At 43.1% G+C, this 251,389-nt stretch overlaps 2 protein-coding genes across 8 annotated transcripts; both read right to left on the bottom strand.

Annotated features, from left to right (window-relative positions):
* Positions 1-97,328: 97,328 nt before the first annotated feature.
* On the bottom strand, positions 97,329-122,182 carry RAP2A (RAP2A, member of RAS oncogene family). 3 transcript variants are annotated; one of them, XM_084844766.1, is made up of 3 exons: positions 121,658-121,721; positions 120,812-121,263; positions 97,336-101,428 (listed from the first exon to the last, which is right to left on the bottom strand). In XM_084844766.1, the coding sequence occupies exons 2-3, from the start codon at positions 121,123-121,125 to the stop codon at positions 101,191-101,193; spliced, it is 552 nt and encodes a 183-aa protein (XP_084700892.1). In that variant the 5' UTR covers positions 121,126-121,263; positions 121,658-121,721; the 3' UTR covers positions 97,336-101,190. The 3 variants fall into 3 exon arrangements, with proteins under 3 accessions (XP_084700890.1, XP_084700892.1, XP_084700893.1); XM_084844767.1 differs by lacking the exon at positions 121,658-121,721 and adding an exon at positions 121,473-121,643; XM_084844764.1 differs by having other exon boundaries at positions 97,329-101,428; positions 120,812-122,182.
* Positions 122,183-140,135: 17,953 nt separating this feature from the next.
* MBNL2 (muscleblind like splicing regulator 2) lies at positions 140,136-251,071 on the bottom strand. 5 transcript variants are annotated; one of them, XM_084844763.1, is made up of 9 exons: positions 241,448-241,649; positions 206,385-207,141; positions 177,592-177,756; positions 175,804-176,004; positions 174,249-174,512; positions 163,816-163,869; positions 163,054-163,207; positions 157,683-157,718; positions 141,677-142,679 (listed from the first exon to the last, which is right to left on the bottom strand). In XM_084844763.1, the coding sequence occupies exons 2-9, from the start codon at positions 206,556-206,558 to the stop codon at positions 142,552-142,554; spliced, it is 1,176 nt and encodes a 391-aa protein (XP_084700889.1). In that variant the 5' UTR covers positions 206,559-207,141; positions 241,448-241,649; the 3' UTR covers positions 141,677-142,551. The 5 variants fall into 5 exon arrangements, with proteins under 5 accessions (XP_084700886.1, XP_084700885.1, XP_084700888.1 ...); XM_084844760.1 differs by lacking the exons at positions 157,683-157,718; positions 241,448-241,649 and adding an exon at positions 250,971-251,071 and having other exon boundaries at positions 140,136-142,679; XM_084844759.1 differs by lacking the exon at positions 157,683-157,718 and having other exon boundaries at positions 140,136-142,679.
* Between the last annotated feature and the right edge of the window lie 318 nt (positions 251,072-251,389).

Genomic DNA, 251,389 nt, shown 5'->3' with positions numbered 1-251,389 from the left:
AAGCCTCCAATTGCACTAATCAATGCTTTCTTACTATGGAATATGATTTTAATACTTGATCATAACTTGTATTCTGCTGATCTGGAAAGTTTCAAAAATAAAGAAATCTATTTCAGCAATATCATGCTCTTCTTGGATGTGCAATAGAAGTAGAGAGTCTATGTTCTTTCTTGTCTTCACACAACTTTTATTTCCTTAGTAGGATGTAGAATCCTGGTGATGGAGTAAACAAACTTGGAGCAGAATAATTTGACACTGTAAGTTAAAGGCAGCTGCCCCCCTTAAGTTCTTCATCTGACCTCCAGTATCATCTGTACCAGTAGAAAACTCATTCTTTGAATGTTGATCCTTATTTATTGAAAACAGCACCATCCACGCAAAAGAGGGAGGTATCAGGAGGCATGGGAGGAGGGCAGAGCACAAGGACTGCAGAAGTACAAAAACATTAAGAAACCTTTAAGAGGGTAAATCCAAAAATAGGCATGGCTGGCTGGCACGCTGAAAAGACGCACTTCACACTGCAACCTTTTGTTTCAGGCCCCACTTCTGTCCCTTCATCTCCAGAACTCCATTTTATTATGTACCTCTGATGCATTTTCCTCTCTTACAAGTTGCAGGCTCTTTACTTTCCCTCTCCTCACACCATTTTAAAAGCGGCTGAGAACTGGTTTAAACACAGACATATGGATATATGGGGGGAAATCATATCCATGGCTAGCATCTCATTTTAAACTGGGCACTGGTATCTGTATTACTAATTTAATTTAATTTATTTGATTTATACCCCGCCTTTTTCCCTCTTGCAAGGAACCCAAGGCGGCTTACATTATCCTCCTCCTCTCCATTTTATCCTCACAACAACAACTCTGTGAGGTGGGTTGGGCTGAGAGTGTGTGACTGGCCCAAAGTCACCCAGTGAGCTTCCATGGCCGAGTGGGGACTAGAACCCGGATCTCCCAGCTCCTAGTCCAACACTCTTGCCACTACACCACACTGGCTACAGCTACTACAGTAGCACTCTGTTCCCAGGTCACTGATTAGCCAGTGTTGTATATATGACACTCAACGTGTGGAACACCGTACACCTTTTATTTTACCAGCCCGGCCTCAGTTCTGCCCTTATCGGACTCAGCTGTTCAGGCGCATTTGCCTGCAGCTATGCATTTGCCTATGCTTGGGAGTCGGTAGCTGAGGTCCATTACAAAGGGGAGAGTGCTGCCAAAGCCTGTTTCTATTTGTACTGGGAGAGCTTTTCATCTGGCTCTGGGCTCACCTAGGAGGAGTACATCAGTGGATGGAGCCATTATTTTCATCCTTTGCTCAGTTCAAAGTATGGCCTTGTTAAAAATTGTTTGCTGACTAGGAATATAAACAGTAACTAATGTCATTGCAATTTTTGGGCCAGGAGGAACTCCTCTTTAGCATGAGGACATACTGCTTGGGTAGGGAAGCTCTGGCCCTCGAAATGTTGTTGAACTACCACTATTCCTGGCCATTTGTTATGCTTGCTGGGGCTAATGGGAATGGAAGTCTAATATAATCTGGAGGGCCACAGGTTCCCTGTCCCATACATAGCTTTTGCTTTTAGCCTGCACCTTTACTGAGGTTTCTGCTTCGGGATTCTTTGCAAGATTAAGATTGGCTCCTTGACATGTGTTTTTTTCTGGGGGGGGGGGTCCTTCGCTGCCTTCCGATATGTTCCATTACACAACCACTTGGTGCTGTGGCATAGCAGAATTGTGCAAATACATGAGAGTTCTATAATGCCATTCAGAAAAAATGCCACACTTTCCTCATTAGGAAAAAAACTGTGATAATAGTTGCAAAGCATGGGAGAGGCTTTGGAGGATGACAATGTCGTGCAAACTACCTTGAGTGAGGAATCATGAGCACACAATAAATGCCTTGTGTAGAAAGGCTCATATGAGCCACAAAAGGAACACATTTTTCCTGCTCCTAGGTACAATGTTCATGTGCCGCATCAGATACGAAAGCCTTCTAACTCACTGACAACCCCCTGCTCCCACATTATGAAACATCTACTGCAGATGTTCCATAGTCTCTAAGATGCACTCTTGGATTATGAATGCTCTGGTCAGAACTGTTGGACCAGTGGCCATGTGGTAACAGACCACATATCTGGAACATATCCAACACCCCTGCCCTCACAGCTACACTTTGAGGATATGGTCTGTAATGGAAGTCAACCTGTCTTTCTGGAAAGGTGTCCATTTACTACTAATCAAAGACTTAGTAAGCTGAGAACCTCTCAAAAACACTGAATGTCCTTTTTGTTTGGGTTGGTCTCTGGGCCCCAGTGTTAAATCAGGAAAAATGTGAAGAAATGTCTGTGAATCTGCATAAACTTTATTCTGTTCCGCTATGTCTTGCTTTGGCAACCTGCCCTGAGTCTTCAGAACAGGGTGGGCCATAAAACTAAATAAATGCAATTAATATAAAGAAATAGATCAGGAAAGCTAACAACCCTCAGCTGTATTCTCAAACTGATGAGTTCACAGGGCAGGTGGCAAATTAGACAGTGAATGTACGTCCTCTGGGACCAATTCTCTCCCCCCACCCTGCCCCCATACACAAATCCTTTAAGTGGTGATGTGTATTAAGTGGCTTTAGTGGCAGTGCCTGGAGCCGAAGTGGCTCCTGCATGAAAAACAGTGAAGATCACTGCCTTAATGCATTCTATTTCAAGAACAATGGGACACTAATGCTGAATATGAGATGAACACTCTCTGTCTTTCTGTATTGTCTACATCAACATATATGTTTATTGTATTTTAATGTCATTTATGGTTTTAATCTATTTTAAATTGCTTTTGTAAGCCACCTTGATTGCCATTTTTGATAGAAAGTTGGGGAATAAATCAAATAAATAAATCTCAGTCGAGCTTCTTCACTAGAATATCTGTACATTCTTGTGTACCTGTTCTAAAAGATTTGTTTTTGTTCATTAACATTTTCTTTTGGTACATAACTGACAACCAATTAGCAACAAGGATACATTTACTTGTAAACGGTATCAGTCAAAAACAAAAAGGGGGATCGAAGGCTGGAGGGACTTAGATTATGAAAAAACAAGGGAGACGGAGAGAAGAAAGACAAAAAGGGGAATGGCAAAGACACAGCAAAACATAACCTCTTTGATCTAGGCCCCATACATAACTAGTTGTGTCTGAATGAAAGTAGTGAGGTGCAGAGGACAGCATCTGCATTGGATGCACGCAGTTCTGAATCTAGTGAAAGAGATCCCTGTGGAAGATGCCCCTGCACACACACAGCTCCGTCTCTGGAATGAGCAAAGAGGTATATGGTTGTGTTATGCTCATTGTGATAAAGTGGAGTTCAGGAGATATCCATCCATCTCCTTCCTATTGCCCTTCCACCCTTCTTTTTTAGGGTGTGAGAGAGCAGGAATGTATCTATGCCTTGACAGGAGACATTACATTATGCACGGCCCCACTACCCTACTATGTGCAAAGGTTTCCCAACCAGCAAGTCTGTGAACCAGTAAAAACAATATAGCACATTCTTTTTATTGAGACATGGATTTCCCCATATATAAAATAAAATAACAGAAGCATTATTTGTTCATTTATGGATTGCTAAAATGCCTTAGGGCTTAAAGCCCTCGCAAGGTGGTATATAGACAAGAAAGGGACCAGGATTATATAATGCAAATCACTATTCTTAAAATATACCTACAAACACTTCTAAAACAAGCAAAACTAAGAATCCTCGGGGCAGCAATTAATAAAATACAGATTGAAATAAAGTCTTCAAGGTTTTTATTTTTATTATTTTATTACATTATTTAAATAATAATGATAATGGAGTGCATGAACTGGGGAAGGGGGAGTGAATTCCACAAATGAGGGGCCACTGCTGAGAATGCCCTCCTCCTGGGACAATGTTAAAGAAGCTTAAAACCAATAATGAAATTACAACAGCAAACTGCTAGTTTTGAGTGCCATTTTTTGGTAGAAAGGCAGGATACAAATTAAGGGCACAATCCTATCAAGATAGGCGGCCACCTCCGAACTCAGAGGCAACCGCCCATCCAATGCAGGGCAGGAGCAGTGCAGGGGGGATCGTCCCCTCCGTGCTTCAGCTGCCCTGCCTAGCTGTGGGAAGTTGGAGCAGGGAGGGCAGACGCTGGACGATGCATAGGAAGTGTCGGAATGGCACTTCCACCCACCCCAGCCTGCCCCCAGGAGTGCCCTGTTTTCTCTGCTCCACACTCCTCTTATGAGTATAGAGTGCGGGGCCGATCCACACTGCCTACAAGGGAGCGTGCGAGGGGGTGGAGGTCAGTTCTCAGGGAACTGATGTCAGAGCATGGGCTCCGAGGTCGGTTCCCGGGAACTGGCCTATCCTATGGCCAGAGGATTGCACCCTAAATGAATAAATAAGAGAGCAATCCTATGCCCCTAGACAGCATCTGGGAGATGTAGGATTCTTTGGTTTCCTGGGCCTGAGCTCAGAGACTGTGCTCCGAGCTTGAAGCCAGGAAATCGTGCTCCCCTCCCCACCAGTACAGGGCAGAACTGCACTGACTGCTGTTACAAGCTTGCGAACACGACTTCATAGGAGGAGAAAGGGGGCATTCCTGGGAGCAGGGAGGGGAGGAGACTGCAGACCCAAAGCCCCCGCTAGACAGGCAAGATCGCTCGTCTAGCTAAAATGCAGATGGGGAGGCACTAGGTGCGTCCCACTCTGCATTGGATACCTGTAAACATCTTGAGTTCGGAGGCTTACGAGTAGCCAGGGTACATCCCATAGGATTGTGCCCTAAATGACAAAAAGATATTAGGAGTGGGCTGAGACACAAAGCTGCAGAACAAAATTATCTGTGCATACATGAGAGAGAGCATGCTCAAAATCAAATAAAAGAACCATGAAAATGTAAGAAGCCAATGCAAAAGACCATAAAGGAAATACCACCCATTGTTCTCATCTATTTGTTTGCTGCTTTTCCACAAAATTGTGCCCAAAGTAGCTCAGAAAATAACAAATGAGCAGTAAATATTATCCACAACATGACAGCAGTAAATATAACACTATTAAAATACAATAGAAACCATTACAAATATCCATCATGTTGGCAGATAAATACATAATAGAACTATCAATACATACAATATCCAAAAAAACCAGTACAAATAAAGTAACCTCATCCAACAACTGAGCACTAAACAGGAGAGAGAATAAAGTGTAATACAGAAATATAAGGAACACTCTCTACAAGGATAAATAAAGCTCCATTCTGCATGAGGGATATCCACAGTTAACCTATGAACACTGGTTGGCAGCCGTACCTCTCACTTGTGACAGCTTTTTCCTCCCAGATCTCACCTGGCTCTCCTTTCATAGTCCCTTCCCCATCTCTCACCTGGAGAGGTAAAGACTGCCTCCTTCAAGCCCCACATACCTTCAAAATGCTGGCATTCCACAGTCTCGCTCCATCAAGGACCCCTTCCAGCACTTCCCTTCAGGCAGCAAGCTTGATCAGGCTCCAAGGTGGTGGGTGGGTAGGGATGTCAGAGAATTCCGCCATGGATCTCAGTGAGGCCAAATGCCAGTGCATTCAGCCCCCCGAAATCCGTGGCGGAACGAAACCCCCCCACCCCGCGAAAGGCGTGCGAAACGGGACACCTACCTGCTGCCGTTCGCGCTGCTTTGCGAATGGTGGCCGCATCCGCGGCCGCCATTCACTTCTTCACTATAGCTGTGATAGGCTACATAAATACTTACATAGCTTATCACGGCAAAAAAAAGGGAACGAAAATAGCGGCGGCTACGGTGGCCGCCATTTGCGTTCCCTTTTTTTTTTGGCCGTGATAGCCTACGTAAATATTTACGTAGGTTATTACGGCAAAAGAGAGGGGCGCAAATGGCATAGTGGCCTCCATTTGCACCCATCTCTTTTGCAGTAATAGGCTATGTAAATATTTACGTAGGCTATCACAGCCAAAAAAAGGGGAACGCAAATGGCGGCCGCCGTAGCCGCTGCCATTTGCGTTCGCTGTTTGGGTTTTTTGCCGTGATAGGCTACGTAAATATTTATGTAGCCTATCATGGCAAAATACAGGGACGCAAATGGCAGCGGCTATGGCAGCCGCCATTTGCATCCCTGCAGGTTGCCCAGCGGCCGGATGTCTGGCTGCTGGCGGCGGCTCCGCAGAATCGCCGCAGAGTGGAGCTGGCCGGAGAGAATTTCGGGGGGAGGGACGGAGCGCCTCCCCCACACCGCAAATGTCACCCTTTGAAAAGGTAAGTGACTTTCGTACATCCCTATGGGTGGGCTGAGGCAGATGAAAATGCTCAACCCCAATCAAGTCCCTCTCCACCAATCTTTGGCTGGATCTACACTTACCGCCTTTTTTCGCTTCCAATGAGGTTTCACCACCCGCCTTTCACACTATGCAGTACCTACCTCGAATTGGAACCGGAATTTCCCACTTCCGTGCTGCCGCTTTCAATACCCTAATATCCCGGTATTTCCCCTTAACATGCTCTGATTTTCCACCTTCGCTACCATATCCAGTTATAGTCCCCTCCCACACCTGTCCATATACAGTGGTGTTTGTATTTACCTCCTGTCCAATCACACCTCTCGATGGCCCCATGTCTTCTTCCAGCTACTGATCGCATAGCTTCCTCAGCAGCCCGCATTTCCTCAGCAACAAGCAAAGGGCTGGATGTGCACGTGCTTGTCTGATCTCGGAAGCGAAGCGGGGTCAGACCCAGTCAGTAGTTGGACGGGTGACCGCCTGGGAATCAGGCTTCCTGCACTCTGCTCCGGAAGCTTCACAACTTCAAATCTTTGAAGATCATGCCTGAATTAGAAAAAAAAACATTGCAGAAAAGTCCTGATTCTGTGAGGATAATGGCTTAATTTTTAAAAAAAAAACATCCAGAGTGGGGGATAGGAGGGGGTAAAACTTAGTCTCATTTGAAGGGATAGAATAACCCCCTGCTGAATGCAGAAAGCCTGATTCCCAGGCAGTCGCCCACCTAACTACTGACTGGGGTCGACCCTGCTTAGCATCCGCAATCAGACAAGCGTGCGCAGGAAAACAGCACAAAAACATCACAGCGCTTGAGTGTGAACTGAGCTCGCGCATTCGATGAAGCACTGCAACAGGGAAAATGGGTGAGTGTGAATAATCACGTTTTAACGCAAGAGCGTTTAACCCGACGGGACACCGAATTCATTGCAATGGCAGGCGCAATGTAGATCAGCCCTTTTGTTAATAAAAAGCAATGCACTTGTACTATTTGGGAGTCTTTTTCTTTGTTTGTGGGGAGGGGCTCAGCGTAACCCAGGAATGAAAACCAACTGGTAAGGAACATTTCTGGTCTAGGTCGATCTTTGACTTCTCTTATCTGACCTGTGAACTGATGCATGATCTTTGAAATTTAAAGCCAATAAGGGCGCAATCCTATGCATGTTTAGACAGAGAAAAGGCCTACAACTCCCAGCATTCCCCAGGCAACAAGGCTGGGGAATGCTGGGAGTTGTAGGCCTTTTCTCTGTCTCAACATGCATAGGATTGTGCCCTAATTTACATTTAAACTAGTAGCTTTGTTACAAAGTCAGTGCAAATGGTAACTCCTTTACTGTACACATGGGGGCACTATACAGTGAATTTTCAGGTATCATCCAGTCCTCATCAAGATCTCCTGCTCAGATAGCAGGCTGTTTCCTGCACTGTATTTTGATGCAGAGATCCAAGATTTTACATTGTGATGAGTGGTAGGAAGTGCTGCTCATAGAATCTATTAATTAACAAATATTATCACAAGGAAAAGTGGAGCTACCAGTAATGTCAAGTTCTGGGTGTTCAGAAGCAAAGAAATACCTGCTAATATTTTACTTTGAAGCAAAACAGGTTAGTTTTAGACTATTATTGCTTGACGCTGTTTAGCATGTTTAATTTATATCCACTACCTACCCTCGTACTTTGCCTTGTTGTCTAATATTGCCAACCTTCACAAGAAAATTAGGTTGTGTGAGGAGGTAGACAACCTGTTCTCCTTTCACATCCTTTCCAGACCATGGCAAAAATGATGCATGGCGTGTGTGTGTGTGTGTTTGTGTGCATGAGTGAAAGAGAGAGATTCCATATCCAGCTCTGCAGCCCATGTGCAGGCAGGTTCACGCATGCATCACTTACCAGTGTGGTTTGAATGCTGCCCTAGGCAGGGACAGCTACCATTAGGCAAAGTGAGGCAGGCAGCATATGCAGGGACAGCAGCAGCATTCTCTCCACTATTCTTCCTCAGCAGCCCACCTCAGATGTTCCCCACTGCTGGAGGACAGAGCTGTGCATTCTCCATGGCCTGGCCTAAGCCAGCTTGTTGCCCTCAGGTGCAATGGAGGAGGCTGTCCTGTCTCCAGTGTTGAAGTAATTCAACTGCCATCCAGTCAGCTTCCGTATGTGGAACTGGGGAGAGGCACCATCTTGTCCTTCACCTCAGGCAGCAAAATGTCTTGGGCTGGCCCTGGTCCTAGGTCTGGGGACCAGCTCAAACTCACTGGGTAACCCTGGGCCAATCACCATCTCTCAGCCTAGCCTGCCTCCCAGGTTTGTTGTGAGGATTCCCTGGAGAGCGGGCAGGACATCACAGGTACCACACCACAGATGGAATTATATTACCTGAAACACAGTGCTAGCCAGGTTAGGAGAACACGGCCCTGTGCTGTGTTCCAGCAGTTATTAATCCAGCTGCAGCATTTGTGCAAACTGCAGCTTCTGAACAGTCTTCGAGGGCAGCCCCACACAGAGCGCATTGCAGCAAACTAACTTGGAGGTTACCAGAGCATAGATTAGTCTGGCTAAATTTCAAACCCTAGTTAATTGCATTTCAGTCCCAGCCACTCAAATCAGTGTAAAAAGCTACTCACAACTAATTTAACTCCCATTGATTTCAGCGGTATCCAAGTGTGACTAACTTGGACTGGGCCCTTTACGCCACTGCCCAGCAGGCTTACCAGGGGTGTATGGGTGGGTGGCAGAGCTACATCAGGTAGAAGCAGGGATGGGCAGTGTTGGGAACCAGAGGCATTCTGGAGAAATGAAGATGGCGGCTGCAGACCTGGTGCTCCCCTTATTGATTCATATTTATTTTTTACATTTATATCCCACCTTTCCTCCAAGGAGACCAAGGCAGCATACACAGCCCTCCTCCTCTCCATTTTATCCTCAAAACATATCAGTGACTGGCTCCAAGTCACCCAGGGAGCTTCACGGCTGAGCAGGCACTATAACCTGGGTCTCCACAGCCCTAGTCGAACACTCTAACCACCGGCACTGGCTCAACTTTCAGCGGGACTGGTCCAAAAATGTATACAAAACAATAACAAAGAGATGCTGGAATCAGCCCTGGTGGGGCCTCCAGGGCCTTTGAGAGCCTGCATTTGCCCCACCATATTGGGTGCGGATGTCAGGCCTGGCTCTGTGCATGCAATTTGCAAACAGGCAACAACATTATTAGTAGCTTATTTGTTCACACAGCATAGTGTGGTTTTGTAAAAAGTATGTACATTTTAAAACAAATTGTTTTAAATGTTGTATGTTAAAACAAAATGCTATGTTTTATTATCTTGTATTTGTGGTTTGTAATTTTTGTGAACTGCCCAGAGATTTGGCTATTGGGTGGTATAGAAATGAAATAAATAATTGCTTAGAGTAGACCCGTTGAAATAAATGGAATTTAAATTGATCATGACTGAGGTAGGTCCCATTGACTTAGTCTGTTCTAAGTATGGTTAAATCTAGATCCAACCCCATGAAAATAAACATTCAGGGGTATATCATCAGGTAGAGGCAATTGTTAGAAATCTGCCACCAATTAACTAACTATGTAATTCAAGCTACTTAATGATGCTTGATCCAAATAATCTCACTTGAGTGGATTCACATAACCATATTTTTTGCAAGATAAATTTTACTACCAAGGGTAGTTAACTGAAATGCCATCACTTCTCAGCTGCATCATTTTTAACACATACAGACCATTCTCTCTGATGAGGAAAGAAGAACACACACATTTTAAGGTGGAGATACACACAAACACTATCTGAGTGAATCCATACTGAAGATTCACACAGCCATTATTTTATTCTTTATTCAACGTAACTTCGCAGACACTTCAAACTAAAGATCCTGGTTCTGTAAATGGTTCACTGTAAATTCTGGTCACAAGCCCAATAGAAGAGGAGAGGATCTGATTTTGTAACACATACTGACCTGGCCAGTTCGCATGTAACAACTAACTATGACCTAAACAACCTATAGTTAGTCAGGGCTGCACAGGAGCGAGTGAGCAAGTGTGCATCTGTTTACCACTTCCGTTTTTAATCCACTTTTGTAAACAACCCGGGAATGCCTTGTTCCTGTGCTGTTCGTTGTGATGTGTGAACCCAGAACTCTGAGTTGTTGAAGGAGAAAGAACACAGAATTTTAACCCAACAACAAACTATGGGATAAAACTCTGGTTGTTTCCCCCTCAACAACCCAGCATTTTGGGTTTGCACGTCTTGATGAACAACCCAGGAGTGAGGCATCCCTGGGTTGTTTAGCAAAGCAGAAGCAGCGAGCAGGTCGTTGAGTCACTCACAACAGAGAGATTCATATGAGGAATCCACCAAATCCCTCCAGTCTTTTCCAGTTTCACGGTGGGAATTTTGTTTCAGTATGTTCCCTGTCACCCACCCCTCTGCTCCTAGAAGATAATTAGAAGCTTCAAAACACACTCACTGAGTTTTCCGATGCTGAGTATTATGCGGATGTAAAACACTAGATGGCTCCCTTTGTGTGTTTTCATATATGGCTTCCTCCGAATTCTAGTGGGAGAGGGCAATGATTTTGCAAGCAACCAATATACCCATCTGTACATGTGTTGATAAAGCAGACAAAAATATCACATCAGTACTGAGATCTAAAATATCCAGATCAAAGCTATTTCTTCTCATTCCTGTTTTTTTTTTGCTTAGATTAAATGCATCTCATGCTCCCAAGAAAATCTGATAGAAAACTAAGCAAATGGCTGAAATTAAAATAACATTTACAACGTCATTCTAGAGCAGGGTGGGCAACCTATGGCCCTTGGCCTAATTTCATGTGGGGTTCAGCTTAATTTCAAAGCCCCCTGCAAGCATGCAGTTTGGACCTCTGGCAAGAGTAATCTGTATCTCACCTGTCAGCCTAGTGTGCAAAGAGAAAGGGAGGAAAGGGGGTGGGAGAAAATGGGTTTGTGTGTGAGAGAGAAATGGTAGCAGAGAGAGCAAGAGAGAAGAGGGTGGCAGAGAGAGACAGACAGACACACAGAGAGAAGTGGGTGGCAGAGAGAGAGAGAAAGGGGAGGAGAGAGAAGGGGTGGCCCATGCCCACTTTTGGGCCCAACCTACATAGGTGATTTAGTGCAGAGCAAGAGCACATCAGGGTCGTTTATGACACATGACATTGTTGCCACTCTGCAGCAACCCCACAACTTTCCTTTGAAAACAGCAAATTTTTGGAAAGTCATTTTACTGTGGCTTTTTTCCTTACATGCAGCTCCTGCATGGTTCTGATGCAGTGTGCCCCATTCCCCTGAATTAAATCCTTCATGTTGGGCGTGCCTAGGAGTGTTTCTGTGACCTGGTTAGGGGATGGGGCCATCCCTTTTTTCCCCCTATTCCTTTTTCCTACCATAGGCAGTAGGGTGATTTTTGGACACAGTCGCCAGTTAGCACTAATTTACAGTAGCGCTATTTCGCAATAGTGCTGCTTCACTCTTTCACCACAGCTGCTCCCCTTTCCTTCTCCTCTGTTTATTTCTACTTTGCACTATACTGCAGTAGGACTATTTCACAATAGCACAGTTTCACAATAGTGCTATTTCACTCTGTCACTACTCTGCAGTGGTGTGCTTTGGATATAAGGCACTTCTCTGCTGTTTATTTTTACTCTGCACTATGCAGCACACAGCTTCCTATCAATGTAACCATTCTAGAAGTGGAGTGCACTTATGAAGACAAATGGTGGATGCAAGGGGAGAGGTATGGGGTAAACTACAGGGGCATAATTCATGTTTTCCATTAAACTTCCCTGAGCAAGGGAGCATGGACAGGGGCAGGGAACAAGCCTCTTCCATTCACTGAGCAGTATCTATCTGGTTGATGGTGTTCAGTTCTACTAGAGGGACTCTGCTCACCCAACCCCAATACAAATCTGTTTCAAGTGCAGTTTGACCTGTGAAAGTAGGTTTTTAGGTAGCATATACTCTGCTTTTCTTGCTTCGTGTGCTGCTGATGGACCAAAGCAATTTCATGAAAATCCAGATATAACCAGAAAGTGCTTCTCATATCGTTTCCATATAGATTGGGCTTTGGCTCTGTCCCTGCCCACCTTTAGAAAAAAGATTCCCCACTCCTGTTCTAGAAATAACGGATTAGTGAATAGGAACTAATAGGATGTATGCAGTTTTCCTGTGTAATTTTCAGTATAATCCTATGCATGTTTACTCAGAAGAAAGTCCCACTGAATTCAATGGATCTTACTTCCAGGTAAATGGGATGCAGCCTTAGGTGCTTTTTATTACCACACATATTGGTAAAAAAAGATTGGATCCAATCCAGCCAAGATTAAGCATTTTTAAGCCCTATTATTTCAATTGGAGAGTGAAACATACGCTTAGCTCTCCCACAGGAAGTTCAGTGTGGATTTAACAATGCTCAAGTCTGGCTTGATTGTGCCCATTGTTAGAAATACTATATATCTATATCTATATCTATATCTATATCTATCTATCTATCTATCTATCTATATAAAGACACATGATCTGTGATGAACAGGTATCAATCCCAAGAACAAACCAAATTAGAGCTTGTCAAAACAAATCAAGTTCAAAGACATAATAAGTTTGGAATATCTCATTTACATTCTCTAAAAAAACAATATTTTGGTCACAAAAACCATTAACCATCCTCCAAGTTAGCTATTTATGTTGTGGGTCCAATAGCTCTTCATAACTAATTCAGAAATATTCTTCCCTTAACACAGATTGTTTCTAAGAAAGAATAAGTGAGATTCTAGTTTTCCATGCATGAAGGAAAATAAATAGTATGTGTTAGACAAATGAACTTTTCTTTAGTTCACATATAACAGTTGATGACAACAGAGGGAACCACTGGTTTATAGCAGATCTTATACAACCATTTGATTTCACAAATAGCTAGCAAACACTATATAGGTCCTATGGGGAGATGGAAGCCAGCACTTCAAAAGGTAGATTCATTTATCTTGCTACCAAACCACAATGCAAAATATCCTACTGTTTTCTCCAAACACCTGCTTAACAGGAGAACATACGAAGCCCTAATTTGCAGTTAGGAATTGCTTAATTGATGCAAAGAGGCATTAGAGGATAGGTTTGAAAACTCAAAATGATCTTAATAAACTAAAAGGACGGATGGTAACAATATGAACTTTACTGAGGACATATGGGAATAATTGACTTGGCAGCAGAATTGGAAAAGGCTTAGGATAACAGGCTGATACAATCATGTGTGAACATGATCGGTGATGACATGGCACAATCTTCCCCAACCGGATGCCTTCTAGATGTTTTGGACTTCAACCCCCATCAGCCCCAGGTAGCACAGACAATGGTACAGAGTGCTGGGAATTGTAGTCCAAAACATCTGCAGGACATCAGTTTGGGCAAGGCTGACCTTGTGTATACAGAAGGCACTTTGATTCCTCTGCAAGGGGCGGAGGAGTCCCCAATTTCCAGCAATCCCCCCTCCCCAACTGCAGCTCCCCCCATAGGAGTCTGTGCCATTCCAGAGGTTCTCCAATTCTCAGAAGCAGTTTTTCAAGTGGTTCTAGGGTGTGCAAAGGGAAAGAGGAGGTAGAAAATCCCACTGCACAAACGTAACTCCAGTCACGGTGCTCTGGAGCCAAGCCATTTTCTCCTAAGATCTGGGAAGGAATAGCATCACAGTATACTAAATAGGTAAACTCTTGTTTGAAGTACGGTGGTCCATTCTGGACTCTTCTGGACACTAAGGAGGTGTTTAAGTTGGAGTGGAATTAGAGCTACAAGGATAAAAACAGTCTCCAAGAGAAATCATCAACGGGATGATAACAAGCACCTAGAAAAGTTGTGGGTTCTCTACCGTGAAGTTTTCAAGAAATTCATGACAGAAATCTACTGAGATTCCTTTAGATGTACCACATCTCATGTCGGGGCCAAGAACTGGAATACATGAGCTATTGGTATCGTTCTGGGTTATGACTGTGATGAAGACACTCGGTTAAATTGCCTGGTGTGTATAAGTATATCTAATTCATACAAAACAGGAGTATTCCGATTCTTATTAAGGTGGGTAAGGCTGGGTAACTGGCAGTGCATTTCTCTGCATGCTTACTTGGAAGTAAGTCCCGGTATGTCCAATGGGGCTTACTCCCAAGTAAGTGTATGCAGGATTGCGGCCTGATCTATTTCTTTCATGCAGTGATGCACTTCTCTATTTTAGCCAGCTTTTTATGTATCATTATCACTTCAACAAAAACAAAACAAAACTCAGGAATTATTTTAATAGTAGAGAAATATAGGGTATGATCCATCATCTCTTGCATCTGCTGCTCCAGGAGCTGTGCACCACGAGAACGAATCACACCCATCATTTTTCTATTCTTTCTCAACCCTTGTGATTTTAAAACATTCCTTTGCACCAACTTTCAATAATACAAACTGCTGTCTCTGCAGATGCAACCTGAACATTTACCTTATGTGGCAATTTCAATGGGAGTCATTCAGATCTACTTTGACGGGCAATCTCTCTCTTCATTAAATAAATGAGTCCGTGGACAGAGCCACCTGAATAAATGACTGAGCAAGTGTTTTTCTTTTCATAACCTCTCTAACTGGCCAGAACCTTGAACATATTGCAAAAATTATGCTACATCTTTTGAAGTTACAGGAAGTGGACAATGTATTAACTGCTGCGGTTAACCAGCTATCACAATCACTCCAACAAAGTACTGCCGAGGCACCTCAGAGCAGAAACTAAAAAAAAAAAAACACCCCACAAACAAACCTTATGCTCACTATTTTGGAGTAAGTCAATGGGTCTGACTTCTGAGTAGACATGTATAGCATTGCATTGTAAATGAATTGGCAGTATGGGTGTATAAGATTGTCTCAAGAACTCTGAGGAACAAATAATACATTAAATACGCAGCTGCCACCTTCTCCTCTGAAATATCTAGGACAGCCAGCCATGTCTTGGTGCTGTACTCCCCCCTACCCCAGCCAACTGCAGCCTTTCCCAACCTGGTGTCCTCCAGATGTGGGGCATGCTGGGAGGTGTAGTGCAATGCATCTGGAGGACACCAGGTTGGGAAGCTGCTTATTGTGACAAAACCTCTGGATTAGAACCTCTAGGTGTGATGGCTCTAGAAACAGGCAGAAAGGAGAGAGGAAGACCAGATGCCCAGATACAGCTGGCAGTGCCAGCTCCAGGTTTTTGAGGGCCCTTGGGCAACACATCCTCAATGGGGCCCCTCCCTCAGTGATTCTACCTTCTCGCCACCATTGTCACCAGCTGCTATTGCTTCTCATTGTCTTTTTCAATATTGCTACCATTTGCTTGCTTGACAGGCAGAGAGCTAGTGAGCAAGTAGCCAATGGCATCTCCTGCTCCTCCTTCTCACCACCACAGTCTGGGCCAAAGCAAGAGGCAGGTGAACAAGCAGGTTGCAATGGCAAAGAGGAGGAGCAAGTCCAGGGGGCTCTTGTCAGTGGGACCCTGCTGGGGTGTGGGCCCTCAGCAGGTGCCCTGTTTTTGCTACCCTTGACACCAACCCTGACGCAGCTTGTAAAGAGAGCAAGGACAAGCCAATTAAGGGCGCAATCCTATGGCTGCATTGGATAGACAGGCGTGTCTGAGTTTGGAGGCGGCTGCCTATCCAGACAGGATTGCACCCTAAGGCATTCAGAACCACATCATGAAGGAGGCCACTTAGTCTTAGCCCTTTTAAATTTCTCATTGTGTGTATTCACACATAATTGTCACCACTGTGGAGGAGTTCAGCTAGAATGGATCTCAAATCCTGACACAAGTAATCCCAAGTTATATCAGGGTTGCTAGATCCTGAGAGCACTCCTGTACCTTTAAGAGTTGCATATAATTACTTCTTCACAAAATACAGCTCTTTCTATCACCGTGCTCCAGTGTCCAAAGAAGCCACCCATACTTGGCATTTTCCTTTCTTTGCAACTCTGAAAAGGTGAGGAGCCCTTGTGAGGTTTGAACCTGGCAACTCTATGTGCTGAATGCTATATACTAAAATCAGTAGCTGGCTGGGACATGCTGGGAGTTGTAGCCCAACACATCTGGAGGGCAACAGGTTGGGAAAGGCTGCAATAAGGCAAAGGATGGAGAAGAATACTCTCAACTGTTTTCTTGGACTGGATAAAGTGTCCAGAATTTTAGGAAACTGTGGAGTGATCAGGCTGCATGGGAGGACTTCCAGGGGTTTATGTCTTACTCCAGAGTTCACAGTTTTTTTTTGAGAAGGTGTGGTTGCTCTGCCTTTCATGATTACTCAAAGATTCCTGCCACACTGGAGGATGTGATTCAGTGACTAAGTTGTTACAAGAGGACTGGATGACTGGTGAAGAGAAACTACTCACCAATTAGGGACTGGTGCCTGATTCTCCCATAAGACCCATGGCTCTCCCATGAGAGACCCATACAAATGTGGGCCTAGTGTATTCCTCGCCTGAGCTCTAAGCAACATATGATCACAGGAGGGAAAGTAGCAACAAGGCGATTAAAACAAAAGAAGGGGGTTGTGCATAGCTATGAATAAACAGCCCTGCTGGTAAATCTGTGTGGTGAAATCAGTATCCCTCATCTACACTGATTTAGGCACATGCCATTTATCCACCAGTGACGAGATCATCACTTTTAAGGAAGAGAAAACTAAATATATATATGGGCAAGTTGAGAAGGCTCCTGAGTGAGATCCTTTTTGTTAATGCATACTGTGAATTCAATTCACACCTACGTTTAGAATTAAAGCACTCAGAGCTATTTTTGAAACTGACATCTAAGGCAAAAAAAAAAATGTCTGCCACACAATTGTCCAGCACTTTGATCTGTTGCAAAGTTGATTGCTGTATGTACAAAGTTCACTACAAAGTAAACTCTGAACATCTAAAAAAAGGAGTCTTTACAGGCTAAGAATATGACTGTGCAAAAACCAGAAGCTGATTCTGAATTATCTAGTCATTCTTTTGGAGTGCTGGCTTTGAGTCTTGAATGAATATGTATGTCAACCACTTGAACTATTTGCTTGCCATTATCTCAGTGTTTATCTATTGTGTTTATATCCCATCTTTCTTCCATTGTGGAACTCAAAGTGGCTACATGCAGTTCCCAGGTGGTCTCTCCTCCAAACACTGACCAGTCCCAGACCTGCTTAGCTTCAGCAAGGTGGCTGCCTAATGTGCCTTCAGACCATGTCCTGGAACCTTCCCAAAGTTTCCCAGCCTTCTGACAATTGACACACATTCTTCAATCTTACAACTGAAAAGAGTTAGTGTAAGAATAAGAATTACTTGCTCTGACAGGAGCCCATCCAGTGCATTTTTGCATGAGCTGGTATTCTGTGTGCCTTTTGCTTGAAAACCTAGACCATTGACCCTTGCAGAGATGCCGTGTATTTCCTCCTGTTACAGTGCTAAATAATGTCTTTGGGCCAATCTACATTGTGCCTTTCATCACAATGTATTCGGTGTCCCGTCGGGTTAAACGCTCTCACGTTAAAACGTGATTATTCACACTCACCCATTTTCCTCATTGCAGTGCTTCATCGAATGCGTGAGCTCAGTTCACACTCGAGTGCTGTGCTGTTTTCCTGCTGTTTTCCTGCACGCGCTTGTCTGATCTCGGATGCTAAGCGGGGTCAGCCCCGGTCAGTGGTTGGATGGGCGCCCGCCTGGGAATCAGGCTTCCTGCATTGAGCAGGGGGTTATTCTATCCCTTCAAATGAGATTAAGTTTTACCCCCTCCCATCCCCTGCTCCGGAAGCTTCACAACTTCAAAGCTTCAAAGATCATGCCTCAATTAGAAAAAAAACATCACGGAGAAGCCCTGATTCTGCGAGGATAACGCCTTAATTTAAAAAAAAAAAAATCCGGAGCAGGGTATAGGAGGGGGTAAAACTTAATCTCATTTGAAGGGATAGAACAAGGAAGCCTGATTCCCAGGTGGTCGCCCATCCAACTACTGACCGGGGCCGACCCTGCTTAGCTTCTGAGATCAGAGAAGCGCGTGCGCATCCAGCCCTTTGCTTGTTGCTGAAGAAATGCAGGCTGCTGAGGAAGCTATGTGATCAGTAGCCGGAAGAAGACATGGGGCCGTCGAGAGCTGTTATTGGACAGGAGGGAAATACAAACACTGCTGTATATGGACAGGCGGGGGAGGGGACTACAACCGAATACGGTAGCGAAGGGGGAAAATCAGAGCACATTAAGGGGAAATACCGGGATATTAGGGTATTGAAAATGGGAGCACGGAAGTGGGAAATTCCGGTTCCAATTTGAGGCGGATACTGTGTAGTGTGAAAGGCGGGCAGTGAAACCTCATTGGAAGCAAAAAAAGGCGGTAAGTGTAGATCCAGCCTTTGTGTCAAGTCTGACTGAATAATAATATCAGATGCAGAAATCACAACAGTATTACCCTTTCCCAACAGCAATGGATGCTTTGGTATGGTTTAATTCATTTACTTCTCATGGCACCCAGCACATTAGTGTGCTCCTGCACACCTCTCGGAAATTGTTGTTGTATTCGATAGTCCTCTTTCAACCTTCTCCAATGCTATCATGTTAAGCAGGCTGTTTCTGACTTGGCCATTAGCAAACTCTGCAAGCAAAGAAGGTCCTTCTTTGATGGCGCAAGACAACACAAAACAAATTGCCCTAACCACATATCCTTAGACAATGAGCCCACATGTCACTAGAGCTTTTAGGTTGTGATTGATGGCTTTGTGGTTGCCTGAGGTCATAAGGCAAATGAACCCTGCAAGAGTTGCACTAAAGCTCTCCACCACTTAGGGTAAGGCAATCCCATCACACTCAGATCTTTAGCACTTAAGCTTAGAGAGGATAAAGAAGGAACCATTCCCTGAGCCAGTTTTGACCAAGTCCTTGTTGATACCTTCTGCAAAGTACAAGATGTCATTTCACTTTGCAAGTAAATTCTGGCAAGCTCATGATGTATGGAGATTCTATAAATTCTAAGGTAACAATTACTAAAATATTGTGCAAAAAGTATTAAAAAGTCTGTTATGCAATGTAGTCTTGTTATGATTAGAAAGGTTATGTGAGAAGTGAAAATATTATCTCTAACTGTGGCTTCATAGTTACTTTGTGGCCAAAGCCTATTGTTGGCAGCCTACCAACTGCCCATACATATACAGTTTCTGAAGTGCACAATTGTTTAGATGGGAAAAAAAGTCCTACAATTCCCAGCATGCCCCAGCCAGCCACTTTTTTCCTGTCGAAACATGCATAGGATTGTGCCCTTAAGGAAGTGACTATTTCCTTATTCTAGTTCACTTCCCTGTTCAAAACCCAGTTGCCAATTACCCTTTTCCTCCCTCTATCCCAGTTAGCTCACCCAGAACGATGTAGAGGAACTCACTGGAAGGATACAGGGTTGAACAAAATCTCTCAGCTGTTTCTTACAGTAGATTTCTAGCTTTCTGAGATATACTGTGTTTAACTGGCAGGCCTACTCCAGTTTTCCCTGAAGTCTTCCTTCTGGTCAAGGACTTGATGACCAGGACTCAGCAAAGAAGAAGTAATTCAGCTGCCTCTTCCAAAGTCTTTTTGCTTCCTGAGTTCAGTTGCCTTTTGCTGTCACTGTGGCCAGAAGCTTTCCTGGAGAACTGCCTCTGAAATCATAGAATCATAGAATAGTAGGGTTGGAAGGGGCCTATAAGACCATCAAGCCCAACCCCCTACTCAGTGCAGGAATCTAAGTCTTCCTCTTTTTGCTCCCTCTCACAGTTATCTACCTTTCGTGATTTCAGCCACGCTTATTCAGGCCTAGGCTTTTCTATGCCTGAACGGACTAACTTTCTCCAACTGACTCAAATGAGTCAGTAAATGATGCTAGATAGTAAAAGGACTGGCCTTTGGGCCTCAACCAAGGCCATTTCTCTCCCACAAGCCATTCCCCTATCCAAGCCCTGCCCATTTGGGGCTAGTAAATAGAATGTTTTTCTTTGGCCTATCACAAGCTGATCTTTTTGGTTCTCCTGTCTGGTATAAACTCACAGCATTAACTGTGAACCACGAAAGCCATAATTGCTTCCATGGTAACAGCAATAACAGCTTTAGGCAAAGTGCCAGCAGTATGCCTCAAATACAATGTAACTGTTTATGCCTTAGAGGTAAACTGCCAACCTTTCACCCACACTTAGTTAACTGGTCACCATTTCTTAAAAACATAGCACAATGTTCTTATTTATAAGTTATACTACATTTATCAATCTTTACCACAGAATACACTGTTTTTCCACAATGTGCCATATGGGTGTTCATGAATATTTATGCATGAGGATGATGCACATGCTCACTTTTGTGACTGCCTTATTAGAATTCTGTGATAATTTTCCATAAACATTTGTTGCATAACTGGCAACCAAGACATTAGTCAATCAATTATATTATTTTTAGTGTTTTTATTTAGTGTATGAGGCATATTTAGAAACCACATTGTCTCATCTCCCACACAAAATTCTACTAATTTGGTTTTATTAATGGGGAGATAAATTAACTTTAACTTTATTATCTCAACTGTTTGCTTCCTTAACTTTTAATTTTAGACACTCATCTCAAATATCTGCTTGATTATAATCACCATTTTCAGATTGTTTTGTTAAGGTCCCAAGTGAAATTAAGATTTGCGTTCCAATTTTCCCAGTGCAAAAGTAGATTGTTGTTCCCTACTTAAATTCATTAGGAGTTCAAGGCACATAATTCCTGGACAATAGAACTATCGGTACCTATTAACCAACATGCTGAGGTCTTTATCCACTGGACCATGAATGCAAGTAAACAGTATGCAGGAGGAACCTATTCTGTGCTGCTTCCCGCATGCACTTGAGCTGTGCCAACTGCAGGTTTTGGAGGACCCACGAACAAGGCACTTTCCGCGGGTCTCTCAGTGGGGGCCCCCTTCCCCTTGCTCCCATTGTTGTCAGCTTCTGTAGTTGCTTCTCCTCACCACCACTGCCTGTTTGCTTGCCAGGAAGAAAGCTGGAGGGCAGGTGAGTGAGCAAGTGGCAGCAGCTGCTCCTTCTTCTCACCATCATTGCTTACCCTCTCTGGACTAGAGGGAAGGGGCAGGTAAGAGAGCAGGTGGCAACAGTGAGAAGGAGCAGGAGCAGGAGCTTGGGTTAGGAGGCTCTTGATGGCGGACCTCCTGTAGAGGTGTGGGCCTTGGTAGGTGCCTGACCTCACCAACCCCAGCACTGGCCCTTCATTTGGCCCCCCAAAAGCAGCCCGGGGCACTGTGTGAGGTGTGAGAGAGATTCATTCCCATTCTAGTCTGTAATCATAGTTGGCGCTCCTTGTTTAATCCCTGCACTGTCCTATTTAAGGGCTGGACTCGATGGCTGGCCCCAAGACCTTATAAAGCATGAGTCTGGATTTTAGAGCAAAAGGGATATGGGGATAAGGGGAGCTGAACTCTGCCTGCCCTGCACCTGTCCTTTACCTTCCAAAGCCTCTCCAACAAGCCCTTTCCCCCTGGGGCAAAGGAGACAAGCATTTGGGGTTTGTGGCGAAATTAGGTGCAAGGAAGGGAGAGTTTAGCACCGTCTTGTGTGTTCTAACCTTCAGATTTCCCCTGATTACACCCCCCCCACACACACACACACACACACCTTATACTATTTTTTGTTCAAGCTCATTCTGACCTGTTTCCGCATGAGCTGGTGATTTTTAAAAAATCATCTGTATGTAAATGCATACTTTTGTGCATGCATTTTTCTTTATGTATGCATTTTTGTGTGCATTGAACAATTTTAATATATGCATTTTTCCATTTCCAGCCCCCCAAGTACTTTATGTTGCTGAAATGTCATTTTGTGCACACTTTTCTCAAATATATGCATTTTGCTTGCACTTTCCCCTAATATGCACATTTTTGCGCACATTGGAAAGCTCAGCAAAATGCCGATTTCGAACAAAACTCTGTCTTGGTCACTAAGAGGCTCAGGAATTGCATACTGAGTAAACGATAAATCCATAATAAAACCTTGACAGAGCGAATTTCTCATCCATTCCTAACTACAGTTAATATAAATAACTCAGTGAAGCTTAAAGGTGATTTAATCCTCTAGTGAAAATATCCTAAGTATATCTAAGTGCATTTTCTCACTTTCAGCCTTTGCTGCTCTCTTTCTTCTCTCCACTGTTGTAGATTGCAAGCTTCCTGAATCTTGCTGCAGAACTTTGGTAGAAAAGGATAGGCCTGACTACATCCACCACTTTCTGGGAGAAGAATTGCATTTTTACAGGTATAAAACATACCACACTGAGGCTAGGGATGGCGGAGAATTCCGCCATGGATCTCAGTGAGGCTGAATGCCAGTGCATTCGGCCCCCTGAAATCCGTGGCGGAACAAAGCCCCACCACCACCACCCAGCGAAAGGCACGCGAAACGGAGCACCTACCCGGTGCCGTTCACGCTGCTTTGCGAATGGCGGCCGCGTCTGCAGCTGCCATTTGCCTCATGATTTTTCGCTGTGATAGGCTACATAAATACTTACATAGCCTATCATGGCTAACGCAGGGATGCCATTTGCATCCCTGCAGAGGCCATGATAGGCCACGTAAATATTTACGTAGCCTATCACGGGGGAAAAAGGGGAATGCAAATGGCGGCCACCGTAGCTGCCACTATTTGCGTTCCTTTTTTTTCACCATGATAGGCCACATAAATATTTACGTGGCCTATCACGGCAAAAAAAGGGACGCAAATGGCAGTGGCTACGGCGGCCACCATTTGCATCTCTGTGGAGCCCAGCAGCGGCTGGATGTCGCTGCAGGTGGCCCAGGCCGGTGGCTCTGTGGAGCGGAGCCGGCCAGTAAGGATTTCTGGGGGAGGGACAGAGCGCCTCCCCCCCCCAAGGATGTCACAAAACGGAACAGGTAAGTCGTTTCGTACATCCCTAACTGAGGCCTGGAAACATGCAGTACCCTTTCAGCCAAAATGTTATACCAAGGGGAAACTGTCAAAGAAAGGTGAGTTTTAAAATAAGTTCATTTTCTTAGGCTGCAATCCTATACCCACTTGCCTGGGAGCAAGGCTCATTGAATTCAATGGGACTTACTTCTGAGAAGAGATCTATGTATGTTATTATATTATATAATAATAATAAATAAATCTCTGTATAGCAGCCTTCCTCGACCTGGTGCTCTCCAGATGTTTTGGACTTCAACTCCCCACAGCCCCAGCCAGCATGGTTAATTATCAGGAATTCTCGGAGTTGTAGTCCAAAACATCTGGAGGTCACCATGTTGGGGGAAGGCTTGATGCATAGGATTGTCTTGTTAACCACTATGCTATATTGTTGCTCTCTCCTAGGCCTTGAGCTTCCCTAGTTCATGCTTTGTGAGCTGTCACTCACAAAGTGACAAAGATCGGTGACAAATATCACTATCAAAGCTGTCCTGACAGAAGTGTCTTACTTATGCTAAATGGATCCTATTTCATCACTTGATGATACATATAAAATGACATTACTTGCTACCTTTTATCACCAGCTAAAAATATGTATGTTTTAATGGAGTCAGCATCCTTGGGGACAGATGCTTGAAAAAGAAAAACATTGTGTGATTAAAAATGGGAGAGAGAAAGAGAGAACACTGAAGGCAGCCTTAACGAAGGTAAACAGCTGCCCCAGTACAAGGTGTGGCTTGCAGTGCTGGAGTAAGGGCAGAGCTGGCCCTATCATTAAGCAGAATAAGTCAGGTCATGTCAGGCGGCAGGTGCTGGGGGGCAGTGCTAAGGTGTTAGAGAACAGAGCTGTGTGCACCACTTCTGTGCCTTCCAAAGTAGCTTGCAGCCCTCAGGTGCAGCAAAGAACCCTGTCCTGTTGTCAATGTTGAGATAAGATCCAATTGCCAGTCCAGTTGGCTTCAGTACATGGAAGGGAGGGGCCTGAGGCAGCAAAATGTCCTTTGCCTCAGGCAGCAAAATGTCTTGGGTTGGCCCCGAGTAAGAGAATGGGGATTCCCATTTTGTTTGAGCTAGGAGTGAGGGCCTAGCATGGAAAGATGGGACTGGTCTTTTGGTGAATGTGCTCATGGATCCTATGAATGGCCTCAGTTTGACATCCCGGCCAAATGGCTCTAATGATCAAAAACAGCACTTTGAATTGGGCCCAGAAATCACCCTGAAGCCAATGAAGATGTTGTAAATTCGGCATTATATGGCCCACCCATGACCCCTGGTTAACGCTCAACAGCCACGTTCTGAACCAGCGCCAGGGTCCGACCACTGCTCAGAGGCAGCCCCCGCTTGGCACAACTGAGGTGTCACTAGGGCCCGAGCAAGATGTGATGCCATGATTCATGCAGTTAACATGCAATTAACAGCTGCGTGAATGGCTTTTGGAAAGCAAATTGCTTTCCCCCAAGGTGTGGGACCCCTGACTGGGACAGGGACTCTGGCTGTGGTGGTGGGGAAGAGTTCAGCATTCGCCCCCTGCTGCAGGCACAGTCCAAACTGGGAACCCTGTGTTTGCCGTTTGCATTGCAGGGCAGAAATCTCCCACTGAAGCAAATGGGAGCTTTCCCCGCTGATGCGGATAGCAGGCACTAGGAGCCCAATCCGGATCATGAGCACAGCGGGGAATAAACACCTGAAGTCCCCTTACTTCCGTGGCGAGGTATTTCCTGCCCACACCTGCAATTTATTTTTACAAAAGCTATGTAAGCCATTGCATGGATAGTGTGTCATCTAGTTAGTCTCTGAGGCACGGCTTACTGGGCCGGGTCATTCCTGTTCAGAAAAGGTTGCTGCTGGAGGGCCGTGCTAAGCCGGTCAAAAGCACTCTTGGCCACCCCACCAACGAGGCATTCAGGAGCCCATACCAGATTCAACGGCACACCTAACCATGTGATCTTTGAAGAAAGCATGATGCAAACAAATGTCCCAGTCAGCAAAGGTTATGTGTTTGGCATTTCCTTTATAAGGCAACAAGCAGTTTTCTAAGTAGATGATCTTTTTATCTCACAGAAAAACTGCTTCCAGTCTGAAATGCACTTATCAAAAGAGAGAAGGATGGATTAGCTGTTCCTGCTGGAAAGCAGCAAAATAAATGACTGTTTCTCTTACATTTTCAATAACAACAGAAATGAACCTGCTGTATATTGGATTGTACATTTAATAATTCAAGGATTTAACACCCACACAATTCTCACATACACACAACTGTGTGCCTTTTAAAGAAATCACTGAAAGTTTGAAGTAATCAGCAAACTATTATATGCTGGGTTCCTATCCCTCTCAGAAGAAAATATGCCTTTGCCTAACTGCAACTTGCAATGCTGGGTTCACATACAGCAAGTGAACAAACTTCTGTGATTGCTCCAAAATTCATCTTAACACATCCTATTATATCTGGCAAGAACCCTCATCTAGGCACTGGCCCCAATCCGGGCTGTAGCCGCAGGCAAATAATTATGTGGAAGAACTAGAAGCCCTGGATGAAGATGTATCTCTTATGAATCAAGGTGCACATCTATTCAGTTCAAATTAGGGTTCAGATTAGGGAACTAGATTAGGGTTCTAGTCAGATTAGGGTTCTAGTCAGATTAGGGTTCTATTCATTTCAAATTAGGGTTCAGATTAGGGATGTTTGAGTCAAGCTTGATCTCGTTCAGGTTTTCATTTTTCTACAGCTAGTCTTATTCTGTCATTCCCCCCCAACGCCTTCGCCATCACTTTCATTTGCTCCCCCTCCCCAACACACACACATACAGAAATAAATACATATTTTTGTGCTTTTGACATGCATTGTTTTGTTTGCAACTCAGCCCTTAATTGGCTCCAATGGGAAAGACACCTGTTCTACTGTTGTTGTTGTTGTTGTTGTTGTTGTTGTTCAGTCGTTCAGTCGTGTCCGACTCTTCGTGACCCCATGGACCATAGCACGCCAGGCCTTCCTGTCCTGCGCTCTCTCCCGGAGCGTGCTCTTCAACCCCTCAACTCTTCTGTTAAAATCAATTGACCTTAAAATTAGGGTTCTCGTCAGATTAGGGTTCTATTTGGATGGACTATGGCCAATCTTTATGGTTTAAAATTTGTGGCTGGGAAATAATATACCAAGCCAGATCTCACAAATATGGAATGTGGAAGTACATTTAGCTATACAATTGAAAATAGATTGATTTGATTGTGTCCTTGTGAGATTAACTGAAACAGTCTTCCCACATTCTTGTAGTCTTTGACTACTTCTGGATGAGGTTTTTATTGTACAATTGCCCTGCCTCATTCATGGAATTTTATGTCTTCAATTTGTAACCATCCTATGTTTTCCCACCACTTCCTCCATCTTTTTCCTTACCATAAACAATTGGTTAAGGAGAGAAAGATGGAATAGCCCACAGTGCCTTCCAGTTTGTAGTGCTAGGTGCCCTCCATCTGGAAGCACTCTTGTACCCAGACAAAAACTGGTTGTTTTCCTGGATTTAGACATGGGGAAACCTATCAGTTATCTTTCGGCCTATTAAATGACAGATTACCTCCTGCTACTAGATTAGTAACTGGATTAGTGCAAAAACTTGCAGTGGCAGGTTCATAGCAAATTGATCTTAGCTGGCGCTATTGATTGTAAAAGTAACCATCCCATCTAGATGTAATCTTATATGGAAGGTTTTTTATAGATGTATGATTGCTGCTTTTATTTATGTCAGTGATTGCAGTGTGCTTTTAGATCTGATTTTAGTTGTACTTGGGAGTTACCAGACGGGCCGTGCCTAATTCTTCTGCAATACAATTATTGTGAATTGGCTGTATGAAAAAGGTATTTATTAAAATATCCCCTCTGGGGACATAAATGTACTCTGTTGAGAACACAATACAGAATTGCCAATATTTAGAAGTCTCAGATGCTTTTACAAATAGCTGAATTAGCTATATAATGTAGAGCTCACACATCGTGCAATCTGTCTTAAATTGTAGCAAAACAATACTTCCCTGCCTCAGAATCAACCTATGATGTGAAATATGTTGAACTCAAGAAGATGCTTTTTGATTGATTTAATTTTTCCTCTGATTACTTAATCCAAAGCAGACTGGAAACTAGCTAGAGATGTGTGCAACTAAAGCTCCCTGCTCCCCAATTAGGGTTGTAATATGTATTAAAGCTGTGCACAAATGGCCTCTTGAAATTCTCCACCCTATTTGTGATCAGGGAAATTTGGTGGTGGGGGGACAATTTCACTGAATTTCTCCTGGGGGAGGAGAAATTTTCAACAAATTCTCACAGGTTGGGTTCCCCATTGGCAGGGGTTGTAGCACAGCTTCTTTCTTTTTCATAAGGTGTGTGCGTGTGTGCTGCCACTGCAAGTGGCCACAGCATCAACTGTGCTGGCAGACTGGTCCCCATTTTGCATCCTTCACAATGCAGGTGTAATGGTGGCAGTGTTGTGTCCAGCTCCAGAGAAGAGGTAGAGCTAGTGCTGAGCCAAAATCTGTCCTCCAATTTCCTGAAACTTTTCTTCCCCCCATAAAAGAAGCTTCCATTATTCTGCCTCATTCTCAGGGTGTTTTTTAAATTTATTTTCGTGGTGTTTCTGAGCTTATTTAATCACTGGGAGGTGGCCGAGGGTGATGTGAGTGTGTTTTCTTTCCATCATGCAGCTCTCCGTTGCTCTGCAGCCTCCCAGGCTGCCTGTGCTTCCTGACCTGAAAAAGCCCTATGGGAGGAATTACCCCAGGATGTCTTCCCCCGGGCTGTAATTGAAGTGTGTGAAGCGGAGGAGCCTACAGGCTGCCAGAGAGATGATTGTACAATGAAAGACAGGACATTCATGCACATTCCTCAGCTACGTCCTAAGTAAGGTAAGCACAATAAACCCAAACCCAACCCCAAGCCATGAGAATTTCTCCAAAATTTTCTTCACCACTGAATTTCTTTTTGAAAGCAATTTCTTTTCTATCAAATTGAGTGAGAATGGTCAAAAATGTGAGAATTTTTTGGCACGGCACTGATATATATGCTAGCACAACATTGACGTTTATGACACAGTTTCAGATTTGCATTGGCAAAGATGTAGTAACCCCACAAAGAGCAGCTTCAAGCAAGAGAGACTGAAACCATGCTTCCAAGCCCTTATTTGACAAGTAACAGTACAGGTTAATGTGTTGCTCTGTTTCTGATTCTAATGCATTTTTTGCATTCAGATTTTGCTTTAAGAATTTCTTTAAGAATGCACAGTGTTGAGAAAGTAGATGAGGAGATGTTTTTCTCTCATACACATAATCCTAGAACTTGGGGGTCATCCAAGGATGGTAAATGGTGGGAGATCCAGGGCAGACAAAAAGAAGTATTTCTTCACACAGCACATAGTTAAAATGTGCTTAACTAAGATGTAGTGATGGCTGCCAAGATGGATGACTTTAAAAGGGGATTAGATAAATTCATGGAAGATAAGGCTATCAGTATCTACTAGTTATGTCCAGTATTGGAGGCAAGATGTTCATCAATATCAGTTGCTTGAGAACACAAGTGGGAGGATGCTATTGCATCATGTCCTGCTTGTGGGCTTCCCATGAGCATCTGGTTGGCAACTGTAGGAACAGAATGCTGGACTAGATAGTCCTTTGGTCTGATCCAGCAGGGGTCTTCTTATGTTCTTAATCATAACTTGGGAACATGAAAGCAGGAATTGGTGCCTGAATAGTACAGTTAAGCTTTATAACATGTTGGCCCTAGCAGGAAAAGGGGCCATTTCGGCTCCAATTCAGGCAGCAAAATATCTTGGGGTGGCTCTGCATATTGCCCTTTATATTTTAACATCTGTCCTAATTTTTGGAGTTTTTCTGTCTAATTTTTGGATTTTCCCTTTGTTTTTTGTACCACCTAGCCTGATGAAGAGTTGCGGGGCGGGGCGGGGGGGTTCTACATGGAAATTGGTTGAGAAGCACTTCTGGTTATTATCTGGGTTTTCATGAAATCGCTTTTGATCCATCCCAGGCAGACGAAGCAAAAATGTGGAGTAAACAATGCCTTAAAACTTGCTTTTCATGGGTCAAACTGCACTTTAATCCACCTTACTTTGCAGTTGGATGGGAAGAATCCCACTAGTAGAAGTGAACATCATCAACTCCATAAATGCTGCTCAGCCAGTGAGAGAGGCTTGCGTCTGCCCCTCTCCATGCTCGGCTGCTCAGGGACATGTAATGGAAGAGATTAGTAACGTCAGATAGTTTTCCCTACACTGCTCCCCCTCACATCCACTGACAGTGAACCAGCGATATTGAAACCCAGGGACAGACCAATGGGTGGGCAGACAGGAGGTGCCTAGCTCCTGTATGGAGGGAAAGGCCTGGAATTGCCTCCCTCTGCTAGCGCTCTGGAGTCAGCAGCAGCTGCTGTTTCTGCATCCGTTTCCCTGACCTGAACTAGGCCTCCTCCCTCCCCCCACAAACACACAGGAAAATCACACACACAGGGGACTGTTCTGGAGGGGAGGCATGAATGAATCAGCGGCTGAATATCTGTGAATGGAAAAAGCTGCGTTACTCTGAAGGGGTCAATCAGCACGATTCCGTGATTGGGGAGGTTTGTTCCCAGCCCTGTCCATGCTCCCTTGCTGTACTGGCTGCCCTTGTTCCTTCCCTTCTGGGTATTCCTTAATTGTAGGTGTATCGCGCGACTGCAAAGTTGTAGAAAATGTGTATTTTCAGGATGGATGCTATGGGATGGTGGTGGATTGGCGACAGCAGCATCTGTTGCAAATGATCCCAATGAGTTCTACCACTGCATTAAATTGGCCACGTAGATTGGCCCCTGAAGAACTCGAAAGTTTGCACAATTTTTTGTGGCATTTTGGTTGGTCCTAATAAAGATTAAGGGTGTATTAAATTCAACTTATCTGGCTCCGCTGGAGTCCACAGGTGGGGGGAGGTGATCCATTCCTCCCCCCCCCCCCAGAATCCTCAATGGAGGGGAGGCGAGATCCGTTCCTTCCTCCCGGAATTCTGCCTGGCCAGCTCCGCTCCGCGGCCAGTCCGTGGAGCCGCCAGCTGGGACAACCTGCAGTGGGGCCTCCAGCCACTGCTGGGCTGCTGTGGACGCAAATGGCGTCCTGCGTAGGGGACGCCATTTGCGTCCCTACATTAGCCCATGATAGGCTACTTAAATATTTACGCCATTTGCATCCCTGCTTTAGCCATGATATCACGGGCTAGTGTAGGGACGCAAATGGCGGCCACTACGACAGCCACCATTTGCAGCTGCAGTAGCCCAGCAGCGGCTGGAGCCGCCGCCGCCACCGCTTCATCTGCCGCCACCGCTGCCACATCCGCCACCAGGTAGATCCATCCTGGGGGGATTCCGCAGGGTGGCGGTGGGGGGCATTCTGCCACGGACTCCGGGGGGCCGGATTCTAAAGAATCTGGCCTCACTGGAGTCCGTGGCAGAATTCTCCAACATTCCTAATAAAGATATTGCCTGACTATGGGTTTTGGTTTAACAAAAATATCACTTCACTGCTTTGCAAAGATGGAAGCCCTACCATAGCGGAACTTGCTTAACTGCCAGACAGAAAAAGAAAGTGGATGTAGTATGATGTTCACTGCCTTGAATGGCTCTTCTAGATAGTACTTTATAAATACAATGACAAAATAGAAAACATATATTTTTACTACCCCAGTGAAAGCTTTAAAAAAAGAAAATCTATTCTTCATGTAATTAGACTCTCTGGGTGCTTCCAGACAAGGCACTTATTGCCCTGCCCTCATTCATGGAATTGTATAGTGGGGTACAGATGACATTTTCCTTCATTTGTAATCCTCCCTCCTGTGTATCCCCACCAGAAATTTACCAGAAAAAAATCCATTAACAAGAAAAAGATGGAATAGCTGCAAAATGCCTTTTGATTGTTTGCACTAGGAGCTCTCCATCCTTTGCCGTGTGAAGTTGTATAAATGCTTCGACCCAGAGTTCTATCAATATGTATTACATTAATATGATGATTCCTGCTTGTGTACGAGAGCCTTAATGGTAGATTTATTTTCATTGTTATCATGCATATTTAAATGTTTGCAGACTCCATTTAGATTAGAATGTACATGGCAATGGTCAAAGAGAAATACCATGACAGGAAATCAGTAGTTACCTGACCACTTTTCAAAAGTTTATGTTTCAAGCAGTTCTTTAGGGAATTGTTACAAACTGGAAGGACATTATCAGTGACTTCTCGCTTCAAGTAACATGTTACTTCTGCTCTTATGTTTGAAGGGAATCTATTTGTAACTATGCAATCTCATAATCATAGATTTAGGGTACAATCCTATGGACTTGTCCTCACTGCTCAGAAGCCCCCAAACTCAGAGGCTTCTGAGATTCCTATGTTTTGCTGGGCTGAAGCTGGCAGGGCAGGAAGAGTGGCAGAGGCAATCTTTGCCTCCCCATCTTCCTATCTCCTTTATTTTTGCTAGATGAGTTTTGGATGGGGAGGGAAGGAGGCTCAGGATAAATTGTATCCTGGCCTCTCCGGTCTCCTCCCCTCCCCACTCACCAGAACACCCACTTTTCCTCCTCTCCAAGGTAATTGTTCAGACCCTGGAGAGGCAGCTGGGATGGCTGCAAGGGGGTTGGGTTGGGTATCAGATGAACTCACCCGTCCGAGGCTGTAGCACTGTCTCCAACTTTGGATGGGGTTTTCTGAGCCACCCTATGGTCCCTGGGAAGCTCATCCAGGGACCATAGGATTGCTCGCTTACTTACTTACTTACTTACTTACTTACCTACTAACTACATTTGAATGCTGCCCTATAACAAAGTTCTCTGGGCAGCTTATAACAAACAAACATAAAAACAAATTAAATATAAAAGAGAACATAAATATAAAATAGAATAAAACCATATAATCAAAAACAAAATAAGAGAACAAAACCAAACCCATAGTACCCCCAAGTTAAACACACAGATTTTAAAACTGAGAGGCCAGGACTATACTAATTAATTATTGAAAAGGTCTGGGCGAAGAGATTTCTGAAATGGTTTGCCTAGTGTTGAGAAGACCACAGGGATGGTGCCAGGCCAACCTCTCTGGGAAGTCTATTCCATAACTGAGGTGCCACTACCAAAAAGTCCCTCTCCCTGCTTCACTTCATTTGGCAGAAGCTGTATTGGATTTGGTTTCAGGAGAATGGCGAGGAGTCAGGTGTGAACTTACACAGTATTCGATATGCTCTTTGTGGTATACAGAGACCTATATAGCCATGAATATTGGGTGGTTTACTGTGGCCATGCTAGAGGTAGATTTCTCCTTGTATACAGCTATGTGAAGGTCAGTGTTTCTTCTTGCATTAAGCAAGAACAGATAAGGCCATCCTGTAGGGTTCATACTTTCCCTGCTGATAAGAATATTCTTTCTCTGCTGTGAGAAACTCTCTTTCCTGCCAAAAAGCTAAGCCCCACCCCTTTTTTCTTCCTTGGTAAAGGGAGAAAAGTGTATGTGTGTGTCTTCTGACAGTCTTTCACTCAGTGAGAGAAGCCCTATAAAATCCTGGGCAGATTGGCATACTACCGGTGCTCACCTGGGAGGGGGAAGATGTGCCACCTGCTCAGGAAAACAGCCCCTGGGACAAAACCTGCTGCTTCAAGGGAACTGGGAAGTCGCAGCTTCGAGTTGAGGGGTGTGTGTAAGCTTTCCTTTGCTTTTATTATCTGCATCCATCTTCCATCAATACACTGTATCATTCTTTCACACAAGTGGACATGAGTCATATTGGTCCCTTTGAATCTGCTTAGTGTGGATCCTGGCTGGATCAGGCCCCAGGTTTAAGATAGGTGCCCTCAAAGTAGGACCACTGATGAAGATCTTACCTTTGGGTAGATGCATATGGTAGAAGGCAATCTTTCAAGTAACCTGGTCTCAAGCTGTTTAGGGCTTTAAATATTAAAACCAGTTAATTTGGGCCTGGAAACAGATTGGGAACCAGTGCAACTGACAAAGCACAGGTATTATACTGTCAGACCAGCTCCAAATAGTAATCTAGAGGCTCTATTTTGGTCCAACTGCAATTTTTTAAATTGTTTTTAAAGGCAGACCCATGTACAATGCATTGCAATAGTCCAAGTTACGCAGAACATGGGTAATTGTGGCCAAGTTGTCTCCATCCAGATAAGATCACTTCTGGCATAACAGCTGATATGCAGTATGCCAAGCAAATGATAACTTGGAGGCTATTTACATGTGCATGCCCATCACTCAACCTGGTGCCTTCCAGCTATTGTTGGATTCCAACTCCCATCAGCCCCAGCCAGCATGGCCAATATTCTGTTGGGAGCAGACAGTATGACCATCCCTCAGAAAGAGTTCCATAGCATTTCACAGTACTGTGATTGGTACTGTATTAATGTTTAAATTAGAATAATTATTTCTAAATGTGCATATATATGCAAATGTTATGCAAATCACTGTCCTATTTTGTCCTATTTTTTGGTGATGCATTTCCTCTTTTTTGACAATTCATAAATGGCCACCCTACTTACTCTTCCGGTCTTGCCTCAACATTTCAGTTTCTCCCTCCTTGTGGCACTGGCAAGGATACCTTCCTTCACTCCCCCTTGCTTAATAGCAGACAAGGCTGAATCTACACATAGCAGTTTTACCGTTATCATACTGCAGTGATAACTATTGGTGCCCATCGGTGTCATGTGCACCAATAGTTATCCCTGCAGTATGATAACGGTAAAACTGCTATGTGTAGATTCATCCCCAGAGTGCTTTTACCTTCAGCAGCAGCCAGCCCAAATGCACTGCATTTGGGCTGGGCGGTGCACATGGAAGACCAGCAACATGAAAGAGGATGGTAGTGTCGGAGATTATTCCTTCCCCCAATGGGGGAGGGCTCTATTGTGAGGCAGCCGCCTCAGGCAGCAGATGCCATGAGGTGGGCCCTGCCAGCGTGGTGCTGGGGGCAGAGCTCTGTGTGCTAAGCTAACCTGCTGCTCTCAGAGATGGTGGAGGATGGTAGTCTTGAAGTAAAATTCAACTGCCCATCCAGTCAGCTCTTGTACATGGAATGGGGCAGGGGGCACCACCTTGTCCTTCATTTCAGGCAGTCTAATGTCTTGTGGCAGCCCTGGGTGCTTTCCTCAATGAAATGTTTATGTTATCTTGAAATAAAGTAAAAAATAATAATAAAGACAACCACAAAGAAGAATAACATACATAATAAGGTCACTAAAGAAATGAAGAAACTCACTGAATGTAATTCTTAGTCTATTACCAATATGCTTGTGGAACAACCTAAGAAGCAGCTCACCATCTAGTGAAAGAATGAAAATACAAGTTATATAGCAAATATAAGGGTGCGTGTGCGTGCGTGTGTGTTATTTTGTGTGTGTATCAGTCAGAAAAAAAATAGGCAACTGTATTTGACTGCAATTTGATCAGAAGTTTGAAGTGCTTCCTGTGTTCCTAGTCCAGCGCTGTAGCATGCGGCTAGGAGTGGAGGAGGCATTTTCCTCTCAGGCTTCCCCTGAGTTTTTCCCCTCAGAAACCTTCACAGGAAAGCAGCTGTACAAGTTAGTCAGTCCACATTGCCCTTGCAGCTCTCCCTGGTGGACTAGCGCAGGTTGAAGCATTCTGCAGATCTGCACTAGGGTTGCCAACTGTCAACCATTAACAGTTTTGAAACGGCATATTGCTATCCACGCATTGGAACTCTGTCCTGGACGCCAAATGCCTGGAATTCTATATACTGATGAGATGGGATTTTCACCTTCAATATGGGAACAGATTATTTTGGGTGCAGGTAACCCACGTGTCAAAGAGGTGGATACTGGATAGAGCCTCTTGAAGTAAGAGGCAGTGAGCACGTTCATATGTGAAGGCCTAAATCACCTTTGAGCCTCTCCCACCATTTATGTGACTGCACCTGAGGCAAGTGGAGGAAGGGGAACCAGAGGCATTTGTAATGGGAATGAATATCCTGGTCAGTGTAGGTCTTACATCTGCACTACAAAGTGATTGCAGCGAGAGCCACTTTTAAGTCTCCTGGGGAACACCTTCAGAGCAGTAGCATAGGCCAGGCTTACATTGCCTTGGAGCCTCCTTTCCTCCATTTATGTTGATTATTAGCATGGGGGAGGCTGTTGAGGAGAGGTACTTTGTAATGCTAATGAGTCTTATGGTCATGGTCAGTCAGACTTCCCCAACCTGGTGCCTTCCAGATGGTTTGGACAACAACTTCCAGCATTCCTGCCCATTGACCATGCTGGTGGGGACTGATGGAACCTGGAGTCTAAAACATCTGGGGGGCACCTGGTTGGGGAAGGCTTCTCTACACCACACCACAAGGGTAATATGGGTGTAATTTAGAACAAATCTAGGAGGGATTAATTTTCTCCCCGCCTTTTAACATCAAAAAACAAAAGATTAGAAGAGAAAACGAACAGATACCGTCCAGTAAAATACAAAGGTTAGATCTGGTTACTGAATGAATGCTGTTACATTTTAAAAAAATACTACAAATGACAAATGATGAGTCAAAGGAGAACGGGGATAATGGTAGTTTGGATCATGATCACTCAGTGCAGGTCCCAGCAGGTGTCATAAAATATGAGGCAGAAAAGGAAGAAATAAAAAGCAGAGTTATTGGTCAAATCTGCAAGAGTGCTTAATGAGGAGAGGAAAGAGAAAAAGGCAAATCATAATGGCAGAGCCAATTATTTTACTGCATGTTACGTGCCGAGGATGTATTCCAAAAGAGAGAGAGAGTCAAACGAGCCGACTGGGCAAGCGCTCCAAACATATAGCAAGGGGCAAAGTAACTTGGACAGGGGGAGAAATGCACCAATTGTTTCCTTGAGACAAGAGTAAGGGAGAAAACTTGACAATGTGATGGTTTTGGGGTTCATTGGAATCATTTATCATGTGGAATGGTAGGAAGATCCCTTTCACCAAAATGAAAATGAAATCCACCATCCACCTCAAAGTAAACACTACTATAAAGCAGAGCTCATCCGGTTGCCATTAATGTGCTAATTCAGAATATCTACATCATTTATGATGACATTTTCTAAAAGACCCTTGCATTCTGCTTTTGGAGACTCCCAGACCTCACTGGTGTGTGTGTTTTATAGTCTCGCAGCCCAATTCCACGCATGTTTATTAGGGAATGAGTCTCGCTAAGATCAGCACGATTTATTCCCGAATAATGGGGAAAGGCCTGCTGTCTTAGGATGTCTCTCTTTCTCTTCTGATGCTGGTGTGCTAGCAAGCACATGGCATGGTTCACTAACCCAGGCTATTTCCTGAGTGGGAAGAGGAAGCCCCAGTCCCATGTGTTCAGGAAGCTCAGCCTTGGACATCTCTCTTTCCATCCATTAGGATCAGAGAAGCAGACCAATGCTATTCATTCATTTAACTGCCATGAGTGTGCACATGACACTTTACAGAGTATGAGCAAACAGGGTTCTGCCCAGAGGAGCTTGCAGTCTAAAACAAGCGAGGGAGGGGAAGGAAGTAGTGGCAGGGAAATAATATGTTATTATCGCAGTTAGATATACTTACGCCTGGTTACAAGCTAAGTAGCTATAGGGCAGGGGTGGAGAAACTCAGGCACCTGGGCTAAATCCGGCCTGCCTGCCTGGGGTCCCAATCTGGCCCTCCGCAGTTCCCCAAATGGCCACACCCCTCTCCTACAACTACCAATTGTTTGCTGGCTTCACGGCTTTTGTGCAGTTTTCCCCATTCTAAAACGGTGCAATGCCTCTCCTCATGCTCAGTTGCTAGCAGCAACAGCTGTAAGCTAAAAAATACAGGTATTTTGGGTATTTTATTGGCCCCGCCCACTACTGGATTGCGGCCCCTGAGAGCTTTTCCAAAATGGAATTTGGCCTGCGGGCTGAAAGAGGTTCGACACCCCTGCCATAGGGCATGGAAACTAGGGGGCTACGGTAAAGGCTTTGTGCTTTTGAAGGCAGAGACAGCAGTGGCAACAGAGCGCAGAAACATTCCAGGAGGCAGTTCCAAACATGTAGTGCAGCAAGAGAGAAGGGGCACGATCATTTCAAGGAGTTGGAGACCTTTGACTGGAGAAGGTGGTGGAGCAGGAAGGGCAAAGCTTCCATGGAGAGAGATATCAAGACATAAGAGTGTAGAAATAAGGGGGCTGGGAGGGCATGTAGGACTCTGAAGGTGAAGATAAAGAGCTTGTGCTCAACCTGGGAGCAGACTGGAACCCTGTGTAGCATTGATTGGCTGTGTGCAGCCAATATGCATCAATGCTCCTTAGGCGGGGATGCCCTAGCTGCTCTGGTAGCTAGAGAACTACTGCAGTAGGGGTGGAGAACCTGTGACTCTCCAGATGGTGTGGTACTCCAACTCCCATCAGCCCCAGCCAGCCAGTGTTCAGGGATAATGGGAGCTGTAAGCCAATAACATCTGGAAGGCTACATGTTCCCTACTCCAGTACTACACAAACATAAGGAACCACAGTGAGACTGAAACAGCACAGTGCCCAGTAGCAAAACAGAACTGCTGCATCGCTAGCAACAGCACGTACCTGGTGGCCTTCCAGTTTAGGAACAGCGACGTTTTCCAGCAAAACACATAGTAAGACTAGAGCTTGGCTCTCCAATGGAACCTTCCTGGGTTTTCTTCTTTGTGCATTCATTAGACTGAAGGGTTTAGAAGATCCTAAGATGAGTTAACATAAGGAAGTTCATGGAAGGAAAATGTCCCATCTTCTCCTCTTGCAGCACCTGTGCCCACTCTCCAAAACCTCTCTGGAGGATCAAGTGCCCTCCTGGAACTATGTGGGATAGAGTGGGAGGGGCTTCTGGGAGAGGGGAGAATTCCCCAAATCAGCTAGACCACTGCCCAATTTGGGGTGATCTTCCTCTTTCCCAGTAGCCCCCTGCGCACCATTTTCTCCCCCAATACTCTCCCCCCACCCGCTCCTCATCCTGTATTGTTCTGGAAGGTGCCCTTCATTCCATAAACTTCCTTAAATTAGCTTATTTTAGCCAATGTCTGTTAATTATTATCAGTGGCCTTTCCATGACTTTCATTATTTTTATGCTAAAAGTGGCTGATTTTGCTGAAACACTAGAATATATTAGGAACATTAACAAACACACACACACACATTTTATTTTCTTCAGAATTTTAATAAATTACTGTGATCTCATAACCAGGAGATTTTACTCACATAAATATGTCCCACAGAATAATTTAGGATTACTTCTCATTTCTTAATGCTTCCATGCTATATTTTCTGCTGTCACCCACCAAATCCTACCTCTGCCAACTGTTTGGAACGCTGTGGACCAAGATAGTTCTTTTGCTGCCTGATACATACAGATCTGTGAAAAAAATTAACCACAAAATCAAATGAGAAATAATTGCATCGCATCTTCATGACTATACCTTCTAGATCGATCTCTACATTAAAAAGGTCTCATGTGTTCTGTTCTCTAGTAGAACAGGTTAGAAAAACCTGATATCAAGCAAGATAGCTCTTTGAGACCGTTGTGTGTGTGTATGTGTGTATTTGTAGCTTCTCTTGGTTTATGAAAGTACCTTATCAAGCATTTATGTCTTTTTTTATTTAAAAAATAATATTGTCTACTTCTTAGACCCAGGGTGGGCAGCAAGCACTGCCCCCAGCCTTTTTTGCAGCCCCCACTTGCCTTGCCAAAATTTGAAATTGAGTGGGAAAAGCCCCCCTTTAAAGGAAAATTGGTGGTTTGCCACCAAATTTGGGTGGTGTGGCAGCAACAGCATCAAAAAGGCGCTATTTTAGAGCAAAACAGTCCCCTTTTCACTGCCTCCACCAAGCCGCCAAGATTTGCTGGCAAAATGCCAATTCTCCTTTAAAAGGGGCTTTTTCCTCTGTTGTTGTGCTGCAACAGAATACAAGGGGGCAGGGATGCAGCCCCCGCTGGGAAGCTGTCCACCCTGCTCTTAGACGATATTCCTTGATTTAAAAAAAACAAAACCGAGCACCGCCTGAGCGCTGCATGCAGCTCAGCATTTAAACCCATTCTGTGTGTTGGTGGCAGGAAATCCTCTGGGTTCTTAGAAGTGACATTTAAAATTAAAATTCTGCTCCTGTGTCAGATCACTAAAAGAATGCATCCTGCTTTTAGCCATATGGGCTGCTGCTCCCCACATTTTATACAGTGAGAATCTGCAGCCTCTGATTATGGCAGAATCTCCTTTATTTCCTTCTGCAGACAGGGTGGCCATGGGTCCTATTTACAGAGAACTGTCTTGTATTTGAAAGGCTGTCAGAGGACAATCCTCTCATTGAAGGTGTTCTCTGTTTGAAGGGCTGTCTGGCCCAAGTCCAGTTTAAAGGCCAAGGACCATAATAACGGAGGGCTTCATCACATGGAGCTTTTATCCTGCAATTGAGATTGCTCCTTCACGGACGTTTGTGGGCGCTTTACATGACCCCGTGACCCTGCCGTGACTCTCCTGCACTAAATGCCTCTTGTTCCATTTTTAAATAGGTCACAGATAATGAGCTATCAAATTACCCCCTTGTGTTCCTCCTCAGTTTCCTCCGTGAAAAGAGTTAAAGCGGCAAGAAGAGGAACGAGATCAATGAAAGATAATGGAAGACTCAGATACGGGGAGAAGGGCGGGGGGAAGAAGCACATGTCAAGGCTCAGTGGTGATCCTGCATTTAAAACGGAAGCAGAAAGCCCCGTTTTAAATGCAGGATTTTAGGCTAGTGTAGAAATGCCAGGAGAGCAGCATGGACCTTGGACTTGCCCATCAACACTTAGACCTGGGGGATGTTTCCACGGGTGATTTCCTGCAAGCTGGCTCTGGTTGGAGGTTGCTTGGGACACATGACGTTGTGGCCATCCCACAGAAAAACTTTTCGCAGAAAAAACAGATTTCCTGAGACTACTTTAAGTCTGATTCTTTCCCTTAAGTTGGGCTGTTTGCGCTATGGTTGTTGTGTGCCCCAGCCCCCATGTTTACAATGGGTATGCTAGTCCTGCCCAGGGGTGTGCCTTTCACCATGACTCTGGTCAAGGGATGTTTCCCGTCACTGTTTCTTTAATTATTGTTGCTGTAAGGAAGTAATTCATGCAGGGGGGGCAGAGAAAAAAACCTCCCAGGATTTTATTGAAGGGGAAAGGATCTGCAGCTGTAGTTCTTTGGTGCTGGAAGGAAGTTGTTAATGCGAGGCTGCAATCCTTTCCTTAAGTGGTACATCGACACTGTGTTCCTTCAATTGCTGCTGTAAGGAAGTAATTAATAGGGGGGAGAAGCAGAGTGACTTTTTGTGGAGAAACAGGAGGAAACCTCTCAGAATTTTATTGAAGAAAAGCGGGGGAGCCTGGATAGGGGTGGGGGAAGCCTCTGTTACTGGTTGAGCAACCCCTGCCAGTCAGATGACATTAACTCCAACACCCCCCCCAAAGTATGTTCTGTGAAGCAACTTATACTGGTATGCTGCACCTGTTCATGGAACCCTGCGCAGACCAAAGTCAATTCCTAGGAAAAACCATGTAAGCCACCATTCCTTCTCCTTCCGTGGTTGTGGAGACGTGGCCTCCTGGACAGGAGACTGAGCAAGGTACACAGGTCACCTGGTCACTGTCCTCCCCACTATGGTGAGATGTATTATATTTCTCTTAAAATTGTAATATTTTTTTCTAAATTTGCATCTGTTCATAGAAATTAGTATATGCAATATTTATGCAAATCTGTCTCCTCTTTTGTTCTTTCTTTCTTTCTTTCTTTCTTTCTTTCTTTCTTTCTTTCTTTCTTTCGGTGATGCATTTCCTGGCTGTGGACCTTCACCTGATCCCGTGTTTCATTTTACACTGCAGTGGTGAAAGAAGAGATTCATAAATTTACAAAGGAAAAAAATATGACGCTCATTCCACCTGCCATGTAATTATCTGTGTTTTGTTTCGATGGCTTTTACAAATTATAGCTTTAATGCTTTGTGAGATAATAAAAGAAATGTGCCTTGATAGAATGAGGGAGGCTGGAGAAGTTCCACAACCTAGATTTATTATTACATTAACATCCAGCCTTTTTTTCCTCTTGCAAGGTCCTCCTCCTCTCTCTTTTACCCTCACAACAACCCTATGAGGTAGATTAGGCTGAGAGTCAGCAACTGGCTGAAAGTCATCCAATGAGCTTCATGGTTGAGTGAGGACTAGAACCTGGATCTCCTGAGTCCCAGTCCAACACCGTAATTACTACACCACAGTGGTTCTTTTTGAAAGCCTTTTTAAAAAATAGATATGTTAACAATATGTATCAATGGGTGGAGTTGCCACCTCACAACATGGACATGGAGAGGGGGGGGTATATTTCAATCATCTGCCCCTCCTGGAAACAAGGCAGCCATTGGCCATGCTGCCCTATGTTCAGCAGATGTTTAAAGGTCTATGCCTTGTCTCCACCCTGCTCCCAGTGATCCTGATACAGATCACTCTTTCCTCACTTGTGGAGGGCTGCAGTTAAGGCCTTCTTGAGGGAGGGGGTGCATGCAGCCTGCGGACCAAGCACCCCCTGAGCAATGGATTACATCCAGGTTGAAAGTGGCAATGCTCTGTGGTAAGCATATAGAGGAATAACAGTGAAATAATACTGGGATAATAAGACAATTCCAGTATTCATATAACCAGGCAATAAATTATGTGTTGTCGGGGTGGGGGGTTGGTTTTCAAACAACAGCCCTCCATGCTGCATGGGAAACCTCTTCTGAAACTGAGGGCCTATAGCACGATATGATAGGGGATCTCCTGGGCAAAAAGAAAAGAAACTTCCTACTTTGGGGGCTCACCTCAGGCCCAGCCCAAGGTGTCTCACCAAGAACATGCGCCATTGCACCCCTTCCTTCCCCTGCCGCTGTGTGCCCCTTCCCCCACCTCCTCCTCGTGCCCCTTCCCTGGCTGCCTCTGCCTCATGCCACTTCCTGGATGTGGGACTCTTGCAGGAGCTTGACTGACTGGGTCTCACGAGACCTGGGCTAAATGGCCAGATCCCCACAGAAGCAAAGCTAAGTGGAGGGGGGGTGATGTGAGGGAAACAAGGGGGGTGGCTCTTGGGGTTCTCAAGAGCACCCACAGTAGGAGGCAGCAAGCCCTCCTGGTGCGGGCAGGGGGAATCACTGCAATTTGCCACTCCTCCTGCTCTGCTGCCTGAGACCAGTGCCTTGGTTTTCCTCATCATAAGGCCAGCCCTAGTGTTAGATAAAAAGTTCTTGCTTCTGGTTGAAAGAAAGGATGCCAGACAGGCAGCAGTGGATCCAACACTATTTTATTGAACATTTTGCAAAACGGGTGCAGAGCAGTCAGCAGTCTGGACCCCGAGCTAAGCAAGCATAAGTCTTTTTATACCCCCTCCCCTTTACAATTTTTTGTTAGCCACATGTCAACTGACTGAGCCGTTAGCTGACTCCTTAGAGCACGACTGTGTCAACATGTTTATTTCTGATTATGCTTATGTGACTGTCTCACCAGACTTCCCCTTTTTAACAGATGTACCCTGCCACTGGACATGTGTCCGGTGGGCTCAATAATTATGACTAATAGCTCAAAGGTCTAGCAAAGAGCTGACAGCCAAAGAATAAGAGGACAGTCTTTTTCTAACACTAACGCACCTTAATGTAGTTCCCCCCACCCCTGATCTCAGCCATACAAAAATTAATAGAAAAGTCTGAGTTAGAACTATGGTACTATGAGTTAGATTCAGAATTAGTCATATTTGGAATAGACCGATTGAAATCAATGGGACTTAGGTTAGTTATAAATCCCATTACAAAAGGTCTACTCTAAAAATGACTAAATCTGAACCCAATCCTATGTTTTGAATTTATTAAATCATTTTCATTTGATTCTAGTACTATCTGATTTATTCAATTGGCATGGAAGACAGTCAAAACAGCAATACAGGGCCGGGCCAAGACATTTTGATACCTTAGGTGGACAACAAGATGGTCCCCCTTGCCCTGTGTACAGAAGGTGAGTTGCCTGGAGTTGAATACTACTTCAACACCGGTGAAAGGTCAGCGTCCTCCACCAAACCTAACAGGATGTGGAAGGCAGGCTGGGTGGCACACATAGCTCTGTCCTCTACCACCTTATGGCTTCTACATGAACTTCAGTATCTGCCACCTGGGACAGCCACCTCACTTTGTCTGATAACCAGCCCTGTACCAGAATAAGTGGGGATTCAAATATATGGAAGTGCTGTTTACATAAGGTTACACTTTGGGCACAACCAATACATTTAGATAATTATTAATATTGGACGAGATTTTCACTGTGTCTCAGAGAAGCTTAATTAGTGTTGCTAAATTAATTAGCAAAGGAATAAAATTGCCTATGATTTTGTTAGACAGTATGTCAAAACGCTATAGCAAATAAAAATATTAGTTAGTCATTTTTACTTAATAGCTATTTTAATTTGTTATAGAGTTGCTATTTTTTGCAACAACTGGTACCTTGGATGTAACTGTTTTTGTAATTCAGATCTGCATAATTATCTATTCAAAATGTGACTTTTAATATGTACCATTTAACTGAGTAAATTCTCTGCCAAGACCCAGGAACAATTATGTGAATCAAAGGAAATGTTAAGCTGTGATCCTAAGCATGTCAAGTGGAATCAAATTACACCAAAATCTATAGAAATGTTTCTTAACACAACCTCCCAGACTCTCCTAACAATGGGACTGGATAAGGTGATGGTAACTACCAAACAGAGAGTGTTAGATATTGAATGGCACTGTGATATTAGCAGAGTACCAGACTTTCTGGCACTGGAGGACATGAGATACACTGTAAAACTGGCAGCCTATGTATTGTTTTTGGAGTCTCCTACTCTTCGCAGGGCTTTCTCTTTAGCCAGATGGCGAATACTCCCCTCAGCGGTGCTGGAGGGGAGATATAGTAGGACTCCAATGGCAGAGAGGATTAGCCCTTGCAGTGTTGGAGTGGTTGAAACAACCGAACATGTTATCTTTTATTGTTGGTTTTATCAAGAAATTCATGTAAAGTTTATTTCTCCTCTGCTTAGAAGGTTTCCGGGCAGATCTGATGTTGAGGTTGCCAGGCAGCTTCTTTTAGGTGCTAATGTGCAGTTAACAGATCCTTGTGCAAGGTTTTTTGCAGCCGCCTGTAAGATTCGTGGGGATATTGTATATAATGCTTTAAAATCCTAATAATATTAATTTTAATCTGTAATAGATAATTTTAAATAATGTTTTATTGTTCATTTATTGTTTATATTGTTCATTTATTGTTTGGGAATATTTTAGTTTATTGTGACTTTTTTATATTGTTTATACATATGAGCTGGTCGTAGACTGTACTAATAAATAAACAAACACAACCTCCCTAACAAATAGGTGCAATGATGAGAAAAAGGTTTATGAACACATACCTCCTATTGGTATTGGGGTGTGAACAAGTCTGTTCCAGTGGACAGCAATGGGATAATGGACAGCAGTGGAGAGCCAGGGCCTGCAGGAGAAGCTGCCACCACCAGGGAAGAGGTGTGCCTGCTGCTGCTGGGCCTACTGTAGCTGCTGTTGCTGCCGCCGCTGCTGCCACCAACACCAGACCTTCCTTGCGGACTTCTGCCTGCAGACCGCCAGTCCCTGCAGGACCAGGCCCCCAGGTGCCGAGCCAGCTGTGCTGCTTCCACCTGCCCCTTCCTGGAGGGGCTACATAAGCTGGCTGGCTGAGGTGGCCTGGGAGAGCCAGGGCCTGCAGGAGAAGCTGCCACCACCAGGGAGGAGGCGTGCCTGCTGCCGCCGCCGCCACCACCACCACCACCACCACCACCACTACTACTACTATCATCGCTACTGTGGGCTCCTGCCTGGTGGTATTTTAAAGGGGATTTTTTTAGTTGTTGTTTTTAATTTCTGGGGGATTCTGTTGTGTTTTTAGGGGTGGATAACCTGCCTGATAGGCGGGAGCGAGGGGGCATGTGTCCACCTGATGGAAGCAGTGGGGGGAGTGTTGGGGGCCAGAACATACTGAGGCTGGGGGTCAGGCGCTGGCGGAGCGCTCGGGCAGGCCATGCCAGGTAAAGGGAACAAGGGAGAGATGTGTAGTATCTGCCCCCTGCTCCAGGCCTGTCCAGAGCCAAAGGATGGCTGGGGGAGGTGTGACTCCATCTTCTGGCCTTTGTTTGCTGCTCTGCAATGCCAGGTCTGTTACCCAGAAAACCTCCTTCATCCATGACATGATCCTGGATGAGGGTGCAGACCTGGCATGTATTACGGAGACCTGGCTGGATTTTCATATGCACAGCAGCTGAGGGCTGGGGGTCGGGGAGGGGGAGTGGGAGTGGCTGTTATCTACCGAGAGTCCTTGGTCTTCACCAGACCCCTTCTCCGGGAGACCAAGGTTGCTGAGTGCATGTACTGGAGGTTAGGCACGAAGGGCAGTCTGGAGATTCTGCTCGTTTACTGTCCACCCTACTGCATGACTGACTCCCTGGCCAAGGTGCTTGAGGTGGTCTCTGATGTGCGTGTACAGTCCCCTAACTTATTGGTGTTGGGGGACTTCAACGTACATTCAGAGGCCATCCTCACAGGAGCACCTTGGGACTTCATGGAGACCATGGCCTCCTGGGAGCTGCACCCTATTCCAACTGGGCCCACCCATGTAGCCGGTCATGACTAGACCTTGTGTTTGTTTCTGGAGAAGCGGGGAGTGATCTGGAAGTCAGGGGTATACCACCACCCCCTTGTCATGGTCAGATCACTATCTGGTGACGTTAGACTTCTGGGTTCCACAACCCCTCTGCAGGGGTGGAGGACCCATTAAAATGGTCCGCCCCAGGCATCTTATGGATCCAAATGGATTCCTGAATGCACTTGGGGATTCTCTGGAGCACGCCAACGGCCACTCAATTGAGACCCTGTGGGTGGCTGGAATGCCGCAATCACTGGGGCATTAGATCGGGTGGCTCCGAAACGCCCTCTCCCCTGATCAGGGCTCGGACTGCACCATGGTTCAATCTGCAGTTACGAGCTCTGAAACAGGAGGTGAGGTGGTAAAAAAAAAGTAAAAAAAAAAATCTTTACGTAGACTCCGGCGAAAATAAGGGCAACGCAAATAGCGTTGCCCTTATTTTTGCCGTAGTCTATGTAATCTTTACGTAGACTACAGCGACCAAATAAGGAACGTGAATGGCAGCTCCCTATGGGGGCCGCCATTAGCCGTACGCGCTTTTTTTTTTTTTTTTTTTAAGTCATCCGTGATAGGCTACGTGACGATTTACGTAGCCTATCACGGCTGACTTTGCAAATCTAGCCGTGACAGGCTATGTTAATCGTCACGTAGCCTATCACGGGGGCGTTTGTTTATGGCGGCGGCAGCCGGTCAAAAGACCGGCTGCCGCCCCCGCCCCTGACGAAGACCTGACGAACCGCCGCCGGGACCCGCCGCCGGGAGGGACATTCGGGAAAGGTAAGGCCCGTCCCGGGGGCGGGGCGGGGAATTTCTCCCCGAAACTTCTTCGGGGGGCTGAACACGTTGGCGCTCGGCCCCCCAAAGTTTCGGGGAGAAATTCTCCGCCATCCCTAATGCCACTCCATATCTGTTGTTGGGGAACAACACCAGGAGGGGGCTCATGCCCTCATATTGCCCTTGAGGGCTTCCCAAAGGCATCTGGTTGGCCGCCAGGGGGATCTTCTTAACTGCACATGTAGACTTCTGCTGCTTTACTGTTTTGTGGATTGGAGCAAATAGGTTTAGAATCAAGGGACCGTATTGTACCAACTCAGATGCGTTGTTTGCTAGTATAAATCCCAGTAGATAGACACTGTCATATCTGGATCCTATTTAATATCAGCTTGCTGTGCTTTATTAATACAATGAAATCTAGCCTGTCTTGCTGACATGACTATAGTGTAGATTCACATCTGCTGCATCTGACCATGTCAGTAAAAACTAGCCTGATTGTGTTACGCTCAGCCTCCTTCTCGGATAGGTGAGAAGTTCCAAGGGTGCAGCACTTACCCACATTTAGTTTCCTTTGGAAGAAGGTCACTAGAGGCTTACTGATGTTTTGTAATATTTGCATTTCTTTACAAATATACAGGTTGAGAACAGATGGAAGCACGCAGCTTAAACATCCCAAGAAGCAGAAAATTCTGCTGCCCAGCCACCAACCCCAAACACTTCCTTACACAGCCTAAAACTTTAATTTCTCTCCATGTGCCTCTTTCAAATAGTTTAACCCCAGATTCTGTCTTCAGTTTCGATTGTTATTTTCATACACAGGCCTAGATTATATCATCCTTAGTTAGAATCATCCTTCCTACCCCATTAAGAAGGATTGAGGAAGATCCAGCTATTGAAAGCAACCAGCCAGCAATCTGCCTAACCAATGATGTGGAGAACACATGATCCCCTGCATATATTGACCTGGTTCACATGATCACAGCCCACCATGGCTTATTAGTCATGGTGGGTTGCAGTGCCCATGGGCACCAAGTTGGCAATCCAAGCCCCCACCACAGTGGCTTCTCGTTTCATGTGAACCTGGTGAGGGTGGATTGTTGACAAGCCGCCCAGAATTCATGGGCTGTTTTATGGTTGTGTGTGGCTTATCAACCACCCCATCAACCCACCCTCTCCAGGTTTGCATGTAATGAGAAGCTACAAAGTGCCCCTGAATATTCAAAATGGTGGCAGCTGCTGTGACAAGAAGCCTCATGGGGAAATTCACCTGTGGTGGCTTCTCTTTACGTGCAGACTCGTTCCCTGAATTAATGTGTGGAGGGGGGCTGTAAGGCTGTGTGGGCTTGCTGCACCCACCACTAACGCCGTGCACTGCTGTTACACTCCCCCGAATGTCTGTTTGAAATATATTGGAAAGAATTCTCCATACCTGTACATGCGGAGCGCTCTTGCACATGAGGAAGGAATCTGATTGGCATGCAGGCAGCTCCTTCCAATGAATGTCAAACGGACATTTGTTTGGGGGCCATAGCGGTGATGTATGGAAATGGTGGTAGGTGGGGCAATCGTGCAACCCCCTCTACACCTTCATTGAATGTGTGCAGGGGGCCACCTGAACCCCATTTTGCCACGAACTCTTAAGGGAATTTCAGTAGTCCTTCAGGCTCCATTAACCCTGTCCTGTCCAAATCCCCAAACTTACAGCAATATGAATCTAGGGTTCTAGTAATTTAGGAATCACTGGTTTTGCTACAACTGAACAGAGGGCTTTGTTTCTGTACCAAGAAGTAGTTTACATTGAAAAAGTTGACTGTTGTGATTTTAAGGACGTAGAAGATCTTTGTGAAATGCCTGTAATTAACTGTGTCCTCCTCTCCAGAGTTAGTCCTTCTGGAGTGCACAGAGAATTCAGGTGCTAAAAATAAAAACTTGGCTAGTTTTTATTCTTGTGACCTGAATTCTCTGCCTGTGTCCTTTTAGAAGGAGGAGACACTGAGAGGCTGTGTAATGATTCTGGGTCCATGAACACTGGCACAGAATATGACTTTAAACTGCAGGATGACTCACCAGTTTGTATAGCAGTCTCAGGACTTCCTCAGCTCCAACAGCTCCCATGTGACTTTAATATTTCAAAATTATGAACCAACATTACAGACTGGAAGTTAGCACTTTGGAAATCCTTGTCTGGGAGAACATGCCAGATCTCAACAGGACTACTTGGCATGGACCATCCTTTAAGGAGCTCTTGGGCAAGGAACTCTCAGAGCAACCCCTTAAACTGAAAAGGGTGGGATGCAACGCCCTTTCCAAACTAGAGCCTTTGGGCACTACTGAGGCCAGAGGCTGTGGGAGGGGGCACCACTATGGCCTAGGCCCCAGATATTTGCCTAGGCCCCATCCTATCTTGCCAGCCACCACCTTTCTTCCCAGCTGTGAGGAGCTTGCCCGATGTCTTGTGAGACTTCAGGCCTGTCTCTCGAGACTTCAGGTGAACGTAGATGTCACTGACAAAGTTGTACCATTTAATGGACTAATGATAAGGCAAATCAATTTCTTTTGTTATCATATCCCCCCCCCCTTGAAAAACTGATTGTTTCTATACGGGATAGCCTGTAAGGTCAACAATAAGCCTCCTCTGATCTGTCATGGGGTTCAGTAAATGTATGTCAGGAGGTACTGGAGCTAGAACTGGGAACACGTGCTATCTAGGAACTGCTGTCTCACATGATGAGTCATCAAGACTGCAGCCTGGGGCACAACTGTGAGTGAGGAATGGCAAGAGCGCAATAAAAGCCTCATCTAGAAAAGTTTCAGACTCACAGCAAATGCAAAAGTGAAAGAAAACAACAAATGCCAAAGCAACGGGGGAAGGGTCTGATGAGGCTTTACAAGTAGCTCACGAAAGAAGGGAAGCGAAAAGCAAGGGAGAAAGGGGAAGATATACCCAACTGAATGCAGAGTTCCAGAGAATAGCAAGGAGAGACAAGAAGGCGTTCTTAAATGAACAATGCAAAGAAATCGAGGAAAACAACAGAATGGGAAAGACCAGAGATCTCTTCAAGAAAATTGGAGATCTCAAGGGAACGTTTTGTGCAAAGACGGGCATGATAAAGGACAAAGAAGGCAGGGCCCTAACAGAAGCAGATGAGATTAAGAAGAGGTGGCAAGAATACACAGAAGAACTATACAGGAAAGATCTGAATGTCCCTGATAGCCATGATAGTGCGGTCACTGAACTTGAGCCGGACATCCTAGAGAGTGAAGTCAAGTGGGCCTTAGGAAGCATTAGTAACAACAAAGCTAGTGGAGATGACAGTATTCCAGCTGAGCTATTTAAAATCCTAAAAGATGATGCTGTTAAAGTGCTGCATTCAATATGCCAACAAATCTGGAACACTCAACAGTGGCCACAAGACTGGAAAAGGTCAGTTTACATTCCAATTCCAAAGAAGGGCAATGCCAAAGAGTGTTCAAACTACCGCACAATTGCGCTCATTTCACATGCCAGCAAGGTGATGCTCAAAATCCTACAAGCTAGGCTTCAGCAGTATGCGAACCGAGAACTACCGGAAGTACAAGCTGGGTTTAGAAGAGGCAGAGGAACTAGAGATCAAATCGCCAACATTCGCTGCATCATGGAGAAAGCAAGAGAATTCCAGAAAAACGTCTATTTCTGCTTCATTGACTACGCTAAAGCCTTTGATTGTGTGGATCACAACAAACTGTGGCAAATTCTTAAAGTGATGGGAGTACCAGACCACCTTACCTGTCTTCTGAGAAACCTGTACGAGGGTCAAGAAGCAACAGTAAGAACCAGACATGGAACAACCGATTGGTTCAAAATTGGGAAAGGAGTACGACAAGGCTGCATATTGTCACCCTGCTTATTTAACTTATATGCAGAGTACATCATGAGAAATGCCGGATTGGATGAATCAGAGGTCGGAATTAAGATTGCTGGGAGAATTATCAACAACCTCCGATATGCAGACGATACCACCCTAATGGCAGAAAGTGAAGAGGATCTCAAGAGCCTCTTGTTGAGGGTGAAAGAGGAGAGTGCAAAAGCTGGTTTGAAACTCAACATTAAAAAAACTAAGATCATGTCATCTGGCCCTATCACTTCCTGGCATATAGAAGGGGAAGAAATGGAAGCAGTGACAGATTTTACTTTCTTGGGCTCCAAGATCACCGCAGATGGTGACTGTAGCCATGAAATTAAAAGACGCTTGCTCCTTGGGAAGAAAGCTATGGCAAACCTAGACAGCATAGTAAGAAGCAGAGACATCACCTTGCCGACAAAGGTCCGTCTAATCAAAGCTATGGTTTTCCCAGTAGTAATGTATGGCTGTGAGAGCTGGACTATAAGGAAGGCTGAGCGCCGAAGAATTGATGCTTTCGAACTGTGGTGCTGGAGAAGACTCTTACGAGTCCCCTGGACTGCAAGGAGGTCAAATCAGTCAGTCCTAAAGGAAATCAACCCTGAGTGCTCATTGGAAGGACAGATCCTGAAGCTGAAGCTCAAATATTTTGGCCGCCTAATGTGAAGAGAAAACTCTCTGGAAAAGACCCTGATGCTGGGAAAGACTGAAGGCAAAAGGAGAAGGGGACGGCAGAGGATGAGATGGCTAGATAGCATCACGGATGCAATGAATATGAACTTGAGCACGCTCCGGGAGAGAGCGCAGGACAGGAAGGCCTGGCGTGCTATGGTCCATGGGGTCACGAAGAGTCGGACACGACTGAACGACTGAACAACAATGGCAGCAGTGCACACAGATGGTTATGTATTATTATTATTGTTGTTGTTATTATCAGCAGCAGCACCAACAGCAGCACATTTGTGTTTGAATGCAAAAACAAAATGAGTGTTAAAATACTAAGAACAAAGCAAATGATGATGATAAAATGTAATAGGGGGGAAAGGCCATGTTATGAGGCATGCAATGGCACCAGTGCAAGCAGGTGGTTGTTGTTGTTGTTAAATATTTTATTTTCCAGATACAAAGACAAACAAAAAAGAAGAGAAACATAACATCAAGTCTGGGCCTAGCTGTTGACAGAGAATAGTACGTTTAACACATTCCCACCCCCCCTTTCTTTATAGGCAAAAATATGGGTGGAATCCATTGGCTGCTTGGAGATTTTTTAAAATATTTCTTCATAATAGCAAATTATTTTTACAAACAACATGAGAGATTTAGAAAATTAAGAACTAAGCAAATACAGCATTAGGGAAAAGGACTGCATTGCAGGACATAGCAGAAATGCAAGTTGCTTGGCAGAGAGAGGGGGAAGAAAGTGGGGGAACTGAATCTAATCAAAACAGTTTCTCCTTCCTGTTCAAGCACAGGCTCTGTACACTGGCTGTTTTTATCTCGCTACATTCTGCTTATTACCTTTTCGTGGAGGGGCAGAGCGTCTCGTAACCACTGCTAATGCTGCGAGGCAAACCCTTACATGCAGCAGGTGACTCGCGCAGCTACCTCCATGGTGCCTGCCCCTTTCCCTCCCCTCGCAGATTACTGGTCGCTTCATTGTGATGGACACAGCTGTGCAGCACGGACCGACAGGAAACACACTCCCCAAAAAGCGTGCGGAGCAAAAGCCAGGTAACGTAACCCAAGCCATATCTCCACAGTTACAGCATCGCAGCATGCCGGTACATCAGTAGACAGGTATGGAGGTAAAAGAAGAAGAAATCCCACAGCCATGGGGGGAGGCAGAGCAGCAGCTGGCAGACAACCATCGATACCTGCGTTCTCAACCATGCTGTATGAGTGCAATGCCATTCTGCTGCGCTTACAGACTCCTGCGGCGTTGTGTTGTGCCAGCAAACAGTAGGGAATGACGAGGAGGCGGAAGGGCGCAGGGCATGTGTGGCAGGGTGACACTCCCACCCCATCGTTGTCACTGCCGTCGTCATAGCTGCATCCCCCGCAAACACCCACACACAGTGCCTCATTTCGACATGGTACAAGTACATGGGCTGGCACTTCTATGGCACAGCCAGAGAAAATGCTGCATTTTCCCCATACTGAAATAGCACAGGATAAGAAGGGGGAAAGTGCAGGAAAACTACTGGAGGACAACGCCATCATGTAAAGCACTTGGAAAATTCCATGCTTGAGGAATGACAATGCACAACAAAACGCCTGTGTAGAGAAGCCCTAAAGCAGGAGAACAATTCGGAAAAGAAGGGTGGGGGGAATTGGAATACAGTGTTTTGGCAACAAATTTATCTGGAGTCTCTGTAATGGGTGAGTGAGTGAGTGAGTGAATGAAAGCCAATAAATTCTAGAAAAAACAGCTAGTATGGAAGCAGTCTTCTCCTTCTGGGCTTTGTGCTATATGCAAAGTCAGAACGACAGTGTTCTTGGGGCTGCGGGCCCTTTCTTGGACTTGGGGCTCTGGCAAATGCCCACTTTCACAACCCATTGGACTGAGCCTTGCTATCTGATCATCAGTGGTTTGAAGAATGAAAACTGTTCAATTCCAGTGCTGTGATTACAGACAGATACTACCAAAGAGAAGGCATAAGTACATAAAGCTAACTGCTCACTCCTCCCTGACTGTTTGCGGTCACTGGAGATGGGGAATTCCAAATACTCATTGTCTCAAAAATGGGTGTGGGTGCATGCCCGTGTCACTATATTTGCATTGCTCTTCCCCTCCCTAGATTCAGAGATGTATGGCAGAGTTGGCACAAGTTTTTCCAGCCGGTTACAGCCAAAAGACTGTACCCTGTCTCATCTGAGATGCTTTCACTCCATAAACTTCATGAAGAAGAGGGAAAGTCTTGTGTATTGTTGCTACTAAACACAGCAAGGAAAAATTGAAATAAGGCCAAAGCAGAAAAAGAGAGACTGGGGAAAAAAAGAAATGGAGGAACAGAAATGGGGGTGTAGAGAGAGCTGTAGAGTGAAGAAAGGGGGGAAAGGGATAAAAGAAAGGAGGGTACAGGGAGATATGTAGTTCTGCAGAGAAAGAAGAGTATGGTATGGGGTACAGAGACAGAAAAGAAGTGGTAACAGAATAAGAATGCAGAGAAACCTGTGAGTAGAGGAAACAAAAAAAGGGGTGGAACTGAGAGATGGGGGTGCAGGTCTGAGGTGGTGCAGAGAGAAAGAGAGATGAGAAAATAAAGCTCAACTCTAACGAATGAAGGACAGCAGATTTTGCTTCACGTTAACAGATTTTAGGCACAGTTGATAGATCTGTGACATTAAGAGAATTACTTGGGCTGGTCCAATTCCATCATTACATTATTCACTGGATACTGCTAGTGCTCATCCACTCATTTACGTGATTGCTAGCAAGCATTTGGCTGGCTACAGAAAAGCTTGAGTACAGCAGAGTCTTTTATAATGTTATTCTATGAGTCAAAGCTAAATTAATCAAATAATGGTTTCTCATAAATAGAGTGTCAGGAACTAAAATTCTCTAGCGACTCAAACACTTTATCTTTCTGTGCCATGGAAAAACAATTAGAAAATATATATTTGGTGGAACAAAGTTTTCCGGTTTGGGGATGTGCTTTCTTAAGTGATTTCCAGCCAGGTCTAAGTACAACCAAACTTAGAACCAAACAGTTGGCATCCAAAGTCAGCTAGTGCAGATTCACTTTACATACATTTCATAAGATGAATGTCAGAGCCGCTTTGAGTTACCTGTTGGTATTGTCAAAATGACTGAAGGGTATTTACTTAAACATTTGGGGATATTTGGCAGCAGCAGACTCCTTGCTGCGAAGACTTTCCCCTTCCCTGTTGTCTCAAATTCATCCATGGTTCTTTCTTTCCCTATTTCCAAATAGTTTATGAGGAAGGATAACCTGGCCTTGGTAGTCTATGCTCTGGTAACCCCTAAATTAGGTTACTGCAATGTGCTCTAAATGGGGCTGCCCTTGAAGACAGTTCAGAAGCTGCAGCTTGTGCAAAATGTGGCAGACAGATTGATTGCGGGGACCAGAAAGTCTGAACATAAAACACCAATTCTGCCCCACTTGCACCACCTGCTTATACATTTCCGAGCCCTATTCAAGGTGCTTGTTTTGACCTATAACGTCTTATACGGCTCAGCAACAAATTGCCTGATGGAGCGCCTCTGCCGGTATGAACCCACCCTTTAAAGCCATCTGGAATGATGCTACATGATGATGCCTTGTTGCTGGGATGGACGGCATTGGGGTCTTCTGGCTTAGCACTACCACTGAAGACCAAGTTGTTAGGGTCTAACAATGAGACAAGGCCCTGCTGCTTATGGGCTCCCCAGAAGCATCTGGGAGTCTCTGCCAGAAACACGATGCTGGATTAAATGGAGCTTTGGTTTGATCCATCAGGGCTCTTCCCATGGTTAAGCAGATCATCAGCTGAGGCCCTCCTCCAAGTGTTTCCTCCAAGGGAGGTTCAGAGGATGGCAACAAGGAAGAGGTCCTTCTTGGTGGTGGCCCCCCTACTGTGGAACACTCTTCCATTGAGGTCCACCTGGCTCCAACATTGTCATCCTTTTGGCACCAAGTTAAGACTTTACTCCCAGGCATTTGACAGCATATGATAAGATTTTAACCAGTCCTGGGATTTTTGTTTTTGAGTTTTTAAAATTCTTTTGTATGTAAATGGTTTTAATATTATATTTTATATTATACTATTAAGGTTTTAATCTTTTGTAAACTGCCCAGAAAGCCTTGGCTATTGGGCAGCATTTATTTATTTGATTTGTACCACACCTTTCTACCAAGAAAAATGACACTCAAGGCGGTATAGAAATAATAAACACAATAATCATAAGAATCATAATAAGTAGCAGTAGTGGTCTGCTGATATCCAGTTGCTACCTTCTACCAAACAGTGTCTGGGGGAAGCCATCTTAATTGGATGGCAGCTGTGACAAATAGTTTATCAGCAATGGTGGTGAATTACTTGCTGGAAACCCATTCAGTCTGTTCTCTCAGTTTCAGCCAGTGCCAGCCAAGACAAGGCATATGGTTCATAACTGCACTCTGCTGTCAACCTCTGCCAGCTGAGGGTGGGCAAAAGGGGGGGGAGCAGTTTTCTGGGTGGGCATTTGCCTGCCCTGTTCCCCCTGTGTTATCAACTATGTCAGCAAATAGACCCATGTGCTGTCTTGTTTACAGACATTGGCTGTGTTTGCATATAACACTAAACCTTGGTTTTGTTTATTGTTATGAGGATGAGCCAAAGTGAGCCTTGGGCTTGCATGCTCCCTCTTCTCCTCTAGCATGGGTGTGAAAAGGAGTATGGAAGATTATGCTTCCATTTTAGATTAATGTGATGTTTGAACCTGGGCAAACTGGTTAATCTTAAGTATGGTCTGTTGAAACAAGCCAACTAACCACAGTTTAGAGTTTGGAAGCAACGCTAAATTTAGACTAACTAAATTTAGTTAGTCTAAAACCTATGCGGAAGCTTCTGAACTCCTCTTCAAGGCCACCCCCAAGGCTCGCTGTGACTAATCCTGATAAGGCTAAACCATGGTTTAGCATTATGTGCAAACACAACAAATATCAGGTTTGCATGGAATGGGATTTTATGCAAGCATCTGCCATGCAGCAAAAGCGATGTAAGAACTAGGCCTCAGCCATATTGTTTTGCTCATTTTCTCCATTTTTACTGTCCATTATTTTCCTTGATATTCTTCCTTCAGGTTCTGAATTTCTCGGAAATATTTGGGCAGGGTTGTCCAATGTTGTCAGAAACTTTATCTACACTGAAGATGTAATACCCCCCCCCCCCCGCGAGGAATAATTAATTAGAAAGTGAATACCAAGCCACCTGGCTTCATTTTTCAATAATACCTGCCACTAGAATTTAATTTAATTTTTAAAAGGCTGACATTATCCAAATCATAACAGGATCAAGTATGGCACTACCTTTTGTTCAAGGAAGTGGTTAGAGCAGCAATCCTATACAGAAGGCTAGGGAACTGTGGGCATCCAAATATTGTTGGGACTACAACTCCCATTACTCTGACCACTGTCCATGCTGGCCAGGGTGGATGGAAGTTGGAGTCCAACAATACCTGAGGGCCACTAGTTCCTCAGCCCTGCTATACACACTTTACTTGGTGTAAGGCCCATTGAACTCAGTAAGGCTTACTTTTCAGTAGACATACGCAGGTTTGCACTACATCTAGTGGCTCTGAAGAAATCTGGCGAGCCCTCCTCTCTTTGCACTGGAAAGCAGAGTTTGAAAATGTTTTTATTCAGGAAGGCTTTTTATGGTTCATTTTAAAATATGTGTGCGCTGTATAGCTTTTGTCAGTCCTTTTAGCTGTGTTGTTTTTATTGTATGAATTTTATCGTCATTTTAATGCTTATCAATATTATTACGTTTTTATTTTTATCCTTTTGGTAAGCCACCTTGTGTGAAGACTTTCAAAAAGGCAGGGTATAAATCCATAAAATACAATAAAATAAAAAATAAAGTGCCTTAGGGTAGCTATTTATACATCAGCTTAAAAGAGGAAACACATCACTAAAAAAAAAAAAGGACACAGGTTTACATGACATTTGCATATGCTAATTATTTTTATAGATGCAAATTTAAAAATGATTACAATAATTTAAATAGAAATACCACACATCTCACCATAGTGAGATTACCAGTGTGCCTGTTCAGGTTGCTGTCCAGGTGCTAACTTGATAGGCATCTTCAAGGTCTCTGCTCCCCTTTCTTATGGTTCTTTATGTTTATCTATAGAGGACACCTTCAAATAGAGGACTATCCTCTGACAATCCTTTAAACAGAGGACTGTTCTCTGTAAAATAAGACACATGGCCACTGTAATCAGACTGCAGAAGGGGTAGAGAGCCAGGGCCTGCAGGAGAGGCCACCACCACCACCGGGGAAGAGGCGGGCCTGCTGCTGCTGGGCCTGTGGCGGCGGCGGCGGCAGCAGCTGCCGCTGCCACCACCACCACCACCACCACCACCACAACCTGGCCTTCCCTGTGGACTCCGGTATGGCATTATTTTTAAGGGGATTTTTAATTGTTTTGTGTGTGTGTGTGTTTTCTTTTTCCTGGGGGATTTTGTTGTGGTTTTAGGGGTGGGTAGCCTGCCTGATAGGCGGGAGCGAGGGGGCATGTGTCCACCTGATGGAGGCAGTGGGGGGAGTGTTGGGAGCCAGAACATACCGAGGCTGGGCGGCAGGCGCTGGCGGAGCGCTAGGGGCAGGCCATGCCAGATAAGGGGAACAAGGGAGAGATGTGTAGTATCTGTCCCCTGCTCCGGGCCTGTCCAGAGCCAAAGGATGGCTGGGGGAGGCGTGACCCCATCTTCTGGCCTTCGTTTGCTGCACTGCAATGCCAGGTCTGTTACCCAGAAAACCTCCCTCATCCATGACATGATCCTGGATGAGGGTGCAGACCTGGCATGTATTACGGAGACCTGGCTGGCCGAGGCTGCTGCTCCAACCCTTGCAGCCATGTGTCCAGCTGGATTTTCGTATGCACAGCAGCCGAGGGCTGGGGATCGGGGAGGGGGAGTGGCTGTTATCTACCGAGAGTCCTTGGTCTTCACCAGACCCCCTCTCCAGGAGACCAAGGTTGCTGAGTGCATGTACTGGAGGTTGGGCCCGAAGGGCAGTCTGGGGATTCTGCTCATGTACCGTCCACCCCGCTGCACGACTGACTCCCTGGCCGAGGTGCTTGAGGTGGTCTCTGATGTGCGTGTACAGTCCCCTAACTTATTGGTGTTGGGGGACTTCAACGTACATTCGGAGGCCATCCTCACAGGAGCACCTCGGGACTTCATGGAGACCATGGCCTCCTGGGAGCTGCACCATATTCTAACTGGGCCCACCCATGTAGCCGGTCATGCACTAGACCTTGTGTTTGTTTCTGGAGAAGTGGGGAGTGATCTGGAAGTCGGGGGTATATCCACCACCCCCTTGTCATGGTCAGATCACTATCTGGTGACGTTGGACTTCTCGGTTCCACAACCCCTCCGCAGGGGTGGAGGACCCATTAAAATGGTCCGCCCCAGGCATCTTATGGATCCAAATGGATTCCTGAACGCGCTTGGGGATTCTCTGGGGCATGCCAACGGCCACTCGGTCGAGACCTTGGTGGGTGGCTGGAATGCCGCAATCACTGGGGCATTAGATCAGGTGGCTCCGAAACGCCCTCTCCCCCTGAACAGGGCTCGGGCTGCACCATGGTTCAATCCGCGGTTACGAGCTCTGAAACAGGAGGTGAGACGGCTAGAGCGCCGGTGGCGGAAGTCTCGCTCCAAAGACAATCAGACACGGGCTAGAGCTGTATCTTCAGCCTATCACGTGGTGGTGAAGGCAGCAAAAAAGGAATATTATGCTGCCTCCATCGCATCTGCAGAGTGCTGTCCCAGGAGGCTGTTCCAAGTGGTCCGGAGCCTGGTCGGTCCTGTGGCTCCGGAACCACTGGAGCATTCTAAGGCCTCCTGAGAGGCCTTGGCAAGGCACTTTGCAGATAAAATTGATCAGATTAGGTGTGTTACTCTGCACGCTGTGGATACAGTTAGTGAGCAAGAGGCGGCCTGTGGCAAACCGGTTTTGTGGGATCGGTTCCAGCTTCTTCCTCCTGATGAAGTGGACAAGGTGCTTTCATCTGTATGGCCGACCACCTGCTTACTTGATCCTTGCCCATCTTGGCTCATTATGAGCTGCAGAGAGAGACTGGGTGAGAGGATCAGGGCGGTGGTGAACGCCTCCCTTGAGGAGGGAGTGATGCCATCAGCCCTCAAGGAGGCAGTGATAAGACCGCTCTTAAAGAAGCCCTCCTTGGATCCCCAAGTTTTGAACAACTTTCGCCCAGTCTCAAATCTGCCATTTTTGGGCAAGGTGATTGAGCGGGTGGTGGCGGTGCAGTTGAAGGCACACTTGGAAGAAACTGATTATCTAGACCCATTTCAGTTGGGCTTCAGGCCTGGGCATGGGACAGAAACGGCCTTGGTCGCCTTGGTAGATGATATGAGGAGGGCTCTGGATAGGGGTGAATGCTCCTTCCTTGTTCTCCTCGACCTCTCAGCGGCTTTTGATACCGTTGACCACGGTATCCTCCTGGACCGCCTGGAGGGGTTGGGCATTGGGGACACCGTATTGCGGTGGTTCCGGTCCTTCCTCTCCAGCAGGTACCAGAGGGTAGCACTGGGAGAGGAGGTTTCGGACCCGTGGCCACTTACTTGTGGGGTGCCACAGGGTTCCATCCTCTCCCCGATGCTATTTAACATCTATGTGAAGCCGCTGGGGGCTATCATCAGGAGGTTTGGGGTGCAGTGTCATCAATATGCGGATGACACGCAGCTCTACCCTCGTTTAAATCTTCACCAAGGTTGGCCGTAGAATCCCTGTCCAAATGTCTGGAGACGGTGAGTGGCTGGATGGGGAGGAATAGGCTGTAATGCGCTCTACATGGGGTTACCCTTGAAGACGGTTCGGAAACTGCAGCTGGTACAGAACACGGCGGCTCGCCTGATTAAAGGCAGCCGCCGGCGAGACCACATCACTCCAGTGCTGAAGGAGTTGCACTGGTTACCAGTTGTTTTCCGGGCCAAATTCAAGGTGTTGGTTTTGACCTTTAAAACCCTATATGGTTCCGGCCCAGCCTATCTTAAGGAGCGCCTCCAGCAGCACCAGACAGGCCGCTTAACAAGATCAGCCTCAGATGGCCTTCTCTCTGTCCCATCAGCCAGGACAGCTAGACTGGTGGGGACGAGGGAGAGGGCCTTTTCTGTGGTGGCCCCCACTCTGTGGAACTCCCTCCCTAGGGAACTCCATCATGCCCCCTCTTTAATGAGCTTCCATCGTGCATTAAAAGCGTGGTTGTTCAGGCAGGCATTTGGGGTGGGTTAGGGTATTTTAGAAAATGTTTTTATTGTAGAATTTTATTGTTTTAAACTGTTTTTATTGTATGTTGTACATCGCCCAGAGTGGCTGGGTGACCAGCCAGATGGGTGATTAATAAATTTAATAATAATAAATAAATAGAGGCCTTCAGAAATATTTACCCATTTCGCACTATCACTGCAACTTAAACAAGCCATAGCGGCTTGTTTTAGCCACGTTACGTGATGGGTGCCATTTGCCTAATCACCTGCCTGGGCGCAGTTTGTCATGTCATCCAAACCTGGACAGCATGGCTTGTTTGAGAGGGAAACAACCCTTAAATAACTGTGGCTTGTTTAAGCTGTGGTGGTCGTGTGAAGTAGGCTATAGATACCTCTGTCATGAAGTGCCTTTCCTAGATAGGCTTGCCCTGTTTATACCCTCATTGTTAAAACAAACATAATCTCATGACAGCTCCTGGCATGTTAATAGTGGTATTCTGTTTTACTGATTTTGTGTTACATTTTTGTATACTTTAACCTTCATTTTCTGTGAGCCACCCTGAATGTCTTAGAAAAAAAAAAGGAGGTCGGGATGTAAGTTTTAAAACACGCACACCAATGAAAAAGCTTTCACTGAAGCATTTTTAAAAGCCATGCTAACAACACTTCCCTTCTTCTGAAGCTGCAGACAATATGGAGTCCACATTTAATGAACTGGGGTGTCAAGAAGAACTTTGCTAATACTGAACATGCACATGATGTGCTAGACTTAAGCAGATGGTCCTCATTCCTGACATTATCCAAAGAGCTTAATTTTGGCGATATCTTCCTTCAACAATTCTTTGAATGCAAATAGTTTTTAAGCTAGCACACTACAGCAAGATTCTCCTCACGTTCCTGCCTAAGTTGTCTCACTTCTTTTAACCATTTAGGGCACAACCCTATTAGATCCATCCCGGTACTTGTAAGCTTCTGAACTGGGAGGCTTACGAGTATCCAATGCAGAGCGGGAGGCGTGTTGTGGCTCCTGCTCTGCATTTTAGCTAGACAGATGTTTTCACCCGTCTAGTGGAGGCTTCGGGAGGGGGAGGGACAGAGGCTGGGGGGGCTTGGGATACTGTTTAAGCTGTCCCCTCCCCTTCCCGCCCACTGGCACTCCCCCTTTCCCTCCTTCCGAGCTCGCATTTGTGAGCTCAAAGAGGCACCCGATGAGGTTCTTTCTGTGCTGGCTGGCTGTGAGGGCAAGGGGGCAGGGAGCTCTGATTCCCAGCTCTGAGGTCATAGTGCTGTCTACGACCTCATGCTAGGAACCCAAAAAATCCTATCCTATCCCCGCTGATACTGTCTAGGGCCCATAAGATTGCTCCCTCCATCTCTTGACTAGCTTTCCTAGTAATCCTCTTTCTCCTTCTCCATCTCTGTACCCATAGCTCACAACTCCTCCTGAGTCCTGATCTTAGACAATGTGAAATTTCTTCAGAGCCACTTCTTTCATTAGCTCCCTCTTGCCTCAGTTCCTTGTCTCCTTTGCCCTTTCTCTCAAACTACATTTTCTTCAACTTGCCTTTGTTCAGGTACCTCTGTCTACCTAAGGCAGCCTTGCCCAACCTGGTGCCTTCCTGGTGCCCTCCAGTTTGGACTTCAACTCCCATCAGCCCCAGCCATCCTGGCTAATAGTCAGGAATTCTGGGAGTGGTGATTCAAAACATCTGGAGGACACCAGTTTGGGGAAGGCTGATCTAAGGCCTGTACTCTAAGCCTATTGCTCTTACCCTTCTTCCAGCAGCCTTGCCTTTGGACTCCTTTTTCTTTCCTTACTTTCCAGTTCTCCTTCAGACTCCTCAGCCAATCCCATTTGAGATTTTAATCCTTGCCAAACTGACAACTTCCTCTGCCCTCAAGGAAACAGATTATTATCTGCTTTGTTCCCTAAGTAAACTGAACATTCAGAGTCTCTGTACCAGCTCAGCCACTCAGGGTCAGAGGCTTCACTGCCACACGACACTTTACATGTTTATAGAGGCTAGTTAGTTACACCAGAGAAGAAACTGCTCTGCAATTACTTCAGATGGCATACATAATCCCATGCTCCAGTTTTAGAATATTTAGTTTCAGGTTTAAGAATTCTGATTTAATAATCCTGACCTGAACACACGAATTGGATTGGATCCAGATGTAGATGCATGGAAGTGGGCTGGTGGAAGTGTGCTTCCCTGTCCCCTCCTTCCCATGGCAGCCCCTCTGTCTCCCTCAAAATGCTACACAGAGGGTCTGGGGACCCTGCTGAATGGGGTGAGCTGTGAGGTGGGGTGGGGTGGGGTGGGGAGATGGGACTCCCAGAAATTGGGCAGAAACACCTTCTGGGAATGACTCTTGGATCCAACCCCCAGTGTTTTACACCAGAGCTGAGGTCTGTCCTCAGACGTGGGCGCTGATATAGCATCAGCCAAGGAAGCTTCTGCAGATATGCTGGGCTCACAGTCACCTGCAAGACAAAAGCACCACACAAAATAGTCAGGGAGCAGCAGGTATGTTAACAGCCCCAGTCAGAGGCATTTTAAATTGTTGTTTGAGTAGCCAAGTAAGAAAAATTGCTACACAGTTATGCACATTCTTCTTACTCCAGTAAGCAGTTTGTTGACAGTCATGTTGCTCTATGTGAGATGGCCATTCTTCAATGTAAAGCAGTGGACAGCAGGTGGCAGCCAACCTATAATCCAGGTAAATATTAACCAAGTGGATTAAATTCATGATCAGCAAAGGGAGATGCATGTTGGCTGATTTAAAAGAATAAAGAGAAGTGTGAAATTTGAACTTCTGATTTGGAGAATAACCAGCTCCATATAAGAAAAAGAGGCTGCAATTCTGTAAACACTTAACTGGGAGGAAGCCATATTGAACTCAGAGGGGCTTACTTCTGAGCAGACATGTACACGATTGTGTTGCTAGGCTATGAGAGGAATATGCCTATATGGCAAGGAGGATGGAGGAAAGACAGCATGTATACTTATGGTGGCCATCTTTTAATTCACCACATCACTAGGGTAAAATGAGTAGAGCCATAAGGAGTTTATTGCAACCACAGCTCTCTACTTATAGCTATCTACTCCCAATTGATTTATTATTAATAAATGGGGCCACAACAACATTGGAGTGCCCCCTGTTCAAGGTACTCCATTTCCTTCTCCCACTTTCCTGGTTTTCCTCCCCTCCTTGGCCCAGTCAGCATCCCTTGGTCACTCAGTGGGCTCTGTCAGTCCTCATCAGTCTGTTTTGAGGGTCTGTGAGTGGGTGTAATTTTAGCATCTAAAGGGCAACTTGTTGCTCACCAGATGTTTTGGCTTACAACTCCCATTAGCCTCAGTCTCAATTGTGAGGGATTCTGAGAACTGTAGGGCAAAACATCTGGTGAGCCACATGTTGTCCACCACTGATCCAGAGTGACTTAAAAGAGTGGCTCGCTAGGCAATGAACCATTTTAACTCTGGCCTCCACTTTGAAAAAAATATTAAGTGAAAGCAAGAGTTACAGCTGCAAGATAATGATGTTTTCATTCTATGCATATATGGCCCCTGCTGAATCAGGGCACCCGTGTGCAACAAACACATAATTCTGAGGCATATTCGAGAATGGACAGCAGTGCTATTGACATTGTAAAGTCTGATCTAGCTGCAGTGACAGAGAAAGGTACTTGCAGTTGTAAGAAATCATCCAGACAAGAACTAAAAGCATGGTGGTGTGGTTAAAGAGTCAGATTAAGACCAGCAGGAAGGGGGGGGAAAAGGAAAGGTTCCTCCTGTGCAAGCACCGAGTCACTGCTGACTCAGCATCAAATCCCCACTCAGCCATGACACTCACTGGGTGAGTCTGGGTCCGTCAATATCTCTTAGCCTAATCTACCTCACAGGGCTGTTGTGAGGATAAAAAGGGGTAAGGGAGAACTATGTATGCTGCCTTCAGCTCCTTGGAGGAAAGGGGGATATAATGATTAATTAATATGTTGTGCCTGAAGAACGTTAGCTGCTGCTGTATTCAAATTAATGTGAATTAATGGTCCCATTTAAATTGTTTTCATTTTAAAACTTTATGTAGACTGTCATGTGAGAGCAGTGTTCCCCAAAAGGCAGGTTATAAATCTTTGAATGAATAAATGAAAATGAAGGAAGGAAGGAAGGAAGGAAGGAAGGAAACTGTGCATGGGGGAAATACCACCTCTGAGGGTGGGCAAAGGAATTATACACTGTTATCTCTAGATGTAAACCCAACATTCTTTCATGCTTAAAATGTTCATTTTTTTAAGGAATCATGATCTTTTGCAAGGTTGCAATTGCTATAATAGTAATTCTTTTTTTACATTTGTGACAGTAAAAGGAATGACACCCGTATTAAAGGAATGACACCCATATTTTAAAATTATACTGAAATTACAGCATATTATGAACTTGAGCACACTCCAGGAGAGCGGAGGACAGGAAGTCCTGGCGTGCTATGGTCCATGGGGTCACGAACAGTCGGCCACGACTTAACGACTGAATAACAACAATGCTAATGTATTACATTTTAGGACATTTACAGTGCACTCTTGTACACGTCTACTCAGAATTAAGCCTCACTGAGTTCCACAGAATTAACTCTCAGGTAAGAACGTATAGGATTACAGCCTTAATTGACCTTTATGGTTCCAGAGATATTTTTATCAGACCAGCTTGTGTTATATGTTACTTGCCAATGCTGGTTGCCATGGAATAACAATGATTTCTCTTCACCAAAAATAAACCTACAGTAACAGTGTATTATTAAGGAGAAAAATTCAACCAAAGCAGCCTTTCTGTTATAGCCTGCTCTGCGGAACATCTTCAGCCTAATCTGTAGAACAAAGCTATCCCACTGCAGCATGATGAGCATGCTCACAAATTACAGGAGCCCTTTCATCTACCTATTTATTTCATACTCATACCCAGAGGAATCTCTCATCTGGTAGCAGTGGTGAACTCTGACCCAATTTGGAAGGGTTTCACAGGTTTGTATTAGAGAAGCTTGAGGGTGTGCGGTTTTCTCACAGTGAAGTAGCTGCGACTACTATTCATGGTATATTGTACAGATTTATGATAGGAAGGAGTTTGATAGCCTTTTCCACCCTGCTGCCGGCCAGATGCTTTGGACTTCAACTCCCATCAGCTCCAGAAGACATAGCTAATGGCTAAGAATTAGGCAGGGTGAGGCTGTTGCCTTAGGTGACAGATGCTGGGAGGAGGCTGCAAGGTGTGATATGGGAACTCTGAGGCCCATGGCTTGCTTTGCGTTGTCCAACATTTTATAGGTTGGATTCAGACCAGCACTACTAATTTCAAGCAGTGTGTTTGACTGCAGTTTTGTAGGTCTTGGACTCAGTTATACACATGTGACTTTTAGCCATCATCATCTCAGGGACACACAAGTTTGAGGCAGGCCCCAAAGACAAACTAAAATACCTTCTCCTCTCTCTCCACTGCTTTATTCCTCCCCCTGCCTCTCCCCCTGCCCATACACGTGCACGCGTGCACACACACACGTGCGCACGCATATATATATATGGCTATGGTATGTTTGCACAGAGGGGTTTTTTGTTCATTTCTCTGGAACTGTGCAACTCTGGAAGATCGAAGGTTCACTGCTGAGGCTTCCTTTACACTTCCTGTTTTAAAATTCATGTAGCTGAGGCTTGTCTTTTACTCCCACATTCACTGCATGCCTGTTCTTCACCTGCCTGCCACTCATCTGCCACCATTTTGCCCAGCTCACTGCTTTTGCTATAAGAATTAGCTGTGAAATAAGCCACAGCAACAAACCTTTGATTTTCCAGAAATGTGCAACTGTGCAGTTCTGGGGGAATGAACACCGCCTGCCCAGTACAAGCAATGTGGTGGGAGACAGCAGCAAAGGGAGGGGAGAGCTTTGGTCACCATTTTGCTCACCTCATTGCTTTCACTATGTGAATTTTAAACATTCAGGGTGACGGCCTGATCTCGTCTGATCTCGGAAGCTAAGCAGGGTCAGCCCTGGTTAGTACTTGGATGGGAGACTGCCTGGGAATCAGGCTTCCTGCATTGAGCAGGGGGTTGGACTCGATGGTCTGGTAGGCCCCTTCCACCCCTATGATTCTATGAAGCTGCAGCAATGAACCTTTGATCTTCCAGAATTGTGCAGTTTGGGGGGTGGGGGTGGGGGGATGAACAAAAAACGAAAACCTCAACACAAACAACATGGTGGGAGAGAACAGCGAAGCAAGGGAGATCTTTGGCTACATTCTCCGTGCACTGGTATGGACAAAAGGTAGCAGGATGTAGCAGCTATTTTCCCCAACGTGTATAAAGTTCCATGGCAATTCCACTTGTAGTTTACAGCAGAAATGCTTGATTGGTGGTGCTAGGAGCCATCTGTTTGGAAGAATTCCCAGTTAAGAACACTGCAGATATAATGAGCAGTGCTAGTGAATATTCAGATGTGTTCAGGTGTTCATATCTTTTTGGGTTTAAATCTGAGAGTTAACAGAAAACTCCTTCAACTTTCAGAATAACTGAATTATGGTTTCAAAACACATTTTGGTAATCAAATTCAGGCCATACCACTATAATTCAAATTTCATTTTTCAAATTTTAATGGGTAGACTATGTAGTCAAAAAAGTAAAGAGTTTTAACTCCCTGTGAAGCTTGTTTCTGAAATTCAAATTTTTGAATATCTTAGTCTAAGGCATGCAAATCTGGATTTAACATTTCAGTTTTCGTAACTGCAGCTATTAAAATTGTTCATCTAGATATTTAATCCTCGCCTGGCACATTTATCTTCACTGCTGAAGTGTGACTCCATAGAAATTTGATTACAAAGGCTACACAGTGTAAGGCAATGGACACATGTCATTCTTTTAGTATTGCTGGAACCAAAACACCAAAAGCCAACTGCATTTTATACGCATATTATGTAGAGTGCATAGATTTACATGCCATCCATGTAGCCTCCTCACTCAAAGTACTCCTCTGTCTCAATAGGGTTTTAATTTTTAATCACAGAATTGTAGTGTGTAAGAATATCTGTTCGGAGAAACAAGATATAGTGAAGTTCTCTGACATAACATACAATGTGTATGGTGCACAACACAATCTTTTATTTGCTTTTCTGGACAGAGTTAAAACATATAAATTAATCTCATCTTGACACTACCTGATCTAGTGACATACCAGTGAATTAATTTATTTGATATTGCAAAGTAAATATTGGGGGGACCCCAGATTTTGTTCTCTTCCAGAAGAACAGGGCATCAGAGAGGAGAATTGCCCAAAGACGTTTCTGACGTTGTTCAAAGTAAGCATGAGGGAGAGTAAAACAGAAAGAATGGAGATGAAATGGTTTGTGTATTTCAGCAAACACAGATTCACATTGGAACAGATGAGTAAAGTAGCTACTTATTTTTTAAGCCCTTCATGTAGGGTTATCAGGTACCCTCCAACATCATGCATTAGGCTTCAGGAGTGGGAAACTAAACCCATCCAGGAACTAATCAACCTGAATCATTTGTAGTTTGTACAAACGAGAGTGATGACCCATCAGGTTTCACATCAGCTGATACAAACCTATTCAGATGTTATTCTCCCACATGTTCAAAGAATGTGTGGAGGGGAAACAACAACCATGCATGCCATCACCAATGTCAGCTTCCTACTGGCACCACCCCTGACCTTCCCATATTGAGCAGGAGGACCTCAAGGGCATTTCTACTCAAGGCTTTTATTGTGCACTCATGACTGCTCAGTCATGGTAGTTTGTGGATTCTTTAAACAATGTCCTCCTCCTCCAGGGCATTTCCTGCTCTTTGCAACCATTATCATAGGTTTTTTTCATAATGAAGAAAGTCTGCTATTTTCCCTCATCCTGCCATAGAAGCCACATGTAAAAGCAGAATTCCACTATACCACAATGCCATCTAGTGGTTGTATAATGAAACATATAGAAGCACAGAGAGAGAGAGAAATCCCAGAAAAAGGAACATGTAAAGGAGCTGAGTTTAATCCCATAGAGAATCCGGAAGCAGAAGCCTTGGTAAGGGTGCGGGATAAAAGCCTCATGTACAAATGCTCCAAGTGCATCGCTGGTCACAGGAAGGATTCTAAGCATGTTCAACTGAAGGCATTTAGAACCTGCCTTCTGATCTTCCTGGTCAATATGGGGGTGGAGCTGCTGCGCATAGGAACATTGGAGGAGGGACAGATGGTGTGGCCTGCTCCCCCTCCATGGTTTAAAATTCGATGCCCAAATAGGGCCAGTATGTGAACCGGTTCTTTGTTAACTTACTTTAGATGAATTCCTAACACCTCTCAACATTAGAATATAATAGTGCAGGTGGGATACACATACCCCCTCAAGCAACCTCCCTAGGCTTTTCCTGTTGATGAAGATATTGGAGACTTTTCTTTTAACCCTCGTGTGTGGGAATTTGGGGGAGCCAGTAGCTTGCAGGGGACGTTTAATCCTCATCTCCCAGTGGCAGTGGTCTCGCTCTGAATCAGGGCCTCACACACTTACTGTAGAGTAAGATAAAGATCCAGCTCAGCTACACACGGCTTAATTAACGCAACATGTCGCTTGTCCTGTAGAAGTGACTTTCTGGCAGAAATGCTGCTCCCTTGACAAATTATGATGGTATTTGTTCAAAAGAGATTCATGAAGGTTAACTCCCCCCCTCCTCGAAATGCAAGTAATGCCTCCTGAAGCCAACACATACTTTCATTGCCTAACAATGCGCAGGCTGAGTGATAAAGTACACATTTTCCCTGAAGGGAAACTGGTGTTCCAAGAGCCATTCAAGCACCAAATAAAATGTCTTCAGTGGGGAACCCTCTTGCTCCCCTAAGAAAGGATTCCAAAGTTACTGTTCCTAGTTCTGAAGATACTGTCACAGTTTTTAGTTGCTGGTATGACATATGCAAAGCCTGGAAGCCCCAGTGACCAAAACCCTGCTGGGAAGCTAGAGCAATTTTTTAAAAATCAATACAAAAATAGCTACTGGCACGTCTTCAGATTTATGAAAGAAGAGATATGGGAATTAATTGGAAGAAACTATTATTTGCTTTTAATTAAACATGAATGAGATTAGCTGGCTCTGCAGGATCAATTTCTTATTCGCTGCAATTTCCTATTTTCATGAGCCCAGTTTATTTTGTAAACTGTGTTGCAGGCAGAAGAATGATTTAGTCACACACTCACACTTTAAAAAAAAATCAACACAGTAGTTGTGCATTCCAGCACTGGACACAGGGAATGCACAACTTAGAATCAAATATAAAATGGAGGAGAGGAATGGTTGTTGGAAGTGGGGGTAATTTGTGGGAAGGGGTTGGTTTGTTAGTGTTTGTTTGGCAGGGCTCACACACACACACACACACACACACACTTTAAAAGGCTACAGGAGCACTCCTGCTAGACTGGTATTGTGGGGTATACTCAGCCTCTAAAGCAATCTGAAAAATTAAAAAAGCTTTTACAACTTTCTCAAAATGATTTAAGTGGGCATGGGGGAGGGGAGTGCTTTGCTGATCACTGATGATGTCAAGGAACTAGTCACAGTACATACTGCACTCCATACTGCAATGGATATGCTTTGTTGTTGTTCAGTCGTTCAGTCGTGTCCGACTCTTCGTGACCCCATGGACCATAGCACACCAGGCCTTCCTGTCCTCCGCTCTCTCTCGGAGTGTGCTCAAGTCCTTATTCATTGCATCGGTGATGCTATCTAGCCATCTCTTCCTCTGCCATCCCCTTCTCCTTTTGCCTTCAATCTTTCCCAGCTTCAGGGTCTTTTCCAGGGAGTTTTCTCTTCACATTAGGCGGCCAAAATATTTGAGCTTCAGCTTCAGGATCTGCCCTTCCAGTGAGCACTCAGGGTTGATTTCCTTTAGGATTGACTGATTTGACCTCCTTGCAGTCCAGGGGACTTGTAAGAGTCTTCTCCAGCACCACAGTTTGAAAGCATCCATTCTTCGGCGCTCAGCCTTCCTTATAGTCCAGCTCTCACAGCAATACGTTGCTACTGGGAAAACCATAGCTTTGATTATATGAACCTTTGTTGGCAAGGTGATGTCTCTGCTTCTTACTATGCTGTCTAGGTGTGCCATAGCTTTCCGCCCAAGGAGCAAGCGTCTTTTAATTTCATGGCTACAGTCACCGTCTGTGGTGATCTTGGAGCCCAAGAAAATAAAATCTGTCACTGCTTCCATTTCTTCCCCTTCCATATGCCAGGAAGTGATGGGGCCAGATGCCATGATCTTAGTTTTTTTAATGTTGAGTTTCAAACCAGCTTTTGCACTCTCCACTTTCACCCTCAACAAGAGGCTCTTGAGATCCTCTTCGCTTTCTGCCATTAGGGTGGTATCGTCTGCATATCTGAAGTTGTTGATAATTCTCCCAGCAATTTTAATTCTGACCTGTGATTCATCCAACCCGGCGTTTCTCATTATGTACTCTGCATATAAATTAAATAAGCAGGGCGACAATATGCAGCCTTGTCGTACTGCTTTCCCAATTTTGAACCAATCGGTTGTTCCATTTCTGGTTCTTGCTGTTGCTTCTTGACCCTCGTACAGGTTTCTCAGGAGACAGGTAAGGTGGTCTGGTACTCCCATCTCTTTAAGAATTTGCCAGAGTCTGTTGTGATCCACACAATCAAAGGCTTTAGCGTAGTCAATGAAGCAGAAATAGACGTTTTTCTGGAATTCTCTTGCTTTCTCCATGATCCAGCGAATGTTGGCGACTTCCTACTTTAGCATTCCAATCCCCTATGATGAAAAGGACATCTTTTTTTGGTGTTAGTTCTAGAAGGTGTTGTAGGTCTTCATAGAACCGATCAACCTCAGCTTCTTCAGCATCAGTGGTTGGGGCATAGACTTGAATTACTGTGATGTTGAATGCTTTGCCTTGGATTCGTACTGAGGTCATTCTATCATTTTTGAGATTGTATCCCAGTACTGCTTTTCCCACCCTTTTGTTGACTGTGAGTGCTACTCCATTTCTTCTAAGGGATTCTTGCCCACAGTAGTAGATATAATGGTCACCTGAACTAAATTCGCCCATGCTTGTCCATTTTAGTTCGCTGATTCCCAAGATGTCGATGTTCAATCTTGCCATCTCATGTTTGACCACCTCCAGCTTACCTTGATTCATTGATCTTACATTCCAGGTTCCTAAACAATATTGTTCTTTACAGCATTGGACTTTCTTTTCACCACCAGACACATCCACAGCTGAATGTCCTTTCGGCTTTGGCCCAGCCACTTCACTCTTTCTGGCGCTACTTGGAAATTCCCTCCGCTCTTCCCCAGTAGTATATTGGACACCTTCCGACCTGAGGGGCTCATCTTCCGGCGTCATCTCTTTTAGCCTTGTGATACGTTCCATGGGGTTTTCTTGGCAAGAATACTGGAGTGGGTTGCCATTTCCTTCTCCAGTGGACCACATTTTGTCAGAACTCTCCACCATGACCTGTCCGTCTTGGGTGGCCCTGCACGGCATAGCTTATGGCTTCACTGAGTTACGCAAGCCCCTTCGCCACAACAAGGCAGTGATCCATGAAGGGGAATGGATATGCTAGTTGAGAAGAAAATGTCATTTTCTCCTCAAAGAAATGTTGCATTTATTAATGGGAAAATACATTATTTTTCTCAATTAAGCTAACATCTGAGCTGGTCCTAGGTACACAGGGACAGGCTGCATCTGCTTGTTGGCAAAGGAAAAGCACTCTGCACTTGCTCAGATATACTTTCCTTTATTATGCCACATATTTCAGGTCTTAGATCTAATGCTGAATCTTGGAACAAATTAAGTCCTGCTGTTAAACCTATTTAGATTTATAGTCTATATGAAATAAGAAAAAAATGTTGATTGATTTACCACTAGGTTGTCTTTAACTCAGGGCAATTTTGCACGAGGCAAAATTTCCTATACTGAAGCCATTTCTATGTAAGAAATTGCCTGAATCCAGTGTGTAGTTTGTCAGGTATATACAGGAGGCCTCCACTCAGGGTTTCACACCACATGCACATGTTGCAAAACAGACATGCAGAGTTCAGAGGATTTCCTACAAGGGAGCAAGTTCTGTGCAGGACATCTCTCTTGACTCATGGCAAATAAGATCCTCATTCACTGTTCTAAATTGTCCAGTGCAAATCTGAACTTCAGCAGTATGGGGCCATAATGGATAGTGAGACATTTTTCTCCCTCTCTCAAAATACTAGAACCCGGGGACATCCCATGAAGCTGATTGGTGGGAGATTCAAGACAGATGAAAGGAAGTACTTCTTCACACAGTGCGTAGTTAAACTATGGAATTTGCTACCTCAAGATGCAGTGATGGCCACCAATTTGGATGGTTTTAAAAATGGGTTAGATGAATTCCTGGAGGAGAAGGCTGTCAATGCCTACTAGTCCTGAAGGCCATGTGCTACCTCTGGTACCACAGGCAGTAAGCCTATGTGCACCAGTTGCGGGGGAACGTGGGCAGGAGGGTACTGTTGCACTCGTGTCCTGCTTGTGGGTTCCTGGTCGACAGCTGGTTGGCCATTGTGTGAACAGAATGCTGTACTAGATGGACCCTTGGTCTGATCCAGCACGGCTTTTCTTATGTTCTCCTTTCTGATTGGTTGTTTTCACATGGCCTGCCTGCGTGATGATGCCATGCAATGTTTACTCACCATCGCTGATCGCTGGTATGAAGATGGACCCTGCAGAGCTCTCCCTGGAGACAGAGCTATAGTGGCAGTGGCAGTGACGACAAGGGAAGTAGCGAAGGAGACTGCTTCAAATAGGTGTTGGGGGGGTCTAAGTGGTAGGACAACTGAAAATTTAGGGGGGATCTGTGTGCTACTTTACTGCATCTGTTCTGAATCTTGCAATCAATTTCAAACTTAATAGCAAGTTCGTAATGCATCAATCCAGGCTTGCTACAAAGGTGAGAATTATGAATGGTCAAATTTCAAACAAGACCAGTTATAAAATTCGGCAGCATCACTAGGCCTGCTCCTGAATTCAGTTCACCCGAAAAAGCAGGCAAAGCTGTTCATATGGGAAATAAACGTTATCTTCTAACTGCTGCAGATCAACAATGGTGCAGCTACGTAATTTTAGACCTTTAGATGGCCTTGTGTATTATTACTTCTTTTGTGAAGCACATAATGAACGTTTCTCCCCCCCCCACACACACACACACACAATCACCGTTCCATGCTTTTACAACTGCTTCTACATTCCTTAGAATGCTTTTAATCCTGCTTTTTAAAAAAAATTACTCTGATCGTGATAGCAGGAATAAAATGGAATTTGCTTCTGTTACCCTGATGTCCTCATCACCTGCTGCTTTCTGGATGGTTAATTGACCCCCACCCCACCCCAGGCTGCAGGGCTCTTGTCCTTGCCACCCCCCCACCCTCCGAGCCAGCCCAAGCTGCATCACTGCAGATCAAACTGTTAATAAATGCAAAGGAGCAGGGCCAGGTGAGAAAGCTGGTAAGCCTATCATGTTGTACAGACTAGTGGCACACACAGGAAGAACAGAAAAGTCCTCCCCTCAAAGCCATATTAAGAACATAAGAAGAGCCATGCTGGATAAAACTCAGGGCCCATCTAGTCCAGCACTCTGCTCCCCACAGTGGCCAACCAGAGGCCCCTGGGAAGGCCGCAAGCAGGACATCAGTGCAACAGCACCCTCCCACTCATGTTCCCCAGCAACTGGTACTGAGAGATATTGAGGTATTGAGACAGCTATCATGAGTAGTAGCTACTTGTTTATACATCATGGGTACCAGTGGAGCAGGATTTGATTGAGGCACATAATACATATAGGATATTGAAGTTGTCAGTTTCCAGTGCCCTTTTTAGAGCTGCAGTTTAATTTCTGGCCACTTTACAGCAAGTGCAGCCTCAGCCAATAACTAATGTAATTGCTGTGTATTTAAAGATGAAATTTAATTTGCTGTGTTCTCCAGTACAAACACACTTTGGCTAAGTTCTATCATCAGAACTGTCTGTGTATCACTCAAGCAAGGCAAATAAGAGAGAGAGAAAAAGAGCAGAGTAGAAACATCTGCCTTGGTTATGAAAAGATTTGCCAAGCCCTTGCATTCAGCATTAATAGCTGGGTGTTTCAGTCCCTTGAGAACAATATAATCTGTGTCATTAGAGCTACAAAGGCTGGCTCTGTTATGAGGCCTTCATCTGAGTTGCGTAAATTGTTAATGAAGGAAAGGGGGGGTGCAGCAGCAAACATTTTATGTTAAGAAAGCATGGCAGATTAGCAAACAAGGAAACTAGGTTAAAGGAGCTGGCTTGCAGTGGACAAGTGTGCTTAGAAAATTTGCAGAGGGTAAAAACAGAAAGGAACTGAAGAATATTTAAAGGACGGGCATCAAAATTATTTCAAACTGGAGAGCTAATGATACACTGAAATTCAGCAAAAGAGAGATGCCAAGTGGTGTAATTATGGACAAAGAATCGGATGTTTGTCACACAGAACGTAACTGGATAGGTGGTTATTTAGTATAATCCCTACATTGCTGGCACTTCTACAAACACAGCTATTAGTTAATTGTATATACAGCAAGTATGTGATAGCAGAGCACAAAAGGACTCATTTGAAGACTTGCTGGTTTTTGCTGGCCTTTTGTGAATTTTTGCTGGTTTTATTTATAAGTGCTGTTTTTATTGACTTTTATTGCCTTGCTTTTAAAAAATCTTCTATTGTTGTGTTTTTATCTTCTATGCTGCCTTGGGAGGGTTCCACCCTTAAAGGCAACCTAAGATACTTTTAAACATCCCCCCCCCCCGATCCAATAAAACAAAAAAGCCCAATGTGATTGACAGAAGCATCCTTTATTATTTATTATTTATTATTAAATTTATTAATCGCCCATCTGGCTGGTCACCCAGCCACTCTGGGCGATGTACAACATACAATAAAAACAGTTTAAAACAATAAAATTCTACAATAAAAACATTTTCTAAAATACCCTAACCCACCCCAAATGCCTGCCTGAACAACCACGCTTTTAATGCACGACGGAAGCTCATTAAAGAGGGGGCATGATGGAGTTCCCTAGGGAGGGAGTTCCACAGAGTGGGGGCCACCACAGAAAAGGCCCTCTCCCTCATCCCCACCAGTCTAGCTGTCCTGGCTGATGGGACAGAGAGAAGACAATCCGAGGCTGATCTTGTTAAGCGGCCTGTCTGGTGCTGCTGGAGGCGCTCCTTAAGATAGGCTGGGCCGCAACCATATAGGGTTTTGAAGGTCAAAACCAACACCTTGAATTTGGCCCAGAAATCAACTGGTAACCAGTGCAACTCCTTCAGCGCTGGAGTGATGTGATCTCGCCGGCGGCTGCCTTTAATCAGGCGAGCCGCCGCGTTCTGTACCAGCTGCAGCTTCCGAACCGTCTTCAAGGGTAACCCCATGTAGAGCGCATTACAGTAGTCTAAATGAGAGGAGACCAGGGCATGTACTACCGATGGGAGCAGATGGTCGGGAAGGAAGGGGCGCAGCCGCCGTATCAGATGGAGTTGATACAGCGCTGTCCGGCTCACAGCTGACACCTGAGCCTCCATGGACAGCTGGGAGTCCAAAATGACCCCAGGCTGCGGACCTGGTCTTTCAAGGGTAGCCATACCCCATTCAACACCAGGTCAACATCCCCTAGCCTCCTCTTGTCTCCCACCAAAAGTACCTCGGTCTTGCAGGGTTCAGCTTCAGCTTATTCCTCCCCATCCAGCCACTCACCATCTCCAGACATTTGGACAGGGATTCTATGGCCAACCTTGGTGAAGATTTGAATGAGAGGTAGAGCTGTGTGTCATCTGCATATTGATGACACTGCACCCCAAACCTCCTGATTATAGCCCCCAGCGGCTTCACATAGTTGTTAAATAGCATCGGGGAGAGGATGGAACCCTGTGGCACCCCACAAGTAAGTGGCCACGGGTCCAAAACCTCCTCTCCCAGTGCTACCCTCTGGTACCTGCTGGAGAGGAAGGACCGGAACCACCGCAATACGGTGTCTCCAATGCCCAACTCCTCCAGGCAGTCCAGGAGGATACCGTGGTCAACGGTATCAAAAGCCGCTGAGAGGTCGAGGAGAACAAGGAAGGAGCATTCACCCCTATCCAGAGCCCTCCTCATATCATCCACCAAGGCAACCAAGGCTGTTTCTGTCCCATGCCCAAGCCTGAAGCCCGACTGAAATGGGTCTAGATAATCAGTTTCTTCCAAGTGTGCCTTCAACTGCACCGCCACCATCCGCTCAATCACCTTGCCCCCAAATGGCAGATTTGAGACTGGGCGAAAGTTGTTCAGAACTTGAGGATCCAAGGAGGGCTTCTTTAAGAGTGGCCTTATCACTGCCTCCTTGAGGGCTGATGGCATCACTCCCTCCTCAAGGGAGGCGTTCACCACCGCCCTGATCCTCTCACCCAGTCTCTCTCTGCAGCCCATAATGAGCCAAGATGGGCAAGGATCAAGTAAGCAGGTAGTTGGCCGTACAGATGAAAGCACCTTGTCCACTTCATCAGGAGGAAGAAGCTGGAACCGATCCCACAAAACCGGTTTGCCACAGGCCGCCTCTTGCTCACTAACTGTATCCACAGCATGCAGAGTAACACACCTAATCTGATCAATTTTATCTGCAAAGTGCCTTGCCAAGGCCTCACAGGAGGCCTTAGAATGCTCCAGTGGTTCCGGAGCCACAGGACCGACCAGGCTCCGGACCACTTGGAACAGCCTCCTGGGACAGCACTCTGCAGATGCGATGGAGGCAGCATAATATTCCTTTTTTGCTGCCTTCACTGCCACGTGATAGGCTGAAGATACCTATCCAACATTCAGGAAGATACCTATCCTATCCAACATTCAGGAAGTGATAGCTTGCTTCCATTCCGCATTGGTTGCACCTCAGCTGGAGTACGATGTTCCATTTGGGATGCTGCATTTCAAAAAGGATGTTGATGAACTGAATGCAATTGAGATTAAATCTAGAAGAATAATGAACAGTGGCAAAGACAAGTCATATTAGGAAAAGCTAAAGGAACAGTACATGTTTTCCAGCAACAGATATTCCATTTCAGGGCAAGGAGTTTGAGTGTGTGGTAACAACTCAGCTCCATGAATTCCTCGATGAAATTGATTATCTTGGCCTATTTCAGTCTGGCCTTTGCCCTGGTTTTGGGACAGAAATGGCTTTGGTTGTTCTAGTTGATGACCTATGTCAGGAACTAGATGGGAGTGGGGCTTACATCTCTGTTGATTCTGCTAGACTTCTCAGTGGGTTTTGATACCATCAACCACAGTTTCCTTCTGGACTGTCTTCCCAGGATGGGGCCTGGGCGATTGTTTTGTGGTGGTTCCTGCCTTTCCTGGAAGCCAGCTTACGAAAGTTGGTGCTGGGAGACACTTCTCTGATAACTGAGTTTTGGTTTCTTGCAGGGCTCAGCCAGTTCTGTCACCTATGCTCTTTACTGTCTTTATCAGGGTTGTACAACCTATGGCCCGCAGGCCACATCTGGTCCTCCGCCACTCTCTGTGCAGCCCACTGAGTCTGGAGGTGCTTGTGGTGCCAATAAGCAAAGGATCTTTTTAGGATTCAGAATACAGTAAACACACTAAGGGATGAAGGCTAATGACTTACTGAGGAAAAAGTAACTTAATAAAGCAGAAGAAAGCAGAATATGGAAATAGCAGCAATCTACTACAAAGCAAGATCATAAAGCATACATCCCTTCAGTCACTGGGAACGCCTTTAATCAGTGATGAACACACTCCAGTGGCCTGGCTTATCAGCACTTTTCTGGATCAGCCTGTGTCGAGGTTGGGAACTGGGAGGGTCCCAGGCATATCTATACTATCCCATTGATCCCTCCTATTCTGGACATAGTCCAATGACTTGGAGAATGTTTGGCAGTAACCCAGCATAGATAACTCCCTTCCCAGCTACTCTGCTAATAGCAAGTGGCCTAACCTTGGGGGTTTCTCCACAACAGTGGAAGGAGATGGAAGGAGAAGCCCATTGTGGCTTACCCGCATTTTTCAAGGAGCCACTTTTGCTCTGCATATGGCTCCACGAGCAAGTGGAGCCATATGCACCAGAAAAAGTCGCTTCAGAGAAATACTTCTGGGTAGGGTGGGGATGGGGGTTGGAGTGAAGCAGGGGCGCTGCTAGGTTCTTACAAGATCTGGGGCACAGGCCCATAACACAGATTTGCATATATATATATACACACACACACACACACACACATATACATACACACACACATGAGTCTAAGCACACGTCTAATGTGTGTGTGTGTGGTGTGCATGCACTGTGCTTGTGTGTGTGCATAGATTACATACATACATAAGAAGTGCACACTGACCCCCCCCCTCCAAATTTCAACTCAGACCATGATTCAGCATTTTGGAAAACATCCCGCTTCTGCTCTGGCCAATTTGTAGTCGGACCACTTCAGCTCAGCACCAAACCGGAGTCAACGTTTGGAAAAAATGAGCCTTTATGCTTCCTGTTGACTACCATGAGAAATTAGGAAAAAAATAACTTTGTCTTGGTCAGAATTGATGATAATTTCAGGCATAGTAGCCCCCTAGAAGGGGATTACACCTGCCCAATGTCAGAAAAATAGATGCAGGTTTATATTTTGATTTTCTTTTAAAGGGATCTGCCAAAAACATTCTTATTACTTGGAAGAATTGGATAAAAATTTCAGGATTCATTGCCCCATCAGAGGAGATCATGTCTGCCAAATTTCAGAATGCTAGCCACAAGAGTTTTTGTGCAAGGGTGGCCTTGACATTTTGAGGTCTCCAAAAGAGGACATGCTTATCTCCCTATGTTCTTGTGGACCATCGTTCTGAAAATTACAGACAGCCCTACAGTTGTGCCTAAGTAAGAAACCAACAAAATTTCAGAGGAATAGGTGCAGCAGTTCATGTGGAAGGGGAGTTCCCCAATTTGGGGGAGGGAGTGATTTGCTTTCTCTTCCATTCACCCCTTCCCCAGTAGTTTTTGGATAAATCTGTATGAAAATGCACAGGTCAGTAGAGGTGTCCCTCAGGCAAGAAACCTGCAAAGTTTCTGAAGGATATACAAGGGATGGTGGAGAATTTGTCCATGAATCTCGGGGAGGCCGAATGCCAGTGCATTTGGCCCCCCGAAATTGCTGGTGAAATTCTCCGCCACCCCCCCGGGATGGGACTTACCTCCCTCGAATGTCCCTCTCGGCGGAGGGTCCCGGTGGGAGTTCGGCGGCGTTTCGTCGGGGGCGGGGGCGGCGGCCGGTCTTCCGACCGGCTGCCGCCACTGCCATTACAAAATAAAGTAAAAAAACAACAACACCCGTGATAGGCTACGTAACGATTTAACGATTTATAGCGTTGCCCTTATTTTCGCTGTAGTCTACGTAAATCTTTACGTAGACTACCGGGACCAAATAAGGAACGCAAATGGCGGCGCCCATGGGTGCCGCCATTTGCGTACACGCTTTTTTTTTCCCCCCCAAAGTCACCCGTGATAGGCTACGTAACGATTAACGTAGCCTATCACGGCTGACTTTGGAAATCTAGCCGTGATAGGCTACGTTAATCGTTACGTAGCCTATCACGGGTGTTTGTTTTTTTTTTAACTTTTTATTTCACGGCCGGGCGAGGCGGGGCGCCTCCCCCCCCCCAGCCTGAACTTCAGGGGGAGAACTGAAGCGCCTCCCCCGCACCGCAAAGCAAGCTGCGGGACAAGGTAAGTCCCTTTCGTACATCCCTAGGATATACATGCATGCACATTTAGAATTACTAGTATTTATTTACATTTCACCAGTGTTAGCAAGAGGTGGGAAGGTGCTATTGCACTCATGTCCCGCTTGTGGGTTTCCTATGGGCATCTGGTTGGCCACTGTGTGAACAGAATGCTGGACTGGATGGACCTTGGTCTGATGCAGCACAGCTGTTCCTATGTTCTTAAATATAGAGTGCCTCTGAGCATGTGCAGAATGTTTTTCTTTCACCACTGAGCACTTACATTCTCCCCCTACCAATTCTATTCCCCTCCATGCAACCACCCTGCCTCATCCTACCATCTTCCAGCAACTCTTCATAAAAACAGATGTCTTGTTTTGTGCAACTCTCCTCTACCTCCTCCTTGTTATGCCAAGCTCTCATTGTATCTTCCTCCTCATAACTTCATTCGTGCCAAGACTTCACCAGAATTCAGCCAATTAGTCTGTTTGCAAAACTAGGGCTCAATTATGGAGACACTCTGAGCATGTACTAAGTGCCTTTCCCTCACCACTGAAGCTAGAGTTCATTGTTGTTGTTTATTTGGTCAGTCGCTTCTCTTTGTGACTTCATGGACCAGCCCACACCAGAGCTTCCTGTCGGCTGTCGCCACCCCCAGCTCCCCCAAAGTCAAGTCCGTCACCTCCAGAATATCATCCATCCATCTTGCCCTTGGTCGGCCCCTCTTCCTTTTGCCTTCCACTTTCCCTAGCATCAGCATCTTCTCCAGGGTATCCTATCTTCTCATTATGTGGCCAAAGTACTTCAGTTTTGCCTTTAATATCATTCCCTCAAGTGAGCAGTCTGGCTTTATTTCCTGGAGTATGGACTGGTTTGATCTTCTTGCAGTCCAAGGCACTCTCAGAATTTTCCTCCAGCACCACAGTTCAAAAACCTCTATTTTCCTTCGCTCAGCTTTCCTTATGGTCCAGTTCTCGCAGCCATAGGTTACTACGGGGAATACCATTGCTTTCACTATGCGGACCTTTGTTGTCAGTGTGATGTCTCTGCTCTTCACTATTTTATCAAGATTTGTCATTGCTCTCCTCCCAAGAAGTAAACGTCTTCTGATTTCCTGGCTGCAGTCAGCATCTGCAGTAATCTTTGCGCCTAGAAAGACAAAGTCTGTCACTGCCTCCACGTTTTCTCCCTCTATTTGCCAGTTCTCAATCAAGCTGGTTGCCATAATCTTGGTTTTTTTGAGGTTTAACTGCAACCCAGCTTTTGCACTTTCTTCTTTCACCTTCATCATGAGGTTCCTCAGCTCCTCCTCACTTTCAGCCATCAAAGAGGTATCATCTGCATATCTGAGATTGTTAATGTTTCTTCCAGCAATTTTAACTCCAGCCTTGGCTCATCAAGCCCAGCACATCGCATGATGTGTTCTGCGTACAGGTTGAATAGGTAGGGTGAGAGTATACAGCCCTGCCATACTCCTTTCCCAATCTTAAACCACTCTGTTGTTCCGTGGTCTGTTCTTACTGTTGCTACTTGGTCGTTATACAGATTCCTCAGGAGGCAGACAAGATGACTTGGTATCCCCATACCACCAAGAACTTGCCACAATTTGCATGCAAAATGACAAAACATGCAGAGGACTGAGCTGAAAGGGTAGTCATTTCATTAGATGGAATTGGGTAGGCACTGTATTAAGCTTGTAGTACCATGCTCACAACTCAGGACTTATTTCTGAGTAAACATGCAGAACATCAAGGTGCAAACTGCCCTGCAAAAGTAATTTGTGCTGGAATCTTATGCACACTTTCCTGAGGGTAAGCCTCATTAAACATAATGGGGCTTCTCAGTAGACATACATAGGATTGCATCAATTAGCAATATTTATCTCCCCTCCACTTAAAAAAACAAACCCCAAACTCCTTTAAAAAAAAATTAAAGCTTTCTGTTCATAGGAACATAGGAAGCTGCCTTATACTGAGTCAGACCCTGGGTCCATCTAGCCCAGAACTGTCAATGCTAACTGGCAGCAGCGGCTCTCCAAAGTTTCAGGCAGGATTCTTTTGTAGCCCTACCTGGAGATGCTGGGGATTGAACCTGGGATATTCTGCATGCCAAGTATGTGCTCTACCACTGAGCTACAGCCCTTCCTCTTGCTGGATAATGGCAACTGACAGACAAAACAGCCCCAGATTTGTTTCTCTGCAACCATGTGAACCCACTCTTCTCAAAGGCTGGATCTACACGTACTGCCTTTTTTCACTTCCAATGAGGTTTCACCACCCGCCTTTCACACTATGCAGTAGCCGCCTCGAATTAGAACTGGAATTTCCCACTTCCGTGCTCCCACTTTCAATACCCTAATATCCCGGTATTTCCTCTTAATGTGCTCTGATTTTCCATTTTCGTTACCATATCCAGTTATAGTCCCCTCCTCCGCCTGTCCATATATGGCGGTGTGTGTTTTTCCCTCCTGTCCAATCACAGCTCTCGACGGCCCCATGTCTTCTTCCCGCTACTGATGGCATAGCTTCCTCAGCAGCCCCCGTTTCCTCAGCAACAAGCAAAGGGCTGGATGTGCGCACGCTTCTCTGATCTTGGAAGCTAAGCCAATGGACCTGTCTGAAATTTGGTAGGGTCAGTCAGCTCTATAGGGCCTGTTAGGTCCCCAAATTCCATGAATTTATGTGGAAGCACAAAAAAATTATAGCTCTTTACTTTGACAGATTTTCTTGGAAAAAGCAAAATTTACCTGTGGCTAGCACAAAAGCCGCTACACCTAACTGTCTGAACTTTGGCAGGCTCAGTCATTTCTGTAGGGTTTGCCAGGTCCCCAGATTCCATGCATGTATGTGGAAGCACCAAATATACCTATATCTATATCTATATCTATCATCTTTGCTTTGACACATTTTTTTGAAAAAAGCAAATTTTACCTGTGGCTAGCACAAAAGCCACTAGGCTTAACTGTCTGAAATTTGGCAGGCTCAGTCAGCTGTATGGGGGCTGCCAGGTGACCCAGGTCCCCAAATTCCATGCATGTATGTGGAAGCACAAATAATTATAGCTCTTTGCTTTGACAGATTTTCTTGAAAATAGCAAATTTTACCTGTGACTAGCACAAATGCCACTGGACCTAACTTTGGCATATTCAATCAGCTCCATGGGGACTACCAGGCCTCCAAATGTCATGTATTTATCATACAAACTGAAACAGTTATGCCCGTTTTTGTTTTCCAATGCAAGTCAATTGGAAAATGTTTTTTTAAAAAGGCAATTAGGACAGCTGAAAAGATCCAGGGCACAGCTCAAAAGATCCAGGGCCTGTTCCCAGGTGGGCTCCTTTCTAAACACACTCCTGGAGTGAACATCATCTGATGGGCAGGGGTTGCTCAACCAATAAGAGAGTCTCCACCCCCCCATCCAGGCTCTTCCCCCCTTTCTCCTTTGATAAAATCCTGGGAGGTTTCCTCCCCTGTATCCACAGAAATCACTCTTTTTCTCTCTCTTCCCTACTGTCTTACAGCGACAATCATTATAGGAACACAGTGTCTCGCTGCCGTGCTGCCATCAATCGAAGTTTCGAAGCTTTGACAGTAAGGCTTTCTTAGGGAGCAATCCTATGGCCGCTAGTCAGCAGCTAGACAGCCATAGGATATCTGGTTTTCTGGGAACCGACCTTTCCTCCCTTCCGTGCTGCCTCAAAGGCAGCATGGAACAGCCCTGTGCCCCTCACTTGGAAGAAGAGTGCGGAGCGGCCAAAATGAGGCTTTCCAGGGGGCTTCCGGGGCAGGGAAGGCGGAAATGCTGGTACGACACATCCTATGTGTCATCCAGCAGCCTCCTCCCCTGCTCTGCCTTCCCATGGCTCTAGCTCTGGACCAGAAATCAAACCTGCCCTAGAGAATCACAGCTGTGTTCTACCTTCAGCCATCACAAGGCTCTTTGGCCCTGATTAACAGATAAAGTTTGTATCTGAAATCACAGCTGCATTTGAAATCAGAGGCTCCTTATACCAAAAGAAAAGAAAAAGCCCCAACAACAACAACACTCTGCTGCATGCTGGGTTGGCTATTTAACCCTACTTACACTCCACATTCATTTCTCTTGGAGCTCAGCACCGGGAAATGCTGACCTTGAAAAGGGGTGATGCTGAGATGGCACTTGGTGCCTGCCAGATCCTGATGAGCTAGCATTTTTTAAATTGCACAGGCTAACCATTTAAACTGTCACCTCCAGTAGTAAAGAACCGCCGGATGAGCAGGCAGCAAAATTAAGGGTTCTCCCCACACACTTGGAAGTGGGAAAATATGGTGTTTAGGAACACAGGAAGCTGCTTTGCACTGCATCAGTCCCTTGGTCCATCTTGCCTAATGTTGTTGACACTGACGGGCATTGGGTCTCCAGTGTTTCAGGCAGGAGTTTTTCCTGCCCTACCTGGAGATGCCGGGAATCAAACCTGGGACCTTCTGCATGCAAATCATGAGCTCTACCACTGAGCTGCAGCCCTGTACCTTTCCTTGTTATCCTTTCTGGAACAACATTTGCCTTTGCATTCATTGTACTTTGGCAGTGCCACTTGGATCCTGGCTTTGTAGAAGTGAGTGGACCTTTTGGAAAACATGGATTTTGCTACCGCTTGCCCATTTGGTTTGATCTGTGGTATCTACACAAACAGCAATGTCCGTTTAAGGCATATTGTTGTCATTGTCATTTTCAAGGCAGATTCTATGTTGTCAGAAAAACTCAATTAGATCAAGCTGCTAGTGCCAGGCTCATTCATTTCCGTGGGGCCTGTGGCAGCAGAATGCCTTGTTGTAACTTTAATTTCATAATTGGGCTAATAAAGATTAGTTTGCCCCTGCATTATTGCAGCTAACCTAATAGTCAGCAGTGTGGTACATAGGCCTAACATTTGTTTTAAAGGTTGTTAGCTGCAACTCTAGTGAACTCATCTGGTATTACCCAATAAACTAATTTCACATTCTGAAGTCTTCCATTATCTTCTGCAATCCTCACACAAATACATTCAGTTGCCAGTAGGTTTTCCCTCCCCCTTTCTCCCCTTCTAGCTAAATATGAAAAATTGGCCCTAGCTGGGAGCTGCTACTTCCTATGACTGTATACCTTCTTGCGCTACACAAAATCTGTTCAACAATTCCCATTCCCTTCCTCCTCTTTTAATTTGACAATCACAAACATCCTTTGGCACCTGCGGAGTTCTTTTCCAGACAGCACGTGTGTCTTTACTCAGAGAAAATAGTGACACCATGTTGTGCTTGACAGCACTAAGTAGATCATCCATTCAGTAGTTTTTGCTGCCATCACAGAATCGGAAGAGAATACAAGACAAGTATCTAATCCAATTTATTGGCTTGTCAGGAAGTCCAGTGATCCCCCCTCCAAAACCTAAAGGGAGAAAAATGGACTTGCGTTACTTGAATTCTTGTCACAGTTTGAGCGTAACTACCTGTAATTATTGCTGGGCAAATTGAGCAGAAATAACCTGAAAAAATTGGCAATTGCTGTTTACAAATACAAAAATAAAAATAAAAATCAGAGCCCTGTTAGATCAGATCAAGGTCCATGCACCCCAGTATCCAGTTTCCAGCCATGGCCAGAAGGATGCCTTTGTAAAGCAAACAAGCAATGGCAGAAGGAGGGGCAGCACCAAAAAGGTAACAGACCTCACCCTTGTGTTGAGCCCCACCATCTGATATTCAAAGGTATACTGTCTTTGAACATGGAGGTTCCATTTAGCCACCATGGTTGATAGCGATGTGCATGCATCATGCTCATTACCTTTTTCATTCTTTCTGAAAAGTCTAGTGGAAAAACCAGTAAAGTTAAGTGAATGTTCGAAATATAAATATGAATATAGTGGCGTTTCTCCTCCATATTTAAAGCTGAGCATTATTTGGGGAGACTGGTGAGTAGATGGTCCTATCTTATGGCAAGGGGGTGGAAGAGATGGCTTTTGGGTCCTCTCTCAACTGTATGGGTTTGTTTGATATTTTTTAAACCATGGAATAGAAGAACTTGTTTTCAGGCATCTTAAAACTGACACATTATCCAAAGTGAGATATCAGCTTTTCTTTTCTTTTTTGCAGCCCCAAATACTTCAGCTCTTCAGGTTAGAGCAGGGTTGGGCAACCTGTTGCCTTCCAGAAGTTTTGGCCCACCACTCCCATAATCCCTCAGTATTGGCTACACAAGCTAGGGCTGATAAAAGTTGTAGGCCAAAACATCTGGAGGGCCAGTAGTTGCCCATCCCAGGTCTACCACCCCAAATCAACCCCAACCAACTTGCGGAGCCAAATCCAATGCACCTTTACTCGAACATAAGTCCTATTGTGCCTGAGGGCTTCCTCCTGAGTAAGTGTATTTAACATGGCAGTGTTAGTTGGAAAGCAAGTTCTACTGAAGTTTATTTTTAGGGGCTTTGCCTCTAATGATAACAGAGCTGAACAGAAAGTACCTTGAGCCCATGACCAGCTAGCTCATGAGTTAGATCTCATGAGCTGGGTGCATTTGCTGGGTGCATTTTATTCCACCACACCATCTGTGCTGCCCATGTTAATCATTCCGCTCTGTTTGCACAAACAACAAGCTAGCTCAGCCTTCCAGTGGCTCGCGAGTGTTCGATGGGCATCCTTTATGGAGCATCACAAGTAAAAGGAGTCAGGATGTTGCATCTTTTCATACTTAACTCAGAAAAGGGAGGAGACCACAACCTTGCTTTAAGGGTTCTGGGTTGCTGGACCCCTTCCACAAATCAAAGCAGCTTGCTCTTGTCATCACTGCTGAGAGTTTTTTAAAAAAAACAAACACAATCCTAAATTCAAGCAATTACAGGTGGAATATAGAAATATAGTACAGCAATGATAGAAGCATTTACTACTCTAGTTTCTTGATCTGTTCAGATACTCAGAAGATTATGGGGAAAGTTGATTGCTCATAAATATTATCAAGATGATTCTACTGGCCACAGATATATATTTTTTGTAATGCTAAATTTAACTTTTGGAACATTCTGTGATAGCCATCTCTGATGAGCTGCAATAAAAATAACATGAGCTTCCCTCCTCACTTATGGGATTTGTCACTGGCATTGTGCTTTTTTTAAAAAAAAGGAAAAGCTTTTCATACAATGCATTCTGCACCACAACAGTAGCTGCATTTTCTCTTCTGGCACAGGTGTGCAATTCTTTTGTAAGTGGCTTATTTGAGTTTTGAGTCCATCTCAGAAAAGGAAGCATTCCTGCAACTTGACTTTGACTAAATTCCCAGATTTTTCCCTAAAGGGAGAGGAGAGGAGAGGAGAGGAGAGGAGAGGAGAGGAGAGGGCAATATTTTCCCAATTTGAGAAAGATTCAGGCTGGCCTTCTGCATACAGTGTAGTGCAGGGCTGCAGAACACAGCCCTCAGGTGGCTGCACCCCATTCCCCGAGGCTCCACCCTTTCCCTTGACCACCAATGGTTTGGTGGTTTCCCAGCTTTCCTGAAGTTTTTCCCCCATTCTAAAAAGTTGAAATGCCTCTCCCAAGGCTTAGTTCCTGGCGGCAAGAGCTTTACGCTACAATAGGCTGGCGTTTTGGCCCTGTCCCCTTTTGGCTTTGGCCCTGCCCTCCTCTGGAATGTGGACCTTCTCTGAAATGGAATTCAGCTCTCAGGCTGAAAGAGGCTCAGCACCCTTCCTGTAGTGGCTAATAAGAGACCCAGGGAGTCTCCAGTTCAGATTTTACCTCTGCCACAAACTCAGTACGATAACCATTCTCTTTTATCCTCGGCTCCCCCCACCCGCCCCACCAAACACTATGTAAAATGTGGAGGTAATCACAGGCTTAGGAATAATGTGTGTGGAATGTTTCACTCTAAAGTGCTATATAAATTGGTCTATACCGCCCCCCCCAACCTGATGCCCTCCGGATTTTTGGAAGTTCAACTCCGTTCAACTGGGGCCGACCAGTAGTCAGGAATTGTTGGAGCTGGAATCCGAAACATCTGGGGGCCACAGGTTGGGGGAAGGCCTGTCTATACACTACAGCTTACAGTCATAGCTAACTGACATCCCATTGATTTCACCACGTCTACTCCAAGCATGATTAAATTTGGATCCAACCCATAGTCTGAAAAGATACCATTGCTGTTTCATCGTGATAGTAGGTTTGAGTGAATGAAATTATCATCACGGTGTGACTATCACAAACCGTTTCCTCACTCAGTTGTTATCTTTAGCTTGTTCCAAGTGACAAGCCATATAAAATGCACAGTGCAGAGATCCAATTATGATTATCCTCCAACATGATTGTTACAGATCACACCACAGGGCTCGGGATGGGTAGCGCTGATGAAAAACATCTAAGTACCTGAGGCTCTATCCAGACAAAGGTAAACTGTACAATCTTTAGTCAGAACCATTTACACATGCAGTGGCTTACCCACAACAAACAAAAGGTCAATGGAAGAGCTACGTACGTTGTTTTCCTTTATCGCCACTTTCCATGTGAACGGAGATCAAGATGTTGCATATGAAGCATTTCAATGCTTCTAAAATAATCTCTCATTTGACTTCCGTGATATAAAGAACTTGACTTGCAGGGTTTTCACTTCCCCCTCCATTTCTCCACAATGAGTCTCAAAGTGATTCTTACATCACCTGGATCAAATGAGGGCTTGTTCTTACATTACTGGAGCTTACATGATTGGTTGATACCTTCTCACACTGCTCTGGTAACGTCTGCATGCAAGGTATCAGTAGGGCAAACTGATGGCATGGTTACTCCCCATACTACTAGCCCATCCCACGTGCTACAGTATAAGCAGACATCACTGGAGTGGTGTTGGGTTGCTATAGCAAAGCAACAACCACCCTATCCCACAGGCCCTTAACTGAACTGGGAGACAAAATGCCCATTTTCTCCACCATCCTCCATTTCTTCAGAAGAGGAAGTTCTGTGCTATTTTAGTGATCCAATTAGTGTTTTGATTAGGAAATGGTACAGCCCCTTCTTGTCTGCCTTCTGCTTCCCTACAATCCAACCCCAAGAATGCTGGGTGAGGGTTGATGTGGTGCCTGTTCCATATGTATTTCCATTTTCCTTGCTTTGCCTTTTCAGTGGAGGGAAAGGAAGCACTGCTTGGAAAAACCTCCTCCTATCATGTCTCAGTCTCACTTGCAATGTCCCAATGAGATCCCAATGAGATCCCAATGAGTTGTTTTCTTAAACAATCTGTCTCGTAAAAATAAATAAATAAATCTATTGCTAGGCATTTGGCATTTTACACACACCTCCTTCTAGGGGGTGTTTCCACCAGCGATTCACTCCGAGCTGGCTGCATGTTGAGGTCGTTAGGGATACATGAAGTCGTGGCCATCCAGCAGCCACCCTGGAGCTAGGGGTGGACGAAAGTCACTTACCTGTCCTCGAAGATTTCCCGCGGTGGGGGGGAGGCGCTTCGTTGCTCCCCCCGCGAAGTTCAGGCCGGGGGGGGAGGCTTCCCGCCTCGCCCGGCCGAAATTCAGGCCGGGGAGGAGGCGCCTCACCTCGCCCGGCCGCAAACTAAACAGTTAAAAAAAAAAACAACGCCCCCGTGATAGGCTACGTGACGATTAACGTAGCCTATCACGGCTAGATCTGCAGAGTCAGCTGTGATAGGCTACGTAAATCGCCACGTAGCCTATGACGGGTGACTTAAAAAAAAAAAAAAAGCGCGTACGCAAATGGCGGCCCCCATAGGGAGCCGCCATTCGCGTTCCTTATTTGGTCGCTGTAGTCTACGTAAATGTTTACGTAGACTACGGCAAAAATAAGGGCAACGCAAATAGCGTTTTTTTTTTCTTTGATTGCAATGGCGGCGGCGGCAGCCGGTCAAAAGACCGGCTGCCGCTCCCGCCCCGCTCGAACACCCGCCGAACCGCCGGCCGGACCCGCCACCGGGAGGGACATTCGGTGAAGGTAAGTCCCATCCCGGGGGGGGGGTGCGGGGTGCGGGGGGGGTTCGGAGGATTTCTCCCCGAAACTTCTTCGGGGGGCCGAACACGTTGGCGCTCGGCCCCCCGAAGTTTCGGGGAGAAATTCTCCGCCATCCCTACCCAGGTTATAGTCTCATGTTTGGCTTGATTTATTTATTTCCCAAGGCGGCTTACTTGCTTCTCCTCCTCTCCGTTTTATCCTCACAACAACCCTGTGAGATACATGAGGTTGAGAGTCAGTGCCTGGCCGAAGTCACCCAGTAAGCTTCACTGCCAAGTGGGGATTAGAACCCAGATCTCCCAAATGCCATTCCAACACTCAACTATGCATAGGATCAGAGGAAACTGCCATTGATCTATCTATTCAGTACTGTCTACACTGACTTGGTAGCAGCTCTCCAGGGTTTCAGGCAGGGGTCTTTTGCAGGTCTACCTGGAGATGCTATAGATTCAACCTGAAACCTAGAGGGCTGGCTCCAATTTCGGGCAAGCAGAAGTCTGCTCGTGCAACAGGACTTCCCCATCCTCTCCTGCTGCCTAGAGCCTCCCACGCACCCCCCAAATCTGCTCCAGAGGGATGTGGGGGGGGGGAATCCATTCCACCAGCTGTTTCCCTTCTACTGGCAGAATGGCACCATTGGATCCAACCATCTGCATGCAGCCCAGGAGGACCATAGTGCAGCACAGAACTATGGCTCTTCCCGTAAATTCCGCCTGCCCTTATAGAACAGCCTTGGAGAAACTATTTCCAAATTCTGGGGAGAAATTATTTGCAATAAAACGAATTCATTTACATATTGAGCACATTCATGCTGATTAGCCTAAGTTATATCATTTGTTCTAATTACAGAATGTGTGGATTTCCTGGACATTTGGGAGGCGAGTGCTTATTTTTATTATTTATTAAAGAATAATGATAATTGATGCCAACTATTATTACATAATTAATGGTAATAATTAACCACTACTTAATTAATGGATAGCCAATATGTTCAGGCTGTCCAGGTTCCAAGCAGTTAACACATGGGACAGATTGCAAATGATTCTTAATTACTGGAACGTAGGCATGGCTGAAGAGACAGTGATGACAACCACTACCACCCGGAAGCCGTGGAGCATTTTCAGAGGAGGCCAGGGTCCTGGTTTCATGTAATTCCTTGATCCCAGCCCCCCGCCCCTGAAAAAAAACACCCACCCCCCGCACACATTGTTATAATGCTATAACTCACAAGAGAAAACAAGGTGAAATTCAGCAGGACACATCACACACTATACCTTCGGGGCGGGGACGGACCCTTTTAGTTACTTTAAAGGTGTTGGGTCTTAACAAATGTTCTCTCACTCAAAGGATTTTATCATATGAGTTCAGTACTTGCAAATCTCTAGTTTGGGCAGTAAACGTTTTCTGAAAAATGCTGACAGATATACTAATGGACTTCCACGTACAGGATTCCAACAGATTTTAAAGCAAATATTTTGAGTAATCCTGTCAGCACTGTATGTATTCTGTGCAGAATGTGTGCTGCAGTATTCCCAATGAAATATCAGATGCCATTTACAAGGGGCAAGGTTCTAGCTCTCATGTGAAATTTACAAGGGGCAAGGTTCTAGCTCTCATGTGAAACTGCAAAGAAAATCTTAAAACAATGCTGGAACCAAGAAGTTACTCTCTTTGCCTTAGACCCAAATCTAAAACACTTTTGTTTATCATGTGAAGTTGGTTAGATTATAAACTATTTATCAAGAGTATTTAGTATGTCAGCCTACAGCATACACATTTCACTGCAGGCACAATGGGGATAATTCAGTCACTTCGTCCGCCTTTGGTGCCTTTCAGTCAAAGATTGTTATTGCCACTCTGTTTTCCCTGGGCCTGTAATAGTCCTCTGTTTTGTGGCAGTAAAAGTGTGGGATGGGCCAGTCTCTTAAATGAGATCCTAAGGTTCCTTAATCAGCCCTATAACTGGGAACAGCTGATAAATGGACAGTAGGATTTCAGTTTAATCTGTGCTGTTCCCCAGTTGTCAGGAGATTTAAAAACAAGCTGGGTAGAAAGCAGTGTCTGCATGACTTGCCAGGGCTAAAATGCAGCTTTTGTTGTTGCAATACATCCTGTACAGGGTGCTGTAGCTCTTAAAGTCAATTTGTAGGACTGGGTGGTGGGACTGTTCTCTGTGCCTCTCCATGACTTGTGTATGATTTGTTATGCTCAATTGGAACAGAGAATAGGAGTTTCTGTGACTCAGATTAAATGTAGTCCAGGCATCAGATATTGTACAGGTACTGTTGTCACCCGATTAAAGAAATCTCAGTCATTGAATCTGAATTAAATCAATAAGTGTGGGATAAATGTGCATATGAATAAAACATTAAGTTCTTTTTGTTTTCTTTTTTAAAGGACACATACCTTTGTATGAAAATATGTGTCTTATATACCATTTTAGAAGAGTCATTCTAAATACAAGCTATATTTTGGCTTTGGGACAGAGGTTGCAAATTAACACTCTGATTTCCAGACTGATACCTCGGACCCCACCTTTACAAAACAGGTTTGAGGATCAAGGCCCAATATCACTGCTACACAATGTCTTCCTACTTGTTCAACTGGTTAAACAACACCAGTATAGGTTCGCGTGCAGGCAAAAGAACTCAATTTAAATATTACTTTGGAGGACCCATTGTTCCTGCAGAAACAAATGTAAACTTTCTGGCTGTGGTGGCTTATATGGTTGACCTCAGTAGTCAATGGTATGAAATTAAAAATTAAATGAAAATTAAAGCAGAGCCCTTTCCTACACACTTCAATTACATCCTCAAGACATGAGGTGCTTCAAGTTACCATTCTCCATGAAAACACAGCTTGTCAAACCATCTTGCTCAGCACCCTTGCATGGCAAATCCAAAATGACAAGGGGGTGTGGGCGAACAGGTGTGTAGACTCACCTCTACTGTTATTTGCAGATGTCTGAAACAGACCTAAACAGTCTTGCTTTCACTATGTGCTGCCTGTACGCTCATTGGCTCTCTGCCTGGCAAGCAAGCAGGTGGTAGCAATAATGATGAGGAAGATGTAGAGCAGCAGGAAACAATGCTGGCGAGAAGGGGCCCATTGAGGGTGGTCACTACAACCCAAACATGACGGTTCATATATCCCAGAAAATGCTTTGCATCCTCCTGGCAGCATGAGAACCTTGATCTAGTGAATGATTCCACAATGAACCCATGATTTATGATGGCAGACATTAATTTCCCCAACTGTATGTCATAGGCCAGAAGTACTGTTCACACGTAGATTTAGCTAATATGTCTTTACTTTGCCTTAATAAAAATAGCTAGAGGTAACCCTGCTGATATTATCTTGCTGATTTTCCAGGGTTCTAAAATGTGCAGGGAGCCTACACATTCACAAAAAGCTCCCCACTTCAAAGTTCACCCTCAACACACAGAGACTGATGAGGACAGCAAAGGAGGGGGCAGAGCTAACGTGCACATTCTTGTTCTCCCCCTCACATCTTCTTGAAATCCTAAAGCTGAATGCCCAAATTCAGCATCAGTGTCAGGGGAAAGGGTTCCAAATGAATCCGGTGTCCTACTTGAGAAGGTATAACTACAATTTTTGCAATATTTTAATCAATCACTGACTCTCAGCCTAACCTACCTCACAGAGTTGTTGTGAGGATAAAATGGGGAGGACCATGTAATCTGCCTTGTGTTCCTTGAAAAAGGGGGGAAAAGGTGGGATATAACTGTAATAATTCATTAATTCTTTCCCTTAATTTACCTGCTTCTCCCCACTTCCAGCCTATGCGGTCAACAGCAGTTTCTAGCAGCTTGAAAGAAATGCATCACTACTTAACTATGGTTTCCATGTATGATAGGCCTTTATGTACATCAATATGTGCAATGAGTATACATCTATTTGGCCACATGGGAACACTGCCAGAAGACGCATGCATATGTTAGAGGTGACCCATACATGTGCGGAACCTGCCATCTGCTACAGGGAAGGACTAGCAGCAGTCAGGCACCCCTGAGTGGGTGGTGGGGCCCCAGCACCCTGACAGGGACTACTGATGCCCACCCTGTCACCCCCACAATAGGTGGCTGGGTCTATCAGCCACCATTTTAACCCCAATGTATTGTCACTCTGGGGCCTTGTGGGAATTTTAAATGGCATCCCTTGGGCAGGGGGCAAGATTAAATTTCCCACAATTCCCAGAGCAATCTAAATCTGGGACACTGTAGGAAATTTTAAGTGGCAGATTGCAGCTATACACTGATTCGTGCCAAGGGGTGGGGGGCTCACTGATATAGGAGGGTGCCTGCCAGATGGCAGAGAACTCCCTCAAACCTGGAGAAGTGATATCTTGGTGGGAAAATCATGTGGAAAGAAGCCTTCATCGATCTGAGTTTGGCTTCAATTCAGTTAGCAATGCAGGATCATTCCATCCAAAGCAGATTATGCCATATTTGTATTACATTTGCCAATTAGTAGCAAGTATGGCTGTGTTGGGCTCCAGGTTCATCAGATCCTCTTAGAGACACTGAGATTTTTGCTCCTTACATTCCAAAGTTGTCTTTTTTCGACAGCTGTCCGCCACAGAGATCTATATACCACCTGGAAGCCGATCTTACTACATTAAAAGAAGCAGGATCCCCCAAAGATTACTTTCCATGCTCTAAGCAAGATGATATGAAATATTCTAGCTGACGTGCCTCCCATTGAACAGCTGGAAAAATGGAAATGTGTGTAACATCTCTGCAAGATGTTACAGCCTTTTAATTGTTACACTTTAATATAAATATATAATCTGCTAAAAATAAAAGTTGATATATGTTCTCTTCTGTTATTGTTTGAATCTTATAAAGTATTGACATTATATATATTTATCACATTTTGTTATTACCTGTGTATTAGATTTCCTTGGAATTCTTGGGGAGAATAAGGCCAAACAATAAACCACCATCCTCTTTAAGGAGTTTTAGATGGGCATATCATTATCTATTATATTGGTCTAGTATTGCTGAAAAGCTTGGGTAGGGATAACTGTCTAGTCCAGAATGTTCTTTTAAAATTACAATCCTATTATGTACTTTCATTTTAGGACTACTGAGTTACATGGGCTTAAAAGCATTGAAGATCCAGACTAACTACGATGGAAGCAGAATCCTGCAAATGCTTGATCCAGACCCACATAGCATTAAATGGTTATCTCCAGATAAACTTCTCTTAAGTGGTACATTTCTGTTTCTAGCACAACGTTATTCTGACACAATCTCACTGGCCATTAAGATTTCGAGTAAGACTATCACTCCATTAACAAAAACTTAGTTGATCATGGTTTTTAATCAATCCATTAAATGTGAATATATTCGCATAGGAATACACCAAGATCTTGAGGGGAAGAAAGCAGACTTTTGTGCTTAGATAATGTAGATTTGGCAGGAGGTGCCACCTCAGGAGAAGTATTCACCCATGTGCAAGAGGGCAGAATGGCTCTTTGTTGATGGTGCCTGCCACTTGCCATTTGTGTAAGTACCTTGGGACAACTTTTTAAGAAACACCACCTCCATGCAGTGAAAGCAGCAACCTATTGCAGTCAGGGATTCAAGATATAAAGGTCAACCCAATTATCCAAATGAACATATTCTACCTGCTGACACTGGATTGGATCTGGGCTTAAGTGGTAGAGTAGACTTACTTGTCCCATTGATTTCAAATGGGTCTACTCAAAAGATGACTAAATCTGGATCCAACCCACTATTTGGATCATCACCAGTAAAGGCCAAGGAAGCAATTGCTCTAGTTCCGTGTAGGGATGTGTGTGTATATTTTACATATCCACCATTGAGAAAGTAACAAGTGGCTCATTTGCTGGATTGTCTGATAAATTAGGGAGCTTGAAGGGTAGTCTTAAAGTATGTCAGTAATAACCAAGAGGTTATAAGACATCTTATTTTAACATCTTTCCTATACTTTCCAGCAGATAAAATTGCTGAACTTTACTGCAGTAAACAAACAAGTACCTTATTTTTTTCCCTTCAGTATCACAAGCTGAACAAGCAGTCTAAAAGGCCAGCATTGTGGGAAAGTTTATAGAAATGTAAATTGGGGTGGGGGTGGAAGAGAGGAGACAAGAGAACTCATAGTCCACATTACCCTATATAGTGACTCTCATTTGCAAAACACACACATGTATTGCTAAATGGGTGGAATGCTACCAGAGGCCTCCAGAAGGACTGGGGCCAAAACTGCAGTGGAAATTGGCCTATAGAATGAATGGGCCAGTTATCAGTAGCAAGACCAGCTGACGGCTGTGTACAATTAGCAGCATTTGTCAATCTTCATAGCACCAGCCATGGAATACATAGTTTTCACAGTGTGCCAGCCACTAGTGTTTGGCACCTGAGGACCCACATGGCTCAAAAACAAAAACCATCCAATACTCATTGCTATCACACACAATGCTGTATTTTATCCGTACTGGCATGACTACAATGCAACTGCTAATCAATGTCAGTAAGCTGGAACAACTGTGTTAACATTAGCACTACCACTGTTGAAATAGGACTATCAAGTCCAAACTAACTGTGTCATTTTGCAGGGCAATACAAGCTCCAAAATGTAATCATCTAGGAATAGCAGATTTGATGCACAGTCATCTAGTTTCAAATCAAGGTTGGATTGACATTAATAGTTGAAACTTAATTCCATTACATGTTGTGCTGTTACAAATATTTTAGTTCACCCTCTTGCATTTCTTGGAAATAGGGTACCTTACAAAAATATTACCTATTAAATGAACAGGCAAGAATGACTTTCTTTGAAATTTGCTTGCCAATACATATAGGATAACATGTGTTCCTTTCCAGAGAGGTAAGCTAGTAAGGGCTAACTGAATTCTGAACAAGCAAAATAGTAAACCATGTAGCTGATTTGGGAAGCGGGGGGGAGGAAGAAACAAAACAGGGAATCGTACAAGGAAACCCAACAGACGTTTCATTAAATAAATTTATTTGTTAAAATAATTTAACTCCAAATACAACTGCTGAGTTTGCATTGAGTTCTATGTACAATTTGATTTATTTTGAAACATTTTGATTTAAACAACTGACACCTTATAAAAACTTACTCCATTTTTCAGTTATCAGTTGTAACAGAGCTCAACAATCAACTGTTAAATATCTTTATTCAATTCTAGGAAATCCCAAATTGTCAATGGTTAAACCTAGTTTTCAAAAACACACTGCAATCCCTTCTTGAAACCCTGATCAAGAACTGACAGAGGAATAATGGACTTTAAATTCCTGCAGTTGTCAAATTTGCTTGTCATGAAGTTTTGCAATTACAGTCCAATTGGTGCTTCAGTTGCACACTGGTGAAAAACCATGCATCCCCTCACCCTAAATGAACAACATCTTTAGGCAGCATGTGTCATGTAGAAAAGTAAATACTGGTAAGTTTGCCCACAGAAACTAATGCCAAATTTAAACCTGGGAGTGTAGTTAAAGGTGCTAATCTACCACTGGCCCTACCTGAAAAGAAAGTCCTGAAAAGCTACTACCAATACATATATGTGCAGGGGGTGGGGTGGGGGATGGCTTATTTTAAACTTCCAGAACTGATGCTGGTTTGATTCACTTTTGTAAAAAGCAAAAAGGGGAATTAACATATTTTAGAAGAAGTTGCAACATTTTACAACAATAGAAACTTAAAAAAATGCCAGCTGCAGAAAAATACAAAGCTCTACAAGAATAGCTAAAGAACAGTGGGTCTTTGGATCAAATGATAATATTTTAAGGCATGTTATACCCAAACAAATTTACTATCACTGGAATCTGATCAGGATACAAAAATAAGCAGTCATCCTTGACAAGCAACTCCCAAAATGTATAATGGTGCCGACGCATGCCAGAATGCCACTCCTTCATCTTTATGAATGAAGGAGTGCCGCTGTGGCACATTTATGAAAATTACAGGGTTTATACCTGAAAAATGCCATATGCCCAGTGGAACATAGCCCAGGTTGCTAAGTGGCCTGGATTAGAGGGGGGTGACAGTCAGCTGGCCTAGTTTCTTTACGTCCATCTTCTGTGTCAGCCAATGGAAAAGAAATAAAATATTGATGCAAGAGAGGAATGGCCAGAAGAAGGAGAAGCCAATCAGCACCACAGACTAGGAAGAGGGGAGGGAGGAATCGATACAGGAGTACCGGCACCTCTTGAATTGGCACGAGACAACTGTTGACACTAGACACCCATTTTACCTGCGACTTACTCTGTTGGCCTAACACATAACATGGGGGGGGGGGGATCCCATGCTAATGTGACTAACTGTAGCCTTCAATATCCCTCTTGCTGATTTACAATATTTTAGTTAAATAAACCCTTCACTGTCCCACTTATAGCCATGTAGATTCCAAGCAGTACACAAACTGCCTCCTTAGAATTACACATCACATTAAATGATTATACTTTTGCAAGAACACACAATGCTTTGTCTCTAAAACAGCAAAAAGCATGATTGAGGAAGTATTTTGAATGGTTCTGTTAAGATCACCATATGATGCAAGGACTCCCACATCAAAATCATGCCCATTTTTTTTTTTTTACCAGAAATGCCATTTATGCCCAAGGACATCTTACTTGTGTCCCTGTTATGACTGCATAAACAATTTGACATGCAGGACGGGAAACGTTTTTGGAATAAACCTGATAATATGCGATCAAAATTAACGTTATATTAATTCATCTCATTTTTATCTGAATGGTGAAGCGGGTTATTTTCTTAAGAGACAAAGTTACGGCTGTGTAACACTCCTTCAAAAATTTTAGGGACTGTGAACTTATGGCAGTCTTCCTTCTTAACCCATGCAGGTTGTCAATAATGCACTAAGGTGCCATGACTTCCACAGCTGTGCAAGCTGCTTCGGAAGGAGCTACATTTCTAGAGTAGAACCTCAGGTTTAGCATTACACTTTTTCTTGATGTGGGGGCGGGGAGAATCATGTAAGGACTAAGGCAATAGTGGCCTATAATCATCCACCATTATTGTTAAGTCATTAGAAAGTGAACTAAATTAAAAGTGTTCCGCTGTGTAAGAAATAAAGTGGCCGAGTATTGTCAAAGTTTTTTTAAAAAAGCTTTTGAATTCAGTTTCTTTAGATACACGTTAGATTGCAGGTTGTTTTTCTGCTGATGGAGGCAAACATCTCAGAACTCAAGTTCATTACAGCATTTGTAAAAAGTTCCACACCCACCCACCAACACGCACACAAGACACATACACCCCTCTCCACTCATCTACACAAGAAACTACGGAGCTACTTCACAAGACTGAGAAACCAAACTGTGGGGTGGTATTTGGACCACAGGCTCAGTGATATTGCATTTTAAAGGCCAAATTTATCCATCAAGGTCCAGCTCAACATGATCACTCCAGCATTTCAACCTTACACATTCTGATTGGGAACTTCCTTGATTGTAAGACATCAGAATAGATATAACTGGTGCTGTTAAGTCATGCAAATTATAAGTATCTCACTGCTATGAAAATTAAGATCAGAGGATGAGCACCATTTCAAAACAACGTTTTTACTCACTATTTGTCACGGCAATAACCAGGGCAACAGGATCACTGTATGGCAGCACCTGACTAGCATGTTAGGCAATTGAAGACAAGAACCCTTTTCTCGCTCACATGCGGAATTACAATATTGTGTATTCAACTTCTGAGCCAAAGTAACTTCACACAGTTAATTCAATTAACCAAATTGCCAACATTAAAGCTATAAAATGGCAAATTTGAATTCCATAGGTTAGTCGGGGTATCACATCAAAGACATAGCCCTTAAAGGCAAGAAATAAACTGGTATCCTTAAACTTAAAAATACAGGATGCTCATACAGTCCCCAAAAGGTTTCTTTTGCCAAAAGGCAAAAAGGAACATCTGGATACAACATGGCTTCATTTTCCTTACAAGGTGGTACTTGTTAATGTGCTAAAAATTTTCCTCATTAGTAAGGCTAAGCAATTTTTTTTACCCCCATCACAGTTGCTTCTTCCTGGTTCAGTAAAGAGATGAACACATTTCCAGCTTTGTAAACAGAGGGTTTGTTTGGTTTCTTGACTGAACAGCATCTGAAGCAATCGATCATTTCTGAGCAGCAAAGCAGAATATTTAACACATCCCAATGTCCCACTTTTCTCTTCACAAGCCGTTGATTTTTTCAGAGCACCTCTCTTTACCGTCAAGTACTGATGGAATATTTTCCTTTTCGCATGATGGGATAATAGAAGATAATCAAATTTAAAGGAAAAAAAACAGAACTACATCAATTTGCCGATAATCCTACTAACACTTGCGTCAAAGATGAAATTAGCATATTTGACTGAGTAAACTTGGCCACGAGTGACAAGTCCTGAAATTCAATATGCAGACACACAAACTTTGTTAACAGTTACTTATCAGTAGAGAATATGCAGAGTGCAAAGGGTCTTTGCTGGTGCTCTCCTTTTCACCATCATCAACAACTCTTAACTTAAAGCCGTAGCTGTTGTCTGACAAAGCCAACATACATTGTTTGTGCTCACCCTGTAAATCTGTTGGCTATGCCACAGAGTTGAAAGCGTAGGAGAAGTGCTGCAGATAAGTGAACTGTAGAACCTTATCCCCAATTCTGCAGGTATGGGAACTGCAGAAGCTTATCCCACTTCTTTTCCACTTGGAGTTAATGGTGCTACTCCACTTTGGACTTATCTCAAGAGACCCAACTTTAAATCACAAAGTGAAACAGTCAGTTGTATTACCTTACCAAAAATACAGCAAATTAGGTCCAATTCCATCATTTTGAATGCTATTGTATATTACATGCAGAACAGCATGGATCATCTTTATCTGGCTGAGAGGCATAGTTCATCTGTCTGACAATCTCTGCAAAGAGTTCATCCACCATTGTTTTACTTTTAGCAGAAGTCTCCATAAAAGGACAACCCCATTCTTCAGCCAGGGCTCTGCCTTCACTCGACGAAACTTCCCTCTCACTCTCCAGATCCACTTTATTTCCAACCAAGATTACAGGCACCTTCTCATACCTGCAATTAAATGCAATAAATAAATAAATACATACATACATGTTGAAGTCCTTTGCAATCCTTGGAAAAACAAGAATCCCTATTATAGTAACACAAAGCCATAAATTTGAAAGCTGAAGACTTTAATGAAGACTTCAGCAATTTGTTCATTACTATTATACAACAACAACAATATCCTGTCTTTAAGGACCATAGAGTCATCTCACATTCAACCATATTGGGAATCTTAAGCAGAGTTATCTAGCAACTGCAACTTTACTTTGTCTAATAAGTTTAAAAAAGGAGGACATAAGATTATTCATGTTCAGTAAGAAGAACTCTAAAGACCTATTCCCACCTTCACAATGTGCACTGAACACATCAATGGCTCCATCCCTGATTGTCACACATTAAGTGGAAGGTGTGGATGGAGCTCTACATGTATGCAAAATATACGCACACAGGATCTGTAGTTATGACTGGGAATCATAATTACACTGCACGATCAGTCTCCCCAGTCATGTGTGTACAATTTCACATATAAGAGGTCCATTCATACCTTCTGTTGAATCCACAGAGGTTGGGGCTGGGGCCAGTGTATTCAACACTGCATGCTTCCATTCATTCTCTAAACATAGCTTGAATTTGGAGATAGGATAATTATCACCCTAGAACTAAAACAACACTCATTCACAAATTTCTATACCACTGCACCCAAGTTCACCCACCTGCAGACCTATGTTATATGTTTAAGAACACTGGTTAAATTGGCTAAATAGGCAAATAGGCAAATTAAATAGGCAAATTGGCTGCCTATTTGTTAATGAGCCCCATTCAATGTGCTGGTTTTGATGTGTAAAGCCCTAAAGAGCTTAAGACCTATCTACCTAAAGAAGCACCTCTCCTGTATCATCCTGTCCATCTGATATTTGTTGGGGAGACTCTTTTCGTTATACCACCACCAAACGAAGTCCAGTTGGAACTCATAATAGGGGCTTCTCAGTGGTGATGACCTGACTGTGGAATGCCAACCATTGGAGGTTAGACTGGTGCCAGCATTGGTTATTTTTTTCCTTTTTAGGTTACTTTTTATATATAATGGAAAACCAGGGTTTGACCATTCATGCCCACACAACCCTCTCTTCCTCCTCCCTGCACTCACTCTAGGACAGTTCAGATGAATCCACACACACATTCAAGGAATGTATGATGGGCATCATGGAGCCATGTGGGCTAGTCCTGTCACTGCCACAAACCCATGTTTAAGGTCACGAGAAGGAGCTGTATGCACACAGAGCTCTTCCATGCAAAGGCGGAACTTGATGTGGCAGCTGGGGGATGAGGCTAGCCTCCACAGCCCCATGCCCCCCTCACATCTTCTTTGAATATGTGGGTGTTGGCTGAACTCCACTCTTTTGATTCCCTCTCTGTTTGCAATTATATTTGTACCGGGCAAACTAGGCAAATAATAACTTGTCTGCAAACCAGAACAGGAAACTATGTTGATGCTGTGGTCTCCAGTTCTGGCAAATTATATCAATGAAGCAATCTGAGCAAACAAGAGGAAGGGAGTGGCCAACCAGTTGCTGGTTGGCCACTGTGTGAACAGAATGCTGGACTAGACAAGACCCTTGGTCTGATCCAGCATGGCTCTTCTTAGGTTCTTATGAGTACGCAAGCCCAAGCCTTGGGCATAACAAATCAAATATAAGGGTTTGATATTAAGTGGGAAATAAGACAAAGTTATAATACATTTTCATTCTACTTTAGCTCTTTTGAGGTGTTATCCTCCACATGATTGTAATTGCATAGCAGTTGAGATGGGGCTGTCCTGCTGGCTCTGCACTGCAGTGGAGGTATGTCTGGAAAGAGAAACTTTCCCTGTGATTTGGAACCCAGAATGCACAGCAGGCTTCTCTTTTACGGACATTCCCCCAATGCATGGACAATGGTTGGGGTAGGGAAGTGGAGCAATTAACACAGCCCTGCTCTTCCTCTACACTACTATGATTGTGTGGAGGGTAACATCTGAAAAAGATTTTTGATGCAGTATGGACTTGAAGCAGGGCAAATGGAGAGCCCACAGAGAAGGGATCTCTCTTCCTTTCCATTAAAGCAAAAGACAAAATATAGACCACAACATACAAATCAGGATGGTCAGAAAGATCATACTAGAGAGAAATCATTACCAAGACACAATTTTTGAATCCAAAACAAGCAGCTCCCTACCAAGTTCTCTTAAACAGTTTCTAGCAGCTCAGACACATTTTTGAACATCTTGGTACTACCTTGTCCTACTGAAAACTCAGGCTATATATTCAAATGTTAGCTGTATGCATGCATATACTACTTGCAGCCCCCTGCCTAAAGATTGTACACACCAGCATGATAAACAAATAGGCAGCTACAAGACTGACTCATCCCAATTATTTTGATGAACAACCTAAGTCAAGGATAGAAAATTCACTTGCAACCACTTTAGAATTCTAATTTTGCCACCCTGAACAGCTTCAGCAAAATATTGTTTCTTTTGCAAGATTCCAAGTCGTATGATAAAAGCTTCAATAAGCTAAGTAAATGAGTTGCTGCCAACACCTCTATAATAAATGACACACTTAAATGTTCTACGACAAACTATTGTGATGTTTGATGTATGCACATTAATAGCAGCCAACACCCCCGGCCGCTGCACATATCAAGGGTTGGAGGAAGAACATCTAGACTAGCCTTCTAGACTAGCCTTCCGCAACCTGATGTCCTCCAGATGTGTTTGACTACGATCTCCAGTATCTTCAGCAACATGGTGGCCAACACATCTGGAGGACAGCAGATTGGGGAAGGCTGATTTAGACAGCTATGGTAATTTTTTTTGGGGGGGGACTTATGAATAGGTTCTGCCTCAACATACTACCCAGCTTGGGGATCAAAGGAACTTCCCCTCATCATATCAGCTTTGCATTTTTGGGTGTGGTACTTCTCCTGTTACATATGACAGTGTGACAACTTAAGACTGGCTATGCCTCCAACTGCATTACTTTTAATTAAAATAGCTGAACTTATACTGATTGATCTTTAATAAATTTCAGCAACTTAAAAGACAGGCTAAGCAATTACTTCTTTTTCGTAAACTAGTGCTAGAAAACAGGAAATGTTTACAATGTATTATGGTTGTTGTAACCCCCATGGTATCTAAAACTTAAGTTCCAGCCACCCTAGGATGCCAAGGACTAAACCCTGCATCTCAGAAGGAGTTTGTACTCGGTTTCTTTTTGCGGGGGAAGGGGGCACAGGGGCAGATTATTAGAAAGTGCAATGAAATGCCATAGTAGTATTTAACAATAAAAATTGTAAAATTAAACCAACATACCATGCTGGATCTAGGGGAAGAACAAGCCAACATTCTGTATCTGAATTTAATAGTTTGTTCTTTATATTTATTAGCAACATGCAGTTGATTTTTTGTAACAGGTGCGTGTTTCAAGCCTTACAATTCTCTTGTAAAGCTTTAAAAAAGTGGAAGGCACTGCAAATCAACTCCTCAGAAAACAGAAATGATTGGGGTGATGGCTGTCAGCTTCCAGGAGATAGGGCCCCCACTACTCCACATGCCATAGCAAACTGCAGCAGGCAATATAACCCAATTGGTCTCAGCAATACTTATGATTGGGGGGGGGGGTAGCAGAAAGAAGCTATGCCACACTCCCCTTCCTCATGCATGTTCTAGAATCAAGATATACTGCCCAGAAATGTACCATGTGCATGGTGTTCTTGCATCATTTCAGAAAGCAGGAGTGTTGGAGACACTTTACATCTGCAGTCAATCTATGATTTATGCTTCAATAAATATTTTTATTTTAATGTAATGCTGCAATGCAGAAGCTAATAGAGCCATAACAAAAAGAAACTATGGCATGCATTTCCTTCTAGCTAAGCAGTTCTATGCAGTGGTTACATGTTTATACTACCAATGTTGGTATTTCTTCCTGATACACACAAAAAGAGTTCTGCTTCTGGAAATAATAAAACTAGACATGCTTCATGATGGGCATCTAAGCCTTACATGCTCACACTCGTTAGAGCTTAGCAGACTTAGCACATGCAGTGGCAGGAGAGCTGTTCATTTAGAAAAAATAAGTTTCTCTGTATTTTAAAGAAAGGCCTGCTAATCTTGAAGTACAGCTGCATAGGTTTTAGCTTCATTTACACATTAGACACTGACTTAAAGCACTTATTTATTTTTCACAGCTAGTAGTCACAATTCCTCTTTGGGCATAATCCCTTCCTTTATTTCATAAAGGAAGCATCCAAAAACAGACTTAACTGATTATTGTGATCTTCATACAAGAAAAGTATTTCTATCATGATGCCAATTTCCTCAATATATAACGGAATGCTTAGCTAAAAACAGATATCAAAGATCAAAACCTATATGTAAAGAAATTTCTTGGAAGTGGAGCAGGCTGGGTGAGAGAAAATGGCTGCTTTCAGGCGTAACATAAAGGCATGGCCTTAGCACTACATGAACAAGGCATATTGAACCTTGGGCTCATGCCCCATCTCTGATAGTTTAAACAAGCCAGCTTCATAACTCTAGTTTGAAAGTTGGCTTGCTTTGAACTTTACCAGTGTAAAGTGCACAATTTGTCAATTCGTGCAAAATGACAAGCCATGGGTAACCAAAAGTGGAATGCAAAATTCTGAACACCTCTCAGGCTTATGGGAGGAGGGAGGGGAGTGTATGACTCCAAGGCTCACTGCAACTTGTGCATGTAGTATGCAGCTGGCTTAGTGTTATGTCTGAATCCAGTTCAGAATAAATACACTTTACTCAACCTATGAAAAGATCCTACTACTACACAATTGTTTTTTAGAACTCACCCGACGATAAAGCTTCTCTCTTTAACATTACCTGCTTCCTCAGAAAGTTATGTTGGATAGTTAGGAATAAGAGTGTTCAGTACCTTTTCTATATGGAAGTAAACACTTTCATAAGAGATGTGAACTAAATTGCTAATTGAAAGAGTAATACTAAATGAAAGAAACTGTTGATTCTAAGACAAACTTACACATCCATAGTGAAGAGCACACACAAAATAAGAACACACAATGACATGTACTACCTTCGTTTTTTCAGTCTACATTAAAAAAAAAGCAATCCTAAACTATTTGTGGGAAACCAAAGTGTATTGCCATTCCTATGAATGGATTTGAAGGTCACCTATAGGTTTGCAGCTTTCCTACTTCCATTCTTCTATAGGTGTTCACCACCCCAGATACTTAAATACTGTACAATAGCATATGAAGATTGAAATGAACATGTTTAAATCACAATATTTACTAACTCTACCTGCAAGCCCTATTTAAGAATTACAGTTAAGTTTCAGTTGAGAGAGAACATTTAAAGACTGCCAATCAGGTGTGTACTCTGAAAGAACTACTAGCTTTCATTTTATAGTGCTAAACTTATAACAGCACAGGTGCTGACTGATGTACTTTTCTAAATATAATATGCCATCATAGCTGCAATCCTTTGTGCGTTCCAAATCAGGAGGACCTTCGGATCCCATCCACAGACTACTGTAGTGCACAAGACACCTGGTCTGCATGAAGTTTTTTTGGATCACCCTCCTAGGGAGTATAAAAGCTCTATTTAGCTTAAGTCAACTTGTTGTAATGATGCCAATTTATATGCACTTTTGTTTAGAAAATAAGTACAAATGAGAAATGTAATTTAAATCTATCCTTCCAGACCTCTACACACAGCCATCAATACAACATACCTGGTCCCTATCTTAGATCCTGTTGCTCCTTTTTTATAATCGTCCTGGTATTTCTCTCATGTACTTTCCACATCTTAGGTTACGGAATGGGAATCTCTTTCTAGTGCACATCAGGCCTCCTCTCAAGATATGTCTAGACTCCCAGAACAAATTCTGGTAGCTGAATACCACTCTCAGAGGTTACATTTGGAAAACACTGATCAGACATACGCAAGTCTCTAGAATTCTGTCTACAAGCATCATCCGGGAAAAATCAAGACAGATCCTTAAGAGAAAAATATGCCTTTTCTTTCACCTAAGGCAGCCAAGAGGCTTAGAACTTGTACCATATAGATATAAATGCTAGAAGAAAATGGAATGCAGATTAACAATATCCATATTATTCAGACAATACATGAATTTACACAGGTCTCATGTCAGAAAAATCAAGGTGTGTAACTTTTCAGAGTTTGTCCAGCTACTCGCATACTATCCTATCAAATATGTGCAGAAAATGTATCAACTTCAGGCTGAACAACATGTATGATTTAAGATCTAGTGAAATTTGATTTTACAACGTAACACTGCTAGGAAACTATTTTTATTTTTATTATTATTAAATTATTATTAAATTTATTAATCGCCCATCTGGCTGGTCACCCAGCCACTCTGGGCGATGTACAACATACAATAAAAACAGTTTAAAACAATAAAATTCTACAATAAAAACATTTTCTAAAATACCCTAACCCACCCCAAATGCCTGCCTGAACAACCACGCTTTTAATGCACGATGGAAGCTCATTAAAGAGGGGGCATGACGGAGTTCCCTAGGGAGGGAGTTCCACAGAGTGGGGGCCACCACAGAAAAGGCCCTCTCCCTCGTCCCCACCAGTCTAGCTGTCCTGGCTGATGGGACAGAGAGAAGACAATCCGAGGCTGATCTTGTTAAGTGGCCTGTCTGGTGCTGCTGGAGGCGCTCCTTAAGATAGGCTGGGCCGGAACCGTATAGGGTTTTGAAGGTCAAAACCAACACCTTGAATTTGGCCCGGAAAACAACTGGTAACCAGTGCAACTCCTTCAGCGCTGGAGTGATGTGATCTCGCCAGCGGCTGCCTTTAATCAGGCGAACTGCCGCGTTCTGTACCAGCTGCAGCTTCTGAACCGTCTTCAAGGGTAACCCCACGTAGAGTGCATTACAGTAGTCTAAACGAGAGGAGACCAGGGCATGTACTACCGATGGGAGCAGATGGTCAGGAAGGAAGGGGCACAGCCGCCGTATCAGATGGAGTTGATACAGCGCTGTCCGGCTCACAGCTGACACCTGAGCCTCCATGGACAGCTGGGAGTCCAAAATGACCCCCAGGCTGCGGACTTGGTCTTTCAAGGGTAGCCGTACCTCATTCAACACCAGGTCAACATCCCCTAGCCTCCTCTTGTCTCCCACCAAAAGTACCTCAGTCTTGTCAGGGTTCAGCTTCAGCTTATTCCTCCCCATCCAGCCACTCACCGTCTCCAGACATTTGGACAGGGATTCTACGGCCAACCTTGGTGAAGATTTGAATGAGAGGTAGAGCTGCGTGTCATCCACATATTGATGACACTGCACCCCAAACCTCCTGATGATAGCCCCCAGCGGCTTCACATAGATGTTAAATAGCATCGGGGAGAGGATGGAACCCTGTGGCACCCCACAAGTAAGTGGCCACGGGTCCGAAACCTCCTCTCCCAGTGCTACCCTCTGGTACCTGCCGGAGAGGAAGGACCGGAACCACCGCAATACGGTGTCTCCAATGCCCAACCCCTCCAGGCGGTCCAGGAGGATACCGTGGTTAACGGTATCAAAAGCCGCTGAGAGGTCGAGGAGAACAAGGATTTTCAAATTCCTAGGAACCAGACCCAATATTTAGACATCCAAGGTTTTTCCAGCCCTGACATATACTTGGATATCATGCAACAAATCTTTATTAACTTTTTCATATCAGGGGCCTCTTTCCTTCCCCTCCCCATCATGCTATCAAGCTATCTAGTACCTAAAATCCCAGACTACCCATCATCTTGATGGTGTGTGCCTAGGTAGTATCTATGTATACCAAGGGAAAGTGTATTTGAATATATATATATATTCTACGTATACTTCCAAGTCTACTGCATTATCTATTTTCCCTCTAAAGCAATGTTTGGATTTGTACTGCATTAAGTGTCATTTCTAGAGTAGTGGGTGAGTTTGTTTGCATTCAAGTAAAAATTAACAAAAATTCTAGTTTTAGACATTCTTATTTACAATCAGTTTTTGTACTATATCTGTCAATGATTTTAAAATCCATGTATTTACTCCCAAAGAATGAGCAAGTAACAGGCTTCTATATTCAACATTTACACTTCTGAAGAAAATATTATAGACATAAAGAAAAAAAAAACTTTTCAAATGTAAGTGTCACCCTGCCCCAACACTGCAACTACCATTATTTACATCTGTCAGTTAATGCTTCCAACCCTACTTTTGTAAGGTACATGGCTGTCACTTCAATATGAGTGGTTTTATGAAGTGATCCTGGAGATGTTCACATATGGAAGAGTTACTCCCTGAACTGGGTATCCACGGCTTTTTCTGGGATAAACCAGGAGTTAAGATCCAAACAATGTTGTATGGTTAAGCAACTTCAGTGTAACTTTCCAATGCATAAGCATTCAGGAAACCACTTCAAAATGTGACATAAGGCGTACACTTACTGGATAACAACTGGTGCCATGGGGCCCTTACTGATCATAGGTATCACATCCTGATCGCAGGAACCAGAAAACTACAAGGAACCATTGTTCACTACTATGGAGCACAGTTGCAAATCGTAGGGACTCATGAGTTGCTTACCTCAAATCAGAGAGAACTTTCAAATGAAGACGAGATAAGAGTAGTCAACATTTTAACCTGGACACTCCCAGCCCTTTCAAAGGTTATTCATTCTTAAGGTACTTCCAGATGCTACTTGTTGTTTGCAGTCTCAGACACTGCAAGCTCAAGGGGCTTTCTACTTATTCCCATGATTATTGCTGTTTTGTTCCAACAGCAGAATGGAAGCCATCACCAGGTTTGGTATGGGTGGCACAGTACAGAATTAGGAACTGTAGCACAGAATCCCCCTGGTAATTGACACATCTTTCCCTGTCCCTTCTTGCTTGGCACTATGACACTAAATCAGCCATAGGGCAAGCTGCCATCTTGAAGCAGCTTAGAACTTATGTTTCTCTTTTCCTGATGAGAGAAACTGTGGGTAAACTTCTGATAGGACTGTCAAGGGCTAGACTTAATTGCATTGAACTGCCCTGCATGACTTCAACTGGTCATCCCTGTTCTACAGGGTTTCGAAAATATTTTACTACTAGGCTTGTCTTTGTTTATTTTGCATTAAGACTTGAAGGAGGATTTTCCCAATTCTGAAAATGAGTTTTGTAAATAGAACGGAGGGACCTATATCAAAGGACTGCATACTCCCATATGATCCTGCCTGGGTATTAAGATCTTTGTCAAAAAGAATCATGTAGCAGGCGATGGGAAAAATTCCTCTCTGGTCCTGCCTGGCTAGTCTGAGCCCCGGTTGGGGCAATTAGATCTTGGCTTAACAAGCCAAATCTTGTGCCTGCCCTTACAGCCTCCTCCCAATTCATCATGCTGCAATTTATCCCAAATTTTCAGTTAACCATAGTTTCCTGCTATGTCTGAACTGGGAAACTATGTTTACCAGGGGTTGGATCCAGATTTAGTCATACTTGGAGCAGACCCATAAAAATAAATGGGATAAGTTAGTCATGATTAAATCTGAATCCAATCCCTGATTCAGAACAAGCCTGGATCTTAAACTAACTTCAAATCACGGTTTAAGACCATGGATTGTCTTGAACCTGATAACCATAGTATCTTGGTTCAAATACAATGGGAAACTATACTTAATTGAAGACTTCCAGGCTTATTGCAGCATGCCAAGGAAAGGGGAGGTGAGAGGATGGACAGTGCAGACAAAAGGCTTATCCGTTGTCTTGGCTTATTCAGTTGACATACCATAATTCAAATAAGACTGGAGTAGACAATATGGGGCCAAATGGACAAATAGCATGAGCTGGTATAAGAGAACTTCCTATATTCCTGCATCTGAGGTCCTTCTCCCAGAGCCCCTATCTTGAGAGGTGAGATGGATGGCAACTGAGAAGAGGACCATTGTGGTGGTGATCCTACCACATTTATTGAATGCTCTCCCCAGAAAGGTCCATCTGGAGTCTTCATTGTTAAGCTTTAGACAGTAGATGGAAGATTTTGCTCAGGGTATTTACTGAGCAGTATTCTGCTTTTGTTTTTTATGACTGCTGGTTTTTATCTGCTGCTTTTACACTGGCCCAGTTCATGCGTATCGGCAGCCATTTTGAATATTCATGCTGCAATGGGTGGTCGCCATGGCTTATCATGGCATCTGAACCTTGCGACTGTGGGTTGTTGGCATGGTTAACAAACCACCCACAACCCATGGGCTGTTTCAGGGTTGTGGGCTGCGGTGATCGTGCAAACCAGCCACTGTCTTATCTGCTGTTTCCTATTGTTATATTAGGTTTTTGCATTATCTTTTGTTGTATTTTAGTGTTTCCATTGTTGTTTTCTGCTCTGGGGACTCGTCTGTTGAGAAGTAGAGTATGACTGTAGAAAAAAATAAAATAAACATCTTTCTGCTGGAATATACAAGATAGCTGTATTGTTTTGCAAATTCCTACATCTATTTTGCTTATCAATGTATTTTATTGGGCATTTCTAAACTTAATTGTACAATCACAAAACAATTCATGTGGATTAGAAACAAAGGGGCATAAAACTCTCTTGGTGGCAACGTCTAAATGCTAAATGCCTTAAGTTTTCAAGGCATACCCAACTACATGAACCATTAAGTGTGTACACACCCAGAAGGCACTGGCATTCTAAGGCAGATGAAGGCTATCCTCTTGCTTAACTAGTAAGAAGGTGTAAGAAGTCCCCTTTGTCCAACGCTCCAGAGTGGCTCTTGGGAATTCTGAAGCACTCATTGGAGAAGATACAATTGCATCATCTGCACCTATTCCCTAGTTAACCTATGAGACTTTACAAATGTAATATATTCCCACGCTCCAACCTCCCCCACACACTTCATAATGAGGAAGATTTTAATCTGCTTTGCCAAAAAGCCATACAGACTTCAGAACGCCAGCCAATGAACCACAAACATACTTTCTGGGAAGGTGTGAGACTTGAAGGGAAAAATCCTATCCCCAAACAACATTTTAGAATCCTGTTTTATACATTATATTAAATCCCTCTCAAACAAAATCATTTCTTAATCTCTGCATCTGCAGTCAACCTAGTTTTAGGTTGTTTTAACTCTTTAAGAGTTTTAACTCTTGAAAGCTTACATGGATACATTATTTTTAACCTTTATTAAAGTGGCCACAGGCTGTTTTTTTTAACCACACAGTAAAAATGGGTTAACACCTAAGCCAAGTTCTCAAAAATTAGAAACCCCCTTTTGAATCCTCTCCTTTTAATCCACGAATGCACAAGTATATTGACTCACATGTTTGTTTTTTCATTTATTTCTCAGCACTGTGTCTATGGTTTAAACCTGCTAGGATTCAACAATATTTACTGTGCAATCCTATAAGTGTCTACTCAGAAGCGAGTCCAATTTAATTCTATCCCAGGTAAGTGCATATGTGATTGTTCTTAATTATAGTATTTTGTAAAGACATTTAAAAGGGATTTGAAAAACAATTTGAGAATAAAAATTCCATTTTCAGAATTTTGAGCATTTAAAATATTTCTTTTAAATACCTCCCATGGATGGGGAACTCGAAAAGCTGTGTAATGCAGCAAAATTTGAAGCAGTAGAAGACAGTGCCAAATAGGTTCTCTGAAGTTATTCTTGACTAACTTGCATCCCATTGATTTCAGTGAGTTTCCACTAAAAGTCTGGATCCAGCCGATTCTTTCAAGTTAGTCAAGAATAACTTCAGTCTCATTAATTTCACTGGGCTTACTCTAAGAATGACTAAGTCTGGAACCAACTGTATATATTCTTGAAAATACTAAACAGGGCTCCTCCAGAAAGGGTTGCTGAACATGGAACCATATCTAAATTAGCAAAGATATATTGCCTGAGCTAGTACTACAGTTTCAAGGGAAATCAGTATTAGCCACTAGAAATCTCCAGCATAGTTTTCTGGAAAACAATTCCCATCACAACAAGCAACACCTGGAAGAGGAGTGCATTAGTGCTCTAGACACTTAATGGATCATGCTGTGACATGCAAGACATGACATCACAAGTCTTTCTCCAATGTTGTTTGAAATCCTGACCCTCCTCCTTTGTTTTTTCTCCTCTTAAAAGTATTTTCTCTTGAGATATACCCACCCACCTCTAATCTGAAATACATGGGGCCTACATGTGTTTTGTTTTTTTAAGTTTCCCCACTCATAGTATTTTTGCAAGCTGTCTTTGGACGTCAGGATTCCACACCCCTTTTACAGACTGCAGGGATGAATATATTAGGTTAGGTTCGCCTATTGAGATTTAGACTCTTAGCAGCCTTTCCCCTCTGCAAGGGTGGGGGACCTATTAAAATGGTCCGCCCCTGGAGACTAATGGATTCTAAAGGGCTCTGGGGGATTTTCCTCCTGTCAAAGCCCAGGTTACTCTGTGGAACGCAAAGACGACTCAGGCAGTTGACATGGTGGCATCCAAGCATTCTCTCCCTCTGAGCAGAGCCCAGCCCCTTGGTATATACCTGAGGTGAGGGCACTGAAGCAAGAGGAAAGACGGCTACAACACAGGTGGAGGAAAACTCATGCCGAGTCTGACCGAACTAGGGTAGACCTCATTATCAAGCCTACTCTGTGATGGTTTAGAGAGCTTCGGCTATTGGGCGGTATAGAAATGAAATAAATAAATATGGTGATGGTGGCAAAAAGGGAGTTCTTTTCCACAACCATTGGATCTTCTCAGCAGAGCTTTTCCGAGTAGTTTGTGGCCTGCTACAATCTGGGTCAGGGAGAGAAAAGGTGGAACCCTCAGTAACACTTCGAAGATAAAAGTCGCTCAAATCCATCATGAATTGGACACCACAATTAATGCAGTTCCAGTAGTAGAGGTGCCCAGAGAACCATCTGGTCTAGTTTTATTGGATGAGTTTCAGTTGTTGAGGCCTGAAGATGCGGACAAGGGGCTTGACGAAGTCCGGCTGACCACCTGTGTGCTTGGCCCTTGCCTTTCATGGCATATTACATCTAATAAGGAGGGGATATCTGGCTGGGTCCAGAATGTTGTAAATTCCTCCTCGAGAGAGGGAGTGGTGCCGGCCTCTTTAAAAGAGGAGGTAAGTAGGCCATTCCTGAAAAGGCCTAACCTGGACCCAGATTATGTTAACAACTATAGGCCAGTAGCCAGCATCCCCTTCCTGGGCAAGGTGGTTGTTGGAGAATACCAGGCATTCTTGAATGAAACTAATTATCTAAATCTATTTCAATCTGGCTTCAGGCCTGGTTTTGGAATGGAAACTGCCTTGATTCATAAATAGTAAACAAACTGCTCACCCTGTGGGATGATCTTCACCAGGAGAGAGATAGGGGAGTGCAACCCTGCTGACAATCTTGGACTTCTCAGTGGCTTTTGATACCATCAACCATGGTAATCTTCTGGATAGATTGTCTGGGCTGGGAGTTGAAGGCACTGGGCTGCAGATAGCCGATTCCAGAAGGTGGTGCTGGGGGATCATTGCTCTGTGGCTTGGCAGCTATGCTAAGGGGTTCAGGGCTCTATTCTATCCCCCATGCTGTTCAACATCTATATGAAAACACTGGGGGAGGTCATCTGGAGGTGTGGGCAGAGGTGTAATCAATAGGTGGATGACACCCAGCTCTCTCTCTCCTTTTCATCAAATCCAGCTGAGGCAGTGGTTGTCCTGAATCTGGGCCTGGGCACGGTAATGGACTGGATGAGGGCCAATACACTGAGACTCAATCAACACAAGATGGAGGTACTGTTAGTGGGTGGTACATCTGCCTGGCTAAGTGATGATCAAACTGTTCTGGATGGGGTTGCACTCCCCCTTAAGGATCAGGTTTATAGTTTGAAGGTGCTCTTGGATCTGGAACTGTCACCCGAGGCACAGGTGGACTCAGTGGCATGGAGCACCTTTTATCAGCTTAGACTGATACACCAACTATGTCCATATCTGGATAGAGATAGCCTGGCTACAGTTATCCAAGCTCTGATAACTTCTCTTCTGGATTACTGCAATGCATTATACACGGGGCTGCCTTTAAAATGGTCTGGAAACTTCAGCTGGTCCAAAATAGGGCAGTGATATTGTTAATGGAGACTGGCCAACATGATGATATTATGCCAGTACTTTTCCATCTGCAGTGGCTGCCAGTCCATGCCCAGGCTTGGGTGGTTACCAGGAAGAGAGCCTTTTCTGCTGTGGCACCCCAACTGTGGAATGAACTTCCCAGAGAGCCTTGACTGGCACCTACATTGTACTCTTTCTGCCACCAGGTGAAGACCTTTTCCCCAGGCATTTTAGTCCTTCATTTCTGTTGTTTTAAATCTGTTATTGTATTTTAAATCTCTGCATTGCTGCTAAGTTTTATTTTGATTTTTACTTTTATTTTATACTTAGTTTTAAACTTCTAAATTTTTATAATGGATTTCATACTGTATTTTGTGGTTTTAAATGTTGTGAAAAACCCAGAGAGCATCAGCTAGGGGGCAGTATAGAAATGTAGTAAATAAATAAATATTGCCAAGAGAGCTAGTGGCGCAATAGCACACAGCCAACTGCTATTGCTTAATTTTATTTATTAACATTTGGGAGGTTGTCTGCTTTTGCTGCTGTTTTTATTTTGTTAATGTGTTTTAATGATGAATTATTGTGTTGACGTTTTTATATTTTGTAAGCTGCTTTGAGCAACGCCTTTTTGAAGGGGAAATGTGGGGTAATTTTATATAAATAAATCTATCTGGAAAAGATACCCTGTCTGGAAGAACCCTTAAACTGGTTTATCAGATAGCCACTTTTTATTAAGTTGGTATAAAATGTGGCTCTTTACAGACTGACACACTCTAGTCTTTCTGCAAATGTCATACAATATCAAGGGAAATTGTATAGACAGACATGGGACCAGCTGTAATGTTCAGTCATTTATAGAGCAACCTGGGTTTTACCAATGTTTCAAGTACTGTGACTGGTGATGTTGATAAAACCTATGCCAGCTTTCCCCAATCTAGTGCCCTCCAGATGTGTTGGGACTATAGCTCCCATCATCCTTAGCCAACAGGGCCATTGGGCATGCTGACTGGGGATGATGGGAGTTGTTGTTCAACACATCTGGATGGCGCCAACTTGGAGAAAGCTAATCTATGCTAATGGTTCTGATACATGCCAATTTATTTATTACAGTTCTATACTGCCCATGGGCTGAAGCTCTCTGGGTGGCTTATAAGACAAAGAGAACTTAAGAGAAGTAGCCACAGAATGGTTTGGTAGGTTTTTGTTCTCTTATAGAATCATTAAAATGCTGAAAGTAACACAGACCATACATCTTTAAATGATTATCAGATAAATGTGGACAAGTACACAGAAGTAACTTTTGAAAGAAACCATTTATCACACATAGGGAAGACCACAGTTTTAACAGGAAGAATAGATGGAGAGTGACCTTATTTGAAATCTACTTCTCATCCCAAAGCCAGTAGCATTTTATAAAACATGGAATACACAAAGAAAAATCAATAGCAAGATTGATATTTCACATGTAAAAACAGGAGTACTACTATTTATTAGTAAGAAATACTGGCATGCATTAGCTTTGCAATTCCCAGATGGTATCTACATTAGTAGGTCAGAGAGAATTGGGGGAAAATGCTGAATAACTAAGAAGTTGATGCTGGTGCCTACCAGATCAGCAGAACAGGAATGAGTGCACAATACAAGAAAATAACCACCTTTTAATGCTCTGGATTATGTGCAACCAGGTAAAATATTGGCCATAGTGGCAGTATTTGGCTGCTAGTCCTGTGCTAGACTTCCCTAATGACGTAGGGACTGATATTCCCCCCATCCACACTTCCCTTTTCTCGGTAGTATTCAAGAATCGGAAATATTTTTCGAGGAACTGTTTTGCCCATTAACAGGAAACTTCTAGTTGAGTTGCATGTCTTCTAATAGTGAAGACAAACTGCGAAAACATTAGGGAAAAGTACATTTCCCTACTGGGTCTTTTTAACAGAAAGGTCATTAACAAAAGTCCACCAGCTCATATTAGCTGAATACTGCAGCAATATTTCAATAAAATGAAGACAGCCCAAACTATTCTTATCGGGACTGTTGTGGTTTAAAAATACCTATATACCCATTAATAATGTTACCAATTGGATTTCAGCAACAGCAGAAAAATTACAGTAACAGATAACTTTTGCTTACATACTACTTCCCTTAAGTATCAGATACTACAACACTAGGTGAGATTAGTGAATTCCACAGACAATATCCCCAAAGAAGTCAAGAACCTTATAACTTTTTAAAATGAACTGGATACATTTCTACATGTGCCTCAACAATACCTTACTAAGATGAGGAAGGGATTTGGTATTGTGATGATGTTCAAGTTTTCCTCTTCTACTACATCTCCAATCTCTACTATGAGAGATAACATCCTGGCCAGGAAAACCACATGCTTAAAGGCCAAAGTAGATTAGATTTCTTTCCTAGAACAATCAGATGCTGCTAATAAAATTACTACTGGTGTTCTAAAGAAAAGAGTGGTTTTCTAGAACTCTGTACCCATCAGTTCCTACCCAATTTCAAAAGTGCTAGGGAGCAAAAAACATTTTCTTATGAAAAGGCTGGATGGCAGTCAAACTCAGGGCCTAATTCATCATCATGCTTAGCAAGAATGTTCCTTTAAATCAGAAGCAATAGTGACTCTGAACAAGGCAACTTGTTTTGCTCAATTTATTCCTCATCTGACAGGCATCTGCCTGCTCCAGAACTGTGTCAGACTTGACTATTATCTGTATTATCAGCCTCTCCACCATGTTCTTAGGAGGGCCTACTTAAGAGCTGGGCTCATGCAAGATTAGAATTGAAGATAACAGGACCTTCTCTATGGATGTACTACAGAATTTGCTCCCCAAACAGGCCCACCAGGTGTCATTCTTGTTCTATAAGCTTATTGTTCATAAGCTTATAAAAACTTTTCTTCCCAGTTTCCTGCTGCATTTGGTTACTGTCTTCCATACTTTGCATGTATTATTTTATTGCTGTTTCTAAGCCCCCTTTCTTGTTTTTAGATAGTCTTTAGTGTAAGCCGCTGTCAGCATGTTTTTATGAAAGAGTGGCATAGAAGCACCATAAGATGGTACAGAAGCATCAAAATTCTATGGGTTTTTATAGTCATGAAGAAATTCTACCACAATTCAAGAGGTTGAATGTTTAAAGGCTTTTCAGCCCCTAACGTTTTAGCAGCTGATTTTAAAATAGATTTTATTCATCTAAAGATGGGCACTGAAAATGATGTTGGTAGGCACCTGAATTCTAATTTATCCTTCGTAGAAGACTTACATTTCTGAAGAGATGCAGCTGCTTGAAATATCTTTTCCACACTCACTTTGTACAATGACATCTTGCTTGAATCACTTCAGTAAAGGGGAAAGTGTCAAAGATTTACTCTAATGGAGGAGTGTGGGGAACCTCCCCCCCCCGCCCCCCTGGGCTGTCCTCAGAGGTAATCTTTTGGGGACTGCAATGCTTGCAAGTGGGTGGGGCAAAAAGCATTTTACATTAAAAAGTAGGGCCTAATGCCATCATATTACAGTGCTGGTTATGAACTGTAAAGCCCTATATGACTTGGGACCAGGGAATCTGAAAGACTGCATTCTCTCATACGATTCTCCCCAGGTTTTAAGATCTTTCAGTGAGGCCCTCCTTTCAGTCCAACCACCATTGAAGGCATGTTTGATGGGGATGCGAGACAGGGCCTTCTCGGTGACTGCTCCCAGGCTCTGGAACTCCCTGCAGAGGGGAGGCTAGGTTGGTTCTCTCTCAGTTGGCCTTTTGCTGGAAGGCAAGGGCATGTTTATTCAGGCAGGCCTTTGGCACATAAGGTGGTCTGCTGCTGAAGGAAGTCCTATTGGGTTGGGTGCTGTTTATTTCTTTTATTATTGTATTTTAATTGCGCTTTTATTTGCTTTTATGATTGTTTTAATCAAGTCTTTGTTATAATCTTGGTCTTAGTATTAGCCACTTTGAACAACATTTTTTGGTGGAAAGGCAGGATAGAAATCAATCAATCAATCAATCAATCAATCAAACAAATAAATAAATAATAAACTTTGCAGGACATATAAACAACTAAATTCAGAAGAGAAAAGAATCAAGCGAATACCCAGTTCTCAGTCCCATCAGATCACCGATTCCAAAACTAGAGCATAGACTGTGTTTATTATTGGGTGCAGTTTGTTCTACGGTTTTAGGTAGTGTTAAGCTGGTCTTACGGGTAGAAAGTGGGAATTCAAAACCACCTGTCAAATGAATACTTTGGAGTGTGTAGGTGAGGCATTGTAATAGTGTGAGTAGGTGGCAATACAGGCATGTAGGATGTTCTACAGAAGTAGAAATCTATATAACAGGAATAGGGAACTTGAGGGACAGTGGTGCACTCTTTGTATTCAAAATGTTATAGATACATGTACAGGCATATGGAACAGGGGAAGGTGTATCAAGTGCAAGGTAACCAACATGGATTGTAAGTGCTGAGAAACTACATGCAGGAAGCTGCAGATAAATATGGGATGGGGGTGCGGACGTCAAGAGTTGGAGAAGTTGTGCAGGCTGCTGGAGATGCAACACAGAGCACCGGAAGTGAGTGGAATGAGGAACTGAAAGCTCTGTGCGTGGGAACAGAATTAAAGATAGGCAAGGGCATAGAGGACAGATAGATCTGAATCCGAGGCACCGTGTGGGGGAATAAACATAATGTTGGTGAATAGGAATGGCAAGATTTGTCATCAAATTCCAGGGAAGCACCCAGTGCAGGACACTAGCTGGGCATGGAAATGCATTCTGTCAACACAAGGACGAGTTAGACAATCGTAACTATGGGATGCAGGTCTTGGTGTAAGAAGCAGGCAAGTCTCTCTGCAGTATTTCGAGAGGGCTACCTGCAGGCAGGGAGTGGATCAAAGTGGACATGAGTCAGTATGCTGCCGCGTCAGTGGGGCTTGTCTCAGGGATACATATGCCAGGCAGGTTTGGATATGCAGAGGTGGGGCAAAAGAACCCGTGTAGAGGAAAAAAGGGGCTAGCCCTGCACAGGGCAAATGGGGCTACAGAACGGGCTTCATACAGGGGGAAAGAAGATGGATGGGGTTGCAAAAGGCGATGCCTCCCAGGTAGGGCAGAGGACGGGCACGGAGCTCCCTGAGAGCAGGCAGGCAGAAGGTCTACGGGCAACAGGCGAAGGGGATGTAGCTGGTCAGAGAGGGAGCGATATATCGGGAACAGGGGAACCGGGACCTGGGGGGGGGGGAGGAATCTACTGAAGGCGGGGTTTCATCAACATCATCATCATCACCTCTTGACGCGGATGATCTGGTCGCGCATGGGGCGGATGTCCTGGAAGCTCTGCTGGTTGACGAGGCTGTAGACCAGGATGAAGCCCTGCCCGTTCTTGATGTAGAGGTCCCGCATGGAGGCGAACTGCTCGGTGCCGGCGGTGTCCAGGATCTCCAGCACCGACGGGGAGGCGTCCACCTCGATCTCCTTGCGGTAGAAGTCCTCGATGGTCGGGTCGTACTTCTCGATGAAGGTGCCGGTGACGAACTGCACGGTGAGCGCCGACTTCCCCACCCCGCCCGAGCCCAGCACCACCACCTTGTACTCGCGCATCCTCTTCCCGCAGCCAGCCTCCGTCCGACCCGCCGCCGCTCACCGACCGCCACAGCCGCCGCCTCCACCTCGGGCGGTCACCCCCCTGCGGCCGCAGCAGACGCCACCGCGTCCTCCGGCGCCGCCATGGCGGAGGCACTGAGGGGGAAAGGAGGGAGAAGAACAGAGGCAAGGGTGGGCCTCCCGCGCAGCCACAGCGGCCCCTGGGCGACGCTGCCTGCAGCCGGGCCGCCTTCACGGGCCGCTGTTACTGCGGCGGCGGCGGCGGCGGCGCTACTGCTGCCGTCGCTGCCAGGCGGAGCGAACACCCCGCCCCCTCATTCCTCGTAACCAAGGGAACCACCAACCGGGCAGCGCCTGGGCGTCCCGTCACGTGGCTTAGACGAACACGCCTCCGCCAATCGCCACAACTGGAGCAACTGAATGACACACGCTCTCACTCGGCCGGCCGGCCGGCCTGCCTTTCTTTTCTCTCTCTCTCTCTCCTTCTCCCCACCTCCTCCGCCCTGTCCCCGCGTGACTGTTCCGTTACCTTCCCACTGTAGCCTAGGAAACAGGGGCCCGCCTTGTCCCCCTCCGCCCGCCCGGCTTGGGGCACGTGCCCCTAAACTGACCAACCGAATCGGCTTTCCTGTCACGCGCATACCCGAGCCGCCCAATCAGCAGGCAGGGTACTGTTGCTGCTGTGGGAAGGGTTGGAGAGGGATCTCTGACTCACCCCTTCCCCTCCCCCCCTCCCTCCGGCTGTCTGCTCGGGCAGGGGTGTCGGGTCTACGCTTGGCCATAGCGTCCGCGGGGCGGGGCGGGGCGGCCCGTTGCTGGCGCAGAGACTGACAGGATATGGAGGCACGCCGTGAATCATGGCGCTCGAGGCTCCGTGCCGGGTGAAGCCCGAGAGTCAGGCCCTGCGGCGGGATAGTGGAGACCCGCGGCAACGTGCCCGCCTGCCCGTCCCTCAGGGGCGCAGGGCCCCCCGGGCGTCCAGAGAGAGCAAGCCTGGCCAGCGACGGTGCCGAGGCGGCCTCGTCCTCTCGCTCCGTCGCCTGCGCTCTGCCTCGGGCAGGGCAGGGCAGGGCAGGGGTGGGGATTGGGCCCCGGGAGCGCACCGCCCAAAGAAAAGGGCGGAGCCGGCGAAGAGCAGGGCGGGCGCTCCTCGAGGAGCGGGCGCCGCTTCCGCCCCCGCGATCCCTCGCGCTGGGCAGCCGCGCTCGGCCCGATGCTCGGCGCTGCGCCGGCGGAAGGAGGCGGGATGAGCGAGCCGAGAGAGCCTGCCGGAAGGAGAGAGCAGGAGGTGGGGCAGCTGGAGAGAGCAGCAGCCGTTCCTTGCGATTATCGTTTCCCTGGCCGCATCACCCGGAGATGGAGGGCAAGTGAACACGAGGAGGCAGCAGGGGGCTCAGTCCCCGGCATAGTGCCACCAAAGGGAGCCAGCAGGTGAGGGGATGAGCCGGCTGCTCTGCCCTGTTGCCTGCCTCCGCTCTTCCTCTGGGCGTGCCACCCGTAGCAAGAGGGCACGTGAGTGGGTAGAGGCAGCAGCTTGCACTCTTTCTGTGGACAGGGTCACAGGACCCAATCCTCTAACCAGACCACTCAGAGAAAGAGACAGTGTGTGAGAGGAGACAGTAGCTGCGCTTACAGAGTTTGGACACTTGTCATTCCAGTTCCCCACACTGTGCTGCCCAGAGAGAGAAGCTGAGCTGGCAAAGACAGGAGAAGGCGCTGTCACTCATGCCCTGGTCACATCCAGTCTACTGCAGTGCACCCTACATGGGGCTGCTGTTTCACTGTATGAAAAGACCCATAAGGTGTTCTCTGCCTGGGTCTTCTTTGGCCCTCTCACATTCTCACCACAGAAACTCATGGCTGAGTAGGAATTTGAACCTAGATCTCCCACATGAAGCTCACTGGGTGGCTTTAGACAAGTTCCTTAGCTTAACCTACCTCACAGGGTTTTTGTGAAGATAATTTGAAGAAAGGCTTTTCACACATGTAAAAGCTGGGATCTGGGAGAAGTTGGAATTTTTTGGGCGCAATCCTGTTCAGATAGGTGGCCACCTATCCAATGCAGGGCAGGAGAGGCACGGAGGGGATCATTCCCTCTGTGCTTCTCCTGCCCTGCATTTTCAGCTAGGCAGCCAATTGCAGCTGTCTAGCTGTGGGAGGGCTGAGTGGGGGAGGAGGCTGCTGTACGACACATTGGATGTGTTGTACGGGCATTTCCGCCCTGGAACGCGCCCCCCCCCTCCGCGAATGCCCCTTCTCAGCCGCTCTGCACTCCTCTTGCGAGCGCGGAGCACAGGGCTGTTCCATGCTGCCTCCGAGGCAGCACTGAAGAGGGGGAAGTACAGGAACCAACTTCGGAGTACGGGCTCTGAGGTCAGTTCCCGGAAAACCAGATATCCCATGGCTGTCTAGCCACTGTCTAGCTGCCATAGGATTGCTCCTTCCTTTTCACTTGGCTGTGGGTCAGTAGGTATGTGCAAGTTTTGGCTATAATATCATTTGTTGAACACATAGGAAGCCCAAATAAGCTTACAATTTAAACAACAGACGCAAAGTATACAAAATTAAAAACTGAAAGAGGAGAATGCTGGAATTAGTAACTTAGTCATAGATTAGCAGAAGTAATAGAAGAGAGCTAGTAGGGTGTTTATGTCAAAAGAGTTGCACAATTACTTGGGAGTAAGTCCCAGTGAACTCAGTAGGTATAGACAGGCACTGTTAAGAAACACTTTTTGTCATCCTTATGATTTGTGGTCACAAATGGGTTGTGGTGGATAGCTTGATGAAAATATTGACCCAGGGTACAACTGCTGTGACAAAGGCAAATTCTGTGTTGAGGATCATTAGGAAAGGATTTGAAAATAAAACTGTCAATATCGTAATGCCTTGATACAAATAAAGGGTGTGACCGCAGTTGGAATACTGTGTACGGTTCTGGTCTCCACCCCTCAAAAAATATATTGTTGAACTGGAAAAAGTGCATAAAAGCGCAACCCAAGTTATCAAGGGAGTGGAGCAACTCCCCTATGAGGAAAGTTTACTATGCTTGGGGGTTTTTAGTTAAGGAAAAATATGAGTAAGGAGGTGTATAAAATGATGCACAGTGGAGAAAGTTGATAGAAGTTTTTCCCTTCATAAGTACACAAGGGCATCCAATGAAGACGAATGCTGAGAGATTCAGGACAATTAAAAGCAATGTATTCACACAGTGCATAGTTAAACTATGGAATTTCCTACCACAAGGGGTAGCGATGGCTTTAAAAGGGAATTAGACAAATTCATGGAGGATAAGGCAAATCAATGGCTACTAGTCATGGGTATATATTACCTCCAGTAATAGGGGCAGTATGTCTCTCAATACCAGTTGCTGGGGAGCACACATGGAAGGGTGCCATTGTGTTCATGTCTTGTGAGTCTCCCATAGGCATCTGGTTGGCCACTGGGAACAGAATGCTGGACTAGATACACCTTTGTTCTGTTCTAGCATGGCAGCTCTTCTGTTATTTTTTTCAAATGCTACTGTAAAGTGCAACATTGCTGAGCTCCTCCTAACCCCAAACACGGATGAAATCCAGTTCTGTGCCTATGCAAACCATGTCATAGGATATATGGACTTTGTATATTTGAAAAGAGCACACACAGAGTAATGTCCTAGCTATACAGTAGATGGAATTGGTGGGCAATAAAAATTGCAAGAATGCTAATAAAACCAGTTTGTGAAATGATTAATGTCGTAGTTTTTGGGAAGTCTCGATATTTTTATCCATGGATTAACCTGGCCATATTTCATCACATTCTTGTTCGTACCAGATTAGCAGCCCTGCATAGTGGCTGTCAGGTTGCTGTTTCTTTATTTTAGAAATTTGGAGACAAAGAGAATGCATGAATCCAAAGGCAAAGAGGACATTTCCTACAATCACTGATAAAGTGTGTGTGTTTTTTAATCACATTTCTATACTGCCCAATGGCTGATGCTCTCAGGGCGGTTCACAGAAATTAAAACCACAAGGTACAGAATAAAAATAGTATAAAATATAAAAGCTTAAAGCTACAGTATAAAAATACAATTAGAAAAAACCTAACAGCAATGCAGAGATTAAAATACAGTAACAGATTTAAAACAGCAAAATTAAATGACTATAATGCTAAAATTCTGGGAAAATAAAAAGGTCTTCACCTGGCACCTGAAAGAGTACAGAGTAGGCGCCAGGCGAACCTCTCTAGAGAGCTCATTCCACACCCGAGGTTCTGCAGCAGAAAAGACCCTCTTCCTGGTAGCCACCCATCTCACTTCCTTTGGCAGGGGCTCCCAGAGAAGGATCCTTGAAGATGATCTTAGAGTCTGGTCAGGTACGTGTGGGAGGAGATGGTGTATATGTGTGTGTGCAGCAAGCAAGTGTAATTTTACGGCATAACCTGGTCCACATCTACTCAGAAGTAAGTCCCATTAAGTTCCATGGTATTTATTCTGAAGTAAGTGCATATAGGATTGCAGTCCTAACTTACTAACAATGGGTTGCATCCAGACTAGGTTAATTTAACTGAGTACACATTGAAATCAATGGGTCTTAAATAAGTCATGACTAACTTGTCCCATTGATTTCAGTGGGTCCTAAATTCAACTAATTTGTTCTGGATCTAACCCATTTGTTTTTCATTCTGGCATGATCACTCCCTCATTTGTTGAACTAAGCCTTTTAAATGACTCTTGAGTTATAAACCATTTGTCTTTCATGGCATTTGGTTGAACTTCCAGTTTTTCTTCTTTCCCCTCCCAGCTAAGGTAAACACAATTATTAGGTGATAGTAATCCAGTACAGGGAACATCTTGGATTCATATCTTTCCCAGAAATTATTTTGAGCTACATTTTTTTTAGTGTACAGAAGTGTTACGATAAACTAAAATGCAATCTTACTTAATGTCATCTGCTTGTATATGAAAAGAGCAAAGCACCTTGCTGCCTCTAACTTTTCATGGGAATTTTCTTCCCTTTTATTTTTTACTATATTTCAGGTCTCAGTATTGTCATTGGTTGTGTAATTTGGGCAACCTCTACCTCATTAGCTGTTTTACTCAATTCACTAAAGGGAATATCTAACGGTGGTTTTGGTGGTGGTGGAGGAAATGCCCAGAAGCATGTTCTTTGGGTGTGCCTTTATATATACAGTTCCTTTATTAATTAAAACCGCATGTATTTTCAGATGAGACGCTAATACATGTCAGGATCTCCACCAAAATACTTTCAAATGAGTTGTGCAATATGCTTAGACACCTCTCAAGAACCAGTTTTTTAATTATAAGTGGGAGGACTCACTGACTACCATGAGTAGAGTCAAACTGACTCAGGGTTTCCCATTATATGTGTCATTTTGCTTACGGGAGCAGAATGCTATTTGCAAATTATCTGAAGATAGGAAAGGCTTCCAACTTTTTTTTTTTTTACTTGTTCTGGCAGGTTTGCTGAAACATAAAGTTCTCTGCTGGCATTGCAGACTGCAAAGTTTCCTGCTGCTTTGCTTGTATTACATGTGCAAGCTATCTGGAGAGAAGTCCTGAGGATGATGACTCCACCTAGTACTACTGTCTAACATTGATTTAGGGCCAGCGGTTAGCACTGTATAAAACACAGACATGATGACATGATCCTTGTTCTGGGGTCCATGTTGCTGTCTAGGGCAGACAAGGATGGGGTGTACAGGGGGAATTATATCCCATAAGAAGGAGGATATAGAAAAAAGTGAGACTGACTGACACAAAGACTGTCTTCTTTAGCCATGGCAACCCCCCCCCCCCAGTTTTGAGCAGAAACCCCTCAGTGCTGTCTTCTGAAACTGACCCAGCACATAAGAGCAGAATCACCATGCTTCCTACACCCAATCCACAGAGCTTGGTGGTATTAAAAGCTGCTGAGAGATCAAGGAGAATCAACAAGGTCACACTCCCCATCTCTCTTCTGACAGGTCGTCCATCAGAGCAGCCAAGACTTCTTCAGTGCAAGTACCAGGTCTAACCCAGTTGAAATAGGTATAGATAAGTCTATTTCATCCCCAAAGCCTTGGACTTGAGCCACTGCTACCTTCTTCAGGACTTTGTCCTAAAGGAACATTAGCAGCTGCATAATAATTACCAAGATCTCTGGGATCCAAAGAGGAGTGGCTGCACAACTGCCTTTTCCAAGGTGGATGGGACTACCACCATTCCTTGTAAAGAAATATTAGTGTTCTCTTGGACCCACCCGATCACCACCACCCCAGCTAGCCAGAGTGGTGAAGTGGTTAGAGGACTGGACTGGGACTTGAGAGTCCTGGGTTCTAGTCCACACTTGGTCATGTAGTGCACTGGGTGACTTTGAGCCTCAGCTTAACCTACATCACAGGATTTTTGTGAAAGATAATATGGAGAGGAAGAGGATCATGTATGCTGCCTTGGGCTCCCTGGAGGAAAGGCAGGATATAAATGTAACAAATAAACAAAAATGGCCAAGGATACAGGATATCTGCCATTCCTCCAAGCACTTTGTCCACATTCTTGGGCTGCATCAACTGAAAATTCATTTAGCAGGGCTGGATGCAGGAAGGTAAGCAAACCAGTAGCTTAGCAGGACTTTAAGCAGTTTCTGAGCAGCTCAGTTTATACAGAGTGGTGTTGCTCAGACTGAGGAGCCAGGCCGCAGTTAGTTATCAAAGCCCTGCTGGGACTGAGGGTGCTTGCGGACAGAGGGCTCCTAGTGCCGCCAATCAAGAGGCATTGTGCAGCTATTCCACCTTTCCCTCAGCAGTTTTTTTCTTTGGTGGTGGTGGTAAAAAAAATATGGAAGAAGTAGTGGGAAAGCACAGCAGGGTTACAAATGGAAGGCATTATCAGGACCCCACCCCCCTACAATTCTGTGAATGAGGCCAGGAGATTGCACAATAAAAGCCTACTCTAGAAGCACCTGCTATTAGCTCCTCATGCTAGCAGATTGCTGCTGAGCTAAAAGTACACCTTCAGACCAGCTGCATGTGTGTGCACTGTAATGCCACAGAGTTCAGGCCACCAAGCCAGGCCCTCTGCCCACAGGCTCCCTTATGGCATGGATCCCTTCTGCCAGGCTCCCCAGTTCAAGGCTCCCAGAACTTTACAGGGCTTCCCCAAGGAACAGAAAGTTCCATGGTAGCATTTAACAACTTCAAGTTCCACTGTGGTGAGACGATGGAGACTTTTGTAATAAAGTGTGTATATGTTAAAGGGGCACAGGCATGCCCCTTTAGTTCAGGTGAGCAGCAAAAAAGAAAAAAAGTTTTGCCATTATAAGCCTTAAAAATTCTACTGCTTATAAAAATTACAGCTGTTGAGCTAATAACTTGCAACTTGGCATACTTGATGAGTTCTACAATTGTGCAAAATTTCAAACCAATCCAGTAAATATTCCCACAAATATAGCAAGTTAAGAACTAGTTTTGCTCTGAAGCTAGAATGCTGCCAGTACACCTGTGTTTCGAGAATCCCCGTGATTTAAATCTGTAGTAAACATATGTCCTTGTGTTCAAAATCTTTGCTCAAGGAAGTACTAAGAAGAAAGGAAACAGTATTCTGGATATCACCTTTCCCATTTCTGTATAAACATTGTTGCCATTTGTGCATTCAACTTACATTCTGTCTTTCCAGATGCATGTAGTGTTTTTATTTTAACAAAAATTATTATTTTCTTAGGGCAAAGCTCACTGCTGGGTGCTTCTCCTTCAGTATTGTGCCCACTGTGATATAAAAAAAGTAGTTCACATTGGCTTATTTACTAGTTAGTGCAAAATATAAGCCTGCATTAAACTATATGTCTATGAGCTAACATACCATTTTTACTGCCCTGTAAAAAAAATCTTTTGGAAATGATCTAGAAATATAAGTATAGTAAAATGTATGGTAAAATATTTTTGCACTGATATCCTTTTCTGTTACAGACAATGGAAATTTAACATGGCAGCTAGGTGGACAAGGCTTATTTTGACTCCACCCTCACATCTCTCCTACTGGTGAATGGAGTTCTGTGTTTTGTCAGTGACAGCATCTATAGGCATTCAGATCAGCATGTGATTGACTTTGCAGTTTAAGTGGATTTTTCAGGGTCAGAATCAAAGTCTCAGCACTGCTGTCACAGCAGCAGAATATGCTAACATTGACCACACAATGTTCTTTCTTCTTAATTACTGTAGATATAACCCCCCTGCTTACTGTACACTTTCAGTAATTTTGGAGTGTATAGTGCTAGCTCCTTGGGATGCTGTGAGTCATATTTTTTATATTCTTTAAAACCCACATAGAGGCTTTGCTGCTTGACAACAGCATAATTTAAAACATTTGGACTGAGAGAAAATCTACTTTTCCTGAAAAGGTTCTTTAGAAGTATTGTGTAAGCAATTTTTGTTAAGGATCTTAGCTCATAAGAGCCGATAGCTCTGCTTTTTCGGCATCTGTTTTCTTCTCAAAATCATCTTGTAGTAGCAACCATTGATCCATTTAATAGTGGGTGTGGCTTTATTTAGATTTATGGTAAGCCTTCTCTGAAGCACTCAGTAGCAGTGGTTTATTTTATTTGAAAGGGAAAAATAAGATGTTAAAAAAAGATGTTACGTGTGGGGCATCTATCAGGAGTCTTAGGAACAAAGGACACTGTCTTATACCAAGACCGTTGGCCAATCTAGCTCAGTATTGTTAGCACTGGCTGGGTTCGCACAACATGCTAACCCACACCCATTTCCAGGTTTGGATGATCACGAGGGGAAAAGAAGCCACCGTGGCTTCTCCTCCCACCCTCATGCATGCCATGCGCATGCCTGTTTACATAATTACCTGTGCTACAGTGCAGGTTAGCATATCGTGTGAACTCGGCACACAGTGCGGCAGGGGTGGCTTCATACCCACCCTACAACCCACGTTGTGCAGTAGGAGTTGTAGGGTGGGTACGAAGCCACCCCCAGCGTGCCCTGCACCGGGTTTGCTCAACATGGCAACCTGTGGTGCAGCATGGGCAATTATGTAAACAACATGCACAATTATGTAAACAACATGCACAGTGGGTATGGGGGGAGAAGGCACGATAGCTTCTTTTCCTCCTGCTATCGCCCGAACCCCCCCAGTGGTTGAGTGTGCATTGTTGTTGAACTGTGGGTTAGCATGTTGTCTGAACCCAGGACATTTTCCCCAGGGTGGCTTGTTTTTCCTTAACAAGCCACCTTATTAAAGAATGCAGTGTGGCTTATTTTTCTTTAACAAGCCACCGTGAGAACCGCATGGTTTGTTGTTGGGTTGTTCAGGGTGTTTAACAAGCCACACTGCATAGTTAACAAGCCACCCTGTGGAAAATGTCCTGGGTTCGGACAACACGCTAACCCACGGTTCAGCAAACAAACAAGCCACACTGCATAGTTAACAAGCCACCCTGTGGAAAATGTCCTGGGTTCGGACAACACACTAACCCACGGTTCAGCAAACAAACCACATGCAACCACTGAGTGTGAGTTACCATCTTGTGTGAACCCAGCCACTGACTTGCAGTGATTCTCCAGGATTTCAGGCAGGAGTCTTTCCCAGCCCTACCTGGAGATACCAGGGATTGAGCCTGGGGCCTATTGCATGCAAAGCATGTGTTCTACCACTGAGCTACAATGTAAAGCCTCCAAAAACCAGGATACAAATGAGCCTGGTATTCTGATAATCCAGTTAACCGTTAAATAACTCATGGTCTGTTGGAGGGGTATCTGAGGGTTGTTTAACTGTTAGACAATCTTGCTGCCCAGATTTGGAGGACATGATGAAGCATGGCAACTGCTTGCCAGGGGCTGAATATTCAAAAAGGCCACCACCACATGCCACAACCCACCATGGCTTAAATAAGTCAATGTGGGCAGCAGTGATTGTGTGAACAGGCTGAGTGTCTTCCTAAAGCACTAAGTGAAATTCCAATGGCTTCATTCTACTGTAAGGAAAGAGAGAGCAAGATTTGGCTGCTCTTCCTAAAATGTATGTATATTAATGAAAGGGGGGGGGGGAATCAGGCAAAGAAGTTCCATCTTGATATTTGCAGATTTCTCAAAGGCTACAATTTGTGCTTGAAATGATCATTCATTTTAGAACTTTGGTTGCCTTACGTTTGGTACAAAAGAGAGTGAGCGATTTTCTGAGAAGTCTAGGAGGTGTATGGTATTTAGAAGTAACTGATGAATAGCTCTGCCAGGCTTCTTTACTTAAAGAGCTATAATTATATTCCACAAGAAATTTGGATTTGAAAGTAATTCAAATGATAATTAACCTCTAAAATAGAACACAGTTGTTACCCTGGCCAAACCTAGGAGGCTGGTCAAAATGTTATTTGGTCTTTGTTCCAAAACTATATTTTCATGTCAGCATGCTCTGTTGCCATGTTGTTCCATGACCATTTTTTCTAGCTTTCCTTTCTATACCTCCTGAGAATTAGTAACTAGATACTCTGGATATTTTTTCCTAGTGAGTTTGCAAATTATTTGTATTCCTTAATCATTATTAATCTCCAGTTGCTCGCTAATTGAAAGTTTTGATCATACTGATATCTCCATGAAATCTAACCCACATTAAACACAAAATAACATTAGTTTTTCCATTGACATTGAAATGAGTGAGAAAAGCCATTACTTTATGAAAAGATGAAGTGCAGGATACAGGAAGTCCCAGATCTTGGTTTTAGTTAGGAAAATTAAAGCTAATGAACAAACAACTGAAGAGTTGGTATTAAAATTCAGCAGTCATTTCCATATTTATGCTTAAGAATATAATATAATATATAATATATATTATAATATAATATAATTATTTGCCAGATTTTTAATGCAATAATATTTCACAAGTTATATAGCATTATATACTGATTTTATATAGACGAATAGCACTGTGTGGAGGCTGCTGTCAAGGGCTCCTTGGAGGCCTCTCTCAGTCTAATCTAGTAGCCAAGTCCAGACACAGACGAAGGGATTCTTTTCAAAGCTTTATTCTTCTTTTATAACTTAACCACTATACCGTTTGCAACTAGATCTGAGTAGCACCAAACCTAGGCCCGAAGTTGGAACAGTTGGTCCCCGTTTGAAAGGGAATTACTGGCAGACCCCTGAACTTAAGGACTAGGAGAGTCCCTCCCCTTTTCCCTTGGATCCTCTGGGCACAGCCGTTGTTTGCGCGCCAACCGGGCACTCCGCCTCCTTTCTGCGCCCTCCATCTGGCGCCGCTCTCTGCGTCGCGCGTCCACCAAGTTTGCTATCCGCTCTCTGTTAGGAATGCTGGTGGGAGGAATCTCTGTCAGCTGTTGGCCCTGGGAAAGAGGAGCACGCTCCCCTCCCAGGAGCGACTGCTCTTCCTCAGAATCAGAACTACTCTGGGATTCTATGGGCTCAGTGTCCACCCTGACAGCTGCAATGAACTGGTTCCATGTTGGCTGTTAACATACATTGGGCAAGCCATTCATATGCTATGGTTTGCTGGACTGGTGGATTTTTCTGTGCTATCACGCTACAAACATGAGAACAGCAGTCATGTTTCATATTGTCCACCCTTACAGAAGGTTTATAATTGCCAACAACGTAAGCTGATCTCAGGCTCTATGGGGAGATGCCCAATGCCAATATCAGTGTAAGTATGGAGGCATTCAGTTACTAACAGAATTTCTTCCACTATTCAATGCATGTTTCAGCATTATGTATCTGATAGATTGAAGACCAACATTTCCAGTGAGCTGCTCAGAGGTTGATGGCATCATGCATAAAGTCCAAAACAGTCAGTTCACTGTCTGGAGTGCAAAGCAAAATAATCTTGACCCCCGGCCAGCCCCCTGAGTCCATTTACATGTCCTTCTGTCCTCCCTTTGGATGGAAGATCCTAGTGTTTCTGAGAAGCTCCGTCATGATGGCTTTGTACACGTGTGTTTTGGTATTTGGTGACTACCCCATTGTGAATTCATGACCAAAAAGCCAGTAGACCAGAGGGTATTCTGTCTGTGACCTCTGTGGCTAATCAGGAAATGAAGTCCTTTGGGTTCCTCTTATTCTGAAAGGTAAATATACCCACTTTGAGATATCCATGAGTTACTGCATATCTGTATTTGCATGTCAGCCATCTCTGAAAATGGCAGCTACGTAATTCATGCACCTGAATGGCTATGTCTACTCAAGTTAAATATGTTCTGACATGGGGCTGAAACACATACAATCTTCAAGATTCTCTGCACATTTGGAGGCCTCTGGCAGATCCAGGGCTATGAACATTATGTGAGAAAATCTGCAAGAAATAAAACTAGTTATGTAGGCTGAAAATACAAACCAGCTACCTTGCATCGTCCAATTTATCTAATAGGGCGAGGCACACCTGGATCTCTGCTCATCAGGGCATATGAAATAATGGAAAAGATGTTAGGAGGCCCGAGAGAACAGGCAGGAGGAGCCACGGCTCCTTTCCTCCCACTGCACTGATAGATTTACAGATACATGTCCAGTGTGCGGGGTAAGAAGTGGCAACCCTAACTCATCTTTGCAGTGCACCATGTACTCTGATGTCAGCTCATAGACGTCAATCAAATAGAATTATAGGCAAAAGGATTCCTTCAGTTCATCATACAGAGATAATCTGGAAAAGGAAACTGGGACCAAATACTCTCGCTGTAGCTCTTTGGGTTGATACATTTCAAAAACATACGATTGTGTTTTGAAATGACTGAATTGAAAACGTGGTCCTGAAAAACTTGATCTAGAAATGACAACAACATGGACTTAAAAAGATTCACCCTAATAAACATATGCATCCTATTTTGTTACATATTTTTAAAATTTAAGATGGATTCATCTTTTGTTAACAAAAAACCTAGATGTCCCAGAGAAACACCACAAGGTGGCACCTTCCTACTCTTCCACAACATTTTTTTTTCATAAGACCCTGATGCATATAAATGTAAGCATCTTTTGGAAAGGAAAAAAAAAAAGTGGATGTGATCAAAATACTGCCTACTTCTGTGTTGTTTTCAGACATGGTGAAAATATTTTAGATGTATTTCTCTCATGCCCATGGCAAACCATGTTTACTGCCTCACATAACAGAGTATTTGTTGGAATAGTGGATGTTTAGTTCTGTGAAATGGACCAGAGAATTTATGATTATGACGTCCAGAGAGCTAATGAGAAATGAGGCCTAATTAAAATGTGGTTATGTTTGGGTTTGTGGTTGTTGTCTTATGGCTAAAAGAGGGCAAATACTAGAAACCAGGTGGCAGTGAAGGTGTTGGCTACTTAGCTCAAACTAATATATGAAATCCAACCCAGAGACCTCCACCCACCGTGTCTTGGTGACAGCAGAAACAGTGAAGGTTGGTGGCTCCGATGTCAAGTGGGGCAGTGAATCCATTCTGGGTTTCAGAGTAGTGCCACATATGGTAGATGCTTGGATAGCTCCTTTAGCGTTCTGACTGGTTCTGACCGAAACCCGGAATAGATTCAGTACTCCACTGACACTGGAGCCACCAGCCTTCACTGAGTAGAAGCCACAACCAGCAAACATGTACAACAGCCCTGTTAGGGTCTGCCTTCTCTACCTAGCAATCCTAGTCCCCTCTGGTTCCCAGAACCAGAACACAGGCCTTTAAATCTTTCTTGCCTGCCCACTTCCTCCTTGCCATGTATAGGATTTTGCTTCAATCCTACTCCTTCCTCCTTTCTTGAACTCCTGACTTCATCACCCATTGTTTCCTCAGGCCCCTTCTTTTCAGGCCACTGAGGTATTATTTATTTCATTTTATCTGTTATTGGCCATTTTTCAAGATCATAGTCTTCCCAAGGAGCCTTACAGCATAAAAACAATACAACAGGTATATTAATAAAATCATGTTAAATATAAATAATTGTAAATAAAACCATTTGCAATAAAATACATTTTCAGAATATCCACCAGCGGCAAATACTACAAACATTTAAAATTAAGAAGCTAGGGATGACTTTTAAAAACCCTCTTAAAAGCAGCCACAGAAGGGGCCAGCCATATTTCTCTTGGGAAGTAATTCCAGAGGGTAGAGGCCCCCCACTGAGAAAGCATTCTCTCTTCTGCTCCCTAACCTTCCTGATCTTGGTGGCAGGCCAATGAGCAGAGCCTCCAAAGATGATCTTAAAACATGGCTTATATAGGAGTATGTGGTTCTGGAAATAGCCTAGACCCGAACTGTTTAGGACTTTAAAGGTCAAAACTAGCACTTTGAAATGGTCCCAGAAATGCACTGGCAACCACTGTAGCTGGTACATGATTGGTGTAACATGATCTGAACTAAAAAAAAAAAAAAGCTGCATTGTTCCTGACAAATTTTGGGAAAACCTTTTTATCAAGGGAAATGGGAAGCAAAACAATCTTTAAATACTAATTTGCGTAACATTGAGAAAGCAATTTTTTGAAAATTGTTTTCTCTGAGTTATGTAAATTAGGAATTATTTTTAAAAAAATCTTAGTTTCCCTTGATAAAGAGATGTTCTCGAAACACGTCAGAAACAAGACATGGGTACAACTGTCATTTTTGGGTCGGTGGTCTGGCTTTTACAGCTGATATCTTTTGTGTTTGTAATAAGAGTGGTGGCATGGAACTCTGTCCAGGCTAGCACTTTTCATAGGGAATATATTCCAAAATGTTAATGCTGGACGGAAAACATCTGAGAAAATTATCCCATGTGAATTCCTTTGACATAATTGCGTGATCCCTCAGCTTTGGTCTTTTTCACCCTTTACAACCTATGACACAGATAACCAGGAAAAAACTCACAAGACAATCTGACATGCTTTTTGCAGTCTTTGTTCACAGGAAAGTTGAATCTTAATGGTTAGCAAGTACACTTCAGGAAGACTTGAAAATATTTGACGGCAATGACATCTGTTGCCCACCCATGTCTCAAACTTTGCTTAATGATAAAATATATATACTGGAAAAAGGTATCTTCATGTATCAAAGGTAATGTCCACACCAGCCAATTTTGTGGCATTTCTCCTAGCAAGTGTCATTAGCTTGTGAAGTCTGCACTTAATGTCTGTGCCAATTTCCACTCCATTTCCAGGGTGCTAAATCTCAATGTTTTCAAATATTTACCAACATTTTGTTGGCAACTGCTCATCAGTTAGTGTGTCTCTCTGCCTGTTTACCAACGTTCACAATAGAGATATTTGTCATCTTTTTTTCTGAGCATCCTTAATCTGCTTACAAAAGCACTGTACTGGTTCAAGGAGGAATGAATACATTAGGCTGCCTTCCCTAACCTGGTGCCCTCGAGATGTTTAGGGCTACAATTCTGAACTGGCCCAGCCAATGGCCAGGGATGATGGGAGTTACAGTCCAAAAAATTTGGAGGGCACCAGGTTGAGGAAGATCAACATTAGGAAACAAGCAAAGACATAGTTTGTACTAAAGGTTGTATCCAGTGCTGTCGTTCCACCAGCACAAAGCTTCTAGTGCTTGCAGAAAGTGTTTTTATTCTTGCGCAAGTGCCAAATCCAATACTTTTGATTCTGCTCGTGTGAGCTGTTGTACAAGGGCTGCACAAGCTGTTCTGCAAATTGTTGGACAAGGTGTTGCACAACTCATTACAACTTCATTAGACTAGGTGCTGCTTACAACAGTTGTGCTGGTTCTGGGTTATATCCAGTATTAAGCTAGTGGAAAAATGACAAGAGATGGCGTCTTGCTAGTGTTGCACAACCGCTATCAGAACTAGCACAACCAGTGCAAACACCTAGTCTAATGCATTCATAATGAGATGTGCAACACCTTGTGAAATGATTTGCAGAACAGCTTGTGCAAACAGAATCAAAGTATTGGATTTGACACTTGCACAAGGATAAAAACATGGTTTCCACAAGCAGTATAAGCTTTGTGGAAACCGCTACTGGATACAACCCTGAGGTGGTAAACCTGGGTCTGGACTGGGCTGTAGGGCTCCAGACTATGGATGGGAACTTGCACGGTTGAACGTTCTCCCTTACAAAAAATGATAAATCCCTCTATAGAAAACTAGCCTATCCAGGAAAGGGTTATAGTTGAGCCTTCTTCCTGGGATGGTAGTTTGATATATGGAAGAAATATTGTTTCTTTTAGAAGAGTATTCCATTATGTGAGCACTTCAGATTGTGAGCCCCCATCTACAGTCTGAGGAGCTAGAGTCCAAACACAGATTTACACCCCGTTACAATTAAGCTAAAATGTCAGGAATTGCTGCACAGGTGCCCTGGTGCAGGAAGAGCCTAGCATGCAGAGCACCTGAAAGTGTTTTTAAGGTGTATGTGTGGCGGGCTCAAGGAGGTCTAATTTAAAATCAAAAACTGAATTCAAAAAGAATCGCAACAGTGCTGAACAGGCACCAGGTTGGGGAAGACTGCCTTAGGGACACTTTGAGGTAGCTGCTTCCCTGGTGCCAAACTGAAAGTACAGGAGTTTGGTACCAGGGATGTATGAGAAATTTATTTCAGTTCGGTTTTGATCAGGATTTCAAAAGTTCGCACATTCTGGACCAAATATAGAGTTGGACGCAATCTGCATTCAAAGTCCATACATTTCTGACCTTATGATTTGCAAACCAAAAAAGAATGAGTTCAACAACATGTGTACATTTGGAAAACGCACATGAAAAAAATGTGTACTTTTGAAAAATGTGCACAAATATGCTTTAACCAATGGGAGAAGAATGCATAAATTTCAAAGATGTGCATAACTGATGCGTACATTTGGAAAAACATGCACAGAAATACACATGGATCTTCATGAGAAAAGAAAAAAATAAAGCTCGCAATCTGATATGGGTTCGAGTTAGAACACGCTTCAAGATGGAGTTTGGAGAACTCTAGTGAACTTGAGTTTTGCTGATTTGCACATCTCTATTTGGTACTGTAAGTTCTTCTGGATTGGTGTAGTTTCTATATGGATTGATGATGCCAGGCATGCTACTTCAGCATGCCTGACACTAAAAAAATCCTGTCTCACAGCACCCTAAACTTCAGTATTTCTTTATATATTTATTTATTATCAGCAACTTTTTAAAATGCAAGGCTCATTTTCCCTTCTTTTCCTATTAGGAGCATTTTGCTTCTCAGCGTGTCACAACAACGAAATAATACTGACGTACCAGAATAATTTAAAATGTTGCTTTTTATTTCCATGGTTGCACATTGGGTAATTAAATAATATCTCAACAAATTCATAAATGGGTATTTAAACAAGCTGCTAAACAGTTACAGTACATGGAATAAAAGAAGGGGTTTATTTAAGCGTTACCGAAAAGTATGCAGTGTAAATGTTGCCACGGATAGTTTTGTATGGGCAAATTAAGGTATTTTGGTGAAGTGCTCTTTTAGAAAATACAGAGACATCTCAAGTAACTTGAAATTATGTCCCAGCTTCTGTACTCACTGACTATATTGGCCCATTTCATGGTTGTTTCAAGGGAGCTATTTAAAAATAAAACCAACATAAAGTCCATTTCCCATCATTAGACATTCTTTTCCAAAATATAAATGAAGTTTTGGCAAATAATATCTATACCAAAAATAGTTTTAGATCTTCCCAAATTCAATGTATTCTACAAAATTACTCTATAATAAATAAATAAAAAGCATGTACTTAATATTTTATATTTATGCTAGTTCATTCCTTAGAATTAGTACAGACTGAAAGCAAGAGGCACAGAGACTAAACAAACTGCAGTTGAATATGGGCAGAAGGGAGCCAGGACTGGTAATAATGACTTTGCTTTTTTAGAGACAGCTATAACTATGAATGAGGTGAGGCTGTATTTGCATAACTTCTGCTATCCTACAAAACCCTGCTAAAATGAAAATGGATGGGCTGTTTTTACAGGTACAAATTAAAACTGGGATGCAAATTCATATTTATTTTGGCAGACAAACAGATTGTGGTAGAATCTGAACACAGAATCTGGTTTGTGGTTCAGGCTAAAGATTAAAGCCAGAACATCAAGGTGAGACAAGCAACAAACCAATGGGTTGAAGTTGTATGTTTGGTTTAAATGCCAAAAGGGCTGAAAGCAAGTATTCATTAGGTAAGAACATCAGGGTGGGGCTGGAATGGAAGAACACAGAAGCCCTATGCAAGCATTCACATGCAACACTGATGCACTTAAAGTGAAGACAGGTCATGGTGAACACATAAGCCCTGCCCCAAATGTCCCAGCTCCCTGAGCTACATCAAAGATCTTCATACACTGAGCGCAAAGATTTGAGCTGGGGCTTGTAAGAACATTCAGCTGAGTGTGCTTACAAAGATCCTTCAATTGTAAACCTTGCCTTATCAGCCAAATGCCTGCATAGGGCTTCTGTGGAGAGTAGTCAGATGGCTGGATTATAAATAAAGGAGATATCAATACTGGATTGAAGGGCTGGCAGTTACAGAAACAGGGAAGTAGGAGCAGGATAAAATAAAGTTGCCAATGCCAATGGATTGATGTGTTTTGGTTTGCACGTAAAGCTAACCCATGGTTTATTTAGCCATGGTTAACCTGTGGTTTGTTGCCATACTCAGGGTTTGTCTGGCAGAAAATCAAATAAACCATGGTTTGTTTTCTTAATTTCTGGGTTGTTTGTTTGCCCGTTCCCTCCTTGTATCCCAAACTCCTTTACGGTGCTGTAGTGCTGGCATGTAGAGCAGCTGGGTTTCTGGACCACTCTTGCTCACTGTCTCTGTAGCCAGGCGAAAGAACTCATGGTTCTGGGTTCACACATAATGACAACCCATGGTTTAAACAACCCAGAGTTCACAACCCAACAACTAACCATGGGTTCACTTTCTGAGTTGTTCGTGACTGACAACCCATGGTGAGTTAGTGCAGCTGGGTTTGCACAACGTGGCAATCCAGAATTCAACAACCCATACCATGGGGTTAGCGTTATGAGCAAACCCAGCCCAGGCTATTGGGATGGATCTACATCCAAGTGTAGACTATATGGACTTTATCTCTGCTGATACTGGTTTTTCTGCCGGTACAACTTCTGAGACTCATACTCTTAAACTGTGATACTCAAACAACTTATTCCAGCATAGCCCCATTGAGACCAACCCAGCTATTCTGGAGCAAATGGTTTAAAGTTGACATAAATATTTTTTAAATGTAGCAACGGAACAAACTTATATGCCAATACAGTGGAACTCTGTTTTTGAAAAATAAGTTCTCTATTTTTCTCCAGGAGGAAAATTCACATAGGTACTGAAAGTTTGATCATTCGTGGATAGAAAACAATATTGGAGTGGTTCTAAGAAAATAACTGCTTAAACAAATGTTCACTAAATGTTCTTTCTACAGTTTAAATATTTAAACAACATATATAAATTGCCATTCAGTATTGTCCAATAAACTACCAAATGTTGAAATGGATTATTTTTTTAAGACCCCAACAACTACAGATGTAAGTAAATGGCCAAGTCAGCAATCTAGTTATAACAACTCAGAAAACGTACAAATAAAAAATAAAATGCATATTCCTCACAAATTAAGACAGATGCAAGAATACGAACACTATGTTTACCATCAGATTTTGGGTTTTTCTCCCCATTAGGTGATCAAAGCTACTGTTTTAATATAAACAGATATTAGACGTTTGAAAAACAAGATTAACACTGAAAAATAATTTCATTAGCAAAAAAATCAATTAGTGCTTCTGGTCTTTCAGAATAGGCAGTGCTGCCAAAGCTAAAAAGCTTAGAATCAATCTGAAAAGGCTAAGTTAAAATACTGCAATCATTCATAATGTTCGCATGGAAAAACCAGATGTTTTAAACAATTATACATATTTCCATAAAACAGCTGTTTTTTGTTTTATAAACAATAATTTAAAAACTATGTATTTATGAGATATATGTGCAACATATAAAATATGAAATGTGACATATTTGGTACAACAGTGTAGGAAACAAATCTTAAAAAGAAACCTCCTACATTAATCAAATGTATATAATTACCTTGTAAATCAACACAGTATTTAAAAAAGTAAACATTAAAATCTGTTTTGTCCATATATATGTATGTGTATATATAATATGTATATAGCTGTATTAAAGATATCTTCATATTTCTGTGACATAAAATAAGCTTTTAAAGAAAAAGGTTAAAAGAACTAGTTCCTTTCTCTGTGCTGTAATCCGGTTACAACTTCTTTAACCTGATTTTAAAAATACGGCAACAGCAACAATGGATTAAAACAAAGCTCTCTCTACATCCTGTTCAGTATTTTCCTAATCATCTAGATTAAAGTCACTTATCAATTTTAACAAGGACTGCATTCAGTTTGAATTAAATTAGAATATCATGCTAATCTTTTCACATATATTCCCATTACTTTAATTGGGAAGAAGTTATTTCATAACAAGTTATTTTTGGTAACCTGATTGTAAATCTGAAAGCTTAATCACTTGGCGTAGATTCAATTATAGACCGCACTGTCACTTAGTTTCAAGTCTGATGTGGCAAAATTTAGGCACTTCTGCAAAGGCTTTTTTTTTAAAAATATTCTCTCTTTGTAAAATAACATAGTCAAGACTTTGTTAGGGGTATGAAAATCATACCGTGCAAACGTTTAATTTAGTTCTAGAATGCCATGATTCCAGTATAGCTTCTCCATAAACATCCAAAACCAGCTCATGTGCATCTCCACAATTTGTGCTTTACCTTGGATCCTCTATTTGAAACTTTTAGGTGGTGATGTGCTGGAATACAGGGTTCCCCTTTCTCATCACCTCCTTTGTCTTGGCATCAACTGCCCAGTAGAGAAGTGAGCTTTTTAAGAGAGTACAAAATTGTCAAAGGGTTAAAAGTTAAATCTGCAGTTGGTATATTGGTCAAGATCCAAAGAGCTACCATGGTGCACTCAAGGGCTTGCACATGCCCAGTGTGATGTTTAACTCCCCCCACACACTTCTTTGTGCAGAATTCTTTGTCATATCACAAACTACTTTTGAAACTCTCACAAAGTCAAAAGCAGTCTGCCATGCAAAGTGGGTGGGGCTGCTGTGTGAGAAATACGCATCCAATGCGACTGTGCCCATGTGGAACTAATCATGTGGTTCTTTGGATCCTGGGCTTAATGGCCAATGTAAATCATTTATTGCTAACATTGAAAGATTCCTAAAGTTGTGAACCCTACAATAATATATGAATAGGACTACTTACATTAGCTATAATTATGGTGGTAAGACAATATTCCTAAGAAGTAAACGCTGTTGTATAAAACTTTTAAAAGTAAAATGTTACCCTTTTATGTCTTGAACCATCACAGCTGGCATCAGGTAGTTAACTAGATTAGTTTGGAATATACTAAGCATACCATATTTAATATTCATATATGATATAGCAGCACTAGCTCTTTAGTGTTTTGTGATTTGTCCAGACGAACAAACTCTTTACTCAGCATGCAGTTTCTGGCAATTCTATTGAGGAAGAGACAGGGTAGTATGTACAGTAACAATGCTTTGCTGTTCTCAACGAGGCCTCTTGACATTCCATTGCATTCCTGTTGATTATTTCAGGATTATCTGTTAGAAGAAAAGAAAACACTGTTGGATGTGCTACTGGAATTTTTCAATTCATATGAATAGTAGTTTTTCTTTTACTTTTCTGTTACCTCAAAATGAAAGCACACAGATTCCCTTAAGATCTTTATCAACTAAGCTGGGGCTGGTGTGGTGTAGTGATTGTGAGTGCTGGACTGGGACTCAGGAGATCCAGGTTCTAGTCCACACTCGGTCATGAAGCCCACTGGGTGACTTTGGACCAGTCACTGACTCTCAGCCTAACCTACCTTACAGGGTTGATAAAATGGAAAGGAGGACAGCCATGTAAACAACCTTGGGTTCCTTGCAAGAGGAGGAAAGGTGGGATATAACTGTCATAACAAATGTAATAAGTATTACATGCAAGCTTTTTACAACAGTGGTGCTCACTCATTTCAACGGGGTGTGTGCAGAAGAATTTCCTACTAAATTGTGTCCCTGAGCTGTAGTATTAGCAAACCCATCCTTGTAAGCCATGTCTCCTAAGCTGTGCCTGTGTTTGATGGCCACTGCTGAAAGTTTGGTATGCTCAGGTTGCCCTCTCTGAATGACCAATGGTGCCATGCTAACCTGGGATCCCGCTCTTTCATATGATTTCTTCTTTCACAGGCATTTTTTCCCTATAATTCTGGTTTGGTATTCGAGACCAAACCAGGGGTGGGATACGTATCCGTGAATATTTGACTAATCCACCACCTAAAATGCTTAGTGGTATTCAGAACCTAGAATGCTATGACTACTGAAAACCGGGGACGCTGATTAGGGATTTACTTCAACATTTTAAACAGCCACTCCCCTGGTCACTCGTGGTGGGTAAAAATTGCCTCTACGTGACTGGCCAGGGAAGGATTGGCAGTTCTGTGCTTTAAGATCACAAATTACAACAACAGGCTAGTAAAATGGGTTAGTAATTCTGTGGACCTCTTTGCAAGGCTGATTTATTTATAAAAAGACATTACTTGAAGGTAAATCTCTCTTGGTAGCTGCCTGAGGCTTCATATTCAAAATTCTGGTAAGTTGTTTGCCAGCTAAACTAGAGAATGTGAAACTTGTATGAAGATCTATCTAATTTGGAATGATGACCCAGTTTGATTTTCAACATTCAGTGTGTAACGTTCCAGTCATATATCATCAACATGAGACACTATACTATTGCGGAGCCACTGATTCAATCTTAAAAGTAATATACAACTGGTAATTTCTTCTGGGTGGTGATGCAGTCTGCACAGCATTTATGATAAAAGGGGGCAGCCTTAATCAGAACTCTTATCAACCAATTGCAAATTCTCACCACAAATGTGTTTATTTTGTATGACATATAAGATTTACTAACCACAGCAAAATATTACTTCTAACTTAGACGATATCAAAACAAAACAAAAACAAAAATATATTTGTCATGTTAACGGGGCTTATTCTAGCCAAATACATAATTATTGGGTGGTATCCCATTAACCCTCCTGCTGATGGAACCGTTTCTTTCACTGGAATAGGGAGGGTGGTATTCCACTCTGCACACATGCTCCAGAGGGTTGGGGATATTTGAGCGGGAGGGTGGGGAGCAGCATGAGAGTCTGCATGGAGGAGAACAGAATGGGAAAGTCCTGTTGCACAACTGGAAGTCTACTCACATGACTTTCGACTTCGCCTAATATCTTAATAACAAATTGCTGGGGACACTGATATGGGAGTATCCAAAACTGTTGAGACACTGAAGTGAAGCCACAGGATTGAAGATAATGGCTCAATTTGCATGATCACTGTGGCTTAACAAGCCACCATGGCTTGTTTAAGCCACAGCATGTGTCAGGTGCCATTTGCCTATTCACCCAGGGGAAACAACCAAGAAATAACCCATGGGCTGTTGCTTATTTTGAGAGTTGTTTTCTTGCTATCTGGGTTTGGATGACACAGCAAGAAGTACCCAGGCAGGCAATTAGGCAAATAACGCCTGGCACACGCACAGCTTAAACAAGCTACCGTGGCTTGTTTAAGCTGCGGTGATCATGCAAACCAGGTTGTATAGTATAAGCATATAATATGGTTAAGTTATTATATCCAGCTTCCTGCGGATAACCCTACAAAACTTCATTTACATTTTTCAGAAACATACCTGATATCTATACTCCATTAATTATCATGTAATAGCAATCACAACACCATTCTAATAATATTAGGGACAGAATACAATAGCTTGGGACCTTCTGCCTTCCCTGCCACTGCTTTCTCTCTGCTGTTGCTGCCTCTGCTGCAGCTAGCACCACTATAATATTATGCACAGTACCATCATAAACCCTGCCCCTCAGTGTTTGGCAGTGGCAGGGGAGGGTGTTCGCCATTGCTGATGCTATACTCTTGTGTGTGCGTGTGCGCACATGTATAGAAACTATATGGAAAAGCTGCTTCTTTCAACTGAGTACAACGAACAAGTGATCTGCTTAGCTCATTTAGATCAAAGGACCAAAAGAATTACAAGTGGTGGTTCAGGGGCTCTTCCAAGAACACAATCTTATAAACATATATACTCTTCACAAAGGTATACCTGGCCCAGATAACCTTCCTTAGGATTGCAAATATCCAAATGCAGGTATTTACATCTTTTTAATATTAACTTTCAAATACTGACATGCCTTTTGGGGATGACTGACCAGGCACCACTTTAACAACTGATAATTAATCTCTGAGGTTACTACCCAGCTAGAAAATTGAATATGCTAAGGATTCATCTGCAAGAGATTATGCTACCTCAAATGTTCAGACTGGTTCCTACTCTGACAAATTACACCACTTTTCAATACCACAGAATCTCTGTCTCTAGGAGTGCCTGAATATTATTCTTGAGTGTACTGCAAGTAATTTTTGCCCAGTGTACAGCAGGTAGATGTAAATGCCTCCTATTATTCTTGTTGCAAGATGCGACAGCTTACTCGGGTTCCATTGCTAACCTCATCCCTAGTTACTGCCACTACTTCCTGTGGACATGGGTCACGCTTCTTTCCTAGACTCAGTCATTGCTGCACTTCTATGTATCTGCCAAATTTAGGAGCCTCCCACTTACATTTGGACTAGGATAAGAGAGCATGAGGTGAGCACTGAAGAAGAGAGGAAGGTGGAACCAGGTTTTACCCTCCACCTGCAGAAGCCAAACAAGCCCAGTGTCTCTTCTGCTATCTTCAATGCTTTATCATTCCTGCTGTTTCTCAGCCCACATGTGCAGGCACCTGACTGTAAAGAATAGGTTTATCCCTGAAAACATGATAGTTAGTATTTATTAGATCATGCCCCTGCAACTTTTTTGGGCACATTTGGATTTTTGAAAAAAGTGCCCTGGGTACCACCACAAATTGGCTGATGTGTATGGGGTGGGGGCAATCACAAAAATGTTAGGAGCACCCCATTCTGTGTGTGTGTTTGTATGCGTGTGCACTCTCGCTTTCTCTCTGGCTCTTTTTTCTCTCGCCCCCCTCTTCCTCGCTCACCCCCTCTTTCTCTCTCTCAGTGGCACTTTTTTGGGGGTGAGCTTTTTCAGTGGTGGCCCCCCAGCTCTGGAACGCTCTCCCAATGGAAATTTGCCTGGTGCCCACACTGCTATCTTTTCAGCACAAGGCGAAGACTTTCCTGTTCTCCCAGTGGTTTTAAGCTTGTTAAAGACTTTTAAAATATTTTGGGGGTTTTGTGAATTAAGAAGTTACTCTATGAATTTGCAGAGGGGGGAAATAGCTGGTTGGGCACCTCAGCCTGGCCTTGCAGGTGCACTGCTACCTGCAGGTGCTGCTTTGGGGACCCCAGCAGATCATTCTACTTAAATGTATTTCCAGGAGCTATCACTCAAACTGAAAGAGGACATTACCTGGCTTTTGTGTACCATACAGTACATTTAAAAAATTCAAAACGAATCTGTTCTATAGCCAAAAAAAGCATTCTTAGTATCTCTTGTGAACTGAGATCCAGTTTTTTTGCACATGTTACAAGCTGCTACTTTCCCTTACTTTGCTACTACTGACAAAATCCGTGACTTAAAACAAACAACGCTGAAATATGTTGGCTGGCAGTGACTGGTGCAGCTGAATACAATGAACAAGGCAGCTGCTTTTCTAATTTAAATCCATCAAAAGGAACAATATAGTTTAAACTAATGGCAATTTCTGGTTTGGGAGCAGATGCCGACTTATTCCTTTGGCAATTCTTTTGGACTAAATTAACAGAAGACAGCAGTAACAGTTCCCTTTTATCTTACCACATGGTCAGCGTCAACACTTGATTGAAAATATCAATCTCATAGAAAGCTGGCTTTGGTTTATATATTTATTTATGCATTTATTTGTACCTTTCAAGTGCAGTGACTAAATTTCATTCTCATTTCCTTAATTTACCATAAAAGGACAACAACTGGGTGGGTGGGTGTATATTTAAGGAAAGAGACATAGCAAAATAGTGGAACACATGTTTTACATGTGGAAGGTCCCAGGCTCAATCTCAAACATTTAAAATGTACGCCTTTGTGGCAGGGTTTGTTATTTTATTCTTTTATTCTGTACAGTGCTATGTACATTGATGGCGCTACATAAATAAATCATCATCATCATCTCCGGTTAAAAGGACATCAGGTAGTAGGTCTAGGAGAGCTGTTACTAGTCAGAATTAGAGAGTCTTGGGCTACAGGGCTGGTGCCTCTGGCACTGTCATAGTACCCCCCTGCAAGTCCACCAGGGGGTTGCAGAGTGGGCAGCAGCAGCACACTGAGCAGTAGTGAGGGATGGGCAGTGGCAAATAGCCTGATGCTCCAAAGAGAAGCACTGTGTGAAGCAGCTGCCATCTTGATTTCCTCACAACGCCTCTGGCCCGACCCTGGGGTCAGGGGCATTCTGGGGAAATTGAGATGGTTGTGGCTGCAGCCACCTCACCTGGCACTTCTCTTTGGAATGCTGGGCCATTTAAAAAGGGAGGAAAGAGAGGATTTTTTTTTAAAGAGCAATTTAATACAAAAAAGAGGAATTATATTTTTTGTTTTTAAATGGAGGCTGGCATTAGTGAAGTGGTGGGCTCCAGCGTTTGCCCCACAATGTCTGCTGCTGTTGCCCAGCCTCCTGGGCTTCAGGCACCAACGGTCTGACCCCTATAAGGCAGCATCATATGTTCATATTTGGCATGGCATTAATGTGAATGTTAAATATAAGCTGAAGGATGAAATTGTGTAACATACATACATATAATGTTACACAATTTCATCCTCATTTCTACTATTTTCAAGGAAAGAACTGTCCAGAATTGTAAAGCAATTATGTGTTCAGGCATTTTCTTGACTGTATTAAAAGACAATTTGATAACATATTTCTTTGACTTCTTTCCAGATGGTAGCTATGTTAGCTTGTTGCAGCCAAAACAACAAAGAGTCTTGTGGCACCTTAAAGACTAACAAATTTATTCTGGCATATGAAACTCTCCATAATGCTCCATGCATCTGGCGAAGTGGACTATAGTTCATGAAAGCTTATGCCACAATAAATGTGTTAGTCTTTAAGGTGGCACAAGACTCTTTGCTGTTTTGACTTCTTTGTATACTTTGAACTTACCCAAACCATGTCTGACCAGACTTACATTCTATAGCTATTGACTTTCAGCTTCTTTCTCACATACTGGAATAAATAAATAGAATCCCATGGGTGGCACTGGAGAAATAGCTGGAACTGGTAGGGAAGAGATGGTATATGGTACAGTGATGGATACGTGGCTGTTACGGGAATGACTGATACTAGCTAAGATTTGAGAATGGGATTGCCAAGGTTAAAAAGGGTTGTAAAGCTGAAGGACCTAAAATCCAGGACAAATCATAAACAAGGCAACACAAGATACAAATAGCATGACTGACTGTGTGTGTATAGGGGTGGAGGGTGGGGTTAGGTTTTCCACCTTGTGTTCCAGGAAATTCACAGCATTTTATTTACTTAGGAACACTGGAAGCTGTCAGATCATTGGTCCATCTAGCTCAATATTGTCTTCTGCAATTACTGGCAGCAGCTCTCCAAGAATTTAGGTAAGAGTCTTTCCCAACCTTCCCTGCAGATGCCAGGGACTGAACCCAGAAATTTTTGCATGCAAAACGTGTTATCTACCATTGAGCTATGGCTCTTCTTTGTATAACACTTTCAAGTGTTGATAGCGCTTTACATGCATTATCCAGTTTGTAATGCTTGCAACAAACTTGTCAGGCCAAGTCAGTGTTATTATCCCCATACTGCAGATGTTGGGGGACCGAGGCTTGCGGTCTTACTGAAGTCAATGTTATTTCTTGAGATATACCAGTTAATGAAGTAAATAACATCTTCTCCATTGTTTTCAGTATTTAAACCCAGGTCTTGGTATGTTCCTATATCAATAAACAATGGAAATAAGAATGAAATTTGGCCATTTATGCAATGTTTCCTTGGTTAAAACCATATATATATAATATATATTTTATATAATATATATACATTTATTTATGTCATTTCTATACCACCCAATAGCTGAAGCTCTCTGGGCATTTCACAAATCTTAACCATCAACAATAACTGTAAATATTCACACAAAGAGCAAAAAAACATTGCTATAGTGACAGGCTGTTAATGGGACAGTCTTGTGGAAGGAAGGTATTAAAATAGATTCAGTCTATAGTATTAATATACAGTTCACATGCTTATTTTGATATACACTGTGAGCCCATATAGACCACCGTTTGGCCACACATTTTACCAGACATTGGGCTGTTGATACATGGCAAAATTCTCCATACCACTTGGCAGGATGATACAAATGGCCAAGATACCATGGGGTAAGTGAACTCACCCTGGGGTACTTTATCTGTATGGATTCAATGAAGTTTAGGTACATTGACACACACTGGTAATCTATCAGTATTTCCCAAGCTTTTTTGTTAAGAGACCATGGAGATGCCTTTTCCAAGTTTATCTACTAAAGGTTGAAAAGATCACAGCTTGCAAGTTGCAAAGAACTGTAAGTGCTGTAAACAGGATGCAGGAAGTGAAACACTGATATTTGCAGAACCATAAAGGAACAGAATTTCCTGAAAGCGAAGTGACATTTTTAAACTTCAATTCCTTAAATGTGGGTGGCAGAACAGGTAGACATAGGTAGAGAGTATGCCATAAATGTCTTACATAAACTTGCCAGAAAATTGCCCTTGCTCATCTAATCCTCCATTCTATTCATCAGAACGCATTTACATGCTATAAATTTTAATCACAGACTAGAATCACTGAGTGGGTGGGATCCCCTACAGGCCATCTAGTCCAACCCTCTTGGGGCTGCTGCTGCAGAATCCCTTGTAGGTAGCCATCCAGCCTCTGCTTAGAAACCTCTAATGAAGGAAAGTTTACCAACCCTTTCTGAGGGAGACCATTCTGCTGTTGAACAGCTTTTACTATCAGGAAGTTCCCTTGCTTGTAATTTGGTTCAGGTCCTATGCTCCGGAGCAGCAAGGAAAAAATACAACTCCATCATCTGACACTCTTCAAATATTTGGCTATCAGATCACCACTTAATCATCTCTTATCCAAGTTAAATATACCCAGCTCCTTCAACCTTTTCTCATAGGAATTTATCTCCATGCCACCTACTACATTTCTCACCTACTACATTTCTCTGGACATTTCCAGTTTGTCAATCTCCTTGATAACCTGCAGTGTCCAAACGTGGACTCAGTACTCCAGGTAAAGTCTAAGCAAAGTGGAGTAGATTGGTACCATTACTTCTCATGATCTGGATGCTATATGTTTGTTGATGCAGCCTAGAATTGGATTAGGCTTTTCAGCAGCTGCATCACAGTGGTGACTCATGTTTAACTTGTGGTCTACTAAAACCCCTAGATGCTTTTCACATGAACTGTTGTCAAGCCAGATTTCTCCCATCCTATATCTGTGCACCTGATTTTCCCTAACTATTTACAGAACTTTATATTTGTCTCAGTTGGAATTTATTTTGTTAGTTTTGGCCCAGTTCACCATCCTGTCAAGATCATCTTGAATCTTGTTTCTGTCTTGTAAGGTATTAGCTACCCCTCCCAGTTTGGTGTAGTTTGGTGTTGCCTGCGAATTTCATGAGCATCTCCTCTATTTCTTCATTCAAATCATTAATAAAGATGTTAAACACTGGGCCTTGGACAGAACCATGCAGCACCCTGCTTGTCATTTCTTTTCAAGCTGACAAGGAGCTAATAAGTACCCTTTAGGTATCTCATCAACCAGCTACAAATCCACCTAACAGTAGCATCGTCTACCCCACATTTTACCAGCTTGTCAACAGAAGATTGTGGAGAACCTGGTCAGAATCCTTGCTGAAATCAAAGTATACTACATCCACAGCACTGTTTAACCCATAACTATGTTCCTAGCTGCTGAGTTTATTTTAACTTTTTCAAAACAACCCAAAGCTCTGCTGCAATCTGAGGGAATTCATATATTCTGGATATTCTCCACAAAATTAATGGAATTAAAATCATTATTAGCCAAGCTAGTGCTTTCTCATTAGGAAAATTATACACATGTTTCTACAACTTAAAGTATGACCAATACCGAGAAATGTTTAATTAAAATATTGTCTATTAATTTATTCCACAATTTTATTCCACCAGACCATCCACTTACAAGCCCTTCATAGACTGGCCTATACAATCCAGACTGTGTACGCTGTAGAAAGATGCCTAAAAACAAAGAGTTCTGATGACAGAAACAAGGGAATTAAGCTACAAGGCAAAAGATGAAGGCAATCCCTCCCACGATATCACTAGATAATCTGATTTCTTCCTTCCCCCAAATATAGTGATCCATCAAATCCAGAGAGTGAGCAAAACCTATCCACAAGGCTGATACACAAAGCACATTCATCACTCAGTGACTGTAATATCAGCTAACAGATGTGTGAAACACACAGCTATCACAGAACAAACACCACAACAGAACTAGCCTATCACACCACACACTAATCTCAAACTAACATGCTTTAAAAAAATGGAAATAATTTCCATAGTCAGCCGAGTTTCCAGCTGATCTACACATCTTTGTTAAATGCGCCCTCACTGGTTTGGCTATAAAACAATAATTGAGGTGATGGTGCCTACTAACTGGGGCACACAGGTTACAGGACCGAAACCATCCTTGCCTGCCATCTACCGCTATAACTTTTTTTCTGAGAGGGAAAAAGTGGGCAGCACCAAAAAGAAAAAAAAACGTACAAGCTGTAGGGAAGCACAGACTTCTGCCCAATGAAATTTCCCAAGAAAGACTCAGGGTTAACCTCACGCACACATTTGCATCACTTGCTATCTCTTCACTGTTTGGATTTGGGACCAAACCAGGTATGTGCATGTTTGCTAAACTTGTGTTTGCTGGTTTGACCATAAAACACATAGGTAGTGGTACCAACAGTGTTCAGAAAGTGTATGTGGGTATGGTGGGGGGAGTGGTTGAGGGTAGAGTCCACTTTTCTATACTTTCCACAACGGGGTTGTGAACAATGTTGGCTTTTCTGGCACCTATGCCAAGGGTCCTCCTTATTACCTTCTGCCTCTTATAAGACAAAACAAATTTACATCAAAGCATCTATTCTAAAAGGAGTGTGGGCGTGGGGTCATAATGTAGATTCAGAACAAAGAAAAATATTGATTAGAAAAATCCATACAAGTAAAACTTTCCTTAGGTCATATGGTTACAGAGCCAAAACTACATGTTCCTGTTCATTGCTTTTTGTTTGTTTGATTTTTAGCATGCTTGATGCTTTAAATGAACACTTCTCAGGCAACTTCAACTCTCTTACATTCCTAAACATGATCTGTTAGCATTTCCCTTATGACATAAGCTAGCTTTCAAAATGGCTTGCAGGAAAGAGAATGTTGCCAGGCAAAAGGCATAAGCCACAATCAGTACTGTAGCAGTGGTAAAAGCAGACATCTTATGAAAAGAGAACCAGGATTTGCAATGTAAGAAAGCAAATATATTTGTGAAATAGTAAATTAGTTTTTTTTAGAATCTGGTGCATAAGTTGTAGTATGGCATAAAATGGAGCAATCTTAGATAGATGGGGGGATTGATTGGTATGTGCACAAGGATTCTTTTGTTTCTCGATCTTGAACATATTGGAAGGCCAAGAGCTGAACTTACCAATATATACATATAGGTGAGCTTAGCACTTGTGTGATTTAGGGAAGTCAGTCCCCACTTTCCCATTGCTTCTGCTGTAGCAGTCTTTCTCCCACTTCTTCATGCACTGGAGCTGTCTGTCTAAATGCTCTGCTATGCAGAAGAGGGAGCACTAACACAGCAAGAACATGGTGCCAGAGGAAAATGGAACGAACCTACAGACTTGAACTGGTTGAAACATGGGCATTTTCTCAAAAGCAACAAACAAAAAGTACCCATAAACATTATTAGGCTGCTTTCTATTTTCTGCATCTGTTTGGCTGCAAATCCTGCTTCGGAAACCTTGAAGTTCATTTTTATCATTTTGCAAATGAATAGAAATATTCAAATACACACAGAGATAAAACAGAGGACAATGATTAGCAATCTTGTGGATTACTGACAGATATAAAATTCTTCAAAAATTTTGATTGGGTGCCCTCAAAATCTCAGAGTGCGCAGCCTTCCACATAACCATGTTAAGCACCAATATGAATTATTTCCTATCATCCAGCTGATTTTGTCCTTTTGGTGTTTGTTTCAGTCTTCTGGAAAATACCAATTAGCTAGTTATACTTACTGTATAGAGAAAAGGTAGTTAACATTTGAAATCTGATTTAACACATCCCTCTCCACCCAAGTTAATTGGATGACTTACGTATAACAGATCACTACTAAAACGACTGTAGATCAGTTGGGTTAATTACACAGTGTTAGAAACAAAAAACAAACAGTGCAACATTAGACATAGCTACACCATTATTTGCAATAAATGTTAACTCTAAATAAGTGCAACCTGTCCATAAATACTTGCTAGAGAACTACTTCAAAATAAAGTTTGATGGGTAAAAACATGAAGAAAAAAATTCTCCAGGAGAATTTTTTTTTAATAAGTACCAGCACTCATTTAGAGTTTGGGATTTGTGAAAGAAAGCTTTAAAAGGAGCAAACCTGATTGGCTGTGGCTGTTGCGGCGAAGGGGACACTTGTTGCAGGAGTTGTTGCTGCAGAGACAGTGGCGGACGTAGCGCTGTGCATCATGGGTACTTTCAGGAGGGGAGCCATGGAAGCAATGAACAGGAGTGTGTAGCATTATGGTAATGGAAGTGGAATTTTGGCATGGTGAATATCAGAGCAGCAAGCCATCATGGGTTAAACCAGCAGATGGCATGCAATCACAATGCAAAGCAAGAAAGCGTGGCAGAGAAATAAAACAAAAGGGAAAATAGCTTATTACAAGTACAATTTAAAGGAAGTTTGTCACATTTATCAGCGATTCCCAGAAAAAAAAAGAATTATTTTCATTATTTTGGGTATTTTTTAATTTAGTATTATGACATTCAAATAATGCTTTCAAGAAAATGGCCAGTTTTCCCCCCTAAAACTATAAAAGTACCCTAGTAGGTGTTCTTTACCAAAATCTTAAACCAAATATGGTAAAGCTACTGGCATTGGGAATTCACCTCTTTTTTAAAAAAAATCCTAACTGCAAGATCTGAAGTCGATCTTGTGCAAGTAACAGACACCTCTACTGCCATGTCCTGTGCCACATCCCATGCTAGTCCCAAGGGTTCCTCAATCCTCAAGAGCAGCTTTGGGGGGAAATGCATTGAGCTGCAGTAGGACGGAGAAAGAAGGCCTGTCACAGTAGTCAGAATCTAACCCATTTTTTTAAATTATGCACACCCTTTTTCTCAAAGCATTTAATTGGTTCATGGTTTAAGCTATCAGTGAGGTTATTCTCCAGTGAAATCTCTCTAGCCTAACCTTGTGCCTTCCCTGCAATCTTGTTTACTAACTGTTTTGGTGGGGTAGGGGAATCACTGTGGATATCGTTCTGTTTTCTCACAGTTCTCAAACCCTTTACAGCCCAGCACACTTTGTTTTCACTATCCTAGACATTCACACAACTTGACAAGTCAGAGTACAGGTTGAGCATGGGTTGTCATTGAATTGTGGGTTGTTGCTGAATCATGGGTTGTTGTGTGAACCCAGCTGCACTACCAAACCATGATTTCTTAACCACAAACAACCCACACAGAGAACCTGTGGTTTGTTGTTGGGTTGTGAACTGTGGCTTGTTCGTGGCTTGTTAGCGCAGCTGGGCTCACACAACAGCCCACAATTCAACAACAATCGACAGTTCAACAACAACCCACTCTCAACCCATACTCTGGTTTGTCGTGTTGTGTGAACCAGGTCAATATCTTTCCAGAACCTTGGGCCCATCTTTCTGCCTGCCTGCAAAAAGCATGTTATCAGTCTTGACATTTGCTTCTTGGCATCTTTTTCCAAATGTAGCCTCATTTTGGGGCAGCTAGTACTAAAACCCTCAGGTAGTCCATGATCATCTTATACAGTATCTCTACACCAGCCTAAAATCCTGCATTCAAAATGGGGCTTTCTGCTTCTGTTTTAAATGGAGGATCATGATGGGCTCCCTTTACATGCGCTCCCCCCCCCATCTTTTCCCCCTCCTTTCCCCCCTTATCTGAGTCTTCCATATGTTTCATTACACAGCCACTAGACAGCACTGTGGTCTAGCTCCTCTTATTGCAGCCTTTACTCTTTCACGGAGGGAACTGAAGCAGAACTCAAGTGCGGTAATTTGATAGCTCATTATCTCCGATCTTTTAAAAAATGGAATAAAGGTCATTTAGTGCAGGAGATGCCCTGGAGGTTAACAACATCATCTAAAGGAATCACAAACTTCTGTGAGTAACCAATCTCAATAGCAGGATAAAAGCTCTGTGTGAAGCCATACTTAAGCTACTGAAATCTCCCCCTCACTTAGTCCATTTTTGTCACCTGTTTCCACTTCAATATATGAGGAAATCTTCTACTAAAATAATTGCACCTTCCAGTTGCTATGATCATGTTACTTCTCTTTTTAAGGCGGCAACTGCATGTGTGATTAACTGGATGCAAGGCCCACTGAACACTGTAGAACCTACCTCTGTGTAAACATGCACAGGACTGTGCTATACGTCTTTATATTGGCTCTCTGTGTTTTTTTTGTCACTTCCAGGTCCTAGACCCCTGTTGTTCAATATATGTAGCAGAAGCAATATGGGACATGTCAATCCTGCTCAGTGTCTTCTGTTCTCATCCTGTCCTGTAGCTTTTCCTACTGCTTGCAATAACTGCCCTATTCCCAGCTGCCCCTTTTCTTTGTGGTACTGCAATGATTAGCATATTAAAAGGATTATCTTTTAAGGCTCTCCAGCATGCTGCCTTAACAATTTCTCTTTCATCAAGTCTTTGTTCCTTTGGTTCCATGCCAGACTTCCCCAACCTGGTGCCCAACAGATGTGTTGGATTTCAACTCTTATTGGATTGGCCAATGGTCAGGAATGCTGGGAGTTGTAGTCCAAAGCATCTGGAGGGCACCAGGTTGGGAAAATTATTCTATGTTGATTCCCCTGCCCCAGCCCACTCTTTCCACTTTCTTCCATGATGTTCTCCACTATTATTCAAATCACCTCCCTCTGTTAAATCCCTCAAAATGTACTATTTCTAATATAAGGGCAATCAGGTGACATTCTTAAGTAAACAGTAACACGTCTTCCTTCTATAAAAATGCTGTTAGCTGCTTATGATTAAAAAACCTGGCAATTATTTGCCAGAGACTACTAAAACTACAATTGTATATCAAACAGAATGAGTGGGCACTATTACACCTAAATATGAGTATAAAGTACTTCTTTCTTTAATGTTGGAAATGGAAAAGATACCATGATTAAAAGTAACTTATTTCTGATTCCATACGTTCTTACATTGTTTACATTTTTGTATTGCTTTTTAAAAGCCAAGTGATACTTATTTGCTCCTCTAGATGCATTCCATTAGGTTTGTATGACTCTCCGATTTAATCTGATTTATTTTACTGTCTGCAATCATTTTCCCAATTTAGCTAGTAATTTATTTACTCCAAAAATGGAAATCAGATGTTCAGGTAATTTAGTTTTATCTTAACAGGTAAAGTTTTACAGATAAATTGATATATGTGTTTGTTGGAGCATGACCATAGCACAAAGCAAAAGTTTGATCTAAAAATGTTTATTTTAAATGATTAATTCAAAGACAATGGATTTTCTCAAACTAATCCATTCAGCAGAATCATCTGAATACTCAACATTAATTTGGGGAAAGTCTGTTGGACAAATTTCTATTTTTTTTAAATCAGAAAGGTGAACTTTCAACTGTTTTAACTCTTGGTCTGTAATCCTATCCACACTTGCCTGGTAATAAGCCCCACTGAACTCAATGGCACTTACTTCTAAGTAGACATGTATAGGATTGCACTAAGGTGGCTTCATCATAATCCAAAATGAAATTTCTTTTGGACCCAAGACTTGCTTCAACTTTTCATTGCAAATACTAAAATGAGTGTTTCTGGGAAACGCTGATAACACTTTCTTACAACACAGCAAAAAGAAGAAATAGGCACACCACTATGAAACTTTAGAACACTGATGAAATTATACTGCTTTTTCAATATCTTATGATTTAATAATTATAAAATATAGAAAGAGGTTGGGTTTTTTTTTTAAAACAAAAAAGCAGATTGGAATTTATGGTATTTGTGCTTTTTGCAGTGGGATTGTTATAGCAAATGATGTTGCATCTAAGCAGCAGGGTTTTTTGTTTCATTCTTTTAAACAAGTAAGTTGAAAAAATTAACAATTCAAGCAAAAGTCCAGATGAACTACCAGATTGTGTCAATTGTACATGTTATGTTTTAGTTCCTCCAAACAAAGGAAGCTACAGAATACAATAAAAAAAGAGATCAATAAAGAAATTTGAAACCTACCAATACTGGTAGCGGGTGTCATGCACAAAACTGACCCTGTGTGTCATGCAATGATAGGTGAAAAAAAGTGAATAAAGGGAAGAAACAGGTTAGCTGTTTAGAGTTAACATTCAAAGTGAGATCCAAGCATCCCCAAGGCTAAGCCAAAGTGAGTTAAATACAGCTTCAAAGAGGTAATTCAGAGTTTCTTTGCTATTTTAAAGCATTTCTTTTCATGATACAAATCTTTATAAATACATAACATGATGCGCATATTAATCCAAATCCATACAGCAAATCCATACAGCATATTCCCATGTTTATTTCAGTAATGGGAACTAGCCTTTTAAAAGCAATTGCCATGAATAGCCTGGATTATCTAACAATGGTCTGTACTACGATCTAGGTCTTACAGATCAGTTTTTGATGTTTCTCAGAAATGTCCTAGTAAGTTCAACAATATTTAGTATTGAAGGCTTAGGCTGTATACCACTAAGCAGACACACTTGGGAGAAGAACTCAGTGCACTCAGTGCAACTTGCTTCCAAACATGCATAGTGTTGAGTTGCCCAACTATTATTTATACATTTTGCTTTACACACTGATAAAGCAAATTAGGTTTTTCTGCTAATAGTCTAGGAGGATATTTAATTACATGATAAAAGATGAATGCCTATTTTTTTAGCTACAAAATCTTATAATGCAATCCTAAGCATGTTTACCCAGAAGTACAACCCACAGAGTTCAACAGGACTTACTGTCTCACGCTGAGGATTGCAGCCTAAAGTACTAGAGCTCTGCTTCAACAAGTCTATCAAATGTGTTTTATCCTTTATGGTGTAATCCTAAACACACAAGGTAGGAAGTAAGCTCCACTAAATACAATGGGACTCACTTCAGTTCCAAGTATACATGCATAGGATTCTGTTGTTAGTGTGGATTTCATCTACGGCCTGACAGAGAGATTGGAATACCATTATAATAAAAAAATATGTGTTTGGTAACTTTGGAATCACATTCTCTACCCTAACTTCCTGGACCCCAATAGGGAAAAATAAAAAAGAAATATGCCCCACATACATAAAATATTTTGAAATCAAAACATGTCCTGCAGTTTCATAAACTATATTTGCTAGGATTAAAAACAACAAACTTTTAATAATCCTCTCTGTTTAGATGAAATAAAACAAACAAATAACTAAAACAAAGCATTATCTACAGCTAGCTAACTATGAATGACCTTGTCATGAAGGAAAAACCTCCAGAGAATAATTCAGTATTAACTTTATTATGCTGAGATTAAAACAACGACAACAACAGTGTTTGATTCTTCCAGAAATATTGTAAAGTAAATGGATTGTGGGCTATAGGCTATGTTAGTGTGCAGTTAGCACAGCCATTTGATACCCGATCACTTCATAACCTTAGCAGCAGTAGAAATATTATTCTTCAAATAGATGACTCTAGCATTTGTGGGCAGTGGATTGCAGCATTAGTGTGTAATGCATATGAGACAGAATGAAAAGAGAGAGACAAAGAGAAAGGCAGAGAGAGCTACTCCACATGGATCAACTGAACCTAATCTAATTCAATTCTAATTCTTTTAGAAACAAAAATGTGTATTTTTCCATACTTCTATCAATAAAGAGAGACTTTAGGAGTAATTCTTCCCATTTTCATGTGGGACCGATATATAAACATGTATATGTTGGTCCTACATTTATATATACAAAAATAGCCAACTATGTTCAATGGCATTTAAAAAGTAAGGAAGTCACAAGTTAGTATTAAACTAGAACTTAGCACTCCTGTTCTCTTAATGTTTATTTATTGCCCCAAATGAGCTAGGGTGCAGAATTTGGTCATATAGAAGGTTTTGGCACTACTGCAGATGAAAACATTTTTCACTACATGGGAAAAAGCCACCCTTATCTACAATTTATAATATAATTAAAGGGTCATTTCAGACAATGCATTCTACATTGTTTTCTCTACATGGGATAATTCCCCATTCACTTTTAACATTTTGGGGGCGGTGTTCCTCTGGATGACCCTGTAGATAAGTACATGCCTCCCTTGATCATTTACATCAATGTGAGGAAGGTATACCCTGTTCTGTACAAGGGAGGTAAGGAAAAGCAAGCAATCCTGTCAGCAAACCTTGAAGATCAGCAGCCCCTGCTATCGGGGGGAATGTGTGTGTGTGTTCCCGAAACCCAGTTCGCTGCGGTGCACTAGGATCAACCTTTCCTGTGCTGTGCAGATGAGACAATCTCAGACATTCCCCTTCCACCATTCTGTGTCCAAGCCTGACTGCTGCCTACAGCACGGTCTCTGCCAACCAATAGTGCAGGAGGTACAGCAAGGAGCGGTGATGTCACATTCATCTCCATCTTACTGCTTTCTCCAGGACACAGACACAAATAATGAGACCAAGTGTAGTGTAGTGGTTAGAGTACTGGATTAGAACTGGGAACACCCAGGTTCTAGTCCTTATTTGTCCATGAAGCTTGCTGGGTGACTTTGGGCCTATCACCAGCTCTCAGCCTAACCTACGTCACAGGGTTGTTGTGAGGATAAAATGGAGAGGGGGAGGATCATGTATGCTGCCTTGGGCTCCTTGGAGGAAAGGCCGGATATAAATGTAATAAATAAATAAAGTCAGAATTGCATATAGCCAGAACCCACATAGCGGGAAGATATGAATGAGCAGAGAACAAAGCTGACATTTTTGGGGTGGCCTATAAATTTTGTCTGCAAATACAGAAAACCTCTTCTCTTGATAGCTTGCAAATATGGATTTGTGCAAAAGGATGTAGCCAGGGCATCTTTTTCTTCCCTTCCCTTTTAATTATGTTAGTAATAACGGACTTGCAGAGCTGTTGTGCTATGTGACTATGAGCTCTCTCATTGCAGCTGACTGCTTATGGAGGAGGGTTCTGGGAAGGAGTGGCTGTACTTCCTCATCTCCCTAGATGACACATCACAAAACTAGCTTCAAGTTGTACCAGAAACAAGCACTTCCCTTACTAACTTTTATGCTGGCAGATGATGGCAAGGTGATTCTCATTAACTGGGAAAGAAATATTGGCAGGCCCTATATCTGAATGTGTTGAGTTGCTTTCAAAGTCACTATATACATGGGAGCTGCGGTGTGCCTAAGGGTGTAAAAGAGACATCCATATATTTAAAAAAACCTTCCACTTCCAATAAATGTAGCAGACAAATTCACTAAAAAAATTCCCGAAAGTCACTACATTTCCCTACCCATTTTCATAATGGAAACAAATGGCAAAATAATTTGTTCTTCAGCTCTTAAAGGAAACTGCAGGAAATGGATGCTTTCAAAATTCACATAGAATACTGTAGAATTAAATGTAAAGGTTTACTGTAATGTACATGGTGCTATTCATGCAATCACATAGTGAGATCTGTGTCATTTTGCAAATGCAGTTGCACCAGGCAAAAGGAGAACATCTTGAACTCCTTCACTGACTTAATCCTTATTCCTGACTGAATGCTAAACAGTGTAGTACAGGACAAAGAAATAAATTTAGATATAGAAAGCTTTTTGAAGGAAGAACAAATAATTCTGATAATGACTTATCAATATTGGATACTTATATTCATACTGCAGCTTCTGGGCACTACACAAGAGCAGGGTTCACACAATACAACAACCCACACGCAAGGTTGAGTATGGGTTGAGTGCAGGTTGTTGCTGAGCCATGGGTTATTGTTGAACTGTGGATTGTTGTGTTTGTGTGAACCCAGCCACGCTAATAAACCATGGTTAACCACGAATAACCCACAGTTCTCAACCCAACAACAAATCATGGGTTCTCTTCATGGGTTGTCTGTGGTTAACAAACTATGGTTTGTTAGTGCAGCTGGGTTCACACAACACAACAACCCAACAACGCATGGGTTCAGTGACAACCCACATTCAACCTTGGGTGTTGGTTGTTGTGTTGTGTGAACCCAGCCAATGGCCCTTTTCATTCCAATCATGTGGAGGGGGAGAGCAGGGCTATGTGCACTGGCCCCATTCCCTTCTCCCCACTATCCATGCGCCGGGGGAACATCTGTACAGGGAACCTGCTGTATATGCATATGCCCCCGTTGTATTTGGAATCCTGATCATGCAGGCTTCCAAATCGAGGGAGCCTACGTACAGACACAGCAGGATCCCCTCTACAGATATTGTCCCCTCCAGTGTGTGTGTGTGTGTGTGTAGCCAGAAGAGTGGTCCCATTCTCCCCTGCCGCCCGAATAGGGCCTGTATATGTGGTAAAACTGAACATCAGTTATTGATTACATGTGTACAACAAAATATGCTTTTTTCATAAAATATGTGAGATATGTGTTCAACAAAATATGTTTTTAATAAAAAAAATACAATACTGATGTGTTATTAAAGTTTCCACATTTTAAAAAAAGGTTTCCATCTTCCCTTTATACCCATGATGAGGACCAGCTCTATGAATTGTCCACAACAGGAACCTGAAGTTAGTTTGTCTCTTGGAATAAATTATGCAAATCAGGTTTATTAAAATATATGCTCTTTCCATAATTTATCCTGCTTCCTAAACTCTGGTTTTCAAAAAAATTAGGATATTTTTGGCAAGAGCTGAGATGGCAGTGGGTAAGAAAGAAGGGGAACAAAGGGAGCGTAGGGCGTACAATTTGATGTTAAAGGGATGAAGATTCTCAAGAAGCCATATTTTCTGGCAGATCCCCATATGTTGCCTTTGGGTAATTGACTCACATAAGTACACCTACTCTCCTACCTATACTATTTTGGTGCAGTACTTTAGTTCTATATATCAATAGCTGAAGGAGCTTGAATATTAGTAAGAAGGTGGATGTGGAGCAGGAATTTTACTCCAGTTGAGAAACAGAAAAATAAGTCATGCAAGATACACTTGAAGGACAGAGGTAGTAATTACAAGTACTTAATATACTCCTAGTGAATCTGACTAAGTCTGCTTTCTCCCTCTGGGTTCTTTTCAATTCCCAAAACACCTGTGCAGAAAAGTGTGTTGTAGAACACACTTCTAACGGGCAGAAAGTCTATGGAGACAAGAAGAAACTCTGCTCTTTTCTAAGAGTTTGCTGTGACACATATAAAAAGGACCAATGATAAGCAGTTCCTTAGTTTGTTCAAACTCAAGCCTTTTGACAGCACTGACAAACATTTCTGAAATCTTAATGTTCTTCAGGTATACTAAAAATAAAAATTGCCAATATCCCCACAAAATTCTGTGTCACACAAGAAGTTAGAAAGTGTTGAATTTATCCAGATGGAAGCACAATGAATGCGCTAACAGAGAAAACTTTCTCTGCTATGGAGAAAGTAATAGAAAAAAAAATAACTCTAGGAATGACATACCTGTTGGAATAAATGCTGCATGTTGCTGCAACTGTGCACTAGCAAGAGCCTGTTGATAGTGCAAGAAACTGGGATTAAAAACAGCACTGGCACCATTGCTTTTCTCAAGTGCTTGTCTCTTTGGTAAAGGATGAAGTACACCAGGAGGAAAGGCCTGTAAATGAAAAACAAAATAGTGCGGTTGATGAAACCTATAATAGCTTGTTCTATTATTAAAACATTATTTTTTTTAATAGTTGAAGATGCCTCGCCATGCACATTAGTTCAAAACAGCAACAATGTCAAATGGATGGCTTTTTTTGGTTATTGATAGTAAATGCATGGCACAATTAAACTAAAATTATAGCACCACAATAACTAAACTGAAACAAAAAAGATTTTCAAGACAAAAGGGAGTTTAAAAACAAAACAGTTCTTTCTTTAAATAGGGCTAAAACAGTAGGAGAAAAACAGCACTTGCATTTCACTGTATTAAAAATTAATATATCTGTATTGTTAACTATATTAATTAGTACAGAATAAGCATCTTCATCGACAAAAACAGGTTTTTTTTCCTCACTTTAACTTTTAAGAAAATATATTTGCTGATAAAACCTTCTTAGGAAAGAAGTTAAGCTGCTTTGCAATAATTACATGTGAAAATGAGATGGCTAAACACTGAAATTATTTTTGTAAAATTAATAATACAATTCAGTTAACATTAAAAATTATTTGCATCTTGGAAAAGCTACATGCAAAGCAAAAGGTGAAAGGTCAAAGTACCAGGTCTACAGTTGCTTCAAGAGGTCGCTTCATTGCTTTGGCAGTCGACTGAGTCTTTTAATAACAGGCAGCGAGCACATGATGGCAGTGGGCCAATGGGATTCAAGCGAATTAACATACAGGTAAACAGCAAGCAGAGGTGCATCATGGGAACGGCATTGCATTGTGGATAGGTGAGAAGGAAAAAAATATTCTGAATGCAATATACAACATATAGAACACTAGGCATGCACAACAACAAAAATGTTTTGTTTTCTAAAGAGATGAATATTACACCTTGAATTAGTACTGAAGCAAAAATGCATCTACTATACCTTAGTTAAAAGCATATAAGAGAGTAAAATATAGATGTTTGAAATTTAGGAAAGTTGAATAAACAGCAGCTTGCAGACACCATTAAGCATTTATAAGCACCAGTAAGCATTTATGCTACATAGTTATTTCAGGGGTTTTCCTGAACCAATTTTTGATAAGTTAGTTATGCCATGTTAAAAAGCCTAAGTTAATTTCCAAGCACTAACATTCTAAACCGGTGAAGTTTCTTTTAATGGTTTAGTGGAATGAGCAAATATGTAAACCGAAAAGGTTCAATGTTACTAGACAGATCTTCTATTAGCAAAATGTAAATATGAATATGCTTTAATTTATAATCTGTTTCTTTTTATATATTTAGTAAGTGTGATTTCTGATCACTAACTTATCATCAAATTCAGCATGGGGTTTTGTTTTTGCTCTGCCGGGAGCAACAGCTTGGGCTTCTTCCATTGAACTTATCATATTAAGTAGAGAAAAACTGCACATTATTTCGAATTAAGCATTTAGTTTTACTAAAATGTAGAAATGGGAAAACACTGTTTCTTGTGAATAAGAAGTTGCATTTTCTGATCAGAACAGAAATCATAGGGGCAACGTTGCACTGTATAATTTTTAAAAAAATATTATTTAACATAAGTACAAAAAGCATATGAAGCTGCCTTATGCTGAGTAAGATCACTGGTCCATCTAGACTATTATCTACTTTGTCTAGCAGTGGCTTTCCAAAATCTCAGACAGAGTTTGTTCCCAGCCTGCAACCTGACATATTCTCTACTTGGAGATGTCAGGGATTACATTGGAGGCCTTCAACAGGCAAAGCATGTGCTCTACCACCATGAGGCTATAGACTCTCCATACTTTGGAGTAACAGAGAAAGAGAGATAGCTTGATTACATTACAAAGAGGAAAAATATTCACAATTTTTTCATGTGAAGTTTTTCTACTTAGCCAAACAGTTTAATATATATTAACTTTATTTGCACACTCAGCACAATAGGTTTCTCCTCAGGAGACTTCAATGTTCAGGGTCACATTTTCTTGCTTGGAACAAGGAGGTACCCCAATACTTGTGGTATTGCCAGCACACAGAGAATGGAACCACTTGAAGATCATACCTTAATATAAACAAGAGAGGAAGACACTCTAGAAACACTACGTTTAATAGCTTGTATCTATACTAGGGGCAGTAACCAATGGGGCACTTCTGACCCACAGATTCTTTTCTGCCCTGCTGATTTCATTGCATTGCGCAAGTGGGACCCACTGCTTACACAAAAGAGATTTAGCACTTCCTAGAGAAAGCCCCCAAATGAGTGGAAACACTTGCTTCTGGACCGAACTTCCTCCTGCCAGAAACGAGCGTTTCCACTTGTTTAGGTTGCTCTGGAAGCGCTAAAGCACTGTTACGTAAGCAATGGTGGCCGCTTGCGCAATGCAATCAGTGGGGCAGAAGAGGATCAGCGGGGGCAGAAGCACTCTGTTGGATTCTGCCCTAGGTCCCCAACCTTTTTGGACCAGTGTCACATTTGGAATTTTGAAAGTATGTTGTGGGTGCTATCACAAAATGGCTGCCATGAGAGGGGCTTGCCCATTCACAAAATGGCTGCCATGGTGGACATGGCCACAAAGAAAATACCCATTTCCCAGAAGGCATACTGGTGAGGCTAAAAGAAATTTACCTAAATATAAAGCAGAGGTAGGGTCTGAGTTCCAAAATACAAAAGCATTTTTTGAATGCACAGTTTTCTGCTTCAACACCTGTTTCACAGACGGGAAACTGAGAAGTCTCACAGACAAGTAACCTGGCCAAGTAACTGAGTGCAAGGTAGAGGTGGGATCTGAGCCCCAAATACCAAATCTCATATTTATCACCACAACGCAAACAAAGTACCCATTTCACAGAACACAAAATGATGCTGCTCAGAGAAACACACTGAAACAGGCAAAACACCCAGCCACACCATACACCACTCACCCACACCAAAACTAAACAAACAACCCAGGCAAACACACACAGACACACCTCACAAACAAAAACCAGGGGAGACCTATCCCACACCAACCCCCACAAAACCCCAGGCAAAACATGTATCTCAAATACACATACACAGCAGGCAAAACCTACACTATGTCAAAACAAACAAGCTAACACACACACTCCACAAGAAAGAAGGAAAGAAAAAGGCACCCCATCACCATACAGGATATGCATCCCTCTTTGCTCCCTATTACCCCCTCTAGCATCCCTACTACTACTCAGCATATATATTTCTTTTTTCTGGACAGCTGTGCATACTTCAAGACAAAGCAGTGGGCTGTACTCACCTGTCATTTTTTATTGTCCAAGTACCTCTCTAGGGCCCACGTGGGGCCCAGAGGCATTCTTGGAAATAAAGATGGTGCTGGAGGCTGGAACTTCATTTTGTAGTATGCTGCCCACCCATTTTTTAAAAAAAGGTTTTTTAAATTACAAAAAGAAAAAGAAAAATCAGGAAGGCGAGAGAGCCTGGTGGGCCGTGTCAGAGGGCACATTAGTGCCCATGGGTGCCACATTTTGGGCCCTGCAAAGGGCTGTAGCTGCAATTTTATCACTGCAAGCTCGTCAGCATTTGTTCTTAAGCCGCAACCCAAAATACATTTGGGCATATTCTGCATACACACACACCTCAGTTGTTGTTGCTGCTGCAGAGTTTTGTGTTCAGTGCTGCCCACACAGATCTCCTAAATGCCCCAAGTTCAAGAACTGGTGTGGAAACTGGCACAAGAGTAGTTTAAAGGGAAATGGCCACTGGTGTTTGCAGGCTCTTTCCCCCAGGGCTTCTGAAAGCAGCCAAGAAAAAGAATGCGCTGAAAGAGCAATCCTATGACCCTATGAAGCGACGAGAGAGTTCCAACCTCGGAGGAGGAGAGCTGATCATGCATCTCCCCCTGCCCCACTCCTAGCCACTGCAGAAAGCTCTGCAGTGGCTCCTTCTCCCAAGGTCAGTGTCACAAATAGAGGAGGAAACGGGAATTTGGGGAGCAGAACAGTGGGTGGGGAGGAGTGCGGATGTGGATCCGTTGGAGCCACAAGCCTCTCAGCTCTCATTCTCACCCACAGTAAGGTAGGAAGGTTAAACAGGCTCAGAGGCCTATCTAACTTAAATTCATTTAAGGAGGAAGAGAAGGCGAAAAAGCGTCTGCCATTCCTCCCACCCTGCAAGGTTCTTGGGTTCAGGGGATAGGGTGGATGGAGGGCTTCCATCCCAGAGCCCTCCATCTAACAGGCATCCAAAATGGATGGGATATGTAACTGGGTAGATTGGCTAAAGAGCCCATATCATATGGAACATCTCCACATTTCTATAATGTCCCTTAATGTTATTGGGCCCTGCTAGGTTGAAATTTCAAAACCACAACATAAGCACTTCTAGTTTGTATTTTACTTCCATTGATATAGAGTGAGCTCCATAGATCCTGGGATAATTCAAATTCAAATGTAATAATGTAATAAATAAAATTCACTATGTAAACACCAGCTGATTCCCTTATATGCTCAGAGCTTCTTCATGTGGCTTACCCTTTTTGACTTAACAAATCTTTACCCCTCACCCACTTTCTCTTATCCCCCTTAGTATCCCCCTGTTTACATGCAGCTTAACAAGAGTGTTTCCCTGCAATAATCAGATGTAATTCACTTGTTTGAGTCATCAGCAACTGTTTACTCCATAGGCACCTTTCTATGTAGTGTGCCTGCTTTTTGGTTGTGGCAGAATATAGCCTGCATACAGTGAGTTGATCAATGAGAAGCTGATGTATAGGTCGTCCTGTTAGGTCAGATATGGCTGGAATGACCTCAAAGGAATAGGTATGAGAATAATGCCAATACCACACTTTTCTCTGAATATACCACAGAAACAAACTGCCTATCAATTTAAGGTGGTCTAAGTTTGTTTAATAATGCAATACATGCATCTTTTCAATATTAGTTAGAACACTGTGACATACTTTGATTGCAAAAGTTATCAAAAGCAAAATGCCTTAAAGACAACCTAATGAGGCTTTGTACAGCCTTTTGTGTGGTGGATTTCAAAACACCCTGGATCCCTTTCAGCAGAGAACATTGGGGTGACCTGCAGTGCGATCCAATATGTATTTGCTCAGAAGTGCCACTATGCTTAATGGAACATATTCCCAGGTAAGAGTATATAGTATACTATTCCTAAATTTCTATGCTTACTGGACCTGATTCTTGAGACGATGCTTTAAACTGCTGGCTCACAATAAGGACTGCAATGTATCTTACACATGTATAGCATCCAAACTATTCTACTGTACCCATACCATGCTACAGACTGTGTTCTGCTTCACTGCTAGACATTCCAAGATCATGGCAGCTTATACTTAACCATTCTCTGTTCTTCTCAACATACAAGACATTCAAAAGGCATATGATGAGCCTGTTGTGAAGCTTAGTTGTATGTCAACTTTTGGACATATGGAGACTAGCTTAGGAACACTGGTAACCAGCTTGATTTGGAAGTTAAATTATGAATTAATTGGACTAAAGCCAATTTCAAACTTAAAATTATTCATGAAAAAAGAAATTACATTCTGCTGGTTTACGTGTTTCCTTCTGAAGACAGCTGCCTTTATCCAGCAAGGGAGATCTGTGAGCAGAAGTGGGCTTACATGTGAGCAGTCAAAGCAGATAAAAATGCCTATTTCTCGAGGCACATCTGCATTTGCATTCCTGTGCTCATCTGAGCCCTAGTGAAATAGATGGATGTGTCTTTTCACAGGGAAGGGAATACATACCCCACCAAGGGTCACTAGCTGATGCACATGACTACAATTGGATCAGGGCGATGATGGTGAAAGAAACTAAGAGTTTCTCTACGTTATGCGAAACCCCCACTTCCTTACCAGGATTTCTTCTTCCAGAGTCTTTCTGGGTTTACAAAGGGCTCCTTTAGACAGCGAACACATGATTTGGAACTGAAAACTTCCCTTCTCGGCAATGCTCTATATGTTCAATGAAACAGCGCCATCTAGTGGCTGAATTATAGCACAATGGCGCCATTTCACATAGCTGATATGGTGCCATTAAGATTTATTACAGCTTATCTTTTTGAAAGCAGGATAAAGGGGGGAAAGCTTGGGAGACGTCCTGGAGGTTTGTGAACCGCCCAGAGAGCTTCAGCTATTGGGCGGTATAGAAATGAAATAAACAAACAAACAAGGTTTATGACATCGTGTAAAGGACCTGCAAACCTCTGTGAGTGGCCAATCATGAGTGTGAAATAAAAGCCTCATGTAGAAATGCTCTAAGAAAAGAGAAAGGTTGATGGGGCTGAAAGTGCATCCCAATCAAAGACAAAAGTCTGTTCCTGAACTGAAGAAGCAAAGCAAAGCACTTCCAGGACCATAATGCCCTATTCCTAGGGTTATAAATGGAAAATAATAGATGCTCCTCCCCTTTTAAATGTTCAGTTTGATCACTGGTTTATGTGAATTTAAAAGGAGGCATAGGTCAAGATCCACATGCAGCGCAACCCAGCTGCTTCCGGAACATCAACTTACAAGAAACCTAAAACTGCATGCCCTCAAGTTTAAAAACAGTTTGTGGAGCATGCACTAGAGCTGTCAATATGCAAAGCAACTAAATAAACACATATGTGCTCCAGAGACAAGTTTCCTTCTCAGAAGCATTCCCATCCAAGCCCAAAACGGCTTTTTAGATGTAAGACCCTAAGGAAACACTTAAGATGACCCTGGTGTACTGGATACTCTATATGGAGATATGCTGAATTAGAAGGCATCTTTTCCCACTTTAAAACAGACTTAGTCTTCAACCTTGAAATGTGTCTAGTTACTTGGTAAGTATTCATAGGCTTTCACTACAGGTTGCCAATCATTAGGTAAATTCTGTACTGTGCTGTGTTTCTGGAAGGCATCTGATATCAGCACTAGATGTGCTGTCTATATCTACCATATACAATAGCAACAAGTCATATTTGTTTAATTTCTTATCCCATGCCAGGAATGAGAACAAACAATGCTTCTTTGATCTGTATGCTTATCTTCTTGAGATGAAATTTTTGTCTGGTTTATCTAACCCCACTGATACTAATTTGCTACCATCCGCCAACATAAGAGTTATGAAAAATACAACTTTCAACACATTCCAGAATTAGTGGGAAAAGCTCTGAGGGCAAAATCAGTGCTTTCAGTGCTTCCTGACAGTCTTAAACAGCAATACAGACTGCTGTGTTGGTTAGTTCTGTATGCACAATGGTGCCTTCAGCTTTGCTTTTAAGCATCACTGCAATGTAATAAGCTTCTTTTAGGAAGAGTCAAAAGCCTAGATGCGCATGCACAAGCCCTTATATGTACTCAAAGGAGCTCTTGTAGCTGTGTCAAAATGCCACTATGTCAATAAATGGAGCTATTCCACAACCTCAGGAGGTAACCAACTGTTCTTTTTGCATTTTACTGTTAAGAAAAATGAAGGGTCAACAATTCAGAAGATCCCTGTGATAGGGAAGTGATGTGGCAAGGCCACCAAAGGCTGCCATTTTGGGATGTAGGGCCTGATCTTAAAAATGTTTCTACACAGCTCAACACATTCTTGTTCAATCTACATTTAGATTTTTCCCTAAGACAGGAGTGTGGATTTTTTCCCCCCCAAACTCCCATGGGGGAACACACACAATGCTGCCACCAAAAGTGCTGCAGCCATGCCACTGAATTGCTGCCAAATAAAAGTCTAATTTTCCTTTTAAATCAAGGCTCACGGTGAGCACGTTCCTTGTTTTAAAGGGAAATGGCACTCCCAGAAAACATGCAAGAACATGATTTGCCATTTAAACAAGCCACGCGCTCATCTTGTTTTAAGGGGGAAATGCAGCTTTTTTGCTGCCACACACCACCAAACTTCAGCAGCAATTTGGTGGTGGCACTTTGGGGTGGGGTGCACAAAACAGGCTGGGGACTGCATGTGGTCCACGGGCTTCATGCTGCCTACTTCTGCCCTAAGAGATTTCAACCCATGGCAAAGGTACTAACTTGTGGCATGTTGTTGTCGTTGTTATTTCTTAGATACTTGTCTCAAAAAAGACTCAAGGTGACTTACAACATAATTAAAATATACAAAGTTTAAAACAAGTAAAACAATTATCCACTAAAATACAACCACCCCATTAAACAATTAAGCATCAGTGACAACCATAAATAATTCAACTGATGCATTAAACAGCCCATCAAATGCCTGGAAATAAAGGAAACTCTTAACCAGGCACCAGAAATGACAGTACTGGCACCAGACAGGCCTCTCTGAGAACATTCCATAATCACAGCGGCACCACCAAATTGCCATCCTCTCAACCTCGCTTGGAAGATGAACCCATGGGAAGAGCTCAGATGCTGATCATAGAATACAAGTAGGTGCATACCAGGAGAGGCGTTCCATTCAGTATTGCGGTCCCAAGTTGTATAAGGCTTTATAAATTAAAACCAGTACTATGAATTGGACTTTGTGGGCCAGATTGGTGTTATATGTTCAGACGTTCTGGTCCCCGTTATCAATCTGGCTGTTGTATTTTGCACAAGCAGGTTTCCAAACCATCTTCAAAGGCAGCTCCACATAGAGTGTAATCTAACCTGGAGATTACCAGAGCATAGACTACTGAAGCCAGGTTATCCCTGTCCAGATAGGGGTGTAGCTGGGCCAACAGCCAAAGCTAGTAAAGGGCACTCCATGCCACTGAGGGCACCTGTGCCTCAAATGACAATGATGACTCCAGGAGAACACCCAAGCTATGAACCTACTCTTTCGGGGGGCGGGGGGGGCGGGCTGCAATGTCATCCAGAATAGGATGAACACCATTCACTTCAATGGTGAATAGCATTCATAAGAACTAACTAACAGCATCTCAGTCTTGTCTGGATTGAGCTTCAGTTTATTAGCCCTCATCCAGTCCATTGTCACAGCCAGGCACCAATCTAGAATATCCACTGCCTCACCAGATGAAGATGAAAAGGAAGAATAGATGCATACTGATGACAACACACTCCAAATCTCTGGACAACCCCACTCAACAATCTAATGTAGATTTAAATAGCATGGGGGAATAAAGCTGACCCCTGTGGAACCCCATACTGGAGAATCCATGGGGCCAAGCAATATCCCCCAAGCACCACCTTCTGCAGCAGACTATCCAAAGAGGAACTACTGCAATGCAGTACCCAACTTCCAGGTCAGACAGTCACCCCAGAAGGATAGCATGGCTGATGGTATCAAAAGGCACTGAGAGATCAAGGAGAATCAACAGGGTCACACTCCCCCTGTATGTCTCTCCGACATAGGTCATCATACAGGGTGACCAAGGGTGTTTTTGTGCCAAAATCCAGTCTGAAACATGACTAAAATGGATTCAGATAATCCTCTTCATCCAAGAGTGTCTGGAGCTGGTTGGCAATCACCTGCTCAAGGGCCTTGTCTAAGAAAGGAACATTCGCCACTGGCATAAACTTGTTGAGATCTTCCAGGGCCAGGGAGGATTTATTTATTTATTTCATTTCTATACCGCCCAACAGCCAAAGCTCTCTGGGCGGTTCACAAACATTAAAACCAAACAACACACAATAAAACAATTTAAAATATATAGAACATTAAAACCACAATTTTTTTGTGAACCGCCCAGAGAGCTTCAGCTGTTGGGCGGTATAGAAATGAAATAAATAAATAAATAAATAAATAAATCCTCCTTGGCCCTGGAAGATCTCAACAAGTTTAGGATTTCTTCAGGAGTGGTCTTACTGCTGCCTCTTTCAAGCAGCTCAGGATGACTCCTTCTCACAAAAATGCATTAATTACCACCCTGGCCCAGCTGGCTGTTTTAATAAGCCACAAAGAGAAAGGATCCAATATGGAAGTGGTTGCATGAACCTTATCAACTTCCTTGAGTTGAACCAGCTGAAACACATCCAGCACTGGACAAAACTGCACTGTGGATACCACATCTGATTCACCTGCCATAACCATAGAGTCTAAGTCCTGGTTAAGACAAGATATTTTATTCTGGAAATGCCTCACAAACATGTCACAGTGGGCATCTCATGGTTCCACAACCTCCTTAGGGCCAGAATATAAGAAGCCCCAAACAACCCCAAAGAGCTCTGCTGGATGGGACAGAGAATGCAACGGAGGGGGAGAAGTAACATTTCTTCACCACCTTCACTGCCCTTGAACAAACTTGAACATGGGCACACATCAGTGTTCCATTGCATTCGTTAGTTTTTTTTCCACCTATGCTCAAGCCATCTCCCACTGTGCTTCATCCTTCTCACCTCTGGAATATACCACTGTGCTGTATAAACTCTGCTAATCCAAAGAACGCACTCAGGAACAATTGTGTCAACCATCCAGGTCATTTCTGCATTCCACAGAAAGACCAAAGCTTTGACAGGAGAGCCAGCCATATCAGCCAGAACACACATCCGTCCGAGCCCTCTGGAAGCCATATCCAGATCCATTAGCCTCTGGGGGAGGGCATCAATTTTTCAGAGGGGAAAAATTGCCCTGAATCTAAACCTCAACACAAGATGATCTGACCATGACAAAGGAACTGATTCAAATAGGTCCCTTAATAGGTCCTCCAGCTTCAGATCACCCTCTCCATGGCCAGTTGGAAAAAAAAGTCTAGAGTATGCCCTACTACTAGGAAAACAGAAATCTAATTATCTGGGACTTCTATGCAGCCAAATCCACAACATCTGTTTCAGAAACCACCATGCGAGTGTAGGTGCACATGTATGCAGCTAGCAGACCAGTTTATCAAAACTTCTAAACATCCAAATACTTTAAACTCCTAACCAAGTGCCATTTCTAAAAATGAAAAATTGTGCTAAACTAACTTACAAAGGGACAGTTAGAACTTGAGCTAGCAGTGCTCCAAGAAGATGCCTATTGTGCTGAAATTACTAAGTGAAAAAGGGATGTTGGTTGCTGGATTGATCAGCACTAGTGAATCAATAGAAAACCATATTTTGGTAAAGTATTTAAACTAAATTATATTCGTAAGCAATGCTGGCTTCACAAAAGCAGTAATTACGCAGCCCTGCATTCTTGCACTTACCATCACTGTAGCAGCTGCAGCAGCAGCCTGAGCTGCCACTGCAGCCTGGTTGGCTTGGTGCTGAGCAGCTTTGATTTTGGCCTGCAAGTGAGCAGGAGGGTGAAAATATTTGCATTTCTCCCTCATGCAGCGCCCCTTTATGTAATCCATACAAACAGTTACGGTGTTGTCATTTGTATCAATCATTGTGCTGTCTGCGGGATGTGCAAAGCGGCAGTCAGTTTCGCCCCGTGCACAGTTTCCTCGCTGGAACTCCCTGCAAACCTGGTGCGCAAAACAATACTCGTTATGCATACTAGATCAAGAGGGGAGGGGTGGGGCAATTACATACTAAACAAAAGCAGAAATTAAAAAATGTAATTTTTGAACTCAATTGAGTTTCAGCCTTTACAAGTCCTACCTCTACCTGGGGTAGGCAACTTGTGGTCCTCCAGATGTTTGGCTTACAACTCCCATAATTCCTCACTACTGGCTATGCTGGTTAGGACAAGTGGGAGGTGTAGGCCAAAACAACTGGAGGACCACAAGTTCCCATCCCTGCTTTAACCCCAACCTATATCATGGATCATGCTTTTTATTCTGCATCTTTATACACACATTCTCTCTCTTCAGATTAGTCCTCTTCTCATTTTCTTTCTCTGCCAGTTTTTCTCCCATCCTTTCACCAAATGACAGCCATTGGTTTATCCCACTTTAGGGGAAATCACAGCCTACAAGCTCAAGACTAAATGTTTCTTCTCCCTGTCTGCAACAATCTTTGAGGCATTAGGAGAATTAGATGTTTTAACCATTCTGCAGAGATTTCAAGCCTACTTGAAGTTACCTAAATAAGGCTAAAACCCCAAGAATGTAGATCCATCTTCAGAAACATAAGTTAATCTTCCTCTACTGTTCCTTGTTTAGTGTCAGTAAAGTCAGTTAGAAATGGCTGGTGTGCAAGGGAAAAAGGCATTAGGAAAATTTATTTTCTTTGCTGTGCACACAACAGCAGTACTGACTAACATCAGGAAGGGAACAAAAAATGGGATCATCCCTTCTTGCTACCCACTGTCTCATCTTAACATGTTCAGAGCACTCGTTCTATCATATCTTGGACCATACCTAAACATTTTGAACTAGTTTTCAGGTGTTATCAGATCAGGATGGAAGGTCAGATTTCCCAAAAGACGTTGTTCCTGAAACCTATCCAGGAATGAGGCACGCAAACAATTCTGCATGTTTAATTGGTAATAGGCCTATAACTAGCCAAAGCATATGACTTCTCCCTGGATTTACTTTCTGTATTTATTAGGTCCTTTGAATGTAAAGCAACCAATGCTATAATATAGTCTGAAAATCACATAAGGTAAAAACATAGTGGCACTAACACGATGATATAATTACTTCTGCGCTTCTGTTGCAGTGGAGATCAAATCAGAGTATCTGCAATGTCTATGCTCAGTAGTAACTAAGATTAGGTAACTGAATCGCTGCACTAAAAAAACAAATTGTTTGTAATCCTTTCATATGAAGTATCAAACAACTGCATGCATCAGCATAATGGTGCTCATCATACCTCCAGTTTATCTGTCCTGAGGAGTTTTTGTGTCGTAGTTGACCCAGGGACTGTGGCAGGGGGACTCCCAGGAACAATGACAGGTGGTGTGGGAACAATTTCAGTAGGAACTAATCCAACCCCAGGAGTGACGGGCGTTAAATACGGTGCAAAGCTTAGTGCTGTGTTGGAGCTTATTGTTGGCCCTACAGGAAATGAGGGCTGAGAAAAGGGAATAGAAAGAAATGAAAAACAAACATGTAAATCTTACAAGCAAGCACAGTTCTCTGTTAAAAACAATAAAGTTCACTGGTCTGAATTGGCTGCATTTTGCACCCAGATGCATTACTCTACAGGGAGAACTACAATAACTCTGGCCAGTCCCCTTCATGCTCCTCTAGACTCTGTGAGGAATTTTGAAGGAAAGCATTTCTCTTGTTTAGTTATAAATCTAGGGCAGCTAGCCTGTGTGCCAGTGGGACCCACCTCCAGTGTAATGGGAAGCAAGTGCTTCCTAAAGCAACTGGAAAAGAGCCAAATGCCAATTTCTGGAACAGGTCAGCAGAGCTCACAGAATGTAGCTCCACTGACCTGTCCCATTCTGGAAACAAGTGTTTCAGCTTGTTTCTGGGTTGTTCTACAAACTACTAGCTCCCTATTATGCCAGCAGTGGGTTCTGCTGGTGCAACATAATCAGTGGAGGCACACGGGCAGTGTTGGATACTGCCCCTAGTCAGCACTCATGGTGACAGGAAACTCACATTCCAGACAAACGCTGCTGCAACAGAATGCATCGTAAATGCAAAGCAGTTTGCATTCACAGAATTCTGGCAAGCACAGATATTATTCTCCCTACGTGTAGTGGTAGTGGTCTCCTCACTATTTGAGTTCAGAGTCAGACAGGCACTTTGTAAACCCTACAAGTTGATGTATTTGCCTTGGCAGTGACTTGTCAAAGTGGAAAGAAACAGTATGGGAGGACTTGGAAAGTTTAAGACATCTGAGCAGTTTCTTGAGGAGAAAAAAATGAACAATGTGAAACTGAAATATGAACTTCTGGTATGAAATGATGGGTCCAAAGCCTGTTGGAAGAAGGCATAGCATGTGCATGATATTAGGAGTCACAGTGCAAACTTATGGATGTTTCCAAACAGGTATCATTTCACTGGCTGGTCCCTTTAAAAAAGAATTTGAAAATCATTGTAAGCAAGCCTACCATTACAGCACATCATGTGTTGATGAGGTAGCTTCTTTTAAAGGCCTTAACACAGAAACATGGCTTAGCCTCAACAAATTAGATCTAAAGGGATTCTGAAAGAGACATTAAATAGTTGTCTCACCATGAGGATTTCTGAAGCCATTTTTGTATGGGAGCGTGTATCGGTGTATACATAAACACCCAAGCAAACACAAAATAAAGACAGAGAAGATGGCATAATGAAGCAGTGAGTGGTTGGGTATGCTTATATGAACAAAAAATAAATAAAACTAGCAGAGAACAGCTGAAGGCATGTATTTTACATGATCCTTCTGGAAATCAATCCTTCTGGTCCTGAAACTGAAATGTATCAAAAAAATTGCAAGAAGTGTTTATACAGAAAATTAATTCATTTCTTGGCTTTGTTTTTTAAATGCACAAAGATGATCTGGAAAATTTCATCCAGAACATTTTACAACAGCAATACTGTAATATATGGATTAAGGTGGAAATAATGACATGCTCCAAGTGCATTTGTCATTTGTCAGGTTGGCAGGGCCTGGGTCATGAAGGTAGGACAGACTTTCTGTCGTTCTGTTACAGGTACTTACCATTGGCTGAAGGGGTGCTCCTGGGAACATAAATTGCATTTGCTGTGCGAGCATTGCTGCTGCAGTTTTCTGTTGGATCAGGTTGTTCCTGCCATTTATTTCTAGCTGAGTTTTCAAATGTGTTGGTGGATGAAGATATTTGCAGTTCTCCCTTGTGCAGCGGCCCTGAAAAATGTTACAATATTACCCAGTGCTGGAGAATGTACGATAGTTATAAGGAAAAATATAACTCGGTGGAAAAAGCACCTGCAATGGTCGAGTGTCTCATGGAAATCAAATGATGGCTTGGATAACACTGTTTTTGATGGCATTTCTCCAAGGCATGACATCCCTATCCTCATCACATTAAACACTCCACTGAAAATCTATGACACATTTCCACATATTATGTTTGGTATTGTGATGTAGGTCATTAGCTGATTTACAAAATGATACTTCTGCCATTAATTAGAGCCTTGGCTGTGCCCTATCTGAAACTCCTGGAGGAAGGAAGAGATGGAAAAGTTAGGAGCAGCATGTCTAGGCATAACTTGCCCCTTGCCCAAAGGCATTTAATAGCATATGCCTAGGGATGAGGTCTAGTGAAAACAGAACTGCGTTTCTTAAGTCCACTCCACGAGCTTAAAAGGAGGTGTCAAAAGCCTCACGTCAGATCAGTTCCTGCTCTTTAGCTCCTGGCTCAAGCTCATCCCAGAACACATCCCAGAAGAACAGTAACTTCTTAGCACTACACCTAGCACAAGGGGTATTCCAGCTACTTGGGAGGGCTGAACTTTTGAATACATGGTACCCTTGGAGAAGACTGGCCAGCCACTGATCCTATGGGGGAAAGGACCTGGCCACCTGTATCATAGGCCTCTAAATAGCTAAGCTGAGTGAGTAGTATGGGACCATTTTGCAGTTCTCAGAATCTGCAGACTTAAAGGACAAGTAGGCTAAGGACAAACCAGGCAGGATGGTTTGAAAAGACAACCCAAGCAGGGTGGTTTGATCACATTTTAAATTGCCTAGAGGGAGAGTCAATATAAATATTGATTTCAATTATGAGCTATTTGTTTCTAGGGACACTTTTTCCATTAGGCAGGTACTTGGTCATAGAGAAATGAGAAGGATAAACTCACGCTCTCTTAAAGAGGCTTCAAAAGTTTTGGGTGTCCTGAAACTGGGAACAGTCAAGCAACATAGGGCATCTCTACACCAGCCTAAAATCCTGCATTCAAAATAGGGCTTTCTGCTTCTGTTTTAAATGCAGGATCACGACGACTCCCTTTTTCACGTGCTTCCTTTCCCCCCACCCCCTTCCCCCTCTTTCTCCCTGTATCTGAGTCTTCCATTATCTTTCATTGATCTTGCTCCTCTTCTTGCCGCTTTTACTCTTTTCACAGAGGAAACTGCAGTGGAATACAACAGGGGAATTTGATAGCTCATTATTTGTGATCTATTTAAAAACAGAAGAAAGGGCATTTAGTGCAGGAGACGCCTTGAATGATCATGGTGTCATGTAAAGAGCCTGCAAACTTCTGTGAAGGAGCAATCTCAATGGCAGGATAAAAGCTCCATGTGAAGGAGCCCATACTCTCTGCCTTGTGCCATTATCCTCCTTTTCCCTCTTCAGCATATGGGCATAGGCCTTCCAGTCACCCAGCTATTTGGATCTTTAAAATGTAGCCCATTTCAATCTTAGCCAGTTCTTTTTCTCTTTTCCCATTCCCACTGTAGCCACAACTGAAGAGAAAGCCCAAAGGTAAGATTACTTCTTCAAGCAATAAAGAAAAGCTATTGCACATGCTGTCACTAGGGTGGATTAATTTACTAATGATTGGTATCAGGTTTTCAATTCATGTATTTTCTGGAAAAGAGTGGATAGTAATTGGTTGCTCTAACAATTATAACATACTGCTTTGCTGACAAATTGAGCCTTTATACTACCTAGGAGCAAAATCCAAAGCCTTTGGTCATGCAGAATTTAAATTTGCTTAGAGACATCAGACATGGAAATGACTGTGAAATTAAGGATTTCTGTTTTAGTATCTCGCACACATGTGAAGATACTCCACAAGAGCACTCACTTCCTTGAAGACTATTTGAAGACTACCTTTTCGGAAGCAAGGGTTGGTAGTTACTGGGAAGAAGAGTGCTCTTCCATGAGATGAAAACTAAATGTTGATGGCATTTTAAGTTACCGTCTAAATATCCCTAGTTCACACAATAACTACAATACACAGATTACATTATAGGTGGATCCAGAGATCTGTGATCAGAACTCTAAATCTGTCCATTCATAGAGGCCTCTGCTGGATTGCAACCCCTTCTGCAAACAGAATAACCGCTTCTGCATGCATAGCCTGTTTGCTCCTCACTTCATGATGCAAGGAATAAAGACAGGAAGTCTCTGATTAACCATAATTACCATTTGTCCAAAACAAAAAAACCCTATGATTACCGATTTCCAAACAAGCCAGGATATTAAACCAACTTCAAACCACAGTTTAATATCCTAGCTTATTCTGAAGCTGTATCCATCATTTCTCACTTTTGTTGAAATGGAAAACTATGGTTAGAGGTTTCCTGCAGTGGCTCCTGCAAAGGGAGCAGCAAGGGGGGTGCATGCACGGGAAACAGGTCTGTTCAAATCTTAGTTTAATAAGCCAAGATATGATTATCCAAACCAGGCCACTGTGTATGATAGAGAGTAAGGGATTCAGTTTTAAGAGATTATGAGTATGTAGCCTTACTTGGTTTTATTAATGTCAGATTTAAATTTTAAACCAGTTATTTTAAAAGGAAGTTGAATATATATATATTTAAAGATAGTCAATTTAAACTCGCCTTGAAAAATAGAATCCCATCCTGCATCCAGTCCAAAAAGACTGGCTTCTTATAGAGGTGTTCCACTACTAAGTAATGGAATGACATATTTTCCCCCAGAGATTTTAGACAGAGGTATCAAGTATTTTTTTACTTGCTTTTGTTTGTCTCCACAACTATCCAGTGTAATTCTATCTTTATTAAGATGGCTCGATAACTTAAATCCATATATATTTGTTTAGTATCTGCCACAAGTCTTAGCACAGCACATGACTGGCACTAAATATTTATAAGCAAGATCCCAATTTACTTTGCAGATTTATAATAACGCAATTTGCATACTGAAAAGTACTACAGAAAATATAATCAATAAATTCTCTTTTCTATTGCATATTTTAAAGATATCCACTTATACAGATCAGGTAAATGGGAGAACTGACTTACTAGAGGGCAGGTACCAAAAGGGGAAAGAAAAAGGCCCTATTCTTGTTTTAGGAATGCTTAAGACCATGACCTCCCTTTCGTTGGAGGACAGCAGACCAAATATCTTGGATTCAGGAACTGGACAGATGAACTGAAATGGTGAAATGGAAATATGACTATGAAGGGTCACTAGAACATGGTATGTGCTAAATGTCCTGAGTGATTCATCCAGGTATGATACAGCCAAATTTACGTATTTTTAAACACTGTTGATTTCACTGGGTCTTAAAGGCCCTAAACCTTAGCTGGATCATGAATCCTAAGGGTTTATGTTACAGTCTCCTCTGAAGCAAGGCCTCCATTTTCACTAAATACATTATATATACCAAGTGCCTGGTACAATGGGAGTATGATTTCATCAACAGCCTCTGAGCATTACTGTATTATGAACAATATACAGAGGCTTTATTTTATTTGTAGGCTTCATCCTTCATTATCTAGAGAGAAAGTGGTCTTCCCAGTGGAGGAGGAACAGCAACATTCTTGTAAAAGTATTCAAGCAGATGGATGAATATTTCATAATTATAGAGATCTTAAAAATACATTCTCTCAATTTTTTGTGAAGTAAAAAAAAAGGGGGGGGATTACCTCTTACTGACAGTGCTGAAACTACAGCTGTGTTATTAATAATGCATGGGCTTAGCTGATAAGATTTACCAAAGAGGGGACAGTATGATACACGTTCCCGGTTTATTGGGAAGGTGATGAAAAACTCATGGGAAGAAATTAAACATAAATGAAGAACCTTAATTGGCCAAGTCATTCATTAACAGGGATAAAGCAAAGACTGAGGAGAAGAGAAAATATGAGATAATTCAGGTTCCGTTAACATGTATAGTTTAAATAAGAACTTTCAACACCGGTGTAGAGTTTATATGCATCGTGTATTATTCCTGTGAAATGATAGTAAATGTAGTGGAAAATCTGTACTATAATGCTAGTATAAACACTGCCTATTGGGAATTACCTCAGAGACTGCGGGGAACGGAAATCTATTCCCATCTGCCAGGGTCCGTCCTTCCCTCCTTTTAGACTGCAAGAACCCATGCTGCAATGGTGAGAGCAAGCACAATGCTTCTATTATCTGTCATCCCTACCTCTCAGTGATCTGGTGCGAAGTGAAGCACAACGAATTCTCTATCACTAAAGTTCTACCACCCTTTTGTAAGCTCCCCAGAATTCCACAGCCCCATCATCAGAGCATGAGAGAAGAACTTTCACAAGCAACAGAAAATGCATCTAGGAGCGGGGGAGCGGAAGAGTACACCACATTCCTTCTTGACATGCAGGCTGCTGGAATACTTACAACACAATCTTATATATGTCTATGTAGAAGTCTCACTGGCCTGGTTTGCACACAACGCGAACCTATGGTATGGGTTGTTGAATTCTGGGGTCTTGTAATGTGTGAAAGATTCCAATGGAGACCTTTTGTTTGTTTGTTTCTTTTTCAGGACAAAAATGGGGGTGGGGAGCTTAAGCCTTCCTCTCCTGAAGTGCCATGGTCCTGATCCGAACTGGGACTGCATGTGCTTGCAGGAGAGTAGGGAATACAATCACATATAGCTCCACTATGTGAGTTTAGAAGAACATTTAGTTTGGTTGTCACACCAACTCTGGGGTAATGTTTAATGTTTATGAATAAACACAGGCTAACCAGATTTCAAGCTGGGAGCAAAAACAGGGTAGCTGCCCTTCTCTTGTCTCTTAATATAGACAGGTGAACAAGGGGAGTGGGGGGCATACAAAAATTACATAACACTGACACTGTCATTATTTAGAAAACTGCCTTTTCAACTGAACTATTTTGTTCAGTTGTACATGCTCCTTTCTCTCTCAGACTTTTTAACCCTTCAATTAAAAAAATGTTTAGTATGTTTTAAGAACTTGGAAGTGCTGCTGGCTTTTACTTTGGTTTTTAATCTGATTTTATTCTGTTCTTTTAACTTTTTAAGGTTTTTATATTATATTATGTTACTGTATTTTATGGTTTTAAGTCTTGTTTAGTGAACCGCCCAGAGAGCTTCAGCTGTTGGGCAGTGTGGAAATGTAATAAATAAATAAAATAAAATAAAACATGTATATAATATGAAGACTAAAAAAACAATGTTTTGTGAGTCTAACAGCTTCTATTAGATAAGACAGGGGCAAAACAAAAGAAACTGCTATTCAACATAAAGATTTATTTAGGTAAAGGAAAAACTAAATTTAGGCATATACAAGGAGCCTAAAACGGCATCCTAACTAGTATACTGGTCAGGTGTTAAATATTAAAGAATATGGTCTGAAACTAAACCAAAGTTTAAATCCTTTGAACGAGAATAATGTCACAATACTTCACCTGAGATTACCAATCATAAGGATCTGTTTGAAGCTGTCTAGTTGACAACAAACTACTTAAGCCCTATTCATATGTAGGTCTACATGTGTAAAGCTTATGCACAGTGGAGGATCTAGGACAGACACCCTTTGGCATGTCTGTCCTAGAGCCTTTCTACATGAGGCTTTTATTGTGTGCTTGTGATTGCTCACTCATGGTAGTTTGCGGTTCCTTTACACGATATCAGCATCCTCCAGGGCCTCTCCTGTGCTTTGCAACCATTATTGCAGGTTTTTTTCTTAATGGGGAAAGCCTGGAATATCCTGAATGGCGTCATTAAATTGTCTGTGTAATTAGGGATGTACGAAAGTTCAGCCAAGGATCTCAGGGAGGCCGAATGCCAGCGCATTCGGCCCCCCGAAATCGGTGGAGGAACGGCCGCCCCCCCCCCCCCCCCCGGGACAAGACTTACCTTGGGCGGACCTTCCTGGCAGCAGCGGCTCCGGCTCGGCGGCGGCCGGTCTTCCGACCAGCTGCCGCCGCCGCCATTTCCAGGTTAAAACAAACAAACAAACAAACAAACAAACGTGATAGGCAGGCTACGTAAAGATTTACGTAGCCTATCACGGCTAGATTTAAAAAAAACACCATGGTAGGCTACGTAAATCTTTACATAGCCTGTCATGGCTGACTTAAAAAAAAAACACACACACGCGCATACGCAAATGGCGGCGGCCATGGCCGCCACCATTTGCGTTCCTTATTTTGGCACGTCTTAGTCTACGTAAACATTTACGTAGACTAAGATGGCGAAAATAAGGGGAACGCAAATAGCGTAGACGCTACACTATTTGCGTTCCCCTTATTTTCACCGTCTTAGTCTATGTAAATGTTTACGTAGACTAAAATGTGCCAAAATAAAGAACGCAAATGGCGGCGGCGTGCGTTTTTTTGTTTTTTTAAAAAATCAGCCGTGATAGGCTATGTAAACATTTACGTAGCCTATCACAGCTGACTGCAGGGATGCAAACGGCGGCGGCTACGGCTGCTGCCATTTGCGTCCCTGTTAGCCAGCGGCCGAATGTCCGGCTGCTGGCGGAGCCGGCCAGCGGCTCCGCAGGATTGCTGCGGAGCACAGCCAGCCAGCCAGGATTCCAGGGGGGAGGAACGGAGCGCCTTCCCCCCCAGCCAGGATTCCGGGGCGGAGGGACGGAACACCTCCCCCCCACCATCAACATAATCCACGGAAAGATAAGTCACTTTCGTACATCCCTATGTGTAACTGCACAGTTCTGCTATACCACAGCGCCATCTAGTGGCTGCATAATGAAACATATACAAAGGTGGAGAGACCACCCCCCACCCCCGCTGGAAAAAAAACACATGTAACGGAGATGATCTTAATCCTACAGAGAATCTGGAAGCAGAAGCCCCATTAATGTAGAAATGTTCCCATGCTAAGGCTCTTCTCTGCATGCTGGCTTTCATACTGCAACACATGTAAAATCTAACATGCATAGACCCAATCTGCAGTATAGTTACTGCTCAGAATCATGCAGATCCATGTATAAAGGCTATGAAGATAAAGCATGTGGAGAGTGTAAAAAAATATAGATGAAATATGATTACAAAGCTGTCTAGGAGAAAGGCTAGAGTGTGATTAAGAATATAGGTGGTGCTAGTTTTCAACAGACATCCCGAGAATACAGACTAGCTTAATGCTCCACCCTATGCATTTCTCCTAAGAACAGAAATAAGGTTCATTAAGTTCAATAGGACCTACTCCCAAGTAAGTGTGTAGAGAGCTGCAGACTAAGCCCAGGAAACAAACCCCTTTTAACCAATTCAGCTGTAGCAGCCAAGATGGATACTTTTACATTCAAGAAGGCTACAGCATTGCCATATATGTAAATGTAAATGTTTTCACTTATGTTTTCAGTCTCTGCCACAGTGCCATTCTTTTAAAACTTAGTTGGTTGTTTCAAGCTTCTCTTTTTGACATGTACCTCATACGGTAATTAAAATTACCATAGCACTTCAGATCTGAATTGATCTAAAAGACATTTGGGTTAAAAATATAATAAAGCTTAAACTGTGATTCATCATTAGTCCTCTGAGTTTCTAATTTTTTCATAACGCTTTTGAAATTACATCTGTTCTAAAAATAGCTGATTTACTTGGGTAAAATCTTTTTTTTCTTTCCTGTCTTTCATCAGTGCGTGGTAGTAAAATTATGATGGATGAGAACCATTCATCAAGAGAAAATATTCACACTGGTTGATCACTAGGCAACCTATGTGTCGGAAGGCTGAACCAACCTTACTTCAGTAAGGATCTCAAGGAGTTTACTCCTTTAAAAAGAGAGAGGGAGAGTAACTGTACATTTCATGTTCCTTGGGGAAAAGGAGGAACATATAATTGCAAATAATTACTACAGATTATTTCTATCACAGTGATAGAATTGCCTTCAACAGAATTTTATTACACTGTACATAAATCACCACAAAGATGGTTTACCAGCAGATAGTAACTGATAGCACCATAATTATTCAGGCATTCAAAAATATCTTACCTTAACATGCAAGTGAGGCTGTGCCATGGAGCCCTGCCCCGACATCATGGACATTACATAATGTCCCAGGCATCCACATGTAGTGCATGAACATCTGCAGGGAGGGGACCTATGCAATATATATAGCTGTACCGCTTGGGGCTGCAGATCATGAGGAGGGCTACGCATGTAGCCCCCCTCCCTGCAAACATTCATGCTGTATGTGTCGATGCCAGGGAGGTCCACATAACACACATGACATCAAGGGGCAGAGTTGTGCAGTGCGGTTCCACTCACATGTTAAGGATATACCTTTGCTGAATGCCCAAATATGTATTACTTTAACAACACATACAGAGGAGTAAGCCCCACGGAGCTCAGTTGGACTTACTTCAGAGTAAACATGCTTAAAATCATACTGTTAATGTACTACTGCCCCTCTAGTATCATGTTTGAATTATTTTGGCTGCAATCCTAAACACACCTACTAGGGAGTAAGCCCACAGTGGGACTTCTGAGAAAACATAAATAGGATTTCACTGTCAGTCAAACACATGATATTTAATTCCTGGTATGTTTACTGTATAATCAGGAATAGATCAGCAATTCTGTAGTGGAACCTAGAAATTCTTGGGGCATATTCATAATATTCCTCGCATTCCCAGAAAATGAACAAATCTCATATCTGTTTAGATATGAAGGTCTCACATGTGTCTGACCATTTTTATTTCCCATCCCTTTTTGTTTCTATACAGATCTGCTTTGAGAAAGATGAGCCACCTAAATCTTTCATTATGCACACTTACTAGGGAGTAAGCCAAGTGAACACAGTGGGACTTACTTGTGAGTAATCATAAACAGGACTGCATTGTAAATCTTTTTTTATAATAGTTAGGAAAATGTGCTGAATACATTTACTTGACTTAATAAACATTCAGTTTTTTAAAAAGTTACAATCACGAACTTAAAAAGAGGCAAACAAACGTATTGTATTTTGTGGTACTCTTTAAATAACTGAATTTATTACAAGCTGCAGACTTAATTGCTCATTTCAATATAAGATGACAGACTCTGCTGTTAGAAAAGGCTACAATTTGAAACAAATCTATAATTACTAAGACAAGCTGTTACAAGCCAGTGATTGTGTCTTTATATCTTGATGTTTCTACATCAAGAGCTGCTACAGCTGCAAAAACAAACAAAAAACCCACCCCCAAACACTTTCCTACTAAATAATTTGATAATCTGATGAATATCACCGGTGAACATATTCTTACAATTATAGGTTTTTTGGTTTTAATAAACTCGTTAAAAAAAGGTAAGAATACAGTATTAAATCAGCCTTGTAAATAAGCCCATAAAAGTTACTGGCCTGTAAAAATAAATCTACTAGCCTGCTGGGAGTTGGCAGAGGACAAACGGAAGAATTCTGCCCCTCTTTCATTAGCCTGCTGCATTTGTATGCTGGTCGGGGGGGGAGGGGTCAGCAGACACTTTGGGCCCACTGGGGCTATGGGGCGGAGCCCTGCTTCTGTGTCTCATATCCCACATCCCCCTCCCACTGCTATCCCTGCTCACAAACTATAATATTATTTAGTAATTACCTCCAATTAGAAGGTGCAGTGTAGCTGGGAAGCATCTTCTGTTATCAGCAATCTGCTGTCTCTCCAATGGGTCGCTACTTTGCTCATGCACTACGGAGGAGGGGAGCTTTTATGCATGCTCCACTCTCCTCCTCTGCACAGACACAGTTCTGATAACAAGGAAGGTATCCAGCAGGGCACTGGAGAACACAGAACCCAGTAAATGCTATGTAAGGGCATAATCATCCCCCACCCCCCAAGAGGAATCTTCTCCCGCTCTTCGCTACAGGAGTCGAGTCTGGGTGCTAGATCCCTCGAGTCTGGGTGCTAGATCCCTCACCCCGAAGCCAATAGCTGGGGGGGGGGGTTGGTCAAGCATGTATGGAAGAGGCAGTAACCACAAAAAAGGAGGTGAGTTGTGGCCATTTTCTGCCTTTTATTTCAGAGCACTGACAGCAGCAGCAACAAGGCCGCAGGACTATTTTATTTATAAAACAAAAAGTGTGTGTGTGTTGTACTGCAGCAGCTCAGAATGTATCTAATTCCAAGAGCTTTTTAAAAAAGGCATTTATTTTTCTCTTTTTTACTGAATTCTTTTTAACCTCTCTAGAGAAACAAAATGGAGTATGCAAGGGGTGGGGGGAGAGGTGTCCCCCACTAACTACATCCAGACTTGCTTAGCAACACCAAATGCCACGTAACATTTTGATGGGCAGAATTTGAAAGTGTGAGGACACTTTCCCCGCCCCTGGCAGGGCAAACTAAAAGTTCTGCATCTTTTGCCCTGTACTTGTGTAAGTGTGCATGCTCTTATTTGGACTTGGACCATGGTGCTTCAAGAAGGGGGAGGGGTTATACCTTCCCTCCACACCCATTTTTTACTGAAATCGCCCTTTTTGTTTTTTTACTAAAATAAAGAGGGAAAAGCCTTTTTTCTTTAAGTTTTTTTTTCTGTATTAAAAAAAAGCCACGGGGAGGGGGGGGTCAGGAAAAAACAAGTGTAGAGAAAAAGTTTAACACACACACCCTTCTTGGAATGCCATGGGCCCAATCCGAATCGGGGCTGTGCCTGCTTACACAAGAGTAGAGAAAAATATCTGGTCCTGAGTCTTTACCAGGAATCAACAAGTGGAGCTTTCCTGGAGATGAAGCAAGGGGGCAAAGCTTTCCCTGTATTATGCTTGCCAGCCGTGCCAGAGAGAGATGGTTGTGGTGGAATCTGGGGATGGATTAAGGTGCTTGTTCTTGAAAGCAGAAGGTGGCATCTGTGGATTCAGGTGCAGCCCAGGGAGAGTAGGAGGGCGGATCTTCCTCAGAGGGTCTTCCCTTCATCCCCCATATACACAGGATCATCATCTCCCCGCCCCCCTCCGCACTGTTCCCTTCCACTGTCACATGGATAGGGCACTAGGACCCTGTTGCTTTCAAAGGTGCCTGGAACCAGCAATCTCTAGAGAAAGGGAGATGATGCTCAAATTGAACCCAAGTACATGGATGAGTTGCAGGTTTTCTCTCCCCTGGATGATGCAGGTTTTGTATGTTTGTTTACTTTAATTTTTTCAGGACTTCCTTGTATATGCATCCACTTTGTACAAGAAATATGGTAATAGATGAGGGGAGTTGCAGGGACCTGCAGGAGTGATGGTTTTGGTGAACTGTATGGCTTTGTGGTAGTGGGTGGTTCAGCATTTGCTATTTCAGGAAGACAAAGGGAGAGGGGAGTAAATCATTCTGCAGGAATGGGGGTCAGGGTGGGGAGAGTGGTTGAGATAGTAAGAATGAATCTCTATGAGCAAATTCAACATGACAAGGGCCAGTAAGATTCTATTTATCTATTTGCTTCATTGAATTAGTGTTGTTTTTCCAACGCATGACTCTTGACGGGAATTGTGTTTTTAGCTGAAAGCAATGAGGATCTAGGCATTCCAAGCACAAATGAGCTGATATGGTTCCTTCCTTTCTTTAATCTATTCCTCCTCAAATATCCCTCTAATCTAATCTCCTCCCTTTAAAATTTAATTCAGGTGACCATCATATCTACTATTGTGGGCAAGAATCCCTTAGAAGAAATGGAGTAGCACTCATAGTCAACAAAAGGGTGGGAAAAGCAGTACTGGGGTACAATCTTAAAAATGATAGAATGATCTCAGTACGAATCCAAGGCAAACCATTCAACATCATAGTAATTCAAGTCTATGCCCCAACCACTGAGGCCGAAGAAGCTGAGGTTGATCGGTTCTATGAAGACCTACAACACCTTCTAGAACTAACACCAAAAAAAGATGTCCTCTTCATCATAGGGGATTGGAATGCTAAAGTAGGAAGTCAAGAAATCACCGGGATAACAGGCAGGCATGGCCTTGGTGTAGAAAATGAAGCAGGACAAAAGCTAATAGAGTTTTGCCAAGAGAACATGCTGATCATAGCAAACACTCTTTTCCAACAGCACAAGAGGCGACTCTACACATGGACGTCATCAGATGGTCAATATCGAAATCAGATTGATTATGTCCTTTGCAGCCAAAGATGGAGAAGCTCCATACAGTCAGTAAAAACAAGACCTGGAGCTGACTGTGGCTCAGATCATGAGCTGCTTCTTGCAAAATTTCGGCTTAAATTGAAGAACGTCGGGAAAACCACTAAACCGTTCAGGTATGACCTCAGTCATATCCCTTCTGAATATACAGTGGAGGTGAGGAATAGATTTCAGGGATTAGACCTGATAGACAGAGTGCCTGAGGAACTATGGACGGAGGTCCGTAACATTGTTCAGGAGGCAGCAACGAAATCCGTCCCAAAGAAAAAGAAATGCAAGAAAGCAAAGTGGCTGTCTGATGAGGCTTTACAAGTAGCTGAGGAAAGAAGGGAAGTGAAAAGCAAGGGAGAAAGGGGAAGATATACCCAACTGAATGCAGAGTTCCAGAGAATAGCAAGGAGAGACAAGAAGGCCTTCTTAAATGAACAATGCAAAGAAATCGAGGAAAACAACAGAATGGGGAAGACTAGAGATCTCTTCAAGAAAATTGGAGATCTCAAGGGAACGTTTTGTGCAAAGATGGGCATGATAAAGGACAAAGAAGGCAGGGACCTAACAGAAGCAGATGAGATTAAGAAGAGGTGGCAAGAATACACAGAAGAACTATACAGGAAAGATCTGAATGTCCCTGATAGCCATGATAGTGCGGTCACTGAACTTGAGCCGGACATCCTAGAGAGTGAAGTCAAGTGGGCCTTAGGAAGCATTAGTAACAACAAAGCTAGCGGAGATGACAGTATTCCAGCCGAGCTATTTAAAATCCTAAAAGATGATGCTGTTAAAGTGCTGCATTCAATATGCCAACAAATCTGGAACACTCAACAGTGGCCACAAGACTGGAAAAGGTCAGTTTACATTCCAATTCCAAAGAAGGGCAACGCCAAAGAGTGTTCAAACTACCGCACAATTGCGCTCATTTCACATGCCAGCAAGGTGATGCTCAAAATCCTACAAGCTAGGCTTCAGCAGTATGCGAACCGACAACTACCAGAAGTACAAGCTGGGTTTAGAAGAGGCAGAGGAACTAGAGATCAAATCGCCAACATTCGCTGCATCATGGAGAAAGCAAGAGAATTCCAGAAAAACGTCTATTTCTGCTTCATTGACTACGCTAAAGCCTTTGATTGTGTGGATCACAACAAACTGTGGCAAATTCTGAAAGTGATGGGAATACCAGACCACCTTACCCGTCTCCTGAGAAACCTGTACGAGGGTCAAGAAGCAACAGTAAGAACCAGACATGGAACAACCGATTGGTTCAAAATTGGGAAAGGAGTACGACAAGGCTGCATATTGTCACCCTGCTTATTTAACTTATATGCAGAGTACTTCATGAGAAATGCCGGGTTGGATGAATCACAGGTCGGAATTAAGATTGCCGGGAGAATTATCAACAACCTCCGATATGCAGACGATACCACCCTAATGGCAGAAAGCGAAGAGGATCTCAAGAGCCTCTTGTTGAGGGTGAAAGAGGAGAGTGCAAAAGCTGGTTTGAAACTCAACATTAAAAAAACTAAGATCATGTCATCTGGCCCTATCACTTCCTGGCATATGGAAGGGGAAGAAATGGAAGCAGTGACAGATTTTACTTTCTTGGGCTCCAAGATCACCGCAGACGGTGACTGTAGCCATGAAATTAAAAGATGCTTGCTCCTTGGGAGGAAAGCTATGGCAAACCTAGACAGCATAGTAAGAAGCAGAGACATCACCTTGCCGACAAAGGTCCGTCTAATCAAAGCTATGGTTTTCCCAGTAGTAATGTATGGCTGTGAGAGCTGGACTATAAGGAAGGCTGAGCGCCGAAGAATTGATGCTTTCGAACTGTGGTGCTGGAGAAGACTCTTACGAGTCCCCTGGACTGCAAGGAGGTCAAATCAGTCCATCCTAAAGGAAATCAACCCTGAGTGCTCATTGGAAGGACAGATAATGAAGCTGAAGCTCAAATATTTTGGCCACCTAATGCGAAGAGAAAACTCCCTGGAAAAGACCCTGATGCTGGGAAAGACTGAAGGCAAAAGGAGAAGGGGACGGCAGAGGATGAGATGGCTAGATAGCATCATGGATGCAATGAATATGAACTTGAGCACGCTCCGGGAGAGAGCGCAGGACAGGAAGGCCTGGCGTGCTATGGTCCATGGGGTCACGAAGAGTCGGACACGACTGAACGACTGAACAACAACAACCCTTTAAAAAGAAACTTTGCATAAAACATTTTCCCCACCTTTCAAACTTTTACCTTGATAATCAAATTATCATTCATCCTGATTTAAACTTTTAAAAAAAATATTAAAAAGAGAAAAAGGGAAGAATTATTCTAGAGAATTACCACGGGTGTGTGTGTTAAAGACAGAGAAAAATGTTAATAATAGTGTATCTGGAGGGAGCAATCCTATGGCCGCTAGATAGCAGCTAGACGGCCATAGGATATACCATTTTCCGGGAACCATTCTCCGCGCTCAAAAGAGGAGCACGGAGTGGCTGAAAAGGGGCGGGGTTGGGGGCGTTCCAGGGCGGGGAGAGCAGAACTGTGTGTACGACACATCCTATGTGTCGTACACACAGCCTCCTCTCCCGCTCGCCCCCACCCCCGTAGCAGAAAAAGCAGGGCAGGAGAGGCACGGAGGGAACGATCCCCCCCCCCCCGTGCTTCTCCTGCCTTGCTTTGGATAGGTGGTCACCTCTGAGTTTGGAGGCAGCCGCCTATCTAGATAGAACTGCGCCCTAAATAAAGTACCAGAGTGACCTCACAGAGGGGAAAATATTTGAAATTGGATCCACTACAATCTGGTGGTTTTGGTTTTTTATTAGCTTCATCACAGAATGAGCGAAAAATATACATGTTGCTATGAGACAGCTTTCTTTAAAATACAATTATAGTGTCCTGTGCATAAAGTGAAATACAAACACTGCAACTAGTTGCAGTCAGGACCCATGCATTTCACGGTGTAATTTACCTCCAAGCCATTGGCTTAATTTCCTAAACACTTTACTCAATTAATAGATTACAGTGAATTGGTTTCCAAGGCTGTGATCTTAATACCACAATACTGAATATTATTAATTAATAATAATGATTTCTAGAGATTAGAGGAGTTTGCTCCTAAACATGCTTGTGAAAGTATGTCCCACATTGAAATCAATGGTACTTACTACTCAGTATATGTTTAGCATTTCAGATAAAGGCTGAAATCTCCAATTATTCTTAGGCTAAAGGACAGATAATAAGGTTTTAAAAGTTGAAAGTCACTTGAGAGAGAAAAACTATGATGTGAACGCATTTCTTTTTTGTTACCTCTTGTCAAACACATTTTTGAAATAATCCAGGATTTGTTGAATTCAAGTGTGAATCCCACAAGCAGCTACCCCTCTTTCGAACCCCCTTCAACTCACTTGAAAAACAACTACCAGCACCGGTTTCCAGCCTAGCTCTACAATATTCTGTATGTTCACAGACCTCAAATCCCTTGATGAAAAGAATACTGGAGTAAATGCATGGTACAACTGTGCGTTTAATACTTCACTTTTAACCCAGGACTGCCCCCCCCCCCTGACAGTATAAAGTGCTGAACTTGATGCACCTCTGCAACTCTCTAACAATGATGGCAGAGTCTTGTGGTACTTTGAAGGCTAACAGTGAGAACCTACCTATCTACTTAGAAATAAACCCCATTGTGTTCCCAGGAAAGTGTGTCTAGGTTTGGAGCATCCTCTGCATTCTTTAACTAGACGCAAGGGCATGCAGGAGAGCTACTGCTTTCTCTCTCTCAGGGTAGGGGCAAAGCAGAGGAACAGCAGGGTTTGATCCCCTCTGCAGCGGGAACGTGAACAGTACTCCTTTGTTGGAGGCAAGATGGGAGGAGGAGCATAGGAAGCTGTCTTACACCAACTCAGACCATTGGTCCATCTAGCTCGGTACTGCCTACATCAGGATGGGCAGACTTCAGGCTTGAGAGATCTACTATGCATTACTCCCAAGTGGGTTGTGCTCATAATTAAGCTTGGGAATTAAACTTTCTTTAAGTCAGTTTCGCTAATGATCCTGGGGTGAGTGGATGAGTGTTCGGGGTTTTCCTTTCCTTCTCTTTCAGAATGTGGCTGGACTCACTTGCTGGAGTCACCTGCAGATGTTTGTTCTACCCGTAGCTTTGGTGTAGTGCACCTTGTTCTATTTGTTTCTCTTCTTGTGGCATGCTGTGGTTTTGAGTAATGTGGTTACACTCTAATGCTGCAATCCTATGCTGATTTACCTGGGAGCAAGCCTTGTGGAGTAGACATGCATATAGTTGTGCTGTAAGTGGCTTGTACATGGAGCATTTTGTTCTGGGGCAGCTGGTTGACTATGGTCACTTTTGGTACCCAAACAGCTTCATGTTGGTAGGAGAGATCAGAATTGTTGACTTCAGAGGGTTTATTTGCAATGCCTGAAGAGGGAAGTGTGTTCCTGCCGAGTATCCACAGGCACTAATTACTTTTCTTTCAATTTGACAAACACATTCAAAGTAGAGCTGGCTGCTGCCTTGGCCAGAACTGGCCTTGCTTCTTTCTCTTGAAAAGGAGTGAGTGAGTGAGTGAGGACAGAGATTTCAAATGGTGTGCTACATGCAAGTTTGCTGAAGAGCAGGGAGGTCTGACCACACGGAACGTTTCAGTCTAATCAGAAATGTTGAGATCTAGGTTTTACTACTTAGGGTGTTGCTGGGGAAGCTGTAGTGTGTGTGTGCATGCACGCTTACAGAATGGGCATCTCTACACCAGCCTAAAATCCTGCATTTAAAATGGGGCTTTCTGCTTCTGTTTTAAATGCAGGATTACAACAACTCCCTCCCCCCCCTTCTCCCCGTATCTGAGTCTTCCATTATCTTTCATTGATCTTGCTCCTCTTCTTGCCACTTTTACTCTTTTCACAGAGGAAACTGAAGTAGAACACAACAAGGGAATTTGATAGCTCATTATTTGCGATCTATTTAAAAACAGAACAAAGGGCATTTAGTGCAGGAGGCACCTTGAATGATCACGGTGTCATGTAAAGAGCCCGCAAACTTCCGTGAAGGAGCAATCTCAATGGCAGAATAAAAGCTCAGTGTGAAGGAGCCCCGGGTTAGTGTGCATGGAAGGTAATTACTTTTGTGTTTTGAACGTTGATTACTACCTTGTGGGTGACACCTTTGGTGATCTATAAAAATGAATTTTCCCCATCTTCCCCATAGGCCTCTTTCCTAGCTGGCTCTGTACAACCAGGTGGCAGTAGTATCCAACAGTCATGAACGCTTGCTACTTCAATGTGGCTGTCAACAAAAGGGTGCAGCACCCTTATGACAGAGGCAGAACAGTAAGTCTCACTTGCATATGGTTCTGGGAAAGACAGACTTAAAAGTTGTTGCTGCTTGGTTCCTGAGATCCTAAGACCGAACTCAATGGGACTTACTTCAAGGTAGACATGAATAAAATTCATGTGTATTTAGACATTGCAAGGGAAGAGGTTATGCAGCAAACTAGATGTAGCTGGCTCTGCCTCTGGCAGCCCCTTGGCTCTGCCTCTGATAAACCCTCCGCCCCACTGGTAACAGTGGGCACCGGCCACCCCTGGAGCTCACCAACCTTCATGCAGTTCCTTGTTGCCTAACCTATGGCTACCGTGCTAGTACTTAAATAGAAGGCTGTGTTAAAAATGAAGTGTACACTAAAGTCTCTGAAAACAAAATCCATAAACTTCTTTCAAATGTACTGAATTAAAAACAAACAACTGCTTTTCTATGTAAAGAAAAAATCATGTGGAAAATATACTCCTTCTGAAGTCAAGCATTATCAATATGGCACAAATAATATGTCTATTATTATAGTACTGGAGAGAAGTGCCTAGCAAATAATCATAGATATTAAGATCTAGATCCTAGGTCTGGGAGTGCCAATATTTACTTATTCAGAATAATCTAGAGCTCTTGTGTGCTCCAATTTTATGCCCTCCAGCAATCTCTGCAATTGGCCCAGTTCTCAAAAATATATTACTCTACCAATTAAACTATGTGAACATTTACTTCCCATCTCGTGGAAAAAATATTATTATGTTGTGTTCAACAGCACTGTGTGTTCACAGTGTGACAAACAGAAGTCCATATTTTGAAATTGGGGGGAAATTCACAGTGTTAAAAATGAAGCATACACTGAAGTCTCTGAAAACAGAATCCATGGCCCTCTTTCAAACAGGCTGATCCCTCCACCTTCAAAATAGGTGTAATATGATGCTGCCTGGCTGTCTGGCCACCACGTTCTGCATTAGCTAACTACTAAAGCTTCTGAGTTGTCTTCAAGTGCAGCCGCAAATACAACACATTAGAGTAATCCAATTGGGAGGTAACCAGGGCCAGGCTGTGAACCACCATGGCTGGACTATCCCTGTCCAGGAATGGTCAGAGCAGGCAAACTAGTCAAAGCTGGTAAAAGGCATTCCTAGCCACCAAGGCTCCATGGGTCTCAAGTGACAAGCTATTCACCTGTTCAAGAGAAATGTAACCTTCTCAAGATTAGGGCGCACACTCAATTCTTAGATATGCAAGCCACTACCTATCAATCCCAATATGATGGAGAGTCAACTTCAGTTTATTGGCCCTCACTGAGCCCATTACCGAATCCGGATGCTGGTTCGCTTAAAAGAGTTAATGATACATTTGCAAATGCAAAGGTTAAACAGGGTGTTTGTAAGTGGAAAGATTCTATAGGACAGCATAGTGGTTAAGAGGCTGAGCTACAAATCAGGAAGTGTCTGGTTCAGATCCCATCTCCAACATGAACTCACTAGGTGGCCTCAGGCATGCTGTTCTCTTTCAGTTTCAGTCCCTCCATCTATAATATTGAGAATGATACTGACTAAGTTTGCACGATTGTTGTAAGGATTACTACTTCAAGCACATGAAGCACTTTGGACACTTGAAAGAACTATACAAATTTTAAGTATTATTATACTAAGGCCTGATTTTAAATACGACCTTTTAAAAATTGAATACTAATGGCTTTGTCACCTCACTTACTAGGAAGCAGTATTTGGGGGTGCGGGGAGAGACTATTTCTTTCAATGTATCTGGAATATCTTGTACAAGTTAGTAAACTTTCACCTAGTAGCAAACAAAGGTGATATAACGTTCAGTAGCAGCTTTAAACCTGAATGTGTTACATCATGTATATGATGTGGTTTACAATAACCTCAGAAGTGCTCTATAGCAGGCCTGGCACTGAAGTGTTCTTCCCTATTTAAACCGACAAGAGTATCTGTTAAGTTTAGTATTTCTAACCTGTTCTCTGTAGAACACTTCAGCACAGTGCTGGGCTCTATGTGACACTTCTGCTGCTAGGCAACAGTGCTAAGGAACAACATGCATTTAAGTCCCAGACTATTATGTCTCCAAGGTTTCGGGCCCATTTAATGTGTATGGCATTAAAAATTTAGCATACACGTTTCCTCAGCCACTTAATTCTACAGATTCAATGAAATCTTGTTACAATCAGTAGGATTACTCCAGAGCTAATCTGGAGTAAATGACTGGAGAGTGGGGGGCCACCGTTTTTAATATGGAATTAGTCAGTATATTGACTTTTTTAGAGATCTTGAGCACCTGAAATTACCCCTAGATGACATCTAAATAATACGTATGCATTCATATTCAGGTGCTGTATCTGGAAAACAGAGGTAGGATAAGTCGCCATAGGGCTTATGTCAGGGATCAGATCAGATGCATTTGGATCCTCGCAGTACCCACGTCCAATGAACTTGAGCTCATGCCGTATGCTGACGACATACAGTTCTACTTTTTTACATCTTAGGGCCAAAACTAGCATTACTTTAAATGTGTCGTTGGGGCCCTTGTGCCTACTCTAGAATAAAAATGAAAGAAAAACTGCTAGACACATATTTACAGTAATTTCTCTTTTGCCCTGAGACAGGTAAAGTGGTGGAAGAGCTAAATCAGTGCCTAGAATCAGTAATGGGCTGCATGAGGGCCAATAAACTGAAACTCAGTCCTGACAAGCTGGGACATGGTCTATGTCAGGGCCAGTGCTGAGCTTGGACCCTCAGCATGTTGCATTGACACCTGTGGGGAATGTTTCCCTATGCATTCTGTGACAGCAGAGGGCATGAATTTGGCTCTGATCGTGCTGGGGACAGAAGAGATAAAGACTCCCCTTCCCATATGCTATACTTCCTGTAAGGATCACACACACACACACACACACACCCGTGCATACCTGTAATTAGATAAGGAAAAATCTGAAATATAGCTGCATGCTATGTATCAAGAGAATGTCTAGTTTGGCCCTGAAAATACTCTAGGAAGTGGCAGTATGTCATGATGTGCTGTCCCTTCCTAGGTAATTGTATGGGGAAAAGATGGTTGCCCCCATGGGCTATACAGTTGACAAGGTAGGCTTCTATTCCAAATAGTAATACTAAACCGATAGCTTACACTGTCTTTTTTTTCTGGCCCTGTTCATCCAGTAATTAATGACAGAAAAAAATCCCCTCATGGTGACTTTACCTTTTCATATTCCCCTAATGGAGCTCTCTTGTTGATGTGTTCCCATGCATTCAGACTTTCACTAAACTGTATGAAAGAACTACTATCCATCTTTAGATGGTGGGTGAATCTAACTACACCAAGGCTTGCTTACTTATGAGTGTGTTTTAGGGCTGCAACCTTAAAGTTCCAAGCAGAATTAAAACACTTAACCAAAAGCCTTCCAAAAAGGAAGGTTTTAACTATGCAACAAAAGGCAATAATGTACTGTCTTTTTTCACTGATTCTCCAGGGGTGAAGCATTCTTGCAATGGGCATTACATTCACATATAATTTATTTACTAAATTTGTTGAGCTGCCCCATTGCCCAGATTCTCAGGGCAGCTCATGAAAATAAAAACTATTTAAAAACTAATGACACAGTTAAAACGCTTCCACAAGATGCAGTGATGCCCATCAACTTAGATGGCTTTAAAAGAGAATTGAACAAATTCCTGGAGGAGATGGTTATTAATGGCTACTAGTACTGATGGCTATATGCTTACATAGACCAGCTCCTGAAGAACATGAGCGGGAGATACTACTGCATTCATATCCTACTTGTGGGCTTCCAGAGGTATCTGGTTGGCTACTGTGGGAACAGAATGCCGGACTAGGTAGGCCTTTGGTCTGATCCAGCAGGGTTCTTCTTATGTTCTTACATAAAGCAGGGGATGAGTGGTTCTAATTTTTACCCCAGAAAGAAAGCTGTATGCAAGCAAGGGAGCTGAATCCTCACCACTGCCTGAAGTGATGGAACATGGGAAGTTCTCCTCATCTGCATATCATTTTGCTGTAACATTAGAGTAAGTGGTGGAGGTCCATCTGTGCACAAGGCAGACATGTGAACAAATAAACGTGGCGGTTCCCATTATGCTTAGTTTGGCCCTGAGCTGTGACCAGTGATGAAAATTTTTCCAAGGCTTTATTTTTCCACAGAAAATTTTCCATTTCATAAATTCATTAGTAAAAATGAATGTATGCCAATTGCAAATACAATATTAGCAACCTTGGCTGCTTCAAAGTAGTAATTAATGTTTTTCAGGTGATTTTCCCTTGCGAATATGTGAGAGAATACATATATGTTGTTGAAATACATATATGTCTCAGTGTGAAATGGAATTAATAGATAGGGACAGCGAAACTTAAGGTTCCCCAACAATCTTAGTGGAAGAAAGCGGAACTCTATTGAAACAGATGAGTGGTTGTCAGCATATCATGCACAGTTATTTGGGATGCTAAAATTAATTAATGTGTCAACAGTTTTCAGAACCTCTGTTTTTTACCTTAAATTTAAAAAATGTAAGTACATGATATTGTCTTTAAAATTTTACAAGTATTCCAATTAAAAATTCTATGTACATAATATAACATTTAAATCATGTTAAGTGTCCTTTAATTTCCCCCCTCAAATATTTCAGGTCAAATACTTGTGCTGTATTGGGACAAAAAATTAACATGAGGTATTTTATTTTAGCTTTGTTTACTAAATACAAGTAAAATAAACATGCTAAATTAGATCTCTCTAGGGCAGGGGTGGCCACTTGTGGCCCTCCAGATGTTTGGCCTACGGCTGCCATAATCTCTACTCTGCATAGCCAATCGTAAGGGATGATAGCAGTTGAAGGCCAAAACTTCTGGAGGGCCAGAAGTTGCCCACGCTGCTCTAGAACATCAAAACATTTTCCGATTCAAACTGAAAATTTTCCTATGCAAATGATCCTAATTTGAAATTTTCCAGAAAACCCACATCACTGGCTGTGGGTCATTATGCAAACTTGCTTACATAGATGTTGACACAATGATAATGCTGCTTGTAAGAAAAACAAAGCTATGGTAATCCTCACACAACAGCTTTGGTTGCTGTTACTGTTACTAAATAGTTAATTTTATTGTGCTAACTCTACACTGATATTACACTGACAGTAACACAAAAAATCTAAGTTCTCTTTTTAAGTAGCTGACAATCAAAAATGGACACACACGACAGCAATGGGGGAAAGGTTAGTGATTGCCTGCGAATAAAGAAGACGAACAAGTCTGAAGTTAGATGTTAATAGAACAGGAGATTAATTAAACATTGGACAGCAAATGGCTTATATGCAGCTCATGATAGACTAACAGCAGAGGGTTAGTGTGCAGGATTATTAAAATATGCTTATTCCCACTATTTTAACAGAACTAGAGTATCTCCAAAAAAGCTATTACAATTCAATGTGATCATCCATGGATTGTCATTAATACTTTACAATGGCAAGACGATCGTTTGCATGAAGGACTTGCAGTGCATCAAGCCAACATATTTTCCTAAAGAGGACTTTCCTTTTTCTTAGGGCCATTTCTGAGGTTACTCTTTCCCCTTTGAAATATAAACTTTTTCCGATAAGGCACACACAGAAATATATTAACAGAAGGTTATGTGAGCTTATTCACTGCCAAGAAGTACGTTTCCAGATCAGCTTCCAGAGTTTTGCTGAACATGCATCTTAATAGTGACGTAAAATGCATGCACTTCTTAAGTGTCTTTACATGCATCCAAACATCTTAGAATTAAGGCTTATTAAGGAAGATCTATACAATATTAATGGAACAAGACCAACAGTACATATCAAGATAAACAGGACAGAGATGTAGGAAGAGATATTTCAGATAAATCCTAGAGATGGATGTGGGGAAACTTTGGAAGTATTCACACATAACACTAACCTATGGCTTAGTACTATGTGCACAACCAGAAGGGAGTCCCCATGAAGCCTTGGGCTCACACACTCCCTCTCCCCTCTCCCCCTCCCATATGACTGGGAAGAGGAATAAACCAGAATTGAGTTTCATTTTGCAGATTCATGGCTTGTCGTTACATGTGAACCAGGAACTGTAGTTTAAAAGAAACTCTAGTCAACTGCTAAACATGCCAACAAGTTGTTTTGCTGGCTTGTTTAACTAGAGCTTATTTTCAGCCACAATGCCTGGTTCACATGCAACAACGAGCCAGGAATCTGTTAACGCGAAACAGAATTCTGACTTCGTCCTCCTTTCAGTCATGTAGGAAGAGGATAGGAGAGACAGGAGGGCACAAGCTTAACTTTTCCTGCAGGCTTCTTTCTGCTCATTCATGTAGTGCTAAATTATGGTTTAGCACTGCATGCGAACATTGCCACTACATTTAAATCTAAAAGAGTTTTTACAAGCTCATGTTTAGATGGTACTTGACACCCGAAGTCATGTATATCCAAGGGTGGAAGAAGTATGCTGGAGGTGTAGAAGTGTAAGGGTGGATACTGCTTATATATATATTGTCAAAACACTACAACTTTGGGGGAGATGACTTTGGAAAACATTAGGGAAATGACTTATTATAAGTTAACATATGACTTAGTAGTTACTTTATTTGGTAATCTGAAGTCAAGAGGTTTTTCAAGACGACACAGAGTATTATTCATACAGCAGCTAGAATGGCTATTAGCCATAAATGGAAACAAGACTTCCGTCAATGAGGCATTCAATGATGAGGGTATGGGATGGGATGTACGGTACATGCCAAAGCTTACAAATATTTAAGGTGAGAGAGGATAGGCAGTGAAATAAAATCTTTACTGAAAAATTGTCTATTTTCATTATGTTTTGGAATTACAAGGTGCAGTATAAGAAGCAACCATATAATTAATTGGGAATCCTGTAAAATACATTTTGCAAAAATGTCAGTTGAAACATTACTGGAAAGAAAATAATGTTGAACTTGTATACAAGTTGCAAGTCTGAGCTAGACAATATTTTAAAATAAGGTTATAAAAATTGATATAATGTCCTGCTAATTTTGATATACTTGTGGATTGTATATATCTGATCTAGCTACTAACTGTAAAAAGACAATGATTGAAATAAAATATATGGGAACCAGGAAAAAATAATTAAGATGTGTGGAGATGAAAAACGTATAGCAGAAGGAGCCTTAAGCTAGAGAGAACGTGAGAGAGGGGGCATGAGACATAATTGCTTGCCATTCCTAGAAATATAGCAGATAAGTCTACACATTAGCCTAAGAACTATCAGTAAACTAAAATTAGTCTTAGTCCTTTTAATAAATTCATATCATAAAACTAAATATGAAGTTTGACTTGCAGAACTAAGAGCTTTACCTTAACGAGCTTGTACAAACAACCAATTCAGTTACACACACAAAGAGGCATGTGAGAACTCTTGCTACTCTTACACTTTACATGAACAAAAGGTTGCAAGAAGCAGTGCTGATGGCACTGCAGCTGATCCCACAACTTGCCAACACAGACAATAAAGAGCGTCTGGATCGAAAACCTAGTGCACTCTGAGAAACCCTGCTGCCTTTAGCACAGGAAGGCAGCAACCAAAGAAAGGAATCATGAGTGCCTTCTAGCACCAATGGGTTATCAAGACACTTCGCTGAAGTTCTGGGACACTGGGATTTCTCAAGGATGGAGTTTAAGGAAGCTGAGCAGGAGGCACCCCCCAACTCCCATACAACTGGCCAACTGATTTTGGTAGGATGACAGATAAAACAGTGACAGGGCCTTGTCTCCATTTTGGGACTTAGGATATTTTCAAACATATACAGTAAGAAGCACGCTCTTCTGAATCCCTTGCATGTTTTAATTCAAGTATCAATGTTAATGCTGGGGAAAATTCAGTGTAACTGAGCACACATCTGAGCCAGTGCAGTTTTTACATTCACCTTAGATTTAAAAACAAAGCTGTATAGGCCTCATGTGTTAAAATGGCCTTATGGATAATTTGATTGCATTGTGGAGGCTGGCTGGAAGGAGGCAAGGCCAGAGCAGTGAATGCTTCAGTGGGCAGCTTCCTCTTGGGGTGGTATGTTGGGCACACAGGAGCTTTTGGTTATTTAATGAATTTATTTCTCATGGCCCACTAGTATAATATGGCATATTTTGGGATTTACTGATATAAGCCAAACATTTAGGCTCTTTTTTTCCTTTTTTTTTTTTTGCAAATATGATACCACACAGGCTGAATTCAGACATTACCCTTAAGGAGCTTTAACTATTGTGTAGCTTGGATGTAATTAATCACTTCACAAATGGCTTCAGACTCATGTACTCCCTCCTCCCCCTTCCCTCACATGCCCCTATTCCCCTCCTGACTTCATGGTTCATGGGAAACCATATTCTGCTTTTACATCCAAACTAGGCAAACTAAGATTTGTATAAACCATGATTTGCCTCCAAGCCAGAACTGGAAGCCATGGTTTAAAGAGTGATTCCAATGTTAGTCTGGAAGCCAATTACGGTTTGGATAAACTATCGTTTACTGGGTTCAGAAACAACAGCAGACCATAGTTTGCCATGAATCAGGAAGTCAGGGATTAATCCAAGTATGTGAGGGGGAGATGGGAGCACATGAGCCTGAAGCTGTTCATGATGGCCAAACCATGGTTTGGCCATTAGATGTGAACTAGTGCTATGATTTCATGTGATGTCTGAATTAACAAACTATAATACAGCTATTGCTCTGCCTCTGTAGGCTGCTGCATAATGGAGACAGGAGTGAATTTATGAATTTATAAGCTTGGTGCCAAGAGGCTGGAAAACAAAAGAGGACAAAAAAAGCAGCTTTAAATCGTGGTTTGCCTGCTGCCCATTTGGAAGATCAAAACATAATTTTGATTCTTAATTACGGTTAGCACAAACCATAATTTGGCATGCTGTCTGAACTGAACTCACATTTTATTAGACCCACATTTTTATTACTGTTGCTTTAAACCCAATCTTACTCCCAAGGAAGATCCTTGGCATTTCCACACTTCTTAAAGGGGTATTCTATGCATGTTTGGACAGAAAAAAGTCCTACAACTCCCAGCATACCCCAGCCAGCATTTAGGGCTTTTTTCAGTCTAAACATGCATAGGATTGCACCCTAAGTCATTCCCCCCACCCCCACACACAGTGTTTATTATCTAAGGCATCAGTTATCTGAAACCTCCAGAAACCTAAATTCACAATGTGTCCCATATTATGGTGTGATTTGTGAATTTGACGACTGTTGGTGCCCCAACTGTGGAAAGCACTCCCTTGGGAAACTTGCCTGCCACCTACCTTGATGTCATTTCAGTGCCAGAGGAAAACTTTTTAAAATTTCCCAGACTATGTTGTTTTATGCTGCTTGGTATTAGTTTTGTGGTGTTTTAACATTTTTGTTTAAATTTGTTTTTATTGTAGTTTTAAGTTTTTGTGAACAGCCATGAGAATGTTTGGACAGGGAGGGCATAAATCCCCCCCCCCAAAAAAAAAACAAATACTGAAATCAACTGCAAACTCCCACTAGTTCTAAGGAGGCTGCATTGCACCTCTAGTCTGGTTTGAATATTTCCTCCTTACTCTGAATTTGCAATCTTTTCTATGCAGCCCAATGTTATACATGCCTTGGGCTCTTTGTAAGGAAGGGTGGGATATAAATAAATAGATAAATAAATAATGTTGGCCCATTAAGTAAATTCCACTGAGTTCAATTGGACTTACTCCTTGGTAAACGTGTCCAGGATTGCAGCCATCATCTTTTAACTTACAATGACAATTGCCCCAATACAACAAGGACAATTTGTGTGCAGAAATAGGGGTGCCACTTCAGATTGGATCCTGTATTCACAAAAGTGGACTGTTGGAAACTCCGTACATCCAGTAAACGGGCTTTGGCCCGGAGCCTGAAATCTTGACGAACACAAGCGAAGTATGTTCCTACTATGTGCGAGGCTCTTGCCTCTCTTCCCCCAACAGATCACCTTTAGGGAGAGTGGACAGGCACTCCCTCTGCTCAAGAGATATTGGCACCGAGTCATCTATCTGGTAGGGAGGAGGGAGATCCCCGTGAGTGAGGATTTCTCAGTCAAGACCCAAAGTTTCAAAACAGAATGGCTCAAATTAATTTGAAATGAAATGGTAACTGCATCTTCTGGGGTAACTTTGTGAGAATATCCTATGAAACGTAACTGGTCATTTTTTTTCATACTTGCACGCCAGCACTATGAGACAAAGATTTCTTGTGGGTACAGGAAATTCTAATGCATAGACAAAGATCCCACAATGCACCGGAGCTCTGCTGCAGATTACAACAAAAGATGCAACACTGCACACATTCCTGTGTGTGTGTGCGAAACAGCCTCCTTTATTGAAATAAAGGAGCCAGGGAGTAAATCAGGTTATCCAGGCCAGGTCCAATGTCACACATCTCTTCTGTGCCTGAGAATACATGGGATTGTATCCAACGTTAGCCCTACCTATAGTAGGCTCAATGAAATAAATGAAACTTAAGTTAGAGTAGCACTGCATACAATCCAGAGTCGCTCAGAGGAATAGGTCCCATCCTGGGCTAATCCTGGGCTATACTTCAAGCTCCAGGGCTTGGGTTTTATATTTATCTATTACATTTATATCCTACCCTTTTTCCTCCTAAGGAACCCAAAGCAGCGTACATAGCCCTCCTCCTCTCCATTTTATCCTCACAACAGCCCTGTGAGATAGGTTGGGCTCAGAGTCTGTGACTGGCCCAAAGTCACCCAGTGAGCTTCCATGGCCAAGTGGGGACTAGAACCCAGATCTCCCGACTCCCAGTCCAACACTCTAGCCACTACATCACACTAGTTCTCATACCACACTGGCTCCTTATATGCATATGGGTATATTTTTTGTTCAAAATATTTGTTAACTAAAATATTTGTAAACTACCATTAATCAAATAGATATCAGAGTGATATACAAAGAAGACTAAACTAGTATATGCCAGCAAAATTATAAAAGTTGGTTTTTTAAAGTTTCAGTTATCTTGGCAAAACAAAATTATGTACTTCTTTTCAGGCTGAGTTAGTCTGAAAACTGAGTCTGAGTTAGCCAATTACACTGCAACCATTAACAACAGTAAAATTTAGTAAAACTACTTACTGAACTGTTCATTCTCACCATGCACATTTTATTCTTACCTTTAGAGAATCAAAGCAGGCGATAACTCTTCCATTTTCAACCTGACAACTTTTGGGTGGATGTGCAAATTTACATTCCTCATCAGAGCGGGAACAAGTTCCTCTCTGAAACTGTCTGCACACTTCTAACGTCAGCCATTTTGTGTCTCTTACAGGAGCAACATTCAAAGCCATGATGTTAAACTGATTTAGATTTTGAGAGTTACTATTAATGAAATCGCCTTCAGTTATGAATTCCAACAACTCAGGAAAACCCTTGCAATGCAAGGAGCTCCTTGCAGCAGTAAGAAGAGCTTAAGAGAGTCCAGTGCACACAAAGCTGAATGAGCAACTATTTATCAGCAAGGATATCAATCATCAGTCAATATGTGCCACTTGTAGACTTTTGGCTGCAAAATATTCATGCTCAGTAGCATTTCTGGCTGAAAAAAAAGTTAGCCCCTTGACTGCTTTGCTGCCACAGTTTTGTTAAGCAAGTTTGCTCTCATGCAACAACACTCCTTGATAACATTTTAGCCCGTTATGTCCTCTTTCTTGGCACTGATTACACAAGGACCGTGACACATTCAGTAGTTTTCATGCCCAATGTAATATTTTCCTCAGGCTTTGTAAATGCTGTCCATTCCACATCAAGCAGCTAGCAAACTGCTACAGATTTTAAGGTGAGAGCAATATCTAGCTGGCACACAGCTTCTTGAAAGGGATAAAGTTGTCTCTTGTATGAACGATTTCACAAAGGCACTTACAATGCATGGACCTGTTAAAATAAAACAGAAATGTTATTCAAACAACATTCAAATTCATTTTCCCCTAAAAAGCTGTTTCACCACATTAGTTGCATCTTGCTACACATATTAAATCCTAGAATATGTCAAGGAAATAAAGTACAAGCCATACAATGAACTAATCTGTTCATCCTTCTACCACAGACAAAAGTTCTGCCTAAAACTCTTTTTATGATCTAGTCATTTTCACTTTAAATATTTGCTGTAACGTTTCTTCCCTTCCAACTTGCTTTGCTGGATCTGTTTTTATTTAGTATTCATGCAGCTGGGCTAGCTTTTAGCAGTAAGGATGAAGCTGGCAGAGGACTGAGGTTTAAAAAATGCATTTGGCACCCAATCTTGGGGTTGTATTGGCAATATATCTTTAAATAAAAAAATATAAAATGAATAATTGGGCATTCTTTTACTATCACAATGCAAATGAATATGCTGAACTTCCAGAAGGCTGTAGAACAGTTTCCAGTTAATTGTTTTGCCAGGTGCAGTATAATCCCCTGCATGTTTCCTCAGAGGTAAGTCTCACTGTATTGTATGTTTAGGGTGGCCGCCCTAGTTGCAGCCTATTTAGCAGTTTTTATGAGCAGCTTGTGATCATTTCCTCAGTATTGTGTTAATTATGAAGTTAAAGGCTTTCTCTGACCTTGCTTTCTTCCAGAAAAAAAAGTGTTCCCCCTTCACCTTAGCAGAACCATAGTCTGCAACTCTATGTAAGTTTCACTGAAAAAACGCTATGATTGGGCCCACAGAATTAAGCCAAAATATTTTGCATGCCTAAACAGCACTGCATTACACAAAGGACAGAAGTTGGCAAAAGGTGTCCAAGGACCGAAACTAATAAAATGAGTTTGCAAAGCTATTTTCCGTGAAGCTAGATGAAGCTTTTTTTTATTCCTTTATAACTGTGACCTACAAATAACAATTTCATTAAATTAAACCACATCTTCCTTGCCAGAATTACTTAATCTGGTATCTTGATCCACTAGCTACTATAAGTGAGGTTTGGGTTTGTTTTTTTTTAATGTTCCTCATGCTATTTACAGGATAGCAATGAGCTTGTTAAGGAAATCTACTGGGCTTACTTTAAAGCTGGCTTTATATTATAATAGCGCTGGTGGTGTTTCAGCCATGTGGGAAAGCAGGAGGAAAAATATACCACCAGCTGCCAAGGAAATAGGCTCACGCTGATACAATGTTAGAAATTTCCCAGAAAAGAATTCCTTTATGCAAGGCTGGATAATTGTATATTGGGTCAGCTCAGTGTACTTTGAAACCTGTTATGACAGGAATAAGCACCCCTTATGTCCCTATAATGGGACTATAGACCAGTCACAGGTTGTTCTGCCATCATAACCTCCCATCCCACTATGGCTAAAGTCTTAATCTAGTCCCTGAAGATCAGGCAGGCAGACTGCGCCTCTCCTTACTAGGCTGGGGGTTTTGGAGTGTGATACACTATGCTGCTCCTCTGTATGGTCCTGTGAAGAAGATTGATAGACCATGGGCTGCAGCAGACGTCTCAAAGAGAGTAGGAACAGACTGGGGGATTCTCGACTCTGCAAAACTCACATCCCCCTCAATATTTACCTAGGGCCTACTTGTTTGGCTTACTTCCCTGAGAAGACCTCCAATTCACTCACCCTTGCCTGATCAGGGGGGCAGTTTAAGACTCTCTAGGCTTCAAGAAACTGCCGTTGTTTATTGGTAGAGAAAGTGCTTTGCATACAAAAAACCCCAGGTTCAACTCCAGGTAGGACTGGAAAAATTCCTGCCTGAGATGACACTGTCCCACGAAGTGCATCTTTCTGTTTTCAAGACTTTTCCAAGCACCACCTACACAATTATTCCAGCTAGAAGCTTGTTTTGAAGAGTGAGGAAAAGGTGAGGGTTGAAAGGACAAATTCTCAGTGCTCATGCATGCAATCAACATGCAGAACCAAAGCTTTGCGTAAACAGTGTACTTCATTGCAAGGCCTGAGGGCAACTGGCAGCTGCCAATCACTTCAAGTGCAGCTCTCCATCTCCCTCTTTTTACAGCAGCTGCTCACTCACTCAGCAAGGGCTCTCTAGCTTTACCTTGTTCCTTGCATTAGCAGTGGGCTGGCTACTGTGACCTTGGCTACTGGAGGCTATAAGGTGGTGGGGAGAGAACTAGGGATGGGGCAGGCACCTGATTCCATCCAGGAATCTGGCAGAACCCTCCCTGCCTGCACCCCTGAGCCCCGCTCACTGAGCCTCTGCCCGCACTCGGTGAGTGGCCTGCACTCACCCTGGTGGCCTCGTCAAGCTACATGGTTGCCATTTCTTTAAAAAAATAAAATGGTGATTGCAAAAATGCACATATTTGTGTATGCTCGAAAATGTGCATTTTCATGCATATGCAAGTGATTGCAATTTTTTTTTTAAAAAATGGTGACCTTGGGGCTCTTCGAGGCCACCGGGGTGCAGGCCGCTCGCCAAGCACAGGAGGGGCTCGAGCACAGTCTGGGAACCAGTGAGCAGGGGCAGGGGCTGGGCAGGCGCCCAGAGTACCCAGACAGGGGTGGGTTTGCACATCCCTAGAGAGAACATAGGAACAATCTGGCCTGATGACTTGGTGACTGCTTGATGAGGCGTTGCTTGGACTGTGTGGAGGAAGACTGGGGCAAAGTCCCAAAAGACCTCCAGCTGAATCTGGTGCACAGCATTACCGCTTGACTGGGGAGGGGGAGAGCCCCCCCATGGTTCAGGAAAGCACCCCACTTCAAGAAATAAATTAAAGGCTCTTGGGAGCCCCAAAGAACCCATTCACAAAGGAAGCTGCTTTCTGCTTCCCTGCATGATTCACTGCTCTGGTCAGGGTGGGTAATTCTCCTTTATTTCGGCATTAGCCATGATTGGCTCAGTCACTACTGATGCAGAGAGACACATCAGAATTACCTGCAATTAGGATTGAAACTCACAGTTTCATAGATGCAGTTGCCATTGACAACCATGAATCTTTTCCTGATGAGCACCTACCCAATCCTAGCATGACGTGAGACATCTGTCCCCTCCCCAACATTCTCTGAGCATTGCAGAAAACTTGGGAGCGAGGGCTGGAATCTCTTGCTTTGTGTCAAGCAGGACAGACATTCCCCGTGCCTTCCCCATGAATTCTTGCTTGTGCAGAACGCTCAGGAGAGAGGCCAGCATCTTCATGGTATGCTTTCAAAGCCCCCACAAGCAGCAAGACTGCAAATCCTGACACAAAGTGAGACCATGTTCCTGCTCCTCCCCTGTGTCTTCCGGAACTCAAGGAAGGAGCTCCTTCTCCTCCCCGGCTCACTCTTTTCACACTGTGTTTGAAAGAGTTATGGGGCAAACCCGATATGACATTAAATGTGTTATTAGCAACCATATCCATTTTTCTAAAAACATTAATAGCAAACAGAGGGGTCCTGGGTTTTGCTGAGACCACAGTAAATGGGGAGGTTTAACCCCTTCCTCCCTTTAACCCTTTGCTTCTGTGAAAGATCACAACTCATTCCTGTTCTTAGCCCTAGAAGGAAAGCTCTCAATCCGTGTGTGCAGCAGGCCCAACAAATAACTGGGCACCAGTGCCTGCTATTAATTTAAAAATAACAACAACCAAGTATCACATCTAGTTTGGCCCTCAGAAAAAGCAACAGATATTCTCGATGTTTGTCTGCAAAGAAAAATCTGATACACAGAGCTGACTTTCCCTCTCCCCAGAGGATTTGGGAGAAGAAGGCAACCACAAATAATAGTTCGCAATTAAGGATTTGTGGGTCCCAGCATACCCAGAACAGTCACTGTCTGACACATAATCCTTACAGGGCTGTTCCCCTCCCCCCTACTTTCTTTCCCACCATTCAAACCTGAACATAATAGATTCTGGAAGTGAAGGGCAGTAATTGTTCCAACAAAAATTTATGTTGATCTAACCAATCTGCAATGCAGAATTCAGGGCTATTATTCCTGATTTACAAATGGGACTGGTATTCAGACCCCAGTTTCCTGTGTCCAACACTCTCCATAGCTCAGTTGATGAGGGCATGCTTTGCTTGCAGAAGGTCCCGGTTCAATAACTGGCATCACCAGCTAGAAGGATCAGGTAACAAAAGACATGGGGCTCCATCACACAGGCGGAGAATTCCACATCAGTGCCGATTCTTTCCCCATCCGGTATCATTGCAGGGCTGGGATGTTCTCTTTAGATGGCTGTCCCCCGTTCTCACAGGGGTGGTGATGCCACTTGAGGTGTAGCAATGATTCCTCCTTGGTTCCTGCCCCTTTCCCTCCCTTTGAACGTTACTGGTGGATGGGGACTGACACGCTGTAAGTCTGCAACCCTCGGCACACTTACTTGGGAGTAAGCCCCACTGAACGTAATGGGATGCTCTGAATCAACCGAGGACGTTGATTCTGAGCTTGGGGGGTGGGGTGGGGTGAGATCTGTCTCCCTTCATTGCAGGGAGGCATTTCACCCTCTTCTCCCTCCAATCAAGAAATGTGCTCAAGCATTTACATGGCAGACACGTGGTTTGAGAGCACTGCACTTCTTTGGTGCCATCTGGTGCTGCTGTCGCTGAGCGGGCGGCACACTGTGCTGTGGCCAGGATTTGGGCAGTTTGGAAGGGGGGTCACCTTGAAGCAAAGGGGAAAATTGCTGTGGTGGGGGAGGGTTGGGCGCAGATCTTTCCTTCCTCAGCAAGACTTGAGTGAAGGCAGGAGTCGCCCTCAAACTGTGTGCCCTTCCCTCCTTGCAAGGAAGGGAGAAAGCACAAGCCCTTGCACCTGTCAGATCTGCCCGCAGCCCATTCTCAAGGCCTTCGTCATCCTGACCACGCCCCCAACAACAAATGCCCACAGCCGGTTTCTTCCGCTATTGGGGAATTTCACGGGGAGGTCACGGTGCTCCTGTTCCGTGGGCTGGAAAAAACACCACATTTTTTTGCATTTGGGGAAAACACGGGATAGGCTGGAGGAAATGGCGGGAGAGACAGCGGAGGGTGATGGCATCAGCTAAAGAGCCCGCAAACTTCCGTGAGAGAGCCATCTCAATAGCAGGATAAAAGCTCCGTGTGAAGAAGCCCATGAAAGACCTTTGGCTGAGTCTCTGGAGTGCTGCTGCCAGTAAGATTAGCCCAAACTGAGGAAGATAGACAAATAGTCTCACCTGGTCTAAGGCAGCTTTCTGTGTTCCCATTGCACCTTACTGACCAGAACAAGCAACATTTGATGCACCTTTAGCATTAGCATTTCCGTAAAGAAACGGTGCATGCTCAAATCAGTTCTAGAGAAGACTGATGACCTGGTCTCATACACATAATATGGACGCAAGCGCTACTTAATTTTTGCAGACAATCTGTTTAATAGCAGAGGCATGCGAGATTTTGAGTGAAATGGGTGAACAGCTGCCCAATCAAAGACAGTGTTGCTCACATTAAAATGTTGGTGTTATTTTAGCTTAAGTAAACATTGTTGTAACATAAGTAATCTCTACTAATTTGCCAAAAAGCTGACTTTTCTGTCATTGTGAATAACATGTATGTATGCGGAAAAATCCCCTTCATGGATCACTGCCTTGTTGTGGCGAAGGGGCTTGCGTAACTCAGTGAAGCCATAAGCTATGCCGTGCAGGGCCACCCAAGACGGACAGGTCATGGCAGAGAGTTCTGACAAAATGTGGTCCACTGGAGAAGGAAATGGCAACCCACTCCAGTATTCTTGCCAAGAAAACCCCATGGAACGTATCACAAGGCTAAAAGATATGACGCCGGAAGATGAGCCCCTCAGGTCGGAAGGTGTCCAATATGCTACTGGGGAAGAGCAGAGGGTATTTCCAAGTAGCGCCAGAAAGAGTGAAGCGGCTGGGCCAAACCCGAAAGGACACTCAGCTGTGGATGTGTCTGGTGGTGAAAAGAAAATCCGATGCTGTAAAGAACAATATTGTTTAGGAACCTGGAATGTCAGATCAATGAATCAAGGTAAGCTGGAGGTGGTCAAACATGAGATGGCAAGATTGAACATCGACATCTTGGGAATCAGCGAACTCAAATGGACAGGCATGGGCGAATTTAATTCAGGTGACCATCATATCTACTATTGTGGGCAAGAATCCCTTAGAAGAAATGGAGTAGCACTCATAGTCAACAAAAGGGTGGGAAAAGCAGTACTGGGGTACAATCTTAAAAATGATAGAATGATCTCAGTACGAATCCAAGGCAAACCATTCAACATCACAGTAATTCAAGTCTATGCCCCAACCACTGAGGCCGAAGAAGCTGAGGTTGATCGGTTCTATGAAGACCTACAACACCTTCTAGAACTAACACCAAAAAAAGATGTCCTCTTCATCACAGGGGATTGGAATGCTAAAGTAGGAAGTCAAGAAATCACCGGGATAACAGGCAGGCATGGCCTTGGTGTACAAAATGAAGCAGGACAAAAGCTAATAGAGTTTTGCCAAGAGAACACGCTGATCATAGCAAACACTCTTTTCCAACAGCACAAGAGGCGACTCTACACATGGATGTCACCAGATGGTCAATATCGAAATCAGATTGATTATGTCCTTTGCAGCCAAAGATGGAGAAGCTCCATACAGTCAGTAAAAACAAGACCTGGAGCTGACTGTGGCTCAGATCATGAGCTGCTTCTTGCAAAATTTCGGCTTAAATTGAAGAACGTCGGGAAAACCACTAAACCTTTCAGGTATGACCTAAATCATATCCCTGATGAATATACAGTGGAGGTGAGGAATAGATTTCAGGGATTAGACCTGATAGACAGAGTGCCTGAGGAACTATGGACGGAGGTCCGTAACATTGTTCAGGAGGCAGCAACGAAATCCGTCCCAAAGAAAAAGAAATGCAAGAAAGCCAAGTGGCTGTCTGATGAGGCTTTACAAGTAGCTCACGAAAGAAGGGAAGCGAAAAGCAAAGGAGAAAGGGGAAGATATACCCAACTGAATGCAGAGTTCCAGAGAATAGCAAGGAGAGACAAGAAGGCCTTCTTAAATGAACAATGCAAAGAAATCGAGGAAAACAACAGAATGGGGAAGACTAGAGATCTCTTCAAGAAAATTGGAGATCTCAAGGGAACGTTTTGTGCAAAGACGGGCATGATAAAGGACAAAGAAGGCAGGGACCTCACAGAAGCAGATGAGATTAAGAAGAGGTGGCAAGAATACACAGAAGAACTATACAGGAAAGATCTGAATGTCCCTGATAGCCATGATAGTGCGGTCACTGAACTTGAGCCGGACATCCTCGAGAGTGAAGTCAAGTGGGCCTTAGGAAGCATTAGTAACAACAAAGCTAGCGGAGATGACAGTATTCCAGCCGAGCTATTTAAAATCCTAAAAGATGATGCTGTTAAAGTGCTGCATTCAATATGCCAACAAATCTGGAACACTCAACAGTGGCCACAAGACTGGAAAAGGTCAGTTTACATTCCAATTCCAAAGAAGGGCAACGCCAAAGAGTGTTCAAACTACCGCACAATTGCGCTCATTTCACATGCCAGCAAGGTGATGCTCAAAATCCTACAAGCTAGGCTTCAGCAGTATGCGAACCGACAACTACCGGAAGTACAAGCTGGGTTTCGAAGAGGCAGAGGAACTAGAGATCAAATCGCCAACATTCGCTGCATCATGGAGAAAGCAAGAGAATTCCAGAAAAACGTCTATTTCTGCTTCATTGACTACGCTAAAGCCTTTGATTGTGTGGATCACAACAAACTGTGGCAAATTCTGAAAGTGATGGGAGTACCAGACCACCTTACCTGTCTCCTGAGAAACCTGTACGAGGGTCAAGAAGCAACAGTAAGAACCAGACATGGAACAACCGATTGGTTCAAAATTGGGAAAGGAGTACGACAAGGCTGCATATTGTCACCCTGCTTATTTAACTTATATGCAGAGTACATCATGAGAAATGCCGGGTTGGATGAATCAGAGGTCGGAATTAAGATTGCTGGGAGAATTATCAACAACCTCCGATATGCAGACGATACCACCCTAATGGCAGAAAGCAAAGAGGATCTCAAGAGCCTCTTGTTGAGGGTGAAAGAGGAGAGTGCAAAAGCTGGTTTGAAACTCAACATTAAAAAAACTAAGATCATGTCATCTGGCCCTATCACTTCCTGGCATATAGAAGGGGAGGAAATGGAAGCAGTGACAGATTTTATTTTCTTGGGCTCCAAGATCACCGCAGACGGTGACTGTAGCCATGAAATTAAAAGACGCTTGCTCCTTGGGAGGAAAGCTATGGCCAACCTAGACAGCATAGTAAGAAGCAGAGACATCACCTTGCCAACAAAGGTCCGTCTAATCAAAGCTATGGTTTTCCCAGTAGTAATGTATGGCTGTGAGAGCTGGACTATAAGGAAGGCTGAGCGCCGAAGAATTGATGCTTTCGAACTGTGGTGCTGGAGGAGACTCTTACGAGTCCCCTGGACTGCAAGGAGGTCAAATCAGTCCATCCTAAAGGAAATCAACCCTGACTGCTCATTGGAAGGACAGATAATGAAGCTGAAGCTCCAATATTTTGGCCACCTAATGCAAAGAGAAAACTCCCTGGAAAAGACCCTGATGCTGGGAAAGACTGAAGGCAAAAGGAGAAGGGGACGGCAGAGGATGAGATGGCTAGATAGCATCATGGATGCAATGAATATGAACTTGAGCACGCTCCGGGAGAGAGTGCAGGACAGGAAGGCCTGGCGTGCTATGGTCCATGGGGTCACGAAGAGTCGGACACGACTGAACGACTGAACAACAACAACAACAAAATGCGGAAAAATGGTTCAGTTCCATATATTTTATTCCAGAAACCTTTCTCTTAAGGATATAATATTGGATTTATTCTAGGAATCAAACGTCTAAGTGCAGAACTACATGACAGTTAATGAGAGCAGCATCACATCCCATTTCATTCAAGACTGAACACATGGAGCTCTCAGGAGGTGCTTGTTTGCATACAGATGGTTTTATCATATCTTTTATAAAGGGATATCAATTAGGACCTATGAAGCTTGCTTTCGATATTCTAATTCCCTGCAGTATAGATTGGATGGTTTAAGCAAAATATGTACTTTTATTAGAAATAATCAATATATTATACAATCAATTTGTTAAGGAATACATGATCAAAACTACATCTCACCTGGTTTTCCCATTCTTCGCTATGAACATTTGTGCAGCTATCAACAGACTTATAACCAATACTCTTTTTCTTGTTGCATTACCCTAGCATCATTAAGAGAGTAAATCTGGGTGTTAAAGCATTGTCCTATTACCTTTTTGTATGGTTTTCTTTACTTCATTCTAACATTCTCTAATAATTGGGCAACCCCATCAAATGTGTATAAAGTCCGCTTCTGTATACATCACTTATGTTTACTGTGGCTACACTGGTGTTACACCAGTTGTTCAAGATAAATACATTACAGGTGTAATCCTATGTCTGTATAGACAGAAAAAAAGACCAGGCTGGCTGGGAAATGCAGGGAGTTGTATTACTTTTTTCTGTCTAAACACACATACAATTGCACTCTAAGGCTGCAATCCCATACCCACTTACCTGGGGAATAAGTCCCACTGAACTTAATGGGGCTTACTTCTTAGCAGACATGTATAGGGCTGTGCTGCAAATGTGAAGGACAGATACTGATAAACACCTATCTACACATACTAAAAATTTTGATTGGCTGTAGGTCCCTATTACATGTGTGCCAAGATGTGTATTAGGTCTGCCATCTATATTTATATGACTGCTCAAGAAACTGATGTAGTCACTGCAAATACAAATACCTGGTTTGCAGGATCACCACAGCCCACCATGACTTATTTAAATCACAATGGGTTGCGGCACGTGTTGGCTGCTATTATGAATATTCAAGCTGCAGCGAGTGGTCGCCACGCTTATCATGATGCCGAAACCCGCCACAGGTTAGGTATGTTGTTGCTGCGGTTAACAAACCATCCTCAATGCCAAACAGCTCATATTCACAATGGTTTAAAAAAGCCACAGTGGGTTGCAGCAATCATGCAAACTGGCCCAAATACCACATCAAGTGGTTATAAACAGCTGATCAGAAACATATAAAATCTGCAGTATATGTAATAAGAAGATAATTCGATTAACAACAGTCCTAAATTATAATAAACACAGATATTGATCCCAATTCAAGGTATCTAAAGTTGGTAAAAGCGTATACAGACACTTTATTAGACACTGAAATCACCAATAGGGAAACTCTAGTTTTACTCATTTGGGTGTACTCTGAAAAGTCAACACATTCTATTCAATTCTGTTTACCTTATCATAGTGGCCTGGTACAGATGTTATGCTGTTCTGATCTCCAAACAAGAGTTTGGAGACTGGGAATGTGTCATAGGCTTTTGGACTCCTCCTTCCTCCCCATCCCCTTTGTGTGCAGCTTCATCCCTTCTTTCATGATTTGTGATTTGTGATACCCATAGTTTGCCATGGCATGCAACTTGGACAAATTAAGGGGAATAGTAATCAGGATTACCCCCAAATCTACAAACAATGGATTCAAATATTTGGAGGCAATCTGTGAAATCTTTAATAAAATGTATTACACTAGGTCTTCACTTCCTATGGTTTGGCGAAGCCCAGTCACATTTTAATGGATAACTATGCTTGCACTGGAAAATGATCTGTCAAGTCTGGTTACTTTCAGCACCATTAATGGTTCACTGCCCAAACACACATTGCTTAAATGAAGGTACAGTCAGGGTCAGAAATATTGGAACAAGGATAACTGTTTGGGCAGTTGGCCTCTGTACACCACCACATTGAAGTTGAAAGGAAACACACCCAGATGGGAGCGAAGTCAGGACTTTCAGCTGTAATTCAAGGGGTTGGACAAAAGTAGGGCACTAACCATTCAGGAAGGACAGCCAGTGGCATACACACACACCCATCACTGGTGGCTCATAAGTAATGGAACAAACCAACATCATTTCAAACTTAAGGATCGCCTTTAATACCTGGATGAAAATCCTTTGACTGCCTGAAGTCTAGAACCCATGGACATAACCAAAAGTTTCCTCCCACGAGATGCTTTACCAGGTCTTTACTTTCCAAGGCAAACCATTCAACATCACAGTAATTCAAGTCTATGCCCCAACCACTGAGGCCGAAGAAGCTGAGGTTGATCGATTCTATGAAGACCTACAACACCTTCTAGAACTAACACCAAAAAAAGATGTCCTCTTCATCATAGGGGATTGGAATGCTAAAGTAGGAAGTCAAGAAATCACCAGGATAACAGGCAAGTATGGCCTTGGTGTACAAAATGAAGCAGGACAAAGGCTAATCGAGTTTTGCCAAGAGAACACGCTGATCATAGCAAACACTCTTTTCCAACAGCACATGAGGCGACTCTACACATGGACATCACCAGATGGTCAATATCGAAGTCAGATTGATTATGTCCTTTGCAGCCAAAGATGGAGAAGTGCCATACAGTCAGTAAAAACAAGACCTGGAGCTGACTGTGGCTCAGATCATGAGCTTCTTACTGCAAAATTTCAGCTTAAATTGAAGAACATAGGGAAAACCACTAAACCATTCAGGTATGACCTAAATCATATCCTTTATGAATATACAGTGGAGGTGAGGAATAGATTTAAGGGATTAGACCTGATAGACAGAGTGCCTGAGGAACTATGGATGGAGGTCCGTAACACTGTTCAGGAGGCAGCAACTAAATCCATCCCAAAGAAAAAGAAATGCAAGAAAGCAAAGTGGCTGTCTGATGAGGCTTTACAAGTAGCTAAGGAAAGAAGTGAAAAGCAAGGGAGAAAGGGGAAGATATATCCAACTGAATGCAGAGTTCCAGAGAATAGCAAGGAGAGACAAGAAGGCCTTCTTAAATGAACAGTGCAAAGAAATCAAAGAAAACAATAGAATGGGAAAGACTAGAGATCTCTTCAAGAAAATCGGAGATCTCAAGGGAACGTTTTGTGCAAAGACGGACACGATAAAGGACAAAGAAGGCAGGGACCTAACAGAAGCAGATGAGATTAAGAAGAGGTGGCAAGAATACACAGAAGAACTATACAGGAAAGATCTGAATGTCCCTGATAGCCATGATAGTGCGGCCACTGAACTTGAGCCGGACATCCTCGAGAGTGAAGTCAAGTGGGCCTTAGGAAGCATTAGTAACAACAAAGCTAGCGGAGATGACAGTCTTCCAGCTGAGCTATTTAAAATCCTAAAAGATGATGCTGTTAAAGTGCTGCACTCAATATGCCAACAAATGTGGAACACTCAACAATGGCCACAAGACTGGAAAAGGTCAGTTTACATTCCAATTCCAAAGAAGGGCAACGCCAAAGAGTGTTCAAACTACCGTACAATTGCGCTCATTTCACATGCCAGCAAGGTTATGCTCAAAATCCTACAAGCTAGGCTTCAGCAGTATGTGAATCGAGAACTACCGGAAGTATAAGATGGGTTTAGAAGAGGCAGAGGAACTAGAGATCAAATCGCCAACATTCGCTGGATCATGGAGAAAGCAAGAGAATTCCAGAAAAAGTCTATTTCTGCTTCACTGACTACGCTAAAGCCTTTGACTGTGTGGATCACAACAAACTCTGGCAAATTCTTAAAGAGATGGGAGTACCAGACCACGTTACTTGTCTCCTGAGAAACCTGTATGAGGGTCAAGAAGCAACAGTAAGAACCGGACGTGGAACAACTGATTGGTTCCAAATTGGGAAAGGAGTACGACAAGGCTGTATATTGTCGCCCTGCTTATTTAATTTATATGCAGAGTACATCATGAGAAACGCCGGGTTGAATGAATCACAGGTCGGAATTAAGATTGCCGGGAGAATTATCAACAACCTCAGATACGCAGATGATACCACCCTAATGGCAGAAAGCGAAGAGGATCTAAAGAGCCTCTTGTGGAGGGTGAAAGTGAAAGTGCAAAAGCTGGTTTGAAACTCAACATTAAAAAAAACTAAAATCATGGCATCTGGCCCCATCACTTCCTGGCATATAGAAGGGGAAGAAATGGAAGCAGTGACAGATTTTATTTTCTTGGGCTTCAAGATCACCACAGGCGGTGACTGTAGCCATGAAATTAAAAGACACTTGCTCCTTGGGAGGAAAGCTATGGCAAACCTAGACAGCATAGTAAGAAGCAGAGACATCACCTTGCCGACAAAGGTCCGTCTAATCAAAGCTATGGTTTTCCCAGTAGCAACTATGGCTGTGAGAGCTGGACTATAAGGAAGGCTGAGTGCCGAAGAATCGATGCTTTCGAACTGTGGTGCTGGAGAAGACTCTTACAAGTCCCCTGGACTGCAAGGAGGTCAAATTAGTCCATCCTAAAGGAAATCAACCCTGAGTGCTCATTGGAAGGACAGATACGGAAGCTGAAGCTCAAATATTTTGGCCACCTAATGCAAAGAGAAAAGTCACTGGAAAAGACCCTGATGCTGGGAAAGATTGAAGGTAAAAGGAGAAGGGGACAGCAGAGGATGAGATGGCTAGATGGCATCACCGATGCAATGAATATGGACTTGACAGAGCGCAAGGAAGGCCCAGCGTGCTATGGTCCATGGGGTCATGAACAGTCGGACATGACTGAACGACTGAACAACAACAAGAAATATTATTGGATTATTATTCATTACTATTTCTTGTTGGTTAAACCTTTAATGTTCATTAATACATGTTAACTGAATGGTAACATATGGCCAATGGAAATGGATTGTTTGCTCCCATTCCTTTGCTATAAGACTGAGGTTATGATATTGAAACAGAGGTTTACCGTTTGTGGTGAAGCGGATTGAAGATTTAATAATACTTGCAATGTTTGAAAGAATGCTGTATAGGTATAATCTGCAACTGGATATGTATTTGGATATTTGGTTTGTTCTTACTGAAGTTTAATATAATCCTTTTTTTTCCTTTTTTTCCTTTCTTTCTCTTCCTTCTTTGCTATCCTCCCTTTTTTTCTTTTCCTTAGAATACTGTAATGTTGGAAACTGAAGATTCTGATTATGTTGTTGGTAGTGTTTATTTCATTTATAAAAATAAAATTAAAATAGATTAAAAAAAAAAAAGATCCGGGGCACAGGCCCCTAAGACAATTTCGCATGCAAGTCTAAGCGCACCTCTCATATGTGTGTGCATGTGTGTGTGTGTGGTGTGCTTGCATGTATGCATACATTACATACATACATAAGAAGTGTGCACTGACCCCCCCCCCCACTTCAACTCAGACCCCGATTCAGCATTTTGGAAAACATCCCGCTTCTGCTCGGGCCAATTTGTAGTCAGACCACTTCACCTCAGCAAAAACCTGAGTCAAGATTTGGAAAAATGAGTCTTTATGCTTCCTGTTGACTACCATGGGAAATTAGAACAAAAACTGTAACTTTTTTCTCTTGGTCAGAACTGGATGATAATTTCAGGCACAGTAGCCCAATGTCAGAAAAATAGGTGCAGGGTTTCTGTTCCCCTCCATGCAACCATCCCTCCTCATCCTACCATCCTCCATGCAACTCTTCATAAAAACAGATACCTTGTTTTGTGCAACTCTCCTCTACCTCCTCCTTGTTATGCACAAGCTCTCATTGTATCTTCCTCCTCATAACTTCATTCGGGCCAAGACTTCATCAGGATTCAGCCAATGAGTCTGTTTTCAAAACTAGGGCAAGGTTATGGAGAAACTCTGAGCATGTACTAAGTGTCTTTCCCTCACCTCTGAAACCAGAGTTCATGCAAAACTAAGAAAAACACACACAATTTTTTTTATTTAAATAATTTGTATCCCACCCTTTATCATTAAGTTCTCAGGGTAGCGTTCAAATAAAATCAACATAAACAGTGTAAAACAGTAAATAATTTAAATAGCTAAAAATAGATTAAATAATGGAGGGCGCAATCCTATGGCCCCTAGACAGCGGCTAGACAGCCATAGGATATGCTGTTTTCCAGGAACTGACCTCAGCGCCTGTGCTCCAAGGTCGGTTCCCGGAAAACTGACCTCCCCAACTTCCACACTGCCTCGGAGGCAGCGTGGAGAAGCCCCGTCCTCCGCTCTCAGAAGAGGAACGCGAAGTGGCTGAAAAGGGGCAGGGCTGGGGGCGCTCCAGGTAGGGATGGGCGGATTCCCTACCTGCTGCTCTGCTGGGGAATCCGTCCCTCCCCCTGGAATCCTTGCTGGCCGGCTCCACAGCAATTCCACAGAGCCACCAGCCAGCTCCAGAGCGCCAGCAATACGGCCGCCATTGGCATGCCATATCGCTGGCTGAGACTGACTCCGGACGCAAATGCAATCCACTACGCCATTTGTGGCCGTAAAGCTCTTAGATTAAGCTAAATGCAGCCATAAATTATGGCTGCATTTAGCTTACTGCAAGAGCTTTACGACCGCAAATGGCATCTGCTATGCCGTTTGTGTCTGTGGTTTTTCACACTAGCCTATCGCGTGAAAAACCACAGACGCAAACAGCATAGCAGATGCCATTTGTGGCCGTAAAGCCCTTAGTTTAAGCTAAATGCAGCCATTTACGGCTGCATTTAGCTTAATCTAAGAGCTTTACAGCCGCAAATGGTGCAGTGGATGCCATTTGTGTCTGGAGTCAGCCTCAGTCAGTGATACGGCACGCCAATGGCGGACGTATTGCTGGCACTCCAGAGCCACCGGCGGGGAGGATCCGGCCAGGGAGGATTCCGTGGAGGTAAGGGATCCTTTCCGCCACGGACTCCACAGGGGTCCAGACTCATTGGGGTCTGTGGCAGAATTTTCTGACATCCCTAGTTCCAGGGTGGGGAAAGCGGATCTGCGTGTACAACACATCCTACGTGTCGTACAGCAGCCTCCTCTCCCGCTCAGCCCCCCACAGCTAGACACCCGAAATTGGCTGTCTAGCAGAAAAAGCAGGGCAGGAGAGGTGAGGAGGGAACAATCCCCCCGTGCTTCGGATATGCGGTCGCCTCCGAGTTCAGAGGCGGCCGCCTATCTAGATAACATTGCGCCCTAAGTTATCTAATACCAATTTAAAATCTAAAACAATGAAACAGTTATAAAAATATCCGTAACAATAAAAAATGACAAAACATGCAGAGGACTGAGCTGAAAGGGTAGTCAATTCATTAGACAGAATTGGGTAGGCACTCTATTAAGCCTGCAGTACCATGCTCACAACTCAGGACTTATTTCTGAGTAAACATGCAGACCATCAAGGTGCAAACCTCCCTGCAAAAGTAACTTGCGCTGCAATCCTATGCACACTTTCCTGAGGGAAAGCCTCATTAAACATAATGGGGCTTCTGAGTAGGCATACATAGGATTGTATACATGAGCAGTATTTATTCTCCTCTATTTAAAAAACAAATCAAAAACACCTGTTTTTATTAAAGCTTTCTGTTCATAGGAACACAGGAATCTGCCTTATACTGAGTCAGACCCTGGGTCCATCTAGCCCAGTATTGTCGACACTGACTGGCAGAAGCAGCTCTCCAGAGTTTCAGGAAGGATTCTTCCCTAGCCCTACCTGGAGATGCTGGGACCTTCTGCGTGCCAAGCATGTGCTCTACCACTGAGCTACAGCCCTTCCTATTCCTGGATAATGGCAACAGACAAACAAAACAGCCCCAGATTTGTTTCTCTGCAACCATGTGGACCACTTTTCTCAAAGACTTCAGTGAGAAGGAGAAAAAACAACCCTCTTGTCTCTTTGTAGAAAGTCAAAGGTGTATAAAGTTCAGAACTTCTCTTGCCCACCGAAGAGAATTTTCTTTAAGAATTCCCCAAGATATACTCTGGGTGGAATAAAGAAGAGAAAGAAAGAACAGGATAGGATAGGATAGGGGAGGGAAGGGAAGGGAAGGGAAGAAGAAAAGAAGAATGGTGATTGGAAATGCACAGGGGTGGGTGGGTAGAGAGAATTCCCTAAGCCAAGTGGCTCCTTTCAGAGAGGTAGTACTTCAGAGGAATTTAGGAAGCTGTAGAGGGTTTGTAAGGATTGCACGTACTTAAATTAACTTTACGAGGTGAGGAGGTGGAGGGCTTTTTCTAGCTTTTGTAAAACTGGAGAACCTATTTAAAAGCCTCAGCAGTTCCTCGATCATGACGCCACATAGTCCTAACGCTCCTTTTGGAATAATTTGAGTCCTACAGCTATTTAGGAGAAATTAAGGGGGAGGGGGAGAAAGAAGTTTGAAGAGGCTGATTGGATCTTTTGCTGTACTGAAGCTACTAAACTTCTGCAGAAGCCAAATGTTCCAGTTTGAGGCAGTAAAATCAGATGCTGTGTGAAATACCAGTATTTCACATGAAGCTCTTTCTTCCGGTCCTTCTCCCTCTTTGAAATTTCATTGCAAGCAAGCTCCCAACACTGGACAAGTAAGAGCAGAAAAGTAGGAGGAGAGCATTTTTTTGCACCTCAAAAAAAACCCTACACCAGAGATTAGGGATAGTGCCCTCCTAATGGTCACCTTAAACACTTTCTGATTAGGATCTCTAATCCCCTGTGTAGCTTGACAATTTTTACTTTTTGTTTTAGTCTTTGAGAAAAGGAAATTTTACGTATGGCTAGCACAAAAGCCAGCGGACCCAACTGTCTGAACTTTGGCAGGCTCAGTCAGTTCCATAGGGGCTGCCAGGTTCCCAAATTCCATGCACATATGTGGAAGCACACAGAAAAATAGCTCTTTGTTTTGACAGATTTTCTTGAAAATAGCGAATTTTACTTGTGACTTGCACAAAACCCATTGGACCTAACTGCCTGAAATTGGGCAGATTCAATCAGCTTCATGGTGGCTACCGGATCGCCAAATTTGATGTACTTATAATATGAACTAAAAAAGTTATGCCCTTTTCTGTTTTCCAATGTAAGTCAAGGGGAAAATGTAAAAAAATGGCAATTACGACAGCTCAAAAGATCCGGCGCACAACTCAAAAAGATCTGGGGCCTGTGCCCAGGTGGGCCCTCTCCTAAAGATGCCCCTGTCTATTGGTAAAATCCTAAATATTTTGGAGTGCCAAATTTCACCTTTCACCACATGTCAGGGTTCCCCTTATGACCAGGACCCCTTGAGCAACCCCTTACAGATCTCTTGCCTCCTTAAGAGTCCCACCTTCCTTCTTTTAAACTTCCCCTTCCCAATACCATGGGGTTTAGGCTGTAGACATGGGGTGATTGGCACTTCAGAAACTTGGGTGTTAACCACAACAGTTTACTGGTAAATTAAAACAAGCAAATTACAACTAACGGTATTTACAGCATAGAGCTGACTGATACAAAAGGCATTAAGAGAAAATAAAGGTTGCAAAAACACAAGTTCCTCTACCCTAGCTGCACTCAAGACTTCTCCAGGCTGCTTCTTCCTGCTCTCTCTTCAGGCTCTGGTCTCCCTTCCTCTGGTCTCCCTCCCTCCCTCTGGTCTCCCTCCCTTTATATCCCCTCCTTCCCCAAAACCGAAAGTCCTGTTTCAAACCTGGAGAAATGAAACCTAACTCAGGAACATGAAACTTAACCAGAGAAATGAAACTACACTTCTCAGTGTTACCTCCCAACAAAAAACCTCCAGGCCTAACCTTTTCCTTTTCTTTGCCCCTGTAGGCCTCAAACCTTCACAGTCTTCTCAACTTGGCTTTTTAAATTGTGATGGTTGTTGAGGTTGTTTCTAATGTTTTACTATGTTTTCATTAGATTGTGGTTTTTATTTTTTTGAACTTCTTGTAAATTGCCTCGGTTGGCTTCAAAAAGGCGGCACAGAAATACAAATAAATAAATAACAGATCTCATATCTCTTCTGTCCTGTTTATCCATCCCAATCATGTGGGACAGGGCAAGTTACATAGGTATTACCAAGTCCCCACACAAGCTGACCACTACTGTTGATGTGAGTAATGCCCATGTTGTTTGTCCTTCTCAAAGGATTTAATTATAGAAAGTTTATGGGAAGTGTGGGATGATGAAGCAGCTCAACATAAACAACAGTAGCCTTTCAACTGGGCCTGAGATAAATAAAGACTAAGGCTTCAGTCATAAAGATACTTCTCAGAAAGTAAGACCTGCTGTAACAAATGGGAACTTACTTTCCAAGTAAATACAATTGGTGTCAAGCCTGTATAGATCAGCTTTCCCCAACCTGGTGCCCTCCAGAGGTGTTGGAGTACAATTCCAAGCATGCTCCGGCTAGCCATGCTGGTTGGGGCATGCTGGGAGTTGTACTCCAACACCTCTGGAGGGCATCAGGTTGGAGAAGGCTGGTATAGGCTGATTTAGTTTTAAAAATGTGTTATTTGTGTAGACACATTAAACAAATTAAAACACATACATGATGAATTGTATGTTCTGTCAAGAAAGGACTATGTAAAACACGCTTTCTTTTGCTGCACATATAAACCAGGCTTTTCTCCAGGAAGGGATGAGAGAAGGAGAAATGCATTTATGAGGCTGAGTCTTGATTGGGAAACCATGTTTGCAGGGAGCCAGCACTATATCTAGACCATGCGAGTAGAATTACTACACATATACATGGGACATTAAGGGTGGTAGAAAACAAAAGGCAGGGGCTGGAAACTCCAGATATATGTTTTGTGTTTTGTCAGCCCATCCAGAGGCTGAGTTTCTCCCAGCTGAGAATTATAGCAGTCACTGCTGATTCAAGTTAAAGATGATTTGCCATAATCTTTAATGGATATGGAGAAATACAAAAGAAACATAGCTTTCATGCATGAGTGTGGGGGCTCTATTCAAAAGTCAACAGATGAAGAAGAAGTGACAAATCAGAGGATGGAGAGCTATCAGGTAAGAGTCTTGTTGCACTACCTTAAAGACAGCATGAGAACACAGGACAGTTAATTTATTACTAGGGCTGTGCATCATTTTGGTTCTGAATCCAAATACCAGAGTGAATCAGGGTGCTTCGGGGTGCCTCGGTAAGACCTAAAGCGGATCAGAACAGCACCGAGGCGTACTGGAGCGAAGCAGGTTATCGCAGAAGTGCCTTGGAGATTTGTAGCTATTCTGATGCCTTCTGAAGCTCAGACAGCCTGTCTCCAAAATGTATCAACTTGTGAAAGATAAGGGAGGGGGAGAGGAGGAGGAGAAGGAAGGGAGCTTTGGCAAATGGCAACTCCGGTTGCCAAATAAGGGCTGAACTTAACCCAGCAGTTTCCAATCAGTGACAGGGAAGGGGGGGGGGATACTGTATTTATTGGAGAATAAAGCTTGCATTTGTTCATTGCAAGAGAGAGCTGTTGAGAGGTGGTGGTTACTGGAAAGAGCTGTTAAGATAGTTAGTTAGATCTGTGTGTGTGTGTGTGTTGTACTGCAGCTTCTTATTCTTTCCCACACAGCCCTTCTCAATTCAACTATTCCCTTTCTTTCTTTTCTGGATTATTTATTTAAAAACCAAAAACATTTAGTACTTCATTTAATACCTCCTTTCCTTGGCTTGTTCTCCCCTCCCCCCGCCCTTCTGAATTATTCAATGTCTTATTAGTTATCTTTGTCTTTCTTCTAGATTCTTTATTTAAAAAAACAAGAAATATTTGAAAAGTAGTTTACTTCCTTTGCCTTGCCTTTTTTCCTTGTTCTTGGCTCCCCCTCCCCCCCGCTCTTCTCAGTTCCTGTATTCCTTCCCATTTTTGAACTCTTTATCTTTTCCCTAAAAATAAACAAACAAACAAACCCTTTTGTTTGCTTGTAGGTAGTTCTGTATTTGCTTTCCTTTTGCTCTTGTGTGTCTGTGTGTGGGTGCTTGTGTTGTGGTCAAGCAAAGCACTACATACATCCAGATTTCAAAATAAGAGTGGACAAAGTATTACACACATAACATCTATTATTTAAATAATACTACACTGTGTGGCAAAGCAAGCCCAATATGCGGTACCTTCGGGGTGTTGGCATGGGGACTGCCCACTGCCCAGATTTCATGCACCTCTGTGCAACCAGAGAAAAGTTATAGCTCTTTGCTTTGACAGTCTGTGTTGAAAAAAACACATAGTCACAAAATAACTCTGCCAGCCTGCCTACTAGCCAGTGCTTTTTTCCCCAGGCAATGTGTATTCCATTCAGCCAGAAAGCCTGAGGTCATCGACTGTGAATAGGAAAGTAGTACTAGGGGATAGTGACCTCCTCCTAATCACCGCTTCAACACCTAACTTCTCTGATTATCTCTTCTGACCTTTGGTTTGAGTTTCTGAGAACAGCACAGTTTGCCTGCACCCAGCACAAAAACTACTGGGCCAAACTGTCTGAAGTTTGACAGGTGGAATCCCCTCCATGGGGGCTGACAGGTCCCCACATTTAATGTATTTATCATGAAAACTGAAAAAGTTATGGCCATTTCTGTTTTCCAATGAAACTCAATGGGAAGATGTCATACCAGATTGATTCGGAAATCCAAATCTCACTTCGGATCCAAATCCAAAGCGGAGCAGATAGGGTACAAATCAGTCTGAGGCAAAGTGGGACTGCTTTGGAAGGTCCGAATTGGAATCCAAAGTGAAGCAGAGAGTCCATGCACAGCCCTATTTATTACTAACTTGCTATTAGCTACTAAAAATTGCATTAGCAAAAACAATGGAAATTAAGATCAATATAGTCAAGGGAACAATGGCTGAGAAAAGTATATAATAGAAATGGAAATTTTGACATTATTGATTAATGCAGTAACTCAAACTGTAGGTAATAATTAGATGACGTTTGTGGAATTCTGAAATAACAATATGCAAATTTCAAATCATCTTTTTGCAGTAGTAGACAATACTCCCTATTTATTTTACCAATGCCATTCTTAAGTATCCATACTTTGTATTCTAAACTCACATATTACACCGTGGAGTATGGAGGAGGAGAAACCATCTACTCTTGGATATCCCACCATTATAGCCAATACAATGTGGAGGAAAACCTCTTAGGTTATCCACCTGCTAGTCCCAAAAATTTATTTCTGTTCTTTAACAATTCCACTACCATCTCAAAACTCACACCTTCTTAGTTATTAAATCTTTTTTCTGCCTAACATAGCTGAGCATAGGCATGGGACAAAGTAGTTTAAAACAAAATATGGTAAAAAAAAAAACCCTCTTAAGAGATAATAACCAAGATAACTTTCTAAATTATAGTGAATATTTCATTAAATGGCCTTAATGATGTTACTGTTACCACCAGAATCTAGCTATAGAAGCTTTAGTTCCTCTCCCTAGCCAACTGTAGGCCAATTCATCTATCAAGTTCCACCCTAGTTAACTCACAGGCCTAGCAATTAGGGCTTGATAAGTAGTCTTCTCTCTGTTAGGATTTGGCTACAAACTTTAAGGCTGTTCACCAGATTCCCCCTGAAGTCCAGTTTGGTCCAGCAGCTGCTCTGCCTTCAGATCACACCACCAGTTGACACTCAGGCCTCAGCTATTCCCAAAACACTGCTCCTGGAGTCTTCCTCTCCTCACTTGCAGACCTTCTTCAGCTTCTGTCTCACATGCCCTCAGCACTCAGAATGGCTTTCCCATCTTGTAGCTACTCTTCTCCTGGCTGTCTTCCTCAGGCTGCCAGCCTCTCAAGAGGACACCCTTGAGGACTCTCTCTTGAGGAACTCCTTGACAGTGTTCTGATGAACTCTTCCAGATGCCTCTCCATGGCTCTTTATATTCCTTCCAGCCAGAACTCTCCAGCCAATCAGCATCATTGTGACCAACATTCCAGCACCCCATCTTCTTTCAAACCAGGACCAATAAAAACCTTCAGAATCTTCAAATAATTACCAATCAGATTATACCAATTCGGATACTACTTTACCATCCCCCAGCATTACATCCCCCTCTTAGTGACAACAGTAACTGACAAACCACTAGCATGCCAGGTAAACACTGAACTAGTTCACACAACATGACAATGAACAATCCACAGCTGACAATACATCAACAAACTATAGGTTGTCTTTGTGAGTTGTTTGTGATTAATAACCATAGTTTGTTAGTGCAGCTTGGTTCACATATCACAACAACCCATGATTCAATAGCAACCTATGGCTCAATGACAACCCACACTCAACCCATAATCAACCCGTACTGTGGCTTGTCATGATGTGTGAACCCAGTGTATCTCTCCTCTGCCTCAAGCCAAGAGCAAAAGACATACATTTTCCTTTCACAGTTAATCCCTTCGTATTTCATTCCTTATTTCAAAACAATTCACATAAACATATTACACTTTTACCTCAGATAAATACAGTTTTTTCATACATGCACACGCACACACACACCAATACATATAATTTAATAATAATAAAATAACTCTGGGATGCTTATCTTAAATATATATGCATATAAATCCCATTAAATTCAATAGAGCATATACACAAGGATTATATTTATTAAGAAGTCTGGTTCCTTCTTTAAGAAAATCAAAACAAGCACTCCTTGATTTATAAAAAAGGTATTGCATTCTAAGATACAAACCAAGGGCACAGCCCAGCCAAAGTTAAGGACTTTTAGCTCATATTGATTTCAATAGAAATTATTTAAACATGTAATTAACTCTTCCATAAAATTAACGGAAAGTACAAGTCCTCAGTTTAGACTGGATCATGTCTCAACATTCAATGCCTTATAGTACAATCACAGCAAATGTCCACCCTCTTTCCTATTAATGCCAATTTCCGCCGCCTTTCCTATAAATCAGTGCATAAATGAAATGTTCATGGTTGCCAACAAATTCTTCTTATACATGCAAGTCAGTAAAGCACTGAACATTTGTACTACCCTTGCCCATCCTGAATAAGGCATATTCTATTTGCGGCCTCAGGTTGCATTTGTACGAATAAAGCCAAATGGAGAAATAAAATCTTCTGTAGAGTTTTTCTTTTTCTGGCTGGCATCCCTTACTTATATACTGTTCACACACATTGTTTATAAAAGTATATTCTTCACATTTTCCTCCCAAGTTGTATCACACCCTTTGAAGCAATATAAAAGCTATCTCCAAGTTCTCTTATGCTGTGCTTCCTAAAGAGAAAGCACTCTGTGGTCGAGCTGAGGAAGAGTCGGTAGAAGTTACCACAAGAGTTCTAGCCCAATTACCTGCCTAACAGCAGGACCATCCATTCACTAATCTTGGCAGTCTAGTTCACAATGTACCAAAAACAGAGAGCTGACGCACCACACAAAACTACTTACAGAGCAAACATCTGTTGATAACTCAAGCAAGAGGACTGAGGCACACGCTACATAGGAATGCAACTCTTGCCCAGTAGTATCCAGCCTATTTGTCCTGGTAGAAAATTCCTTTCCAAACCAGTCAGATCCCAAGAGAGAATGCATAAATGGAGTCACCCAAAAAGGAAATTATGTTGGTTGTAACTCTATATGCCAAATACTGTGGCATGGGCCCAATTAACACATAAACCTCTTAACAAGGGATCATGTCCTTCTTTGCCTGAGTTTGCCTCTGGAAGAATGGAAAAGGTTTCCTTTCTTGGTAGCCAAACTAATGTTCCAAGCACACTTGCTCTCCCCTTACGTTGTCCAATGCTCTCGGCAAAGGGAACTTCTCAACCACTCTTGCTTTTGTTCATTCCTGCTCTACGTGCTCCAGTCCCTTCTCATTTGCCCTGGCAGTGGCTCCCCTAAGCAAGTGGGTGGTTCTAGCACCCAAGTTCTTGTACTCTTTGTGCTTGCTCTCATTTGCTGAAAATGAGGTCTGGCACGATGCAAAATAAATCAAATATGAATGCTGAAGCCCTCCAGCCAATGCTTAAAAAAAACCTTTTTCTTAAATTGAGTTTACAGAAAGCTCTTATTTAGACTGTACACCTACAGGCAAGAATTTGTTATTACTTTTAATTAATGTATACTGCATAATATGCACTTTAGAAATATATAAATAATAACTGATGCTCAAAGATGATTAAAATGGATGGATTTAAAGAAATTTAAAGACCCTGATTTAAAGAAATAGATATATAAATAAATAGATGTACACAAACACCTTTAAGAAATTGAAATGTGATATATATTTTGCACACAGGTAAGACTGATACAATTTAAATACTATTAAATACTTATTTCAGTTTGTTAATTATTGTTAGGTGGGAATTTATACTACCTTTAAACTGGTATATTTGTTGTTTAAATTTATTTATTTATTAGATCTTACAGATACATCAGCCATCATCCAGAGGGTTGAACAATACACTCCATGTTTTCAGTAGGTTTCTTTCTTTTTTATCCCTTAACAGCAGTGTTGCATGCTGCTGGACAAGAGGCATTTGAACTTGGAGAAATTAAAAACCAGGTTGTAATGCAGTGGAAGGAGCTGCAGTTGGAGGGAAAGTAACAGAAGCTTAAGGCTGGAATCCTATGGTCCTGGGGAGGGCATTCTGGGGAGGGAAACTCGTCCACCCTCAGAGGAGAGCCAATCTCAGATGATCCCTCCCAGCTCCTACAGAAACCACTGCAGGCCTTACCTCTTCAACATTGGAGCTCCAACGTTGGTAGAGAAAAAGGTGGGCAGACATGGTTGTATTGTGGACGGATCAGGGGAAGTTTTTGATCAGCCGGATTCAAAGCTCCTCTTGTCCCCAGACACACAGACACAACCACCAATACCTCAGAGAGGCAGTCAGCAGAGTTCTCTTAGCGCCAGTTGTGAGGGAGAGGGGTGGGGAGCATGGATTCCCAGCTCCGAGGTTGGAGCCGTGAATCTGAAGTATCCTATGGCCCCCAGATGCTGTTTAGGGGCCATAGGATTGCTCTCTTATTCACTTCTGTAAATAATTTCTGTTACTGAACATCTTATTATTGTTTATTTTAAAAGGCTGTCTCTAGTGGTAGTGTCAATCCCATGCCTACACCATAGGAATCAAGCTACTGAGTTTCTTTTAGGCTGAGGGAAGCATTCGAGCTATGGTGCTACCACTGCATGCTTACAATATCTTAAGACGCATTACATAACAAAGGATACCACAATGCAGAGAATGGGAAAGAGCAAAGACATTCAGAAATGTGGAAAAGAAAAGAAGCTATCATGCTTCAATCATATAATGTGTAATGAGAACTATCGGTTTTTACAACTTGCAGTGCAAGGCGAAGTGGACAATGTAGGGCATCATGGCTGCAGAATTTGAGTTAGTGGACAGGAATGACATCTACTTCTTTCTTTTGAATAGCAGTCCCAAAGTTAATCTAAAAAAATGAAAGAAACATAGGTGGGATAACCCACATGCTGTTCCGTTGCATCTGGTGACAGTGGTAGGATAACCCATAGAGTTTTTTTTCACATTTGGGTTTTAGGTTAGAACTACATTAATTGACTACTACAGCATCTAACCAGAACAAGCCCAGAAACACAAGACTCTATAGAACAAAACCCAAATTGTCAAGAAAGTCAGGTTGCTTACCTGTAACTAGGTATGTCAGAGAATTCTGCCACGGATCTTGGTGAGGCCGAATGCCAGTGCATTCGGCCCCCCAAAATCCGTGGCGGAACGACGCCCCCCGCAAAAGGTGCGCGAAACGGGACACCTACCTGCTGCCATTCGCGCTGACTTGCGAATGGTGGCCGCATCCACGGCCGCCATTCAATTCATCACTATAGCCATGATAGGCTATGTAAATATTTACGTAGCCTATCACGGCTAATGCAGGGATGCCATTTGCGTCCCTGAAGAAGCTGTGATAGGCTGCATAAGTATTTACGCAGCCTATCACGGCAAAAAAAAGGGAATGCAAATGGCGGCTATGGCAGCTGCCATTTGCGTTCCCTTTTTTTTTTTTGCCATGATAGCCTACATAAATATTTACATAGGCTATTACGGCGAAACAGAGGGGCGCAAATGGCGTAGTGGCAGCCATTTGTGTTCCCCTTTATTTATTTATTTTGCTGTAATAGGCTACGTAAATATTTATGTAACCTATCACGGCAAAAAAAAAAGGGAACACAAATGGCGGCCACTGTAGCCGTCGCCATTTGCGTCTGCTGTTTTTTGTGGGTTTTTTGCCGTGATAAGCTACGTAAATATTTACGTAGCCTATCACGGCAAAATACAGGGACGCAAATGGTGGAGGCTACAGCAGCCACCATTTGCGTCCCTGTGCAGTCTGCCCACCGGCCGGATGTCCGGCTGCGGGCGGCCCCGACCAGCGGCTCCGCGGAATCTCCACTGAGTGGAGCTGGCTGGAAAGAATTTCGGGGGGGAGGGACGGAGCGCCTCTCCCCCACTGCGAATGTCACCCCTCGAAAAGGTAAGTGACTTTCGTACATTCCTACCTGTAACTAATTCTTCGAGTGGTCATCTGTGCATCATACATATGGGCTCTCCGCCTGCATTCATTCGGGAAACTTCCAAGCTGCATATTTTTTTTGGCGGGAACCCTTCCCCCACCGTCTCTGGCATATGTAGTGTGGGCTCCCGCCTTCCCCTCAGTTCCTTGAGACTGCAAGTTGTCCCAGACCAAGGAGAAGAACATCTTGGTACCAACAGTCCAGTTGACAATGAAGTGGGGACGGTGGGGGGGTTGTGTGAATGCACAGATGACCACTCAAAGAACTACAGTTACAGGTAAGCAACCTGACTTTCTTCTTCGTGGTCTCTGTGCATCACATATATGGGAGAGAAACAAGCTAACTTACCGGAGGTGGGTCGGTGTCTCAATGTAGTACCAACGAAAGTACAGCTCTGCCAAAGACACAGTCTGCTCGAGCTCAGACGTCCAGTCTGTAGTGCTTAATAAAGGTAGAAGGCTTAGACCAGGTGGCCGCCTTACACAAGTCTACGATGGGGACCCCTCTTGCAAAGGCAGTGGAAATCGACACTCCCCTTGTCAAGTGTGCTCGAATTCGAGTCAGTAGGGGTTTCTTGGTGCCCTCATATGCCAGTCGAACAGTGTGTACAATCCAGGATGCCAGCCTCTGAGAGGAGACTGGAGAGCCCTTATTGGGTCCCCCATAGCATAGGAAGAGCCATTGGGAGTTGCAGAAAGGCTTGGTCCGTGATTTATAGAAGGCCAGTGCTCTATGGACATCTAGAGTGTGTAGCCATCGTTCCAAATCAGAAGTTGGGGATGGAAAGAAGGCAGGGAGCACGATCGGTTGATTAAGATGGAAGTCCGTGACCACCTTTGGGAGGAATGCTAAGTCAGGCCGCAGGGCCACCTTTTCCTTGTGAAATACAGTGTAAGGTGAGTCTATTCGCAATGCGGAGAGTTCGCTCACTCTCCTCGATGTTGTAATGGCTATCAGGAAGGCAACCTTCCAAGAAGAGAGCAGCCTCAAGCCCACGGTAGCAAGCAGTTCGAATGGTACCGACGTGAGGGTGTTAAGCCAGGGTTAGGTCCCACTGAGGAACAAAGTATCTCACTGGAGGAGCCAAGTTTCTGAGTCCTCGCAGAAATTGCTTGTATAAGGGGTGGCTGAATATGGCACACCTGTCAATGTTGCCCCTCACAGCAGAAATCGCTGAAGCATAGACCCTGATGGAGGAGTACTTCAGGCCTTGCTGAAAAGATGTTGGAGGAAAAACAATATGTTCACTAGACAACAGTCATTAGGGTTACAGTTGTTTTCAGTCACGAACTGAACAAATGAAGCCCATTTTGCCGAATACGAGCGGCGTGTGGATGGTTTCCTCACTGCATCAAGTACAGCCTGCACTGTCAGTGGAGTCAGTGGGGAAATGTGGTGGGTGTTTGGATCTTCCACGCCGTGAGGTTCAGAGTGTGGAGACTGGGGTGAAGGATCCTGCCCTGGTCCTGGGAAATCAATTTGTCTATCCGCAGTAGTGGCAGGAGGCGCCCATGCACTAGGTTCAACAGCATCGTGAACCAGGGTTGTCTGGGCCACCAAGCGGCAACCAGGATGCAGTTCATGGTGTCCTGTCTGATTTTGGAGATCACCCTTGTGAGGAGTGGGAATGGAGGGAAAAGGTAGAACAGGTGCTCCGTCCATTCCAGGAAGAAGGCATCACCTAGCGATCCTTGTCCAACCCCAACTCTGGAGCAGAATTGTCCGCAAACTATATTCTCTGGAGTTGCGAAGAGGTCGATCTGTGGTCGGCCCCACTGGATGAAAATTAGCTGTAGGACTGTCCTGGTCAGCTGCCATTTGTGAGAGCACCAGAGGAAGCGGCTGAGGGAGTCTGCTAACAGGTTGTCCTGTCCTGCAATATGCAGAGCAGACAGGCGAATGTCCTTGGTGACGATCCAGTTGTAAAGGTGTAGAGTGAGAGAAAGGAGGCGGGAAGAGTGCATTCTGCCTTGTTTGTTTATTACCAGAGGACTGTGGTATTGTCTGTGAGGACCTGGATGTGTCAATGTCAGAGGCATGGTTCAAAGGCACGGAGAGTTTTCCAAACTGCCAATAGCTCCAAGAAATTGATATGGCACCGTGTCTCCTTGGAGGACCAGAGACCTTGTGCTTGAAGGGGGCTGCAATACGCTCCCCAACCTAGGAGAGAGGCATCTGTGGTCAGAACCCTGGATGGAGGAGCAGGAAGGAATGGCATCCCTTGGGTCAGATGCCTAGAGACCATCCACCAGTCCAAGCTGAGAGCAACAACCTCTGGTATCAAGAATGTGACAAAGAGAGGGTTGCGGGTCAAGTTGAAGTCTGGATGAACCAGTGTTGAAGTGGTCTCATTTGTAGCCGAGCCTGTTCCACGACTGATACCGTGGCTGCCATGTGGCCAAGTAGGCATTGGACGTCGTGTGCCCTGGCACAGCGGGCAGAGAATATCGACATGGCTTGCACGACGAGGTTTGTGACACAAGTTGTCAGGAGTCGCCCGGCCCAATTTGGAATCGAGGACGACCCCTATAAGTTGAACTGTTCGAGGGGGGGTCAAGTGAGATTTCTCCTTGTTGATTCTTAGTCCCAATGCCCGAAGAAGATCCAAGACGATGACGATATCACGCAATAGAGCTTCTTGGGAGGAGGCCACCAGTAGCCAATTGTCTAGATACGGGTAGATTTCTACTCCCTGAAGACGGAGTAAGCACAGACCACAACCATGTGCTTGGTAAATACGCATAGGGCTGTTGAGAGGCCGACCGGCAAGACGCTGAACTAGAACAGTTCCGCTCTGATCGGAAAGCGGAGGAACTTTCTGTGTGAGCATTCTACGGCTATGTGGAAGTACGTGTCTTTGAGATCGATCGTGGTGAACCAAGAGCCCTTCCATAGGAGTGGGAGAATTGTGGCTAGAGTTGTCATCCTGAACTTCTTGGGGGTGACAAACTTGTTCAGGTCACAAAGGTTGAGAATGGGCCGAAGGCCTCCGTACCATTTCGGTACCGTGAAGTACCTGGTGAAGAACCCCTCCCTACCAACGTTTGGATGAACGCGTTCAATGGCGCCCTTTCGTAAGAGAGATTGAGTTTCTTTGTGGAGGACCTCCAAAGGTGGGGTGACCCGGACTGGACCCAAAGGCGGGGTGTCTGTGTTGAATTCTATTCTGTATCCGTGATGGACAATACGTAGCACCCAGTTGTCCAACATCACTCTTGCCCACGCCGGGTAGTATTGGCTCAGGAGGTCTCCGAAAGGTAGATTATAATTGTCGGTACGGAGGGGAACGGAGCTGAAGTCAAAGACGACGTTTAGAGAATCCCTCCCCCTTCGCCTTTTTTTGGAACCTGGGGAAGGAGTAGCTTTTTCTCTGCTGGTGCTGCTGCTGTGGGAATCTGGGTGTCCGGTCCCCAGATTGCCGAGGTAGATACGTCTGGCGTCGGTACCAGCAGCACTGACTGTACAGCGCATGCTGCTGCTGCTGGGCTTGACCGATGCCCATCTTATGAGCAGTCGTTCTGGCTTTCTGCACGGAGTCCATCTGGTCATCCGTGTTGGCGTTGAATAAACCCTTGTCATCGAGGGGTAGATTTTCTATCCGTGAGCGGGCTTCACGAGTTAGGCCCAGAGAGCGGAGTCAGGCATGCCACCTTAGGGAACGAATCCCATCATGCTCTTAGCATTGCAGTCCGCTTGATGACGGGCAGTGTTGATCTGTTGACGAGAGAGCTTGGATGCCTCTGCATGAAACATTCTAGCTAAGTCACATTGATCCTCAGGGAGGTATGCGACAAGGGAGTCCATTTTCTCTCAGAAGAAGAGCTGATACCTGGCCATCATCGCCTGGTAGTTGGAAATTCTAAGCCCCAATGCCACTGAGGAGTAGAGACGACGTCCAACGATATCAAGTTTGTGACCCTCCTTATCCACAGGTGAGGCATGTGCTTTCTGTGAGTGACCTTGGGCAGACTCCACAATGATGGAATTCAGTTTCGGATGTGAAAACAGGAAAGACATGTCCATCTCTTGAACCCTGTACATCGATTCCAGCCTCTTGGACATCAGGGTCAAGGACGAAGGTGCTTTCCACGTCTGTTGGACTGCACTCAGCAGGGCTGGAAGAAAAGGGATGGCCACTGTTGTGGATAGGTCCGTTGCAACGGCATCGAATACCAGATCGTGAATTTGTTAGGGAGGTTGTTGCTCCTCAACTTCCGATGATTGTGCCATTCTCAGCACTTGTTCGGAGAAGTGGCCCATGTCTTCAGAAGGCGAGGCTCTATCTCGTGTCCCAACGACATCATCGATGAGATAGATGGAGGGACCGAGGAATATGAGGAGTTGGACTGGTAGTCCTCCCCAGATTCCTGCAATTGAGTAGGTCACTGAATCACAGCAGAGGCATGAGGTGGAACAGGAGGTGGTGGGGCTTGATGGTACTGACTGGTTTGGTGTATCGCTAAGGACATCAAGCGCCTCGGTACCAGAGAAGGAGGGCAGAAAATGTCCTGGGTGTTGAAGCCGGAGCACTATCTGGACTGAAAGGGAGCATGTGATGGCAAAGTAGCTCCTAGGCAGTGGGAGCAATCAAGGAAGAGATCACAGTCCCTATGGAGTCTCCAATCCGCATCCGAACGCTGTCGGTGGGGGGGAGATGACAAGGCCGAAAAATGGTCCCAATCTCGGGAGGGAGAACGTGAGTGATCATGGTCGTACTGTCCCGTCCAATGATCCTGACAGTATCGATCCGGAGATCGGTATCGAGAAGGCTGTCGAGGGGAAAGTGCAGGTCGATACCAAGGTGAATGGATGTCATATTTTCTTCCATTATTATGATATGGTGACTCTACTCACATGCTGGGAAAGTGTGCATGACTTGGACAATCCCTAAATGTCTACCAGTAAAAGTACTTTAGATCAATAATTTTAATATGGAATGGAAGAAATAACTATGCTGGGAATCTTACAGAGAGGATTAAAAAATCATTTTTTCCCATGGCTTCACTATTTCCAGACATTTTACATCTCTAGTCTTTCTATAAAAGTGTTCTTATTACACAGTTTTTAGAAATCATTTTGGAATTACTAGGCTGGGTAACAATATATATAAACACCTTGCCTTAAATTCTAAAAGAAAATATTTCATAATCCAAAGCTGCTCAATTTTTTTTTCTATTTTTTCCTGGGGGGTTTTCAGGGCCTTCACATCTAGTGCAACCAGAAACCTGCAGAAACTACCACTTCCAGAATGGGACAAATAAGTGGATCTCGCAGAAAGGAGCTCGGCTGAATTTGTCTCATTCCGAAAGTGATAGTTTTGGCTAGTTTCTTAGGCTGCACTAGCAAATGCTAGTTTCCCCTTGTGCTAACCATCATTCCCGCTGGCACAATGCGTTTAGAGTTGGCAGATTGCCAGCACTGGATACTGCCCTATGAACTAACTCCTCATTTAACAGATGCAGAAAAATCTATTGCAAGTTTGGATTGGCTAAAAGTTATAAGCAATACACATTTTTCAGTGATACTATATCAAAACGTTTCTGAAAATTACTGTGAAGTTGCATTAAATAGAAGCAACATGACCAATCTTTAAACACATGGCTTAAAAACTAGACAAAGTGCTATTATTCTGTTTTGGTTTGTTTAGTAGCATTTAAATATCATCATAGTCCAACTCTGAACAGAGACTGTAAGTTTAAACATTGTTTACTTCAACAGGAAAACCCTTTGAGAAGTGGAACTGTATGTGGAAATATTCACAACACATCTTGATTAACTTCTTGTTCATGCTTCATTTTAAATTTCTTCACCTAACTTTGTATATACAGTGTCTACCTGGGAGGGGAGGATTGAAAAAGGTGAGAGAAACAGCCAACAACAATATTCAAGACTGTTTTAATTTTCATGGACTAGTTCCTTCTTGAAGGCAATGAATATGGAAGACAGTGAAATATGCTGCAAACTCTGCCTTTCCAACTCCAACTTTTTATTCTTTGTAGCATGAGAGTCTTCCATCCCAACTACAGCTTTCCCCTCCTTAGAAGTGGGAGTATTTAACATAAATCTTCTCTATTGCTGCCTGCACCCACTTCTTACCAAGTAAGCTGACCCATTTCAGCATGGCGAAAGCACTGTTTTAAAAGTCAACCCTCCTCATTAAGGCTGTGTGTTCTCATTAAAAATGTGTGTGTGCGTGCGTGCGTGTGTGTGCGTGTGTGTATATATGTATATGTATAAATAAAAATAAATAAAAAGATATCTGCAGTGACTATTACTAACCTATCCTTTTCTGGTTTTGTATGGGTTCTACAGTACTTGCAAGTTTGAAAATGACAAGAAAAAGACATTCCAACTAAACAAGTATATCAAATTATACAGACATGCACTGTGGGCTGACATTATCTTCTGTTCTTTTATAAAGAAATACGTATGTCTCTTAGAAATTATGTATGTCTCTTAGAAATTATGATCATTTGTTAAATTTTACTGAAGAGCTTTGCTATAAGACCATCACATTTAGGATGCCATTCTATTCAGATACTTAAAGAGTAAGCCCCACTAAACACAGTAGGACTCTCTGAGTAAACTGGCATAGGATTGCACTGTTACTTTAAATTGATTGGCAGCCCCCTAAAACAATATTTTAATTCCATGAACCCTCTCCATCTCTGTCTTTTACAAAGTTCATCAATATTTTAACCCACCCTGGATACATAGTAGTCTGAATTCAATAAGTCATGCAATATTTTTTAGAAATGCTGACGGTTTCTTTACAGAAATATGTGTATTTTTTAAACAAGAGATTTGTCCTTATGCTTTATATACAGACACAGAACAATTTCAATCGCTTCACTTAAAAAACGAAACAGACACATTAACATGCACTCTTTGTGCACAGGAGAAATCTCTTTACTCTGAACCCCTAAGCAACACATATGGTATGCAGCATACTGCAGCAAACTCTTTAAACATTCAAGGGGTGGGGGGGACAAACTCCTACCCACCTTGTATAGCTCTGTCTATGCAACACTTTAATCAAGCAAACAAAATCCTCCAATGTAATAATGGCCATATCTTTTTGATTGCATCATCATGATGAATAAGTCTCCTGTGAAATAATTATTGCTGCTTATTTTCTCCCACCTCTCTAAAAGCCGAATGCCTTCTCTGGGGATTTTCCTTTAGACTGCAGCCCTTCCTTCTAGCAAAATCCCTCCCAGAATACTGTAACCAATCACACAGAAGTTCAGAAGCTCTACTGGTCTTAAACTGGTTGGAATACAGTGATTGACAAGGCAACACAGCTTGCCTAATGTGCAAAAACAATGCATCCATGCCAATGAAAAAGGAATCTCCCTCTCCCTGAAAAATGGTGTTTCTGAGAAGGTAATATGACACCTACCAGAAACAGAAATACATTAAAAACAAAACTAACAGACACTAAAGCACTAATTCACTCATGGTGCGATTACAGGCAGTTTTAAAAGAAAACACACGAGAATATGTGTGCGAGCACACATGCACACACACGCTGAAGGAAATAAATTATATTTTAAGATTGGAATAAGGATTCAAATGCAATCCCACTATCCTTTTCTCAAAAGAAGCCCTACCGGCATTTACAGGCTTACTCTGGAGTCAATGGGTTGTGGTAACAGGATGCCATCTGTTGGTGCTGAGGTTTGTTCATGCATATTAATCAAAGTACGGTAACCTTCACTTTAAAAAAAAATGTTGCCAAGAATCAGATGAATTCGGACTACAAGTTTATTGCTCTTGCAATTGCATTTCTCTCTTAGAAATACATTTTGCCACAAACATACTGTACTTTCAACTCCTTTTTTCTCCCCTAAATTAAAAATATCAGCCTCTTTTTTAAAAAAAGTTACATTCGGCACACATGAGGTAGGAAAAGGCAGAAATATCTACAAAAGATATTATACCTTGTAATAATGTTCAATATAGGATGCTATGGTATTTGTTGAGACACAATTCCTGTGGCACAGTATAGATGTGATTCCATTTGTTGCCAGGAGTGCTTTGAAATAAATGTTCAACTGTTTAGTGACTTTGAACTGTAATTGATTGTAGCATATGCCAAGGCTGCAAATCATCCAAGTGCCCATTGAAAAAGTAAGGATTTCAACAAGTTGTAAAACCTAGTAAGAATGAGGACTTCCTAAGGCAGAGCATTTGAAAGATTGGTGGCCACTGCAGTAAAAGTCCTGCTCCTAATTGCCATCATCCTAATCTGATGTAAGGATGGGGACAATGAGTAGTACTCACCAGGGTAAAAATCAAAGTAAGTGGACAGTACAAGGGAGTCATATTTACTGACAATATCAAAAATTAGCTATAAACCTGAAAATGGCACCATTAAGAACTAACATTCTTTTGATTAAAAATAAGCAATGCATCACAATGGCCATTTTAAAAACATATGTCATGGGTGTGTTTTTTAAAAAAAGTATTTACAAATACAAACATGAAAGTGAACAAATTAACACCTTAATCTCTAACATAAAAACAAAGGGGGCAGGGGAGGGGGGAGGTGAACTTGGGGCTATGAAAGCCAGGAGGAAATTGAAAATAGGGCAGAAATTTTACTAGTCATTTTTAAACAGTGCTCAATAGGGCTTAGTTGAACCATTCATATTTTTTTAATACAGATATCTGAAATATAAACAGAAATCAAAATATATTTGTTGTATGGCACTTCCTGGGAATTTTTGCTTCACTGCCAAACAAGCAGCTGAGGAACAGTCAGTTCCTTTAGGTTCCTTCCTACACTAGGATGATATGAAATAGCTTATACGTTCAAAAAGATATTGGCCTGGAGCAGCCCGATCTTTGGTCAAAGTGTCAACATTAGACATTCAGAAGTACTCTGAGAAGCAATCCATTCTAACAGACATAAATGAGCAGCAGGAAGAGAGAACATAATAGTATTTTTTAAAAAAAAATATGGAAAGAGAAGGCATGAAGCAAGAATCCCAGAAGAGAAATGAGAAGGTGGCATGAGGTTAATAAAAGAGTGGAGAAATCAGAATAGGTCCTGGAATTGGCATAAACTAAGGTCCCTGTTCAATCCTAAAGGAAATCAACCCTGAGTGCTCATTGGAAGGACAGATACTGAAGCTGAAGCACAAATATTTTGGCCACCTAATGCGAAGAGAAAACTCCTTGGAAAGGGCCCTGATGCTGGGAAAGACTGAAGGCAAAAGGAGAAGGGGACGCCAGAGGATGAGATGGCTAGATAGCATCACCGATGCAATGAATATGAATTTGAGCACGCTCCAGGAGAGAGCGCAGGACAGGAAGGCCTGGCGTGCTATGGTCCATGGGGTCACGAAGAGCCGGACACGACTGAACGACTGAACAACAACAACAAGGTCCCTGTCCAGGATATCCAGAATCTTGATGCTCACCAGATGGCCCATGGTTGCTGAAAGCCAGTAAACATATACAAGTCTTATCATCCTTCTGGAACACAGGTGGGGAACATGTGGCCCTTCAGACATTGCTGGACCACAACTCCCATCAGCCTTAGCCAGCATAGCCAATGGTGGTGGGAGTTGCAGTCCAACAACATCTGGAGGTCCACATGTTCCCCGTCCCTGTTCTGGAAGATAGTCTAAGACTATGAGTTTCCAAAGTGGGGGAACTCTACAATTTCCTAGCAGTTCAAGATCGTATCTCTATATACTCTCACATTACATGAGTTTGGACCTGCTAAGGCCAGCCACGCTGATAAAGGGTGTCGTAACTGCCTCGCTGGATGAGGACAAAATCCCATCTTCTTTAAAGGGGAGACAGTGATCAGACCTCTTTTTAAAAAATAGTAATTGTTGACAAGAGATGATCTCCCAAACGTCAGATCTGGCTCCAACTTCCCCTTGTGGAGAAAGTGAAAACTTGGTAGGATAGCAGCCTCAGACACATATAGATGAGGTGTCTGTCCTTGAGGCCTCTCAGTCAGACTTGTGACAGTCATGACACTGACAGAGCTTTAGTAGCCCTAGTGGGTGATCTGCCTTGTGAAGCTGATAGGGGAATTCTGGACCTCTCAGCAACATTGAAGATCATAATATCTTGCTCTGATGACTAGACTGCTTGGTAAAGATCAATGACCTTCCTCTGTGGTTCCAGTCTGACCTGGAGGCAGGTCAACGTATTATAATCAGTGAGGCAAGCGCAGCCCCTTAGGGCTATGTCATATGGGGTTCTACAGCGGTAGTATTTATTTATTAAGCACCTAAATACAACTAAATCCATATAAAGTGTAATTTTAAGCATTCTTGCTTATAACTAAGGCCCACTGAAACAGTGCTAGGATTGGACTTCATAGCTGGCTACTACACAATAAAGCCTGCCTAGTAAGTTCAGCCACAATTTGTAGCCAGAATAATTTTTGATAACTGAAAGTATCAAAAGCCACAGAAACATCCAATAAGATTACTAGTGTACAATTACTTGTGGGAAAAGAGTTGGCCAAAACCACAGTCATAGTTGCAGTATCATACTGGAAATATTGATTGACAAATATCCAGAAAGCACACAGCATTAGGTATGTTTGAAGCTGCCACCACCTTCAAGCGAAAAGTGAAAGTTGGAAATGGGTCAGTCATTGGCTGGACAATCAAATCAAGTGTAGATTTTGGGAGGAGGGGTAAGTGACTCTGAGACCATCCAGTTCTCTGTCATATGGAAGAGAGGCATGACCAACCTTTGCCAGCTTAGGGCTCAGGAATGTTGCCCCTTCTATCACTCTCATAGTCAGGAAATCACTCTTTTCTGTAAATCATACCACTATTCAGAGGTGCTGCTAAAGTGATCTTTGCCTCCAACAAGTGCAACTGTTGCACATCCAACAGTATACCAAAAGGCTGCACTAGTACCTAAAGGATGGTGCGTGGTTTAATCTGGTTAGGCACATCACAAGTCCATCTGCCACCTACCATTCTGAGTACAGATGTCACCAAGCTCATACTTCTGGGCTCAGTAGACCAAGCTCCAGGGGGCTTCATCTATGAGGTAAGTATTATGCTCCCCAACCCCAAATTTTCCCAGGTTGGATTTTTAATCTGAACTAGAGAAGAATCCCCTAACCCATCTTTCACCACATTTGCCACGGGTGCTGCATGAGGGAGTGGAGGAGATATTCCCCTCCCTTCTATGGTTCTTGGTGTGCTACACAACACCATCACATTGTAAGGACCTGGGAAATGTAGTTTTTTCAAGGGCAACTTCAATGGCAGATGCTGAAGCATGAGCAACAGAAAGTGGTGTGAGAGAGATGGTCAGAGGGAGTTTGGGAAAGCTCGGGGCTACATAGGTGGGGGAAAGGATGGAGTTTGGGAGCTCAAGAGAGGGCAAATTTGGTCAGTCTATTTCTGAGCCAGCCCAATACGAGTTGAGAAGGTGGGGACTTGCCCATTGCTAATTTTGATTACCTTGCCATTGGAAAATGCTTGTCCCCATGTTTTTAATTTTTTTTCTTCTGGAACTGTGCACTCCCCCTTTTTAGAGCTCTCTCACACACACTTTTTAAAAGTGCTCTCTCTCCCCCTGAAGCAAGGCTATAAAACTGAAACAGCAGAGATATTCCCATTAATGCTGTTGCATTAATGCTGCAACAGCATTCACAGCAATAGCATAATTCCCAGCCTCAGAAAGGGTCTGCAAAGCCCCATGCAGCCTGATTCTATGCATGTCTAAGTTGGAAGTACATCCCACTAAGTTCAATGAGACTAGTTCCCAAGTACTAGTCATAGGATGCTTGGTGTCCAAAACAGCGCAATGAACTATTCTGTGCCTTGATTAACCCAAATCTGAGCAGTTCTGCTTTGCCTAGTACTTGGAACTTTTAGTGGACTGGAAAAGACAACTTCTGGGTAGGCATAGCTGGGTGGCTAGATGGCACTGTGCACACAGTATGACAACCGGGGCAGGATTGGGGGAGAGAGGAAGAGTCCACTGCCACTGTAAGCTATGGCACAGTGCTTTTAAAAACAAACTAAGCCCTCCCAGAAGTCAAGGGATGTGTACCCACAGAAGGTAACAGTATAACTCCACTCCTGCTATTTTTTCCACATTCAGGACTGAAGTTTGGACTCTGAACTGTAAATAATATCCAATTGCCAGAGCACCTGTTTCTGAGTTGAATGCACAGGATCAGATTCCAAGCAAATATTAAAGCTAGAGCTACCAAAGGTTTCCAAACTCTTCAAATGGAAATCCTGGTGTCCTTTTTAATATCTACAGTTCAGAGTCCAACATTCAATCCCAACTGAAGGATGTATAACACATCAGCGTACAACAGAGAGTATACAGGGGAGAGGTCAGCATTTTGCTTTACTGTACATGCATCTTGATGCAAGATCAGTTAAAATTAATGAGATATATTATCAAGTGATGCCTCTAGGACTTAGAATGTAAATTTTGTAAAAAGGGAGAAGCCCTTTTTTTCTTGAGCATCTGGCATTGTGTGTCATTCATTGATAGTCTATTCACAGATACAAGCTTAAAGGAACAGGTTAATACTTGTGGCAAGTAGTAAAAGATTCTGCTTGGTGATGGCTCTGTCTTCCTTACTGAAATTTTCCTGTGCCAGTGTGTAGTGTGTGTTTGCAGATATAAAAATTCAAAGAGAAGTCTGGGAAAAAAAGAATAAGTGTGCAACAAGTGGTAACCTGGATGAGAATATATCTGAGTTTAAAACAAAGGGGCAAGGGTTTAAAACGGATGAGACATCAGTTATCCAAATCTCCTTATTAAGAAGATATTAAAATATAAATCCCCACGTTGATCCCTGCAAGATCATAAAGTACTCCTTTTCCCATGCTACAGAACTAGCACACAGCTTCAACAACCCTGATTTTATGCCATATGACAGCCTTCCCCAATGTGCTGCTCCCCAGATGTAGTTGGGCTCTGGCTCCCATCAGCCCCAGCCACTATGGCCAGGGATGATAGGAGTTGTAGTCCAAAACTTCTGAAGGACACCAGGTTGGGGAAAGCTGGCATATGGTATCAGTGCAATATAATAATCAGATGCTACGTTGATTCTAATAGGCTCACTCATTTTATCTGGAGCAAATTTAAACTGCAATCGGCACATTGGCTGTGTTTGGACATCACATGTGACCATGAGGAGCAGTTTGGAAGCTTTTCCTTCCAATTTTGATTAACTGTGATTTATTGCATTGTCCAAACACAACAAACCACAGCTAATGTTAACTATGGTTTGCTTAAAACAAGCCAGCTTCGACTTATGAAGCTGTCTTATTTCAACAAATTAAAACTAACCAGTTTAGGGTTCGGACAACATGCTAAACTGCTGTTAGTCTAAAACATATGGGAAAGCTTGTGAATGACACTGTTTTCTCTCACTCAGTTCAATGGAACTTGGGGATTGCTGCCTAGACCTCACCACTCTGTCAGAAAAAACTCCCATATTTCTGTAGAATATATTTTCAAGTAAACAGGTATTCAGTGCACTTGTATGCAAGTTTACTCAGAAGTAGATTCCACTTTGTCCAATGGGACTTACTTCCTAGTAAGTGTATTTAGGATAATATGTATGTATGTATTATATTTTTTATCCACCCAATAACCAATGTTCTAAGTTAAGGGCACAATCCTATGCATGTTTGGACAGAAAAAAGTCCTAGAACTCCCAGCATTCCTCAGCCAGCATAGGACTGCACTCTTAGACTTATAGATTTGACTGATGACTGTAAGCATAAGCATACTTACTGAAAGAATATTCTACTCAAATCAATGGGGCTAAACATGCCTTTGCAGCATTTTGGAATAAAAGTATTGGTTTCACACATCCTGAAAGCAATTCCAGGACACCCATGAGCAACCATGTAATTTTACAACATATGAAAATACTCTTTTATAAAGGTATGACATTTGGCTTCTATGTATATGCAGTTATTATTAGGGTATAATAATTAATCCAGAACTTCAAAAGGCATATTACAAGTCTAAACACAGCTCAGCAGTTTGAAATTACAGTTGCAGAGAATCATAGAATCAGAATAGTAGGGTTGGAAGGGGCCTACAAGGCCATCGTGTCCAACCCCCTGGCCCTGCTCAATGCAGGAATCCAAGTCAGATTGGATTACAAGAATATTACAATCGTGTAATTACAAGAATGACAACTTAGTTCAGTTTCATCTGTATTAACCTTTTAAAGTTATAAAGTGTCTTTTAAAATAATACTGAAAAGTTGATTATGTTGTGAACTTTTTCAACCTGGTGACAACTGTGGAATATTTTAAAAGAAAATTTTAAAACAAGTTATGATCATTTTAATTTGGGCACAATTCTTAGGCAACAATCTTGTTCCCCTAAACTTAATGGAAGGTTTCTTTACACCATGCATGTTTTGGATGGAGCTCCACCTTTCAGTCCATTTTGTAAATCACATAAGACTGTACTTCTGCATCCACTGTCTTGGATCACTAACTGTGTGCAACTTTGCTGTGCATGATAGTGTCAAATTGTGAACTGAAACAATCAAACAAATGTGAGTCCCCCTCCCCTAAATACTTGTTGTTCAGTCGGTCAGTCGTGTCCGATTCTTCATGACACCATGGACCATAGCACACCAGGCCTTCCTGTCCTGCGCTCTCTCCTGGAGCGTGCTCAAATTCATATTCATTGCATCGGTGATGCTATCTAGCCATCTCATCCTCTGGTGTCCCCTTCTCCTTTTGCCTTCAGTCTTTCCCAGCATCAGGGCCTTTTCCAGGGAGTTTTCTCTTTGCATTAAGTGGCCAAAATATTTGAGCTTCAGCTTCAGTATCTGTCCTTCCAATGAGCACTCAGGGTTGATTTCCTTTAGGATTGACTGATTTGACCTCCTTGGAGTCCAGGGGACTCGTAAGAGTCTGATGGAGAGCAAAGACTGCACCCATGCAGCACAAATCTAAGTATGTTTACTCAGAAGTAAAACTCAGAAACTTCAATGGGGCTTACTCTTTAATAAGACTGGATTAGATTCCAGTGTTAACTGCATCTTTTCCATTCAAAACTACTTAATACATTTGACACTAACTGGATTTTATTAATTCCAAGTGTCTAAAAAAAGCCACCATCTCTAAGCAGCCTCAATATTTCAAGCTCCATTTTTAATTTATTTGCTTCTAGTGTTGCATTTTCTGTGACCTTTCCCCCTACAAAATAGTTTGACCAGGGATCCTTAACAGTGGGGAGAACAACCTATTTTTCTGCCTCCATATTCCTTGTCAAATCACTTCAGTAAGCACTGAGTGCTGATGACAACAAATGTTACTATTTGCGCCAACCTTACAACCATTTCATATACACACATTACAGCATAAAACATCTCGCAGACAAGCTCTCTTCCTTGCTAGAACTCAGTGAAACACAAGCATTAGTTGTGCTCACTGTTGCTGTCTACCAAAGCACCAGGTTGCCAAATGCTGAGTTAACAAAACCATGAATCAGCACTGAACCAAAAGTAATAGGGAGTAAGTTGCTTTTTTTCCACTCTTTCTAAAGAGCGTGAAACTGTTCTATCCTGGGCAGGCAAGTACTTAACTTCCTCCTCCTCTTCCTTCCTTCTTCACATAAATATGTCTAATCTTTTAAAAGCTATTGAAAATAAATGCTTTTATACCTCAGCCAGACGAATCCCAACATGTTTAAGTTACATACATATGCTGCCTATTATTTGCGGAAAGGCGAGAGAGAAGAGGGAAAAGATCTGAAAGAGGCCTGAGTGGGCTTCCCTCTTCAGAAGAGCTTGGCGTTATTGAAAGGAAACGTGTATGTTTGCCGGGGGGGGGGGGAGGCCAAGGCAGCTTTCCTTAATACAGAAGATGCCTAGGGGAAAGGGATCTGGTTCCTATCCGTTTTAGCCTAGACTTGAGCACGCTACGTAAGGACTCCCAGAAGCAGCCGGCACCCTACTTATTTCACTGAAAAAAAATGTCTCCCTGATTGATTTTCATCAGCTCCTCTGCCTCCTGGACTCCTCGAATGGATTTCAAGGTGCAAGGAAGTCGGCAAGCTAGTCAGGGCTTAAAAATGCAGCAGCACCTCTGCCGCGAACGGTTCTTTTTTAGACCCCTCCTAAGCCAAGCCCCAGCACGAACACCAATGCGAAACCAGAGTCTAGAGGGTAAACAGGACGCCTGGCAACGCCGCTCGCCCTCGCCACATCTATTACGCATGGAACCTGCACTCATCTCCATAGCACCCGCGGTGCGCTGGCGTATGAATGTGCAGCATTCTCTCTCTCTCTCTCTCTCACTCTCACACACACACACACACACACACACACCCCGCACGCACCAACGTTCCCTACGTGCGCCCCCACCACCCCCGGGGAGGCCAGCGTCCTCTCCTCAGCCCACCACCCACACCTGGTGTCACATATCACCAGGCAAGCAGAGCCCGCTCGCCCCTCCACGAGCCGCCACCCACCCCCCTTGTTCTTGGAAGGGCGCTGGCGCGCCTCACCGCAGCCGCCGCCGCCGTTTCTCTCACCTGCGGGGGAGACCCGCGCTGTGGCCGCGCTTTGGGGGCTCGGCGCGAGACGCAGGAACTTGTCAGCTCTCCCGGCGCGGCGGAGGCGGCCGCTGGGGACCGGCTGTTCCAGGCCCACCCCGAAAGGGCTGAACCAAAGTGGGAGCGCCGCCTCCCCCCGCCCCGGTGCTCCTCCTCCGCCTTTCAGAGCCGCAGCCCTCCTGGAAAGGCCGCCCGGGAGACGCGGTGCGGCGTGAACCAGGAGCGGCTTCCCCTGCAGCGAAGGCAGCGCTAACGTCGCTGTGCGCGGGACCCCTCTGCGCTCAGTCCCCGGGCGCCGCCGCACGGCTGCCGAGCCGGCCCTCTTTCGCGCGCGCTCCCTCGCGCGGTCACACGCGCTCGCAGTCGCCCGCGTGGTCACCGGGACCGGCGGCCGCTAA

The sequence above is a fragment of the Heloderma suspectum genome, chromosome 3 (genome assembly GCF_057233095.1).
Source record: "Heloderma suspectum isolate Gila_16-S chromosome 3, 16-S_ref, whole genome shotgun sequence".
Taxonomy (NCBI): Eukaryota; Metazoa; Chordata; class Lepidosauria; order Squamata; family Helodermatidae; genus Heloderma; species Heloderma suspectum.
This window is presented reverse-complemented; position numbering and strand designations above follow the sequence as displayed.

Bases quoted from the DNA above. Each gene is read 5' to 3' on its own strand.
- RAP2A (XM_084844764.1), bottom strand. From the start codon at position 121,125: ATGCGCGAGTACAAGGTGGTGGTGCTGGGCTCGGGCGGGGTGGGGAAG. The intron at 101,429-120,811 runs GTGATGATGATG...ATTTAATTGCAG, and splicing joins CAGATCATCCGCGTCAAGAG to GTATGAGAAGGTGCCTGTAA.
- MBNL2 (XM_084844763.1), bottom strand. From the start codon at position 206,558: ATGGCTTTGAATGTTGCTCCTGTAAGAGACACAAAATGGCTGACGTTA. The intron at 163,870-174,248 runs GTAAGTGCAAGA...TGTTATTAAAAG, and splicing joins CTGCAGCTGCTACAGTGATG to ACTCAGTCGACTGCCAAAGC. The intron at 142,680-157,682 runs GTAGGTTTCAAA...TTCTTCTAACAG, and splicing joins GACACCCGCTACCAGTATTG to ATAATCCTGAAATAATCAAC.